The sequence below is a fragment of the Anabrus simplex genome, chromosome 4 (assembly GCF_040414725.1).
Source record: "Anabrus simplex isolate iqAnaSimp1 chromosome 4, ASM4041472v1, whole genome shotgun sequence".
Taxonomy (NCBI): Eukaryota; Metazoa; Arthropoda; class Insecta; order Orthoptera; family Tettigoniidae; genus Anabrus; species Anabrus simplex.
This window is the reverse complement of record NC_090268.1, coordinates 206157733-206410200: the sequence shown is the minus strand read 5'-3', so window position 1 is coordinate 206410200 and position 252468 is coordinate 206157733. Positions and strand designations below refer to the sequence as shown.

Sequence of the window (252468 nt, the reverse complement as noted above, 5' to 3'; positions counted from 1 at the left end):
CTACTCTATACCGTCCACGCTACCTCCTCACAGCGACTGTCCACTCAACTGCACACGAGCACTGCTAAGAGGGAACTAGCAGTGGGCAACAACACTGTACTAATCGTGCCATAACTATTTGGAAGAAGCAAAACTGCTATTCGAAACAGTTATTTTGAAACTGTTTCGAGCTCGAAACAGGAACAGTTGAAACTGTTTCACACAAATAGCTGTTTAGCCCACCTCTAATGAGCAGTGACTATTTGGCAGTGAGCACAGTGAGCAGAGCACCACACACGCACAGCGTAGCGAACACCAATGACTTTAATATTTCTTATCTAGACTCACAGAGCGCGCTGATGCTAAGCGGAATATTGAACACTTTCGCGCATCGCCATGTTGCGGGCGCTTCAGCTTCGAATGCATGGCTAGCACGTGGTAATGTGTACAGACCCTTGTATGTTTTCGATTTGAATCATGCCTGTTAGTGGATCTGGTTTGGTATTATATGTGACGGAGTGATAATTATTGTCAAATATTTTCACGGAATGTGAGAGCTGATACATTACGTTAGTTAAATTGATCGGCTATATTAGGCTTAAAGTTAGGCATTACCTGTGGAATGGAAAGATATTCACGAGGATGAATTCGTGTGCAGCCTTCATTTGTACAGACTGCTATCAGAAGGGATTTGGTATTTCTGTTCACATGTGAGTAGAAATTGAACTGTTAAAAAATAACTTTCATTTACCATAATCGAGAACTAAACAGGTTATAGGGTGGTTGATTCAGAGAACGCATGGACATGAAATTTAGAATATTTAGGATTATTTTTCTTGTTTGCCTTTTTTCAATTCATCGGGGATAATTGTTTAGAACTAAAAACCTGTTCTGAAAAAGACTACATATTTTTCATACAAACTGTGTAGCGGTATTACAAATTTGATAAACCTGGGCCTAGAATCCGTAAGATATGATTGATACAACTTGATAAAATCTTCTAATATTTGGGTAAGGTATTGTTTCAAATTATCAATTATCTAAAAAATGATTTATTAGTATCGTATGTCTTAATTTCTCTAATTTTTCCCACTTGCTTTATAATAAAAGAATACAATTGTTAATACGCTATTCCAGAAAAATCTGACAATGTAAAGTCCAAACAAAGCTCATTACAATCTTGTCAATCCTAGTCTGCATTAGAAAACGCTAATCAAATTAACTTTTCACTATGATATTAATCTGTTTTGTTTGCAAGTGCTTTACTTTCAATTTCATTTTATTTTATTTCTGGTGTAAATCACTGTACTCATATTAGAGAAAAATTAGAATGCACTTTCTATTTTTATGTGCTCAGATAATGTTAATTCAGAATGAGTTTGTAAAAGCAGTAATATTTAAGAAGATAATACTATGAGGAGGGTTTTACATCTTAAATGATAACATTATTACTTAGGCCTAACTGGGCGAGTTGGCCGTGCGGTTAGGACTGCGCAGCTTTGAGCTTGCATCCGGGATATAGTGGGTTCGAGCCCCACTGTCGGCAGCCCTGAAGATGGTTTTCCGTGGTTTCCATTTTCACACCAGGCAAATGCTGGGGCTGTACTTTTAATTAAGGCCACGGGCTCTTCCTTCCCATTCCTAGGCCTTTCCTATCCCATCGTCGCCATATGACCTATCTGTGCCGGTACGACGTAAAGCAAATTGTAAAAAACAAAACTTAAGCCTAAACTACGCAGAGAAACTCAGACTAACCCTAGACATTAATTTCATTTTAAGAAATACACAATAGAAGACTAGCACTAGTGTAACGAATGTCAGGCAGCATTTACCTAAATCCAAATCACACAAACATGATAATTTAACTTCTACTCATCTAATTACCTTATTTCATATCCAAACCAAACCAAACCCCATAGCACAACAGGCCCGAAAGGCCATGGCCTACCAAGCGACCGCTGCTCGGCTTGAAGGCCTGCAGATTACGAGGTGTCATGTGGTCACCATAGCGAATCTTCTCGGCCGTTATGTCACCGTCAGATAGCTCCGCAATTGTAATAACGTATGCTGAGTGGCCGGAGGTTGCTGTTTGGCCGTGCGGTTAGGAGCGCGCGGCTGTGAGCTTGCATCCGGGAGATAGTGGGTTCGAATCCCACTGTCGGCAGCCCAGCGGATGGTTTTCCGTGGTTTCCCATTTTCACACCAGGCAAATGCTGGGGCTGCACCTTAATTAAGGCCACGGCCGCTTCCTTCCAACTTCTAGGCCTTTCCTATCCCATCGTCGCCATAAGACCTATCTGTGCCGGTGCGACGTAAAGCCACTAGCAAAAAAAATGCTGCAATGACTTATCTGAGAAGAATTTTAAGCTATGTACCTTTCATTGAAAGATTTTATTTCACAGGTTTCCTTTTTTGTTGATATTGAAGATTATTGTTATCGGTACAGGAGTTTGTAAAAATTTATGTGTTCTCCAGTCTGCTGAGAGACAGGTAATTTTTATCTCACGATATGTAATCATACTTAAGTTGTAGACCGCTTTTTGAACATGTCTTCATATGTTCAATAAAGCTAAATAATTGTTGATCCTAGGTTTCTCAACAGACAGATTGTCACATGATTCTCGTCCTTTGAGTCTGGCCTTCTTGACATGATCATTTTCGAGGTACCGCTAGTGTACTTTTGTAGTAGTGTATTTTTAAGTCTTCTTATTCAGTCTGCTAAAGGTGTTTTTTTTTTTTTTTTTTTTTTTGCGCCACCTATAGGTTATCCAAAGGATTTGTGTAGATTGTTCAGTTTATATACAGAAGTCTTTTAATATTACCACAGTCTTGATATTATATTTATTTATTGCGTGTGTACACGGTAGTCTGTGTAGGCTGTCATTAATTTTATAAGGCGAATGTTTTCATGTGTGCGAAATGTTAGTTAAAGCATGAATTCCATACGATCTCTGCGTCAAGCTGAGGAGCGCCCGCAACATGGCGGTACGCGCATGGACATGTCTTCCCCAGTCACACGCTTCTGCGCAGCCAGCGGTGTGGGGCCTTGGCGAACACAGAACAAGAAACCAACGCCATCTACGTCACCTCGGTGGCGTTGACGTAGCCCATGTAATATAAGGTCTGTCTAGGGAGGTCGTCACGAATGCTACTTATGGAGCCGCCATATTGGGTCTTTAAGCGAACGTAACCAAAGGCAAGTGTATTGGAATTCAGAGGATTTCGGTACCGTACATTGAAATAAAAACAAAATACCAACTATATTTCATATAGAATTCAATTGGGCATCTACTGTTCATGTATATAGAACTGTATAACACATAGATCACTTGAATACATTCACATCTATTTGAATAGGAAGATAATAATTAACCTCCGCCGTCACGATCCTCCTATACTGCCTGCTCTATGCGAGCCTTTTTGCGACTACGCTGCGGCAAAATTTCTCCGCTAGATGGCAGATATAGACGCACAACGTTCTAAACTTATTCTAATGACGACAGCCTACAAAACACTACGCAGTATGGTCATATGATCACTGAAGCACGCAAATTACATCAGTAATATTAAATATCGGCAATGTTATCTTTATGAAGTCGCAGTTGGCCTCTTCATGCACAATTTAAAGATTTTCCTGGACGAAGGTTTAGAACGGTACCGTACTGTTCGTGTTCTTGCCAACGCAATATCAAATAACAGAGGTCTTACGAACTTGGTTAGGATAATATCACTAACAGTTTGCTGATGTTCTTTGACCTCACACTGTAACAAAACACGTTCTGAAGGTTTTTTGTTTTACGTCACACCGACATAGATAGGTCTTATGGCGATGATGGGATAGGAAAGGCCTAGGAATGAGAAGGAAGCGACCGTGGCCTTAATTAAGGTACAGCCCCAGAATTTGCCTGGTGTGAAAATGGTAAACCACGGAAAACCATCTTCAGGGCTGCCAACAGTGGGGTTCGAACCCACTATCTCCCGGAGGCAAGCTCATAGCTGCGCGCTCCTAACCGCATGGCCAACTCGCCCGGTATTCCTAAAGGGATGACGTCGCAAGTCCTCGTATTACGCTCGTACGTTTGAAGGACTTCGACAATAGGGCACAGCAGCTTAAACGAACTCCTGCAGATGCTTCACCAGAGCAACAAAACTAGGTTTTGGGTATCGAGCTCCTCCTCTGTCCTGATGCATAATCAGTTCAATTTAGCGGTGTCGAAGCTCTTGGCAGTGAGATGTTGCTGACACAAATGTCACGCTCCATTCTCTCTTCAATAACATGAACCACGTACCCGCAAATTAGGATTTGATTTCCTGTTTCTAGTTTGATTGGAACATTATCGTCTGGATATCTGAGGGTGTCCAAAATGTCTAAACGTGGAGACGTGTTGTGATTGTCCGTCACATTTCTTATCACAAGAAATCCACTATCCTCCACGGCTTTAAACACCTTCTGAAAAAATCCGCAGCCTGTTTCCAGTCATTCAACCGGGTCAGGAATGGAATGAATGAAGCCCTCATCTAGCAGCGAGGATAGGAATTGTGCCGGCTGCCGAAGCCTGTCGCACCCGTCCGGGGCAATGATTAATGAATGACAAATGAAATGATATTCGAGAGTGTTGCTGGAATGAAATATGACAAGAAAAATCGGAATATCCGGAGAAAAACCTGTCCCGCCTCCGCTTTGTCCAGCACAAATTTCACATAGAGTGACCGGGATTTGAACCGCAGAACCAGCGGTTAGAGGCCGGCGTGCTGCCGCCTGAGCCTCGGAGGCTCCATTACCTTCTGAAATAAGGTGTAAAGGCACAGATGTGACAGTATTCTGAGGATATCCAACCACTTCCTTTATTAGGTCCCTGCCTAGATAAAGCCGACAGCCGCTTTTCTCTTAATTCCCTTCTAGACGGTATTTCATGGAATCGTATCTTTTCTGGCGGCGAACAACCTTGCCGAGATTGGCAAAATGGTACATAACAGTTGAATATTTCGGGGAAAGAATCTGAAGTTTCAGTCCTACGAAAAATATACCTTGCACGAACGGAAAGAAACAAATACCAACACCTTAAAATCACTTTTGAAATATCTATAAGCATAACATGATTAATTCATTTCACAGTTCTATACAAAAATATATCTTGTACGAACGGAAGTGACCAGACACGTTTACTCATTGTACGAAATAATTCAGGTTTTCACACACATTCATGCACCAATAACACAGTGCTACACCCACACTGACAGGGAAGATTGTGCGTCTACTGAACTGGACGTCAGCATTCCAGAAGTATCTACCAGTCAATATGACCCAATCGCTATATTCAGAACGGTCTTTATCAAGACCAACACTAACCATTATCTCCATCTAAAGAAGGAATATTACACCAGCTTTGTCAAACTTACAAATGTGATATATTATGCCTTCAGGAAACTCACAGGGATGAGCAACTACGGCGACCAAAAATAGCGGGAATGAGACTTGTGGCCGAGATTCCCCACAGACAGTATGGCAGCGTTGTTTTTGCCAAACCAAATTTACAAATTTTGTCTGTTGCAGCCACCAATGAAAATCAAATCGAGATAATAACTGCGGAACTCAGTAACTGCACCGTTTCGGGCGTCTTGAAACCACCAAATGTAGATTTCTCCTTTAAAATTCCAGATAACTACTTCAAGCAAAAGACAAACTTTGTGGTTGGAGACTTCAACAGCCATAACAGCGCATGGGGATATACAGATGATGATAATAATGGGGAAGCTGTGTTAGAATGGGCTGATGATTACCAATTACAACTTATTCATGACCCCAAACTACCTCCATCCTTTAACAGCAGTAGATGGCGACGACGCTTCAACCCAGACCTGATATTTGTGAGTGAACACGTGGCACAGCAATGTGTGAAATCAATGTGCAATCCTATTCCAAATACCCAGCATCGGCCCATAATGTGTCAACTTTTCTCTGCAATTCAACCAATAAAGGTTCCGTTTCGAAGGAGATATAATTTCAAAAAAGCAGACTGGGAGAAGTTCAGCTCAACCCTTGATAAAATAATATCAGATATCCACCCAACACCAGAGTTTTATGATCAGTTTGTTGAAGCTGTGAAGAAAGCTTCCCGCGCTTCCATACCACGAGGATGCAGAGTTGACTATATACAAGGTCTAACTTCAGACACAGCTGCCCAAATGAACACATATATTTCACTGTTTCAGGAAGATCCACGAAGTGAAGACACTATCTCAGCTGGAAGGAAACTGCTTTCCTCAATTGCAGAGGCAAAGAAAGATGCTTGGATCAAACTTATAGAGGAAACTGACATGTCAAGGGATAGCCGAAAGGCTTGGAAGCTTCTCAAAAGACTTAGCAACGATCCAACCAAAGGGACCAGTCCATGCAAATGTTACTGCAAACCAAATCGCAAATCAGGTTGCCATCAATGGGAAAACAAATCACCCAATAAGGAAGATGGAACATAATATTCTAAAAAGCGAGGTAATGAAGTCCAGTAACCAGTGGCGTATCCTGGAATCTCCACTGAGGCATGCAACTAGTAACCATGCAGTTAACACAATGTATTAAGTAAATTTCAATTCTACTCACCCTAATTACATGTAAGTGAACTCGAGCCAAACAGTTTTACTGTAAGTTCCTGGATTGAACGTGCGTACACAATTCTTGTTTTCTATTTTTAAATTTACGAGAGTCCGCCTCTGTGGTGTAGTGGTTAGTGTGATTAGCTGCCACCTCCGGAGGTCCGCGTTCGATTCCCGGCTCTGACACGAAATTTGAAAAGTGGTACGAGGGCTGGAACGGGGTTCACTCAGCCTCGGGAGGTCAACTGAGTAGAGGTGGGTTCGATTCCCACCTCAGCCATTCTGGAAGTGGTTTTCCGTGGTTTCCCACTTCTCCAGACAAATGCCGGGATGGTACCTAACTTCAGGCCACGGCCGCTTCCTTCCCTCTTCCTTGTCTATCCCTTCCAATATTCCCATCCCCCGCAAGCCCCCTGTTCAGCATAGCAGGTGAGGCCGCCTGGGCGAGGTACTGGTCATCCTCCCCAGTTTTGTCCCCGACGCAGAGTCTGAAGCTCCAGGACACTGCCCTTGAGGCGATACAGGTGGGATCCCTCGCTGAGTCCGAAAAGCCGAGGGAAAAGCCAACCCTGGAGGGTAAGCAGATTAAGAAGAAGGAGAAGAAGAATTTTTTGCTACGGGCTTTACGTCGCACCGACACAGATAGGTCTTATGGCGACGATGGGATAGGAAAGGCCTAGGAGTTGGAAGCGGCCGTGGCCTTAATTAAGGTACAGCCCCAGCATTTGCCTGGTGTGAAAATGGGAAACCATGGAAAACCATATTCAGGGCTGCCGATAGTGGGATTCGAACCTACTATCTCCCGGATGCAAGCTCACAGTCGCGCGCCTCTACACGCACGGCCAACTCGCCCGGTAAAGAAGAAATATACGAGGGAAGGTAGAGGTCTCCCGGCTGGAACTATTTGAATCTTTTCATCAAACGAACGGCCAGTAAACTGATTTACAATTATATCCGTTTTAGACTCATCCATCGTTAATACCACAATAAGCGCAAAATATAATAAAAGACCGAAAACGACGAATAGCACAGGAACAGCACACACAGAATGAACTCACTAATCAGCAAAACACACAATGAATTAACTCACCAGTTAGCCACAACTGAAGCACTGGAGGAAAGTCACCTCAGTGGCATTGGTCAGTTTCGTCACGTTGGGTTCTCGCTGGGGGATAATCTGTGGGTCCCGTTCGCTGTAAACATGTCGACTTTCTCCAAGTTGCTAACAGATGGCAGAGGGTAGCACGGGTATGGGGTGACAAATTCTGACCAAGTTTCAATTGCAGCGACATCGTTCGGAGGGTTTCAGAACTACGTCTGCCACCGAATGCAATTTTAAAATTGAATGCCTTGCATCCTTAACTCCGCCATGCTGTCTCTTTCTTCCTAGAGAGCAGTAGACGGCGAGACTACACCAGCACCACACGTAGTCAAGCAACGGAACTAGTACAGTTGCGCGGACCTTTTGAACTTCTGAGAGATGAAATCGTTAATATTTGACTTAAAACAACCTAAAATCGTACATCAGACAGTTCTTTGTGTTATCATAACGCATGCAGTGAATGCCTTGCAGACAAGGAGAATACGCCCCTGCCAGTAACCTATCCCGGCCATTTGAAATAACGGAATTACAGAAAGCGATTCAATGTGCCAAAAATGGAAAAGCGGCAGGATTAGATGATATCACAATAGAACAAATAAAACACTTCAGTTCAACCACACAGGCATGGCTTCTAAAATTCTTCAACAACTGATTTACTTCCCTAAAAATTCCCAAAATATGGAGAAAATCCAAGGTGATCGCATGTCTGAAACCTGGAAAGGAACCTTCCAACCCCAAAAATTTCAGACCAATCTCCTTACTCTGCCACCTATACAAAATAATGGAAAGAATGTTGCTCAATCGCTTAATGGGACTAGTAGACCAAGTCCTAATCCCTCAGCAATGTGGTTCCGCCCAGGAAAGAGTTGCACAGCACAGGTTTTACATCTAACCCAGCACATCGAGGACGGGTTTTTAAATGAAGAAGATTACTGGTGTGGCTTTTGTGGACCTCTCAGCCGCCTACGATACAGTAAATCACAGGATATTATTACACAAACTTTATAGAATGATTACAGACATCAAGGTAACCAAGATGATAGCTACTCTCCTGGAAAATCGTCGCTTTTTTGTCGAATTCCAAGGACGCTGAAGCAGATGGAGGAATCAAAGGAATGGACTACCTCAAGGCAGTGTACTGGCTCCTATTCTTTTCAACATCTACACTAATGACCAGCCATTACCACAAAATACTAAAAGCTTTATCTATGCCGATGACCTTGCACTTACTACTCAAACTAATACCTTTGATGAAGCAGAGATCTCTGTAACTGCTGCATTAGACGAGCTAGGTACCTATTATGAGAAAAACCAACTCAAACCAAATCCAGCTAAGACTAAAATTTGTGCGTTCCATCTGCGGCATGCGCAGGCCTCTCAGAAACTCAAAGTACTATGGAAGGGGAACTTACTGGAACACTGCTTTACACCAAAGTACCTGGGAGTTATGCTGGATCGCACATTAACATATAAGAAACATTGCCAAAACCTGAAACAAAAGATAGCTGCCAGAAACAACATTCTACGAAATATATCAGGAACAAGTTGGGGAACACAACCACAAACGATTAGAACATCAGCTCTAGCTCTATGCTATTCTGCAGGGGAATATCCCTCACCGGTTTGGTACAGGTCAGCTCATACGAAGCAGGTCGACATCGCTTTAAACGAAAGCTGCAGGAACAGTACTGGATGACTGAAACCTACACCCATTGAGAAGGTCCAACTTTTGGCTGGTATTGCTCCCGGTGAGATTCGTAGGGAGGTAGCAGCTAACAAAGAAAGGCCCCAGACATCTTCTTCAGAAGCACATCCTCTCTATGGATACCACCCAGCCACACAGAGGCTAAAATCTAGCAAAAGTTTTCTCCGCACATCAGTTAACCTTGAGGGGAAAGCAGAGAATGCTAGAGTCACAATGTGGAAAGAAAGAATCCACCACCTTTCCAACTGGATAGAGCCGAAGGAAAGTCTTCCATGTGAACACCAAGAGAAGTGGGCAGTATGGAAAGCCCTTAACAGACTCCGTACAGAAGTCGGCAGAACCACAGTAAACTTGCGGAAGTGGGGCTTCTCAAGTGATTTATTACTTTGTGATTGCGGAGAGCAGCAGACGATCCAACATCTATGTCAGTGTGTTTTATGTCCTTCAATGTGCACTATGAAAGACTTGATTGCAGCCTCCCCCAACGCTATTGACGTCGCCCAATACAGGACAAGCATCATCTAGCTCTCGAATATTGTTGCTCTATCTGTGATTGTATAATAGACTTGTATATTTGTATAGTAGGAATGTAGATATCTTGTTGGTTTTTGTTAAATATCTGTAAGTAAAGCTGATACTTCTGACACGAATAAAGAAAGACGGCGACTTGGAGAAATATTGGTAGTCGCGCCTTACTGTGTTAAACTAGTGGCATAGAGCAGGCAGTATAAGAGGATCGAGACGGCGGTGTAATTAACAGAGCCTGATTTTTTCTCTTTTGAAGGGGGTGACACTTCATAGGGAGCGTCCGAAGCAGTTCCGAGATGGGCCCCTCAATCTCCGCCAACTAGTGAAAACTAAAATTCTCTTATAGAGGGTTAATTTAGAAGGCAGTGGTTGGCATTACACATTCAGTTGCGCGGTACAGCAAATTCAAAACACGGCACTGTTATCGTTGCGCGTGAAGGGAACTTGGTCGTACGGTAAGTAATAGTGCTTGTTAGACGAAAATTTGTTGAAATTCTTTCGCATTGAACAAGATTTTTGATCCAGTTTTTTGAGAGTATGGAGTGAAATTACAATTATACGCGTTCTTAGTGTGAAGAAATAGTATTATGATCATGAACGTATTTCACATTGAACTACCTAGCTGTTGCGAGTAAACGTGTGTGTGATTGTGCTTCTTACCTGCTGTTTGGAATAAAATTCAAAATATAAACTGTGTGCATTATGCTGTGTTTTACTTCTTCCTTTCTTTCTCCTGTTTTCCATTCCCATACATAAAAGTCGTGGGAAGGGTTTAACGAACGAGCGAAAGAATGAGGTTACGTTAGATCGTGATTTAGGCAAATATGGGCGTTTTGGGGTTTTATATGAATTGTATTAACATTTTCAGTAATCAATGTTGCATTTATTATTTAATAGATGTAAATGTACATTAAAATGCGAACGGTGAAACAATGATACAAGCTAGCATTATAGCAGTATTGCCAACATACAAATACGGTAATTGCAATTTGCTTTTCAAGTAAAAGACACGAGAGAAGCTTTAGATACAACTTTCCTACCGAAATGCAATCATTATCTCTATCACAATTAAAATTTTAACAAAGTAACAACTGTTATTATCAAGTTTATTACGAGGTATTGTCGTGGTATTTATTTCCTTATGTTGGCGGAGATACAGGGGCCACTATAGCCTGTTTTCTCAGTGAACTATATTATACAGGAGTGACGGATCTATTTCTCTTATATGATCCTTGTCTCTTTTGTTTGTTGAGAAACAAGAATCAACAGAAAAGCTCATGTCCTACTCTTTTACTTCCTTACACATTGGTCTTACTGTGTTTCTTATTAATATCATCTGTCAAATACGTAATCTTATTGACAGAAACATAGAAATCTGTACAGTACCTGTGTCATATTATGATTACCGGTACATGAAATACTGAACTTGTGACAGGCAGGGGATACCGTGGGCATTATTCTACTGCCCCAACCACAAGGGGAAATTTATTCTGGGTTGTTACCAGGAGGCCCTTAGCTGAGTCCCGGCATTGCTTCCACTTACTTGTGCCAGGGTCCTCACTTTCATCTATCCTATCCAACCTCCCTTGGTCTCAATCAATCAATCAATCAATCAATCAATCAATCAATCAATCAATCAATCAATCAATCAATCAATCAATCAATCAATCAATCAATCAATCAATCAATCAATCAATCAATCAATCAATCAATCACCACTGATCTGCATTTAGGGTAGTCGCTCAGGTGACAGATTCCCTATCTGTGTTTTACTTACGTTAGGATAGGACCTGATCCTATCCTAACGTCCCCTTGCGCTTTTATTGTGCTGGGGTTGGTAACGGATTATAATTAACATTATTGACGGGAACGAGATCACGTGCCACTTTACATTGGCTAATAGGAATGCAAGTAGCTACTTCAGAAATGAAAATGGCATGTAATATTTTTAATTGGGTTATAAAAGTAAATTTACTTCTTGGGACGGGATGGTGGGTTCCTGGACATCGCAATGAACACACCTCTCCTCTGAGACGCACTCCAAGCAAGATTTCATTAATTTCCACTTGTAACATTAGAAATATGTTGTCGACCGGGCTGGAGTAATACCAAATACATAATAAGACCCATAAATATAAAACATAGTTCATATAACCGAATGTATAAACCTCGCACAAGACGGAATTATCTGTAGGTTGCCATTTGTCACGCCTACAGTTCTGTACCCACTGAGCTCTCCACTGCGTATCTCTCGAGAAGCGAAACAGTCTAATACCGTCAGTTGTCTTACTTTGCCAATGTGGTGCGGCACAGCATCCTGTTTTTCTTCAAAATACAACTAATAACTCACATCATCACATAACAACGATATTAAGACCCAATATGGCCGCCACCGCAAAGGATTGTTGTAGCGTGACGAGACCTTCCTAGACTGACCTTGATGAACCTCTGGTTCAATAAAAATGATCCATGTGGTTTTCGTTCGATTTGGAGTCCCAAATAATGTTTTACATCGCCTAAGTCTTTCAAGTCGAAATAATTGAGTAGTTCTCGACCAAACTTTGCCGTTAATTCAGAAGATCTACCTGCTACCAGCAAGTCATCCACATACGACAGAATATACGTAATAGAACCATCTTCTTCTCTTCGGGAATACAGAAATTGATCAGCTTTGCTTTGTAGAAACTTTCGTTTCAATAAAACTTCTTGAGCCTTTTTATTCCACACATGTGCAGACTGTTTCAAACCATAACGACTTTTTAACAATTTTAATACTCTGTCTTCCTGACCCAGTTGTTCAAAACCTTGTGGCTGCTCCATCTTCTGTTAATTCGCCATTCAAGTATGCATATTTGACATCCAAATGTCGAACATGGAGATATTTCTGTGCACCTACAACGAAGAAAACTGTAATAGTTTCATGTTTAACAACTGGTACAAATGTTTCGTCGAAATCTTCTCCAAATTTTTGCGAGAAACCTTGAACTACCAAACGGCGTTATACGTGTGAACGTTTCCAACACCGTCTCGTTTTGATTTAAAAACCATTTGCATGAAATCGCTTTCTTTCCAGACGGAAGATCTGTCAATTCCCATACTGTAAGTTCCTTTAGAATACGGTACGAATTTCCTCTTCAGCAGCAGTCGACCGTAACTTTCGCTCACGGGGTTCCATTTTCAGCAGTTCATTCCATGTTCTCGGCTCTCTCTTGTAATCTGTTTGCAATCTGTACGTCAATTTGAAGGTTGTACTCCTTTATTTCTTTGTTTTGACGCACGTCCTTCGGATTCCTCTTCAATTTCAGCTGTGTTGTCAAAATCCTTTCCGAAGTCGTCGTTTTCTCCGTAAGAATTTTATGCATTGTCATTAGGTGTACACTTTTCAATAAGAATGTCCTTCGTCATTGAGTTGATCTTCGAGATGACATAGGTTTCCCCTTCTGGCATTGTAGCGCTAACAAGATTCGTGTGACTGGTGTCATATTCGACTATTTTCACAGACCTGCTGACCCAAACCTTGGTTGTAATAGGGTTAAAATCTTATAACCTTTAATACAGTCATCATACCCAATAAGAACACGTTATGCTGCTTTATCTTCCCATTTCTTGCGTTTCTGTTTGGGAATCAAGAAATCTCCGATCCAAAACTGGTAGATGACTAAGATCAGGGTTCCCTCCCGAGAATAACTCGAATGGAGTTTTATTGATACTCCGACTGACTGACTGATTTTGTAAGTATGCTGCTCTTAATAGAGCTTCTCCCCAGTGAAATGAAATGTCGTATGGCTTTTAGTGCCGGGATATCCCAGGACGGGTTCGGCTCGCCAAGTGCAGGTCTTTCTATTTGACACCCGTAGGCGACCTGCGCGTCGTGATGAGGATGAAATGATGATGAAGACAACACATACACCCAGCCCCGTGTCATTGGAATTAACCAATTAAGGTTGTCCAATCCAGCATCTAATAGCATACATTTCGCAGATTCAGTTAGTGGCCTGATTTTCCTCTCTGCGACGCCATTCTGCTGAGGAGCACAGGGAACAGTAAGCTGATGTTGTATGCCCTCTTTCCACAGAAAAATTCCAAGTTCTTTAGAAACGTATTCCTTGTCATTTTCCATGCGAATGGAAATTGGTTTTCTCCAAATTCTCGTTGACATTTGGGCGATATATTGGCGTATGACACCTGGTATTTCATCCTTGGATTTGACTAAACTCACTACAGTAAATCTCGAGTAGTCGTCGCTTAGAGTCAGAAAAAATCTGTTGCCACTAGGTGTCGCCGTTTGCATGGGCCCACAAAGGTCGGAATTGATAAGTCTCATAGGTTGTGTTTCCCTTGGCATACAATCTAAAAACTTTGGCTGAGCTAGTTTTCATTCAATACAATTATTGCATTTTACCTCTTCCGAAAATGAAGATACTCGAATCCTTGTGGCCAATTGCTCATTAATTATTCGCTTAACCGCAGCCAAGTCCCTGTGCCCCATTTGACGGTGCCATAGATGCAGACATCCTTCTCTTACCGTTTTTAACTACCTGCCTTGGGATCATAATTTGAAGTCGAAATAAATTACCATCGCTTCTTGCCTCAGCAATGATCCTGTGTCCATTGTAGATTCACATGAATTCTTCTCAAAAAAATTACACGATGGACTTGTTCTCTTATCCGCTTGACTGAAATCAATTTATCGTCCAGTTGTGGAAAATAAAGAACGTTTTGCAGTCTTATTTCTTGGACTTTTCCTTCTGGTAGTTCACATAACAATGGTCATTCTCTCACTCCAGCTGCCTAAACTGACGAACCATCAGCAAGATAAACAGTAGACTTTACATCACGTATAATTGAGATAAATGTTGGTTGCTAGTCATGTGACTTGTTGCACCGGAATCAATGCAGCATCCCTCAGATTGAGTGTTATTTTGCTGATCTTTTATATTGAATGCCACATAACTCCGTTTACTTTCTACCTCGACCGACGATTTGACAGATCCTTTACCACTTGACTTCGTTTGTTGGCATTTCTTGAACCAATGACAATCCGTTTTTAAATGACCGGGTGTTTTTGACAAAAATAACATATTCGTGTCTCTTTATAACATTTATTTAATTTTCCTTTCTTCGCATCTTTGTGCGATACTTTTTGTTATGATGACTAACCTTACATGAGCCTGTTGCGGTTGAATCTAGTGCTGTCTCGAAGTCATCATTTCTCGGCTTGCCTGCTTCGACACGTCTTTGATACTCGTTGAGTACTTTTCCTGTTACGTACTCCACAGTTAAATCTGCTTCGTCACGACCTTCAAGCGCCGTAACAAGTCCTGAGTATGGTTCTGGAAGGCTCATCAATAACACCGCGACGATTTTGTCATTCTCAACAGGCTTACCTGACGAGCGCAACAATCCGACCACTTCCATGATGGCATCAATATGCTTGTTCATGGAGCCGCCGCGATAGTGTATTCCATACAACTTACGATGTAAATACAGCCTGCTGCCAAACGTGGATCTCTCGTATTTCTTTGACAATGTTTTCCATGCATCGTACGCGTTTTACAGATGAGCAAAATGGATGAGTTGGCTGTCTTCGACACCTAACGTAATGTTCGCTCTAGCCTTGTTATTCTTCTTTTTCCAGTCATCATTTGTATCTTCGGGTTTCGGCTCACTGACAACTTCCCATAAATCGTCACGTACAGAAATAGCTCGCATCTTTGTTTTCCAAAATACACAATTGCTATCATTTAGTCATGGAACACTTAGCCTTATACTGTCTTGAGTCATGTTGCACAATTACGGTTTTTATAGAGAAGTCGTAATATACTCAGCAGTTCACGACCCTGGGCACATGAAATAGCAGAGACACGCAACTTTTTCCAGCATAAAACAAAACGGCTATTATTTTTATTGAGTTTCAATACATACAGAGAGAATACACATAGAACAATGAAATGTGAAGTCTAGCGCCGCTGTATGACTTTGTTGTAGTCAAAGATGGCGGCTACTTTTAACATCCAAGAGAAGCGTTTCCTTCAGTCTACAATTATCTGGACGATTTAATCGTGTACTCGATGACGTTTGAAGAACATGTCCTGCATCTCGAGGAAATCCTCAGTAGATTACAACGTGATGGACTGACTGTAAAATTGACCAAGGACTCGTTCGCTGAGCCGTAAATTTCCTTCTCATAACACATGTCTCCTAATAGGATAACCATCGATAAAATTCGAACTCAAGCTATTCACGACTTTCCCCCACCCAAGGATCAGAAGGTTATAGCTCGTTTTGTTGGCATGGCTAATTTCTTTCGAAAGTTTGTCCCAAATTTTGCTGAGATTACTGCTCCTCTAAATTCCCTAAGACGTAAGAATACTAAATTCATATGTGAACAACCAGAGGAAAAGGACTTTGAAACACTGAAACTCGCTCATGCAAATGCCCCAGTCCTTGTCATCTCGGGTTGTAACAAACCTTTCATTGTAAAAACTGATACGTCCTGCTCCACTATTGGCGGCGTCCTTCTTCAGAAAACTGAACTAGGAAGGAAACCCATTGCATACGCTTCTAGAGCGCTAAGTTCACTTGAATCTAAGTATTCAGTATATGAACTGGAGTATTTAGCTGTGATCTTTACATCGGAAAAATTTCGGTCATATATTCAGCATTCTCATTTTCTTCTGGAGATCGACAATCAGGCATTGTCTTGGGTACTCAATAGACCTCATCGTTCTAGTCGTCTGACCAGATTGGCCATTCGAATAGGATCTTTCAATTTTGATGTTCGACACATCCGTGTCACAGATAATGTAACTGCGGATAGCTTAAGCCGTATGTTTGGTGATGGTTCGGACGATAACAACGAATTTCAAGACCCTAAATTTCCTGTTCCGTATATGGGCTCATCTGGGTGCTTTAATGCCTTATTACCTGATTTTCTCCTGTTATATTAAGACATTACTAAGCTTCAATATGCTGATTCTGAGTTAAAACGTACGATTGACAGTATTGATGCTGGTAAACCTGTTAAACCATATTTTCTCAAGAACAACATTCTGTGTTGCAAGTCGCGAAATGACCATAAGATGAAAATTGTTTGCCCTCATATTCTCATCCCTGTTTTTTCAAATACTATCATGATACTCCTTCGGGGGGACATTTGGCTGTTTTTAAAACTAGAAAATTGATTAGTCATTTATTGGTTTGGAAAAATATGGATACTGAGATTAGGAAATTAGTAAAAACATGTAAGCAGTGTTCCATCAGTAAACCTGCTGTCAACATTCGTATCGGCATGTTAGCTCCATCTCATGCTACACGGCCCATGGAGAGACTTTTTAAAGATCATGTGAGTCCGTTACCTAGAACGGCCCAGGGGCACCGGTTTATGCTTTTGTGCGTTGACGTATGTACCGCTTTTACCTGGATCTTCTCGACCCGTTCTACTAAAGCTCTCACTACTATTGGTTGTCTGAACTCCATCTCTTCATCTCTTGGACCTCCCAAGATCATTTTTTCTGATAATGCGAACTCTTTTATTTCTCATTTATTTAGAAGGTTCTGTTTTGACTTTTCTATATCTCATGTTACCACCACGACCTATTATCCTAAGCCTTATTTAGTGAGAAGATGAATAAAAACCTGAAATCTGCTCTAATTGCATTTCATAGTGATAATCATGCTAAATGGGATACTTTCCTCCACTGGTTGCAATATGCTTTTAAATCTGCGGTACATGATTCACATATGCAAACTCGCATGGCACTCATGTTTAAATTTACACCCATTTCTCCTCTGTCTAACCTAATGAATATTGACCAGCTTCTACCTGATAACAAGAATCCTGAGGAAATTCGGGAAATGTGGCGTAAGGCTTAACAGAGATTAACTGTTTCTTACCAAAGACTTTCTAATAGAAACAATAAAGGCCGTCGACCTACTAAATTAGCTATCGGTGATGAAGTTTTTGTGAGAACGTATCCACATAGCAAGGCCGTAAATAAATTTGCTTCTAAATTAGCCCCGCGTTTCAGCGATCCTTGCACTATTCTGGAGTTTTTAACTCCTGTTACTCTGTTAGTTAGTGGACCTAATACTAAGCGTAATAGGCGAGTTAATTAGCCAAAACAAATCTACTTGAATTTGTGTAGATAAAAAGGTTAAGATTATATGTTCAAGCTCCTTCTAACTGAATTGTATTAGCAGTCATATAAATTTCGAAGACTTGATGTTTCTTATTAGTATAACAAGGAATTAATCGATGTACTATTCCTTCAAGTTGTATATGAAATGTGTGTTAAAGGTAATAATACCTTAATTAATGATATTGTGGATCCACAAGGCAATAGGTAAACTTCGATTGTGTGATGTCATCGCACTAATTGACGATTAAAAATTTTATATTCAGATAACAATTAGTTAAAATTTCATATCCAAACTGGGATTAAGCATACTAACTAACATTCTTACTAAACGATTTAGTCCAACAAACAATCCAACGCTATTCTAGAACTTCCTAATCAGTTTAATGGTACTGAAAGCTCCTCTGGCCTTCGCTGTTGTCTTCTGATTATGTTTCAGCTATATGGACGTCCGATTAAGATCATCTATGCTGAGGAAGCAATCGAAGATCTGGTGGTGCAATTGCTTGAACTTGTCATGGACTCCTTCCGTGGTATATTTAATGAATTAACAACGACTTTGGCAATGTGATGATCTTACTGATCATTTATTCATCGCGAACCTGTGTCTTCTACCATATTGATACCATTTTCGAACTTGTGATGACTTAAAGTAAGACGCATCCTTCAGTATTATTTTCCTGGGTGGTGACTGGTCTCTACTTATTATTGTGCTATTTGGTGAACACTCCTTCTTGAAATTTTATCTTTCGCATTTCCTGATTAAAATAATTTTACCTACTTTGATGCAATGTTTGGAACAGTAACTAGAAAACCTTAAACTACTCGTCTCTTCATTGAGATAACCCATGTAAATTCCGTAGTTTTGCCCTCGTTCGGGTTTCGCGGGAGGAGAATGGAACGTTACTACGGAACTTAATATCTTTAGAAACTATTTGGAAAATGTGTCATTGTATAATTCTGTAAGTTTCGAGGAAATGTAGCTGGTGTGCATTTCAACGCTATTAGTTGGCGTGACTAAGTACTAAAGCTTCATCCAGATGGTGGTGCATCTGATGGACGCTATTCATAACTCCGACAATGTGGCAAATAATCTGATAAAAAACGAGTGACTTTTGTAGTCTTGAGTAAAACGGAGTTCGCATCAGACGGATTTTCGCATTCCTGGCGAAATATTAAGTACAGAGATTTGAATTATGATCTTGGCTAAGGAACGTGAATGGGTTCAGTCTTGAAAAATCCTTTTCATCGGCGCTAGGCGTCAAAATGTTTCATTTCAGGTTTATTTAAATTTGGGCAAATTGCTTCTTTTTCTTATGTCCTTGTAGTAGTTGAATTTCATGATGTTTTATAAGCGTAATTAAGTAAGTGTTGATTCCGTAACCTTATATTTAATGATCTAATATTTTTATTGGCACATTTTGAATCAAAATTTTATGTATATCCATTTCCTATGTCGATTATATCGGCATGGAAACTGTTTTGTGCAGAGCCGTGTTTATTTTCACATAAAAAGCATAAAAATAACAAGATGCAAATAAAATAAATAACAATCCAAAGAACATGTATCAGTCTCAGATCGCGTCACCAACATGCCGCCCACCTAATTTAAGGAACAAATTATGTAACCAGAATCAATAAAACTTCAAATAAATAACAAGGAAGGAACATACAAGAGCAAGAAAATGGTTCAGGATATTTGAAAAGTTGAAAGAACAATTTTAAATGTTATTGAACAAATTATTCTTGAGGAAACACACAAAATTTTGTAATAGGGCGTTTGTACACGCCCTTTGGAGTGCGCACTGATACAATACGGACTTGCCCATCAGCACTAGGATGAACCGCCTCAATTACCCCAGTCTGCCACACAAGTGGGGGTATTGTCCTCTTCACGATTACCAATGTATCAGCTTGTAGACTGGGTAGTCTTGCAGCCCATTTACTGCGTTGCTGAAGTTAAGGCAGATAGTCATTAAACCATCTTTTCCACACCTGTTGCCTGCATCGTTGAATGAATTTCCATATTGACAAACGTGACACTGGACCTGGAAGCAAATCTCGCTCCGGCATGGAAATAAGAGGTTCACCTACTAAGAAGTGGCCAGAAGGAAAATTCATCAGTGCTGTTAGGTAAAGGAGTGATGGGCCTGGAATCGAGGCAAGCTTCAATCTGTGTGAGGAGTGTGTACATTTCTTCAAATGTCAGAAGTGTGTTCCCTACTACTCTCCTTAAACGGTACTTCACTGATTTTATCCCGGCTTCCCACAATCCATCAACGTGTGGTGCTTGAGGGGGACAAAATGCCACTCAATTCCTTCTTGAGAGGCAAAGGCCAGTACTTCACTTTGATAACTCTGTGACTTAAATAGAAGATGCAATTCCTTGTGTTCATTTTTGCACCCACGAAGCAGGTGGCATTGTCACTGTAAATGTTACTACATCTACCTCTCCGTGCTATAAATCTTCGTAGTGCAGCCATGAAAGCCTCTGCAGTAAGACTGCTCAGAGCAACCCAAGGTGAATTGCTTTAGTAGCTAAGCATACAAATAAGGCAATATCACATTTTATCTTCACCTTGCTGCGTACCGTGACTTGCTTGATGTACAATGGTCCACCATAGTCTATACCACAATTAAAACTGGCTTTCTTGGTTCAACTCTTTCAGGAGGCAACTGACACATGAGCTGTTCTGTTGTAGTAGGCTTCAGTCTGAAACAACGAAGACATTTATGGATGGTCTTTCGGATGACAGATCGCCCGTTGGGTACCCAAAAGAGTTGTCTTAGAAATGCGAGGAGCAATTGAGGGCCGGCATGTAATAACCTTTGATGTTCGTACAATATCAACAGGTTTGTTACATGGTGCTTTGGAGGCATTATCAGTGGATGTCTTTGATCTTAGGGTGCTGATGAGTTCTCTAACCTACCACCCACCCTGAGCACGTTATTGGCATCCAGGAAAGGATGCAGAGATTTTAACTTGCTATCAACGGGAACTGACCGACCTTGTTTCAGCGTTTTGATTTCTTTATGACAAGTACTTAGCTGAACATTATGGACAATGCCGTTCGTAGATTTATTAAGCTCTGTGGTTGTCAGAATTCCAGTCAGACGTTGTGTCGTGTCACTGCATTTGGGATGGTATATAAATCTTAGAACATATGCGAAGGTTCGCAATGACCTTGACCATAAGGAGAAATAACTCAGAAGGTGTTCCCATGGCAAATGCACTGAAAGTAGACTGATACTAGCATGTTTTCTTTCCGGTACTTTCTTCGCTTCGTTTTCTTGTAAGTCTGGCCAAGTGGTTTGAGGTTCCTTAAGCCATGAAAATCCCGCCCACCACAGCCGTGTTAGCTTCAAATTTTGAGGATAAATTCCTCTTGAAATAATGTCGGCAGGGTTATCTTGAGTAGGAACATGTCTCCAATGCTTTGTATCAGACAGCTCTTGTATTTCAGAAACACGATTTCCCACGTATGTCTTCCATGAGTTAGGTGGTCCAGCTATCCAAGCTAAGACTATATTAGAATCAGTCCAATAGAATTCACGTTCTTCTCCGTTTTTGATAGCAGTTTTCACTTTCTTCATTAGCCTGGCTAGGAGTAAGGCACCACACAGCTCAAGACGTGGCAAGGACACTTTTCTCAGTGATGCTACTCGAGATTTTGCAGTTAACAATGGAACAGTTGCGTTTCCTTTGGTGTGTATATATCGTAAGCAAATGCAAGCACCATTGGCTTGCTCCGAAGCTTCTGAAAATCCATGAAGCTCTGTACGGCTGCTATTACTACTTCCGAGAACATAACGAGGAATGTGTATATCATTAAAAGATGAAAGTGTGTTGTGTATTTGCTGCCACTGGTGATACAGTTGGTATTTACCCGACAAAATTAATTAAATCTCAGCCATAGACGCCCAAGAGAGATCCGGTTTACTCTAGGTCCGCTAGATGGCAGACAGAGTAAACCGGAACGTCGAAATTGACGAGCAGACAGCCAGATGGCGTCCATTCGAAATGACTGCAAACGGTAGCTGAGGCCATACGATTATTATTATTATTATTATTATTATTATTATTATTATTATTATTATTATTATTATTATCACAAAATGTTTCATCCCAGTTTACTCGTAATTCCCACAAATGTTGAAGATTTATTTTGCATTTTACTATGACAGGACCTAGTAAGCCAAGTGGGTCATATATTGCGGCTACACTGGCCAGTATTTTCCGTTTTGTCCAAGTTGTTTTTTGTATGCTTAGAGGCGACAAATTGGATTTGAACACTCGATGGGTGCCATAACAAATCAAGGGTTTTTATGGGTTCTTCTTTTCTGTCAAGACTCCATGGAAGTCTAGTTTCTTGAAATTCCTTTGGGATGGCTTCAAAGATCTTGGGGTGATTGGTACACCTTTTGCTAAGTGTGAAACCCCCGCTGTGAAGCAATCTCACCAAGTACTTTTGCAGCTCAACTGCGTTTTGAATTGTGTCCACTCCTGTAAGTAGGTCGTCCACGTAAAAGTCTCTCTTCAGGATTTCTGCAGCCCCAGGATATACTTCTTGTTCGTCATGAGCCAGCTGCACAAGACACCTGGTTGCCAGAAAAGGTCCTGTTGCAGTATCGCATGTCAAGGTGTTCAATTTATAGATTTTGATAGGTTCTTGAGGCGAGCTTCTCCAAATTATTCTTTGCAGATCTTGATCTTCTGGATGTTCCTTTATTCCTCGGTATATTTTTTCAATGTCTGCAGTGAGAGCATATCTATGCATTCTAAATATTAAAATAATGAAAAAAGGTCTTCTTGTACTGTTGGGCCCAGCATCAGAATATCATTTAATGAGAGGGAATTAGTGGATTTAGCTGACGCATTGAATACTACACGAAGTTTTGTGGTGGTACTATCTTCCTTGATAACAGCGTGATGTGGTATGTAGTTCGATGATTGACTCGGCCAAATTTCTTCAATGGGTTCCATGTGACAGTCTCCTTTCCATATTTTTCAAAGAACGCATTTCATTGTTGAAGGAATCTCCAAGTTGCTCTGTCTGGGTTCGAAAAGACAATTTCACCGTATATCTTCCCGTTTCGTCTCGAGTCGTGTGTTTCATAAAATGTTATTCACAAAGTTTCCTCTTCCTGAGAGAGTGGAGGACCTTGAAACTCTTCTTGTTGCCAGAAACGTTCCACCTTAGTATTGTGACCGTTCACAACGTTACCTATGGTATGTCATGATACCCAGGAGATGAAATATGCCGTTTTCGGCGTCATTCTACGTTAAAACTGCCCAAGTTAGAATTTTTCCGCCCGCTCCGGGATACGATTGGCAGTATCCTGAGTCGCGCGACCCAACTCTAGTTGCTGGTAATTAGCAGCAAGGCGGTGCAAGAGCGCTTGTATTCGAAGTTTTCTCACTCCAACCACGAGCAAGACAGAAAGAGACGCGTTATCACGTGACAGAGAATCTAGGTCACTAGCCGAGCCCAGGGAGTACATCCAACGTGAGAACTAACATTATACCCTATTTCCCTCATTCATTCACCACTGCCAACTCATCGAGTTCACTTGTTTTTACCCTGTTAATTTTTATAAATCGCAAGATACTCAACGGATAATCACGTGCAAACATTCATTTGAATCATGGAAATTTACACATAATTATGTGACCTATAAGTGCTCTACTTAATTGAAAGAACGGTAGCTACGCCGTAACAGGGGCGCGCCTTAATGGCTAACCGATGTTGAGTCCCAACCGTGGCAGCGAACTGTAGGATTCCCCTAGTGCTCGTCATCATTCACCAACAGAGACAAAAGGACGCTTTTAAGATGCTTGAGAATCTACGAAGCTATTTTAATAATATTCACTCAGTGAAAATGGGAATGCAGGAGATACAATTTGATATCCTGTTCGTCACTCTACGTTGCGTATTACCGGAGCAACTTTTGAGAAGGGGTTGTGTTTTTCCCCCACTGCTAGTACCTGGGCATCTCACCGATATAATAAAGAGCTGAAGAGCAGACACTATCAGTTCATTTCCAGTTCAATGTCAGTTCGTTAGTAGTTCGTCGTGATTTGTGTGTGAGTCGTTTATGAAGAAATCATCCTGTAATTTGAGCAGTGTAATGCAGTGATTTATTAAAGTTTGTGAATATATGTGGAAATAACCACAATCTGAGTAAGCTGTTTGCGCGTACAGTGTGTCGCTAATTAATATAGTAGGAACGGTACGAAACTGTAATGGCCGCTGTCCGTGTGACGAAGAGGTCGTGCATCGAGCCTCATATATGCCTAAACTAAGACGGCTCAATTAACATAAATAGGCACATATTTAATTAAGTGCATGGAGCGTGTGTACTCGATATAAATGAAAAATATAAGGAAAGTGAAGGAACGGCTCATTGTCGACATGATTAGGGCAGCGCCATGTTAGATCGATCCCTAACGCAGTAGAAAGCTCAACTTACGTATGTCTAAGTGCAATATAGCATGCCTGAATGATTGTCGTGTAATACGAGAGTGTTAACCCAATAGTGGCCTAACCAGTGACGTTTCTAAGTGAACCAGTGGAATTTCAGGGTCCAGAGTAGCTGTCTGCTGTCTATAAAAAGGATAGGTAGATGAGAAGGGAATAATGTCGGGCTTCAGGGACATTACCGACATTGGGTCGGAATATTAAATTTGTGATGTGTAACATAAACTAACGCATTCACATGAGATAACTTCCCCTCATTTACATAAGGAGTCTACAAGAACGTCGGGGTGAACGAGACAGATGCCGGAAATTCGCCTATGTAGCAGAGAGAACGAGACGTCTAGCTGTCTGCCGGAATTTCGCCTGGTGGAGCAGAGACCGTCCGAAACGTCGCACGAGATCAAGCCATCATGTTCGTGACTTGCCAGTTGGTCACCAAAGAACTTCACATCGCTGAAGACATCATGCAGTCCGAATAAATGCATGGGCGTGCCCTCCTGTAAAGCTATGTTCGTGGTATCCTGAGGCTGAGTACTTTTCCAAATATTAAGTAGTTTTGAAAGTCATATCACATTGTAAATATAGAGTAAATTTGCATGTGGATGTAATGTAGATCGCCAATATGCGATTTCAAAGGGATAACAATAATAATTTCATTTTTATTTTGGGTCTTTTATGGAATACCTTCATCATGGTTTGGAATAACCATATTTTACTTCCATTTTTATATAAGGGTTTCGTAATGCATGACGTAATTTTATGGACCTTAGATTAGTTAAGGGTGAAGTGCTGTCAAGTAAAGTGGGCTTAAATATTCTGTAAAAATGACTCCAGTTATCATCTTCTCTATCGCAAATATGAGCCATCGAAGATCTTTCAGTAACCGATTTTTACTTTTGCACTTCACAAGCTCGTAGGGAGTCATCCTGACTAGTAATTAAGGCTGCTGAAACAACGGATTGAGACATGAGATTGGGGTATATATTGTTTAATTATTTAGCTCGTGGATGCATGAGGTAATTTGGACCCGTGTGGCAGGGATTCATCATTGAATAGCATTGTAGTCGAGGTACCGAGAGATGGAATGTGATGGGTAAGCAGGCTGTAGCCCTAGGGTATATTGTGCAGAAAAATGTAAAGTTTCCCCTGGAATCTGTATTTAATAGGCGCGAAGTGGACACCGCGCTACGAAGATGATGAGTACGGCCGGATTTAGAGCCAATGTTTAATGTGATGCCATTGTGGCTAGAAAGAAAAGAAGCGAGTTCATTTGCCGTGAAGCAATTGTATGAGAGGGCTCAGTGGGCGATGGTGGAACTGGATCGTGGGCGCCACAGCTGGGAGATTTACGAGCCCGTCAAAAGGGACGGAGGAAAGTTTTTGTTCCATTGAAAGGGGAAAGAATACAAGTAGCTAGTTCATTCCTCTCGGTACAACGATTACGTGCATCAATTTAAATATTGCCAACGTCGCATAGAGCCCGGTGTGTATTAAAAGAAGGATCCCTCCAATTTATTTCTGAATTATTTACAGCGTGTAGGGAGTTCCATGTTAGATATACCCCGTCTCATAAGATCCTTGGTTCACTCCAGGAGACAGTGAAAGCTTATATTTATCGTCACCAGCAGCAGGTGACTTGGGCCATCTGTGACTCATTGTGTATGAAGTGCATTTGTTCTTGTCCATCTCTTACAGGTAGTGATATAATACTCTGTCTATGGTGTCTGGTATTCGAGTCTATGCTTGTCCATAGGTAGCAACGTTGTGTAAATAATGTCCTGATATGTGTATTGATAGAAATCCTAATGAAATTATCGTGTTTATTACATTGCCTATTCAGCAGTGATTAACTAAAGGAAATGTTGTAGTTCGAATTTCAAAGGCTTGGGAGTGTACACATAAGTAACCTTCGTACATTTCAGTTCATCGATGTTAGTAGGCCTATATCATAACTTGATATAGTATGAATATATTAATTCTCGGCAAGTAAACAGGATTATAGCAGGGTATGTCCACACTGATTAAATTTGTGCTTAAAGTGATCAGTGTAAGTGTAGAGTGAAATAATTCGAGAGAAAACGCCTCTCTAAGTCTGAGATAGTGTAAATAGTTCAAGAGGGAACGCCTCTTAAGTTTGAATAATTGAACGTATTATGAAGTGTAGAGAAAGACTACCGAACATTTAAACGTCAGGATCACCTTCAATACCATATGTAAAGTGTTTTGTATGGCATATCCATGAGAATAATATGTGTTTCACTAGTATAGTAAAATTGTTATACAAGATATTGTTTCTCTTCTCATTAGTAATGAAATAGTGTTCCTCTCATAATTGATATTTCCCTACTCTAGAAATTATTATAAAATTATAGCTCCATCGAACGCACCAGTCAGACCCGAAAATGCGATACCGACTCAGCTAGCGAATCATGCTAGTAGGGGAGGGTGAGACTTCGACAACCGGGCCGAGTTCGAAGCTCATTGGAGGTGCTCCATTCTAATATCATACTTATGAAACACGGTAACTTGTTATGTACTGAAGCCTTGGAAACGTACAGTATGAAGAGAGTAATGAGTTGCTACACAACTTATGGCACCAGACTTTTCCTGGCTCATGTTTGTAGTAGGTAAGCAACCTGCCAACACCCAAACAAATACAGTATTCTGGATGGTAGGATGTCCTTCTTGGGTGAACTGGCCTGGACGCAAAACTTCAAGAAATACGCTCGCTCCTAGCAGTAGGTTTATTTCTCCGGGTTCGTTGAATCTTGGATCTGCCAAGCTAATGTCTGAAGGTAAATGCCAATCTGTAAAGTCGATGTGAGAAGAAGGAAGCTGTCCAGTAATTATAGATAAAAGTGAACAAACAATATGACGGCTGTAATCATACATCCTAGATGAAATGTGAATTTGGCAAATGTATGATGACTCTATTGCTCTGGAGTTGCTAATTCCTTGAATAGGAACGTGGAGTTGACTGAGAGCTAACCCTAATTTATCAGCAAGCTTTTTCGACATGAAGTTCATCTGTGAGGTACTATCCAGAAGAGTGTGACAGTCATGAGTGCGACCTTGGCAGTCAGTAACCCTAATGAAATTAAATGACGTATGGCTTTTAGTGTCCGAGGACATGTTCGGCTCGTCAGGTGCAGGTCTTTTGATTTGACTCCCTTAGGCGACCTGCGCGTCATGATGAGGATGAAATGATGTTGAAGACGACACATACATCCAGCCCCCGTGCCAGAGAAATTAACCAATGATGGTTAAAATTTCCGACCCTGCCGAGAATCGAACCCGGGCTAACCATTTAGCCATGGAGCCGGACAGTAACCCTAATGATTGCAGTTCATAGCAACACTTCACAGGTGTGGTAATTTCCCTTTAAAGAACAATATGATTGTTGTTGGGAAATGTTGCCGGTATCTTTGTGTAGTAATGTATGATGCTTTTTGTTGCACAGTTTGCAGTTTCGAGAGGAACAGTGGCTGGTTTGATGACCACTCTTCATGCAATTGTAATAAAGCTTATGCCGTTTTACATACCCTAATTTATCATTAATTCCCATGTCCTTAAATTTTAAGCACTGGAATAAGACATGAGGAGCGCTACAGAGGTTACACGTTGATGATGTGGCCACAAAGGCTTGCCCTACACTTTTCTTCTTACTACTGCTGTATCTGGTTCCTTGGGATTGTCTTTTATTCATTAGTTTATTAGTGCTGACTAGCTCTAAAGTTTGACAACTACTTTCAAAGAATGATATTAGTTCTTTCAACTTAGGATATGCTTGGCCTGCGGTTTTGACTTCCCATTGTTTTCTAAGACTAACACTGATTCGCTCTAAAATGCAATCCGACATTATAATTACATATAAAGGGGGGTTTGAACCTTCATCACTTCAATGACACTTAAATTACTGCACGTTTGCTTTATTAATGCCCTCAGCTCCTTTGGATGATCACTCTTGGCAGAGGGCAACGACAACAACTGTCTAACATGCATATCCAGAATCAACCTAGGATAGTTGTATCGGTTACATATCAATTCCTATGCTAATTTGAAGTTATTCTGTGTAACTGGTACATTCTCTATCAACGTATATGGGTCATCTGATAAGCACGACAGTAAATGATGGTACCTCTGAATATGTGTCAGGGCATCGTTATGAATTACTAAACTTTTAAACGTATCATGAAAATGCATGAACTCTGACAGTGGCCCTTTACATTTTCACTAACAGATGACAGCGGTTTAACCTGTAATAATGTTTCCATCTTTGACTACGACTCGAAATAGAATTCTTCAAATCCCTCTCGATCTAAATCATGAGGTTCATTGGGGTCTTCTTCTTCTTTTTCTTCTTGAATGGTGTGGTTGGACTCATTTGTTATCGTCCAGTCAGGAAACCAGATTAATAACTTCAACATTGACACATATAGCACTCGTAGTGAAACGTTAAAGATATAGTTGATAGAAAAAACATAGGACTCACACAAAAACATGATGACCTCATATAAGACACAGGTTAAGATGATTTATATCCTACCAAAAATATGACAAACATTTTGCAATGGAAGAGTGAGAACAAAGAGGCTGTTAAAGGATTATAATACAATATGTGCATCATCAAGAAACTGATTTATGCTCATAAACTCATTTATGCTGTTAACAAGAGTAGGAGTTAGAGAGGATAGTAAACACGAAATACTTGTGGGGAAGGGGATGTTCATATTAATCAAAGAGGATAGGAAGCGCTGGCGGGGAACATCAAAAGCAGGACATTGTAACAGGAGGTGATTACTGTCGGTATCAGGCAAGCCACAAACACAGGAAGTTGGGGGAGAAAGATGAAATTGATTTAATATTGGGGAGTAAGAGCATGATTAAAACGTATACGAATAATAGATGTGACGTGGCGCCGAGAGTACGTGCCACAATAAAACCACGGTTTAGGAGGAATAACAGGTTGTAATAGATGATAAAATGTCCCTTTACTTGTGACGATTCATTCCAATCAGACTGCCATTGTTGATACGATATGGCCCGCACTCCATGCATGAGATCAGATGTTGTGATGCTCGTTTAGCTGCCTGATCAGCAGTCTCACTCCCCATGACACCAGAGTGACTGGGAACCCAAACCAGAGTTACGTATACGCCAGAACGAGTAAGGATATATAAGAGATACTTGACGCTATATAAGTACCAATTAGGGGAAGAAAGAGGCGAGCATAAGGCGTGCAGAACATTTTGTGCATCCGTGAAAATCGTAACCATATCATACGCATGTGACCTGATGGTAATGAGGGCTTGTCGAATAGCAAACAATTCGGCGGTAAAAACAGAAAAGGCAGAAAGGAGGGAAAACTCAGAGAAAGTATACGGTTGAGGGATATAAAGGCTGTTCCAACGCTGTTCATTGGGGTCATTAAGTTCTAATTGTGTCTGAATCTCGTTGTACTCCTTCTTCTTCACGAAATACTGTGTTGGGCTCCTTGTGATTTTCGCCCAGTCAATATTCTTAAGGGATTTATAGAACACTATATAGGTATCTGTATAAATATAAATAAATAAACAAATAGGAGCACTGTATTATACACACGACAGAAAACACAGGGGGTTTGGAGAAAGAGGTGCGCATGATAGATTTGATTAACACATAGAGCGGTAACGGTACCGTATGGTATGCAAGGGATAAGCTTCATACAGAAGGTCCAGATCCAGTAACCAAATAGAAGAAAAAACTGAGAATGAAGAAAGAGACACCACAAAAAGAAATGATCAGGTTATATACACAAAGGAAGCCAGGAGCATACCGACAAAAAATGAAAGAGTAATATTATATCAAGTTATAAAGTGAGGTTGGAGTCATCAAGAAAAGTAGTAATTATTGAAATTGCAATGGGTGTCAGATTATAGAGTAAACAAGAAATACTGGTAGGCAATGGAAATTTGTGCTGGATAAGGTGGTGCGAGCTGAACGATATAAAGGACATTGGAAAAAGATATAGTTAGTATCTCCGCCGGGGTAACCACATGCACAAAAGGGTTGAGTTGTCAGATGAAAACGATATTTATAGAGCGGAGTAAGGACATGATTAAATCTTAGACGGTTGATAGTAGTTATATGTCGTCTAGAGTACTGGCCTGTTATGAACCACGGTTGTAGGGGAATAAGAGGTTGTAGTTGGTAGTACGATCTGCCCTTGTACTTGGCAGTATCATGCCATTCTGATTGCCATTCAGAGTGAGCCTTGTTTTTGACATGTATAAAATAATCAGTGGGGGGGGATGGCTATAGTAGAGGCGGGAAGCGGAAGACGTGCTGCTTGCTTTGCATAAGTTTCGGCTCGTTCATTACCAAAAATACCAATATGCGCTGGCACCCAGACGAAAGTGAGGTAGACGTCTGAATGATCGAGTGTATAAATAAGATGTTTTACGTTATACAGGTACCAATTGTATGAGAAGGGGGTGGAGGAGAGTGATTGTAATATGCTCATAGAATCGTTGTAGATGGTTGCTTTTGCAATTTTGTTGTATAACATAAAGGAGAGCTTGGCGTACGGCAAAACGTTCAGCAGGAAAAATGGAGAAGTGATTAGGTAATCTAAATTGTTGGGCTAACTGAGGTTTAACAGCAAAAAAGGCCACTCCAACGCCAGACAGTGAATTAGAGCCATCTGTGTATATATCGACAGCACTTGTAAAGGGGGGACACGTAATTTTTTGTGAAGCTGTGCCTGTGTGCAGTTCTGATTTGCATCGCGGCAATAGTTAGAAGCAGCAGGGAGGATAATGTAAGGAAGATTAATGAAAAATTCATCAAAAAAAGCGTAATACGGTAGTTTAGGCATACGCAAAAGAGAATCTCGATATCCATGTAAATAACTATATGCATGATATAGTCCCGGCATTTTTTGAAGACGGTGACGGGGAAGAGTGTATAGTTCGAACAATAGTTGTAATTTTGGTATGAGGGGAGTAGCGATGATGGCAAATTTCTTGAAGAGGTATTTTGTTGTTAACATAATTCGACGTATTGTTAGAGGGGGATCGCCAGCTTCTACAAGTAATGCATTAGTAGGTGTTGTGTGAAGAGCACCGAGACAAATGCGGAGAGCACTGAATTGTAACGTATCTAGATGTGATAAAGTAGTATTAGAAGCCATATTTAGGACATGGGCACTATAGTCCATACAGGAACGGAGAGTGGCTTTATATAAAGAAAGAGCAGTGGTCGGGTCCGCTCCCCAATTTCTGCGTGTAACAGTTCGGAGGACATTTATATAAGAAGTAGTTTTGTTACGTAAATGTTTAATATGGTGAGTCCAGGTTAGTTTCTGGTCTAAATGTAGTCCAAGATATTTATAATGGTTACAGATAGGGATAGAATACGTATCGAATAGAAGAGGGTTCCGGTTATATTTACGGCGATGGATGAAGATCATCGTTGAGCATTTGGATATTGCAAGCTGAAGGCCATGGGAATCCAACCACGAGGTAGCTTCACTCATAAGTTGCGACATTCGCTCGCGGCATGTATCTATGTTGATGTGAGACAGGTAAAGAACGATATCGTCAGCGTACGCTATTATGCTGGCGGAGCGTGGTACTAACCTGTCAAAATCGCTCATATAAAGAGCAAAGAGTATTCGCTGAAAATGTCCCCCTGGGGTAAGCCATTTGACATCTGCCGACTAAAAATAGTATGTTGAGACGATTTGATTATAAGATTACGGTATGTAAATAATTGCTGTAAAAGGGAAATAAAACCAGGTGGGGGAAGTTCTTAGCAGAAAGACAATTCCATAACATATGTAATGTAATAGAGTCATAGGCGCTTTGAATATCAAGAAACGTAGCTATGGTACTGTGGCGACGTGCCTTGGCCAATATTAGGTCGATTACAAAGGTGTTTATAGCATCGTGAGTGCTACGGTCCTTAAGAAACGCATATTGATTTTTTGGGACCAAGTTATAATATTCGAGTACCCAAAGAAATCTCTGGAGTAGTATTTTAAGAAATGTTTTCCTCATACACGAACTAAGAACAATCCCACGGTAACTGTGAAAATCAGAGGCTATCTTATTCTGTTTAAGGATTGGCACAAGAAAGAAGTCAGAAGTGTAGATAATATGGTATTATAGTATTTAAGAATAACTTGCTTAGCTGCGCGAGGCAACAAGGTAATGTAATCAGGGCCAGGTGCTGACTGAGAGGATGTAGGGATAACTGCTTCGAATTCGTATAGTGTAATACGTTGTAATAAAACGGAAGAATAACGACTGGAATCGGCTTGCAAAGAAATTTTGTTATAATTTTAGTTCTTGGTTAAAGTTTCTTCAAAGTCTATGGAAGTTTGGTATATGTGAGGTTAGGCTTAATAATATAACGTCACATTCATTTATATTAATATAAACGAAACTTCAACAATCATTAAAACTAGTCTACAGTAAGTTCTATGATGCCTTGTGCATTGTTCAGGTTTGTTGCCGGACACTGCCATTTATTTTGATGATGAATTATTTTTGCCCTATCTCTTGTTTTTAAATAAGAAATACTACTGATGTCACTGATTGTTAAGGATCGTTACCAGAGGGCAAAGGACTATAACATATAATCTTCAAGCTTGTCACTTCTCGCTTGTATCCTAAATCGGATCTATTTGATACTAGTTCATCTATTTATTGTCATCTCCATACTTAAATCTTAAAAGTTGAGATTTTAATTTTTATTTTCAATCAATCAATCAATCAATCAATCAATCAATCAATCAATCAATCAATCAATCAATCAATCAATCAATCAATCAATCAATCAATCAATCAATCAATCAATCAATCACTACTTATCTGCATTTAGGGCAGCCGCCCAGGTGGTAGATTCCATATCTTTTGTTTTCCTAGCCTTTTCATAAAAGATTGCAAAGAAATTGGAAATTTATTGAACATCTCACTTGATAAGTTATTCCAATCCCAAATTCCCCTTCCTATAAACGAATATTTGACCCAATTTGTCCTCTTGAAATCCAACTTTATCTTCATATTGAGATCTTTCCTACATTTAAAGACACCACTCAAACTTATTCGTCTACTGATGTCATTCCACGCCATGTCTCCAGTGACAGCTCGGAACATACCACTTAGTTGAGCAGCTCGTCCCTTTTTTCCGAAGTCTTCCCAGCCCAAACTTTGCAACATTTTTGTAACGCTACTCTTTTGTCGGAAATCACCCAGAACAAATCGAGCTGCTTTTCTTTGGAATTTTTCCAGTTCTTGAATCAAGTAATCCTGGTAAGGGTCCCATCACTGATCTCTATACCTGGATGGCTGGTAGCTTGGGTAGCAGTAAGCCGAATAGAAGATGACTGGCGTCGTAAGATGGCAGCGAGCGCATGGTGCAATAGACCACGAGGAGCGCGCTTACTTTGTTTATGCTTAGTTCAGTGACGCCAGGCCTCTTGATTGTAGTTTCACGAGTGTTCTGTGCTGTGTTATTGTAAAGTAAATAGTAGTGTATTTTACGAATTTAGGTTCGTTGCCTTGTAGTATGCTTGTGAATTACGAGATTAAATTTAAATATGTATGTGTTTATCTGAAATATGAATGAAGAAACATTCTACGGGGTATTAACATACCGCAGTATTCAGCTTATGGATGTACAAACAGAACCGATCAGCAGAAGGAGAAATCATTTCATCGGGGAGTTTTAATAATAATAATGTTATTTGCTTTACGTCCCACTAACTACCTTTTTAAGGTCTTCGGAGACGCCGAGGTGCCGGAATTTAGTCCCGCAGGAGTTCTTTTACGTGCCAGTAAATCTACCGACACGGGGCTGTCGTATTTGAGCACCTTCAAATACCACTGGACTGAGCCAGGATCGAACCTGCCAAGTTGGGGTTAGAAGGCCAGCGCCTTAACCGTCTGAGCCACTCAGCCCGGCTCGAGGAGTTTTATACTGCACATAAGAATCTTCCTAGGGTAGTGTTTTGAGTTTTAGGTTTATTGTATCTTATTTCGCATATTCCGGGAGCAAAATGGCAATTAATTTTTGTAGGTTTCCTTTCTCGAGACCCGAACATCTAAGATCATCGATTAGGAGTATCAGGCGGGAGAATTGGGAGCCTTCTAAAACAGCTGTTCTCTGCTCGGATCACTTAGAGGAAGACTGTTTTGATAGAAATGGACAAACTGTACACCTTAGAAGTGATGTACAGCCAACTGTTTTCAAGTTTGCTGAACATTAACTGCAAGTAAAGATTTACTTATATATTTTTTTTTAATTTCTCATAATTAAACTGACTGTTTCGATGAAATAATTGACGTGACCTTATAACAATCTTAGAAAATGAAGTCTGGAGGAATTCTAGACCATATTTACATCAGTAACAATTATGGGTTTCAGACACTGGAGTGGTGGGAGAAGGGAAAGTGCGGTGGGTGTTTGGGGCTATTCCATTATACTATTCATGGTATTTGGGACTCTTTTAACTGGTGTTACATATTTCTGATGATGACTATCAATATCGCTTTGCTAGCTGAATTTAATTAAAGAGGTCTGTAATAGTACATTAAGCTGCAGGTAATGTGATATATTGACTAGTTTTGAATATTTGCTGGTTTTATAAATGTGTACATTTGCTTCAATGATATTTTAATTTGATATTATGCGCGTTATTTCTTGGAAACAGGAAACAGAAATTCATTATCAAGCACCGATTACGATATGTCGAATCTAGGCCTGTATATTGAGCTACGTTTATAGGTCCATCATTTTAAGAATGCATAATTTCGTGGCATACATGTATACAATTTACAGCAATGTTTCCAGAAACTGATTTTCACTCGTATTGTGTTACAGATCGCTAATTGCATGTATTCAGCACCTAAGTTAATATTTGCCGGCCGTTATTATACACTCATTTTTATTGCTATCCCGGAGATTTACTGACCTCGGAATGACGTGTCAGTGATCCCAATGTCCTTATGCTTTGAGTGAACATGTCTCTATATTTTTAATTATTCCAATGCGCCATTAATTGCGACTTAAAATTGACTATATTATCATTGCTTCCCCATAAGGAGAGCTCGAGGTTGGGTGCGCCAACATGGCGAACCGCGCGTTCAACTTGGCGTACTTTCTCCTGCAGCGGAGACCTGCCATCAGCGATCCATGTATAGAGATCAGTGGGTCCCATACACTGGAACCATACTCTAGTTGGGGTCTTACCAGAGTCTTATATCCCCTCTCCTTTACATCCTTACTACAACCCCTAAATAACCTCAAAGCCATGTGCATAGATCTGTAACCTTTATTTACAATCATATTTACGTGATTACCCCAGTGAAGATCTTTCCTTATATTAACACGTAGGTACTTGCAATGATCTCCAAAAGGAACTTTTACCCATCAACGCAGTAATTAAAACTGAGAGGACTTTACCTATTTGTGAAGCTCACAACCCGACTTTTAACCCCGTTTATCGTCATACCATTGCCTACTGTCCATCTCACAACATTTTCGAGGTCATTTTGCAGTTGCTCACAATCTTGTAACATTTATTACCCCGTAGAGAATAACATCGTCTGCAAAAAGCCTTATTTCAGATTCCACTTCTTTACACATATCATTGATATATATATATATGTGTGTGTGTGTGTGTGTATATATATAAGGAAACATAAAGGTCCAATCATACTGCCTTGAGGAATACTCCTCTTAATTATTACAGGGACAGATAAAGCTTCGCCTACTCTAATTCTCTGAGTTCTATTTTATACCGAGAAACATAGCCACCCATTCAGTCACTCTTTCGTCAAGTCCAATTGCGCTCATTTTTGCCATTAGTCTCCCTTGGTCTACCCTTCTACCTTTTGAAGATCCTCCCATACACACTCCCCTTGTTCATTAATGATTCCTAGAATGTCCTTGGAACCTGCATACAATTCCATTTTCACTAAAATTTGTATGACCGCCAATTATTCTTACCATCATGTTATCCTTAACTGGCTTCTTTGCTAGATTCAATTTTCTATTACGTTCCTTCAATTTTTTCTTACCTCCACAGCCATTTCTAACTCTATTTCTTTCCAACCTGCACCTCCTTCTTAGTCTCTTTACGCCTCTGTTATAATATAGTGGATCTTTACCATTCCTTACCACCTTTAAAGGTAAAAACCTATTTTCACATTCCTCAACAATTGCTTTAAACCCATCCCAGAGTCTGTTTACATTTTTATTTACCGTTTTCCACCGATCATAGTTACATTTTAAAAACTCCCTCGTGCCTATTTTATCAGCCATGTGTTACTGCCTCATAGTCCTAATTTTAATACCTTCCTTTCTTTCACATTTATTTTTAACTATCACCAAACAGTTTCCTGATCACTGATACCATCTATTACTTCGGTTTCTCTATAGAGCTCATCTGGTTTTACCAGCACCACATCCAGTATATTTTTCTCTCTTGTTAGTTCCATCACTTTCTGAATTAGATGTCCTTCCCACATAAACTTATTTGCCATTTGTTGGTCATGCTTCCTCTCGTTCGCGTTACCTTCCGAATTGTCATTTGGTAAATTGAGATCACTCGTTACTATCTCGTTCCTTTCCTTATCGTTTCCCCTCATAGCTGATTATCTTATCAAATAATTGTGAATCAGCGCAAGTGCTACCCTTTCCCGGTCTGTACACACCAAAGACATTAAGTTGCCTATTATCTTTAGAGATGAGCCTTACCCCTAGGATTTCATGTTTGTCATCTTTAACGTTTTAGTAGCTTACAAATTCTTCTTTCACCAGAGTGAATACTCCCCCTCCTACGATTCCTATCCTATCTCTACGATATACACTCCAGTTCCGTGAGAAAATTTCTGCATGCATTATATCATTTTTCAGCCATGATTCAACTCCTATCTCCTACCAACCCATTAGGATCTAGAAATCTCACTCCCAGTTTTTCCTGATCTTACCTTTACTAATCTAATCAAGCAGTTATAATTTTTGGGTTTCGGAATTTGAGCTCTAACTACGTTATCATTAATCAGTTTCCTTCAAGATATAGTAAACAATTAATCCTTTGGTTGTAAGAACTTAGTATGTTTAAGCTAAATAATTGATGTACATCCAATCTCTAAATTCTCACCAATTTTTTCATGCAAATATTCTCATCTTACTTCATAAATGTTGCCTGTTATTATGAGTAGATTTATTAAATCTGTTTTATTTTAATTTTTGTTCCTCACTTCATTAAACATTGGTAAGAGAAGTGAGACATTGATTTATAACTAGTTCCTGGCTTTTTGATTTTATCCATTTTATGGGTGGGTTTGTGCTGTTTCCACATGTGATTCTTGTCACTGATAATATTTTGTGTCAGTAAACCATCATATAATCCTAGAAGTGTTAGGTTAGTTTTCTTTCTCTTTCCTATAATATTTTGAGTAACTAGTCCCAACAGTTCTCTAACACAGTGTAGTGTTCTATTAACAGATCATCCCTTCCGAATCAGGTCTGAAGACTGTCGATAATCTTCGGATAATTCTCAGCTGTAGCGGGAAAACTATTCACAATCTCCCTAGCTCGACTGCCAGTTACAGCCCATTGTATCAGATACTGAAGTTTGTCTTCTATCTCTATCTCATTATCTTCGTGGACTCATTTAAACTGGCTCCAAAAACTTAGCCAGGCCTTAGCTTCTCCTGAGAACTTCACTAATTCAAGTTTAGGCAACTTGAGCATTTTCCGATTTTGCTCTGATTGTGATGTTTGACCCAACCTTATCAGATCTCCCTCTACAGCCTCTGGTATTAGTAAAATAACTTCTAGTTTACGTATTATTTCAACCATCTTATCCCGATAGTTTTATACCTCCACGTATTTTGCAACATAGGTTCTTTCACTTGTCTCTAATAACAAATCTAGATCCTTGTCATCCAATGATGCGAGTTTTTCGGCCAACCTTTCCAACTTGGTCGTCAGTAATTTCACTGATTCACATCAAACATTTCGGTCTGATAGCTTCATGAACTGCATTAAACGTGTTCGTTAAAAAGTTTCGTACTGGCTTCTTTGCTTTTACTGACCTCTCCATGATTGTCGTTCAGTCTTTTCCGTATCAACGCTTAAAATTAACTGGTCCTGTCATGGTCGGCACAAATGTCAAGGGACACTAATCTACCCGATTTAGAGTATCAACCTAAGTGATCGAAACTCGGAGTGTTTATACCGTCGTGTTTGTACGTTGCTAGTAGTGCATAGAAATCAAGGTTGCGTAATGGTAAAGGGATTAGAGCTCTGAAAAGGTCTCTACGTTACTGATAACATCAAATGGGTATACATCTATTCATATATCATCATTTTGATATAAATATGCCTCACGGCTGGAGTCATCCGACCGAGCTCGATAGCTGCAGTCGCTCAAGTGCGGCCAGTATCCAGTAATCGGGAGATAGTGGGTTCGAATCCCACTGTCGGCAGCCCTGAAGATGGTTTTCCGTGGTTTCCCACTTTCGCACCAGGCAAATGCCGGGGATGTACCTTAATTAAGGCCACGGCCGCTTCCTTCCAATTCCTAGGCCTTTCCTATCCGATCGTCGCCATAAGACATATCTGTGTCGGTGCGACGTAAAGCAAATAGCAAAAAGAAAAAAAAAAAGAAAAAAAGAGTCATCCGAAAATGTGTGTAACCTGAGAACTAGACACCGTTTTCCGGCAGGCATTCCAGAAACTACTTTACCGTCTGTTGTTAGTCCTTAGTTTGGAAGATTGGTATAATGCAACAAAATGTGTGACGAAAGGGACGTGACATTAGTCGTTACCATAGGCCGTGGTCGCCAAAGATGCGGCTGTGGATTTGTGTACATAGCGTGTCTTGAAATAGAAAGTGTACCGTCACTGATGTCACAGTAGTCGTTACGTAGGCCTTCATTTATTGAAAGATATTTTGCGAAAGGAGAAGTTATTTTAAATATCTATTTTATTCTTAACACTGTACTGTGAAGTTTCTTCCTTTCTACGGTAACGAATTAGTGGCATATGAATTCATTGTTCCTGCAGTAAACAAATTCAAGGTTAAGTTATTCTATATGTATGTTTAATTGTCATGAAAGATTAGGAAATTTTCAGAACTGAGTAGGCCCACTGACTAATCAGTTAATTGTAATTCATTGTTCTTTTGATATTTGCGTTTTATTAATATTGTATATTGTAAGTTATTGAATGAGAATCTACTTTACAGTGCAACATTTCAGTCAAAAAGTGTGAATTGTTTATATGATGATAATTAGGGGCGATGTTGTTGAAATGTCCTTTTTTCCTTTCAATTAGGATGTTGCTCAAGTAGTATGGAAATGTATCATGCGATATAACAAACGATAATGGCGCGTTTTTATATTGCATACCTTGCCGATTTAGGATGATGAGTCATTAATTCAACTTTCAAGGTTTTAGTGCAATAACCTTCCGCGAAGCCAAAATAGCCTAAATTACAGGAGAAATCAAGAGCATTGAGTCAGAATTCAAAAGAAACAACAGTGGGAATTTTTTTTTGCTAGTTGTTTTACGTCGCACCGACACAGACAGGTTTTACGGCGACGATGGGACAGGAAAGGGCTAGGAGTGGGAAGGAAGCGGCCGTGGCCTTAATTAAGGTACAGCTCCAGCATTTGCCTGGTGTGAAAATGGGAAACCACGGAAAACGATTTTCAGGGCTGCCGACAGTGGGGTTCGAACCTACTATCTCCCGAATACTGGATACTGGCCGCACTTAAGCGACAGCAGCTATCGAGCTCGGTAGTGGGAATTTTTACAGAACCTTCAAGCTGCATGTAAATGTCTATCGATCATCAAGTTTGAACTTCAGGAGAGACGATCGGAAACTGGCAGTGAACAAAAAACAAAACTGTGAGATCCTAGCCAAGTACTTCGAGGACACTTCTTAACTGCGAAGAACTCAGAGGAAAAATGGCCGAGAATAGTTTCAGAACAAAGAAACATCGATTCATTTCCTCCTACACCTAATGAACATCGGAGGATAGTTGTGGAACTGAAGAACAATGGAGCTGCCGGTGAAGACTCAGTCACAGCAGAAATGTTTAAAAGTGGATGAGAAATTACTATTAATGCCCCAAGTCGAGAGATGGAAAAGATTTGGGAAACTGGAATAATACCTAGTGAATGGAAAACAGCACCGATTCATCCTCTTTACAAAAAGGGTGATATATGTGACGTCAACAATTATCGCGGCATTGCTATCATACCTCATATTTACAAGATACTCTCCAAAGCGCTGCACGCTATGCTAGTAGAGCTAGTAGATCATCAACTTGGCGAACATCAAGGTGGATTCAGGAAAGCGATGTCGTGCGTTGAGCAGATTTGGTGCTTGAAAAGGGTATTGGAAAATTACGTTTCTAAAGATCTGGTAGTGGTCCTTGTTGAATTTAAGAAAACCTATGACTCGGTCGACTGGGAAGTATTGTCTGATATCTTGATAGAATTTTCAGGGGGATGTAAAACAGTGGAAATTTTCAAGCAAACTCAAATGCAGACACATTCAAAAGTAAAATTCATGGGAGAACTACCGAAAGAGTTTTAAATTAAAACTGGCGTCAGATAAGGTGATGGACTGCCCCCAGTTCTCTTTAATTGCGTGTTAGAAAAGGTCATCTGAAAATGTAAAAGGAATTAGCCGGGAAAGCGTTATTGAACAAAGTTCACATTGGAGGCTCAAAAACTGGCTTGAGGGTCAACTGCCTTGACACAGCCAATGACCTGGCAATCCTGTCAAGAGACATAGACAGCTTTGGAATAAGTAAATGTTCTGAAAGAACAGGTAAAGAAAGCTGGCCTCCAAATTTCTTCCGAGAAAACAAAGTACATAACTAATTTTCGAACTGCACCTCAACACCCAACAACAGGGTACGGTAAAATAGAAAAAGTGGACAGTTCCAGATATCTTGGTGAGATAGTGTAGTTGGAAACTAGTTAGAAAGAAGCGAACAACAGCATGGGTCCTAAAATACAGGTGGGCAGTATAGACTGTGAGGAATAGAAGAACTATACAGTGATAATGAACGGCTGATGGAGTCAATAAGGAAACGACGACTCAAGTTCTACGGACATCTGTTCAGGATGGATGCAACCCGAATAACGAAGCAGATTTTTAACGTAGCCTATTGGACAACAGATCTAATGTCTCGGATAAATGGTTTAAGGAAGTAAGGAAGGTTTTGGAGATCACTGGACTGAATCAAGAGCACATTTCTAACCGATCAAAATACAGATCAGTGATCAACAACTTTAAAGGCTTCCACGATGAGCAAAAGCAGAACAGAGACTAGACAGAAGAGAGCAAACGGGCAGCCCGAGAAAGAATGCAACGATTTTGGGCTGCAAAAACGGCTTCCAGAAATGATCTATAATTACTTTACCTAAGCGAGAAAAATAGGGGAAAGTATTTCCTAATGTGTCTCAAGCACAAAGAATGAATCGACCTTTGGACCCGCCCCTACAGCCAGTCATTCAACGTTGTGTACCTCAAGGTAAAGAATAAATGGAAATGAAATGAGATAGAGACAACAGTTACATAAATTTCCGTTTCAGTACAGGATTATCCTCTCTAGTACAGTGGTTCTGTGCAAGGAAAATACAAAAACTGAAATTACCAAAACGTGTATTTTAAATTCAGCTAGTGAATGAATTTGGAAAAGACGTGTTTACAACAGATGGGTATGTTTTATTCTTAAATTTTGCAGCTTTAAAACGAGTGTGAAAAGGAAATTTGTTGTTCAACAGCACATTAAACGAGAAAAACACCCGAAAGTTATAACGAGTGCAAAAAAAAGTTTTCCCGGATTCTTCGGGGGTAGAATGCTAGCACTACATCCAGCAAATCATTATGTCCATATTTGTATACACTACAAGTAGGAGATACTTATTTCTGTAAAACCAAAAGCTGTACAGTATATAATACTTCTGATAACTTGGTGAGATAGTGCAGATGAAAACTAGTGAGAAAGAAGCTAACAACAGCAGGTGATGGAACATTGCCGCAGGTTAACTTGTTATTCCACCACAAATTTTTTACTTCCGCTATTGTATTTTTCCATAAATTTAAGGGCATTTTATTGATTATTTACAGTCATTTTTAGGTCAGCAACATCTGCCCCCTAGTATAAGTTGTAGCAAGAAATTAAAAAAATGTCGTATGGCTTTTAGTGCCGGGATATCCCAGGACGGGTTCGGCTCGCCAGGTGCAGGTCTTTCTATTTGACTCCCGTAGGCGACCTGCGCGTCGTGATGAGGATGAAATGATGATGAAGACAACACATACACCCAGCCCCCGTGCCATTGGAATTAACCAATTAAGGTTAAAATCCCCGACCCGGCCGGGAATCGAACCCAGGACCCTCTGAACCGAAGGCCAGTACGCTGACCGTTCAGACAACGAGTCGGACGTGGCACTGGACACGCCGCCGGCAGATAAGGAAATGGTTACGTTTCGGATGAACTTGTTGATCAGTATTTAAACATCTCAGTACATCATGGTAGATAATAGAACAGGGTGGGCAGGGATACACTGGTAAATAAAACAAAAACAATTAGAAGTACGTATATGAAGTATTTAATGTTTTTAAAACGATAACACAGAATCATATACACTTAGTCAAATAAAATAATAGCAATCAATTATTGATCATAATTTTGGATGTTTCCCTACATAAACATTAGCATATTAAAATTTTTATCCGAGAGCGATGATCGTTTAGCCCGTAAAATACCTTTACCTGTGGAAAATAGACATTATACTGTAGCACTGGACGGAATAGCAGTGTTATATTTAATAATTATATTTGAACAGGGAAGTCAAAAACCCTTAACTCCAGAAAACAAACGGCCATGTTTACCATTAGATTACCTTGAGTTTTTTACTTACTGTACCGGTAATCGCTCTCTCTCTCTCTCTCTCTATATATATATATATAATAAGAGTTTTGTCTGTACATTGCTTAGAATTTGAAAAGAATTGTATTCCTGAATCGGTCATGTCCACAGTAACAAGGAAATGCGCTTTTTACTTTTCCGTAATTTCTGTCTGTCTGTCTAACTGTATGTATGTACACGCATCTTGAGAAAACGACTGAAGAAAATTTATTGAAAATCGGTTTGTGAAGACGTGGGATGAGCCACTACAATCTAGGCTATAAATCATTTTACTCACGCTGAGTGAAATGGTAGTTTAGGGGAGAGCCTAAAATTGAATTATCAAATATGTATGTTATTAGTGGTCCTATAGATAAATACTACATAACTAAAGTTATATAGAATTAAATTTCCTATCATTTATGTCATACATTGTTACCGAACCGGCTTTGATAACACACATATTCATGAATTTGTATTTTTGTTGCCAAGTCCATATTGAAGCCAAGCCACGAGAAATGGGTTAACAGAATTTAATGAAAGTCGGTATGTAGAGTCGGGGAATAAGAAACTACAGTCTAAGTTATAAACAATTTTATTCACCCTGTATGAAATTGTAGTTTAGGAGAAGACGCCTAAAATTTAATTTTTAAATACCTATTTTACCGTACCGACTATGATAAGAGTGGTATTTCAGAGTCGGAAGAAAACTAAATGTGAAGGCCTACAATATCGAAAGCGCATAACATTGATCAACAATAACATTACATTGACCATTGTTTGTGGTGATGTTCTTTATCTCTTATGCTGCCGCTCAACTCCGATAGATGGGATTACTGCTGCGTACCGAGTATAACAGCCTGACTGAATATTGGCGGGAAATAGCTGGGGAGTTAAAAAACTTCCTTCTTTAGCATGTCTTTCCTCTGGTTCATACATTTTCTGATACCGTACTGCTGGTTCGTAACTCACTGGTTCATCATAGTATTCCAGTTATTCGAACCCTACTCTGACGCGCTGTTTTGAATGAGCAGTGTGCACCCTTAAGGCAGAGGCTCACTTAATAGTAGTAGGCTAGTAGTAGTAGTAGTAGTAGTAGTAGTAGTAGTAGTAGTAGTAGTAGTATGACCTGGTCTAGAATTGAAATTTAGTCATATTTCAAATTATAGCACGACAATTCACTAAATAACTCAGAATTCAACCCTGAAAAGAGCCTCTTCTTAAAAAAAGCTTCTTCATCTTCCAAACCAAACCAAACCCCATAGCACTACAGCCCTTGAAGGGCCTTGGCGTACCAAGCGACCGCTGCTCAGCCCGAAGGCCTGCAGATTACGAGGTGTCGTGTGGTCAGCACGACGAATCCTCCCGCCCGTTACTCTTGGCTTTCTAGTGGTTTTTTATGTCCATAGTACATACGCATCAAGAAAATGTCATTTTAGTACTTCTCATATCTTATAATGATACAGAAACACAAGAATTTTAGTATAAAGTTTCGTGATCTATTAATTAATAATTAATTAACTCACCGTCAGATAACTCCTCAATTCTAATCACGTAGGCTGAGTGGACCTCGAACCAGCCCTCAGGTCCTGACCTGACCGGGAATCGAACCCGGGGCCTCCGGGTAAGAGGCAGACACGCTACCCCTACATCACGGGGCCGGTACCTTCTTCCTCTTCACTTTTTATTAAATTCTACATTCATTTTATTCAAAATTAGCAGTGAAGAGGGGGGTTTCTCCTCTGGCTTGGACGAAAAAATTGCCTCCAAGTCAGATGGATTTTTCCGCCGCCAGTGTAGTGAATTGAGATTTTCCGACTCATGGGGTACTCGTAGGAAACAGTTTAGTAAAAGGGCATAGATTTTGCCCTGGGACTCTCTACTATTCGAACCCCCTCCTCCAAGAAAAAATTAAGAGTGTTCACGGATCACGGCTGTCTGCGGCCTGGTCATTCCAGCTCTGGAACTTCGGACTGTTAGATCGACAGCGCAGTACTGTTCGTTAAAAGTGAGAAAATGTGTGGTTGTTCATAATGACCTATTTTTCATTTCAGTGGGAAAACAACTAAGACAGTCTTTCTGATGATGTAAAAAGGCAGGTGGAGAGTGAGTGTCTGCCATTATAATTCAATTCTCCAACCTGATTTTGACTGATTGTAGGCAAGCGGGCCTACCATTACAATGAAAATTCCCTAGCGCAGTCTTCATGTGAGAAAAGACGTTTAGTGATTTCTCCGTCGCGTTTCCAGGATAACGTTAAGAGCTATGCAATTTAATACAGTCTTGCTCACAACGTGTACTCTACCTAACCTAGAATTCTGTATACAATGTAGAATTCCGTAGCGAAGCACGGGTACATCAGCTAGTACCTTTATATAAACAAAGTATGAATATCAAAATAATGATAGTTGGATAGGTGTTTATTTAAAAATATTATATGTGCCAGCAGTTAGGTGGTTTTTGATGTCCATAGTACATACGCATAAATAAATTGTCATTTTGTTACTTTTTACATCTTATAATGATACAGAAAATTCGCGATCTATTAATTAATTGTATAACACCATCAACTACATCCAAAACTACCGTAAACATTCAAAAATTCACATCGTTATCCTCTCCCAAATTTGTTTCACAGAATGTGTCAAGCTCATAACTTCAGTAACCAGTTTAGATTAATGAACAATTAATAAATGAAATTTCATAATTATTCCGCCAGACTCGTTTTCATTTATGCCAGTTGCGCCATCATTATCACTTAAATCAAATAGTTTTCTGCAATGCAGTGGAGCATTTTCTGACAGAAACAGCATTAAGGTTTTAAGATCACTTACTTTCTGTCTTTTCAAAGGGATAAGTAAACTGTACTTCGATGTCGTAGGAAACGACACTGTTGTATTAGGCTTCTGTAAGCTAAACCTACTCCACACCAGACCTTTCATTGTGTTGGTGACATGAATCTCATGTTAGTGTAATGAATCTCAAAATTTTACATCCTGAAATCAAAAATGGTTCTGCTTATGTGTGTCTTGTTCTTCTATTTGATACATTCTTCCTGAAAATGGTTTGAAAAGTGTTTTTTGAAGTCAAGGAACATGGATTGCTTCACCTCGACTACATCGAACTTGACATCGTGTCGTACAATGTTGTACCAGTCATTAGGTGTTTCTACTTTTTCCTGTTTTCTATCTTTTTTTCAATTTTACCGAAGTCTCTATCATTGGGAAGGCAACTATGCTCTCTAATGGGAAAAACGTTGCTCAAAATATTTGAATCTCCCCTGTTGTACTAACGTATAAAGGAACTGAACTACTGTGTGATTTCTGTTTTGGCCTACACAGCCATCAGAAAAGACATATAGCTTTGTAACATGATGTGGAATGAAGTTATCTATGAAGTGTTTTAACAAATTGCAAAATTCTGAACACCTTTGAGGCCGTCCACTTCACTGTACATATGCATTTCTTATTTTAGTCTGAGATTCGATGTACACCAAAGGTATACACCCACATCTGCCTGAGGTAGAATTCATCACAAACGTTTTTCAGTGGATACTGTCTCCAGCCTCGTGACAGACTAAGGAAGGGTTCGCTGCGGGAGGTACTTAAGACTTTTCGGGGTGTGTGGTTTACAGCTTTCCGTTTTTAAGATTTTGTTTAAGATATTGAAAACGAGTCAGCAAATATTCTATTTTCTCTGCATATAATAAGAGAATGTTAACCGATTTAGGGATAAAAATAGGAATTATAGGAATATGTAATGTAGGTTCTAACGTCAATTCAGCCACTTTTAGGAACAATAGGACCACCGTTTCTAACATTGTAAATACATGATACGTGTAGATACAACTTCATTTTAAGTTCTGTCTTGAAGGATAACATAGGCTTTTCCCTAAAATCCGAGGTCTAGTTATTACATCTCTCCATATAGGGTTGGCGTGAGGAAGGGCATCCGGCAGTAAAGTAGGGCTAAATCCATACTTCGACATAGCTCACGCCCGGGACCCCATAGATGTGGAAAAAGCGGTAGAAAAAGAAGTATTTTCGTTTTATGTATTTTGTTTTAATTTTCTTCATGACAACTAAATGTTAAACCTAATGTGATGTGTACACTAAGATTTTACAATACCGTATTGGAATTTACTTAAAATGTTTTGTCTCGAGGAAAGCGGAAGAAAGATTTCTATAGCTGAACAAGTTCAAAAGTTATTGCAGCCAAAAACAGCACAAACATTACCAAACATGGTTCAGTGGTAGTATGATTGTAATTCCAAAACGTTTGTCTCCGGATATATAACATTTTCACAGAAATCTCCTTCTTAACGCAAATCCAAGATCAAATTTTCACACGGCATAAGCTGATTTGAATTACTATTACACTCACTTTTAGGTCGTACCGCTAGGTGCGCTGGCAATCAATGTCCTGGGAAATCTCGCAAAGTGTCACGTATTCTCTATAGTGTATTTGGTTAAAGTCATTCAGTATTTAGGCCTTACTTTTATCACTGAATTTTGAGCAACATGCCCTCTTGCACCTATAATCAGAAAAAATATAGGCCTATGTCATTTAATTTAACACGTTACAAAATTACTTCCTTCTGTAAAACATTATCTATAAAACTAGGTTAAGAATAAATACCTGTAATCGAGTCCTGTTGTTCTACCTTCAACCGTCTTCCCTGCCCAGTTTTCATGTGATTTTTTCACATTTAAGCCTTTTGATCTTATTCCTTTTTCATTCTTTCTCATTTCGCCTTCTTTTCCTTTTTAATTCGCTAGCATGATCAGATTCACTCAACATCGCCTTTTAACCAGTATCAGGTGTTAACATGTGATAGTGCTGCCAACTAGTGGTAGAATAGATATAGAGAGCAGAAACTCATTAACTCCATGGAATAAGTTGGTTTTTGATGTCCATGAAATAATAAACAGCTTGTAGTTGGCTAGTTAGCATGGGAGTTTGGTGTTCTATGCTATACATGTACAGACGGCTAGGTTTACAATAGTTTTCCATCATAACCTCGAAAATAACTAAAAGTGGAGTTAGGTGGTTTTTATTTCCATGATTCATCTATTAAAAGTAACTTTTGCTGTGTTCAGACCAGCAGACTGCTCTCGTAGCCAGCCATTCGATTTTTCAAGTGTACTAAAACAATATACGAAAGAAAATATTAAAAATAATCTCTATAATTGCTTACTCTAGATCAGTTAATAACACAAATATTCATTTAGCCGTAGCGCGTGTCTTTAGGAATTTTCAACAAAACTAAGTTGGGTCTGTGACAGACGAAATTGGACACAAAATATTTGTTTGTTGTACTGTTAGTTTTAAAAGCACGCAGTGGGGGGATCTTTGCCTAAAAATATTATTTTTTAATCATGTCAACCTGTAAATATTGCTTCAACTGACCATGCGAATCAACAATACTTCTCACCAATGTCCTCCTGGACATTAATTTCTTACTGGGGTTCAACGTTCTAATCATTTTCCCAAACGTATCGGATCCTGCAACATGTAGCAGAATCATGTTGGCTATAAAAATGTTTAAAATGCATCGATCCACACCAGCTTAGGATACGTCGCTTCCGATAGGTACGATACCAAAATATTCAGCAACATTTTGTTGACGTAACATTTTCTTAGCAGATGGAGGCGAAAACAAATCACTTCTGCTGCAATCAACATTACAGGAATCTACACCACTTGAAGAAGTCTTTAAATAATTTTTCTTTATACCGCGAGTTGACCCTGTTTTTTCTTTACCTTCAAGATGTACATATTTAGATGCATGGCTCCTCTTCACATGTTATTTAAGATTGTTAAGGCTAGGAACATGAGCCTTGATTGTAGAAAGTTTAGGCAAACACAGCTTGCATTCATAAATCAACTGTTATCCCAATCTTGATTTAAATTCGACATAATCGCTTAAATGTGGCCAAGGATTTTGAATCTTCTCCTGAAAAGCAGCAGGTCTTACATTGCTGTTGCTGGCGTTGCTACTTTCACTAACACATTCTATTTATTTCACTATTGTAATAATAAACAACACAAACTTAAAAGGGGCACTATTTTACTCATTGTAACAAAGTTAGGTTATAAAAATATCAAAATCAATCACCGTTCGAATTTTAACACAACAACGCCGATGTTGTCAGTCGTAAAATACGAATATTACACAACTCTAGCGTTCCTATTCACACCTCGCCATGCCGAGCATAACATTTATGTACGCGTCACATTCGCACTCTAACCTCGTATTCATTCGTTCGCTAATTGATTCGCCTAACGTACGACAGTGGCGTGGCATGCAATACAAAGAAACACATGACGTCACCAATCAATGTAATGGACTAAAGTTAACGAAAGATAAAAAAAACCGTGTTAACTTCGTTAATTAACGATTAACGGATTAGCAGTTTCTTGCGTAGCTTTGTACGTGTGCATTATTTACTTGTTTATTTATTTATTTATTTATTTATTTATTTATTTATTTATTTATTTTATCGTGTCAGAAACATACATTATAACTTACAATAATATCAGGACAATAACAAATCTGGTACTTAATCATTAATCATTTCTGATTATGGCAGGTAACGATGTGATTAAGCTCTAGATAAATACAAATTTAATTAAACGTGGTGTGACCAATATGCGGCTAATTCGCATGCTTCCTTGGTAGCGTCGATTACATCACTGCCTTCGTGATGTACAGGCCGCACTGTACCTCCGATGACGTCACACAAAGAGGCGAACTGTTTCCTCCGTCCGACCCGTGTAATGCAAGGACGTAATGCGTCTGTAACTTTTGTAATTATGAAATATTTACGAATGTTGTATTAATATTACAGGTGAGATCACTAAAACCTGTAATCGCATCACAAGTCGTAAGTCAGGTCTAAGTAATTTTAGGAGAAGTAGGTTTGAAGTGCGATATACGCGGTCAAAGCTTCAGTGTTTTACTCGTCAATGTACTCAACAAATAATTATTATGCATTAATACAAATATGGAGACAACAACCGTGCACTTCCATACCTCAAAATGGCCATAAATACAGTAGTTTTCTTGCTTTTTTTGTTGTTGTTGACACTTCTGGCAGTATCCTTCGAATACTTACTTGAGGCCCTTTCTTCTATACAAACATTTGTATCACTTTTTGTTTAGGAATAGCCCATGTTTTCCCAAATATTAATGCACTGATCATCCAGATCTATTAGTTACTTCCCACATTCACGGAAACTGCCGAGGAATGGTTCTTACTCGAATTAATTTTGGGGAGAAAAGGCAGCGCGTACTCAACATTACGAACCCAAGAAATAACCATATGTAGGTTCCACTGGTTAGTGTCCACTTTTATGCTTGTTCTGTATTAACAATAAAAAGCTCTGTTGTAAATCTGTGAAACAAGAAAGTCAAAAGCAGAACTCATCATCAGCTCTGGAAAATGAGTGAAACATACACCTTTATTCTTCGTAATAGGTATTTTTTCGGTTGGGATTTTCTTTTTTCATAAAGGTTACCTTCCCCCCCCCCCCCCCGTACGAAGAAAATGAAAATATTAATGTCTATTTACTTGTATAGTTGTATTTTCGCCGTGGTACGCACAAGTTCTCAGCGTTGTGGCAAATGCGAACTTTCGCACACTGTATTTAAATGTGTACCACATTATATTTCCACAAAAACGTGTTATTCGTTAACAATTAAATGAATAAATTACACGAGAAGTATTACGCCCTGGAATTTACATTATCTACAACGTGAAGATGCCATGCCTAACCTAAACTATGAGGAATCATTATTTTAATAACAGCTGTTTACGTAAATCCTGATGGGAGTTAAAGAAAAACATGTAATATACTTAAATATAAATTTTTGTCTCTCAACGGTCACAATTATCCTAAGAATGCCCCCAATCCTTATGGATTACATTCACAAGTACAACTTGTAACATTCAATTAGTTCGCCTCAATCGATCAGCTGATTGGCTTGGCGCGCTTTCTACAGTACGGCCTGTTTATTACGAAGGCAGTGATTACATTATAGACAGAGCAAGTAGTTGGACACAAGTTACAAACAAGAAGATGACTCATTGTCTGTTCTTCACCACATTCACATAGAATGGAGTCACAGACAAAACCCCACTTTCTCATGTTGGTCTTTGTTTTTCCAACTCCTGAACGCAACCTTGTAACTGTTTCCTCTCGAAAAAACACTTGGGGAGATGAAAGTTATTATCTTGGGACACATGAATATTAAATAAACTATTTGTGGCTTGCCCGCAAATAGAAACAATTAACATTCCATGGTTCCCCATTTCTCTATGTAATGTTTGGGCGCCATGGTTACAAAACTGTAAACCAAAATGTATATTTACTAGCATAGAGACTTACACTTAAATCACAGGGGGTAGGATTTTAAATAATTAACCATTAAGTATCGCTTAAGAAAGAAAATTAATGCAATATAGAATACAAATGAATTTATTATACAAAAAAATGAGATGAATCGGAAAAGTTTCCTTAAAGCGTGGAGGAATTTATAATTTACTGAATTTACTATTGCTTGCTTTATCTAATTGAAGCTCACCAATTGCAGCTTCCGTTGAAGTCATTTGGTTTCCGTGGTTGCTCGTTCTCTTCTTCTCGATGTAGAATTTGCTCCATGGACATCCTTCTTTCCTTCTCTGATATGGTACGGGCTATCTGGACTAGCACTCCCTGCTTGCCTAGTCTTTAAATTAGACATTGGCCCTATACTTGTAAAAACTGATCAGCGTTGATCGTATGAGGAGAAAATTCAGAGATATGAATTTTTCCATATTAGTAGAAATCTCAATCCAACTGAGCTATACTATTTATACGGTACAGACTTGTATCAAAATTCCGTAGACTTGAACTAAACATAGTTCTTCGTCCATAATATTTACTGAAAATAACACAAGCCGTACGCTTGTTTCGTTTCTCGTAGATCCGATAACATAACCGAAGCGACAACACATTGTACAAAAATAACTATGTCGCGGAGCGACCACACACTGTTTCCAAAATCAAATCACGTCGTTCAAAGTAGATGTTCACAGTAGAAGTACTAGTGATGGAGTTCACGTAGTTAGGTTGTAAGTTCGTAAGGTTCCGTTCTCGTGTTGAGAATCAGTATATATCCGGGCTCACCCCCACTCTTGGTAACAGTTCAGTCTCAAAACTCATATACAACGAAGTATCTGATTCGATAGATCGAAGCATCAACTCCCCTTCCCTTCTTCCTGGACAAGTCCAGAAGGCGTGGCGATGATATAGCTGACCAGCTTGCAAGCCTCGCGCACAGGTCGCTGTTTACTAGCCTTGGTCATAAAATAAACCCATGACGCACGCAAAATCCCAAGCTTCAAGAATAACCCTCCGTATACACAAACATGAGATGAAATGGAAACAACTATGTCTCAACATATTGACCGTATTTACAACATAATGAATTCTTATCCTACATAATATAATAATTTAAATAATAAAACGATGTTATCATATATACAATATGATTCCAAAATGCCTTGATTACAAATGATTGACGTTGAATAAATATGTTATTACAAATAATTGCCGATGGCGGATAAACTTGATATCAAATGATATCGCGTAAAATGATATTATATTAAATTAGTAAGGCTGGAGAAGCCTGGACGGTTACAACCTGTTGGGCGCGGCTTTCCTCGTGGCCTGAAGGAAGTCTTTCGGAAGGCGTCATTCATCCTGCAAGGTGGCTGGATCTGGAACGGTATGAATTAATTCTGAAGTTCGCTGGTGATTCAGTGAGGCTTTCAGTTGTATGGAGAAAGCTTTTCCTTGACTTGAGCCGTTGGGTTGCTGGTTGGTACCCATATAAAGTATGGGTCATCAGGTTCAGTGCTTTAGATTTCTCCGGTCTGGACGCACACTCACTGCGAATATCTGGAGGTGGGATACCTGCTAGACAATTAACTTTATCAAGTGGTGTAGATCTCAAACATCCTGTAATGAGTCTGCAGGTCTCATTTAAGGCGACATCCATTTGATTAGCACGACTAGATCTACACCAGACAGGGCTAGCGTATTCTACTGCTGAATAACAGAGGGCTATTGCTGAAGTTCTTAAAAGGAGACGATGCGTCCCCCAGGTTGAACCCGATAATTTCCGGATAATATTGTTCCTTACAAATACCTTCCTTTTGGTGTTCAGACAGTGTGTTCTATAGGTTACTGCTCGGTCAAGAGTTACTCCTAGATATTTTGGAGTGAAGCAGTGGTCTAATATTTTACCTTCCCAAATCACATGCAATTTTCTCGCCGTCTGTCGATTTTTTAGGTGGAAGGGACAGACTTGTGTTTTTGATGGGTTTGGCTTTAGTTGGTTCTCTTGGTAATAACCACTTAGAATTTGTAGAGCATGGGAGAGCTTCTCTTCAGTAAGTTCAAACGTTTCCTCTTGAATCTGATTCCTGCTCGTGGTGCCCCTGGCCAACCAAGCGACCGCTGCTCAGCCCGAAGGCCTGCAGATTACGAAGTGTCGTGTGGTCACCACGACGAATCCACTAGGCCATTATTCTCGGCTTTCTAGACCGGGCCGCTTTCTCACCGTCAGTTAGCTCCTCAGTTCTAATCACGTTGGCTGAGTGGACCTCGAACCAGCCCTCAGATCCAGGTAAAAATCCCTGACCTGGCCGGGAATCGAACCCGGGGCTTCCCGGCAATATTATTATATTTACCTCCTTACAAATGTCATATGCCACTACTACTACTACTACTACTACTACTACTAACTACTACTACTACTAATAACTACTACTACTACTAATAATAATAATAATAATAATAATAATAATTTCCATAATGTTTCTTGATTGCTTTATTTATTGATTTTATTTACATCAAAACTATTTTTTAGGTCTGTTGATATTTAAAACACTACTATTGCAGCAAAACTGTCCATTGTCTGCGGCCACCTTCCTTGTGTTTGCTATTCTTGGGAAGCTCCGCAACCTGAACCACGAACGTCCGGATCTGCATAGGAGCCAGCGTCACACTCAAGGGGTCGTTTCGCTGTTGGTCATTGGTACGAGGGGTCTTCTCACCATTTTCTAGTTTCCACTGAAGTCTCTGCGTGTCTTCTAACAGCTGATTCCCATCCAGGGTGGTCTCTTGGACAGCCACGACGGACAAGCCGGAGAAGAGGTTCTGAAACAACACAAGGAGAGTCACATCGGCCGAACGTTCTGTTCCTGCGACTGCCACGAAGAAAACCGATAGCCTAACACAGGGCTGATTAATATACGGCCCGCGAAGGCATTTTATGTGGCCCCCTGGCTTAAGTTTCAGATTGTTTTTAGTAGATACCGAGAAACCTAGAGGATATAAAACCCATAAAGAAAAATCTCTGAATTATTCGTTTTCTTCCTGACATGATGTTCATTTTACTGGGTTAACTATTTCCACCTTAAAATCAGGTAAGGATTAGACATTCACCATTTGTTTCTTGGAATTACAACTGCAGACTTACCCACTGCTGCATTCCACGGGGGATTATACAGGTAGGTACGGCTATCTTGGGACGTCCACAAGAGATGGCCAGATTACATCCGGAAAATGCTTTGGGAGGTTCATTGTGGTTTACTACTTTGTTACGAACTAACGTTCTTACGAACTATTGATATTTTTAAGTCGTGTAAATGATTTATTTGTAAACAAAAATGCCCCTCTCTAAACGTAGAAAAGTGGACAGTGAGTGCCGTGTTTTCAAAGAAAAATGGACTGATGACTACTTTTATATTGGGAACAGTGGAAAAGTAGTGTGTCTGATGTGCAAGGAAAAATATTTCAGTATTTAAATAATACAACATCAGGGGGCATTGTGATTCTAAGCACAGATCTGTATATTTTAAATACGATGGAGTATTACGGAAGAAAAAGATTTCCAATTTAATGAACGGTCTTACCGCTCAAAAGTCAAATGTTCACAAAAAAGATCGTGGGAAATAAAGCTGCAGTCCGCGCTAGCTATAAAGTTGCACATATATTAGCCGCGTAAAGGAAGCTATTTTCTGATTGGGAGTTTGTGTTTACTTACTGTAACAGAAGAAATATGTCCTGAAAAGAAACGACTGATAAATTTGGCCAGCTTATCGCGGAGCACAATGACGAGAAAAACAGAAGAACTAGGGGCTAATTTGTGTTCACACTTGTGCGAAAAATCAAAATCATTCGAGTGCTTTTCGTTAGCTTTGGATGAAAGTAACGAAGTAACGACGTCTGTGATACAGCACAAGTTTTAATTTTATTCGTAGCATCGACAAAGCGTGCGAAATAACTGAGGAGCAAGAGTCTTCCAGAAGCATCTATGGAAGGCGAGAATTTGTTTTACCAACTGAGTGAAACATCGAAGGCTCTCGATTTGGGATAGGATGGATTGGCAGATATAACAACAGATGAAGCAATGAATATGACTGGTACAAAAACGGAATTAATTAGAAGAATAAGAAACGAATTTACTAACAGAAATACTGATATGACTCTTGAATTACACTGCATTAATAATCAACAAGTGCTATGTGGAAAAGTATTAAATTTATAAGTGATGAACACGGTGACATCTACAATTAAGTATATTCGATCACATGGACTCAATCATTGCTAGTTCAAGTCATATCTGGATGAAATTGATTGTGATTACGGCGATGTAATTTTTCGTAGCAAGGCTTAGTCGTGATGATATTTCGAAACGCTTCTTTCATCTTCGTGAAGAAATAAGAAACAAGCACACATATGAACATGAAACAGAAAGAAGTGGCAGAATTGGGAACGAAATATGGATGTGGGATTTAGCAATACTCACAGATTTAACGCAACATATAAATATTTTGAATAAGGGATTGCAAGGGAAATGCGTGCTTTTAAATTAATTGTATAGTTTTGTATTAGCGTTCCAAAATACATTGAAATTAATAATAATGTTATTTGCTTTACGTCTCACTAACTACTTTTACGGTTTTAGGAGACGCCGAGGCGCCGGAATGTAGTCCCGTAAGAGTTCTTTTACGTGCCAGTATATCTACCGACACGAGGCTGGCGTATTTGAGCATCTTCAAATACCACCGCACTGAGTCGGGATCGAAACTCCCAAGTTGGGTACATTCCTTCACTTTTCATGTTGTACTGAGCGTCAAGAAGCGAACTGAAACAGTTCAGTGCCATATGATCGGTTTATTACGTTGATTAACTTATTGGAGAATGAGTTTGGAAACAGATTTAACACATCTCTTTCCATGCCTAAAAATTAATTTTAAAATTGCACTTTTTCCATTTATTTTCTTTTAAAATTCAAGGCTACGCTGCGGAGATAAAAATAAAATTTTACCTAATGCATGGCTTTTCACGAAACTTTGTGGGAATGTCACCTACATAAAAGTAGATATATCACGAACATTTATTTCATATACAATTAATAGTTTTTCCAAAATATTTTTTCTTTTGAAATTTTTATTTCCATTGTTTCATGAAATTTAATTAACATGTTAAATTCGTAATTAAGTAGATAACACTTCTTTTAAAAGCACTACGTATCGATTTTTTGTACATAATTTATATAAGGAGATATATCGAAATAAATTTTGTGTAATTTTTAAGTTCTAAATGTTTGGACTTAAAAATCCCTACTACTTGAAAAAATTCTGTAATAAAAAATTCCATACTCAGGTTTCTTAATATAGCTGTAATACATATATCATACACATTTTGTTACATTTGGCAGAATATTGTGGGAGAAAAATGGGATTTAAATGTAGAATTACAATTGGCAAACAAAGCATTATTACAGTGATAAATTGTGTGAATTCAGCGGAATAACTTCGTGACAAGAAAAAAGAAACTCAGTTCTTTCAATTTCAGTCATACAATCGATTTTTATCTCCGGAGTGTCACCTTAATACACTCAAAGGTAATGTAATGACCATGATCAATAATGCTGCGCTGATGCAACGTAGGGAGTTCCTTGGTAGAACATATGATTACAGTACTTCTCATACTTTTTGTACTTGTAGTTTACAAACAATCTAACAACTTCATCAGTGACATAAGCAAATTTTACAATGTAAATGTACGGCTTCAATAATAATAATAATAATAATAATAATAATAATAATAATAATAATAATAATAATAATAATAATAATAATAATAATAATAATAATAATAATAATAATAATAATAATTGTACCGGGCGGTACACCTCCACGCCGCTAATTCAAAAGGTGCGCCAGTTGAAACTCCTCTGCTGGAGGAAGTCTGAACTTTATTGACGGTATTAATTTTCTACTTTCTCAGAAGATGTCACTACCTGTAAATTTTGGAGTTTTAGAACTGTGTCATTTTTGATGTGTTTTTGTTTTGCTTGAAGTAAGAAGTGTGAACTTTCTCTTCTAGAGGACACTACTGAAGAACTACAATAGTGCACCCTAGTGCGAAGAAAAAGAACTGTTCTTTGGAGAAAATTTTATTTCAAAAGTTTGTTCTTTGTTAAATTTCTTTCAGTCATTGGTTAAGTTGGCAATATTACCCCTTTCTTTCCCCTTGTTTTAAATCTAGCTAATCCCGAATTTCTGAAATTAATTTTCCACCAATAATGTGTTTCTTCTTCATCTTGTGTAGGGGTTTCTCTTTATTCTCCAATAAAGTGATTGTGGGCGGGTGTTCTCATTCCCCTAACGCCTAGAACCTTCCGCGAGAGTATATAAACTGCTGATTTTAGGGTCTCTGCGCCACTTCTGTTCCATCTTTCAGTGTGTAAAGTACATAGCAGGGGGCGGGAAGCGCCTCTTTCTTCGGCAGCGGTCAACAACAAGGTAATGGCCAATTAATAACTTCTTTCTTTGCTAGCTCAGCAGTTTAACTCTCGGGGCGGGTCCGAAGCTTTTTCCATTATGTAACCTTCCTTAAAATGTAAAGAAACTTGTATCTATTTCATCTTTTAAACTGCATATCGGGATAGAGAGTGCTTAACCCTCTCGAGCTCCCAATCATATTGTTTTGAGGTGAACTTATTTTTCTCAACCTATTCCTCGTTGTTCTTTTCTGAAGTCACCTCTGTAGTATGGGATTAGCCCTTGCATTAACGGCCTAGTGCCAAGTAGGTTTTAAATAAAGTGTATTAGGAGTGCGGAGAGCCTTCTTTCAAGTTGGTATTTTAGAGGCCATATAATTAACCTTTTCTCACTTAATAGGCCTCAGTAGATTGGGTATTTTACCCCTGTGTTTATGTCCGTTGAGGACAGCTTGAAGGTGGAGTTTGGTGTGGCCTGGGAGAGGCTTAAATTTGAGAGCGAGTGGCTCTTTTCCGGAAACTGAGTCTTGTATGCCTCGAGGAGGCTTTACGGTGTAATTTGGAGCAAGTGCTCCAGGGTTTGATTGGGGTCTTCTGCCCCGTTGTTGAAATTTGTATATCGTAAAGTTGGGCTAGTTGCTCAAGAATTGTGTTTTCAGGGCTCGAAGCCCAAATCCTGTAAATACTGTAATTGTACTTTGTTGTCTTGCTACTCCGTACCTGCCATTCTTGTTATTTCTGTATTTTGGAAAGAAAATATAACCTTGTTAAATTTTACATTTAACTTTAATTCCGTAGTTGGAGACCTATTCACACCCGCACCTTCTTTCACCTCTACCTACCACGGAAATCTCCGTAACAATAATAATAATAATAATAATATTTCTTTTTACAATTTTCTTTACTTCGCACCGACACAGGTCTTATGGCGATGATGGGAGAGAAAAAGGCTAGGAATGGAAAGGGAGCGAAAGTGGTCTTAATTAATTAAGGTACAGCCCCAGCATTTGCCTGGTGTGCAAATGGGAAACCACGGAAAATCATCTTCAGGGCTGTCGACAGTGCAGTTCGAACCCACTATCTCCCGGATGTAAGCCCACAACCGTGCGCCTCTAATCGCACGGCCACTCTCTCCCGGTAATAATAATTGTACCGGAGATACACCTACTCCGTACATTTAAACTGAGCGCTTTTTAGAAGGCCATCTGTAATACGAACAGTGAACTGTATGTCAAAAGAAGATTCGAACTTTATCTTCAGGTGTCTCTACTGTCGACTTATGTGCCCCCTCGGGTGGGAAGATGGACAATTAATTTTCAAAGAAATTGGTTTACAAGACTGAAATGTTTGTAGATTGTTTTCTGTGTTCTTAGATTCCTAGAACTGCTGTCCCTTCCTTGTTCATTTAAAGTATGAACCAATCAGGAATTTTGGATATTTATTAAATTAGCCAATCAGAATTGAGGGTGTGTACAGGGCTTCGTCTCAGAGAGTTCCGGAACCTTCCTCTCTGCTATAAAAGCTGGGACCTTTTGGGCCATGCTGTCTTTCCATCGCTCCAATCAAGAGGTTTAGAGTGTGTTTGTAGTGGAGGCAGGGGGCTAGCCTTGCTCGTCGTAGGAAATTCCACCAGCTCAAGGTAATGGCAGACGTCTTTTAATAATGTGATATTCTCAGAAAGCCGACTTGAAGGGGAAAGTTTATACATTATTTCTTAATGTAAATCTATCATCTTTTCAATGTTATTCGAACTTAGGGAATAAAGAGTGTTAACCCTCTTTTAATTCCCATTCAACTTGGTATTGGTGAGACTATGATTTCGTGAAATTTAAAATTATCTCCTCTTTTGGAACTTAACTTTTCTCCATCCAGTCCCCTCTGTAGTTTAGGCTTAGCCTCTGTAACTTCGGGCCACAATCCCACATAGGGTTTTAAGTGTTTCAGAGTGTATTTTCAAAGGAGTGCAATTGTTCGCCTCCTAGCAGTTTGATTCACGGCTAATAAATTAAACCTTTTCTTTTTTTCACTAAGACCATGCATAATGTACACCTTTTGCCTCTGTTAAAAGTGTAGCTATTCCTATTGATGTATAACACAGACTGTCGAATGGATAAGACAGTGGAACCTGTTTGTATTAATCTAGTGTTAAAATTTAGATTGTGCCTTGGAGAGACTTGATTGTAATAAGTTTGGAGAGTAGTCTCCTAGAGGATTAATTGGATGGAGCAGTGGTGTTCTTTAGAACATTTGTAACTTTGGAGCTTTAAATTCATTCTGTAAATTATTGTGTACCTAATTGTTTTAGGGCTTTCAAATCATTATTGTTACTTGAACTGACGAACTCACGTTTGTCTATCCAACTGTTATTTAGTGTTGTTCATCTAGATTTTAATTCAGAAAGAAAGGAAATGAATAAAATTTCAAATTTTAGAGTTTAAAATTAAGATTTGATCTTTTCTCTGTCAATCCATTCACGCCCGCACCTCCTTACACCTCTGTGATCCATGGAATCTCCGTAATAATAATAATAATAATAATAATAATAATAATAATAATAATAATAATAATAATAATAATAATAATAATAATAATAATAATAATTGTTACGGGGATACCCTGGAATGCAGAGGTGTAAGAAGCTGCCGGGGTGAATGGGTGGATAGAGAAATGATCGAAGCATAATGTAAAAACAGTAAAGTTGGAAATTTTAATGATTTCCTTTCTTTTCTCTTTCAGACTTTTAACTTAGGTAAACAGCAACAAACCAGGAGCTCGTTGGCTCAAATAACAATAAAGAACAAAGTTCAGTTAGACAATAAGTTGTAGAATTGAACTTGTAGCTCCGAAGTTACAATATTCAAAAGAGCACCATTGTTCCATTCAATTAATTCTCAAGGAGACCGCTCCAAAACTTATTACAGTCTAGCCTCTCCAAGGCACAATTTCCTAATCTAAATTTCCCTTTAGATCAATACAAAACAGTGTTTACTGATTTACACTTAAATAGGAATGGTTAAAATTGAACAGAGGCAATAAGTACCCATTCTACATGGCCTTAGTGATCAAAAGAAAAGGTTCACAACATCGACCGTAAATCAAAATGTTAGGAGGCGAACACTTTCTTTGGAAATAAACTTGAAACACTTAAGACCCTATGTGGGCTTATGGCCCTAAGTTACAGAGGCTAAACCTATACTACGGAGGGTGACTAGATGGAGAAAAATATAAGTCCCAAAAGAAAGAGAAATTTTAAAGTTTTACAAAATCATAGTCACCCCCATACCAAGTTGAATGGGAATTGAAAGAGGGTGAACACTCTTTATTCCCTAAGTTAGAATAAAGTCATTAGACTTTTTTGAGAATTTACATTTAAAAGATGAGGTTGAACTTTACATTAAGAAAGAATTTTTATATCTTTCCTTCAATCACGAAATTCTGTTACCTAAATTAGAAGATGCTGGAGTTCGTGGTGTTGCATTAGAGTGTTTCCGCAGCTACCTTAGCGGAAGAAAGCAATTTGTTTCCGTCAATGGTTATCAGAGCACGGACAAGGAGGTGAATTGTGGGGTTCCACAATGGTCTATCTTGGGCCCTACCTTGTTTCTGATATACATAAATGATATAAATATTCTAAATTTAAAGGGTAAAATTAAGCTGTACGCAGATGACACAAATGTATTCTACACTGGTGACAAAAGTGGACTCGGTGATCAATAATATGCAAGAAGACATCATCGCAATAAACAAGTGGCTCAGTGTCAATAAATTAACTATGAACGTCAATAAAACTAAACATATGATTACAACTAAGCCGAGTATAAAAAATATTAATCATTCAAAGATATATATTAACAACACAGAAATAGGTGAGGTCGATCACTTTAAATATCTGGGTCTAATAATAGATAAACATTTAAGCTGGGTTGAGCATGTTGATTACATTGCAAAAAAATTTGCTCCAGTATCTGGGCTTTTGAGAAGATTAAGATATATTGTCCGTAGGAAAGTTCTCTCATCCACAGTCACTTACAATACCTGAACGTAATTTGGTCTCGTTGCAGAAAGACATTCCTTCATGAACTTAAGGTAATACAAAATAGAGCAATCAAAAATATCTATAATCTTTCTTTTGACACACCCACTCGAGTTCTATACGCTAATAGTAAAATTATGTCCTTATCTATGTGCATTGCTTTTAGATAATCAATATTAATTCATAAAATTAAACTAAACAGTGTCCTGCACGATAGTAACTACACCCTGAATTCAGACATTCATAATTATAACACACAACAAATACACTCATGTAAGTATGGCAACTGTAGCTTTAAGTTCTCAGCCATTCAATCATATAATCATCTTCAAAGAGATTTAAAATCAGTTTCCAATCTGTCATCTTTCAAAATTAAATTAAAGAAAGTGCTATGGAGTCAGTACCTAAGCAAGTAGATGAATTTCTTGATGATATTTTGTGTAATGGTAGCGTAAAGGAAATATTTAGAGTACCGTTCATGATAACAAATTTATATATTTATTTGCAGCCAATGTATATGTATCTTATTAATTTTAGACGCTAAACAAATTGTATTGTACAATTCCTGTATACGAGCCTTTGGCTTGTTGGAATTAATTAATAAAGTAATATATATAAGTCAGCTTTCTGAAACTATCACATGATTAAAAGATGTCTGCCATTACCTCTGGTATAATAATAATAATAATAATAATAATAATAATAATAATAATAATAATAATAATAATAATAATTGTACCGTGTGGTACACCTCTACGCCACACGTTTAAATCATCCGCCTTAAAGTACTCCTCTACAGGATAAACAGTGAACTTGAAACTGGACCAACTTAAATTTTTCCTCTGAAGATGTCACTGTGTGAATTTCGACTTATATTTGTTTATTATTTATCAAGAAGTTTGGACATTCTCTCATAGATGGCACTGCCGTAAAAACTATGATCATGCACCCTGGTGCGAAGTGAAGGAACTTTATTTGAAGAAATTTTGTATTCATAAGTTTGTTCTTTACTAAATTTCGTTCATTCAGTTGTGGGTTGGCAATATTTATCTTTCTTTCCGCCAGTTTTGAATTTAGCCAATCCAGAATTTATGTAATTAATTTCTAACCAATCACTGGCTTCTTCTTCGTTTTGTTGTGTAACTTTAAACTAATCAATAAAAGTGAGAGGGTGTGGCTTTATTATTCATGAAAGGTCTCGAACTCTCCCCGAGGGTTTATAAACTGCTGATTTTCTCGTCTCGTGGCCACTTGATTAACATTTAAACTAGTGTATGGACGTGTAGCAGGAGGCGGGAGGCGCCTCTTTCATCAGGCAGCAGTTCTTCAGTATGATAATGGCCTCTTAACATCTTATTTCTCGCTAGCTCAGCAGTCTAACCCGCGGGAAAGGTCCGGAACTTTAATATGTAACCTACCTTTCTGTAATGTAAATTTCTGCCGGCTTATGTAAATATCTTTAATTGTAAATCGGGGATAGAGAGTGCTTTACTCTCTTGACCTCCCCTTCATTTTGGTTTGAGGTGACTACGTTTTGGTAACTGATTTTCTTCTCTTCCTTAATGTATTAAATAATTCTTATACGAGTCACCTCCATAGGTTGGGATTAACCCCTGTTTCATCGCCTTGTGCCTGTTAGGTTTAAAGGAGATACATAGAGGAGTGCAAGTATCCGCCTCCTTCCTTTTCTTTGGGGCATTTATTTAACGGTTTTTCTTTTGCTCGAAGGTCCTGTAGGTTGGGTATGAGATACCCCTGTTTCAATTTGTAAGCTGGGCCATGGAAGGCCAGAAAGTGTAAGACATTTTTGATGTTGCCTTGACTAGGCTTGGAAAAGTGAGATCGGGTCTGCTCTTTTCTAGTATTGTAAAAGTGCCTCTAAAAGGCTCGAATTTGTAATTCACAGAACCAGTGCTCCATGTATGAAGGAGTTTTCTGAACTTGAAAGTATTGTGCTTGGTATATTCGAGCTAGAAGCTCAAGGAAATTGTAAAGCGAGGGGCGTAAGGCCCAGAATTGTTCTGAATCTTGGCTTTTCCTAGTCTTGTATCTGATTGTCGGTTATTTGTAGACTTGTTATTATTTGTTGAAATTCTATATGAAAATTGTTAAGTTTTGTCATTTTCAAAAATATAACCTTTAATGAAATTTTAATTCATATCTCGGCTTTGTAGTTAGACCCATTCACCCCGGCACCTTCTTTCACCTATGCTGATCCACCAACCTCCGTAATAATAATAATAATAATAATAATAATAATAATAATAATAATAATAATAATAATAATAATAATAATAATAATAATAATAATAATAATAATAATAATAATAATAATAATAATGGTTTCCTTGAATTTGTCTTACGAATCCTGCAGTTTCTCCTGATATTTGCTTCATGGAAAATTATAACATGACTAATTCTGTCAATGCAGATGAGCCTTTCAAATAAATTTCACAACATAAACATCCTTTTATTCATGAAATGTTGAGAAGCAGTCTGTATGCAGATGAATCTGACCTTTATTGCATACATATATTGACCAACTTTTACACACCTTGCACCTTCTACTTGCATTTTCTTCATGGCGAATGATAACATGAGCAATTTGGTCTTCTTTCTCTGTTTTTAGTTGGGTGCCCGATGTTACTCTTTCTTCTCAGTGGTTGCTCTTTTGGATCCAATTCTAAATCTTCCTCTGCACACTTTCACAGACACAAAATTATGTGCGATCTGAAGTTTCTTTGACTTATCGTAGAGCCTGTTTCCAGGTGATATATCTTCCAAGTATTCAAAATCACACTGTACATACCATTAGAAAATAATGGGCAATGCCATTATCTTGTAAATCCATTCCTCCAATTCCTTGATTGTACTCTTGGAACAATTAATCAATCAATCAATCAATCAATCAATCAATCAATCAATCAATCAATCAATCAATCAATCAATCAATCATTACCGATCTACATTTAGGGCAGTCGCCCAGGTAGCAGATACCCTATCTATTGTTTCCCTAGCCTTTTCTTAAATGACTGCAAAGAAATTGGAAATTTATTGAACATGCTTACTAGGATTATTCTAAAACAATATTGTTAATTGTTTTAGAATAATCCTAGTAAGCATCCACTCAGAGTTCTGACTTAGAGTTAGAATTCATGGCTGATGATGCCTGCAATGACAGGTGAAACATGTACCATAATTAAACTTAATATGATGACAATGTTATAGTCCTAAAGACTTTACTAGTATTGAATAGGTGGTTTCAATAAATTAATTGTTTAACATTTAATAATTGAATTTCAGTACCGGCAAAATGAAAGTAATCACTTATAATAAGCTCATCTCCTTTCTACCAAGTCTTCCCAGCCCAAACTTTGCAACATTTTTGTAACGCTACTCTTTTGTCGGAAATCGCCCAGAACAAATCGAGCTGCTTTAATTTGGATTTTTTTCAGTTCTTGAATCAAGTAATCCTTGTGAGAGTCCCATACACTGGAACCATACTCTAGTTGGAGTCTTACCAAAGACTTATATGCCCTCTTGTTTACATCCTTACTACAACCCCTGAATACCCTCATAACCATCTGCAGAGATCTGAACCCTTTATTTACAATCATATTTATGTGATTACCCCAATGAAGATATTTCCTTATATTAAGACCTAGGTATTTACAATGATCCCCAAAGGGAACTTTCACCCCATCAACGCAGTATTTAAAACTGAGAGGACATTTTCCTATTTGTGAAACTCACCACCTACTTTTAACCCTGTTTATCATCATACCATTGGGGGGTCTACGTTGCTTTACGTCCGTAGGTTTAACCACTACCCTGCCCTACACGTGTCCCCCGGGTGGTGCTAAGAAAGCAACAGTGATAAGATGAGACCGAACTGTCGGAAACGACCTCTCGGTCAAATAGCGAACAAGAAGGAGATGTGTGGTCCTTTTCAGGACCTTGAAGTTCGTAGAATTGGACCATCGCTGCGCATTTGTCAATTGAATATCGAAGGGATTAATCGAGCAAAATGTGAGTACCTTTCCAGGATTGCACTGAAATATGCAGTTGATGTCATCGTGCTTCAAGAAACACACACAGCGGACGAACTACAGTTACAGAGTAGGGGGAAAATTTCAGGCTTTAAATTGTTAGCGTCTAACTATCATCAAAATTATGGCCTTGCAACTTATGTCAGGAATGATATACAAATTACCAATTACTATCAGTAAACTCTGAAAATGACATTTTTACTACTACAGTTAACATTGAAAATTTGACAATAGTTAATGTGTACAAGCCACCAGATATTACTTGGCCTAATCCTCCTATACCTTCTCTGCAGTATCCTACTATATATCTCGGTGATTATAACAGTCATCATCATCTTTGGGGATATAACAAGGATGACTCTAATGGTGAAGTTCTTACGGACTGGATGGAACTGAAAATTTGAATCTGATTTTTGATGCTAAGGACCTGCCTACCTTGCAATCAGCTCGCTGGTCTCGGGGCTACAGCCCAGATCTTTGTTTCACAAATCGGCTTCATAATTCACACAATCAAGTTTGACGTACAGTACTCAATGATAGTCAACACAGGCCTCTTCTCTTGGAGGTTAGGATGTCTTTACCTGTTGTTCGATCACATCCTAAACCGAGGTGGAAGTTCAAGAAAGCCAACTGGACTGAATTTGCAAAGCAAACAGACTCCAATATAAGATGGATCAAACCAACATAAAACAACTACAGCAGATTTGTAGGGGTTATAAAAGGTGAAGCGAGACGACGCATCCCTGGCTGGAGTTCAGATAGTGAGGAATTACTACGAGAATATGAAGAACATCCTAATTCCGACAATGCAGCTGGTCTCCTCCAATCCTTGGATGAGAGTCGAAGAAGGATCTGGCATGAAACAGTGGAATCCCTAGATTACACCCATTCTAGCAGAAAGGCCTGACCTATAATTAGGAAATTGGATTCTTCAAACCCTGCAACTAAGAGATAAAAAACAGCCATCAATCTGAATGATTTTGCTAATCATCTAATATCAGTTTCCAAAAACACAAAAGAGAAGCGAACCAAAAAAGATGTCAAATTAAAGTTGAACATCGAGAAAAGAGCAGCGCCGCAGTCTTCTGAATTCTGTACTCCATTCAAAGAAGGGGAAACTAAAGCTGCAATAAAAAGTATGAAACTTGGAAAAGCTGCAGGATTTGATGGAAATTATCCTGAATATTTGGTTCATTGCGGACCAGCCACATTAAAATGGTTAACCAACTTCTTCATTAATATTCTGCAAACTGGAAACATCCCACGTCTGATGAAGAAAACAAAGATAATAGCCATACTGAAACCAAATAAAGATCCATCTAAAGTGGAAATCTACCGTCCAATAGCACTTCTAAGTGTTACATATAAACTCCTTGAGCGACTGATCTACAATAGAATTTATGAGACAATCAACAGCTACATTCCTATAGAGCAAGCAGGATTTAGACCCGGAAGAAGTTGTAATGATCAAGTACTGTCTGTCACCACGTATATCGAAAATGGATATGAGAGGAAATCAGTAAGCGTGGCTGCCTTTTTGGATCTATCAGCTGCCTATGATACTGTCTGGCAAGAAGGACTCCTAACATTTTTGAGTGTGATCCCATGTCGTAAACCTACGGCCTTACTTAGCAAATGCTTAGTAATAGGTACTTCCAGGACTACGCTGATAAAGACAGAAGTATAGTGTTTTTAATTAAACGATGGTTTACCTCAAGGATCAGTCCTCGCCCCCCCCCCTTCTTTTCAGTCTGTACATATACGACTTTCCAGACACATCATCAAGAAAATTCATTTATGCTGATGACATTTGTTTGGTGACTCAGTGCTCCAACTTTTATGATGCTGAAACTACTTTACCCACTGATCTGGAAGCCTTGGATGTATACTTCAAGAAATGGTGCCTTCACCTAAATCCTCAAAAAACAGTTATATCTACATTCCACTTACACAACAGACAGTCTAATTACAAACCAACAATAAAATTCCGAGGTCAAGTGTTGCCGTTCTGCAGTACACCAAGCAACATCTCTCAAATGTAGCTGCTAAAGTAAAAACTAGAAATAATATTCTTCAGAAACTTGCTGGTACATCATGGGGAGCCAATACTCATGTTCTAAGATCAACAGCATTAGCCTTATCATATTCTGTTGCTGAATACTGCTGCCTCTCTTGAATCAATAGTGTTCACACAAAGAAGATCGATGTACAACTCAATCAGGCAATGTGCATAATCACAGGTTGCATTCGGAGCACGAACACACGATGGCTTCCTGTTCTCAGCAATATTCCACCTTCAGCCCTAAGACAATCAGAAGCTCTCCTAAAGGTTTGGAAGAACATTCAGCAGAATCCCCAACTACCGATCCATCAAGATATTACGCACACTCAACATCAACGACTAAAATCAAGGAAACCACCTTGGCGTACAGCAATGGATCTTGAAAGAACCTCTTTTCATGTTAACAGTTCATGGAAAGCCCAGTGGGATCAGTCTTCAGGAGTGAACAAACATCTAGTTGAGAATCCTTCTAAACGCGTACAAGGATTTGATCTTCCAAGACGATGGTGGAGAATCATCAATCGGATAAGAACTGGACAAGGCAGATGTGGTTATCTGTTTTGAAAATGGGGATGGACTAGCTCTGAAGATTGTGATTGTGGTGTCTCTTCTCAGTAATTCCACCATATTGTTGCTGATTGCCCAATTCGATCTTTCAAAGGAACGCTAATGGACATTCACCGCACATCGGATGAAGCAGTTGATTGGGTCAAAATGCTAGACCTAGAGTTGTAGTATTGTACGGACTTGTGACTACGCACATTTATCCTGAAACTATATACATGTGTGTACATAGATTCATCGTACGATAAATAAATCATACCATTGCCTATAATCCATATCACAACATTATCGAGGTCATTTTATAGTTACTCACAATCTTGTAAGTTGATTACTACTCTGTACAGAATAACATCATCTGCAAAAAGCCTTATCTCTGATTCGACTTCTTTACACAAACAATTGATATATATATAAGAAAACATAAAAGTCCGATAATAGTGCCTTGAGGAATTATTCCCCTCTTAGTTATTACAGGGACAGATAAAGCTTCGCCTACACTAATTCTCTATTTTCTAGAAAGAGAGCCACCCATTGTCACTATTTTGTCAAGTCCAAGTGCACTTATTTTTGCCAGTAGTCTCCCATTATCTACCCTATAAAATGCCTTAGATAGGTCATTCACGATACAGTGCAATTGACCTCCTGAATCCAGGATATCTACTATATATTGCTGGAATCCTACAAGTTGAGCTTCAGTGGAATAACCTTCCATCAACCCAAACTGCCTTCTATCAAACCAGTTATTAATTTTGCAAACATGTCTTATATAATCAGAAAGAATGCTTTCCCAAAGCTTACATGCAATGCATGTCAAACTGACTAGCCTGTAATTTTCAGCTTTAAGTCTATCACCCTTTCCTTTATACACAGGGGCTACTATAGCAACTCTCTATTCATTTGGTATAGGTCTTTCATGCAAACAATAATCAAATAAACACTTCACATATGGTACTATATCCCAACTCATTGTCCTTAGTATATCCCCTGAAACCTTATCAATTCCAGCTGCTTTTCTAGTTTTCAACTTTTGTGTCTTACTGTAAATGTCATTGTTGTCATAGGTACATTTTAATACTTCTTTAATATTAGTCACCTCCTCTATCTGGACATTATCCTTGTAAACAACAATCTTTACATACTGTTGACTGAATACTTCTGCCTTTTGAAGATTCATGCATAAACACTCCCCTTGTTTATTAATGATTCCTGGAATATCTTTCTTGGAACCTGTTTCTGCCTTAAAGTACCTATACATACTCTTCCATTTTTCACTAAATTTATGCTTGCCAGCATGTTATCCTTAGCTGACTTCTTTGCTAGATTCAATTTCTTAGTAAGTTCCTTCAGTTTCTCCTTACTTCCACAACCATTTCTAACTCTATTTCTTCTCTATTATAATAAGGTGGGTCTTTACCATTCCTTACCACCTTTAAAAGTACAAACCTATTTTCACATTGCTCAACAATTGCTTTAAACGCATCCCAGAGTCTGTTTACATTTTTATTTACCATTTTCCACCAATCATACTGTAGTTACTTTTTAAAAACTCCCTCATGCCTGTTTTATCAGCCATATGGCACTGCCTAATAGTCCTAATTTTAATATCTTACTTTCTTTCACATTTATTTTTAACGATCACAAAAACAGCTTTGTGATCACTAATACCATCTATTACTTCGGTTTCTCTATAGAGCTCATCTGGCTTTACCAGCACCACATCTAGAACATTCTTCCCTCTTGTTGGTTCCATCAGTTTCTGAATCAGATGCCCTTCCCATATTTGCTATTTGTTGGTCATGTTTCCTGTCATTAGCATTACCTTCCCAATTGACATTTGGTAAATTTAGATCACCCGCTACAATCACGTTCCTTTCCTTATCATTTCCCACATAGCTGATTATCTTATTAAATAATTCTGAATCAGCATCAGTGCTACCCTTTCCCGGTCTGTGCACTCCAAAGATATCAAGTTGTCTATTATCTTTAGAGATGAACCTTGCCCCTAGAATTTCATGTTTGTCATCTTTAACTTTTCAAGTGATAAACATCATTATTGATCCGTATTGAAGATACTATATGTATCTTTAACTTTTTTTGTACCTTACAAATTCTTCTTTCACCAGAATGAATACTCCCCCTCCTACCATGCCTATCTTATTTCTAAGACCGAGCTCGATAGCTGCAGTCGCTTAAGTGCGGCCAGTATCCAGTATTCAGGAGAGAGTAGGTTCGAACCCCACTATCGGCAGTCCTGAAAATGGTTTTCCATGGTTTTCCATTTTCACACCAGGCAACCACTCTTAGCCCTTCCCTGTCCCATCGGCGCTTAGTAATGCAAATTTTTCAGCTTTCTTAAACTTCGCGAGAAAATACTTGTGCCCATTTATGAGTGCAGTATTTAATTTGGAAAATATTTGTTCACAAGTGTAAAGTTTATAAAAACAAAATTACGTTCCCGGATCAGTGAAAAAGACCTACATTCCATTCTGAGTGTGGCTGTGTCAAATCTATCCCCAGACATTTTAACGCTGTCATTTCGAGTGAATATCCAGACCTCTCATTAATTGGTAAGTTTATCCAAAGTTAGAATATTGTTTACTTTTCACGATTTGTTTCGTTTTGTGTGTCAGATTATTTTCTGTATTGTGGATTTGCCATGTGAGAGGTTCATTGTTTAATTGGTTGGTGGTTGAAGAAGGGGACACCTGGGTGTGTGAATGTATTCCTGTGTTAGGGATGGACTAGGGGGGCGGGGTGGGGGATAATGCGGCCCATGGTTCGTTTAGGAATCTGCCATTCGGCCCGCCCGCAAATTAAGTTGAGCACCCATGTCTTAACAGAATGAGAGTCTGCCGCGAGCGATGCCAGAGGTCAGCTTGCAAGAATAAGATCAGGAAAACAAGAAGCCCAGAAATGCTGGAGCGAATAGTGAGTGGTGGTGGTGGTGATTACTGTTTTAAGATGAAGTACAACTCGGTAACCATCCTCTTTCAACAAATTAAATGGAAACAAAGGTGAAAATAAAATATAAAATATTTATTCAATGGAGGAAATTGAAAAATTAATTTTGAAATGAAACAAACATGATTTTGATAAGCCGAAAAAGATACAGAACACTTGAGATGTATTCGCCCTTCATTGATCCACTCCCACACATGCAGCGAATGATGATGTCAGCAGTATTCTTGTCATAGGCTAGTATGAGTTCGAGTGTCTCCTGCAGACCGGGGTTCCGTCTTAGGCCAGAGAGATCGGCACACTCTGTGAGGATGTGGGCCACGGTGAACTCGGCAGCACAAGAACATATCTCTTCAAGAGATAAGAGTGCGTAGATCTTTCATGACCTATCCTCAGCCTACACAAAACTGCAGCCTCTCTCCGTAAAGGCAGTTGTCTTCTTAATTGCTCTCAGCTTGTTGGGACTTTGGATAGCCAGCCACTCCGATTCCCAGCACGCCTACATGGTTCGATGTTGCTGAGAACAAATATCCCTAGCAGGTACGTTCATAGGTCTAGGTGGTAATAGTTTTGCTTCTTTTGCCGCTTGATCTGCAACACTTTTGAAACACCCACGGTAGTCCCTGCCTGCCACAAGAAGTGACTAAAAGGGGCCCCAGGGGAATGTCGGTTAGTGACCACGGGGCCTTAGATGAGTCCTAACATTGCTTCGACTTACTTGATGCGTGACCATCCCTCCTCTGCTTGGTTGACCGGTCGGAGTGCAGAGCTGTTGGACCACGGACCAGCCATAACCACTTGTGGGTCGAGACCCACTCTACATCCGCAGACCCCACTTATCTGAGACTGATCACAAGCCGCGTCGTGCCGGAAGGAAGTGGATTCTGACTTCTCATGAGAGGACAGCATGGAATAAACTTGAAGAGGGCTATGTTCAGCAGCGGACATCTACCGACACAGATATGGCGACGAGGGGGTAGTAAAAGGCTGAGACTGACAAGGAAGTGACTACGTACTAGTTAAGGACCCTGTGGGTGGAGGCGGTAGAATAATACCCACGGTATCCCTTGCCTTTCGTAAGGGGCGGCCAAAAGGGGCCCCATGGGCTCTCAACTTGGGAATGTGGGTGACCACGAGCCCTTAAATGAATCCTGGCATTGCTTTCACTTACTTGATGCGTGATCATCCCTCCTCTGTCTGGATGGCCGGTCGAAGTGCAGAGCTGTCGGACCACGGACCAGCCATGACCACTTGTGGGTTGAAACCACTCTACATCCGCAGACCCTACTACAAACCTCTCTGACTGAACTCGTTCTACTTCCCAGAGAACGGACTGACAAATGCAAAACCAAATTCGCATTCGACCGAGTTAGGAATGGAATTAATGAAGCCCCCATCTAGCGGCGAGGATAGGAACTGTGCCGGCTTCCGAAGCCTGTCTTACTCCTCTGGGGCAATGATTAATGACTGACAGATGAAATGAAATGATATGGAGAGTGTTGCTAGAATTTCATTTTTGCTAGTTGCGTAAGTTTGCTCTACAACATCCAGGTTTTATGTTATGCTGAGATAGGAATCCGCAAGAACAGGGAAGGTGAAGGATGTGGCCTTAATTAATGTACTGCTTCAGCATTTGACTGAATGGTACACCAAATGAGGTTCGAGACCACCATTTCATAAATCCAAGCTTAAAAGCTACATAATCTCTGTCGAAAAGTGAATAAATTCGTCAGTCCATAGTATCAAATGTAGGGCAGCTCACTTCCTCGTTCGACACTGCCAAGTGTTCTTTAGCTGTTACCTGAAGGTTGACTGTCACTGGTTTGGACAGTTGCTCATCTTCTCCTTTCTCAAGAATGTGCTCCAGTCTGAGCAAAAGTCTTCCCTCTTTCCATGGCTCCAATGTGAGGATCTGGATGTTGGGTGGTAGAGCTTGTTGAAGGCCAGACGACTGAAACAAAATAATAATAATAATAATAATAATAATAATAATAATAATAATAATAATAATAATAATAATAATAATAATAATAATAATAATAATAATAATAATAATAATGCAAAATAAATACACACACACAAATTACACATTATACACAACCATTAACTATGTCTATGTATACAAGAGAAACACTCAAAGTCCTTCGCCATTCACACAGAGTCACTTTGTAGGTGGGTGCAGTAGAAGAACACCCACGGTATCCCCTGCCTGTCGCAAGAGGCGACTAAAATGGGCCTCAGGTGCTCTTAACTTGGGAGCGTGAGTTGACGATCACGGGGCCCTTTTTTTGCTAGTGGCTTTACTTCCCACCGACACACATAGGTCTTATGGCGACGATGGGATAGGAAAGGCCTAGGAGTTGGAAGGAAGCGACCGTGGCCTTAATTAAGGTACAGCCCCAGCATTTGCCAGGTGTGAAAATGGGAAACCGCGGAAAACCATCTTCAGGGCTGCCGACAGTGGGATTCGAACCCACTATCTCCAGGATGCAAGCTCACAGCCGCGGGCCTCTAACCGCACGGCTAACTCGCCCGGTACGGGGCACTTAATTGAGTCCTGGCATTGCTTACATTTACTTGTGCCAGGCTTCTCACTTTCATCTATCCTATCCGACCTCCTTTGGTCAACACTTGTTCCTTTCCTACCCCGACGGTATTAGGTTGCAGGCCTAGGGAGTCTTTCCTTTTCACGGCCTTGGTGCCCTCTTGTCTTTCTTTGACCGATACCTTCGCTTTTCGAAGTGTCGGACCCCTTTCAAAATTTCTCTCTAATTAGTTTTAATAGAGGATGGTTGTCCAGTTGTACTTCCTCTTAAAACAATAATCACCACCGCCATCTCTCGTCTATGTGGGTGTGTTGACTAACACTATTACCTTCTGTATGTTTCCTATTGTATTTCATCATGTGATTTGTTAATGTAAGTTATCTATTTTCCCTTTTCTTTGTGTAACCAGCTGGTTCTGAGCGGTAGTATAATTGTTTATGTTTTTTCTCATTCATTTCATTTGCTTTGGATACAAATAACAACTTTGCGGTCAGTGAGTCCCTGTGCTATTGTTACGACATTTCTGGAGACCTTTTTATCCTGTACGCACGGACGGTTTAGTAGCATGCGTTCCGCTATATCTCCGCCGGCCTAATGTGCTGTGAAGCATGATTGCGTTCATTTACATGCGCAGAAATATATGTACTTGTAATGAAAAGTAAGGGATGTGATTCAATTGTCCTATTGGATATTATGAGGAGCTATTTAGAATAGTCCTTTACTGATACACGGACTAACAGTATACCGAGTCTCCCTGTGTTTGTTTCTCAACTTGCTTGCGCTTCATGTCTTGAGCGATCGATTTTTGACGACTGAGTGATTATAATAAGAATAATTTATGTCAGGCGAATGCCCATACAGATTGATTTAATTTTTACTATATTCAATCAGTGATTTACTTCTCTCATGACACTTGTTGAAATGATACCGTTGAAATCCCGCACACACCGCACACACATTGGTCACTTGGTTCGTGAAAACCTGTTTGTATGTACATCTTATGATGCAAGCCGCTTTATTTGATATTTTCCTTTACTAGTTTATTAACTCTTGCTAAGTTCTCTGCAGCCTCTTGACATCTGTTTCCCACAACACCCACTGGTATGGCAAATTCATCACCTAGCCAGGTTGTGTGATGGTGGCATCAGTATCACTTCCCCTTGGCTCGCAAGCCACGTTGCGATTGCAGGAAATGAACTTGGGGGTGAAACCGCGAAAGAAGCGACACTTTTACCACCGACACCTATGAACGTACCGGATACGGATATTTTGTTCTCACCTACGAGGAACCATCTTGGCGTCTTGGGAATCGGACTGGCTAGCTAGCTCCCAACAAGCTGAGAGCAATTAAGAAGACAACTGCTATGTGGCAGTCCTCTTTCCCGCCTTCACGAAGAGAGACAGTAGTTTTGTGTAGTCGGAAGATAGGTAATGAAAGATCTACGCACTCTTACCTCTTGAAGAGGGAAGACGTCGTCCCCCCTCCCCCTCCCAATGTGGCCTTGTGGTGCCGAGTTTACCGTGGCCCACATCCTCACAGAGTGTGCCGATCTCTCTGGGCTAAGACGGAACCTCGGTCTGCAGGAGACAATCGAACTCAAACTAGCTGATGACGAGAATACTGCTGGTCTCATCATTCGCTTTATGTGTGAGAGTGAAGTAATCAAGAGGTTCTAAATGCCAAGTGTCCAGTGCCCTTTTCGGCTTAGTAACATTATTATTATTATTATTATTATTATTATTATTATTATTTATTTATTTATTTATTTATTTATTTATTTATTTATTTATTTATTTATTTATTTATTTATTTATTTATTTATTTTTGTTTGTTTTTCGAATTGAGCCTCTATGGACTGTGTTTTAACAACCAATCTCATTTTCGGTGCCCGTGTCTTGTTTGTCTGCCGGTTTGATATCCTGCCAGTATCTCTTGAACCCATCGATCACCACTTTCTTGCACTCTTCTGCTAAAGAGCCTCTCCGTCTTCTGGGTTCTGTCTCCACCATAAAACCCTGGTAGCTTTCCACCATCCTTCTGAAACTAACCCTGTCATTGAATTTATCCTCTATAATGCCCAACCCTCTCAGATCTTTCTCACACCCTTGGAACAATCTCAGCTTAGATGCCTTTGGTTTTAGAAAATTCCCAGAATTCTTTTGTGAGCCAGTCGTTATTCTCACGGTAAATGTGCCCATAAAACAACAATCGTCTCTTTCTAATAATTTTTGTTGTCATCGGTTCCATCTTGCTGTATACTTCATTGGATTTCAGTTGAACCTGCCTGTCAACCCATCTTCCATAGTAATCTGCGTTCTCTTAGCTGATTGATGATGATGATGCTTGTTGTTTAACGGGGCCTAACATCTAAGTCATCGGCGCCTAATGGTGAAAAATGAGACGAAATGTAATGACAAAAGTCCAGAATCATTCACTGATCAGAATTCAACACGTGATGATGAAGAATGAATGGATGAATATAAATTTAAAACAATCAGTGGATCCGACCCGCAATGCTTCACCTTCTCAGGAACTATATTTAAAAAAATATTATTAGTGACAAAGGGACTGCTTCTAAAGTACAATCCTGAATCGATGATGCTTGTTGTCTAAAGTGGTCCAAAGTCCAGGTCAACGGCCCCTCATAATGCTACGTATCGCTAGTAAAGTAGAACCATGGTATTTGTTACATTGCTGTACTAATCAAAAGTAGCGTAGACTCACAGTGTTCCACCCACAAGTTTTGTATGTCGCACAGGTAACGCAGACCTATGGTGTTTTTCATATAAAGGCGCCACTCACAGGCAACGCACACCCATGGTGTTCCTCGCCTAGGTGTACTAATAACGGGCGCCGGTATTCCCATGCTGTTCCTCACATAGTGGGTACTATTCACAGGCAACGCGCACCCACAGTGTCGTTCATATAGTGCTGCTAATCACAGGCAATGTCCGGACCCCTGGTGTTTCTCACACTATGGTACCAATCACAGGCAACGTAAGCCTGTGGTGTTCCACATATAGTACCACTAATCGCAGGTACTGAAAACCCACAGTGAATCCCTCTCTGCTGCTTCTAATCACAAACTTATTGTGTACCTAACACAGTGGTACTACTCGCAAGTAAAGGCGACCCATGGTGTTCCCCGCGTGATGGTACTAACCACAAATAGTTTCATGGTTCTAATATAAACATTTCCTGGTCGCTCCTTTTAGTCGCGTCTACCATCTACGCGGGGGGAGGGGAGTAGTTGATTGACTTGTCCTTTACGATTCATGCACAGGGCCTCCGAAAGATATAAGCCTTCCTGTCTAACAACAGTGCTGTAATGTCTTAATTTGGCTCCGAAACTCAGCATCATCGTATTATAGATGTTTTTAGTCAACTGGAACGTTCGCTCTAATTTACGGATATGGATCTTGGTCACTTCTTGTTCTAGCCCATTCTCTTGGATTACTTCTCCCTGGTACTTAAACTTCTTAACTCTTCCAACCTCCCCATGGTCTGTTAACATCCATTCTGGACAATTACTGATGTTCGTCATGTATTTCATCTTCTCAAAGGAGATTATCAGTCCTACTTTCTCTGCTGTTTCTTTAAGAAGATTTATTTTCCTGATTGCTGAATGGATGCTGTTGGCAAATATGGCTAAGTCATCCGCGAAAGCCAGACAGTCAACATACACACCTTTGTGTTTAGGAGCTAATCGAAACCGATCTTTCCTTCTTCTTTGTTCAGCGATTATCCCCATTCTCGAATTACCTTTTCCAAGATACAACTGAAAGAAAAATGATAAAGTCCACCCCCTTCTACGACCCTAGGTTTTATCTCGAAGGGCTCTGACATTTCATTCTTCATTCTTGAATTTTACCCTTGATATTGTGTTGGTGAGAGTCTGCTTAATCAAGTTTGTGGCTGTAGCATCAACCCCAAACTCTTCCAGGACACTCAATTATGACTGTCGTTGAGTCGAGTCATATGCCTTTCTGATGTCCACAAATACGATCACATATTCAAACCTCCCAATTATCTTGTATCTGATGACATTCTTCAGATTGAGAATTTGTCCTGGACAGGAACGACCCTTTCGGAAACCAACCTGGTATTCAACAATCAGTTTATCAAGATTATTATAATAATAATTATTTTTTATTAATTTTCAAATTCCTCTGATTAATAAATAGTTTTAAAGATATTTGAATTTTGTTTCCGTTTAATTTGTTCAGAAAACACCTCCACCCCTCTTGTGTACTTGAACATTATTTTCATCATTCATGTTGTGTAAGGCATATGAGGATATTTTGAAACCATGACGTCAAGCCCCCCAGGTAGACGTGAGAATTCTTTGCTCCATTCATTGTCGCTATGTATGGTAGGCCACGCCCCACCTACGACTTTACATCACGGATTGCCGTGACAACCAAGAGAGGAAATGGAGTTTTAAAAGAAAAAACCCGGAGGAGGATCGTTTTTGTGCATTATTTGTGATTTGAATGCCTTGATCACAAGGATAGCATCATTCAGCTCTACCGAAACCAAACAGTAGAGATAAAAAAAGAGGGAGACACAAATTGAGGTCATATCTATACGTAGAGGCGTGCGACAGGGCCTGTGTCCTGTCTCCTCTGGAGCTGTGTTCAGAGAAGCTGTCGAGGATGTTAACCTAGGAACCAGGATAAATGGCAATGTCATTAATAACATCGGATTTGTTGATAATCCCGTTGTGTTAGCCATACGCTTGCTGAATTTCAAATTAGTATTAATAACCTTGTAAGGATCAGTGCACCATTTTGTCTGTTCATGAATATTGGCAAGACCAAGCTGACTGTATTTTCGAAAATATCATAGTAGGCCTCCCTGCACATCAACAACACCCTCAGTTCCGAATTCGAATGTTGCAATGCTACGTTTTCCCTGCCCTTCTGTATGGTTTTGAAGGTTGGACGCTAATCCCTTTACTGGAGAGGCGGACTGAAGCTTTGGAAATGTACTTGTACAGAAGAATGCTTCAAATATCTTGGGCAGAAAGGAAGACCTCAACTGGTTAAATAAGAATAAAGAACCTTTTGAAAACCATCAAGGAACAATAGTTCAGGTATTTTGGGCATTTCGTGAGAGGTGAAAGATATGAACATATCTAACTTATTGTTGAGGGGAAAAATTGAAGGAAAACGATTTGGGAGGAGACGGAGAAATTCCTGGCTTAAAGACCTTCGCCTCTAGTATGAACGAACTTCCATTGAAATCTTTCGAGCGCTGTTTCACGAGTTATAATCAATTGGAACGCCAACCCTCATAGGGAGACGTCCTTAAAAGAAGGAAGTCACAAGGGTGATTTTGAGAAGGAGAGATAGAGATAGAATAACGGAAATTCTCTCTGGTAAACAAAAAGTTCCACTAAAAGAAAGATGCTGTAAGTTTACATCATTATCCTATGTACCTTTTTCTGTTCATGTTATGATGTTCATATTCCTGTCTTCGTGTATGTAATTGATATGTATTTGCGGGTTATGTGCCATCTTTATTCTCTCTCAAACGTATATTAATCTGAATTACTGGGCGATCTTTTCTACAATTTGATGTAGGCCTAAATCCATTATTTTCTTTTTTCTTTTTTCTTTGATAAATTTATGTTGCTCCGACCTTTTCCTTTCTTGTCTACAAAGTAGAATAATTTGTAGATGCTTTGTATAGATACTATACACAGTATTTCTGTCTGTTCTGAACCAGGGATTGCGACCGTGTTATCTCTAACTAGCTGGGTGTATCGATTCACCACTGCCTTCCCCCTGCCTCTCTATCACAGCTCGCTACTTGCCTGTGTTCAGAGAAGTGACAGAATCTACAAACGAAATGAGTAGGTTTACAATTAAAGTTTTCCATCCGAAATATTTTAAAGTGGGGGAGGGGATCTAATTTTTACTGAATCTTGGACAGTAAATAATAATAGTAATAATGGCGTATGGCCTCCGGAGAGGCCTGGTGCGGTTCTTTATTTCGTAGACGGCCTATTAGGCGACCTGCATGTCTCTGAAAATGAGGGTCCTACCTAGGATGATTTCTAATGCTGAATACGCCACACACACCCAGCCACCGAGCCATTGGAATTAACCAATTAAGATTAAAATCCCCGACCCGGCCGAGAATCGAACCCGGGATCCTCTGAACCGAAGGCCAGTACACTGACCATTCAGCCAACGAATCAGACAACCTTGGACAGTCAGACTGATCTTAAATTAATTTCAATGTTAATTTGTTAAGGCATTCACTGAACCTGTGAGGCACTCCGTCAAGTCGGGGAATCATGTGAAGCGTCAACCTTGCAAACAGCCTATTTCGGTCAAAACAAATACAAGCCCTTTGCAACTAAACATTGAAGACAAGACAGAAGGCAGATGTGGATGCGGTCGGAGACTGTACTGGGAGTGGAACCTCCGACTGATAAAAGGCATAAAAAGAAGAAGACTACCCTGCCTGACACTGTGCAAGTGACTTCACTCTTTCCCCGTTATTTCTGGAGTTACTGGAACCATTCAGGCTCCTTTTATGTTTTTACCAGAAGTCTGTTTACAGTCTGCTTTACATCGTACTGGCACAGATAGGTCTTATGGCAACGATGGGATAGGAGTGGGAAGGAAGCGACCGTGGCCTTAATTAAGATGCATGGGAAACCACGGAAACCCATTTTCAGGGCTGTCGACAGTAGGGTTCGAACCATCTCATAGCTGCGCGCCCACAACCGCGGGTCAGATCTCTCCATCGCCGCCAGACTCTTGTTGCCAGTACCATTGGTCGGCCCACCGAGGAGATAGTGACGTCCACGAGCTATTACACCCCGTTCAAAGGCTGTCTCGAAGGCTCGATCAACAGAAGACTGAGGCTCTTCCTGGTGAGATAGTAGGTTCGAACCCCACTGTCGGCAGCCCTGAAGATGGTTTTCCGTGGTTTCCCATTTTCACACCAGGCAAATGCTGGGGCTGTACCTGAATTAAGGCCACGGTCCTTCCCTGTCCCACCAACGTCATAAGACCTATCTGTGTCGGTGCGATGCAAAGCAACTAGCAAAAAAAAAAAAAAAAAAAAAAGAAAACTTTTTCAGGCAGAGTTCTCATTCATAGTCACTTAGATATGAACGTCGGAAGTCGGCTGGAAAGCCAGCAGCTAAGCCGCTGTCAACAGTCTTACACAGTCCGATGTTGCCAGTGTCCACGGAGACAGCAGCTAAGTAGCTTTACATAGTCCGCTATTACCATTGTCACCGCCAATGACTTTAATATTTCTCTGTGATAAACAGGCCTTACTGTAGCTCTGATGATTTCCCGCTTTGGGTGGGACTTGGAGCGATACGCATCCGCTCCGCTTGAATAACACACTCGTTTAAATTACTAGAAACTGTTATTAACACCTTATAAAACCAAAAACTATTCATACATCTGTGCAAATTTGTTAGTTCTGACATACAATGCATATCCTTCACTGTATCGTTCTATTTCTCGCGTATATCCGTTTGTTTTCGTGAGTACAGGCTAACACTTTGAGACATATTCTTGCGATTTCTATTCGTTTTGTAGTCAACTGGAACGTTCACATCATACACACTGATAGAAAACAAGCAACCAATTACCAATACAATATACTAAAAATCTGCCTCTGTGGATCAGCGGTAGAGTGTCGGCCTCCGGATCCCAAGATAGCGGGTTCAAACCCGGCAGAGGTAGTCGGATTTTTGAAGGGCGGAAAAAAGTCCATTCGACACTCCATGTCGTACGATGTCGGCATGTAAAAGATCTCTGGAGACACATTTGGTGTTTACCCGACAAAATTAATTAAATCTCAGCCATAGACGCCCAAGAGTTTCGGTTTACTCGGTCTGCCATCTAGTGGGGGCCTAGAGTAAAACGGAACGTCGAAATTGACGAGCAGACAGCTAGATGGCGTCAAATTGAAATGTCTGCGCACGGTAGCTGAGGCCATACGATTATTATTTACTAAAAATGTAATTTCCGTACCACCAATTCAGTATGTACCTACAAGAAAGATTACGAGTAAGCTAACCTCCAACAATAACAAAACATTTACTGTCACTGTCATGAAATTCAGTTATTGTTTTAAAAATGTAGATTTTTAAACAGCAAATAATGCCTATACAATTATTTTCATGTTCCATTGCCTATGATGTGAAATTTTACAGGAAAAATCTCAGCAGTGTTATTTCACAATACATTTCTACCTAAAACGGTAAAATGCATAAATTGGACTTGAATTTTCAAATACACCGAATTCAAATAAGCCGTAAGCCTGGTTACATAAAAATATATCTAATGTTACCCATGATTTTGACATAAGAAATTTTAATTCACCATGTGGACGAGACAGTCTGATTTCCCTCAGAATTTAGTCTTCAGGGAAGTGGTTGCTACACACAACTGTGTGGTGATTAACTATTAATTTCTCCATAGGAATAGCCTTCTTCCATAACCTAGCTCTTTCTCCATCAGAAGGAAACACAAATACTGAAGTGCACTCTCTTCGTTTATTTGCTTTGCAGCCAGGCACACAGCAACTCTTAGCATGGTGATTTCTCTCACTGATGAAATGTGAAATGCCGGGATATCCCAGGACGGGTTCGGCTCGCCAGATGCAGGTCTTTCTATTTGACTCCCGTAGGCGACCTTCGCGTCGTGATGAGGATGAAATGATGATGAAGACAACACATACACCCAGTCCCCATGCCATCGGAATTAACCAATTAAGGTTAAAATCCCCGACCCGGCCGGGAATCGAACCCGGAACCCTCTGAACCGAATGCCAGTACGCTGACCGTTCAGCCAACGAGTCGGACTCTCTCACTGATAACCTTAATTCAGTTATATACACATATATACAAATATATATACAAATAAAATGCTGAATGCACTAACTCAATTAATTTTATACTATGAATATAACGTTACACAAATAAGCTGCAAAATTAAACCACTGCAGAGCGATATTCTTAACCTATAGCCTCACATGAATACACGCTAACACTAAGTTTTCTTCACTAATCGAGGACTTTTCACTTAATAATGCAGTCGATAATGACTCAGTCTGATATATATCTGAGTAAACATGCAGCCAACGTTAAACATTTCAATAAAACAGCGAAGAATTCACATGGAACACAACTGACTCACGTGCTAAACTTCCCCCCTAACGATCAGCTGATTGCTTTCCCACGCTTACTACGGTACGGCCCGTACTTCACGAAGGCAGTGCCAGTGTCCACTGAGACAGCAGCTAAGCAGCCTTACACAGTCCGATGATTAAATATGTAACCTGACAGATCGGAAGTCAGTAGATTCCCTCACCTCTGTCCTGTGGAGCTTGCTGAAGTGCTGGAAGCTGCCCTCAGCTTGAGCGACCAGTGTCCACGGAGACAGCAGCTTTCTCTGGGCCAGATCTCTCTCCATCGCCGCCAGACTCTTGTTGCCAGTACCAGTGGTCGGTCCGCCGATGAGATAGTGATGTCCACGAGCTATTAGACCCCGTTCGAAGGCTGTCTCGTTTAGGGCCTCCTCCACTCCGAAGGCATCATCGTGCAGAAGTCGGCGGTGAACCTAAAAATAAAGTTTGAATTACCTTGTTATATTAGTTCTTGTGTATTTGTTAGCTTTTGTGAAATGGTTAAGGTGAGGCAGATCGATGGGGTTACGAACGAAGAGGTATGAACCGAGTAGTCGTGAACAGAATTTGGCGATGTTTCACTAGAAAGAGGCATAGATTCAACACGCAGCCTCCGGATCCCAAGATAGCGGGTTCAAACCCGGCAGAGGTAGTCGGATTTTTGAAGGGCGGAAAAAAGTCCATTCGACACTCCATGTCGTACGATGTCGGCATGTAAAAGATCTCTGGTGATACATTTGGTATTTACCCGACAAAATTAATTAAATCTCAGCCATAGACGCCCAAGAGAGATCCGGTTTACTCTAGGTCCGCTAGATGGCAGATAGAGTAAACCGGAACGTCGAAATTGACGAGCAGACAGCCAGATGGCGTCAAATCGAAATGTCTGCAAACGGTAGCTGAGGCCATACGATTATTATTATTATTATTATTATTATTATTATTATTATTATTATTATTATTATTATTATTATTATTATTATTATTACTTGTTCATTTAGCTTTGGATGGAGGTGTATTGGGTACAATGGCCGATGGAGACTGACGGATCAGTACGACAAGCAGATTAGGATAGATTTAGTCTGTTAATAGTTATGTAGCAATGAAGAGATTGGCCCAAAATAGGGTAGTGTGGAGAACTGCATCGAAGTAGGCCAACCGGGCAATACCTTTACATGAAAATCAACATCTTAAAAGCCCATAAGAGAGCCATCTATTTTTTGCAAAGCGCAAAATCGTGAAAATTTTGCGAAACTTTACAAATTTGGCTCAAATCACATACCGGTAACTATTTACCGGTACCTTCAAGCAAAATCATGAAATTATTGAATTAAGTGGAATCACTCTTTTATCCAAGAAGCATAATAGAAGGTGATTTAAAAATGATGACGTCTCTCATCTAGTAAAGAACATATCCATCCTACGGGAACTTTCAACATTATAATATCTTGAACCAGACACAGTGTTTAGGGATCTAGTTGCTAGTTCATGTAGAACTGGTGAAGATAGTGATGTGACCGTCTCTCTCTGAAATCAGAATATGAGCATTTTGTGAAATCTGCAGTGAAGGCTTTATGGATCCCAGTCAGTAATGTTGATAGTGATTTTCAACTAATTGTAATTAATGTATTAATGTTTAACAAGAGAAAAGCTCTGACTTCCAATAACATGTAAATCATGGAATCTCTGCCTTTTTCAGACTGATATGTAAGCTATGTATGCAGGCTGAGCCCTACTTGTTAAGTAGCAGGATCATATTTTTCCAAGCATCCATTATTTGATATAATTATATAATGTGTGTTTTCACTACAAGCATAACTCTCGTGTTTTTTATGCATATGTAAACCTAAAATATTATATTTTTTCTGCTAATGTGCTGTCAACTATCTTTTAATTTATCTTTTATTGTTGAAAAGAATGGAAATAAAATTTAGCTAAATTACTGATGACAAGCGGAAGAGTTACCTAAATACTTTAAAAATTGACTTAATCAGGCAAAAAAATCCCCACAAGGACATGACTCTCTTACAAATATGCCCTTAATCCACCCTTACTCACTAATTTACACAATTAATCCCACTTATTCATAGTGAACGGGTTGTAATGAATAATAATGAAAAGTGATTTCGACTCAAGAACATTGTTGTCAGCTAGTGTGTTAAAAGACTGTCTACAAAATATTTTTTTTAAATATCTGCACAAGACTTTTTATTATTATCACGTAACATGTTTCCACTGATAATGCTGATAAATGCAAGTTACATGCAAAACCAAAGAAAGAAAAGAAAGTAAAGAATTTTGGCAGAAGATCTGATCATATAACGGTACATTACGATTATACTGCGACTACTGGTGGCAAGATGTAGTGTTTACAGTGCACTATGTCTTCTGGTATGGGCTAGAATAAAATTGTTACTTTCATTGATCTGTCTCAGTCTCATCCTTAGCTTTGACAATATATAAATGATCGAGGTATGAGTGACGCTAGTAATCTCATTCCTTCAGCCAGTGTCTGCTATAAATGGTATGAAAATGTGGCTCATAACATGAGTTCTTGCGTTTATTTCAGTGGACTTGTCAGACTGGTGTGCAATAGTAACTTCTGGCCCGGTGAGGAAAGCAACGGAAAACTACCTCACTCCTCATTTCCCTCGAATGCCTCTTCAGTGATGTCTCGAACATCCATGACAGATGATTGTGGAGCTGTTGAGGATTCAACCAGTTTGTGGACATGCATACAGCTCCCTCTGTGGGTCAGTGTGGTAGAGGTAGTCGGATTTTTGAAGGGCGAAAAATTATTATTATTATTATTATTATTATTATTATTATTATTATTATTATTATTATTATTATTATTATTATTATTTACTTGAACATGATTACTATATGTTTAATATTATATGTAAAAATTACTAAATATTTTGTGGAGTACTTGCTGTACATTATCTTTTCTTAGTACATTTTTACGTGCCAGTATGAAAAGATTTGGTATACTGCGGGATTTACCGTCATTGGTTGGAGGAACCCGTCATGTTAAATCACTGACAACATTCGGATGTGGAATGATGCACTTAGTGAAAAAGGAAAAAAAAAAAACCATTAAACGTCAACGTAGTGATTGGTCCAAATGTTTACCATTAGTTCCAGTTGTCCATCCTGTAGACTGGATCCTCCCTGTGCTCTGTCATTAAGGACCGCCACCTGCAGCTGGGCCGCTTCATCTCGGATGGCGATCTTCGAAGTTACTGGGTAATAGTTGCCTGCTATCGATTCATTCAACTCTAGGGTCCACGTTGGGCGGAAGTCCCTGCGACGCTGCAGCATCTCTCGCCCGTTTGAGTCCGTATAAAAGACACGGTCAGTGGTCAAGTTGGTTGTAAAGCGACTGATAACCTCTTTGCCAATTCCATCCCTGAAAGATTCCACATTCAAATATTTAGAAGCAGCAGCATAATGACAAAGGTTTCCTTCCAGTATTTTGGACAATTAAATGCCGAGTGACCTTAGTAATCCAATTAGGGGAATGGAAGTAGTAATAAAAAACGCAAAATTCATCAACCCCTTGTAATATTAATTAATGTAAACCCAAATAAAACATTAAATTTAGTCCATACTTTGACGTAATTTCCTTCTTTCTGTACTCAAATTGTTCACTTTACCATACTGTAATTACTTTCGGCACTGTTTCATTATCGCAGTAAACTTGCGCACTGGTAAAGCTGTTTAATTAGATGCAACAATTCGTTTTTAAAGAGATCAACATCAGGCATACGAAGCCAACTAGGAGAAGAGGTTCATCTAAAAACCATGCCTACCGTACCCCTCTGATCACTACCGTGTTCCAGTGAAAAACTGATGTGTTACAGGACTACTGTTTGGACGTACGGGTGCTGTGCCACAGTTGACCTGGAAACATATGGCAACGTTCGGGTTGTCTATAACTTATCTAAATGACATCACCTTAAACATTATTAAGAATCCACTAAAAGTTATCTATCAGAATATGTATTTCACAGGATAGGGCGTTAACCATGCATAATTATATTCAGCAATGCAAGAAATTGTGGTCTTGTTTCCCGGAGAATTATTTAAAAAATAGAAATAGTCTCTGATTGGTTGAACTTTGCTTCGCAGTGATGTAAACACGGATAATCAAGGGATTATGAGTTTGTGAATACCAAATTTAACCTTGTTTGTTTTTTTTCTCCGCCTAATTGCAGAACTATGGTTCTGTACCCACCTACACACACATAAAAAGTTAGAATTTTCCCTTTGGGAAAATCAACTGGTCATGAATATAACATCTTATATGTCTCTCGTTCATGGCCATCCATCAACGGTTGCTAGCTACAGTATTCAGCACGTAAGGCTATACACCAAAATATAATATTTTATTATACGAGACAATCATCTACACCTGACAGCTAATGTTATATGAAGGAGAACTGCAACTCTACGCCAAAGGAACTTGACTTGTAGCCGCAACATCTTTGGTGACCTACGCCTGCGGTAACGACTAATGTGATGTCACCGACGGTACACTTTCTAGTTCAACACACACTATTTATACAAATCCACGGCCGCAGCATCTTTGGAGGACAAGGCCTACGGCAACGACTAAGTGACATTACTTCTTCGCACATTTTGTCGCGTCATGCTGCACAAATTTTCAGATGATCCCCAGCAAGACCATCTCCAATAGTGACAGACCTGAACATGGCCGATGCATCGGTTGAATGTAAACAAGCCTGTGATACATAAACATAACCTTCTGATTATCGTATTGAATTGCTAAGTTGTCAACAATAATGTACATATTTAAAATTTTCATGGTAAGTTAAAATAACAAAACAAGGAGATCCATCTGAAAATACATATAATTTTAAACTAAATGTCGACACTAAACACTTATAACGCAGATGCCTGTTTGCAAAAAACATATTGGTGCACTAATGACATAGATAAATCAGTAACAGTGAACACTTTGTATCACTAGAATTCTCTGAAACTCGTGCATTACGTGTAAAACGTCAATTATGAGGTTATATGGTATATCAGTTGAAAAATTTAGCAGGTAAGGCCAATAATATCCTTATTTCATGAATATGACATTGAAGAAATACGAGGGCGAATCAAAAAGTAAGTTACACTTCCAAGTTATGGCCATTTATGAAACCACCTACACATGGGCAACATGGCTATGACAACATACAATGTAAGTTCACTTTTCCACATTGTCTCCAAGAGACTGTAAATATTTCTCGGCATGGTCAACCAACGTTTCGATTCCGGATGCGTAGAAATCACCTCCGGCACTATGTAACCACCTGGAGACAGCTGCTTTCACCTCCTCATCGTTTCGGAATCGTCGTCCACCGAGATCCTTTTTCAACTTACCGAACACAGAGTAATCGCATGGCACTAAGTTTGGACTGTATGGAGGATGTTGCCATACCTCCCACTTGAATCGCTGCAGTAGTTCGGACACTTGGCGGGCCATGTGAGGTGTTGCGTTATCGTACAACGAAATCACACCAGCGCTCAATTTTCCCCGCCACTTTTCTTTAATTCCCCTACGCAACCCGGTTCAACGTTTGACAATACGAAGCCGAGTTGATTGTCGTGCCTTTCGGCATAAATTCCACGTACACCAGACCCTCCATGTCAAAGAACACTGTCGGCATTACCTTTTCTGCTGAGGCTGGACCTTGGCCTTCTTTCGTGGTGGTGATTTGGTGTGCACCCATTACATTTTTGTTTCGGAGGTGAAGTAATGAACCCACGTTTCATCCCCTGTGATGATTTGCCGCAGAAACTCGTTGCGCTCCACAGAATATCATTGCAAAAATGCCAGTGACGATTGGAAACGTTGTCCCTGGTGAACTTCGGTGAGCAGACGTGGGATCCATCTTTGACACAGTTTATGAAATCTAAGGTGCTGGTGAACAATGAAGAACACACTGCCATACGAAATGTTCAGCATGCTGGCAATTTCCTGTTATGCACCGATTCTCGCTAATGATCCCTTCCACACGGTCAACATTTGCAACGGTACTGGACGTTGCGGGCCTGCCTTACCGATATTCGTCCGTAAGATCCGTGCGTCCGGCGTCAAATTGGTTACACCACTTTACAATACCTGGGTGAGAAATTGCACTCCCATCATACATAGCAGTGATTTCACGATGAATGTCCATGCAATTGTGCCGTTTAGTCCATAGAAATCCGATCGTTGCACGCACCTCCAATTCGGAGTGAACATCCAGTTGATGCGCCATTGAGCCTAGCCCACTCTGTACGCACAACACGATGGGATACCACACCGACCTTCCTATTAGACCTGTCAGCAGTTACTGTAGCTTGCTCCGCATTGGCGCCGGGTACGACATAACAGCGTCTCTCGCGGCGAGCTAGTGAAAAGTTACGTTTTAATTCACCCTCGTAAAAAGCGACATCTACTCTATTTTCTGCCATATGCAATGCATTTCATCCCTTGCACGTCATATCACACTGCATTCCTGATTCTTAAAGCAGTTTACTATTTTTTATTCAAGAATACTTTACATAATAGAACGAATGCTACCTAGAAATAGCCTATATTTAGATAAGCAATGTGTGCAAAATTCAAGTCTTTTCTTTGAACTAGTATGGTCCAGGAAATAGGTAAGATAGGATTGCATCCTAAAATGACAGTCCTGGGGGAATATCTGATGCGTTTCAAGGAGTGGCAGTTTCAATCAATCAATCAATCAATCAATCAATCAATCAATCAATCAATCAATCAATCAATCAATCAATCAATCAATCAATCAATCAATCAATCAATCAATAAATAAATCAATCAATCAATCAATCAATCAATCATCTGAATTTAGAGATGTCGCGCAAGTAGCAGATTACCTATCAGTTGACCTAGTATTTCCTTAAAAGATTTCTACGTTGGTAATTTATCCATTTGTTGTAAATGTAGACGCTTCTAAATATAATAGTCTACCTCATTTAAGAAATTTATTAGAAACATAACTCGGTCACGAATTTTAATTCTCTCATAAAAATGATTCTGATAATTACGAGGGGGGATCAAATATAAACGGGATTTTACTTCTTATTTCAATTCATTTATTGAAAAACACAAGGCAATTACAGTTTATTTTTCCACACAGTTTCCTGCTCTGGAAATGCATTTGTCCCAGCGTATAGGCAGCTTTGTGATGTTGCACACGTAGTCTTCCACACTCGCCATCTTCAAATCGTTGCCCTCCTAGAGCTTCTTTTAGCGGTGCGAACAAATGAAAATCGCAGGGCGGTAAGTCCGACTGTAAGAAGGAGGATGTAGTGTAGTCCAGTGCATTTCCTGTAGCTTGGAGACAGAGCGCAGTATGGGGCCGCGTATTGTCGTGGAGGAGGATTATCTGTAAAATCGGTTGGTCTCATCTTTTGCGGCGATATGCAACCCTTGCCTTGTTCAACAGCTTGCAGTAGTAGACACCGTTGATTGTGCGTCGCTCATGCAAAAAATCAATCACCAAAATGCCTCGCTGATCGAAAAAGAAGCGGTTTGCAAGAATCTTGTCAGCTGACAGTCGAGTCTTGGCTTTCACTGGTGCTGCCTCACCTTTCCTCCGCCACTCCTTACTGGCTTGTTTGGATTCGGGAGTGTAGTGGTGGACCCATGTTTTGTCGCAGGCGTCGATCCGACTAAAAAATTCATCACCTTCTTCCGCAAACCTTGATGTAAGCCTCTGACAGACCTCCAAACGTCTCAACTTCAGATTTTCAGTCAAAAGACGAGGGACCCATCTGGAACACACTTTGAGGAACTGTAGGTCGTTTGTGATGATTGCTTGACAGCTCCCGTAACTGATCCGACTTGTTCTACAATTTCTGAAACTCTCGCCCGTCGATCGTCGTTAATAATGTCTTTAACCACACGATTGTTTTCGTCTGTAATGCTGCTCCGAGGACGGCGATTATGTTGCTGATATTTTCCACACGTTTTTGTCCTTCCTCCAACTTTTTATGCCAAGCAAACACACGCACCCTTGACAATGTTTGATCACCGAACTGTGCAATTTCCGGCGCTGTAACTCCTTCACGAGCAATAAATTTTATAATTATGCATTGCGCAGTGGAGGGGTGCACCTGTTGCTCCGACATCGTGAGCGTTACTGACGAAACGGCGGGAAATATATAACAGCACGCTCTCCCGACTCCTAACGGCCCCGCCTAAGCATAGCAGAAAGGCGGGGCCAGTCCAACCAACTGTTGATGTTCAGGAACAAAAATCCCGTTTATATTTTATCGACCTTCGTATTTATCGAACTGTTATACTCCGTCTGTTACACTTCAGATAATCTCTGTCTCTCAATTGGAGAATCGATTTGAAGTTCTCTGGTGGTATATGCATTTTCGTGTAAGGCACATTGACACCCAAATCGTTGGCAACGTAAATACTTACTGTAAGTGACAGTATATCAGTTGATACCTTGTCCTCTAACTTAACAAAGAGAACGTCATCTTCATTCATAGATAAAATAAATAGCTTTATCACTTGCTATAACCAAACAATGTGTAGTAATTGAGAAATGTACTAGGATAGGCACCAACACAAAGTTTTGGCCTTATCCAAAAGAAAAATAGGTCATCAAACCTTAGCCTACAAGGAATACAAGGCCTGCCCAATAGCCACTCATAGCTGTCCGCCCTGTGGATGCTATATTTGCCGCTAGAGGCGCTGCAATTCAACCTCACACGAACACCTCGGTTGGCGGTATTTCTACACGTTGTATGCTTACTGGTGACGTCGCATTGTTAAAATACATCAATTATATTACAATGGTGTTCTGCTGCGTACCGTTTTGTAACCCTCTTGGAGCCAAGAGCCGATCTGATCGGCCGCTCCCCATCAGTTGGAAGAGGCCAGAGCTCCGCCTCCACTCTACTACTGTAAAGTGCCAGGCCGTTTTCAGTGGAAATACATGTATTTTAAAATTCGCGTCTATCTACCGGTGTATAGCAAATACCGGCATGAAATTTTCTACATATCGACTACGTAGAATAAGAAACTGCTCTGGAGTGATATAAAGAGTCAAAGACGTTTTATTGTTGATTTATAGTTGTCGATAACGTTTATTTTTAGGAAGAGAGAAATATTTTCGCACTTTCTCTCTCAATATCTACTTTGAAAAAATCGTTTACGATACAAAAGAATATACATAATTATGTATAATGTATTTCTAAATACAATTCTATAGATTAACTAATTTGAACGAGAAAAATAAAAACGTAAAAAATAGAAAATCAAACGTATGTCACTAATAAAAACAAGACAATTTTACTCACCGATAAAATTCGCGTGTATGTATCGATGTTTGGCAAATACTGACAACAAATTTTCTACGTGCGGACAACACAGTATTAAAATAATTCTGAATTATTAAATAAGTAAAAAATAGTAGTTGATATTATAGTTTTTTGTTTTCAGAAAAAATAGTTTCTCGTTTTCGGTTGTAGTATATATTAGAAAAATAATTTTACAATACAACAGAATTTACGAAATTAAGAAATGTATGGCAGTAAAGCCGTGATTTGCTTTGACCTACTAACCGACCGCTGCTCAGTTCGGTACCTGCAGTTTACGAGGTGAATCATGGTCAGTGAGACGGATCCTCTCAGTAATTATTCTTGGTCTTCCAGACCGGGGTCGCCCTCTCACCCTCAGATATCTTCTCAATTGCAATCACTTAGGGTCACTTAGATTGAGTGAACCTCAAACCAACCCTCAGGACCAGGCGAAAATTCTTGACCTGGGCGGGAATCGAACCCATGACCTCCGGGTGAGAGGTAGGCACGCTACACTTGGCCCGCGGAGACCGGCATTTAGGTAATGATAGAGGACTATATGTGACTATAAGGTTTAGCAGAGAGTAAGTGAAAAATAATTTGAAGTGTGATACGGGCGGAGAATCAGACGGTAGGGCATGTTTACGTCCAAGAACTTCCTTGAAGGAGACAGGAAGTTGAGGAATGTTGTCGGGTTCAGTGGGAAAAATTTACACAAAATGTTCTCCAGAGACATCATCATCATATTCGTTATCACTAGTTTCATCTACCACCATATTCAGAGTAGCTTTAGTGCTGTTTGACAAAATTAAACGTCTCTTCTTTAGCTGGGGTGATTCCGCGGACCTGTCCGGTATAATTTCATCGCTACTCTCTGAACTAAATTCCATATTGCTGTCCGATAAATCATCCGCGTTAAATTCGCACTGTTCTAAATACTGCATTAATTTGTTGTCATCAATACCTGCTGAAAAATTATCACGTGGACAACATGGCATTTTCCTGTCACAAATCCACTCACTGCAAGGAGCAATCCCTTACTGACCGGTTAGCGGTATTTGTAAACACAGGAAACGACTCTTGTGAAAGGTATAACACCCTCTTAGAACTGCCAAAGCAAGGCCAGGCACACAATAACGTGTAGCCCCTTTACTACAGGTTGTAACAGAAGTATGCACGTCACTATAGGTTGCCTCAAAATTATGTATATCACAGAATTTTAAGCCGGCCGATGTAATCGGCTCTGGCAACTTCCGACTGGATTGTTAACGGCCGACCATATCGGCTCTGGCAATTTAAAGGGCGCATGCTCGAACTACCGCCTGGCACCAAGAGAGCAAGGTTCTAGAAATAAAGTTCATGGAACTAGTTTCCATGAATTCCCTTGCCAAGAGCCAACTAGGGAATTATGGATTAAAGCAATAAGCAGACAAGGTATGGTACAGTAAACACGCAGATCATGTGACGGCAAACATTAGGTTACTTATTATTATCGCTCCTGTTATGATGATGAAAATATTATCTTCGATATAAGTCTGTTGGCCCGAGAGACGGTGTCATTGTCTAGGAAGCCCACCTCCCTCTCCAGGGGAGGAATGAAAATATTTAGTAGTTACATGATCCGTCAACATTAGCATATTATTTGGAAAGGTATAAGAAATGCCAGACTCCTTGAATGTCATGGCCATCGTATTTGGCACAGATACTGGAGTAGGTACCCGAGGACTTGAAGGCTCACTCATACTTTCATTATTTCCGTGGTATACTCTACATGAAACTCACATTGAAAATTTCCAGTGTTGAAACTGTGATTTGAACCTTGGAATATTCGAAGAGTGCAGCTGCCCATTCTTATCACGGAGCATAAGTTAATGTGCTCGTCTATGCAGGAGGAAGAGAGGAATAATTGTGGAACGTAAAGTGACAAAATATAAAAGTAGTTCCTTTTTACCTTTCAGTTTTTCGTAAAAAATAACCAGAAAAGGAATAAATGTTCTCCCATAAGCTTCTAAATGGTTTTCTTCTTATTTTTCGAAACAAAATAAATAAAATGATCTTTTCCAACTTTTGCAACCGTTAGTTAGTGAACAAATCGCACACGCGGATGAACCGGCAGCAACGAATCCTGAGTTAACAAGAAATTTTCAAACACAACTGGAAAGCATCGAAAAGGAAGCCGAAGGAACACCATGAGTTTTATACCGAGTGCTGCAATGGCATATATTGGAGGGTAAGAATTGTCGAAGAACACATGCAATGACAAGTGTGTGTTGATAAAATTAGTAGTATCCAGAGTCCATCTCCACTAACGTCATTAATAAAAATCAAAGACAGAGGTGGTCTCAGATATCCAAAGCCAGGTTTTGTTTCACTGCTGATGAAACTGGGACAAGTAACGGACGAAATGATATCGGTAACGCTAGGCAGTCCAAAAATAGCACAAACATTCACCGAAATACTGTTGCCACATGTTGCTAAAAATTCTATCCTACAGGGTGGGAAAAGCGATGATCCTGAGGAACAACGCAGAATAATACTGCAGAAGTTTTTGCGCCCGTCTGGCAGTAACTACGCTAATGGCATGACAGATGAGTAAAACCGAGATACTTCTTGAGAAGAAAAACAATCTCAGACGAAAATATCAAGGAAAATGGTTAAAGTCGTTCCTTTTCACTGAAAATATACGGTGCGGTAGTAAAAATATATAGTACAGACCTTATATCCTTTTAAATGCCAGACATAAATTTCAACAGTTATGTGCGTTATCTGAAATGAAACCCACAGCTGATTTGAACTCCTAGCGGTAAAAGGTGAACATTTATTATTTTCTACTTCATTCTGCTCAATAACGTATATAATATACAGGAAGTATAGTGTAGAGGTAAATTTGTGCTGGTTTTAACTCCCGTTAGCAATGCTAGTGAGGTGGTATACTAGCGCTGCAGTGGTCAAGACTCGCACTGCCAGGCGGACACTGTTTCTGAAGAGAGCACTGCGAGTGAGCAGGCTTTGTATTACTTGTAGGCTAAGATCAAACACACGGAAAACATCCTCTCTAATATAAATATTTATCCTCGAATGTTTTAATGCACCCTAATTAATTATTTGTAACTACAAAATCATCACGACGTATGCACTTGATCTACACATCCTAATATAACGCATTAGTTTTAAAACCAAATTTCAATAAAAACACCATTGCACTAAAGTTTCCTAATCAAACCAAAGCAACAGAGAGAGAACTAAACTGATGCTTCGTACATGCTCATGTTTACATTTGAACAAACCGAACGTGGTGCCATTTTAGCTGATATCAATAGCTGCATTAAGGTCTGATTGGTCTTGCCCCCAGCCGTAAGACATATCCATGTCAAAATGGCGCCTTTGCATTCGCAGCTGAAATAATCTGCCACCATGGCCTTGTTGACTATTGTATAGGTAAATCCATTTCCAACAGATAATTATCGCATAAATCACAGTATTTCGAAAAGTTCATATTATCTTCATTAATCCACGGCCGGGTGACAATGTTTACGACTCTGGTAGTTTACTGTACTATTCACTGTTTCAAATAATATTTTATTACCACATAACTACATGTAAACATCTCTCATTTATTCCATAGCAACATATAACAATATAAGAAAGGTGACTGCATGAGGTGGTGGTGGTGGTGATTATTGTTTTAAGAGGAAGTACAACTAGGCAACCATCCTCTATATAACACTAATCAGAGGAAAAAGTGGAAGGAATCCAACCCTTCGAAAAATGAAGATATCGGTCAAAGAAAGACAAGGGCCACGAAGGGCGTGAAAATGAAAGACTCCCTAGCCCTCGCACACGTAATAGCGTCGGGGTCGGAGAAGAATAAGAGTTGACCAAGGGAGGTCGGGTAGAATAGATGAAAGTGAGGAGCCGGGCACAAGTAAGCGGAAGTAATGCCAGGACTCAGCTAAGGGCCCCGTGGTCGCCAACCCACGCTCCAAAGTTCAGAGCCCCTGGGGCCCCTTTTAGTCGCCTTTTACGACAGGCAGGGGATACCGTGGGTGTTATTCTACCATCCCTACCCACAGGGGGAGGTGACTGCATGAGTCAAACATGAATGATTTGCATAACGACGTGTCAAAATTATTTACAAATAAATTATACTTAAAATTAGATAATTCACCACAGTATGAAATAAAATGTTCGCAACAACCAGTAAAGTGATAACTTCACGTTATTCATTTCAAAATTCAAACCTATCACTCGTAACGTAAAATATCACTTTCTGTAGCAGTTGCGTAAATAACATTAGACTCCCACAGTCATGAGGAAGTACGGACCGTGAACCAAATCCGTCCCGCAATACTTGTTCGACACACTGATAATTACAAGATTTTCGAGCACTGTATGTTCGATTCCATTCCTGATCTTCTACGAATCATAGGAAGAGGTAAGGAAGACCTTGTCCACTGTCAGTATTATAAAACATGTTTGCTGTGATGTTGTACAGGTAGTTCGGTGCGCTAGCAATAAATGTCTAGTCAAACGGCCATGCTTTCCTATAGGCAGTGGTTTGGATCATTTGATAACAGATAGCGCTGACGTTTATGAGAATTGCTCCATCAAGAAGAATTCATAAGAACAGATTCAAATTTATTCTGCTCATAAACGTGAAAATATTAATATTTTTTTAAACGCTCCATGAACTGCAGTCTGACCTACTGTTCGTCGTGTCATTGGGTCAAGGAGACCTCGGATGTCTTTCTAGAGAATGTGATACTTGTACACGGGTCCACAGTTCATTAATGGTTGCTGAAGAACATTAACTGGGTAGTACTCGACCGACGATATCCAATATATGCTCAATAAACGTCATGTCTGGCGAACGGTAGACCAAGGAATAAACCGTGTTTGTTGTGGTTACAAACAATGTGACCGTTTTGTAGAATACACTACGTGCATGAGCCCTGGAGTATAGCATCAAGGGTGCACTGACTTGACTTACTTGACGTAATTTCTGTTGTTCCTTGTGGAACATAGGGCATAAACAAAGCAACTCCATCTGATCCTATTGCCAGCCAACCTCTTCACCTCTCTCCAGGTCTTGCCTTCTTCCATTGCCTGTGTTACCGAGTTTTGTGGATGTGCAGAGGTGAAAGAAGGTGCAGGGGTGAACAGGTCTCAAAATACGAAATTAAAGTTAAGATAAAATTTAACAAGGTTATATTTTCTTATCAAGATCAAGAAATAACAAGAATCACAGAAACACAGTTGAATATCAACAATTTAAGAATGTACAATTATAGTTTTACAGAATTTGGGCTTCGAGACCCGGACTCACAATTCTTGAGCAATTAGCCCAACTTTACCCAAATATAAGGTTCGACAAAGGGGCAGAAAACCCCAATCATGCCCAGGAGCACTTGCTCCCAACTACACAGTAAAGCCTCCTCGAGGCACGCAGAAACAAATTTTAAGAAAGAGCAACCCGCTCTTAAGTTCAAGCCTATCAAAGGCCACACCAAACTCCACTTTCAAGTTGACCCCCAAACACAAATAACACAGGGGTAAAAATACCCAACCTACTGAGGCCTATCCAGTAAAGAAACAGGTCAATTACATGGCCTCTAAAATACCAACTTGAGAGGAGGCGTTCTTGCACTCCTACTACACTTTATTTAAAACCTACTTGGCGCTAGGCCTCAAATGCAAGGGCTAATCCCATACTAAAGAGGTGACTTATAGAAGGAGACAATTTACATTACATTAAGGAAGAAACGGTTGTGAAAATAAGTTCACCTCAACGCAATATGAGTGGGAGCTCGAGAGGGTTAAGCACTCTCTATCCCAATATGTAGTTTAAAAAGATAGAATTGATACCAAGTGTCTTTACATTTTAGGGGAAAGTTACATGGTAAAAAGGCTTCGGACCTGCCCCGAGAGTTAAACTGCTGAGCTAGCAAGAAAAGAAGTTATTAAACGGCCATTACCTGGTGATTGAACTGCTGCCCGAAGAAAGAGGCGCTTCCCGCCCCCTGCTACGTACTTTACACAGTGATAGATGTTACTGAAGTGGCGCGGAGACCCGAAAATCAGCAGTTTATATACCTTCGCGGAAAGTTCGAGGCGTTTCAGGAATGAGAACACCCGCCCACAATCATTTTATTGGCTAACAACGAAAACCCCTACACTAGATGAAGAAGAAACACATTATTGGTGGAAAATTAATTACAGAAATTCCTTATTGGTCGAATTAAAAACTGGCAGAAAGAAAGGGTTAATATTGCCAACTTAAACAATAACTGAAAGAAATTTAACAAAGAACAAACTTATGAATTCAAAATTTCTCCAAAAACATAGTTCTTTCACTTCGCACTAGGGTGCATAATTGTAGTCCTTCAGTAGTGCCATCTGGAAGAGAATGTCCACACTTCTTACTACAGGCAAAACAAAAATACATCGAAAACGACCCAGTTCAGAAACTTCAAAATTTACAAGTAGGGACATCTTCTGAGAAACTTGAGAATTAACACAGTAGATAAAGTTCAGACTTCCTCCAGTAGAGGAGTTTCAACTGGCGCAAAGTATGAATTAGCGGCGTGGAGGTGTACCGCCCGGTACAGCCTGCATGTGTACAATTCTTCGCCACGTTTGTCTGGGCCTTCCTCTCCTCCTTTTACCCTGCGGTTTCCAATCCAGTGCCTCTCTCTCAATGGCTTCATTCCCTTTTCTCAACGTATGCCTTATCCATTTCCGCCGCTTTATCTGTATGGCCATCTCAGTTTCACCCGTTCTTCTCCATAGTTCATAATTGGAGATTACTTCCGGCCAGTAGACGTTTAGAATCTTCCTTAAACAGCGGTTGACAAAGGTCTGATACTTGGAGGTAATCACTTTAGTCACTTTACAGGTCTCAGACCCATATAATAGAACAGCCTCGACATTATTGTGTAAAATGCGAAGTTTGGTTCTGATAGATATTCTGTTGTTCTTCCATACCGGATAGAGCCGAACAAAGGCACCATTTGCTTTTTGTATACGCTGAGAGACATCCTGTACTGCTCTTCCATCTTTGGTAACTACACTGCCAAGCGTGTACTGAAGCAAGGGCATAACTTCACTCTTATAACTTTCCTAATATACTGGTTGCTCGTGACATCACCCTCAACACTTAGCACCCGAGATCACAAAGGAGACCAAGTGGCAACAACACCATCACCAGTGGCGATCGGTCACCATGATGCAGAACATTGTACACTGGATGGAATCGCTCACGGTGATATCATCCAATGCGTACACGGCCATCACTGTAGTCCAAGTTAAAGCGGGACTCGTCTGAGAACACTGCTTGCTGCAATTAGCATTCCACTGTTTGGTAATGAGCTCATTGTAGACTAAGACATCAAGGAAATCCACCAGAAAGGAGTGCGAGCAACGAATCCTCCTCGAAGTAGACAATGTTCAACAGTGCAAGCAGACAATGTCACATTTTTTTACTATGCTCCGCCGCTGTGATAGCCCTTGTGATGAAGCTGTGTGATCCATTACTGCCATGCCGAAGAGATGTCCCTCATCCCGTGGTGGCGACACAGTTCGTGATCTGCTGCCAGATTTTGGATGAGTTAAGTTCTCCTCTGTCCACTACCTCCATACTCGCATCCCTGTTGTAGGATTATGCCCAAAACGAGCAGCAATGTCACTGAGGCTAATCATTACTACTCGTTCAGATTCTGTTGTTTGTTTATACTGTGCCCTGCTAGCACGACATGGTATAGTTACTCTTGGATAAAGGTTTCCAACCTGTTAGGTCAGATACACTAAATGCTTGGCTTTTTAATGATACTTTATTTACAGGTATAACTTGATGGCGGTGGTGCTTTTTTGTTTTACGAGGAAGTACAGCTACGTAAACATCTCTGAACAAATTTAGTTAAACAAATTTGAACATAAAACTGGTTATTCAATGGAGGAATTTGCAAATTATACTACAAATAAACGCAATTGTATTATGCTGAAAAAGACCTGACTAACAGAACATTTGTAATGTGTATGCCCATGATTAATCCATTCTCACACATAAATTGAGTAACGAGATCAGCAGTATTCCCATCATCGGCTAGTATGAGTTCGATTGTTCCCTGCAGGCCGAGGTTCCGTCTTAGACCAGAGAGATCGGCACACTCTGTGATGATGTTGGCCACTGTGAATTCGCCACCACAAGAACACACTGGGGGGGGGGTTCTTTCTTTAGTAGCTAAGAGTGCGTAGATCTTCCATAACCTATCCTCATCCTACGCAAAACTATGACCTCTCTCCGTGAAGGTCGGAAAGAGGACCGTCATATGGCAGTTGTCTTCTTAATTGGTCTCAGCTTGTTGAGAATTCGGACAGCTGACCACTCCTATTCTCAGGACGCGAAGATGGTTCGACGTAGCTGAGAACAAATGTCCCTGGCAGGTACATCCATAGGTCTAGGTGGTAACAGTACAGTTTTCATTGAAGCTTGATCTGCAAGTTCATTTCTCGCAATCCCAACTTGGTTTGCAAACCACTCGAAAGTAATTCTGGTACCAACTTCACACAACCAGGCTAGAAGGTCATGAATCCGCCGCGCGAGTGTGTGTTGTGGGAAGCTGATGTCAATAGACTGCAGAGAACTTAACGAGTCGGCACGCGCGTGAAAGTGATCTCTGTCGTCAACCAGTGCAAACGGCAGAGCTTCTAAGGTGGCAAAAAGCTCCACAGTATACACGCTACACACATTAGGAAGCAAGATTTTCATGTTAATGTTTTCGGAAAGGAAAGAGCATCCAATATTTTCTCCTTAGAACTGCCCATGAAGGCACGTCGCATGTCCAGAACTCGCTGTTGGGTCTTACTTGTCATACCTACTTATTTGGCCCTGAAAATAACAGTTTGATAGGCAGGGCTAGAGGAGAATAGAATGGCCAGGTGATTTGAATCCGATTAAGTGAGTACCAGTTTCCTAGCAAGGTAAGTTTTCGAACAGGTGGCCTTCTTTAATACACTTCTGAACATGGTATTGAACTGATATTATGGCACGTTGAAGAATGTTACGGATCTGCCGGCTGCTGTAATGAGATTTCGAAGACTCTCAGGATCTTCCTATTGCTGAGCTTAAACTACTTGCTTCAAATGGCCCCACAGGAAGATGTCCTATCCATCGACCAAAGTGTGTAATATTCAGGTGGTGGTGAACAACTGCTGGCATGTGCGATGAAGCTCCGTAGTATTGACACCACATGGTTACAAGCTCGCCCGAGGGCACATCCCCTAGCAAAAATTGAAGTAGATCGCGGAGAATCTGCATGTAGGGTGCACCTGTCAAATGGCTATTCTCACTTCACTTTGCACACAAGTGTTGCTCACACTGCAACACGAAACAAACTGCGTTGTGAGGCAAAGCCAGAACCGGCAGTCCCGCAGACACCCCACCCTCCCGCGCAGATGTCAGCTTAGTCATCCCCAGCCGCCGCACCTGTTCCAAGATAATTGGATATACAAATAATTTACAACTGGTAAATCTCAAGTATAACAAATGATGAAAACAAACTCGTGATTGAAATTGGTTAATTTGATGTAATAAAAATCTAACTAGTTATAGATGAGGAGGTAGTTCAATTTTCTGAAATATTGAAGATAATAACTATGCCTTTAAAAAATTCGATGTTTTAGTGGATTAAGTTAAGACATTTCCCGTATCGCAGTTTTAAAAACACTTAGTAGCTTAAAAACTGTAGCGAACAGTGATCATACTTACTCTATCGGTATCGGCCCAACCAGCCACTCCAGCTCCAAGTGGTTCTCCTCCTTGTACAGACGAACCACCTGACTTACCCAGTCCGAAAATGTCTGGTGGATCTCTTGAACAATATCACCTGCAAAATGGACCGCCTCATCTCAAAATTTGTAGGGTTACGGGAAGAAAATCAAGAACAAAATTGAATGATAATAATAATAATAATAATAATAATAATGTATACAGTGACGAAAAATAGCAATACCGTGAGTGTGTCCCTTTATTCATGATTCATACTAGAGCTAAATCAATCAATCAATCAATCAATCAATCAATCAATCAATCAATCAATCAATCAATCAATCAATCAATCACAACTGATCTGCATTTAGAGCAGCCGCTCAGGTGGCAGAGTCCTTTCTTTTAGCTAGTCTTTTCTTAAATAACTGCAAAGAATCTGGACATTTATTGAACATACCCCTTGGTAAATTATTCCAATTCCTAACACTGTAATAATCGTGGACGCCACGACATTTACATAATTTGATTGCCCACCCGAATTAATTGTATATATATGTATCATGTATCATATGTAATTTTATTCATTATTAACGTCCATCATCATCATCATCATTTATGTAATTGTACGTAAGAACGAGATATAATTTTTAATTGTAATATATTAGAATATTCCGTGGTAATGTCAAAACAGGTCTTGCGCTAACAGGCTACTTGGTGTTTCGCAATAGCCCAGGAAGGTTAATTTTGGATGGTTCTTGGAAACATACGCAAGAGGAAGCTACCTAATTTCGTTGTTGCGACGCTAAATTACCCCATATCACGTGCTCCTATCAGGGGGGCTTTTTCTGTCAAGGACAGACACTTCATCTATATATCGAGAGGATAGTGACGTGTATCGGCTCTCATTGGAACGAGATGTCATGTGACACCAAGGGAGGAAGTGGGAATCTGAAGAGGATTTATATAGATCTACACGGCGTGGTGAAGATCATTCCTCTTCATTCTGTATTCTGCATCCGACTCTGCTATTTGGGTGCATCGCTTACGATGTGCTTATACTCAACATTTCTTATCGGCTCTGTGAGACTTACTCAGATTATTTAGAAAGACAAGTTCAAATAATATAGAAGGACTGGATGTTTTCCGTTCTCTCTATTCAGTTAATTCCGATGTGGAATTTCGCATTGTAAGGCTGGTACTATGTTATTGGTACTCAGCAAAATAGGGAGTGATAGATTCAGGGTGGAATCCATTCCATGAAGCAGATGACAAGGATGATGCTGTTGGAAGAGGGACGACAACGATCAACCACGGAAGCAGACTACGAGAAGATCAACTCCGGTGAGCATGAGTTAGCCCTGTTATCGCAAGTCCACGAGTGTAGTATTGAATTGTAATCTCAGTCAGTAATTTTTAATTTTGATAAAAAAACTCGTTTTTACGTAATTTCATATTTTTTTTTAGAATAAAACTTTTTGCTTTTTACATCGTTAGATAATTTGACTTTTTAGTAGGTTTCCTTTGTTTTTCCATATGGTATTTAATGGTCAGTATCCTCATACCTCACGACCGGGATAGTCTCATTAAATTATCTTTATTACTTTTTATATCTAAATTCGGTTTCAAATTCAATTTAATTTCGAAGCCTGGCGCCCAGCTTGCAATTGGTTTTAATTATCTATATCGGGTGTTTGATCCGTTACAACACCTCTTCCTATACACGAATATTTGCCCCAATTTTCCTCTAGGATTCCAACCTTATCTTCATATGATCTTACCTCCTTTTAAAAACAGCACTCAACTTGTCTAATGTCATTCCACACCATCTCTCCGCTCACAGGTCGGAACATACCACTCGGTCCAGTCCTTTCTCCCAAGTCTTCCCAGCCCAAACATTGCAACATTTTCGTAACGCTACTCTTTTGTCGGAAATCACCTAGAACAAATCGAGGTGCTTTTCTTTGGATTTTTGCCAGTTCTCTAAGCAAGTAATCCCGGTGAGGCTCCCATACAGTGGAACCACCATACTCTAGTTGGGCTCTTACCAGAAACTTGTATGCCCTCTCATTTACATCCTTACTACAACCCCTAAACACCCTCATAACCATGTGCAGAGATCTGTACCCTTTATTTACCATCCCATTTAAGTGATTACCCCCAAAGAATATCTTTCTTTATATTAACACCTAGGTACTTAGAGTGATCCCAATAAGGAACTTTCACCCCATCAACGCAGTAATTAAAACTGAGAGGATGTTTCCTTTCAGTGAAACTCACAACCTGACTTTTAACCACGTTTATCATCATACCATTGCCTGCTGTCCCTCTCACAACGTAGTCAAGGTCTGTTTGCAGTTGCTCACTCTCTTGTAACTTAATTATTACCGGTACTCTATACAGTATAATATCATCCGTAAAAGGCCTTATCTCTGATTCCAGTTCTTTTCTCATATCATTATATACTAGCAGTTTCCCGCTGGCTCCATCCGCAATGTACAAAGTATGGTGTTGTTCGTTATTATACTCACGGATGTATTTGCAAAGTTTCGAGTTAATGAAATAAAGCACATGATCTGCTATGGTAATAGAATGTAATATTATGTCAACAAAACACTTGAAAATACATCACACAAAGAAAATGAATTAAACGTTCCTTGGAACAGCACTACGCGCCGAACTGTTAAAAATCCTTCAAAGATCTTTGTCATGGAGACAAAATGTACTCATAACTTTTCTCAGAATCTACTAATTTAAGTAGTTATTACCTCAAAAAAAAGCGCTTGATCCACTGAGTGTTTCTGGACCAAAACGAACAGCATACCTCAATTACAACGAAAGATATGATTGCTTCAATGAGCAAAAATGTTGAAGAAATGAGACATCAAATTGAATGTGCACTCATAACTTTTCTCGGAATCAACCAATTTGAATAGTTAAAAGCTGAAATGAAAGAGCTTGATCCACTGAGTGTTCTTAGGCCAAAATGTACTCCGTATCTCAATTAGAACAAAATATATGATTGCTTCAAAGTGACAAAAGTTGAAAAATCAAATAATTTGAGGAAGGCGGAAGTTAAGTGATTTATAGTACCTGATGACAAAATCTGTGCATGAATACCTTTCAGTTAAAAAATGAAGCAAATCGACCGGATAAAATGGCCGGACTGACTGACTTTAGTTTTCATAATTTTTAAAAAATATATAGATATATACTAGTACATAAGCCTGTCTTCACATTCGAAAATACCGTCTGTAAAGTAACTGGAAATTCAGAATGGACTGTTAATATATGTTATGAATAAAAGTTACAGTTTCCAGGTTTTAAACAACATTATCAAAACAGGTATTGCAGTATTACTCGACCAAGGCGAGTGGATCCGCAGAAGGAATTTGAACTAGGGCTGTGACGTTGGCGGAACGCACGGAAATACCGCATAGTCAGGTTCAATGAACTAGAATAACATAGAGAGGCGGAAGCGCTGCCTGGCTGAAGTTAATTGAACGAACGTCCGCCATGTTTCTAGTGGTCACATAAGCAAGGGGGCGTGGCTGTCGAATGACTAAAGATATTGAAAATAATGCATTATAGAATCACTGGTGTAAAATTAAAGACCGTTAGCTCGCTGGTCCAGTTAGATGATATGCTGCCTCAACACTACACTGCGACATGCTTTGACAAGCTTGAGAACTTTGAGAGTGATTCAGCTAAACCCCGTGTATCCGTTTAATTAAAAGAGACTTATAGAGAGGTACACAACGCGATCGACCCATGCTAACTACATTCTATAACAACAACACTCAAACACAATGATAAGCAAACACTTAACCTGTACGGCACTATGTGCAAACACGAAATAATTAAACTCCAGGTATTTTGAGCTTCCACGTAAAAGCACCTAGGATTCAAACACTTCAAATACGTTATCAGTACTGAAAATCACGAAGTACGATCACAAGCAGGCTTGAAATAATTATTACTTTAAACTCATAACCGCAATCACTTACAATCTATGCATAGCCCGCGTTCGCAGCCATATTGCCGCTAATCGAAACCTGTCTTAAGATCTGAGTGCTGTAGTCGGTCTTGGTTAGTGCTCCAGCTGTTCTCCTAAGCTGACTGAACTGCGATGATGTCTTGTTCGTTACTAGTGGTTTAAATGGTTTAAATGGTTTATTAGTGAACAACACAGGCGATTAGCCCCAATACATGTTCACAATAGAGCATAATATTAACTAGCTACTACTACTACTGTCCGGCCATGTCATCACCCTTGGTGAGAGAAAGGCCACCCTCCCGTCGATGACATGGCCGGCCCTCTCCCTGGGGTCTAACTATGGACCCCCATAATCCTCACAGGTGACAATGTGATTCCCTCTCACCAATCCAATGCGGCCCATCCACTTCACTGGCGCCGCTCCCTTCTCCTATTCCTCTATTCCCATCTTATCTTCTTAACTCTAATCTGCGTGGGCCCCTCCCACCCCCTTCTTCATTTGGAATGGGCCCACCCCCACTCCGTCTTTATACATGACTAGGGAGAGAAAACCACATGCCATCCTGCACTCCTTTGGGCGCGCCATGGAGTCCATCAGATGCTCCGGAAACGTGCCTTCAAATATAGGTCACCACGGCAGCCATCCTTTTTTCCCCATGGCACGTCCATGCTTCCCTTCTAAAAAATACTCAATTCCTAAGCCACTCTACACTATCACGTCATATAAATAATTATTTGAATAAATAAATAAATAACTAAATATAAAATACCCCCTACCCACATATAAAATAATAATAGTGATGTCAATAATAATAATAATAATAATAATAATAATAATAATAATAATAATAATAATAATAATAATAATAATAATAATAATATAATAAAATAATGATAATAATCATAATAATAATAAAGTAATAATAATATTAATAATCAACTGGCCAACGGTAGATTCCCTCTATGAACCGTTTGCCTTACTTGCAGTAAATAATAAACTTAAAATATCACATATGCGATCCCGGAGCAAGACTACACCTTCCACCAACTCTCCTTTCTTACTCAGCACATTCCCACACCGCCATTGTTTTTCTGTTTGACCTACTCTGCTTTGGTGTGCTCAGGCCAACCATGCCTATGTTTACCTTCAGCATTTTCATCACCTTTATTGTTCCCTGACCTACTCCAAAATAAACTACCACAGCAACATTACACGATTGCATACCAAACCAGCCATAATAACAACAATATTCCGTCATTACATTCCAATCCACCATACCACAACTTTTACAAATCCTCGGTAACATTGCTTCATTTCATTTCATTCCGTCATAGCACTCCATAATAAAATTACCTCTCCATCTCCAAAAAATTTCGGTAAATAAACCATCTCAATACCAAGCCATACATCACCTCCTAACCACATTTCCAACACCTCATTTCTATATATACCACTTCTACTTCTCCGACAATTACACTCACCTTCTGCCTTCCAATATCTTATATCACCACTTCTCCCACACCACATAACACCTCATACAACACCAACTCCACATACAAATAGCCAAATTACATCACTGCATCTTCATACTTTTCCAACACCACATTTCAACATCTACAAATACCACCCACTCATATACCATCACATTAAATACAACTTACTCATGAGTACACCCTCACTTCTCCATACCTTTCCAACACCACATTTCAACATATACCACCTCTACTTCCAACACCACATTTCAGCCCTAGCACACACTCGTCTACCATCAAATAAATCTCCATCTACAAATACCATACACTCATACATCATCACAACCTTCAAAATATCACTTCATCTTCACCTACAAATACCAAACACTCATTCCTCAACACTACATTATTTACTTACTCGCTATATTATTGTTTTTTGCTTCTTGTTACAATACCCTCATTACTTTGCGCAACTCTCCACATGTCCCTTAAGCTTCTATTCCTCCCTCCGCTAAAACTCTGATTCTGCCCTAAAATCTCCCGGGTTAACACTGACCTTACTTTTTTACCCTGATCTTGCCTTGCTACACCACTACACTCGGCTCTCTCAGCTTCTTGCTGCTCACTCTTCTTGCCCCCATCACCCATTTGTTCTTCAGCCTCTCGACTGCACTGTCCGTCCACTGCTCTTTCCTTGCCGTTAGCACTTGGCATTTCTCCCTGCCTCTCTTCACACGGTACACTGTTACTTCTGGTATTTTGCCTATCCTCTCCACCAATCGCTGCACTACACTCTTTTTCTTCGGCCTGTCTTGACTTCTCTAACTCCATCAATCTATCCGCAAACCAGATCCTCTTCCAACTTCTGTCTGACACCACTAGATTTTGACCTCTAATAGTTGCCCTCAGCCCCTGTTTTACAGCCAGTATCTTGTGTTTTCTGAGAATCCTCTCATTTCTGATCGCGTCGCTTCCAACGTCTCTCTTTATCCATATTTTCTCCCTCTGGACGTTTCCCGCATTTGTTAACACAACATCCGCCATCAACGTTGAAAACAATTGTAGCTTTATAGGCCTGTTGCCTCTAGTTCTCCCCACTCTCTGCACATCGTCAATATCTACTTCACTAAAATTTATTTTCATTTTCCCCTGTATAAGGTCCACTACTTTATAAGTAGTAAGTACTTTGCCTTCTCTCGACTCCTCAGGCACTCCATAAATAAACAAGCACTTCTTCCTTCTGTATAAAGTATTTGCTTCCACTTCTGCTTTCAACTTGCAATTCTCCTCTTCAAGTCTTCCTACTTTTTCCCTTAATGCTACCACTTCCTCGGTGTTATTTCTCGCCTGTGCAACTATGTCGTCCGTTTTTTCTCTTATCCATACTTCCATTTCTTCAATCTTCCTGGTTTGTTCTTCAATCATCTCTTTTATTTGCCCAAAAGGGCAAACTTCTGTCAACACCTCTCTTACAGCTCTTTTGATTGCATCCATATTTTCCCTATCCTCATTTCTACCAGATGACGGGCCTGGGTTCAACTCGACCCCCCCAATACATAATAAAATTATAATCACTGCTGCCGATAACAATAGTTCTCCTTTCCTCTCCATATCCATTTTACACCCACCTGGCTTCTTTTCTTCTTTCTTCATTCTCCTCTGCCATCTTCCTATCGTCACTCTGTACTGTTCTATGCCAATCATTATCGGCCCACTTCTCGGCGACCTTCCAGCACTCCACACTCTCGAACTCCACTCCCCCTCCCGGGACCCACAGTTCACTGCGACCTCCTTCGTCCGTGGCTTAGGCAAGACTGTCGTTACTAGTGGCGCTGAGCTGTGCAGGACTCCATTCGCCTTGGTCGGGTAATATTTCCTTACAAACCATACTGAGTGCAGTAGTAGTTTGGTGTTGTACTTTGACTTCCGTAGATTTATTCTCGTTCCATTGTACAAACCAGATTTATTATCTTCATTGCAAAATGAAATGGCGTATGGCTTTTAGTACCAGGAGTGTCCGAGGACAAGTTCCGCTGGCCAAATGCAGATCATTTGATTTGACACCCGTAGGCAACCTGCGCGTAGTGATGGGGAATGAAATTATGAAGACGTCACATACACCCAGCCTCCGTGCCAGCGAAATTAACCAATTATGGTTCAAATTCCAGACCCTGCCGGGAATCGAACCCGGGATCCCTGTCACCAAAGCACGCAAACCAAAGCACGCTAACCATTTAGCCATTATCTTCATTAACGTCATCTCACTCTATGGTGCCAATGCTAATGTACATTATTTGGTCATCTGTCAAACTATTCAGAACCTATTGGTTGATGAAGTTAACTTGTTCGTTTCTCGGGCATAAAAAAAGAAGTTAATTTGGAAAACATTGTGCTCCCACTTGGATGAATAATCAAGGCAATCATGTACAATACCTTTTGAAGTCCAGTTTTGTGGAATCTCTATAGAGCCATTTGTCCTAGCTCTCCGTTTCCGAATTTTAGAAGCCAATCGATGAAGTTAGGTCTTAATTTTGGGCCATAAAGTAGACTACTTATAACATGACTGGTTATCAGCTGTTCTGTAACAGTGAGGAAAGTTATAAACAACTTTTTATCATTGTTCGTAAACTTGTATCCTTCTGCCATACGAAATAAAAATATAAATACCCCAGGGATATATCAGCGCATTCAGAATTTCATGCGAGGACGGGATGATGCATGTATCAATGCACGTACCATTTTGAATATTTTATGGAATGAAGAGGTTTATGTGTTAGGCTGGTAGGTTCTGTTCCCGAGTGTTTCCCGTGATTGATGCACTACGTAGAGTTGTAGAGAATGAGTTCAAACATGGAAATAAAGCGTTTCTGGACCCATGTCCATATAACATTGTGATGTTTATCATGGCGACGTAATGCTCACAGCGCTATCTACTAAATTATTAACTATTTTCTTATTTATTCTTTTCGTAGACTACGATAGATAATTATTCCTGCTTCATTGTCTAGATAGATGTATTGTTGATGTAACCTGACAAAGAAATATACTATATTATTTCCGTACAGGAGACTACATGTTCTTCTTCCTCTTGTAAGGAATGTGTCTTCAAAGTTTGGCCGTACGTCATTATTACACCATGTATATCACTATTTTATCACCTGACGATGGAGCAAAGCCTCTGAAACCTCAGTGGAGTAAATAATTTAATAAAACTTCTGACTGGTAACAGTTTGTATTATTTCATAGACAGCTTGGATGAAGTGACTCTGCAGAAAGTACGCTTTGGCAACAAACATTTTAAACCATTTCAGCAATACTAGAGCTGCACTTTTAAAATAGGAAAGTATTTCTACCTTGTTGGGAGCGAGTTCATGAGATCATTGGGGACGAGATCATATATAAAAAGGAGTAATTAGGACCAAGTTAATTAAAACTGCGGTGAGTACCAGCTCAATTTAACCCTTGCCTCTGTACCTTCATAAACTGTGCTGTTGACCACACCAGGAAACTCCACTGCACGGGTCCCGTTCGGGCGGAAGATGTACGCGCCGGAAGACCTGTTTTCAAACACCGCATTGTTACCAATGCAGCCCTCATAGTAGGAGAAAGTTTGCTCCACGTAGACACTCTCTCCAGCACCAAAATGAGTTCGCAGCCTTCCCGTCTTTCCATCTACCGACACCGTCATTGCCTGAAAGAAAATCACAAATCATAAGATTTTTTTTTTTTTTTTGCTATTTGTTTTACGTTCCACCGACACAGATAGGTCTTATGGCGACGATGGGACAGGGAAGGGCTAGGACTGGGAAGGAAGCGGCCGTGGCCTTCATTAAGGTACAGCCCCAGCATTTGCCTGGTGTGAAAATGGGAAACCACGGAAAACCATCTTCAGGGCTGCCGACAGTGGGGTTCGACCTCACTATCTCCCGAATACTGGATACTGGCCGCACTTAAGTGACTGCAGCTATCGAGCTCGGTAATCATAAGAAGAGAAATATGGTATGTTCTTCTTCATCCACTACCTTCCCCACATCATGTCGGGTCGCAGATGTGTTCTGTGTCTTACCAGTGGACTTGGCCTAGTTTTACTGCTGGATGTTCTTCATGACGCTGACCCTGTACCAAGGGACGTATTGCGTGTTACAATGGTCGTTGATCCCCGTATGGGTGGGATCGGTAGAATAACACCTACGGTATATCCTGCCTGTCGTAATAGGTGACTAAAAGGGGTTTCAGCGGCTTTTAACTTGAGAGTGTGTGTTGGCGACTACGGGACCCTTACCTGAGTCCTGGCATTGCTTCCACTTACTTGTGTCAGGCTCCTTACTTTCATCTATCCTGTCCGACCTCCCTTAGTCAACTCTTGTTCTTTTCTGACCCCGATGGTATTACCTACGGAGGCTTAGTGAGTCTTTCATTTTCACGCCCCTTGTAACCCTTGTCTTTCTTTTCATTTTTCGAAATATGTTGGATACCATCATTTTGTTCTCACTGATTAGTGTTAACAGAGGATGGTTGCCTAGTTATATTTCCTGTTAAAACAGTAATGAATGGTATGTGTATGAAGGCAAACACAAACAGACGGTCCCCGAGGCAAAGAAATCAACCAAGCGCTGTTAAAATTCCTTGCCCTGAATCAAACGCGCGACCACCTGAACCCTACGTAGAAATGAGCATCAAACATGACATACCGTCGGTTTCGGTCGTAATCACCGAAGCGTATTTGCTATGGAGCGATCCTGTCAGCTCTGAGGTCCGTGTTCAAAGCCCTCCCCAGGCAAAGTTTCTTCTTTGGTTGGTGCACTCAAGCTACTCTTAAGCACGTGCAGATTTAGCAAAAGCACCTTCCAAAGCCCATTTGAATTCACCCGCGAAGCGACCTCATTGGCTGATAAAATGACAACGGTGCGAGATATCGAATTATTATATACACTGACTGACAGAGCAAATGCAACACCAAGAAGAAGTGGTTCGAAAGGGATGAAAGTTGGGGAAAAGACAGAGACGGCACGGACGAATAATTGATGTTTATTTCAAACCGATATGCAGGTTACACAATGCGCACGGCATCGACTCAGTAGGATGTAGGACCACCGCGAGCGGCGATGCACGCAGAAACACGTCGAGGTACAGAGTCAATAAGAGTGCGGATGGTGTTCTGAGGGATGGTTCTCCATTCTCTGTCAACCATTTGCCACAGTTGGTCGTCCGTACGAGGCTGGGGCAGAGTTTGCAAACGGCGTCCAATGAGATCCCACACGTGTTCGATTGGTGAGAGATCCGGAGAGTACGCTGGCCACGGAAGCATCTGTACACCTCGTAGAGCCTGTTGGGAGATGCGAGCAGTGTGTGGGCGGGCATTATCCTGCTGAAACAGAGCATTGGGCAGCCCCTGAAGGTACGGGAGTGCCACCGGCCGCAGCACATGCTGCACGTAGCGGTGGGCATTTAACGTGCCTTGAATACGCACTAGAGGTGACGTGGAATCATACGCAATAGCGCCCCAAATCATGATGCCGCGTTGTCTAGCGGTAGGGCGCTCCACAGTTACTGCCGGATTTGACCTTTCTCCACGCCGACGCCACACTCGTCTGCGGTGACTATCACTGACAGAACAGAAGCGTGACTCATCGGAGAACACGACGTTCCGCCATTCCCTCATCCAAGTCGCTCTAGCCCGGCACCATGCCAGGCGTGCACGTCTATGCTGTGGAGTCAATGGTAGTCTTCTGAGCGGACGCCGGGAGTGCAGGCCTCCTTCAACCAATCGACGGGAAATTGTTCTGGTCGATATTGGAACAGCCAGGGTGTCTTGCACATGCTGAAGAATGGCGGTTGACGTGGCGTGCGGGGCTGCCACCGCTTGGCGGCGGATGCGCCGATCCTCGCGTGCTGACGTCACTCCGGCTGCGCCTGGACCCCTCGCACGTGCCACATGTCCCTGCGCCAACCATCTTCGCCACAGGCGCTGCACCGTGGACACATCCCTATGGGTATCGGCTGCGATTTGACGAAGCGACCAACCTGCCCTTCTCAGCCCGATCACCATACCCCTCGTAAAGTCGTCTGTCTGCTGGAAATGCCTCCGTTGACGGCGGCCTGGCATTCTTAGCTATACACGTGTCCTGTGGCACACGACAACACGTTCTACAATGACTGTCGGCTGAGAAATCACGGTACGAAGTAGGCCATTCGCCAACGCCGTGTCCCATTTATCGTTCGCTACGTGCGCAGCACAGCGGCGCATTTCACATCATGAGCATACCTCAGTGACGTCAGTCTACCCTGCAATTGGCATAAAGTTCTGACCACTCCTTCTTGGTGTTGCATTTGCTCTGTCAGTCAGTGTATATCAGTATGACCAACCCACTAACCCTCAGATATCCCGTTCACGCTGTTTCCGACTACCTGGATTACTCCCTTCAACGAACACTTACTCGTGGGGGTCAGTATTTTAAAGAATTGAAACTATATTATTTGGCCATTTTAGTAGCCTCTGTGCCCGGCTCCATGGCTAAATAGTTAGTGTGCTTGCCTTTGGCTCAGAGAGTCCCGGGTTCATTTCCCTGCCGGGTCGGGGATTTTAACCTTAATTGGTTAATTCCAATGGCTCAGGAGCTGGGTGTATTTGGCGTATTCCGCACTAGAAATCATCCTAGGTAGGGCCCTCATCTTCACAGATATGCAGGTCCCCTAATAAGCCATCTACGAGAAAAAGACCCGCACCAGGCCTCTCCAGAGGCCATACGCCATTATATATAGTAGCCTCCGTGGCTTAGGTCTCTCACCGCTGGGTTCCGTGGTTTAAATCCCGATCACTCCATGTGAGATTTGTGCTGGACAAAGCGGAAGTGGGACAGGATTTTCTTCGGGTATTCCATTTTCCCCCCCTCATCTTTCATTCTAGCAACACTCTTCAATATCATTTCATTTCATTCGTCAGTCATTCATCATTACTCCAGACGAGTGCGACAGGCTTCGACAGCCGGCACAATTCCTATCTTCGCCTGACACGGTCGAATGGCTAAAAATGGGCTGTGCATTTCCATTTTTCATTTTGCCAATTCTGATTTCAGTTAGTTACTAAAAATCTACTTTTTCCAATTAAATTTCATAACAGTTCAAAGTAATTTTGAAAGTAATGAAAAATTCCAGCGTTAGGGTTTACCTTCATTGATGATATCATACTTTGATAGAAGGAATAGTTCAGATCAGTGACAATGCACTTTTTGAAGACTGCAGAAGAGTTCCTTAATAGAAAAATGAACTGTGAGACAAAGACATATCTGAACTTGTATGCCTGAGTTTGTTACCTGATTAGATATTTGCAGCGCATCGCTCTTCCTGCTCACTGACTGAGCAGGGCCGGCCTTCTCCAGCTGACTCACATAGTAGATGCGGAAACCTAAGGGTGGTATATTCTTCGCCTGGAAAACAATCTCGTTTGTGGTCTTGCTTGTCCGCTCAGGGAGAGAGAGCACCTGGGTCGGAACCGGTACCAGCTGTACAGCCACCTCAGTTCCTGTAGGGAAAACACACTAGCTTTTACTGTTATACAAAAAGTTCAGGATATCATGGGTTTTACTTCATTGATATTTTATTCAGAGTTCTTCATTTCAAAACGTCCCAGTCTAAACTATTTATTTAATTTCAATTGTATTTCAACAAAAAACGCGCCAATGTAGGTATTGAGGGGGAAGTTTAACACCAGGATTAATTGCAGTTTTAGCTTTCACCCCCTCCTTGAAATTTCAAATGACACAACTATGTTTTTATAACTGTATTTTTGAAAGAGCATTCATTTGTTAATACATCTCAATCATGTGTTAGTAGATCTCAATCATTTGTTACTACATCTCAGTCATTTGTTAATACACCCCAATAATTTGTTCTCGTATCTTTTGTTTTGTGTCGCCTTGGCAACATTTATTACTGCTTTTGTTGATCAGAGCTGAATAGAATATGGTGGCGTTGATTATTGTTTCAAGAGGACATAAATACCTTGTGGATCACGGACTGAGTAGTGACTACCATTGACAGGCAGGCGGACGTAATGATTGACCGGGTGGCTCAGAGGATTGTACACAGTCACCACAAAGTTGGTAGCATTCTCTGACACCTCACACTGACTCACATTATGCAGGAGACATGAACTGAACTCCAACTTTTCAGTAGGGAATGCCAGCTTTCTGAAAGAAAAATAGTGGTATATAGAGGTTGTTTGGAAAACGCATGAAAATATTAATACAGAGTTTAAGAATAAGATAGGCCAAACTTTCAGGACACATTTCTCACACATAGAAGAAGAAATTATGTTACACTATATGGACATTGGTCCGGAAACTATATTTCCATGTTAGAACTCATTTTCTACAACTCTACATAGTATGCTAATCGGGAAACACACAGGAACAGAACGTAGCAGCATACCACATGAAACACTTTCTTACATGAAATGTTCAGAATGCCCTCCTAGCTTGCGTGAGAATAACTGAGCAGCTATCTGACGTTGAGAAGTGACCTCGATCTAGAAAGCCAAGAGTATTCGTCACGCTGACCCTGCGTCACTTAGCAGTCTACAGGTCTTCTGGTTGAGCAGCGATCGCTTGTTTGGCCAAGACCCATCATGCTGTAGGCTCTGTGCGCTAATGGGAGAAATGCACCGCTGCGCTGCGAGTGGCAAACATAGTAAGTTAATGCATTTCACTGGGCACATATCCGCTGTCGTCTCACCGCGTGCTGCCTTGGCCGACTGAATAACAGTGGGATTTCAGAGTGTTTTATGCTACAACAATTGGCCACATTATTCCATACTTGCTGAAAGTGGTCATGTATTAAATTTACAAGAAAAACAGTTAGCAGGAAATATCAGCAGAGCAATAACTGCAAATGTGATAAGAAACATTGGTTTACTAGATACCCTATCATTTCACGATAGAGGCAATGTAATAATTTATGTATTAGTGAGATTAATGTTCATATACACATTCAACAATACTGTCTTCAGAAATATATCCTTGCTCTTATCTATATCGATATCATGTTAGCGAGGTGATTAAAATTAAAATTTTAATTACTTTTAAACATAACCATGTTTTGTAAGGAAGGCCTTGGTAACAATTGTTAATATCTCATGAAGGCGAATAATTGCTTCCATGAAATGTAAGCATATTTCAGCTGTTATTTATGCAGTTTGCTCAGAACATGTCATCTCGCGTACTGGTCAACCCTGCGAATGGTCTCGATTTCGCATCTCAAACGCAAGGAAAGAGAAATACAACAGGGGAGAGAATAGAGGAACTTTATGTTGGACCCATTGAAATTCCTGATTTTGATGATGATGATGATGATGATGATGATGATGATGATGATGCTTGTTGTTTGAAGGGGCCTAACATCTAGGGTCATCGGCCCCTAATTCCTGATTTTGAAATCGCATGTACACTATAAAAAATTCTGCATGAGAAGAAAAATTCAGAATTACTTTAAGTTGCCAATATGTGATTATTTATATTGTGTGTCTGATAATATGATCAAATTCACCTCTGCAATATAACGATTAGCGCTACTAGCTGCCATTCTCGGGGGCCCGGGCCTGAATGCTGACATTGTTAGAAACTTAAGATTGGCATGAGGGTTGGTATGTGGTTGAAACAGTTCATGCAACTCATTTCCATTAGGGGTGTGCTTAAAAAGAAATGCACTACATCGGACGTGGACAGGAATTCGCGGATGTAAAATATGGTATTTCTGTGAGATATTTATATTGAGTAACTAGCTGATGTACCGGTGCTTCGCTAAGGGATTGGATTCTCAGAGAGACTGACCTTGTGGTTTTCCTAACTGAAGTCAACATAGGTCATTACAAAAACGTCGGTAGGAAAGTAGCGATTAAAAGCAATGATATCATATAAAATACTCGATCAAATGAAAAACGGCACATTTTCTCACTTGACTAAGCTGCCGATCTAACAGTCCAAAGTTCCAGAGCTGGAATGATCAAAGCCGCAGATAGCCATGATCCGTGAACACCCTTCGTCTTTTTTCGACAGGGAGGGGGTCGAATAGTGGAGACTTTTTCCTAGGAGTGCCCGATGAGTCGGAAAATCTTAATTCACTACACTGGCGGCGGAAAAATCTATCTGACTTGGAGACACATTTTTCCTCCAAGCAAGAGGAGAAACCCACTCTTCACTGCTAATTTGGAACAAAATGAATGTAGAATTTAATAAAAGTAAAGAGGAAGAAGCTTTAAGAAACGGCTCTTTTCAGGGTCGAATTTTGAGTTATTTAGTGAATTGTGGTGATATAATTTGGAATAGGCCTAAATTGTTATTCTATACCAGGCCATACTACTACTACTAAGTGAGCCTCTGCCTTATGTATGCACGCTGCTCATTCAAAACAGCACATCAGATTAGGGATCGCATAGCTGGAATACTATGATGAACCTGTGTGTTACGTACCAGTTGTATCAGAAAGTGTATGAACCAGAGGAATGTCATGCTAAAGATGAAAGTTTTCTATCTCCCCAGCTATTTTCCGCTAATATTCAGTCAGACTGTTATACTCGGTACGCAGCAGTAATCCCATCTATTGGAGCTGAGAGGCAGAATAAGAGACAAAGAACATCACATCAAACAATGGTCAATGTAATGTCACTGTTGATCAATGCTATGCGCTTTTGATATTGTAGGTCTTCACATTTAGTTTTCTTCTGACTCTGAAATACCACTCTTATCATAGTCGGTACGGTAAAACTGATTAAAACATACATGATCGGAAATTGTACTCAATATAACTTTTGTTATGTAATACTTTTCGATAGCACCAATAACATAGGTATTATTAAAAATTACATTTTAGGCGCCTTCCCCTAAACTGCAATTCCATCCAGGATGAATAAATTTGTTTATAGCTTAGACTGTTGTTTCTCATTCCCCGACTCTATATAACGATTTTAATTAAATTCTGTTGACCCATTTTCTCGTGGCTCGGCGTTGATATGGACTTAGCAACAAAATTACAATTTCATGAATATATGTTTTATCACAGTCGGTACGGTAAAAATGTATGAAATTTAATTCTATATAACTTTGGTTATGTAGTATTTATCGATACGACCACTATTAATTTAAATATTTGATAATTAAATTTTAGGCCTTCCCCTAAACTACCATTTCACTCAGTGTGAATAGAATGATTCATAACCTAGATTATAATGGCTCATTCTCCGACTGCGCATGCCAATTTTCATTGAGATAGGACCACTCATGACGTAAATATTCAAGAATTACATTTTTTGACCTTCCCCTAAACTACCATTTCACTCAGCGTGAATAAAATTATTTATAGTCTAGATTGTAGCGACTCATTCCTCGGCTTTGAATACCAATTTTCATTACGATAGGACCACTAATAACATAAGTATTTGACAATTACATTTTAGGCCTTCCCCTAAACTACCATTTCTGTCAGCGTAAATAAAATTATTTATGGCCTAGATTGTAGCGACTTATTCCCCGACTTTGCATACCGATTTTCATTAAGTTTTCTTTAGCCGTTTTCTAGTGATGCGTGTACAGACAGACAGACAGACAGACAGACAGACAGACAGACAGACAGACAGACAGACAGACAGACAGACAGACAGACAGACAGACAGACAGACAGACAGACAGACAGACAGACAGACAGACAGACAGACAGACAGACAGACAGTAAAACGTGCATTTCCTTGTTACTATGGACATGACCGATACAGAAATACCATTCTTTTCAAATTCTGAGCAATGTACAGATAAAACTCTTATTTTATATATATATATTATATGGAGGCATATTTCTGTAATTATATTTGTCTACTGCCTTTCCAAATCATTTTGTTAAGTTGTGAAGGAATATTATAAAATTTCACACTTTGGTCTGTAGTACTGTACGGTATATGATGATGACGATGATGATGATGACGATTATTATTATTATTTTATTATTATTATTATTATTATTATTATTATTATTATTATTATTATTATTATTATTATTCTGGCTGTAATTAAGGCTATGGCAATAGAATACAATGTGTGTCTATTATGATGCGTGTGCTTTTAAAAAGATGGCTTACTGCAACTTACTTTGCAAATATTGTTATAATAATTTATTTGTAACCGATTTGTAAAATGGTTAAAATAAATTTTGTAAAGAGTTATTTTGTATGAATGAAAATGTATAAATTACTTCTTGTGATCTACTGCTAAGATCCACCGTCTTTTCAAATACATTTTGTAAAGAGTTATTTTGTATGAATGAAAATGTATAAATTACTTCTTGCGATTTACTGCTGAGATCCACCGTCTTTTCAAATGCATTTCATGAGGTCGTGTAGGAAACCTCTGTATAACAGTATGTATTAATGCAGCCAACAGCAAGTTCTTCCCGAACGTTACGACATTAAAAAATAATCATCTGAAGACAGCACTGTAAAAATTCTTCTTCTCCTTAATCTATTTATTGGGTTCCGCTTTCGCGTTATACCCAGCCACTAGTCGTTTCATCGAGTAAAGCCAAAACTATAAAGGATGATATATTAATTGGAAAGGGGAAAATAAAATAAATTAGCTGAAAAAATATACGTAGGTATCATATACTGTGTCAAAAATACCACTAGGGTTAGAGAATGTACAGGGACACAAGGTTCTACTCTTCACGCCAGTGTGCTTCATCAAGGCGGCTATCTACATCACAAACATGACCCGATCAACACATATGGAATGTGGTCTTATATTCTAATAATGGCTTTAGACAAAAAGATAGAAAGGGATTCAGCGATAGAGGACCACTTTAAAATGATTGAATATAATGTATACAAACATCACACATATTCCAGCTTCTTATGGTCAGCTGTTGATGAAGGTGCCTCTAAGTAGTTCTCGTAACTTCCACCAGCACTAGCACATTGCTAATGTATATGCACGGAGCCTGTAGCGCCATGGAAAAAGCAAAGTCATTTCCGTACAGGCCATGAATGCCCTGGGAGGAGTGGAAGGTAAAGGCTTCCACTATCCGCAACCTCAGCACTTATTGCGGTAGATTGGTTAGCTCTACGCCCGGGCGCCTTTGCCCCCAGGAATTAACCTGATACTCATTTTTGGTGTAGACTGAGTGAACCTCAGGACCATTTGCACATCCGGAAATGGATGAAACGCCATGGGGCTTAGGTATTTTTATTGCAAGAGGCATAAATTATTAAATGAGCGAAGTTTGTAATGCATTGTGGTTAATTTTTGCAAATGCAATGCATCTTGTATATTAATGTATATCCTGATAGGGTCTGTTTTTCCTTTTCTTTCGGGTCCTGAGGTCGAGGCACAAGGGAACAGACGCGACAACTCATTGGAAAGATATTAATTCAACATGGCAATGTTGATTTTCTTTCTAGATTACAAGAAAGCATTTGACTGCGTTCGGTGGAGTAAGCTTTGGGAAGTATTGCATGAAATGGGCGTTCTTCCTCATCGTACTGCTTTGATAACAAGCTTAAATGAAAACAACACTGCTCACGTCAAGTTGGACTGTGGCTTATCAAAGGCCTTCAGAGTAGCAAAAGTAGTAGAACAAGGTTGTATTCCCCTCTTCTCCTTCCTCTGTTGTCCAACATACAGTATATGGGGAAACCATCATGCGAAAGGCTGTGGACAGCTGGCATGATAAAGTGTCAGTTGGAGGAAGGATGATACAGAATCCGCATTTCTCTGATGATACTATTCCATTGGACAGGTGTGAAGATGAACTTGCTGAATTGTTGCAGCGGGTAGAAAGCGAAAGTCTTCAGCTTGGACTGGAAGTGAATCGCAGCAAAACCAAGGAGACGGTCGTTGACCTTCAACTTCTGACGTGAGGTCCGTGGGACCGCCCTGCTCCTATTGCCCCATCTCTCGTTTTCATCAGTGGCCTTGAAAACATGTGTCTCTGTCTTAGCTTCTTGACTTTCAGTCTGTTGAGTGTTGCCACTGTGTTGGGAGCTGCCAGTGTTGTCTGGAGTTGATTATTGTACTAGCGCGGTCCATGGGTCCTCACGTCACTAGTTGTGTGATTATATGCGGTTTTATGATTGTGGTGCTATCTACTCGTGACGAATAGACGTTCTTCTTTAACTAAAATATGGGCGATAACACAGGCCCATCAAGGATTCGATTGTCTGATGCGTGTTTTGAGGACAAAATGGCTTGCATTTTACAAAATATCTCGAAAGATGATTGTGAGCTATCATCCTCGGAAAATGAAGATGAAGATTATATCCAGAGTGACCATAACACTGATTCAAATATATCAGAGTCCAGTGGTGATGAAATGGAGGAAGACTTACCCAGCAATGAAGAAACTACTTCAAACTACTTTTATGGAAGAAATTGTTTCAAATGGTCTTCGACCCGCTGCAACAATTCAGCAAGACCAGTTTTAGAGTTGTAGCTCATAATAAAGAGAAGATATTATCACAGAGTTCCCGTCTTAGGCAAAACGATAAAATGGATCCACTTTCTGCCTTAAGCTGATTTTGAGTGAAGATATTACACATGAAATATTAACCTGGACAAACAAGAAATTAAATAAGGTCAGGCAGAAATATCTCACGGAAAACATTGCAGACGGAAGACTTCAGTAGAAATTAGTGGTTTTCTTGGACTACTTGTATATAGCTCGATTTTCAAATCAAATAATGAGAACATACGGTCCATTTTTAATACCGATGGTACAGGAAGAGAAATATTTAGGCTCCGTACGTCCCGTGAAAGGTTTTGTGTACTTTTGAACAGTCTAAGGTTTGACAATGCCGCAGACAGGAATTGCAGCAGCAATAGCAAATATAATGCAGACATTCAACATAAACTGTCAACAAGCTTATGTTCTAGGTGCGAATGATACTGTTGATGAGATGCCTGTTGCTTTCAGGGGAAGGTGTACATTTAAATGTTCATTCCATCTAAGCCAGCAAAATATGAATTGAAAATGCACTACTTAGCTGATTCAAGGACCAGTTATCTCTATAATTCATACCTGTACTGCGGAAAGGGGACTGATAGCATAGGCCTTCCTCCTGAAGAGAAGAAAGTATTCCCACGTAGGCTATGGTTCGGTTATGCAAGCTATTGGAAGGAAGTAATAGGAACATTACCACAGATACCTGGTATATGTCCCTGGAACTCGCTAATAATATGGGAAAAGGGGCTTGAATGTGATGGGAACTATGAAGAAAAATAGGAGGGATTTGCCAAATGCCTTCTTGCCTGAACGTATGGTTTTACAAAAGACATTACCCTGTTATTACATGTGCCTAAGAGAAGCAAAGCTGTCTTGATGATATCCACCATGCCCATGCACCATTCTAAAGGTATTGATGAGAATTGTGGTAAAGAAGAAATTATGGAGTATTATAATACCACGAAAGGCGGTGTTGATACGATGGATGAAAAAATGTGCTAAGTACAACCCAAGCAGATGAACACGATATTTGCCTATGGCTATTTTCTTCCTTATTGTTGGCATAAGTTGTGTAAATGCATACAACATATACCAGTCGTGCAAAGAGAGAAATTAAGTATCTAGACTGGTTTTCATGAAAGAAAAGCAGCTATTTTAACCTCATCTACAGGACAAGCTACTGAACTCAAAACTCCCACGAGAATTGCGGTTAGCTATCGCACGTGTTACGGGAACAGAATATGCTGTAGTCACCACTGATGAAAAGTTGCCAAGGGAATTCTGGAAGACCTATTTCCTCTGTCCGTCCGGGAAGAAAATTAAAACAAATTACCTGTGTCATGTGTGCAAACATCCGGTCTGTTTAGAATGCACCAAGAAAGTGTGTCTCAACTGCAATGAAGAAAGATAGGTTGGAAGGAAGTGCTGCCGGTTCTTCTGTGTTTACGCTGGTCAACTTTGTAAGTACATTTCAATATGCTCCATTATGTGAACCGTACCTTTATGATGCAGTTAGGTAAATGTGTATTACATACTGTGAATTCTCAAACATTTCCGATGCCTCGTGTTTTGTACCGTAAAAAATTGCAACCTTACAAGTATTATATTTTCGGTGCTTCACATTGCTATTACCTGCTTACATTTTATGTATTTTAATTCAGTAATGTATGCTTTGCTAGAATACATAGTTAATACACTGAAATTACTACTTTGGCATTTTCTAACCCATATTTCCAGTAGCGGTCCATGGGACCTCATGTCAGTAACTATGCACAAAATGTTAATGTCAGTAGTTAAGGATTGATAGAGGAAAGAAACTTCAATTTAGTGGTCGTCTAATAGGCCTAGATGTTGTTAATGATTGTTTTTAACTAGGCTCCTTGCTGAACAACACCGGTAGCTGCAAGAGAGAGATCGGAAGGATTGCTCTTGGAAAAGTTGCTGTGGATAAGCTCCAAATGATCTGGTGTGACCGAGCAATCATTAAAACTACAATGAAACGTCTGGTTTGTGCCTTAATATCCTCAGTATTCTTGTATGGCTCTGAATAATGAAGAGTGAGGGCAAAGGACAAAAAGCGAATCGATGGATTTCAAATATGGTGTTGGTGGAGGATGTTAGACTACTTTGGACGGAAAAAAGATCACACTCCTCCATAATCGAAGAGCTTGGTACCCCGAAACGACTTCCATCTGTTCTTAGAGAACCCTGCAGTTCTTCGGGCATGTATGAGGAGAGAAAATAGCCTTGAAAAACTATTTGTTCAAGGAAAAGTATATGGGATTATGTCGCCTGGAAGAGCTCCCAGCGCGTGGATAAACCGGATCGAAGATGCAACTCGAGCGCCTCTTTTAGTGACAATCCAGAAAACAGAAGACTGTAGACCATAGATGGGTAATGAGACAGCCCCGCTCCTTCAGCTAACGGCATGAGCGCGGGAAGAGACTAGAGCAGCTCACTTCTAATAGTTCGTGCTGTAAGGATCAGATGGTGATATGCGGAGTCAAGGCGCAAGAGAAGCCACAGTAGTGTATCTGGCTGAGTATATCATGTTACGTGCCGGTCCCATGGTAGCTCCTGTTGGTACTTCCAGGAAGGGGCTGGTGAATCAGACGACCTGGGATCTCCCAGCCGGATTGTGGGGTGGGGCCGGCCTTTCCGTGCATTTTTCTCGTCGGCTGGCTTACCAGTGAGTTTCTTGGAAATTCAACGGAAATGTTCTACCTCTAGCCACCTTGCGAAAATTCTGGCTGAAATCAGCCAAGCTATAAAAAGGGAGGCTAGCTGTAGACAGTCAGTCAGTGTTGGACTCCGTGGTGAAGTCAGTAAGAGACTCAGTGAGTTAGAGTTCGGTGGCTGGACTGGGGGCGACAGAGGTGTTGGCTGTCGCTAGTATCCCACCGAGGTCTGAACCAGGAACTGTGGTTGTGGTGTCGGAAAGATGAGTGAGTAGATAGGTTGGAGACGAGGGAACGGAAGACGTGTACTACCTGAGAGTACTGTGTGCTTGTGTATTTCTGTGGACAAAGGATCGCTGTGAGTCAGCGAGGAAACCCGCTATCGTGAGTGCGAGGATAAATGGACCTGTGGTAATGTTCGCTGTTGTGAGTATCGTCCTGCTGTTGAATACTGTTGAGCTGTTTACTTGTTCGCTGCATGTGACTGTGTGAATTACTGGACTGTCTGTGGAGTCGAACCAACGAACAGCCGTCATGTATCGAGTGACCAGTCGCCCTTTGTTCAGATCCAGCTGTCTACACACAGCTGCTGCCTGAGGTGACTGGACTTAGGGAAGTGAAAGTAAAGATTAAGCGTCCGTAGGTAGAGCAACGGGCTGGATCGCCTGCTGAGCCATAAGTAGACCTGGGATTTTAGGCTCTAAAAAATTAGTTTTAGGCACCTAAAATAGGCTTTTAAAACAAGTAAATAGGCCTTTTAAAAGAGAAAATAGGCACATAAAATATGTTTTAAAAATGTGTGGATAGGCAGGAAATAGACTTTAAAATATTACAATATACACATAAACTGTAACGTGATACCTTTTTTACTTTAACAAACGTGGTACCTTTATTCTTAACCGAAATAGCTGCAAAATTAAGACAGAATAAAAAAGATATTTATAAAAAACTATTTAAAAAGTCATGTGTCAAAAGAGTTATGGATTATAGGATATATCATTATCAGTACTGATCTAAACTCTTAATACTAAAATCACTGTCCACAATTACAACACTGCAGGAATCCAATAATGGTGTAAACGCAAATGGAATATGTTTTTATTATTTGTGAGGAACATTCCTACATCACTTTAATTCATAGTTTGCTTTACAGTACATAACAATAATCTTCTCAAATTTTCCACAGTCAGGCTGTGTCTTTTGTCTGTTAAAATCATTTTGAAAGCAGAAAAAGAGCGCTCCACACTCACAGATGTTAGAGGGGCAGAGGAAAATTTACCTACATTTTTCAATTCAATTTCACTTGGTAAGTCTACCATTTCCCCATCCATTACCTGATGTACCCTTTTCAGCACTGAATAACCTTGGTTCTTCTGCAATACACTAGACCACGTGTCTATTATTTTATCCCCTACCTTGCCACTAGCACTTTGTATGTTATTCTCAGCTTCCTCAATTACAGAAAATTCGCTTTTAAGACGGTTTTCTTTTTCCTACATTTTTGTAATGGTGACTGGAAGAAATGAAAAATTTGCCTGAATATACCCAATGTCTCTCTGAACACTGGAACGATCATTTAACAGCTCTTGGCAGACGACACACATGCAGCCTTGTCCTTTAAAGGCAAATTGTCTATCACAGTCATGATTTCCTCAAGATGTTCTGCTTAATACCGGGCAGCTTCCATCCAGGAACCCCAACGGGTGATGATTGGCTGTGGTGGAAGGGGAATAGAGGGGAGTTTCTCTCGAAAGATGGCTATTCTTGATGGAGCCTTACAGAACACTTTCTTCATTGTTGAAATGAGAGTATTTACTGCAGGAAACTCCGCCCTAACTGTTTCTGCGAATCTATGCAAGGCATGGGCCATGCAAGTAACATGAATTAAAGAAGGATGGAAAGTTTTGAGGAGAGGTGCAGTGGCACTCTTGTAGGAAGCAGCATCGGAGACAAGGAGAAGGACTTTAGAATCATCAACACTCCCAGGATACAACAATTGCAACCCCTTGTTAATGAAGTATGCAATGCTTTGACTATTGACTTTCTCAAGCTGTTTAGAGCAAAGAAGGTGAGCGGTAATTGCCTGATTGGATTCCAGTTTCCTACTATAAGGTTAGCAATGTACCTGCCCACAGAGTCGGTGGTTTCGTCCACACACAACCATATGTAAGACTCCCCAATATCCTCCCTGATTGACAAAACGGCCTCATTGTAACAAATATCTAAGTAGTTTTTCTCTACTGTAGATGCTGATGGGATGTGCTGCTTGGTGTATTTCTGTAAAAAATCTCTGAAAACCGGATTATGCACAGCATTCCAGGGGATATTTGCTGCAACTAGGGCTCTACACATATCAGCATAGAAACCATTATGGGTTGTAGGAGATATAGTGTGTGTGAGCAGAGTCTGTCTAATGTTACTTTTCATGGCTGCTTTCGCTTTGTGACTGGCAGTATCTGCATGGTGCTGAAGGTGGCATATTTTATCATGTGAAATCTAAAACACAATAAAGTGATGTCTATTAGAGACTAAAATGAGGAATAAAAAAGGTGAGCTATTGAATAAAATTTGTTATTTTGAACTATTTAAATTAAGCCATTATTACTCTAAAGTTAATTGAGAACAAGAAAACTACAGTCCCCAAAGGGCCTTGGCTTTCAATAACGGTTGCTGCCCAACTCATGGCCTGCAGATATTGGGTGGGGTGTGGTCAGCACAAAGCATCCCTCAGCCGTATTACCTTGCCTCTGTGACCCCTGCCCACTGTAGCTTCTCAATTGTCCTTACGATGCTGGGTCAACACCGTTCCAGACCTCATAGATTTCTAAATTACTGCCGGTACTGGAAATCGAACCCAGATCGCCTGGACTAGGTCTCTACAATTAATTAGAGGAGCCAATATTAAAACATTAGCTTTAGATTAATATGAAATTTAAGATATATGCACATACCTGTTTATTGCAGTTCTGGCAGAAAATAATCTTGCCATCAAAAGTCGTCCCTACAAACTGTACAAGCCAATGTTGTATAAGCGCACTCTTAGATGGTTTCGTTTTAGGCATGATGAACTATATTAACTTAAACAGTTGTTCTTTCACTGGTGACTTGACAGAGTATGCCCCTTCTTACTACCTGCTCCTTGTTCTTCCTAGATAATCCCCCCTCACCCCGTCACTCGACACAGTATGTCCTTTACTACCTGCTCGTTGTTCTTCTGAGCTCATCCTCCACCTCCACCCTTCACTCAGCATTCCTTTGGTGACAGTTGTCTGGGAAGAGCACATTTCTGTGAAAAACCCACCCTCTGCTGTTCTGCTCATTCCAGGGATGTCCATTGTGTGATTGTGAAAATTACAGAAGTTGAATTTTATTTTAAATGTAGAAAATAGGCATTTTTAGGCACTCAAATACTAAAATAGGCTTCAAAGGTCCAAATAGGCATTTTAGGGCACTATAAAACTTTATTAATGTAAGGGATTTATCATGAAACGTCAACATATTTTTTAAAAATCATGTTATTTCGCAAGGAACGAAATAGGCATTTGCCTTAAAATCCCAGGTCTAGCCATAAGGAAGAGCAGTCTCTAAACATACAGTAATTAGTAAGTGTGGCCATTCATAGCTGATCCGAATTGTGTGTGTGTGTGTGTGTGTGTGTGTGTGTGTGTGTGTGTGTGTGTGTGTGTGTGTGCATTTATTGGGTCATCCTGAAATAAATTAGAGTAATGAAACAGAGGGAGTTTTATTCATAACATTATATTTACGCAATAGTTCGCACAATTTGTTTGTCGTTCATTGTTATTCCTAAACAAGCTTTTATGTTGGCCCGCAGTATTTCCATGACTGCAGGTAGTAGTCAAAAGATTATTTAGTTATCACGTCAAAATAATTAATTTTGTTTCCTACTTATTACCTAATGAAATGCAGATAATTAAACGTATTTACTTAGAACATAGTGTTTATAAAAAAATTAACTTTTTCTATTTCCTCACCATAATATAATACAATGGGGCATTATGAACAATAACACTGTTTAAAGTTTAAATCTGTTTAGATTCGCGCCCCTTCACTAGTTGGAAATGAGAGCCGTGCAAGCAGCTGCTAGGCTGTACTTTGCTCCTTTGCCTTCCTGAGCTGCAGCGCTGCTTATTGGGGCGAATTGTGCAAGCCTTTGCCGTAGACAGTAGCGGCGATTGGGAATTAGACTTTTGGGGAGAGGGGCATAAACATTTATAGGCATAAAAATATACGCGGGTCTGAGGGATATTACAGGTAGGGAGGGGGGAAATAGTTATACAATTGAAAATCATTTAGTATTTGACTGCCCACTAACAAAGTAACAGACACTAGGTATAAACATAGACACATTGAGCCAGACTGCCACACTGACGAATGCTGGCGGCAAGTGGATGAATCTTATCTCAGTGTCCATTACCTTGGCAAACATACACCCCTGCTGCCGTTCCTCACAGCACATACTACACATTGGTGCATGAGTCTCCACTGCTTGCTGTGACGCTGTACAAATAGGCTAGCCACGACAAACGACATTTTGCGCGTATTTCCGCTAATATTTTTCTTAATAATTAAATAAATTAAAGGAAAGAATTCGCTGATAAGACAACTGAGTTTGTACAAATTACTATTATAAAAAGTAATCCCTAGTTTCAGGCGGCCAAAATGGCAAACGTAATGTTTTCTCCACAAAGTAGGGAGCGAACAGCCCCCGTCACCCCCTACTCCTCGCCACTGACGTAGACAATGGCGACTGCTGCTCGACTCCGTTTAATATTATCACAGTAAAAGAGAGTTTACGATGCCCAGACATGAGTTAAGCGGCGGAGAAGACGTAAATTAGGATCTGTTTGCCCATAACAATACGGAGGACGGTGCGTGCACGGGGTTTTGAATGAGTATTTATCTCATAGCCCCAATGACCAATCCAGTATAAGAATATGAGGAACTTTAAATCAAGCAACAGCCGTCTCTCACTACAGTTTTATCGTTTCCACGCTGCAACAATCAATGGGATGTAGCCTAACTATATTGAGAGACTGCGGGTAAAATATTTTAAATGAAAAATATACACTGACTGAGCAAATGTCGTGGGATAGCTGAGCACTGATGTGCAGGTGTGTTGTCTGCGCACCACACGCCCCCTGTGCCAGCGGCAGTTGTATGGGAGACCTTGTGAGCAGTGGCTGTACATGTGACAGGTGTAACACATGGAACGTCGTCGTGAGCTGACACCGTTCGAACGGGGTAGGGTGGTCAGTGCCCGACGGATGGGAAGTGCAATTTCGGAAGTGGTGCGGGAATTCGGCTTCACACGATTAACCGTGTCCAGGGTGTATCGTGAATGGTTGAATGCGGGTGTCACCGTCCACAACAGATGAACGACCGGCCGTCCAGCCACCCTCGATGACCGTGACCGGCGACGTCTGAGACGCATTGTCAATAGTGACAGACGGGCAACCGTGCAACAAATCACGGGTCAATTCAACATAGGCCGTGCTAGACACGTCTTCCAGAGGACAATCCGTAGGAACATGGGTTCTATGGGGGTATGGGAGCCGGCGCCACACACGGGTGCCACTGTTAACCCAACGTCATCGGGCACAACGACGCACATTTGTCACCAGTCACCAGGGATGGACACTGGAAAAATGGCGTAATGTGGTACGGTCGGGCGAATTAGGATTTCAACTGCACCATGCCGATGTGAGGCACCGTGTATTGCGCAGACCACATGAAGCGATGGATCCCGCCTGCCTCGAATTTGTGGTCCGGGGCGCTGATGTCTCTGTTATGGTCTGGGGTGCATTTTCCTGGTATGGAATGGGCCCCCTACTTGTTCTGGAAGAGACTTTGAATGGTACGCGGTATGTTGAGCTGCTCGGAGACTATCTCCTCCCATTTTTGGCCTTCCAGCGCCCAGACGGTTCTGCGGTGTTTCAAGATGATAAACGCGCCGCCACATCACTCCCACGTCGCCCGGGAATGGTTCCAGGAACATGCAGCGGAGGTTCAACGACTGCCATGGCCACCCAGGAGCCCCGATATGAACCCTATCGAGCATATCTGGGATGTCCTGGAACGTAGGCTTCATGCCATGGATCCTGCACCCACGAACAGACCAGCATTGGCGGCCGCTCTGCAAACGATTTGGTGTCAGCTGCGTCCAGAGGACTACCAGGGACTTGGCAACTAACTTCCACGGCGTCTCACTGCAGTTCGCAGGGCCAGAGGAGGCCCCACACGCTATTAGGTGACTATCCCATGACATTTGCTAAGTCAGTGTACACTATGCCTATGTATTTGATTTGTTTTATACAGAATGCGCCAAATCTCGATGGCCCAACTTCAGGAATGGATTCTTCATATAGAGAGAAGAAAAATGGTTATGACCACATGAGTCTGGATATGCATAATAACAGAGCCATCCTGCCTTTAATAAACGTTAGTACAATCCGACACGCCAGCCCTGTTATATTCAGTGGCGTGGAAAGGAAGGAGTTAGTAAAATGAGATGGTGTCTGTGTCTTTGTTTCTTTGTTTGTTTGTTTCGGACAGGTTCGAAAACTACTGCACCGAATGAGCTGAAATTTGGTAAAGCTATAACTTGTAAGCTTGAAATCTCGAGTTGTGCAAGGTACACTTTCGACTTTGGTATATTCCGCCGTTTCGAAGTAGTGGGGGATTTTACAAGGGTGTGTTCCAAATAATGACAATTTTTGCCCTATGTCAACTAAAGTAACGGGTAACCGGTTAGTCCAATTGAAGACTGATGTAGAGACAATCTTAAACCTGTGAGGAAAACATGTACTGTTCGTTATTGAAGGGTATCCAGAATTTTAGAGTGCAGGTGTGTCAGAAAGCATTCTTGAATGTTATGAACAACTCAGAAGATAGGGTGCAGCGAATCACCCGTAATTACGTGAATGGGAAAATACCACATGAAAGACGTGTGGTGCATGGATTCAACCTAAGCATGTTCGAAAGTCAGAAGCTTTAAGAAGTTTTATAGGAAAACTGAAATATGTGGAAAGTCATTATTCCAGAGGAAAGTCTCCCTGCAGGCACCTTAGGGGATATTTAGGTATGGCAAAACTTCTCAAAATGTATAACAGAAGCGTTCTCAAAGATCTGAAATCCAAAAGATCATTTTCTCCAAACGTATTCAACATTGAGTAGGATTTGGATCTCCCGTGAGTGACGCGTGCTCTAAATGTATTGAACTTCATATCATAACCTGGATCTGTTGTAAAAAAGACATTGACAGAAGAGATGAGAGTCCACAAATTCAGGTCTAAAGCATTTTATCGTAAGCTTAAGGAAGATAATGACAGTATGCTAATAATATCATTCGATTGCCAGAACAATTTGATCACCTGGAGAGTTAGCCGTGCGGTTAGGGGCGCGCAGCTGTGAGCTTACATCCGGGAGATAGTGGGTTCGAACCCCACTGTCGGCAGCCCTGAAGAGGGTTTTCCGTGGTTTCCCATTTTCAGACCAGGTAATGCTGGGGCTGTGCCTTAATTAAGGCCACGGCCGCTTCCTTCCCATTCCTAGACCTTTCCTATCCCTTCGTCGACATAAGACATATCTGTGTCGGTACGACGTAAAACAAATAGCAAAAAAAGAAAAGAACAATCTGATCAATCCATAGGTTTCTTATCAAATGGCAGCTGTACACGTACAATTTCACCATTTTCAGAGGTTGTTCTGGCTCAAAGCAGGACTAGGAAAGTGTATTCATTTGTACATGGACGAAACACGAGTACCCAAAAAGTTCAATTTTTTAAAAACGAGATTACATCAACACTGTTTCACAGGTTGAACAATACTGACTTGCCTGGCTACAAAAAAATAAGACTGTGTTGCGATGGATGCAGTGGACAAAATAGCAATAGTATTATGGTGACAATGTTCGCTTACTTTCTATTGACCAAGGCTCCTCAAAATGTGGAGAGTATTGAGATCGTATTTCCAGTGACTGGGCACTCATTCTTGCCATCAGACAGAATTTTTGGCAGAATAGAGAAACAATTACGAAAAATACCGAATAAACCCTGAGGAATACATTAAGATCATTGATGAGCATGAGTCTGTCATAAGGTTGGGAGCAGACTATGAAGTTAACAATTGGAAGTAATTCATCAAGCCCACTACAAGAAAGCACTTTTAAATTGTAAAGGTATTGTACCAGGAACCATCGATCATCTATAACATAATTTTATGAAGTCTGATATTTGTAACGGTACGGCCAGGCATTGAGCGTGCAGTCCACATCACCTGTTCCACCTTGCCGATGACGTTATAGCACGTGAACAAGTCGTGGCGATCTAGAACTTGCCAGAACATTTTACAAAATCTAAACCCGTTGGAATTTCAATTTATAAACTACTGTATATCACCTTGTAGCCCAAGGTTCAAACGCAAACCCCTGTAAATTTGATGAAAATCGACCCATGAAATTAGAAAATATTCAATGAAATAGAAATACAATTTACCACGAGGGACAAGAGACCGCCCGGCTAGATGATATAAAAGAGAGCCGTTTTGACAGGGTCACCAGTTCAAGTTCAGCACTCACAGCCGTAGCTTATGCAGGCTGGTGAGAGTGGATTTATACGCGACGTTCGAACCCAGTACTTAACGTGAAGAATCTAGGGACTTGTAAATTCAGTGAGTGCTATGACACTTGATTGAATATCACAGTGACTTGTGATGGTTGTAGTTATTAAATTTATGTTTCTAACCGCAGTTTAATACGTTAGTAGTTAAACAAGTGACAGTATTTGAATAGAAGCTACAAACAACCGTGTGTGAATTAAGAACATTTCTTAGAGAATTACAAACTTCTTAGCCCTCTGAAATGGACTGTTTCGCAACCGTACTTTAGCGTGTACATTTAAAGACTGCGTTGAATTGTGATACATTCGTGACGAGTGTGAGACATTAAGCTGCATACTTTTTCTTTCACTTTCAAACTCTGAATTTTTCAAACAGTTGTATTCACGAATGGACTTTATTGTCGCGTGTTACTTCTTCTAAATATTACTTTGTCTTCAAGAGTAGACTTTATCATTGCGTGCAAACACCTGTAAAATTGCGTGAAATGAGCTCTACGATCAGATTTGATTTCTGCAACAGCATTTGTGAGATACAATTTCGTTAACAAACCCTGTTTCTAGTGACACTACTTTCAAATATGACTTTATCAGTGGAAGAATATTTCGTTCCCAAGTAACGACACTCATATTTATTCACAATAAACTATGCTTTCAATATACTGTAATTTCCGAGTGACATGATCTACGGATAATTGAACTGTGCTATAGATAGACTGTAATATCCGAGTAATATTACTTACGAGTAATTGACGTGTGATTTTAATAAACTGTGATATCCGAGTGACATTAATTACGGATGATAGATTTAGGCGTGTAACGGACTATTATTTCCAGTACAAAGTCTTGAAATATGCTGCCAGTGTTTGAAATAACCCACTCGTGTGCACTTTACCAAACAATGTGCTATGCTAAATAGGACACTCCCAAAGTTAGAGATAGTCAGTTGGACGTTTTCGTTTTCTACAACTATATTTGAATCCGATAAATCCTGACGAGTGCCTATCGCATTCATCTATACCTGTCCACGAGGGAAGAGAAGATTTGGTTCGACGTGGGTCATCGGACCTTGGTTCATCGAGGGAATCAAACGTGGTACCTTGGTGGACATCACGACATCCGACTACAAGGGGGATCAACGTGTGATTCGCTAAACTACATGTTCTCCAGTCCAGTCCACTGTTCCAGTAATACAGGTGATATAAGTGCATTAAAATTTTTGTGGTTCCACCAAACTAACTTTCCATTTGTGGAACGGTAAAATCAGTGATTTTAGAATGGGTAGCTCTACGAACATTTTAAACTTTAACTGGAAATCGTTCTGGTCTAACGTAATTGTTTAAAGGGCAAGATTGAATTTTACAAGACAAACTTTACTTTCTATTTCACAATTTTTGCAAATTTCAGTATTAAATATTTTGATAAACTGTAAGCAAAGTTTTGTGTCTCAAGTGCTACAAAACTCTAAATAGAATTCATATTACAAGTGATAGAATATTTAATTTAATTATTTCATAAACTTATTTTCAAGAAAGACTTTATCAGAAGAATTCGTTACCGCTACCTTAAGACATAATTTATTGTCATTTAAGAGAAATTCTAAGGACTTGGAGAAAACTTCGTTTTTTTTGACAAGCCTATTTTCGGGACAAACATTTCAACGAAAGCTAGCCATTTTATTTTGTAAATCTATTATCAAGATAAATGATAGGGAATCAACAGTTCATGTTCAATGAAGGGAATAAATGTTGTTTTAAAAAAACATATACTATCATTTCACATAGCTCCCTCTGTACCGCTCCAGAAGAACCATACACCCCTTTGCCAACTCTCGTGCCTTATTTTCCTGGTACAGTATTAAGTGATTAATTATACTCAAAGTTAGTTTTGGAAAAACATTATTATTCAAAGTTATTCAAAGTTCAATAGTTCAGTAGTATAAAGAGGGTTTTTCTCACTCGTTCTGCTTAGGGAACCAACATTCTAGTGAGCGGAGAACCATATTATTTTACAGATATTGGAATGCGTAGTCAAGAAAGTTAAAGGCCTGAGCGTTACTCCAGAACCAAGAGGAGTGAGCGTGAATCCTGTAAAGTTTATGGATATCAACAGACTACTGACAGCACATTTTGGTCAATCTCGGAGAACAACAGTTCAAGGCGTAAATGTGTAGCTGTAACGTTCATACGATCAAGAAGTTGTTTTAGAGGGGCATATTGTAATGGATAGATTAGCTCCGACCAAACCAACTCTTTCATAATCTTGATTTTTATCTGGTTTGAGAAGTTTCATTTTTACCAGATTTTTGAACTCAGAAGTTACTGTGCTTATTAGTTTATGTCTGTCGTTGTGAAGTCAATTCCAAAATACTTGATTCGTTCATTGTTTGTTTGTATCGATGGGGTTATAGATCCTTCGAGTTTAGTGAAGTTTCCTTCAGTTAATTTCTTCTTTCTTCAGGATTATAGATTTGCTTTTAAGAGGATGGATATCTGTATGGATTTCTGTAAAGCTGCCGTCGGCTAAATTTAACAACGTAGTAGCATCACTTTCGGTTTTACTGAATATGACTAGGTCATCTGCGAGAGCAAATGAGGACAACGGCGGTAGATCATCAGATAAAACGTAACGATAACTTTGGTCAGTGAAATTTTGTATTACGATAATAAAACCGAACTTGTAATAAAATAAAGCCGATCTCTCCTGGACGTCTACGGCCGAGTTTTTATGAATTTAGGCGGGTAAACACCAAATGTGTCACCAGAGACTTTTTATACGCCGACATTGTAACGTACGACATGGAGCGTCGAATGTACTTTTCCTCGCCCTTCAGAAATCCGATTACTCCTGCCGGGTTTGAACCCGCCATCAATCACAACCACAATCAATGACTACTGATCTGCATTTAGGGCAGTCGCCCAGGTGGCAGATTCCTTATCTGTTGTTTTCCTAGCCTTTTCTTAAATGATCGCAAAGAAATTGGAAAATTATTGAACATTTCCCTTGGTAAGTTATTCCAATCCCTAACTCCCCTTCCCATAAACGAATATTTGCCCCAATTTGTCCTCTTGTATTCCAACTTTATCTTCATATTGTGATCTTTCCTACTTTTAAAGACACCACTCAAACTTATGTCTACTGATGTCCTCCCACGCCATCTCTCCAGTGACAGCTCGGAACATACCACTTAATCGAGCAGAACATTTTTGTAACGCTACCCTTTTGTCGGAAATCACCCAGAACAAATCGAGCTGCTTTTCTTTGGATTTTTTCCAGTTCTTGAATCAAGTAATCCTGGTGAGGGTCCCATACACTGGAACCATACTCTAGTTGGGGTCTCACCAGAGACTTATATGCCTTCTCCTTTACATCCTTACTGCAACCCCTAAATACCCTCATAACCATGTGCAGAGATCTGTACCCTTTATTAACAATCATATTTATGTGATTACCCCAATGAAGGCCTTTTCTTATATTAACACCTAGGTACTTACAATGATCCCCAAAAGGAACTTTCACCATATCAACACAGTAATCAAAACTGAAAGGACTTTTGCTATTTGTGAAACTCACAACCTGACTTTTACCCCGTTTACCATCATACCATTGCCCACCGTCCATCTCACAACACCATCGAGGTCACCCTGCAGCCGCTCACAATCTTGTAACTTATTTATTACTCTGTACATCTTGGGATCCGGAGGCCGACACTCTAACTCTGCTCCACAGAGGGAGTTGCAGGCTGTGATATGAAGTATTGACTGAGAGACATATAAAAATATCATAAAAATCTTCCGGGCTATTGTGCCGTGGTCCACTCCTCTCATTTCGTCCAGACGTTTCGAATACTGCTGCGGTAGTCATCTTCTGTGGCATCGTGTAGATACGCTATCCTCTATCCCGCAACTGAGTCGCCAGCAACAGAAGATGACTACCGCAGCAGTAGTCGAAACGTCTGGACGAAATGAGAGGAGTGGACCACGGCATACTAGCCCGGAAGATTTTTATTATTTTGACACCGGCCGTGAAAGCCTTCATACTTTAAAGACATATGAAAGGCTCATTTATCAAAGAGGCCTCATCTCATCACACTCTATAAAACTGATTATTTCATTCGTGACAGTTTCACAGGCCCTGAGTCAGTTTCCACCTTCCGATGCACTGAATACTACACATGTCGGCTCCAAATTCCATACAGTTGTCTCTCGAAAACGATTCGTTATATGCAAATAAATTAATCGTTGTCAATTTGAGTTTCATTTATTGAAAGACGTATTTATGAACATTTGATTTTCCAAATGGGAAACTTGAGACTACTTTTTCTTGTTTCTATATATGAGGTATCGATTCCTCAATTTTTCCGATGATTTTTGATACATGCCGTGTATTATCATTACTTATTTGCAGTTATTGCCAGCCCCGTGGTGTAGGTGTAGCGTGCCTACCTCCTACCCGGAGGCCCCGGGTCCGATTCCCGGCCAGTACAGGGATTTTTACCTGGACCTGAGGGCTGGTTCGAGGTCCACTCAGCCTACGTCATTAGAGTTGAGGAGCTATCTGACGGTGAGATAGCGACCCCGGTCTAGAAAGCCGAGAATAACGGCCGAGAGGATTCGTCGTGCTGACCACACGACACCTCGTAATCTGCAGGCCTTCGGGCTGAGCAGCGGTTGCTTGGCAGGCCAAGGCCCTTCAGGGGCTGTAGTGCCATGGGGTTTGGTTTGGTTTGGTTTGGTTTGGTTTGGTTTGGTTTGGTTTATTTGCAGTTATTCGCTATATTACCGTGGCTATGTCCGACTCGTTGGCTGAATCTTCAGCATACTGGCCTTCGGCTGAGAGGGTCCTGGGTTCGGTTCCCGGTCGGGTCGGGGATTTTAACCTTCATTGGTTCATTTCAATGGCCCTGAGGCTGGGTGTTTGTGCTGTTCCCAACATCCCTGCAACTCACACACCACACAATAACACAATAACACAATAACACGCAGTTACCTACACATGGCAGATGCCGCCCACCCTCATCGGAGGGTCTGCCTTACAAGGGCTGCACTCGGCTAGAAATAGCCACACGAAATTAATTATGCCGTGGGTATGGTAGGTTATGACGTAATGCTCCTCCTGATCAGTGAAAGAGTAAAGTTGTCAATAGACGGCAGTACAATCGTACTTCTAATTAGACAATCAATCCTGAAATACTGTAGTTGAGTGGGGAAGGGAATTAAGAGTAGACTTACTTGACAGCTGTGTTGACCACTTCTTGACACGCTGCGAATCCTTGCGATAAGATTCGGCCGTAATCTGAGAACACGTGTTGCTTCTCCGTCCCAGTTATGGCATCGTGGTGCTGCATGATGCCCATAGCCTCTCGTAGAATATCGATCTTCTGATTGTCACCACCAGTGAGTTGAGCTTGGGAAGCCAGCTGTTTGCAGACCTGCACAAGACAGAAGAGTTGGGTTGATTCTAACACACTGTGCTCTGCACTGTGCATCCTCCTGGTACTAAAGGAACAGTTACAACTGGTCTTTGCAGTATGCTCTACAGACACAAAATGGTGAGGTTCCGATGTTAAGGTGGTAATATCATCTATATAAATAAAGTCGTAACGAGCATGTGCCTGTACATTTAATATTTTGGCGAAATTTTCGTACAGTTATCCGTTTTAGGTGTAATAATGACCATCTGCTTTAGTGTCTGTCGGTTTGTCAGTTTGCCTGTCCGTCTGAGTTCTTATAACTGCCAAACTGCTGGATATATTTCTACCAAACTTCATATGTAGAATCCATCTGCCCTTGGGTAGGTTTTAAGGTCAATATTATTCCTAAATCCCTGAATGGCCTGGGGGTTTATAGCAAGATCGAAGCAGTGATTTTACCCTCCCACACGATATACCTGACAAACCTTAATGGAAATCTACCAGCCGTAACGGAAATCAATTTATAAAACATTTTCTCAGGTTCGCCTTTTCGACAGGAGTATTAATAAGGGAGATATTATAAACGGGCCGTTTTTCAGTCTATGTCCCAGTGGACTTAGCCTAAAAGCGGATGCGTGTAAAGCATATTTCTTAAAACTGGAAAAATACTGGAAATATTTCGACTAAATTTTATATTTAGCATCCACCCGTCCAAAGGAAGATTTTAAGGTCCATATTCCAGGAATGGACTGGAGGTTTATAGAAAACCGAAACCATGATTTTACTTTCCCACTAAATATAAAAGACCAAACTTCATGGAAATTACCAGCTGAATGGAAATCAATCTCTAAAGCTTGTGACTTTAACATGACTTAAAGGGATTAACTAAAGAGCCTTTTTACTCTTTTCAATAGAACAGATAATAAGTTATCGTCAACTATTGGTTTCATGAGTGTCCAGCCACAGAGCCACTCCAGGTTTCAGATAAACAACAATATGTAACCGAGAAGTAGGGAGAATTTCTCACAACTTCGAATCAGGAACTGTACCGTTCAATAAACCCTGTGATCTTCCTCGTTCTGTCTCCACTTTGTTCAGCTTTATCGTGCTTCACGGTACTGCCACGCGCTTTCATAGAAAAATATCAGTTTGACAGTCCGGCTCCATGGCTACATGGTTAGCGTGCTGGCCTTTGGTCACAGGGGTCCCGGGTTCGATTCCCGGCAGGGTCGGGAATTTTAACCTTAATTGGTTAATTTCGCTGGCACGGGGGCTGGGTGTATGTGTCGTCTTCATCACCATTTCATAATCATCACGACGCGCAGGTCGCCTACGGGAGTCAAATCAAAAGACCTGCATCTGGCGAGCCGAACTTGCCCTCAGACACTCCCGGCACTAAAAGCCATACGCCATTTCATTTCATCAGTTTGACAAGTCTTGTTAAACGTTTGAATACAGGTAAGTAACTTAGCATAAATACACGAAAAATTGGTGTGATCCATTACCAATTCCCGTGCGAGTTATGAAATAATTACAATTACTCTGAGTACCTTGAGGTACGACACGATCACAGTCGATGGTATCCGGCATGCAGAGGTGTCCGATTTCATGTACGGTATATTGCATTGCATGGGATTTTGTTGGTATGGAAACAGTAGTTCATGTTGGTAATGGAATATTTCAGCGTTCCTACCCTGTTGCTTAGTTCTATCAATTTCCTTGTGTTGATTAGCAGTCTACCCTTACCCTTTGTTCGCTGAGTTTAACGAGGTAAGATAACAAAACAATCAAGTTAAAAGACTCTGATAAGCCAGATATTTTAACCAATGTTCAGAATGAATCGTACACCTACGTTTAATGGTTTGCTAGAAAATTAAAATGATAAATGAAATCCTCAGCCTGTTTCCAGTCACTCGATCGGGTCAGGAATTGAATGAATGAAGCCCCCATCTAGCGGCGAGGATAGGAATAGTGCCAGCTGCCGAAACCTGTCACACTCATCTAGGGGCAATGATTAATGACTCTTCTTGTTCTTTTTCTACTGCGTTTCCCATACCTGAAAGGTCGCGGGTGTGAACTGTGTAGAACATGTGGATTTGACCCTGTTTTACGGCCACATGCCCTTCCTGACGCCAACCCTATATGCAGGGATGTAATCAATATTGCGTGTTTCTGTGGTGGTTGATAGTGTAGTGTGATGTCTGAATATGGAGAGGAAAGTGTTCAAACACAAACATCCAGTCCTCGGGCCAGAAGAATTAATCAGAGGTGATTAAAATCCCCGACCCGGCTGGGAATCGAACCCGGGACCCTCTGAACCGAAGGCCTGAACGCTGACCATTCAGCCAATGAGTCGGACGCAATAATGAAATGAAATTATATTGGACAGTGTCACTGGAATGATGTCAGGGAAAACCAGAGCACTTGGAGGAAAACCTGCCATGCCTCCGCTTTGTCCAGCAAAAATCTAACATGGAACGACCGGGATTTGAACCACCGAACTCAGCGTTGAGAGGCTGGCGCGCTGCCGCCTGAGCCACCGTGGCTTAAAAGCGAAGCGTGAGTTGAAAGCGAATATTTCAATCGCTTCCATATTTTGCATAATCCTTTGCCTACCTTTCATTGGGATAAAAGTGTTTAAATATGACTCCATACAGGGTGTTCACAAACATGTGCGAAGTAATCAGGGGGTGGACATACCCCAGAATAACACGAGTCCCTACGAACAAATGTCCTCTGGTCGTTCTTTGCGAGTTACAGATTTCGAACTCACCTGTAAGAAGTTGTTCCCTCGCCGCTCGAAGTACTTGCTGGTAGGGCGGGAGGTGAAGTAGCCAGTCCAGTATGCATGAGGATCGCTGGCGTACGGGAAGAAATCGTCTTGCTTCGTACTCCAAGATAAGCCGGCGTCATTGACAGCCTTGAGGTAGCAGCCTGGGGTCGAGTAGAAGATGTTGACAGAGCTGTTCTTCGCGTTAGCGTACCTGAAACAAGCCATATATCAACAGTGTTGGCATGATAATGTTCAGTCGAGCGCCGATTAGCGGAACGTCAATAATCCAAAACGTCAGAATATACGAAGATGTGTCCCATTTGCGATCACAGCAAAATGTGTCCTCTTTGCGATCACTCCAGTTACAGAAGGAGTAAGGAATGTGAAGAAAGACAAGTTCGTGTCCCATTTGCAATAACTGTAAAATTATCAGTAGCCGATCAGGATTTTTCAACGCCCATGCAGCAGGGGAACTGCTAATTAGGGCGTACTCCAAATAAGCGCGTGATAAGACGTGTAGGCTCAATGATTCGCCCAACCCGTCTCCTCAACCTTGAACTTTTTTGAGGCAATTTTAGTCTATAGTTTTCACCATAATGATTCAGTTGTAGGCATCCATCATTGAGGTAACTTTTGTTGCTATATGCGTGATTACGTACGACATAGTGGTCACTGAGACGAATAGAGGCAAGCCTACTTTATATAATGGATATTCTTACATGAATTTACGGGAAAGTCAAAGATGTTTGGTGACATGGGTATGTTTAAAACAGAAAAAATCCCTGTGTAAAAGAAGGCTAGTGTGTCAAAACGGTACCGTAGTGAGAATGATCGATCATCATTGCGTTCCTGACGAGGCGAACTTGGGCGCAAAGAAAGCTATATTTCGAGCGAAGAAGGGATCCCGTGAGGACAACAGTGCGGCAGTTCCTCAGGTATTTTGACGAAGATATTCACCCTTTCCTAAACAGGGGTTACGAATTTCTTACAATGTTGCCACAGTTCTACATTTTAATGAGTACGTTGCACCGAAACAGAAGCCATACTCAAGGGGTACAAAATGAGCCAAGGGGTTCCGAGGAGGTTGTTCTTCGTGAGTAAATGTCTGACAGGTAGAATTTTCTCCTGTCCGATGATGATGCAAAAGAGCGGTTGTTGGTGTTCGGTGGAGGCCAAGGAAAGGAGATTTTGAGAAGAGAAAAGTATTTTGTTTACGGACGGAACATTCAAAAATTGAAGTAGTCAGATTAATTAAAACTATTCCGTACATGTCTACCTTGGAAGCACAGAAGATGAAACAAACGTTGCACCAGTCGTCTTTGCTCTTCTTCCTGACATAAATAAACTTATTTACGAATGTCACGATTGTTTCTACGAGAATTACGTTATTGACAGCCTGAGGTGGTATATAGGCCTACTGATTTTGAAATGTCGACTATCTCAGCCTTAAAGGAGGCATTTTCCTCAGTTAATGACCGCGGGTGTGGGTTTTTCATTTCTTTTTCACTTTACGCAGTGTCTCTGGAGAAGGGTTCAGCATATTGATATGACTACACTATACAAGAAAAATGAAGACGTCGGACTGTGTACGAATGTGTGCTGCCCTTGCTCTTCTCAAGCCTGAAACATGTTGAAGACTAGTTATTTATCCACGGGCAAACACGAGAAGAAGAAAATATCGTTGAATTTCTTGACTACCTCATGTACAATTGGCTACAAAATGCTGAAGTGCCACCTGAATTATGGAACTGCTACCGGCGACATCATAGGACGAATAATTCAGTAAAAGGATGGAATCATAAACTGAACAGTCGAATTGGAAGACCATGCACCAGAGTGAACGACCTCACCAAGTACAGTACTTAAAAACTGAAGCTGAGAAATATAGTAATACGTTTCTGAAGATGGGCTTGAATTTAGAAAAAGTGAAAAGGACTAAGCTGAGTAAGGAGTTGGATGGAAGAATAGCAAGGATTATTGGAAGGTACGAAGAAGATTCTGAAGTTGGAAAGTTTCCTACGACGATTTCTTACGTTCTGAAACTTGACTAATGCCAAAAGGGCAACAAGGTCTTCAACTGAAGACCGAGTACGGTTACCCGTGTGGGTCCATGATGTCCGTGGATCACTTGACCCCCCTGTCTTGAAGCTGGTGCGAGGCGGCAAGACAGACTCACTTCAAAACAGTTGAGGTGTTTATTTACGAAGAAGGCACGCAGTTCTGGCTGGCGCTAACAATGGACCTTTTTGCACTAACATTATAGAATTATTATCACTTAAAGTTATTGTAATCTAAACATTTTCTTAAGGTTAAGTTTTGGACTTTTGTACACCTAATCCGAGCGTACAGAGAAAATTATCGTTTGATTTACTGTATATAGGTGAGAGTAGGTTGAGTGGCCGCGTGTGTGACGGCTATGGAGCTAAGCTGTGCATTCGGGAGACGAGTGGGTTCGAACCCCATCTTCAGCTGACCTGAGAATGGTTTTCTGTGGTTTCAAGTTTTCACTTCCAAGTCAATGCCGGGACAGTTCCTATTCATAAGCCACAGCCGATTCCTCCCACTTCTTTACCCAATTTCATTCACCATAATACATTTCATCTCTATCAGCTCCTCAACTGAGGATGGTATCAGGAAGGGCATCCGGTTCGTAGAAATGTTCCATATAAATTCATCTATTCTCCAATCCAGTATCCAGAAGCGGAACTAAGGGATAGACCTATATTGACCTAAAGTAGGCTAATTAGTCTATATTTTGAGCATTATTTAATCATTAATTTAATAGTGTCCCGTATTGTATAACGGGAAAAAGAGAGTTAAATTTTCTTTCTAAGTTGGGGATGATCTACAATTGCTTTGCACTGTCAAGGAAGCAGAGTGTTACAGCAAATATGTTTGTTTTAAATCCGGGAAATCGAAAATTCAACTGTAATACGTCCTCCTTTTGTCCTGCTTTATAAAACTCATTTGACCGCCTTTACACTCACAACCATCAGGTAACACTAAATAAAAGTTACATTTGAGTTCTATTTAGTGTTTGTTTGTCTGTCCCGATATCAACGCATAAAACTCAAACGGTAAATGGAATAATTTAACGAGTTTCAACATCAGAATCCTAGTATAGTATGTAGTTTTCGTCAGTTGCTTGAGGGCTGTCTCCCTCTATCAGTCCTTCAGTAGGGAATTCCCTCACAGCAAGCCGAGTGTTTGTATGTCATTATGTTATCACTGATAAAGAGTGATGGTAAATGGGACTGACCGCAAATGGGATGACACCTATCCGAACTCTCATGCTCCGCTATAAGAGACTGAAGAGCTGATAAACGCAGGCGGGATGCTTGGTTGGAATCTTTCAAGCTTGACTGTGATGACGGGAAACCAGCAAGATACAGAATAAACTCTGCCTGAAATACAGTCAAGAAAGTCTTTAAATGTGGATAAGCCAGCTTGGAAGGAGAAAGATGGGACTTATTCAGTAGAGATGACAATAGAAACGATCATAGTAGGAAAGTGGGTCATGATGTTAAAAACGATTTTGATGACACGTCTGTCAGTGACACTACTTTTGTGCACGAGGGAAACTATGGTAAGTCTAAAGAATCATTGGGAAAATCACCAAGGCCTGAAAAAGGCATCCAGTCTCATTAAGCTAAGGAGAAGAAATATACAGTAAATGTGACTTAGATGTGAAACTTCCACGGTATGTAGAGTTATTTATTTCTTCTTCCGAGTTGAAGCGTGTTTCTTTTCTGTACATTTCGTACTGTTTGCCGACGTTTCGAATACATTGCAGTATTCTTTGTCAAGGTAACTGAAATATCTGTACTGGATCCGAGGTAATCAGTTTCCCAGGCAATGTACAGAAATGTACAAGAAACAACAGCACGCCTCAATCCGGAAGAAGAACTGTATAAATATGACGTTTGTCCGGAGACATTTTCTGATAAGTACTATGTTACCATTCATGAGAAGACACATTTAATGATCAAGCCATTTAAATGTGATGTTTGTAGCCTTGTGGTTGCTTGTACAAAGTGGTCACGCGGGTAACTGTAAATTTAAATGTGATGTATGTGACAGGCGCTTTACTATTTCAAAGTCCCTCGAGAATCATAATGCGACACACACAGGAAGTTATGAATTTGAGTGCGCGATATGTAAAGAGAAGTTTTCCAACAAGGGCGTATTCCACAAATCACGCCGTAAATATCCCAGGTATAGTCGTCATCTGTGTTCTTTCTGCTTTTACCGCAGAGGTTCATTGCGGACACATGTTCCTAGCACACTGGATGTGCTGTAGGGAAATAAACGTTTTGTCATCGTGTCCGGCTAATGTGTTGTACTGTATACACAGTTTCTCAAAAAGGAAATGACCGATTTTTAAGCATCTATTTATAAAGAAATAGAGCTAAAGAATGGAAGAACAATTAGTAAAAGAATTGCAACATGGCTTTAGAAACAGAAGATCAACAATAAAATCCCATCTTTACAATGAGACATCTGATGGATAGGGAATGGGAATGTGAAAGAGAAATTCTGATAACAGTCGTCGATTTAGAGCACGCATATGATAGCATCCCCAGAGCAGAGGTATGAAGGGTCACGAACATGGCCCAGATTTTTGGTGTTATGTCATGACAAATATATAAAATATCGTGTTTATGGTTAAATATATGACAGTAATTTCTTGAAACTTTTGTGATAATGTGCAATGTCACACACAGATGCTAATGTTACTAAATCTACGAATAATTGTATATAAGGTAAGATATTTGCAACATATTGGAAAATAAATCTTAAAAATATTAAATAATAAATTGTACCTTCTGAATATCGGCCTTGTTTACTTATATTTATAAATTAGAAATAGAAGAGTGTAAAACAAAGTTGTATACAAAACAAACAAGAAAGAAAACAAAAAAGAAACTTTTCCTTTTGTGAAAATCTAATAATCATGAATATGTCTTTCACATCTTTGGCGACCAAGGCGTACGGTAACGACTAACGTGACATCACTTCCGTCACCCAATTTTTCGCGTTACACAAATTTTCAGACGCTTAATTTCATAAATTTCATGGCAATTCGCTACCAAGTGATATGTTTTTATTCAATGAATTGACCAGAAACACAATAGAAACATTGTCACATATTATTCCATATACTCGTATGAGGTTATTCATTGTTTAGCTCGAACCCGAACATATATAAGGTTGCGTGACTTAAACATAAAAATAAGCTTAAGCAATTCAAAGAGAAAAAATGGATTGTAAAATTTCAAAATTTACCCATGTAAGAAAATAATAAGTCCGCCTCTGTGGTGTAGTGGTTAGCGTGATTAGCTGCCACCCCCAGAGGTCCGGGTTCGATTCCTGGCTCTGCCACGAAATTTGAAAAGTGGTACGAGGACTGGAACGGGGTCCACTCAGGCTCGGGAGGTCAACTGAGTAGAGGTGAGTTCGATTCCCATCTCAGCCATCCTGGAAGTGGTTTTCCGTGGTTTCCCACTTCTCCTCCAGGCAAATGCCGGGATGGTACCTAACTGAAGGCCACGGCCGCTTCCTTCCCTCTTCCTTGCCTGTCCCATCCAATCTTCCCATCCCTCCACTAGGCCCCTGTTCAGCATAGCAGGTGAGGCCGCCTGGGCGAGTTACTGGTCATTCTCCCCAGTTGTATCCCCGACCCAAAGTCTGAATCTCCAGGACACTGCCCTTGAGGCGGTAGAGGTGGGATCCCTCGCTGAGTCCGAGGGAAAAACCGACCCTGGAGGGTAAACAGATTACGAACGAACGAACGAAGAAAATAATATATCTTGTAAACGGACTGTTAATATTATTTAGAAGCACGTATTCTCAATTCAGCATTATGAGTGTATACCATATAGGCTTATTTACAATATTATAGTAAATATGTTTTTATTAACGTCGTCAATTTATGCTCCGCGTTGTGTCAAGACCGGAGCTCCCAGCGTGACGTCATCAGCATGACTGTGAGGAGACGGTACCTGCACACCGCCTCATCATTATACTGACACCATGTAAGACATATTCATTTCAAAAGAACCTAGATTTTTAGGTGTTAATAGGTTAGAATGCAAACTTAATAAAGCGAGTAACAAGTGTTTATTTCAGGACATCAGCACGAGCCTTGTCGCATGAATATAGCAGAAACTGAATCTGTTCGTCTCGAATCGAGAAGAAGAGCTTCTGATAACAGGAGCAAGAGAGCTCATAAGGCAAAGATGTACTCTTATTTAAACAGTATACCCCCAGTGAATACATGAATTCGTAACCATAAAGACTTTTCTTGCAGTAAACAGTGTTGCCAACTCAGCGGATTTTCCGCCAAATTTGGCGGATTTTTAAATGCAACAGCGGATAAATTTTCTATTTAGCGGAGAGCGGATTTTTTGACGGATTTTCGACTTTTAGCGATTTTCAGCGGTAACAATATCACCTTTCGTCACCAGGAGAGGAAAAAAAAAGAACTTAGTACGGCATAATAGTCTACTTATTCCTGTTGTATTGAAGTTATGCTGCAACTAGCACCCGTTTTCTAGACCAGCTCTGGCCCACAGCCTGAGTCGGTATTTGTTACAATCGTTACTGTACTCTTGATGAGCCGGCTAGTGTCGTGCTTGATAACGTGTTACTTTTGACATCAGGTTCTTTTTGGTACGTCGAAAGAAAAAGTTAAAAACTAGTCAGGTATTTCGTAAAGGGTAGTTAAATAATTAAACTTTAAAAGACTAGTTGGTTGAGCTTCCCAGTGATGTCAAACGCGGACGGTGCGTCTATTGGCAGTGCAATATAAATGCGAAATTGTTTGACATTAATTCTTTCCGCACTTATCAAAAACAATGAAAACAGTGATCAAAGTGAAAATATTTTCGAAATAGATTTGAAAATTTCCGTGTGGTCTTTGCTGCTGTGAACTGCCAGCATATTATTTGAAAAGGAATAGTACCATGTGGCTTCATGTGAAACCACAGGACCTCAGCTCAGCACATCTGTTTCAGAGCATATAGTGCGCCGAGGAGAAGATGATTAACTCCTGTTCTGAAACTGGTGAGTGTTGAGTTAAATCTATTTTATTAAAACAGCTGGTATATGCTATTTTGCTTCAGTTCGAAATTTAGCGGATTTTCAACTAAAATTTAGCGGAGAAAAGATTTATGGGTTGGTAACACTGGCAGTAAATGGCAAGAGGGAATAAAACTGAATGCCAATGTCTCTGCTGTGCGTACTATGCCTGCCAGATCCCAGGGCAACAGTCTCCGTCGGCGTTGCCACAAAGAGTTCAAAACTCTTTCACACGTCCTGGGAGCCTGTCTACATGGTGATTTACTAAGCATCTCTCTCAATAATGCAACCAGATCAATGATAACTGACGCCTTGAGAGGACAATAATACACGGTCTCTCCAACAGTGGAAGCAACCGACGCACTGGCATTATTGCTTTTAAGCCATTCTGTTCTGAAGGCTTCATTATTGATCCCACAATATTAGATTTGAGTGTTTAAGAACCTTGGAGACAAACGAACGCCACCCAGAAGGGATCGATGCGGGGGAAAATTATTTATGAAGAAACGGTGGACTACTATACGCAAAAGTACAAAATTACATCAACTGAGTAATCAGCTTGATGTTAGGTGCCCGAAGAAAATAACTAACTTTTTGTCAACTTCGGTGTCTTTGGGATGAAAAGAGATTTCAAGTATAACAATACCATTACTATCCTCAAGAACTCCATTATCTTCAAGAACCATGCTTACGGATCTCAGATAAATGTTTGGCGTGCCTCTCTATAGTTTTTCTGCCTATTCTTATGTAACTTCGAGGTATCTCGTGTAGGGCTAATGCGTTCACTTGGATCTATTGTTATACAGGTTCTCTTTGTCTTTGGGCAACCTGCAGCTGTTGCGGGAAGATTGTACAACAAACTAGCCCGGACGACAGTTCTGCTACGAGTTTTGCATAAAGGATAGGGGCGCGGCCTCTTAGAACCCCCAAACGTTTCGCTACATTACGGAAGAGCGGGGTGGACGACAGTTCCTACTAGCAAAATTAGTTTGCATTCTAACCTATGTCTTCATAAACATGCGAGCTCTACCAATAATCATATCTTTACAGTAAACAGTGTATGGCACGGAATTATTTCAACGCCATATTATACGTGGCCTTATTCGCTATGGCTTACATCTAGTCTACGTACTCGATAAGCTTGTCCAGGTTTATGTACCACATGGCTGCGTTCTGGTACGTGAAGTCTCCGCCCATAGTGAGGATGATGTTGTCCGATTTGTAACGACTCGCTTGCTTGTAGATATAGGACAAGAAATCCTTCACCTGCAATCACATAGGGAATTTAGTCAAGTGAGATGTAAATATAATTAAACAATAATGCAGCATGCAAGGTACAAGAGTTATTAACAATAATAAAGTAATGTTATTTCATTCACATCCGATTAACTACTTTTACGGTTTTCGGAGACGCCGAGGTGCCAGAATTTAGTACCGTAGGAGTTCTTTTACGTGCCACTAAATCTACAGGCACGAGGTTGACGTATTTGATTACCTTCAAATACCATCGGGCTGAGCCAGGATCGAATCTGCCAAGTTCGGGGTCAGAAGGCCAGCGCCACAACCGTCTGAGCCACCCAGCCCGGCTTTTTAGAGTTATTCAACTGAAACGTAGTGTACGTTTAACGGTATTAGCTGCCGTAGAGAGCTTGTATGTGGTTATAAAGGTACATGCAGCCCACATGTAAAGAGCTGTTCAGCTCAGCTGCATTCATCCTTTAAGTTCAAAAGCCTGCAGTTTACAGAAGAAAGCGTATGGTTCGCGATGGCGTGTCAGCTACAACAGAATCAGCGCATGAATGCGCTGAGAGAGCGGATCGTCATTATCGCGAGAGATACCGAATGTTTCCGACGAATAACGAAGTAACGTACATAGAGAGCGATCGGTGTTGGTTGAATGCTCCTTTCGTACTAGCAGGTAAACTGTAGATCTAACCAGTAATTAAGCGTCAATGTGAATCTTGATAAGGAACTGTACTGTCGACCTCAGGTAGAAGCTCGGGTCAAAATTATGTGCTGAAAATAAAATAACATCATGTAAGTTTAAAGCAGCAGGAAAAAAAAAGGAAAAAAACTTAGACTAAATTAGGAGAAGTAAAGGATTTGTCCAGTGCTTCTCATTTAAAAGAGTTACAATTTTTAAGAAAACAGCTTGGCCCTCCGTTCTTGCAAGACACCTGTGTCCTCAGTCGAGCTCTAATATGAATAAAGTTCATGTAACACCAGAGGTAAAAGATAATTTTTTCTAGATGCCTGCGTTGAAGTAAGTACTACGGATATAACACCATTTAATATTTTCGATAGACCACAGTTGTTGGTAAAATACGATTATCTTGATGCTGTTGACCTGTTAAGTGACCCTACAACGACATCACGGACCTGTTAGGCACGAGCTGGCGTGATTAGGAAGGAAATAATACCAGCAATACTTAAACTGGCGATAGAAAGGAGTTCTAGCGGCTACTAATGATTTGTGGGCAAAAAATCACCATAAAGACCAATTTTGACTCTAACGGTTATTCTTCTTCTTTCGAATAACCCATTTGGAGGGTACAGTGATTCAACTTTGGTTTCTTTTCATTGTGTTCGATTCCCTTGCTTCCAGATTTCCTTCATCCTTCGAGAGTGTCGTTCCTTCTGTTCTTGAGTCCACTTTCTTCTAGTTGTTGGTTTCTTACGCTCCTGAAACGCTGCCTTTTGAACAGCTTCTCTAAAAAGTGTTCTGTTTTTCATTGTATCTGTTTTAATTCGAGCATTTTTCATGTCCTTCTCAATTTCAATGAACCATGTGGGTTTAGATTTGCGACTACTCAGAAGGTTGAAGATGCGCTAACGGTTCATTATATAAATAATTGTCTAATAGAAGTATATTTGGTGCTGTATCCATAGGATGGCATTAATAAAGTTACACAGAAAGCGCTAACGAATGAATATAAGGAAACTGCGGTTGATCGGCTGGGAAGCGCGCCACCCTTTGCAAAGAGTAACAACAAACAATACTGATATTAACCACTTTTGTATTGATTGTGTAACACATAAAAGAGGTATTTGAATATAAATATAATTTAATGAATAAATAAATAAATAAATAAATAAATGCCATGCTACTTTTAGATTGTACTGCACGTACACATACGTCACACCACTACACTGGCGGTAAATGAAATCCCAACACCAAGGAGGAGGTGTATTTGTACATCTGAAAGGCGGCGCCTATTCAGATTTACGCGCTATTCGACGAAGAGTGCTAGTACCACCACTATAACCTTGCGAGGCAAGTTTGTTTTAAATACGCGCTGTACACTTTGTGAACGTTAGTCATCGTCTGGTGTTGACATTGTGAGGTCGGTGTGAGTCAAACATGCCTTTAAGGAAACGAAGAAGGCAGTATGAGCAGCCTGCTGACTTTGAACGAAGCCGTGTAATAGAGCTACGAGCAGGTAGATGTTCTTTCCGCGATATTGCAGAAAGACTTGGCAGGGATCGGTGTTGGCAACAATGGGCACGGGAAGGCACTGTCTCGAGAAGACCGTGATACGGCACACACGGGCCACTACGGAGAGGGAAGAGGCATGGCTGTGGTGGCAGCAGCCATTAGAGCTTCAGTTGGCACCAGTGTGAACTGTAAGAAACCGATTACTTGAGGGAGAGCTCGGACCCAGATGTCCTGTAGCGTTCATGCCACTAACTCCCAATCACTGCCATCTGCGACTTCAATGGTGTCAAGTTAGAGCACATTGCAGGGCAGAGTGGAGATCTATTGTGTTCTCAGATGAGAGCCTTTTCTGTTTTGGTACCAGTGATAGCCGTGGGTTGATAAAGAGGAGGCCAAGTGAGCGCTTGGAACTGAGCTGTCTGCGGCGTCGACATATCCCATCTACACCAGGATGGTCTGGGGAGCGATTTCTTTTGACAGCAGGAGCACTCTCACCGTTATCCTAAGAACCTTCACAGCAGATTTGTACGTCAGACTGGTGACTTAACCGGTTGTGCTGTCGTTCATTCGCACTATTCAAGGGGGTGTTTTGTCCGACTCGTTGGCTGAATGGTCAGCGTATTGGCCTTCGGTTCAGAGGGTCCCTGGTTCGATTCCCGGCCGGGTCTGCGATTTTAATAGCTTCTGATTAATTCTGCTGGCTCTGGAACTGGGTGTTTGTGTCCGTCCCAACACTCTCCTCATCATATTCAGACAACACACTACACTACCAACCACCACAAAAACACGCAATAGTGATTACATCCCTCCATATAAGGTTGACGTCAAGAAAGGCATCCGGCCGTAAAACAGGACCAAATCCACATGCGCGACGCAGTTCGCACCCACGACTCCATAGGTGTGGGAAAGAGCGGTAGCAAAAGAAGAAGAAGATTCAAGGGGCGTTTTCCAGCAGAATTACAGAGTATCGACCAGTTGAATTGGCCTGCGAGATCACTTGACATTTCGCTCATTGAGCACGTATGGGGCATTATGCGACGAAAAATCGAGCATCATCCAATATCAGCATTAGTCGTTGATGATTTGATTGGCCAAATGCAACAGGCGTGGACCTCCATCCTACAAAATGACATACGGCACATGTACGGCACAACGCATAAAAGTTTCCATGGTTGCATTCAAAATCGTGGCGACTACAGCGGTTATTACTGTACCACCATGTCACACGTCTTCTCGCGCATACTTGAACCTGTGACCAGGAAACTTTATTCAAATAAATGCGATACCTAGACGATTGTTTAGCCTAAATTTCATTCCTCTAAACCAATATATTCTTGGTGCTGAGATATCATTTTCCGCTCATTTATTTTAGAAGATCCTGTATTTGTGGTAGAGCCTACAAATGTCACAGAGTTCGAAAGCGAGCGCTCCTTTACACCGGGAAACGATCGCCTGGGCGATGCTGAGAGAGCGAAGGCCACATAGGAACCCTACTTAGACGGTGACGCCGTCTCTCAGCTCAGGATATTTGTTACTAGTAATAATAATAATGTTATTTGCTTTACGTCCCACTAACTACTTTTACGACTTTCGGAGGCGCCGAAGTGCCTAATTTAGTCCCATAGGAGTTCCTTTACGTGCCAGTAAATCTACCGATACGAGGGTGACGTATTTGAACACCTACAAATACCACCGGACTGAGCCAGGATCGAGGCTGCCAGGTTGGGTTCAGAAGGCCAGCGCCTCAACCGTCTGAGCCACTCAGGACAGGAGATTTGTATGGAGAAGGAAATGTGTGGTGAATGTGAGGGGGTTGGCGACCGTGGCCTATACGAGGAACCGTCCCGGCAATCGCCTTAGTGCAGGAGAATGGAAAACCACGGAAAAACATTCTCAGGACTGCTGGCGGTGGATACCTGCCCCTCCCTGTCTCCCGAACACAGAGGCGTAGAACCACGATAGAGTTGTCGGCACGTCGTATCTGCTCCCGCCGACCTCGGAACGCGAGCGATTACACACAAAGAGAGTTGAGAGGAATCACATATCAATAAGCCTACTTTTTTTTTACTAAATAATTTTTAATATTACTATTGGCTACATTTAGTTCAGGATTACCACTATACCACTTTTCTGAAACGTTCATACAATTTCCAGATTTTTGTTATATAATTGGATTTTTTATAAACATAATTTCAACCAAATATTTTGGAAACAAACCTTACAAACGTATCTAAAACACCCATAAATACAAGTATACCATGCAGTTCGGTGTAAAAAGAAGGACACTTTTTTCTGAGAAGTTTGGTCACCTGATATCTGGTATGTTCCCTCACTCATGTGACTTTCTAAGTCTCTAGCATCCTACTTAGCCACTGAAAACATATGTTCCTTCCTCAGATGATCCAGAAAGCCAGTGAGTGTGAGGAACATTGGTTGCTTATAGCCAGAAAGGTTATAATGAATGGCAGCGGCTAGGAACCATAGGACTGCGTTTCTTTTCTTGCTCGATCGTTGTGGAACGTTAAATTGCAGAATCCCTTGTTGGAGAGAATTACCAGACTATGTGCCCTGTATTTTTTTGATAACTGTTACCGTGGTTTGGTGGATTAGCAGAGGTGAAAGGAGGTGCTGGGATGAATAGGTCTCAATATACGAAATTAATGTTAATTTAAAATTTAACAAGGTTATATTTTCTTTTTAAGATCAAGAAATAACAAATATAACAGGTACTCAGTAGCCTAGCAACAAATCGAGAATGTACAATTACAGTGTTACAGGATTTGGGCTCCGAGAGCCAGACACATAATTCTTGAGCAATTAGCCCAACTTTAGCCAGATACCAGGTTTGACAAGGGGGCAGAAAACCCCAATCATGCCCAGGAGCTCTTGCTCCCTATTACTCAGAAAAGCCTGCTCGAGGCACACAGAAATCAAAATGTTAAGAAAGAGCAACCCGCTCTTAAAGTTCAAGCCTATCAAGGGCCACACCAAACTCCACCTTCAAGCTGACCTCCAAGCACATGAAAACAGGGGTAAAAATACCCAACCTACTGAGGCCTACTCAATAAAGAACCAGGACAATTACATGGCCTCCAAAATACCAACTTGAGAGGAGGCGTCCTTGCACTCCTAATACACTTTATTTAAAACCTATTTGGCACTAGGCCGCATATGCAAGAGCTAATCCCATACTAAAGAGGTGACACGATAGGAAAACTTATTACATTACGAAACGAAAAATGGTTGAGAAAACGTAGTCACCTCAAAACCAATATGAAAGGGAGCTCGAGAGGGTTAGACACTCTCTATCCCAATTTGTAGTTTAAAGAGATAGAATTTATACCAAGAGTCTATTACATTTTAGAGGAAAGTTACATGATAAAAGGTATCGAACCTGCCCCGAGAGTTAAACTGCTGAGCTAGCAAGAAAAGAAGTTATTAAAAGGCCATTACCTTATTGATGAACCGCTGCCCGACGAAAGAGGCGCTTCCCGCCCCCTGCTACATAATTTACACAATGATAGATGTTACTGAAGTGGCGCAGAGACCCGAAAATCAGCAGTTTATATACCCTCGCGGAACATTCGAGACCTTTCATGAATGATAACACCCGCCCACAAGCATTTTATTGGACGGCCAAAACATTACAAGTTAAAACTGAAGAAGACATCTAGGATTGGTGGAAAATTAATTACAAAAATTATTCATTGGTCGAATTAAAAACTGGCGGAAAGAGAAGGGTTATACAGCCAACCTAAACAATGACTGAAAGAAATTTAACAAAGAACAAACTTATGCATACTAAAATTCTTCAAAAAAAAGTTCTTTCACTTCGCACTAGGGTGCACCGTTATATTTCTTCAGTAGTGCCATCTAGAAGAGAATGTTCACACTTCTCACTACAGAGAAAACAAAAATAAATCGAAAAAGACACAGTTCAGAACTCTTCAAAATTTACAGATAGCGACATCTTCTGATAACCTTTAGAATTAACATGGTTGTTAGAGTTCAGGCTTCCTCCAGTAGAGGAGTTTCAACTGGCGCAAAGTTTGAATTAGCGGCGCGGAGGTGTACCGCCTGGTACAATAACTTTCAACGCCAATTTCCATATGACAGCAGCATTTAGGCACGTAGTAATTAGGTGAAACAAGGTGTTGGTAGAATCACATCCACTAGCTGCTCAGGTTTTTTTCAGTTTTTCACCAGTACGGATGATCTCCTTTAGATAACTGTATACCGACACTCGCCATTCTATGGGTAACCATTGATTACATGTATGTTTACAGATTATTTGCCAGTTCCTGATGAGGTATTTTAGTTGAATGTTCGGCTCGAAGTTTCTCTTTTGAAGCAGGAGGTTGTAGAGTTGTTTAACGTGATCAAAAGAGCCGTCTGAGACATGGTTACGCGGAAGCTGTTCAATAATTGCTAGTGCTCTCTTGTAACAAGATTTGAATACACGGGTTCTTTGGAAATTAGGATCTTCTCTTAGTTGACTGATGTTACAATCGATGGATTCTCCCCTCATATGCATTGCCTTGATGACGTGTTTGACGAAGAGAGAACTACATTTCAGTTGAACTGCATACTGGCCCAATCCGCCGAGATGTTCCCTTCAGTTTAACTGTTCTTTCGCACACTGCACCGAAAGCCTTTCCAAAGATAGTAGCCAATTTACAGATAACATGCGGAGCAGGTAGTATTTTTTGCGATGTACCAGATTTTAGATAAGGCGTAGTAAGTGTTTATAAAGCAAGTTTTTAAAAATAAATGTAGCCTTCGTGCGAGGTTTTCTGCAAACTGGAAGCGAAACCCGTTCAAGAGAGCATTCAAATTTAGTTTTATTGTCTCGAGTTTGTTCTTGCAGAAGGTGATACCCAAGATTTTGCACTTGTTAGTCGGAGGAATACCGATTTCGTCTGCACGAATAGTGCGTCGCTCCGACCCTAGTAGGAGCATGGAGGACTTTTCCAAGTTTACCTTTGCCCCTGACGCAGTTGAAAATTCTACCAGCACACGACGCACGTCTGATAGGTCATCGCCGTCGGTAAGGAGTAACGTCAAATCATCTGCATAAGCATGCAACGTAAAGTGTTCAGTGTTAAAACGAAGGCCATTCAGAGTGCTGTCCATTCTCCGGATAAACGGTTACATGATTAAGATAAAGAGCAACATTGACAGTGGACATCCTTGACGTACTGACCTCTTAATTGGAATTCGAAGTGACAAATGGCCCTTGATCAGCAGCCGTAATATAGCCGAAAGGTACATGCACTTCAAGGCCGTTCAAGTTGTTCAGGACACCGAGGATCACGTAGTATTCTCCAAAGATAATTGTGCGAAATCCTGTCAAAGGCTTTGCTAAAATGTATGTTTGCAATTGCAGCAGGCTCTTCAGGAAAAACAGAAAATGGTCCTACCTGGAACCCCACACGTTTACCCAGTACCAATCAGTGTAGGAGTAATCTCTTTTATTTTTTTAGCTATCACTTTAGGAAATAATTTATAATCGGTATTTAGGATAGTTATTGGTCTATAATCCGACACATATCGGCAGCTTACTTTATTCGTAATCATTATAATAGTGCCTTCCGTAAATGCAGGCGTAAATCCTTCACGTAATGCATAGTTAAGGACTTGGGTAAGGTCATATCCATCATAGACCAGAAGCGTTTGTACCATTCATAAGGGAAGCCATCCATTCCGGGCGTCTTATCAGGAGCAGCTTTTTTGAGAACCTCCTCTAATTCCTCTTTGGTGATAGGTCTCATGAGGAAGGAGTGTTCTTCATCGATGTATGTTTCTACAAGGGAAAGCATGTTTTCCACACCTATGTCAGACACGTCATCGTCTGCAAACATTTCGTGGAAGTATCGTTCACCTTCACGTAGCAACTCATCTTTGGAGTTAAGAATGTTCCCATGGGAGTCTATCCACTGGTGTATAAATCGTCGATTAGCAGATTTACGCATCTTTGCTATATGGTGTAAAGATATCCTTTCCTTTTACGAGAGGGAAGATCTTTTAACGTGTTGCTGAAGACGTTGTAAATTTTGTTCTTTGAGTCGTAAGAGGGTCTGTTTAATCGTTTTCATTTCATTGGACACATTTTCTCCACGTTGTTCTTTGGAATGTGAATCGTACAGTACTCGCTCATAGAAGTCTAGACTATAATGAAGTTCGGTGTTCATAACCTATGGTCCTTGCAACTGATTTCATAGCCGGTTTCAATTTATCCATACACCAGTCCATAACATTCCTATAACGCGAAAGACTGCTTTTGCACTGATGATATGCAACACCAAATCGCTGAATATCTTCCTCAGCCTTAAAAACATGTTTATTCATTTTCCAAATCCCCCTTGCTGACTGAGAAATGGGTAATATGGCAAAATTTAACGTGAAGATTACGCTATGATGATCGCTGAATGAAACTGGTACAACTTTGCAGTATTCTAGAATATTTGCCTTTGTTGCAGAGATATGCGCTCTGTCTATCCTAGATTTTGTATCACCGCGGCACAATGTATATTTAACACGAGGAGTATAAGGATTCTCCCATATATCAGCCAACTGCATTCTTTGTACTAGCATTTGCAGCCGGGGCAGAAGTTAAAAACACCTGTTGAGTCACGTGGTTGTAAAATGCAATTGAAGTCGCCCATAGAAGAACAGTGGTAGAATGCCCTGAGTGAAAAATGATTTCCGTTCCTGTTTAAACAGGGAACCAGATGGACTGTACACTTTAATGTTCGTGATATTATTAAATGAGGCTGATAATATTCTTTCCATGTGGTCCATTGTAATGTCCGTTAGGAGAAACCATTTTCTATACACAATAGCAGTTCCTTGAGCACTATCACTCATGTTTACTGCATAATCATAATTAAATAAATAGCCTAAATGACTGCTGTTCACTTCTTGTAACAAAAGAATATCAACATCATACTCCTTTAAGAAACGTCCCAACAGACCCAACGTTGTGTCACTTCTCACTCCGTTTATATTAAGAGTGGCGAAGGTCGTTAGAACTGAAGACATAACGAGAAGACAGAGTAACGATAGAGACATGAAACTGATAAACTGTTCGACTGCAAAACTATTTTTTATGTGACTTAGGGTGGTTTTCCATCCGCTCAACACCTTTCCGGGGCTTACGCAAGCGAGGATCTCTACTACTTGCACCTGTTGTGAAGTCAAGTTATGCTGGCTTTGGTGGGGCTCTGCTATATTACTGGCTTGCTGATCAGTGTCCATCAGGTCCGAAATACCCTTGGGAGGTAGGTGTAGTAGGAATGCATACAGGAAGATTGTTGCTGTGGTTGATATCATCACTAGAGTGAAGAGGATCAGAAGTTGATTCCGTATCTACAAGTAAATGAGATATTCTCATATCTTGACTAGAGGACGGGATGGAAATATCAGTAACCTGGGAAGAAGGCGCATGGTCACCGGCGAGTTCATTTGTCGATGACAGAAAGGAATGTTGTTGATGATGATGCTTGTTGTTTTAAGGGGCCTAACAGCGAAGGTCATCGGCCCCTAATGGTACGAAATGAAAGAACAAAAATTACAAAGGCATCCACTGACCAAAATAAAAATAAAAATGTCATGAAGAATGAATGGATGGACAGGAACCCAACAAAACACAAAACAAACAAAAACAAAAACCAGTGGATCGGATTCAATAGAGAACGAAAATAACAGTATTACCGACCAAGGTACCACTTATAAAGCACAATGATGCTTGGTGTCTAAAGGGGGTGCAAAATCCACGTCTAAGGCCCCACAGAATGGTACATGTCGCGAGTAAAATAGAACCATGGTATGTGTCATGTTGGGGTATTAATCAGAAGTAGCGAAGACTCACGGTGTTCCACAAAAGATGGTACTACTCACAAGTATTGTACTTCGTACAGGTAACGCAGACCTATGGTGTTTCGCACACAATGGCGTCACTTACAGCCAACGCAAACCGATGAGTTTCCGCACCTAGGGTACTAGTCACGGGTGCCGGTCCCAAGGGCCCCGTGGTGTTCCGCACATAGTGAGTACTAATCACAGGCAACGCAGACCCACGGTGTCGCTCATATAGTGGTACAACTCACAGGCTACGCCCAGACCCGCGGTGTTGCCCACATGGGTACAACGCACGGGTACTGGAATCCACCAGGCCAGGCTTTTTACTGCAACGAATCACAAACATATTTCGTACCATATTAGTGATACTACTCGCAAGTACACGCAACCCATGGTGTTCCCCGCATGATGGTACGAATCAAAAGTAGTTGCATGGTTCTAATTCATTCATCCCTTGGTCGCCCCTTTTAGTCGCCTCGCACGACAGGCAGGGGATACCGTGGGTGTATTATTCGTCTGCCTCCCCCACCCACAGGGGGTGTGTGTTTGGTCCGCGAGAGGTATTTTATTTCCCTCAAGTCCGCCGGCAAGCCGGTTAGGACCCCCCTATCCGCCACCTGGGACGCGCCACGTGGGAGTATCACCTCTCCCCCTGCTACGCCTGCGTAGCAGGTTCGTGGACAGAAAGGAATTGTGGGGATGGAATACACTAGTCTATTTTCATCCGTTTAGCTGTTGTTTCTCGAAGGGTAGGAAACTCTATGGGGTCAATCGCACGAACTTGTGTGTTGTTTACGTTCAGCACTTCGACGTGCTGAGCTGGGGTCGCTGTGTTGTCAGTCAAGGTCACAGGAGCAGGGTCCGGTTGACTAGTCGCTAACCCACTTGAGTTACTTGTATCAACTGCAGTGTTGACAAACCTCTTCTCGGCTAACCTAGTGTAACCTAAGGGACATTCTGGTCGCAAATGAGTTGTGGAATTACAGGCTAGACATGAACGCACTTGTCCATCATAAATAATTTGCGCACGGTATCCTTCAATATAAATGAAGGATGGAATAGATGTTTTAATTTCCATTCGAAAAGCACGTATACCATTATGTACTCTGAAGGCATATTGCTGAGACCATTCTTCTCTCCTGTGATCGATAATTTTGCCGTATTTACTACGCACCGAGTTAAAAAGACTCTATCGGGACTTCTGGTGGTGAATTTAACACTCGAATCGTTTTCTGTACTGTTTCCGCATCACTCATTTTAACCTTCTCTATCCGACTATCCTGTAATGTCATATTTTGTGCACCCTGATAGTTATAAAACAGTCTTTAAAAAATAGTAGTTGATATTACATTGATGAAGGCGGCATTTTTTGGTTGTTCAGCTGAATCATTTCTATCTGGTCCTCATTTAGTTTCAAGAAGTGTTGGATCCAATCATACTGAAGGTCTGTTGTCTCGTTCGAAGGTACATTTTAATGTATTTTTACGTGTGAATATTCTTGCCATATTTCTTTTCTGCGTAGTTACATAATGAAATCGCTTGAATTACAGTTAGCTATCAAAATGATTAGACTTGTTTAGAATACTGTTATACTGTTCAGTATAACACACGCTGAGAACACTTCAACACACACGGAGTGCAGGCATGTTACCTTCTTCTCACCACGTGTAGCGGCCGACTAACCTACTCGCACTTATACGACAGCAGGACATTATGCATCGCTCTCTTGCTGTTCTTTGGCGAAGTCTGTCAACAAATCTTAAGGGCAAACGTTTCAGGTTGCAGGCATTGACGTGCGCTCGAGTTGTTCTGTGCCACCTGAGCCCCGGTCAGCAGCAGATCTACTATTTTATTTTTACACACCAGAGTGCCACAGAAAAAGTTATCTGTCAAAAAATATTGGGGTCATTTTAGTAAGTTGTGTTAGAGTGTATTATCCAGTTTTACAACATTGAGTAGACATGCCTTGATCCTTTTGGACCCATTAATGACAGGCATGTGCAGCTACTCCAAAATAAATTGGAACGTATGTTCAAAATGACGCAATATTTTTAGGCAGTTTAAATGTTCAACCAGTCAAATACAGTTAATAAGTGAATGGTGGCAATAATGATGAATACACTAATGGAATACCATACGCGTATGTTTTACATCAGAATACTTACCCTGGCGTCTACATTGTAATCTGGGCTTCTCTTGTCGTCGATGATTGGTAGGTCACTGCAGAGTACATCAAAACAAAAGCCAGGCGGTGGAGAATACGTGTTGTACAGAGCGTGGGTGAAGAGGTTGGCAGAGTCTCCTGAAAGTTACACATATATTATTACAAATGATTTATCAGGTTTTGTCGTGGTAATCACATAACGAAAGTGTACATCTCACATATCAATAGGCCTACTCGCACTTGTAGGACAGCAGGACAAGCTTAGTTCGCAGCAGGAAGCGTTCTGTGTTTCAGAATATAAGAAGGCTTGTAAATGTCTAATGTTTTGTCCCATAGAACTGGTCTTGTTTGAGGCAAAGGTATAAGGAAGTCATTGTCTATCGCCACTTCACTCATGTTGCGATTACGGGACTGTTCTGAACTACACCATGCCATACGTACAAGAAGCCTACAATGCAAGGCGGCTCGTGATGTCGTGCGCTACTACCCGGACACGGGCTGTAAAACTACACGCGACTGCACAGCTACCGACAGCAATTTTCCTTCCTCTCAGTGTGAAAGTTCCCATTCACTTCTAGGCGCCACGACTGAATCGACAGTAGAGAGAAAGTTGAAACATTTTGAAAATGATTTTGTGTACCGAGCTCGATAGCTGCAGTCGCTTAAGTGCGGCCAGTATCCAGTAATCGGGAGATAGTGGGTTCGAACCCCTCTGTCGGCAGCCCTGAAGATGGTTTTTCGTGGTTTCCCGTTTTCACACCAGGCAAATACTGGGGCTGTACCTTAATTAAGGCCACGGCCTTTCCCATCCCATCGTCGTCTTCAGACATATCTGTGTCCGTGCGACGTAAAGCAAATAGCAAAAAAAGAAAAATGATTTTGTGTGGTAGTACGTTAATATTACACCTAGTGTACCGGTGTTTATTAAAATTGGAATAGGGATCCATTTTCTCCGAATTAAAAAGAGCTAATTGATTACGTGATTTTATGTGTTATCATTATTAATAATAAGTATGAAATGAAAAGTTATTCGTTTTTTAAGATACCTGGTTCTCTGAGAAATTAATTCAGTTCAGTATTTAGTAGTAACTTGCGAATTTATGCGTAAGTTGTTAAGTATAATATATTAAGGGATACATTTTAGAATAGAGATTATAATTATTGTAAGATTATTGAAAATTGTAAGCTTTAAATTAGACACCATCTGAATAATGATATGCATTATTTTATTTTAATATGATTTAATAATAACGTTAAGTAGTATGTCGGAGTGAATTAAAAGTTTCATTTAATCGTAATAATCTAAAAATATTTATATGTGAAATGTGGCAACTTTACTGAATGTTTATATAAAGGAACTAGGCAAATCTAATATACGCATGTTCATCGAAAACAGGTCCTTTTGAGTTAAATTTAAGGTCGGGCCTTAATTTGACCGTGCAAAGGTAGGATAATCATGCTTGTGGTTTAAAGGGGCCTAACATCGAAGTCATCGGCCCAGGTAGGATAATCATTAGCAGGCTTACGATATTGCATATGCAATTGAATATTTCGAGCAGTTTTATTTACAGTGCATATTTTTTAATTTTCCCCATATTAGGCCACATTTCAAAAGAATGTTTCTTCTTGAGTGTAGACATCAGATTCTGCAGGATACTATTGAAAAATTTGACACGTATTGGAGATAACTGAAGCGATAAACTGTGCTGATTATCCACAGGTAGGCTGTTTGACAGTTTGGCAGCGTGTTTAAATTTAGCAACACCAGCTCTACATACTTTGCCTATCTGCAATGCAATTAGCTGTGTTTTGATTCTTGGAATTTCCCTTATAGCGGGGCTGTCTTTACCTCATTCCGTAAATAGTTATCTTCCATGCGCAATTACTTCTTGTCAGTCTTACTTTGGTTGAGTTGAAACAGGTTGTGCTCCGTAGTACGTTAAATCGCAGTATTCTTCCCAATTAATTTATGATGCCTAAGGAGAAGACAACTGTTAGTGAAGTATTGAAATCATATGTACGCGAGTTTCAAGCCTTTTCAACCAACGGAAGTGTGTTGTTTTGCAAATACTGTAGCACAGTCGTAACCGCAACCAAAAATTATCAAATTTACAACATCTTCAAACAACGAAACAAAATAAATTGAAAGGAATAAATTTGAAACAAAAACACCAGACTTATTAACCACTGCTTCAGTACCAAATTCAATGAAGACATGTGTAAAGCATTTGTCTCGGCAAACATCCCATTGGCTAAGATAAACAATAATAACTTAGTTTATTTGCTACAGGAGTATACCAGTCCCAGATGAATCAACAATTAGGAAGAATTACTTGCCTGAGGTTATAAGGTAATGCTAGGTAAACTAAGGGAAAAAGTTGATGGAAAATATATTTGGGTCTCATTAGACGAAACAACGGATCAAAGATATGCAAACCATATCTACTAAATGTGGCTTTGTTACGTAAGGTGAATCACTCAACAGTTACTGCATTTTCAATGACGCACTTTCTTGTTTCTGGCCATCAGGCATTCTTTATGATCATGTTCTCGTAGTCTGCAATGATGCTGAACCTTACATGTGTCAAGCAATGGGAGGTCTTGGGATATATACCAAATTGATACACGTCACATGTGTAGCACATGAATTTCATCGAGTCGCTGAAGCAGTCCGGGTTTCTTTCCTGAAGCAAACGGGTTGATCTCTACAGTGAAAGAGTGTTCCTGGAGGCTCCAAGTCGCAAGAAATTACTTTTGCATGCATTTAATGATGTGTCTTTCCCGCCTTCACTAGTTCATACAAGATGGGGAACGTGGCTGGAAGCTGCTGTTTATTAAGCCGATTATTTTGAAATACCTCTTAGTCTGGCCTAATCACCTTTGACATGTCCGACTTCGATGGCCCCACCAGGAGCTTATGCTCCCGCCGGTATAGCTCTCAGGATCACTTAGGCACGCAAGCTCCCACACCGCGACAAGATGAAGCTACCAAGTTGATCATGGGGCTACCAACCCTATATCGAAAAAACAACTCGTTACAAAACTCATAGGCAAGAATAGACGGAATGCTGATAATGGTAAACGACCCACGCGAAGAAATGGAAGATACAAACGGGAATATGATATGTACGAACCCTGAATAAACCAGGAGCCCTAAAGCATCTGAAACAAGAAACGGAGAAATACAATATTGGAATAGCAACAATTCAGGGAGTCAGATGGAAAGGAAATTTTGTCTTTAGACACGGTAGGTATACAATTCTGGATAGTGGTGGAGCGAGAGGTACAATAGGTGGCACAGGCTTCCTAGTAGATGACAGATATAAGTGAGCAGTTTTGAATTTTAAACCTGTAAATGAAAGAATATGCACGCACGGATGAAGGCCCATTTTTTCAGTATCACCTTTGTGTATGTATGAACCTACAGAAGAGGCTGAGAATGAAGAGAAAGATATGTTCTATGGATAATTGGAACAATAAATAGAATGCATCCCAAGACAAGATCTAAAAACCATACTTGGAGATTTCAACGCTAAAGTGGGTAAAGAAGAAGCCTATAGGGAGACAAGTGGGAAGGAAAGCTAGCATGATGAGTCAAATTATAATTAGTAGTATAGAAAGGGGGTTCTAAAACAATGCGAGCTGAGTCAGCATTTTCCCACTAGGTCATAGACCCCGGCCAAGGTCATTGACGCCAGAACGTCATGACAACGTGACCGTGACGTCACGTTCACGTGCTATTGTTTGTAAACAAACCCACGTGCTTTTGACAGCTCTGAAGATGACAGCCGTCATCTTGACAGACCCTTACCTCACTATTTTGAGCACGTGGGCGCGGCTAACCTTACTGCTGCCATCTTGACAGGTCCTAACCTTACTTTTTTGTGAACAAGTGAATGCGGCTAACCTCACTGCTGCCATCTTAACTACGTGGGCTTGGAATTTAAACATCTTGACAGCTACCATCTTAACATGTTCTAACCACGTGCACTTGTTTTGGCGCTGAATTTCGAATTAGTGTGCATGGCTAACCTCACTGCTGTTATCTCGACAGGACCTAGCCACGTGCTTTTTGACAGGTGTGAGGTCATGACCGAGAAGCGAGGACTGCTGATGAATGGTGTCGCATTATGTTCAGCGATGGATCGCGTTTCTGCACTACCCCGGATGACCACCGTATGCTAGTATGGCGGCGACCTGGGGAAAGATACCATTCTTCTAATGTTTTGGAAAGGCACAGCGGTGTAAAATCCAAGCTCTCAGCAACGTATAATCATTCTGGGTTAATCACAACGTTATTGTGCCTCAGTTTTGTTCTTTGTTGTACATACTTTATTACTATACGATATGGGGAGCCATCTGATATGGCTCCAGATCACGGCTGGTAGTGATTGGGAGAACTCTGACGGCGCAACGGTACGTCACGGAGATCGTGCGTCCTGACGTGTTACCTCTCATGCGACAGAATCGTGGTACCGTTTTTCAACGGAACAATCCTCGTCCACATACGGCACATGTCTCTATGAACTGTCTGCGTGAAGTTGAGGTACTCTCGTGACCAGCAAGATTCCCAGATCTGTCCTGGATAGAAGATGTGTGGTACCAGGTCGGACGTGAACTCCATCCCATTGCCAGTATCCAGGATTTCAGAGACCAGTTGCAACAGTTGTGCGTCAGCTTGCTTGAGGAGAGGACACTACGGCTTTAAGACAAGCTTCCCAACCAAATAAGTGCATGCATCCAGGGCAGAGGGGGTGCAACGTAATACGGATAAGTGGTCTCTACCCTCAGGTTCTTTGTAAATTTTTTTATCACCGAAATAACATCACTCACCCTCTCAATACTTGAAGACTCATTTCGTTTCCTCCTCCCCTTCTGGGTGCTTCAATATGTTTGTCAGGCAGTGTAGTTTGTAAGAGGCTACCATATACACATCGTATGCCAAATAAAATATTAAGTACGGCATTAATACCAAAGACCCTGCATTATGGGCTCAGTATCCTCTGGGGGTGGGGGCGGTAAAATAACACCCACGGCATCCTCTGCCTATCATAAGAGGCGACTAAAAGGGGACCCAGGGGCTCTTAATTTGGGAGTGTGGGTTGGTTACCGTGGGGCCCTCAGCTGAGTCCCGGCAATACTTCCACTTACTTGTGCCAGGCTCCTCATTTTCATCTATCCTAACCGATCTCCCTTGGTCAACTCTTGTTCTTTTCCGACCTCGACGCTATTAGGTTTCCGAGGGCTAGGGTGTCTCATTTTCACGCCCTTCGTGACCCTTGTCTTTCTTTGGCCGATAACTTCATTTATGGAAATGTCGGATCATTTGCATATTTTCTCCCTGATTAGTGTTATATAGAGGATGATTTCCTAGTTGTACTTCCTCTTAAAACAGTAAATACCACCACCACCATCACCGTATGAGCTCAGAGAGCTGGAGATGTCAAAATATCTATGGCAAAGTATGCATACGGCGGTTGTAACGGGGACGCCAAGGATGGTGGGGAAGTTCATGTATACTCCATCGACTATCTGCGCTTTGATTTTTGTTAATCTGTGTCGTTTGAAGTCATATGTGAATATTTTGCAATTCAATTGCACAAATAATAATAATAATAATAATAATAATAATTGTACCGGGCGGTACACCTCCACGCCGCGAATTCAAATATTGCGCCAATTTAAACTCCTCTACAGGAGAAGTTTGGAACCTTGAAAACTGAACTAATTCTACTATTTCTTAAAAGATGTCACTACTGTAAATTTGGTAATCTTGTAGTGTTCTGAACTGTGTCTATTTTGATTTGTGTTTGTTTATCCCGTATCAAGAAGTGTGGACATTCTCTTCTAGATGGCACTACTTAAGAACTATAATTGTGCACCCTAGTGCGAAGTGTAGGAACTGGTTTTTTTGAAGAAATTTGGTATTCATAAGTTTGTTCTTTGTTAAATTTCTTTCAGTTATTTTTTGGGTTGGCAGTATAACCCTTCTCTTTCCGCTTGTTTTGAATTTAGCCAATCCCGAATTTCTCTAATTAATTTTTGACCAATAACGTATGTCTTCTCCGATATCGAGATGTTGCTTTAAGCTATCCAATAAAGTTGAGGGAGGTGTGGGTACTCATTCTTGAAAGGTCTCGAATGTTCCACGAGGGTATTTAAACTGCTGATTTTCTTGTCTCGGTGATACTTCATCGACATCTTGCTTAGTGTGTGATTATGTAGCAAGGGGCGGGAAGCGCCTCTTTCTTCGGGCAGCAGTTCATCCACAACGTAATGGCCGTTTAATAACTTTATTTCTTGCTAGCTCAGCAGTTTAACCCTCGGGGCAGGTTCGAAGCTTTTCTCATGTAACCTATCTTTAAAATGTAATAGACATTTGGTAAAAATTCCGTCTCTTTAACTACAAATTGGGATATAGAGTGCCTAACCCTCTCGAGCTCCCACTCATATTGTTCTGAGGTGACTACGTTTTCATAACCATTTTTCTTCTCTTCGTAATGTAATAAAGTTTTCTTATCGTGTCACCTCCTTAGTATGGGATTAGCCCTTGCGTAAGCGGCCTAGTGCCAAGTAGGTTTTTAAAAGTGTATTAGGAGTGCAAGCTTCGCCTCCATTCTATTTTGTATTATGGGCCAGTAACTTAACCTGATGTTCTATTTTCCTCATGTAAAGGCCCTGTAGGTTGGGTATCAAATACCCCTGTTTCTTGATGTGCCTTAAGGGCAGACAGAAATGAAGTTTGTTGTAGCCTTGGATAGGCTTGTAAAATTGAGAGCGGGTCTGCTCTTTCCCTCTTAACGTTGTATTAGGAGCAAGTGCTCCTTGTACTTAGGGGTTTTCTGCCCTTTAGCTATTGTAGTGGTGAGCTGAGAGCTCAGAAATTAATCTTGGGGCCCGAAGCCCAAATCTTGTAACTATTGTAATTTCTTAAATTGTTTTCCTGCTACTTGGCACCTGTTACTCTGTTGTTGTTATCTGTTGATTTTGAAAAAAAAATATAAACGTTGTTAAAGTTTTAAATTAACTTTAATTTCTTAAGTTGACACCTATTCCAACCAGCACCTTCTTTCACCTCTGCAAATCCACAAAACATCGTAACAATAATAATAATAATAATAATAATAATAATAATAATAATAATAATAATAATAATAATAATAATAATAATAATTGTACCGGGCGGTACACCTCCACGCCGCTAATTTAAAAATTGCGCCAGGTGAAACTCCTCTGCTGGAGGAAGTCTGAACTTTATCTACGCTGTTAATTCTTTACCTTCTCAGAAGATGTCACCACGTGGAAAATTTTGAGTTTTTGAACTGTGTCATTTTTGATGTGTTTTTGTTTCGCTTGAAGTAAGAAGTGTAAACTTTCTCTCCTAGAGGACACTACTGAAGATCAACAATAGTGCACCCTAGTGCGGAGTCAAAGAACTATTTTGTTGGAGAAATTTTTATTTCAAATGTTTGTTTCTTGTTAAATTTCCTTCTGTTATTGTTTAAGTTGGCTGTATACCCCTCTTTTTCCCCTTGTTTTAGGTTTATCCAATCCCGAATTTCTTTTAGTAATTTCCGACCAATCCGATGTATTTTCCCCCAACTTGGATATGTTTCTGTACCCTAGCCAATAAAATTATTGTGGGCGGGTGTTTTCATTCCCCTAACGCCTAGAACCTTCCGCGAGAGGATATAAACTGCTGATTTTTGGGTCTCTGCGCCACTTCTGATCCATCTTTCTGTGTGTAAAGTACATAGCAGGGGGCGGGAAGCGCCTCTTTCTTCGGCAGCGGTCAACAACAAGGTAATGGCCGATTTATAACTTCTTTCTTTGCTAGCTCAGCAGTTTAACTTTCGGGGCGGGTTCTAAGCGTTCAACCATGTAACCTTTTCCTAAAATGTAACTACTCTTTTCATATATTCTTTTAAAGCTTCATACTGGGATAGAGAGTGCTAACCCTCTCGAGCTCCCACTCATATTGTTGTGAGGTGAACTTAGTTTTCTCAACCTATTCTTCGTTAACGTAAAACAAATTGTTCTCTTCTTAAGTCACCTCTTTAGTATGGGATTAGCCCTTGTATTAACGGCCTAGGGCCAAGTAGGTCTTAAGCAAAGTGTATTGGGAGTGCAAGTTCGCCTCCTCTCAAATTGTATTTTAGAGGTCATGCATTAACCTTCTTGTCATTTAACAGACCTCAGTAGGTTGGGTATTTTACCCCTGTGTATATGTCCTTGGAGGACAGCTTAAAGGTGGAGTTCGGAGTGGCCTATGATAGGCTTGTATTTTAGGGGGAAGTTGCCCTTTCTTGAAAATTGTGTTTCTGCCTCAAGGAGGCTTTTTGGGTGTAATTGGAAGCAAATGTTTCTGGCATGTTTGGGGGTTTTCGGCCCCTTTGTTGTATGGTGTTCATTGTAAGGTTGGGCTCATTGCTCAAGAATTATGTTTCTGACTTTTGAAGCCCCAAATGGGGTACCTATGTAAATGTATTTTTCAATCGTGTTTCGGCTACTAAGTACCTGTTCTATTTGTTGTTACCTAATTTTGAAAAGAAAATATAACCTTGTTAAATTTTAAAATTAATTTCACTTTAGTAGCTTGAGACCTATTCACCACCCAGCACCTTCTTTCATGCATAACTACCACAAAAACACGGTAACAAGTGGTAGCAGAGCGTGGTTGAATGGGTCTCAATTTAGCCCCTTTTGACGGCTACACATTGTTTTGATCCGAACTCTAACCATTTTCTCAGTTGTTGGAATTTTTTGACTTTTTCAAAATTGTTCTGTCATCATGCCAGGCCCTCGCGATGTTCTCCATCTTAATTATTTGCGCAAAGAGGAGTTGATCTATGAATTAACTATCAGAAATGTGCAATCTGGAGGCACGGTTGCAGTAGACACTAACAAGCTTAGAGAGTCCCTAGATTTGCCCATTTCCATCCCCAATTTGGGAGAGAAAGAAATTGACGACTCTCTTTCCACGATCACGGAGAATATTACTGGGCTAGCTTCTGTAGTTAGTTTTTTTGATGAAAATGTTCCTTCTCCCAATCAAATTAAGCGTGTGCAAGCTAGGCTATATCACTTTTCAAATAGAGTTAACGATCTGTTGTCTCTAAAGTTGAATGACGTTCAGAAGAAGGAAGCTAGTACGCTGCTTGAAAATATGTCTGAATTATCTAGCAAGGTCACTCAATTGTTAACTGGGGAAGTTCCTCCCAAATCTGATCAACCCACCATAGTGAATGTAGGTAGCGAGGAAGCACCTCCTAAGGGAGAAGTAAATAGGAAAACCATTGCTGCCCAAACTATCTCTGCCCCATTGGACAACGAGCCTGAACGCCGTGCATCGTTGAGTAACATCCGTTCTGAATTAACTTCCTTGCCATTGAAACCTTTACCTACTATGTCACCCGGGTTTAGCAGCTTGCCTCATCCATTGGCAATGTTGCTCAGAGGTATCTCTAAGTTTTCGGTTAATACCACCAGTGAAATAATTTCATTTTTAAGATTTCTGGTTGAATTTCAGGATCATGCCCTTGTGTTTTCTCTTTCTCCATGTCAAATTTTGCAAATTATCTATCCGTATGCTATTGGTATTATCTCTGATAAAATCGTAAGAGCCATTGCCGAGCAATCATCTATTGAGGATTTCCATGCCCATTTGCTAGCTAACTTCATCCCGGCTAGGGCCAGGTCCTCCCTTATTCAGAAGTACTATTACCGTGTACAGCGCTTGGATGAAAACTTGGCAGACTTCATCCAAGATATTAAGTTTTATACTAGGGTGTTTGCCCTTCATTTTCCTGAAGATCAGATTGTACAGGCTATTGTGGAAGGCATTTCACCATCTTATAGGTCATACTTGTGTTTCGCGGCGTGCCCGCAAACTTTCTCTGAACTTGAAGCGTTGGCCGTCTCAGCGGAAGGAGTTAGATACGCCGATTCTTTGCGTGTAGCGAAAGAACCCCCGCCTTCCTTTAGTAACACTCGGCCTCCACCTCGCCGACCAGTCACACCCCGTAAATGTTATGCTTGCGGGTCGCCTGACCATCTTCGCAATAAATGTCCATTGGTCAAAACTAGTAGGGCAAATAATGGAGCTGGTTCAGCACAAGGCTGTTTTAAATGTGGGGCTTTCTCACATATCGCCAAGAATTGCCCAAACTCGAATAGCACCCCCTCCTGCTCAACTTCTGGTGCAAATTCTACCTATGCCAATAATAAAAAAGTGACTAGTGGCTTCGGCTGAGTCAACTAATCCATCTTCCCGAGACTCAGCCCCTGATAAACAGGTTGTAAATTTAGAGAACGAGCAATTTTCAAATTTATCTTTTGAAGGTCCCGAAGAGTGTCTTAGGATTGCGGCGGATTCCCCCGCACCGGTTCCTTTTCTTAAGATTGAGTTAAATAACGAGCCTATTACAGCTCTCTTAGACTCAGGCAGTGTTTGTTCGATTATTTCGGCTGAATGGTATTCTAAATTGAAATCTGTTTGTAAACTACCTGACTATGTCTCATCTCCTGTGCAATATGTTTCGGCTAATTCATCCCCATTAGAAATTCTAGGTTCCTTATTGGTCAAAATTCGTATTTTTAAATTCACTTGGAGAGTTAAATTGTTTGTGGCCAAGCTCTTGTCTTGCCCCATTATATTGGGAGCGGACTTTATTTCTCACACTGGTCTTGTGCTCGATCTTCAGAGTAGGTCTTGCACTTTCAAATTTGCCTCTAATTGTAGCATTCCTCTATTAAAGTATAAATCTGCATCATGTTCTTCTATTTCGCCTACCCAGGATGAGATGTTGTTAGACCTTAGACATCTACCTGAGGAGCAGGCTGATAGTATTCGCAAATTGTGTCAGTCGTTTCCCGAGGTGTTCTCTGATACTCTTGGTGTTACTGACCTGATCGAATACAAAATTGAGGTCACGGATTCGATTCCTGTTCGTTTTCCACCGTATAGGCTATCTCCACCTAAAATGAAGGCTCTGAAAGAAATTATCGATCAGATGTTGAAGGATGGTATTATTAGGCCCTCTAAGTCGGCGTATTCTTCGCCTATTTTTCTAGTTCCGAAACCCCAAGGAGGCTTCAGGCCTGTCATTGATTATAGGGCTCTCAATCGGAAGGTGGTGTTGCAATCTGTGCCCCTTCCTGACCTTCATTCTTGTTTTTCATGGTTTCGTAAGGCCAAGTTCTTTACTATCTTGGACTTAAATCAGGCCTACAATCAAATTCCCCTTGCCGAAGAGTCTTAACACCTTACAGCGTTTGCCACGGACTGTAATTTTTATGAATACAACCGCGTGCCTTTCGGGCTCCCCACCGGAGCAGCTGTACTCACTAGGCTACTAGATAGGGTCTTCTCCGACATCAAATTTGAGTACTTATATCACTACTTGGATGATGTCGTCGTATTTTCAGAGACTTTTGAAGAACATCTAGATCATCTGCGAGAAGTTCTCGATCGCCTTCGTAAGGCTGGGTTAACTGTTAAGTTGTCCAAGGTTGCCTTCGCTAAGCCCTCTATGTCCTTCCTAGGGCATATTGTGTCACCTGATGGTGTAGCAGTCGATCATTCTAGAACCCAGGCCATCCGTGATTTCAAACCTCCCAAGGACATTAAAGGTATCGCCAGGTTCATTGGTATGGTGAATTTCTTCAGGAAGTTTATTCCTAACTTCGCTAATAGAGCGGCGCCCTTAAACCTTCTTCGTAGGAAAGGCATCAAATTCGAGTGGGGACCTTCTCAACAAGCCGCTTTTGAAGACCTTAAATTAGCACTTTGTAATGCCCCTGTACTTGCTATGCCTGATTTCTCGAAGAAATTCATCGTCCAAACCGACGCGTCGTCGTCAGCGGTAGCTGCAGTCCTTCTTCAAGAGACTGAACTAGGGAGGCGCCCCATCGCCTATGCGTCTAGGACATTGTCGGCTCAAGAAGCCAAGTATTCCATCTATGAGCTCGAAGGTTTGGCAGTCTTATTCGCCTTAGAGAAGTTCCGTCTCTATCTGGAACATGTCTAATTCGACCTGCAGACAGATAATCAAGCCCTAAGCTGGGTCTTAGGTAGGCCGCGTCGTACTGGTCGTATAGCCCGTTGGGCCATCCGTATTTCTGCCTTCCAATTTGATGTCAGGCATATCAGAGGTACCGAAAATGTTGTTGCTGATGGACTCAGCCGTATGTTTTCTAACGACGTCGAGACCCAGGAACCGGTCGACAGTTCATCACCTCCCGAGTCCATACAATCTGGTGTTAATGCCATCTTAACAGATGCTCCCATGCTTTTTAGGGATATTGAGAAATACCAACGTGAAGATCCGACGCTGGCTCCGATAATGGAAACCCTTTCTTCTGGGGAACATGTCGTCCCTTATGTTCTGAGGAATGGTGTTCTATGTTGCCCTTCGAGGCATGATAAGATGATGAAGGTTGTTGTTCCAGCGGTTCTTGTACCTATGATCTTCAAGTATTATCATGAGACCCCATTAGGAGGGCATCTTGGTATCTTTAAAACTCGTGAAAAGATTCGTGAAATGTTCATCTGGAAAGGTATGGACGGTGAAATCCGTGAACTAGTAAAGGCTTGTAAATCCTGTTTGATTAGTAAACCAACCATGTCCACCAAGGTAGGCCTCTTGTCTTCGCATCAAGCATCGCGCCCCATGGAACGCCTGTATATTGATTACGTAGGACCCTTCCCCCAGTCGAAGGGAAATGCCAACAAATTCATCTTTGTATGTGTAGATGGTTTTACCAGATTTTCCTGGTTATTTCCGACTAAGCTGGCTACCGCTCAGTCCACCATTACTTGCCTAAATTCTATTTTTGCTTCTTTTGGTCCGTGCCAATATATTGTATCTGATAATGCTAAGGCTTTTACATCTAATTTATTTCGTAAATTCTGTTTTGACTTATCCATCTCTCATGTAACTACTTCTGCTTATTACCCTCAACCATCTCTGGTTGAACGGGTTAATCGTAATCTCAGGTCCGCACTGATTGCCTATCATCATGATGATCATTCCAGGTGGGACACGTCCCTGCATTGGTTAGCTTTTGCTTTGAATTCAGCGGTTCAAGAATCACATAAATTCAATCCAGCTTCTTTGATGTTCAAGTTTGTTCCCAACTCGCCGCTCTCTAACCTCTGGTCTCTGAGTGACATTCTACCCGAGACAATAGATCCGGATAATATTAAAGATCTTTGGAAGAAGGCTAAAGCCAATCTTAAAGTGTCTCACGAAAAGGTCAGGGAAAGGTATGATCGTGGACGGAGACCCACCACTTTGAATGTAGGTGACCAGGTAATGGTCAAGAATTTTGTTCCCGCGGGCAAGCTTGCCCCCAGATTTCATGGGCCATGCATCATTCTCGATTTTCTTACGCCAGTTACGTTGTTAGTAAGCAATCCAGCCACCGAGAGGATATTTAGGGTTCACCTGTCACAGGTGAAACCAGTGTAAATTTTGTGTCAACTTGCTTCATATAATTTGAAAGGAATATGAAGGTTATATTTTTTTTTGAGTTCAACTTTTAAGGCTTTCTGCCCCTTCTATAATATTTTGTCTTATATGTAAGCCTCTTGTAAAACCTTCCCCGATCCGTTAAACTGCCATTCTGTCCTTGCCTCGGCCATTACCACGCTCCCGTCTCCTGCTTCAATACACACTGTGGCTTGATTTGAGTAAATGCCATGGATATCTGCACGCCGCTGACCCCTCAACCTCCTCACCAAGCCTGTGCCCTTAAAAAAAAAAGATGATGGTCCAACACAATTCTGCCGCCAAGCTTTAATGTTTCAGTGCCCCCGCAGCCGCGCGGCGCCGTGCAGCAACTGGAGCAGAGGACGGGCCCCCTCGGCCCCAGCGAGGACGACGTGTGCACGGCGAGCCGGAGCTCTCCTCCGGGCCAAGGCTGATGTGCGGCGCACGACCTGCTACTTGCCCGCAGCCTGTATATGTTCACCGCGGGCGCGGCGTGCTTCAACACCTCTGCTCCCCTCATAGTGCGGGCGAGCGGTATCTCGGGGTACTTGAGGGGTCCGAGCGGCCTCCTTTGGACGCAAGCCGCAACGGCCGGTCTGGCCATCCCACTTCATCACCATCTACTACATGAACAGTTACTATAAGTAATGACTACACTTGGAAATTCAACTGCAATATTTGGTGGACTTTGAAAATTTTTTTTCCTTCACTTTCAAGTATAAAAATTTATCTTCAGAAATTCAACTTCTACAAATATAAAGACTTTACTTCATCTGCAACAACAAAATTTTGAAACTGAATCAAACCAAATTAAGAAATCTTATAAATGCTTCTGCAATCAATCTTCATATCCACAGCATAACTTGGACCTTGTTTCAAACAGATTTCATGTGTCACCCCTGGATTAACTTTTGGGGGGGGAGGTCTGTACCGGGCGGTACACCTCCACGCCGCTAATTTAAAAATTGCGCCAGGTGAAACTCCTCTGCTGGAGGAAGTCTGAACTTTATCTACGCTGTTAATTCTTTACCTTCTCAGAAGATGTCACCACGTGGAAAATTTTGAGTTTTTGAACTGTGTCATTTTTGATGTGTTTTTGTTTCGCTTGAAGTAAGAAGTGTAAACTTTCTCTCCTAGAGGACACTACTGAAGATCAACAATAGTGCACCCTAGTGCGGAGTCAAAGAACTATTTTGTTGGAGAAATTTTTATTTCAAATGTTTGTTTCTTGTTAAATTTCCTTCTGTTATTGTTTAAGTTGGCTGTATACCCCTCTTTTTCCCCTTGTTTTAGGTTTATCCAATCCCGAATTTCTTTTAGTAATTTCCGACCAATCCGATGTATTTTCCCCCAACTTGGATATGTTTCTGTACCCTAGCCAATAAAATTATTGTGGGCGGGTGTTTTCATTCCCCTAACGCCTAGAACCTTCCGCGAGAGGATATAAACTGCTGATTTTTGGGTCTCTGCGCCACTTCTGATCCATCTTTCTGTGTGTAAAGTACATAGCAGGGGGCGGGAAGCGCCACTTTCTTCGGCAGCGGTCAACAACAAGGTAATGGCCGATTTATAACTTCTTTCTTTGCTAGCTCAGCAGTTTAACTTTCGGGGCGGGTTCTAAGCGTTCAACCATGTAACCTTTTCCTAAAATGTAACTACTCTTTTCATATATTCTCTTTTAAAGCTTCATACTGGGATAGAGAATGCTAACCCTCTCGAGCTCCCACTCATATTGTTGTGAGGTGAACTTAGTTTTCTCAACCTATTCTTCGTTAACGTAAAACAAATTGTTCTCTTCTTAAGTCACCTCTTTAGTATGGGATTAGCCCTTGTATTAACGGCCTAGGGCCAAGTAGGTCTTAAGCAAAGTGTATTGGGAGTGCAAGTTCGCCTCCTCTCAAATTGTATTTTAGAGGTCATGCATTAACCTTCTTGTCATTTAACAGACCTCAGTAGGTTGGGTATTTTACCCCTGTGTATATGTCCTTGGAGGACAGCTTAAAGGTGGAGTTCGGAGTGGCCTATGATAGGCTTGTATTTTAGGGGGAAGTTGCCCTTTCTTGAAAATTGTGTTTCTGCCTCAAGGAGGCTTTTTGGGTGTAATTGGAAGCAAATGTTTCTGGCATGTTTGGGGGTTTTCGGCCCCTTTGTTGTATGGTGTTCATTGTAAGGTTGGGCTCATTGCTCAAGAATTATGTTTCTGACTTTTGAAGCCCCAAATGGGGTACCTATGTAAATGTATTTTTCAATCGTGTTTCGGCTACTAAGTACCTGTTCTATTTGTTGTTACCTAATTTTGAAAAGAAAATATAACCTTGTTAAATTTTAAAATTAATTTCACTTTAGTAGCTTGAGACCTATTCACCACCCAGCACCTTCTTTCATGCATAACTACCACAAAAACACGGTAATAATAATAATAATAATAATAATAATAATAATAATAATAATAATAATAATAATAATAATAATAATAATAATAATAATTGTACCGGGCGGTACACCTCCGCGCCGCTAATTCAAACATTGCGCCTGTTGGAAATCCTCTACTGGAGGAAGCCTGAACTTTAACAACCATGTTAATTCTAAAGTTTATCAGAAGATGTCTCTACTGTAAATTTTGAAGTGTTCTGAACTATGTCAATTTCGATTCGTGTTTGTCTGCTCCATAGCAAGAACTTTGAACATTCTCTAACAGATGTCTCTACCAAAACTGATAACGCTCTCTGGTGTAAAGGAATGAACTGTCCGGAAGAAATTTAACATTCATAAGTTTTGTTTTTGCTAAATTTTGTTCTGTGGTTTGAGAGTTGGCAATACAATCCTTTCTTTCCGCCTGTTTTGTATGTAGCCAATCAGGAATTTCTGTAATTTATTTTCCACCAATAAGGTGTTTCTTCTTCGTCTGGTGTATTAGTTTTTGCTGTTATCCAATAAAATGTTGTGGGCGGGTCGTAATCATTCATGAAACGTCTCGAATTTTCCGCGAGGGTATATAAACTGCTGATTTTCTGGTCTCCTGGCCACTTCAGTAACATCTTTCTTTGTGTGATTACGTAGCAGGGGGCGGGAGGCGCCTCTTTCTTCAGGCGGCAGTTCATCCGTCAGGTAATGGCCTTTTAACAACTTCTTTACTTGCTAGCTCAGCAGTTTAACCCTCGGGGCAGGTTCGAAACTTTTATCATGTAACCTTCCTGTAAAATGTAATAGACTCTTGGTATAAAATTCTGTCTCTTTGACTACAAATCGGGATAGAGAGTGCCTACCGTCTCGAGCTCCCTCTCATATTGTTTTTGAGGTGACTACGTTTTCATACCTGTTTTTCTTCGTTTCATAATGTAATTAATTTTCCTATCGTGTCACCTCCGTAGTATGGGATTAGCCCTTGTATAAGCGGCCTAAGAGCCAAATAGGTTTTAAAAAAGGTGTATTAGGAGTGCATGTTACGCCTCCACTCAAATTGGTATTTTGGGGCCATGTAATTGAACTGTTTCTTTATTGAATAGGCTTCAGTTGGTTGGGTATCATTTCCCCTGTTCTTGCGTGCCCGGAGGGCAGCTTGAACGTGGAGTTTGGTGTGGCCTTTGAATTGGCTTAAACTTTGAGAGCTGGTAGCTCTTTCTTGAATTTGTTTTCTGTGTGCCTCGAGCAGGCTTTACTGGGTAATTGGGAGCTAGAGCTCCTTGGTATAATTGGGGTTTTCTGCCCCTTTGCTAAACCTTGTGTATAAGTAAAGTTGGGCTCATTGCTCAGGGATTGTGTTTCTGGAACTCGAAGCCCAAAACACATTAATAAACTGTAATTGTACATTTTTATTTTGTTGTTATATAACTAAGTTCATGTTGTACTTGTTATTTCTTGATCTCGAAAAGAAAATATAACCTTGTTAAAGTTTTAAATTACCTTTAATTTCGTAAGTTGAGACCTGTTCATCCCAGCACCTTCTTTCACCTCTAACTACCACGGATAACTCCGTAACAAGTGGTAGCAGAGCGTGGTTATGGGTCTCAATTTAGCCCCTTTTGACGGCTAAACATTGCTCTGATTCGAACTCTAAAAATTTTCTCAGTTGCTGGAATTTTTTGTTTATTTTTCTTTCTCAAAAATTTTCTGTCATCATGTCCGGCCCCCGCGAGGTTCTCCATCCTTTCTATTTGCGTAAAGAGGAATTAATTTATGAACTATCTCTCAGAAACGTTATATCTGGAGGCACGGTTGCAGTCGACTCCAATAAGCTAAAAGATTCCCTTGATTTGCCTATTACCATCCCGACTTTGGGAGAAAAGGAGGTTGACGACGCTCTCTCCACGATCAATGATAATACTACTGAGCTAGCATCTGTAGTTAGTTTTTTGAAGTAAGTGATCCATCTCCTAATCAACTCAAAAGAGTACAGGCTAGGCTGTACCACTTTTATAATAGGGTGTGTGAACTATTGTCTCTGAAGTTAAATGACCTTCAGGGTAAGGAAGCTAGTGCCCTTGCCGAAAACTTGTCCCAAATGTCTAGTAAAGTTAGTCAGTTTAGCAATGTTGCTCAGAGGTATTTCTAAGTTTTCGGTTAACTCTACCAGTGACGTGATTTCATTCTTAAGGTTTTTAGTTGAGTTTCAGGATCATGCTCTTGTTTTTTCTCTTTCTGCTTGTCAGATTTTGCAAATCATCTATCCCTATGCAATGGGTGTTCTCTCCGACAAAATAGTTAGGGCAATTGCGGAACAGTCATCCATAGAAGACTTCCATGCCCACCTGTTGGCAAATTTTAACCCCGCCCGAGCTAGGTCTTCGCTCATTCAAAAGTACTACTACATAGTACAACGGTTGGATGAAAATTTAGTAGACTTCATCCAAGACATAAGTTTTTCACTAGGGTATTTGCCCTCCATTTTCCCGAAGATCAAATTGTTCAGGCCATAGTGGAAGGTATTTCCCCATCATACCGCTCATACTTGTGTTTTGCGTCGCGTCCGCAAACTTTCGCTGAGTTAGAGGCTATGGCTGTCTCAGCCGAAGGAGTCAGATACGCCGATACCTTGCGTGTAGCGAAAGAACCCCCTCCATCATCTGGTAATTTTCGGCCTCCACCTCGCCGACCCATCACACCCCGTAAATGTTACGCTTGCGGGTCGCCTGACCATCTTCGTAATAAATGTCCATTGATCAAATCTAGTAGGACAAATAATGGAGCAGGTTCATCCCAAGGCTGCTTTAAATGCGGCGCGTTTTCACATATTGCCAAGAACTGCCCTAATGCTAACAGCACTCCCTCCTGCTCAACTTCGAACAACAATCAAAAGTGACTAGGGGCTTCGGCTGAGTCGATCCAACCTTCATTCCGAGGCTCAGCCCCAAGTAAAACGGCCGAATTACCAGGGAAAACTCTGTCTTCAAATTTATCTTTTGAAGGTCCCAAAGAATGCCTTAGGATTGCGGCGGATCCCCCCGCACCTGTTTCTTTTCTCAAAATTGAATTAAATAATGAACCTGTGACTGCTCTTAGATTCTGGCAGTGTTTGTTCCATTATCTCGGCCGAATGGTATTATTCAAAAGTACTACTACATAGTACAACGATTGGATGAAAATTTAGCAAACCTCATCCAAGACATATTGCTCGTCTTCGGTTCAATATGTTTCGGCTAATTCTTCTCCATTAGAAATTTTAGGTTCTTTATATGCCAAAATTCGGATTTCTAAATTTACTTGGAAAGTTAAATTGTTTGTGGTAAAGCACTTATCTTGCCCCATTATATTGGGAGCCGACTTCATGTCCCATACTGGCCTAGTGCTCGATCTTCAAAGTAAGTCGTGCACATTCAAATTTGCTTCTAATTGTAAAATCCCCTTATTGAAATGTAATTCTGTATCATGTTCATCTATTTCGCCTACCCAGGATGAGATGTTGTTAGATCTTAGACATCTACCTGAGGAGCAGGCTGATAGTATTCGTAAGTTGTGTCAATCGTTTCCAGAGGTGTTCTCGGATACTCTTGGTGTTACTGACCTTATTGAATACAAGATTGAGGTTACGGATTCGATTCCTGTCCGTTTTCCACCTTATAGGCTATCTCCACCTAAAATGAAGGCGCTGAAAGAAATCATTGATCAGATGCTGAAGGACGGTATTATTCGGCCCTCTAAGTTGGCGTATTCTTCGCCTATTTTTCTAGTCCCGAAACCCCAAGGTGTCTTCAGGCCTGTGATTGATTATAGGGCTCTCACTCGGAAGGTGGTGTTACAATCTGTGCCCCTTCCAGACCTTCAGTCGTGTTTTTCATGGTTTCGTAAGGCCAAGTTCTTTACTATCCTAGATCTTAACCAGGCTTATAATCAGATACCGTTAGCAGAGGAATCTAAACACCTGACGGCGTTTGCCACGGATTGGAATTTGTATGAATACAACCGCGTGCCTTTCGGGCTCCCCACCGGAGCAGCTGTACTCACTAGACTGCTAGATAGGGTCTTCTCCAATATCAAATTCGAGTACTTGTACCACTATCTTGATGATGTCGTCGTATTTTCGGAGACCTTCGAAGAACACCTAGATCATCTGAAAGAAGTTCTCAGTCGCCTCCGTAAAGCTGGGTTAACTGTTAAGTTGTCCAAGGTTGCCTTCGCCGAGCCCTCCATGTCATTCCTAGGGCATATTGTGTCGCCCGATGGTGTCGCTGTCGATCACTCTAGAACACAGGCCATCCGTGATTTCAAGCCACCCAAGGACATCAAAGGTATTGGTAGGTTCATTGGTATGGTGAATTTCTTCAGGAAATTTATTCCAAATTTCGCCAATAGAGCGGCGCCCTTGAACTTACTCCGTAGGAAAGGCGTCAAATTTGAGTGGGGACCTTCTCAACAAGCCGCTTTTGAAGATCTCAAATTAGCTCTGTGTAACGCCCCTGTTCTGGCCATGCCCGATTTCTCCAAGAAATTCATCGTCCAAACCGACGCGTCTTCGTGGGCGGTAGCTGCAGTCCTTCTTCAAGAGACTGAACTAGGGAGGCGCCCCATCGTCTTTGCCTATAGGACTCTATCGGCTCAAGGAGCCAAGTATTCCATCTATGAACTCGAATGTTTGGCAGTCTTATTTGCCTTAGAAAAGTTCCGTCTCTATCTGGAACATGTCAAATTTGACTTGGAGACCGATAACCAAGCCTTAAGTTGGGTCTTAGGTAGGCCGCGTCGTACTGGTCGTATAGCCCGGTGGGCCATCCGAATTTCTGCCTTCCAATTTGATGTTAGGCATATCAGAGGTACTGAAAACGTGGTTGCTGACGGACTAAGCCGTATGTTTTCTAATGATGTAGAGACCCCGGATCTGGATGATGGTTCTTGACCTCCCGAGTCCATACCGTCTGAGGTTAATGCCATCTTAACAGATGCTCCCATGCTCTTTAGGGATATTGAGAAATATCAACGTGAGGATCCGACGCTGGCTCCGATCATGGAAACCCTTTCTTCTGGGGAACATGTCGTCCCTTATGTTTTGAGGAATGGTGTTTTATGTTTTATGCCGTCGAGGCATGATCAAAAATGAAAGTTGTAGTTCCAGCGGTTCTTGTACCAATGATCTTCAAGTACTACCATGAGACCCCATTGGGGGGGGCATTTAGGCATCTTCAAAACCCGAGAAAAGATTCGTGAAATGTTCATCTGGAAGGGTATGGACGGAGAAATCCGTGAATTGGTAAAATCTTGTAAACCCACCATGTGAACTAAGCAAGGGCTTTTGTCTTCTCACCAAGCGTCGCGCCCCATGGAACGTCTCTACATCGATTACGTAGGACCCTTTCCCCAGTCAAAGGGGAACGCCAATAAGTTCATCCTTGTATGTGTAGATGGTTTTACTAGATTTTCCTGGTTATTCCCGACTAAGCTGGCTACCGCTCAGTCCACCATTACTTGTTTAAATTCCATTTTTGCTTCTTTCGGTCCGTGTCAATATATTGTATTTGATAATGCTAAAGCTTTCACATCCAATCTCTTTCGTAAATTCTGTTTTGATCTGTCCATATCTCATGTGACTACTTCGGCTTATTATCCCCAACCATCTCTAGCTGAACGGGTCAATCGTAATCTGAGGTCGGCCCTTATTGCCTATCATCACGACGATCATTCTAGGTGGGACACGTCATTGCATTGGTTAGCTTTTGCTTTGAATTCGGCGGTTCATGAATCACATAAATTTACTCCAGCTTCTTTGATGTTCAAGTTTGTTTCCAACACGCCGCTCTCTAACCTTTGGTCTCTTAGTGATATTCTACCTGAGACAATAGATCCAGATAATATTAAAGATCTTTGGAAGAAGGCTAAAGCCAATCTTAAAGTGTCCCATGAAAAGGTTAGGGAAAGATATGATCGTGGACGGAGACCCACCCATTTGAAGGTAGGTGACCAGGTGATGGTCAAGAACTTTGTTCCCGCGGGCAAGCTTGCTCCCAGATTTCATGGGCCGTGCATAATTGTAGATTTTCTTACGCCGGTCACGTTGTTGCTAAGCAATCCAGCCACCGAGAGGATATGTAGGGTTCACCTGTCCCAGGTGAAACCTGTGTAATTTCCGCACTAACTTAGCTTGTTTTATTTCTTGTTACATTTTGGAAGAAATCTGAAGGTTATATTTTTGGTTTCATTTTGAGGCCTTCTGCCCGTGGAATTATGTTCTTTGTTTCTTAATGTTCATTGTACAACCTCCCCCGAACAGTTAAACTGCTATTCTATCCTTGCCATGGCCATTACCACGCTCCCGTCTCCTGCTTAACCACACACATTGGCTAATTAAAATGAAATAAAGATCTCCACGCCGCTGGCCCCTCAGCTCCACCACAAGTACTGTACTCGAAAATCATTACGGTCCAACAAATTCTGCCGCCGAGATCTTAATGTTTCAGTGCCCCCGCAGCCGCGCGGCGCCGTGCCGCTAAAGGAGTGGAGCACGGGCCCGATCTACTTCAGTGAGGTCAACCAGTGTACGGCGAGCCGGAGCCCTCCTCCCGGCCAAGGCTGATGTGCGGCGCACCACCTGCAACTTGCCCGCGGCCTGTAAATGTTCGCCGCGTGTGCGGCGTGCTTCAGCACCACTACCCCTCTCATGGTGCGGGCGAGCGGTATCTCAGGGTACTTGAGGGGTCCGAGCGGCCTCCTCGGGACACAAGCAGCGGCGGCTGGTCTGGCCGTCAAACTTAATCAACATTTAATGTACTTAATCAGCTGCATGGACATTTCATATCAACAATTACTATATTTTTGAATTCAACTGCAATATTTGGTGGATTTAAAAAAATTCTCTTTCAAGAATTAAAAGTTTTCCTTCTGAATTCAACTACTACAAGCATAAAGACATTACATCAAAGTTACTACAAAGGATTTTGTAACTTGATCCAACCAATTTAAGAAAACTTGTTTGTAAATCTTCCTGCAAGTAATTTCTATATCAGCATCATAACTTGGACCTTGTTTTAAAACAAAATTTGGTGTTCTTCTGTGTTGCCCCTTGGAGGGTCTTTCGGGGGGGGGGGGGGGGTGGAGGTCTGTACCGGGCGGTACACCTCCGCGTCGCTAATTCAAACATTGCGCCTGTTGGAACTCCTCTACTGGAGGAAGCCTGAACTTTAACAACCATGTTAATTCTAAAGTTTCTCAGAAGATGTCTCTACTGTAAATTTTGAAGTGTTCTGAACTATGTCAATTTCGATTCGTGTTTGTCTGCTCCATAGCAAGAACTTTGAACATTCTCAAACAGATGTCTCTACCAAAACTGATAACGCTCTCTGGTGTAAAGGAATGAACTGTCCGGAAGAAATTTAACATTCATAAGTTTTGTTTTTGCTAAATTTTGTTCTGTGGTTTGAGAGTTGGCAATATAATCCTTTCTTTCCGCCTGTTTTGTATGTAGCCAATCAGGAATTTCTGTAATTAATTTTCCACCAATAAGGTGTTTCTTCTTCGTCTGGTGTATTAGTTTTTGCTGTTATCCAATAAAAATGTTGTGGGCGGGTCGTAATCATTCATGAAACGTCTCAAATTTTCCGCGAGGGTATATAAACTGCTGATTTTCTGGTCTCTTGGCCACTTCAGTAACATCTTTCTTTGTGTGATTACGTAGCAGGGGGCGGGAAGCGCCTCTTTCTTCAGGCGGCAGTTCATCCGTCAGGTAATGGCCTTTTAACAACTTCTTTACTTGCTAGCTCAGCAGTTTAACCCTCGGGGCAGGTTCGAAACTTTTATCATGTAACCTTCCTGTAAAATGTAATAGACTCTTGGTATAAAATTCTGTCTCTTTGACTACAAATCGGGATAGAGAGTGCCTACCGTCTCGAGCTCCCTCTCATATTGTTTTTGAGGTGACTACGTTTTCATACCTGTTTTTCTTCGTTTCATAATGTAATTAATTTTCCTATCGTGTCACCTCCGTAGTATGGGATTAGCCCTTGTATAAGCGGCCTAAGAGCCAAATAGGTTTTAAAAAGGTGTATTAGGAGTGCATGTTACGCCTCCACTCAAATTGGTATTTTGGGGCCATGTAATTGAACTGTTTCTTTATTGAATAGGCTTCAGTTGGTTGGGTATCATTTCCCCTGTTCTTGCGTGCCCGGAGGGCAGCTTGAACGTGGAGTTTGGTGTGGCCTTTGAATTGGCTTAAACTTTGAGAGCTGGTTGCTCTTTCTTGAATTTGTTTTCTGTGTGCCTCGAGCAGGCTTTACTAGGTAATTGGGAGCTAGAGCTCCTTGGTATGATTGGGGTTTTCTGCCCCTTTGTTAAACCTTGTGTATAAGTAAAGTTGGGCTCATTGCTCAGGGATTGTGTTTCTGGAACTCGAAGCCCAAAACACATTAATAAACTGTAATTGTACATTCTTATTTTGTTGCTATATAACTAAGTTCATGTTGTACTTGTTATTTCTTGATCTCGAAAAGAAAATATAACCTTGTTAAAGTTTTAAATTAACTTTAATTTCGTAAGTTGAGACCTGTTCATCCCAGCACCTTCTTTCACCTCTAACTACCACGGATAACTCCGTAACAATAATAATAATGTAGTTCCAATATTCATTCATTTTACACATGTTTGTGAACTACACTTCAGATGGTTGTGTAAACTCACCTAAACTGTCACTAGCCTGCCAGATCTGCTCCATAGTTTTCGTTTCCAGCCGGTGTGACTTGTCCTGGTAGTCGATACGCCCAAGGAACAGTCCGTCATATCCCATCTGGCTGAGCAGGGACGCCATCTCCCGGGAATGGCCAAATGGGTCGATCTGCCAGCCTATGCGAGGCCTTGCACAGCGCCCCAGTGTATCGTTCAGTTTTCTAAGAAAGGAGAACATTAGTTAAATATTCCACGTTTCTTGCAATTGTTTAGTACTTTATTTAAATATATTCCATTTAATTGATCAGCTTTCAGTACAAAATAATGTTTTTGTCTATGATAGTTAATGCAATGAAGTTTGCGGGCCTACTTTAAATATACCCGGTGGCCCTCCAGCCCCACACTTTCTAATCATAAGTGTCCCGCATGCGCTAATGAAGAATGGAATGCCTAATCGCTGGTTTACAAAGGAGCGCTACAACGTTCTGCATTTCGGATGTGAAATAAATAGCAGTTATTTTACTGTACACGTGTTGTAACAGAGTTCATTTGTAAATACGTCAAAGATGCAAAAAATAAAGTTAATAACTCAATAATTTATACATGTACAGACATTCGACTCTACTAAAAAAGTTGTTTTTTTTTTTGTGCCCTAAGCTGACCATTAGCTATTAATTAGAAATCTGTTGTGCGAAATACGTGTATAGAAGGCAGGCAGCTATTTGGAAACTCCTACTCATACCGCATGCAAGCTTCGGCTGCATCCCCTTCAGATTCTCCATAGATTAAAATTATGTCTGTGTATTCGTCGTTGCTAAATACATCAGCCATTGCCGATATATACCAAATACCAGCCTACTACCATTCGTTCGAAAATGAGGCTTAGTAACGCAAGAGGGCGCATTAGACTGGTAGCGCTGAAGAACGTACAAAGAGCGACCGTCCGATTCTTATCTCTTCGTATTTTGACGTAACCTACCTACAGGCAGTAACACCGCTGTGAACATCAGTTATTAGATATCCCATTCATATTAGTGCTCGCGGGACACTTGTAAGTTGAGAGTACGGCGCTAGCGGTCCACCTGGTATAACCATGAAATACTAGGCCTAAGTTTTAGATACGAAGTTCTGCTTATGACATTAGCGGCCGGAAGCATGCAAAAGAGCATGAGTGCAGCGACAGAATTTTGTGAAAAATGATTCTTATTAATTAAAACTTCAAAGACGAAAGACGAAAGTTCTGGTTTTCAGAAAGGGGAGTAAACGAGTGAAGAACGTACAATGGCTGATAGATGGTTGTAAAATAGAGGTCACAAATGTATTAGAATACTTGGGAATGTGTATAGGAAATAGGTTCAACAGATAAAGCAAGCAAAACATAAAGGTGTAAATAAAATTCTTGAAAATAAATTTTCAACCGCAGAATATAAGATTCTAGAATATTAATTACTAAAATAATGTCAACACAACCTGAACTAAACATTAAGTGTTGGGTTTAGTCATATATTAAAAAACGAACATGTTTCAACCCTCACTGGGCCATCTTCAGCTAGTTTTAAACAATTGAAAAGACACCTTAAAAGCTACACAAATATATAAAAATACGATAAAAATATGATTGATGAGAAAACATGGATGTATAAAAAGATATTTAAAAATACAACAATTGTCTACCTTAACATATCAAGTGGTCACCGCTGGCCCATGGTCCGACAGCTCTGCACTGCGACCGGCCAACCGAGCAGTGGAGGGGTGGCCGCGGCTCTACACTTCTGTATTCGGGAGACGGAGAAGGGCTAGTCCCCACCGTCGGCTGTCCTGAGAATGGTTTTCTGTGGTTTCCCGTTCTCCTGCACTAAGTTGAATGCCGGAACTGTTCCTAGTATAGGCCACGGCCGCCAACCCTCTCACCTTCACCCATATCTCCTTCACAGTAACAAATCTCCTGGCCTTAGAGATAGCGTCACTGTTTAGAATGCCCACCATCCCCTTTAGGGACGAAATGAAAACTTGTGTAGTAGGAGTAGTAGTAGTCATAAAGTTGGTCCGAATTTTTATTAGGCTAAGTTGGGGAAACTCCTCTTGTTCCTATGTGATGGACGGATTTTAATCGTGAAACAGAGCGCTTCTGAAAATTAAAACATGTCAACACGGAACTCTGATGTCAATATTACTGGATGCAGTGGAAGAAGAACCTGTGTGCGATCATCCATCAGCTTAGTAAACCACTCTATTCTTAACTTTGAGCATCGAGTGGATATGAACTCGCTTTCTCGTCTTCTAAGTCCAAATCATATCCACGATATATGCTTTCCCGTATACTGAAGAAAGTGTACGTGTGCGAAGGTATTTCATTTTCTGAGTCTCAGATTTCCGAGGCGTATGTAGCGATGTTCCATTCATAAAGTCTTTATAAACCTCTTCCGTGTTGTCAGCGAAATGATTTTAGATGTCATGAGACTTTTCTTTTTTGTTAAATGCTTGTTTTTCTAGTGCTATCCTGGTTACTACGTATCTCCTGTTGTAATCTTCCATCTGATGTCATGAGACTGTGTAAACAAGCAAGAAGCTTTACTTGCAACTTGCCAGCTTCTAAACAGTTTCCATCACGAGTGCATTTCATAGGTGTCGTCGCGATAGCGAACAGAGTGCCAGCTCGTTCCAGCTTTCAGTTGCATCTTTATTGCCGAAAGTCTCGATTGCGGATACCTCATTAATAGTCCCGATGTGCCTCGATTGCAGACACTATTTCCTACAGATAAGCCTTTGTGAAATAAAGCATCTGTATTGTACTTTTATTACTAGTGCAAGTGCGTTAAGGTTCACTGTTAGCTCTAACCGGGACTGCGTGCTTCCCCCCCCCCCCGCCTCTTTCTTTAGAACACCACGGTTATTTTCGAGGTAGGCCTGCTGTGTGGCTCAATTTGTAAACAAATGAAATTGGGTCTCAAATAGTAAATATAGTGTATTTTAACATATTTGCACCTGAGGTTTAAATGAATCAGAGTTGAAACTTAATAGAGGGGTATACGTATTAAAATTATTAAAATCTGTTAAAGTTCTCTTACACACCTTTAGTACGCAATTTTCCTTTGCACTTCTTCGCTTTCTTCTTCAAATAAATCCATGCGATAACATCATTTTTACTAATTCTAAATTTCCCTTCAAACAAACCCATGTGGTAACATCATTTTTACTCATTCTAAATTCCCCTTCAAACAAATCCATGTGGTAACTTAATTTTTACTAATTCTTACCTTTCTCCGTCTCAACAAATTCCATATTAGCACAGCGACGATTAATGACAAGAAACAAACAAACGAACTAAAAGCTCAACACAGTGGTAGAGCTAACGTTCTATATGACGACTAGAGCAGAACTGGAATGGTAAGGCGGGTGGATGACGCGTAGAAAGTATAACCCTGGAACGAGCTGGCGCTCTACCCAAATATTTTGCGTCCGCAATCGAAGCTGCCGGCAATAACACACAAGCATTTTCATAAGCTTAGTTTACATTTTATTAATTTTCATATTCCACTTATGCTTCAACTTCTCGTTCATAAGTTCTTAGTCCTCTTGCAGGCCATGTTCTTCTTCTGCGGTAAGAAATCGCACTGTGGTAAACTGCGCTCCATTTGCCTTCATGGCATATCTGTTAACTTCAGCAAATTCCTTCTTAGCCTCTTCAGTATTTAGATGGAACAATAGGAGCAAGCGTCCACAATCTTGTTTCACTCCTTTTGAGATCTTTCTTCTCAAGTGTGATTTTTCTCCACGGACATCATTCTCCGGTGTCTGTGGTCAATTTTCCGATTTCTTCGAACTGCGAACATAATATTCCAGTCAACATTATCAAAAGCGGCCTCAGTATTGATGAATGCATTCACAACTGTTTCATTTAATTTGACCGAACAAGTGATTGCGTGGTTTTTGGGTGACATGGCTGTCACTTGCATTCGGGAGATAATGGGTTCGAACCCCACTGTCGTCAGCCCTGAAGATGGTTTTCCGTCGTTTCCCATTTCACACCAGGCTCGCTTCCTTCCCGCTCATAGCCCATTTCTGTCCCACCGTCGGTGCGACGTAAAGCGAATTGTATTTATTTTGAGTGTTTCCTCAATAATTAAACGGAGACTTGTTGCTCTTCCCTTTCGAAAACACGAATGATCATCTGAAATGTTCTGTCTTGTCTACAGGATATCCCTCTTGGACTTTTGAGGGATGTGACACTAAGATGATGGTTCTATGGCCTTCACATTCTTCTGCTCTTTGTATATATATACGGTATGGCAATCATCACATCCGCTGGAAGTTCCCCATCGTATGAGCACAAGTATGTTAATACAAGCACAGATTTAGCCCTCACCTCTTCCGATTTACTGGTACTTTACAGAGGCACCTCTTCTCCAGCCGTGCAGCATGTTTTGTAAGTCATCCTGGTTCGTGCTGGTAAGATCTATATTATCTCCATACCTTACCATTCATCGCCAGTCACACGAAACAGTCAGCGGTACTCACCAGGTACCTACATACCTTCTTAAATATTGATATTAACTTCCTGACATCATCTGGAAGTGAATTATAAAGTGAGGACTCAGTCCCAAGGAAGGAGCTACTGTATATTCTACAAGTAAGAGCGGTTTACGGCAATAGAGAAGGAGAAGTATCGTTATGGGACTTTACTCACCTCAGTCCCCATGCGAACTGGTCTACAATGGAGTGGTAGTGTGCTGCAGCCTCATCGTTCATGCTCCAAGCTCCGCCGATGATCTCCAGTCTGCCGGTGTCTACCAGGTGCCGGACTGCATCCTGGCGTTCTGCCGACTGCTCCTCCCACCACTTCCATAAGTACGCAGTTTCTACGTAAATGAACCTAGAAAATAAACATCACAATCTTACATAATTACCTATAAGTTAAACACTCTTTCTATTCTCAGATTATTTTGCATACCGTGTCGTGTTTATTTCGTACTCCCTCTTCTAAGACAGTTCTTATAATTTAATTTCATTACTAAGAACATTATTTTGTTTTACTCCCTGTGGATGGGGGACGCAGACGAAGAGCACCACGGTATCCCCTGCCTCTTGTAAGATGCGACTAAAAGGGGAGACCAAGGGGGTGATTGAATTACAACCATGAGACTACTTGTAAATAGTATCATCACGCCAAGAACAACATGGGTCGCCTTTACTTGCGAGTAGTACCACTATGTTAGGTACACAATAGGTTTGTGATTAGCAGCAACAGAGGGTGAATCAGTATAGGTTTTACAGTACCCGTGATTAGCACCACAATATGCGGAACACCACGGGATTACGTTGCTTGTGATTTGTACCATTATGTGAGAAAAACCACGGGTCTGGGCGTTGCATTTGATTAGTACCACTATATGAGCGATATCGTGCGTCTGACTTGCCTGTTAATAGTACCCACTATGTAAGGAATACAACGAGATAGTACGAGTCCCTGTGGTTAGTACACCTATGTGAGGAACACCATGGGTTTGCCTTGTCCGTGACGCCGTAATGTGAGAAACATCATAGGTCTGCGTTACCTGTGAGTAGTACCACAACGTGTGGAACACCGTGAGTCTACGTTACTAGTGATTAGTATCGCTACATGAGAAATGCAATGGTTGTTACTTCCCTAGCGATAAGTACCATTATGAGGGGCCGTTGACTTGTATTTTGGACCCCTTTAGGCCACAAACATCATCGATTCAGGATTGTACTTTGGAAGCAGCCCGTTGGTCAGTATATGCTACTGTTCTAAAATAGTTTCTGGAAAGGTGGGGCATTGCGGGTCGAATACACTGACTAAGTTCATAATCATTGCTCATCGCCTTTTTTTTTTATTCTACCCACTGGATTAATTTTGGAATTACTTTTAACTTTCAGTATTGTGAGCTGGGTGCGCTGATTATTTTGAATTCTTATTCATCTATTTTTTATCATCACGTTTTGAATTCTGGTCAGTGGATGAATTTTGGACTTTTAAACTGCCATTATATTTCGTCTCATTTCGTACCATTAGGGGCCGATGACTTAGATGTTAAGCCCCTTTAAACAACAAACGTCATCATCGTCATAATCATAATCATCATCATTTTCTTTTACTCACTACTGTAACAATAATTTATTGTTGTAGCTGTATATTTTGAATTGTACTGCCATCTTTCTCTTGTTTGGAATTCTCAAACCTAAATTGGGAAGTTCATTGTATTCTACAGTTTTTATTTTTATTCGTTCGTTTTTAAATAACGTTTAGTAGTAAAATTATTATTTGTATATTGTAAACATTGTAAGTGGGCGAAACCCGGTTATGTTCATCAATAAATAAACAAATAAATAAATACAAATATGTACGTATGTATGTATGTATGTCCAACCGTTGTCGCTTTTATCTACGGGGCAGGGTATGAAGCGAGATGAACCTTCGTAGCGAGTTTCTACGACCTGACAACAAGCAGAACATGTCCGGTAAACATATGGTTTATTTGATTTCGTTTCCGTGTTACAGGCATTGTTAGTGGTGTACATAACACAGACCACTTCACTATGCAGGTTGGTCATTTGTGTTGATAAAGTGTAATTTATTACTTACAGTTCTCTGCAGAAAGTGCTCAAAATGGCTACCACGAGCTGTAATGCGCCGCATCATTGACTTTCTCACTCGTTCCCATATCCCAGGCGTCTGTCGTATTTACTGACACCCTTGCTCTATTCGCTGACGCAGCATTTCCACGTTATGAATATGTGTGGCATACACAATAGCCTTCAACCGTCCCCATAAGTAGAAGGTCGAGAGAACGAGCAGGCCATGGTGTCGGTCCCTGACGCACTATCCATTTGGTTGGGAATCGCTGATGTAAAATTGCTCTAGCAGCAAGAGCAAAATGAGGCGGTGCTCCATCATGCATGAACCACATGCGCTGAATTAAATCCAGTGGAACGTCTTCTAACAAACCATTTGTTAAAAAGGCGCAGTATGACGCTCCTGTCAATGTTCCCGGTACAATGAAAGCAGCAATTAATGTGTGCATTTTGAACACCTTCTGTAGAGAACTGTAAGTAGTAAATTACACTTTATCAGCACAAATGGTCAACCTGCATAGTGAAGTGGTCTGTGTTGTGTACACCACAAACAATGCTTGTAACACGGAATCGAAAGCAAATAAACCATATGTTTACAGGGCATGTTCTGCTTGTTGTCAGGTCCTTATCGAATCCCCGGAAATTTGCCACATATTTAGTTACACCCTGTAGAACCCATCATTCACAGTCGTCAAAAGTGATACCTAAATTGACTTGCTAACCTAGCCGCGAGATATGTTGTAAGAAAGGAGCATCTATTTTTGCCTCATTCCTTGATGAGCACCCTGTGTCTTCTTCATGCTTCGTACCCACGAAACAAGAGCACTGAAGATGAATTGCAATCTCTTTAGGCAAGAAAGGCATCCAGATTTATAAGATCCTAGGGGATAATTTCAGATGGATTCGAGCATTCTCGTGACTAATTTCTAAAATGCGATAATTATCCAGATGTAAATTAAAACTTGGACTAGTACAGTGGAACGCCTAGTAAATTGAAGGGAATAGTCATGTAATCACATCTTTTCTGGCCAAAGATGGAAATATTGTGCTAGACCATGGGAAGAATCGAAGCTACACGAGTATGTCGTCATGGAGGGGGAAAAGTACTTAATCAACCCACGCTTCAGCATTTTAGACCAACTTAGAGGCAAATTAAAATTATAAAATCATGAGATTCATCTTCCTCGAATTTTTCTGAACATTAGGGACACCAACACCAGAGATGAGACATGTGGGATAATGAAATTGTGTAATGTGATGCAATCTTCTTACCATTTTTCGCGTGCCAAAACGCAGATATACAAAGAGTGACAAGGGAGGCCAGAGACATTCCTTCTTTGGTGGTGCGTGAGTCCAGGTCCGTGTCGCTCTGGGCCAATAATTCATGTGCGGGTGGCTAATTGAACATTCAAGATTGGTTATTGGTAAGAGTGAAATACCAATCTATGGTAAGAACTGGTGAAATGTGAAATAAAATACCGAGGTAAATATTCATATTCGTGCGAATATTACATTTGCCCGCGTTTGGTGATGAAACGTAAAACTAACGGCATATCTCGGGGCGGTGATATTAACACAGTCCTTTGCCTGTTAAATATGTCGGATGGTGCAAATATTGAAATATGAATAAGAAGTGAATTGATAATAATTTGTATGTGGTAAATGTATAGTGTTTCATGTAAATATTACATAAAGGTAAGAGTATTCAAGAAGAAACCTGTGAGATAAACTTGAAGATTCACATATATTTGTTAAGTGTGTAGAATGTTAGAAAATAAAATTTAATAATGCTGTTAATTAAGAATCTCCGAGGAGAAATGTGTGAAATATGTGTAGTATGTATCAACATGGTGTGTTAAGCCTTAATTGGGCATTGGACGAATGCCAACATCTGAGAACATGCCATTGTTCAGCAGAAATCCAGGTGGGTGATATGATTTGTATTCTTTAAAGTGTATTTTGCATCGTTATGTTCTGTGTAAATAAGGGCCGACGTTTGTTGTTTTTATGCTTTGGTTTAAATATTAAGTCCTGTGTGCCACGGAGATGTTATGAGAAGTCTACGCACATTTTATGTTGATATCCCAAAATTTCAGACGATTATGTTAAATCGGATTAAAGAAGGTATCGGGTAAAGATACGTTTTACGCAAGTCTGTCGTTATAGAATTCATTGGTCAAGATTCCGTGTCAAAGTATAATGTCAAATATAGTTGGGTGTAGAAAATTTTGGTTTTTGTGGGTATCAGATAGCGATATTATAATGTCTAAATTAAGTCAAGATCGACGTGATTTTCCTATCATTTAAAGTTCAATATTTGCTAGAAGTTTGTTTTAATAGTTACGTAATTTCAGTACGATTACGAATCCATGAAATAAGCCACGATTTTTTTTTTTTGCTAGGGGCTTTACGTCGCACCGACACAGATAGGTCTTATGGCGACGATGGGATGGGAAAGGCCTAGGAGTTGGAAGGAAGCGGCCGTGGCCTTAATTAAGGTACAGCCCCAGCATTTGCCTGGTGTGAAAATGGGAAACCACGGAAAACCATTTTCAGGGCTGCCGATAGTGGGATTCGAACCTACTATCTCCCGGATGCAAGCTCACAGCCGCGCGCCTCTACGCGCACGGCCAACTCGCCCGGTAGCCACGAATTTAAAATGAAATATAAAATAAAAGGAGATCAAGGTAGGCCATACAACATTGTATAAGAAATTAATCTGACATCATATAAATATCCAATAGCCATGCTGAGAAAGGACGAACCAGCAGAGGCAATGTTAAAGTAAATGAGATCAGTTGGATTCCGGGATGGAAATGCCCCGAGGGAGAATCGAACTCAGGATGTGTTGATGCCGAGAAGATGTAATGCCCCGAGGAAATAATGTGTTATAATGCCGGGGGGAGAAAATGACCCGAGGAAATGTGTTAGAATGCCGTGGGAGGCATGTGCAATCTCCAGGGTTCGAGAATCGTTTGGTTTTAGGAATCATGTGATCTTAGAATACTAGATGTTATGAGAGATAAATTCATCTCTAATTAGTATCTTATAATCTGGCTTGTTTCCATGTAGATTCAGCGCAGGTAGAAAAATGACAGGTGGTACGTGATATGACTGACAAACCGCTAGCGAAATAGAATTCTGCGAGCCCGTTATCAGACGACTGTCTGGAAGATTAAGACGCTTGAATGCAGTAATAATATTATGTAAACCTCGTAACTCATAGAGATGATATTTTGTATACTGAATTAATGGTGTTGGAGAGGTGGAAGAGTTTGTTACGGCGAAATCTTGACATAGTCTGTTGTTGTGGCAGTAGATTGTTAATGTGTGTTGTGGCGAATTTATCGAATGGAACGGATAAATGACGGCACTCGTCTGTCACGCTCCCACAATTGGGATTTTGGTTTAATCAAAACGATGGCCTCAGTTTTGGTTGTCTGAGGAACCATGGTTATTTGGAGTTGTACAGCAGTTATCTGTTAAAGACGTAATGATTGCGGTTAGACTCATACGTATTTTTATTAGCTGGTTAGTGGACCACACGAGTAGTTGTGAGTAATGTAAATAATTTTAGGGTTAAAAGAACGTAACGATGCAGAATTATTATGTCATTATAGTACATAAATTTTGTAACAGCAATGAAATACATCCACTGAGAGAGAGAGAGAGAGAGAGAGATCACTAGTTATAAAGTCAGCGTATGTTGATGATAGCTTTTAGCGACATTCATGGAATTAACTAGATAGTTCAGTCTGCAGTCTGCATTGTCCGGTTTCTTTCCAACATTCATGAAATCAATTAGACAGTTAGTTCAGTCTCCAATGATCAATGTCCAGTTCATTTCCCACATTCATGAAGTCAGTGAGATGGTTAGTTCAGTCTGCGAGGACTTGTGATTATTTTATTCTAGTGAGAGTTAACATTTGATGATGATGATGATGATGCTTGTTGTTTAAAGGGGCCTAACATCGAGGTCATCGGCCCCTAATGGTACGAAATGAAACGACAAAGTAAAAGTTCAAAATCATCCACTGACCAAAATAAAAAATGTCATGAAGAATGAATGAATGAATGAATGAATGAATGAATGAATGAATGAAAATGAATTTAAAACAATCAGTGGATCCGACTCAAAAAACTATCATAGTTAATAGTAGTACAGACCAAGGGACCACTTCCAAAGCACAATCCTGAATCGAGAATGCTTGGTGTCTAAATGGGTCCAAAATACAGATCAGAGGCCCCTCAGAATGATACTTATCGCGTGTAATGCAGAACCATGGTATCCGTCCTGTTGCGGTACTAATCAAAAGTAGCAGAGACTTGCGGTATTCCACACATTATTGTACTACTCAGAGGTTATGAAATTCGACGTATAATACAGACCTATGTTTTTCTCACTTTGCGGCGCCATTTACAGGCAACGCAAACCTATGGCATACCTGCCAACTTTCCCGATTTAGGCGGGAGACTCCCGATTTTCGACAGTTTTTCCCGCCTCCCGATTATTCTATCTTTTCTCCCGATTTTAGCTTATTTTTTAGTGAATTTCAAACATTTGTTTTCAAATCCCGCCATTTCAGCTTTTTTACGCCAGTGGCCGGAAGTCCTTCGCCCATTGGCCGCTTTCAAACGAAATATCGACGTTTATTAATGCGAGAGTAGCCTCCGTGGCTCAGACGGCAGCGCGTCGGCCTCTCACCGCTGGATACCGTGGTTCAAATCCCGGTGACACCATGTGAGATTTGTGCTGGACAAAGCGGAGGCGGGACAGGTTTTTCTCCGGGTACTCCGGTTTTCCCTGTCATCTTTCATTCCAGCAACACTCTCCATTCTCATTTCATAGCATCTATCAATCATTACTAAATCACTTTGGGAGTGGCGACCCCATCGTACTAATAGCCTATATCTAATTCATTCATTCCATCCCTGACCCGGTCAATGACTGGAAAACAGGTTGTAGGTTTTTCTTTTTTTTTTTTTTATTAATTCGAGAAATGTGCGCGAATGTGCGATGTTTATTGAAACCTGTATATCGCGACGCGTATATCGACTGTCAATCTCTCGTTCTCGCGTGCTATGTTCGTGTTCGTTCACATCAGTCTAGTCGATTCCATCCTCTTTGGTCGATTCTAGAGACTAGTCGCTTTCTTAGTAATTTAGTGACATAATTTCAATGATAACGGCTAGTGACTTTTCTAGAGATTTTAGGAGCCATTTGGAGACAATTCTGACTAATTTTAATTTATCTCAATATAAATAAAATAACAGTTTTGCCTGTACATTGCTCAGAATGTAAAAAGAATATTTCCGTGCCGGTCGTGACCATAGTAACAAGGGGGAATGCCCGTTTTAATTTTCTGTAATTTCTGTCTGTCTGTCTGTCTGTCTGTCTGTCTGTCTGTCTGTATGAACGTACGTACGCAGGCTCATCACGAGAAAACGGCTGAAGAGAATTTAATGAAAATCGGTATATAACGTCGGGGAATAAGTCGCTACAATCTAGGCCATAAATAATTTTATTCACGCTGAGTGAAATGGTAGTTTAGGGGAAGGCCTAAAATTTAATTCTCAAATATTTGTTATTATTGCCCCTAGCGATAAATACTACATAACTGAAGTTGTATATTATTCAATTTCCTATCATTTATGCATGATAAATTTTTACTGTACCAGCTATGATAAGACATATTTATGAATTTGGATTTTTTTTTTTTTTTTTTTTTTTTTTTTTTTTTTTTTTTTTGCTAAGTCCATATCAGCGCCGAGGTACGAGAAAATGGCGAACAGAATTTTATGTAAAGTCAGGGAATAAGGAACTACAGTCTATGCTATAAATAATTTTATTCACTCTGTTCGAAATGCTAGTTTAGGGGAAGGTGCCAAAAATTTAATTTTTAATTACCTATCTTCGTGGTCATATTGAAAAGTACTACATAACAAAAGTTACAGAGAATGCAATTTCCGATTATTTATGTCTTATTCAGTTTTGCAAGAGACAGTTTTCATGAATGATTCGTATTGAAACTGACTTAAGCAAATTATCACAAAAATAATTTATTCTATTATCACCACCTATTCAATACAAGCCACATGCTACGTGGATGAAATTTACATAATACTATATACACTTCTCAGGGACATGTTTCACCCCTTGTTTTTTTTGCTAGTTGCTTTACGTCGCACCGACACAGATAGGTCTTATGGCGACGATGGGACAGGATAGGGCAAGGAGTGGGAAGGAATCGGCCGTGGCCTTAATTAAGGTACAGCCCCAGCATTTGCCTGGTGTGAAAATGGGAAACCACGGAAAACCATTTTCAGGGCTACCGATACTGGGGTTCGAACCTACTATCTCCCGAATACTGGATACTGGCCGCAATTAAGCGACTGCAGCTATCGAGCTCGGTCACCCCTTGTTAAGGGCATCATCAGCCTGTAGGTAACCTTAAGGTCAAATGTCTGAAACATTATCTATTCATACATGGATTACAATGAAAAGTATGTTACACATTAATCCATGTATGAATAGATAATGTTTCAGACATTTGACCTTAAGGTTACCTACAGGCTGATGATGCCCTTAACAAGGGGCAAAACATGTCCCTGAGAAGTGTATAGAGTATTATGTAGATTTCATCCACATAGCACGTGGCTTGTATTGAATAGGTGGTGATAATAGAATAAATTATTTTTGTGATAATTTGCTTATTCAATTTTACCGTTCCGACTATAATAATATTGGTGGTGATGGTGATTAAATTTTGAAGATGATTATAAGAATGAGAAAAAAGTCGTGAAGGAACGATCGCTTGAATAATAACACAAGAGGGAGTCATGAAAGAAAGGACGAATCATTTTACATTAGATGCTGTAATATCACAGATTCAGAAGAAAACTAAAGTGAAGGCCTCCAATATAGAAAGCCCATAAAATTGATCAACAATAACATTACATTGACTATTGTTGTTGTGATGTGCTTTGTGTATTCTGCTGCCATTTCTCTACGATAAATGGATTTACTGCTGCATTTCGAGTATAACAGCCAACCTGAATATTGGAGGGAAGAAGCTGGGGAGTGGGGAGTTAGATCTCTTTCTTTAGCATGGCATTCCTGTGGTTAATACATTTTCTGATACTACTGGTAAATAACACACTGGATCATCATAGTATTCCACCTATTCGATCCCTACTCTGAGGTAGTGATTTGAATGAGCAATGTGCACACTTAAACGGAATAATTACACAGGAGTGTTCACGGCTGTCTGCAGCCTGGTCGTTCTAGCTCTGAAACTTTGAACTGTTAGATTGACACCGTAGTACTTTTCGCTAAAAGTGAGAAAATGTTCTGTTTTCATTTTATCGAATATTTCTTATGAAAGCATTGCTTTTAATCGTGACATTCATACTGGCATCATTGTAATGACATGTTGCCTTCAGCTGGGAAAACTATAAGGACAGTATTGCTGAGAATTCCATAGCGAAGGAGGGTACATCAGCTAGTTATTTGATCTCCGCATAATCACGCCGGCGCTTGATGTAATATATTAATCTATGCATTTGCTAAGTAATGGCATCTAAATGTATGACTGATTCACACATGTGGAGCATGAGTTCATACTATTTTCGGTAGGCTTATCGGAGACTGATCATCTCACTCACATACTTCCTGTGAAGGAATAGAGATGTGTAATTTTTAGCCTTGTAACCTCGTATAGCAACAGTCGGGCTTTGAGACAATAAGTATTGTAAATATATCGTAGTACTGTATTGCGCAAGACATGTAGAATAAGCAATTTTGACCAATTGTATCTCCTGATTTCTCCTGATTTTTCCTGATTTTCAAATCAAAATCTCCTGATTTTTGGTTTTGTAAAGTTGGCAGGTATGCTATGGTGTTCATCACATGAGAGTACTAACCACAGGGACCTCTCCCTATCCCGTGGTGTTCCTCATATAGTGGGTACTAATCATAGGCAAGGCAGAACCATGGTAGCTATCATCCCATGGTTCTGCTCATATAGTGGTACTAATCACAGGTACTGCAAAAGCCGACCGCGCGGTGCTCCTGTGTGCTACTAATCATAAACCTATTTCGTACCTAATATAGTGGTACTACGCACAAGTAAAAGCGACCCTTGGTGTACTCCGCGTGGTGGTACTAAGCACATGTAGTTTCATGGTTCGAATGCAATCATCCCTTGGTCGCCCCTTTTAGTCGCCTCTCACGACAGGCAGGGGATACCGTGGGTGTATTATTCGTCTGCCTCCCCCACCCACAGGGGGTGTGTGTTTGGTCCGCGAGAGGTATTTTATTTCCCTCAAGTCCGCCGGCAAGCCGGTTAGGACCCCCCTATCCGCCACCTGGAACGCGCCACGTGGGAGTATCACCTCCCCCCATGCTACGCCTGCGTAGCAGGTTCGTGGAGAGTTAACATTTTGTGGATAATCATTTCAGGATTAGTTCAGTCTGCGATGGTAGTTTGTCAGTTAAATGTTATTGGTGTTGATCACTAAAGTTAGGTGTTTGTGATAAAATTGTATTTCGGTTTATGATAGCACTTGTCATAGTTTTTGAGTAGCACATTTCTTCAATGGTCAAGATGATGGTTGTGATTACTGAAATAAATAACAAATCGTTCTCTATATGAGTGAGACGTTTATTCGTGTTCCTTGCCACAGTGTATGTTTTCTACATTCTGATGAAGACCATTTGTTTAATAAGTTCGCGTTAGTTGCTATTGATAGCATGGTGATTATTGTTACATCACCGTCCATTGACGTTACTCTTTTCAGTTCAGTTTCTTGATACCGTTCTTAAACGGTCGGATTTAATTATTATTCAGTGAAGCGATAAGATTAATTTTCAGAAACCCGTGCTTATTGGTTTATTCAATTTAAATTAGTTTATTATAAACGTACATAACCTGAAAGTTATTTGTGTGCTAACTTAAATGTAAACTCAAGATTTTAAGTACATTTATAAATATTGCAGTTCAGTGGAACACTATTCCATATAATTTTAAATAATTAATTGATCAATTAACTTTATTTCAGGGTGTCTGGTGTATTTTCATAGAGATATTAGGGATTTGATAACAGTGAATTTTGGAGCACCATGCGTTGCTAAGGAGGAAGTTAACATGTGAATTAAATGTTTTTCCTTGTGTATAATTAATCGGTTCAAATATAACCTGAGGTTGTTTCGGTTCGATTAAGGGTCCATTCAGTGGCTGATGATATCCTACGTGGTATTTTGTAATCGGTGGATAAAGTTAGTTAAAGAAAAATTCGGAGTCCAGTTACGAAAACTGAATCTTCACGGATCAAGTGAAATCCGATAGTAATTTTCAGGTTTCTCTCTTCAGTGTTTTGTTATTGAATTTTTTTTCTGGAATGGCAATTACCATTTAACTTAACTAAATATAAATAAAATAATTCCTGAGGTCTTCATATTTTTTTATTTGTGTCAAAGTTATTTTAGCTGTAATAATTGGATTTCCTTTTGTTACCCGCCGATTTATGTCAACAAGTGACTGAAAGGCCCGGAAACCCCAGAGATTAGAAGAATCTACATTTGCAAGAGCCAGAGGCAGATGTTGACTATCGGTAAGCAAGGGTGCAATATGGACACTGCGAAGAGTTTTGGATTTGAATCCAGGCTTTTGGCACGCGATATAGTGATTAGAAATTATATACCACCACGACCCCTACCTTGCCGGCCAGCATTCTGACGTTGAATTTTTTTAACCGGACTCAAACCGGCTATCCACTGTGTCAGACCATACAGGCCTGACGCCTGAACAATCGCGGTCAACAGGTTGGTTAAAACAGTAAATAATGAAGTAAAGCAGAACATTAAAATAATTTGAATAACTTCGCGTTTGTTACAATCATTAGTTCTTTGTATTCTGACGTGATGGTGGATGTGATCTACATGTGGACGTGAGTCCAGCTGTATGGCCGAATGTCCTTCTTGACGTCAACCCTCTCTGCAGGGACTGCCTCGACTATTTGTGGTGTGTTGTAAATAAATAGATGTGCATTAAGATATATTATAGAAACACCCAGCCAGGGGGAAATGACCACGCATGGCTAAAATTCCCAGCGCCACCTGGAATCGAACTCGCGTGATCATAGACATGTATACATTTTACAATCTGCTTTACGTCGCACCGACACAGATAGGTCTTATGGCAACCATGGGACAAGAAAGGACTAGAAGTGGGAAGAAGCGACCGTGGCCTTAATTAAGGTACAGCCCAAGTATTTCTCCGGTGTGAAAATGGGAAACCACGAAAAAATCATCTTCAGGGCTGCTGACAGCGGGGATCGAAACCACAATCCCCTAAATGCAAGCTGATAGCTAGGGAACCGAAATCGCACAGCCACTTGCTCTGTATACCTAATTTGGTCACGAAGCTAATTATTACGATATTCGTCGAAATGATAAGGAAAATAGAAGGAAAAATAATACGAGATTACGAGATGAGGTTGTCCTGAAGGATTGTGAAAGGGAAGACTCCCTTGACTTCAGATACCCTAAGGTCGTTGAGCTGGATAAAACTAAATGCGGTGGCTTACAAAGTCCACGAAACTGATCATTGATCAACAATAACATCACACTGACTGTGCTCTCTCTATCGCTCTTCGGCTGCGCCTCTTCCTCACTAGATGGCATTATTGATGCGTGATGCCCCATCACCGACACGTTTAGATGCACGTTATACATAAAGTTTTGGAAAATTAACATTATGCGGGAGGCTGCAGGGGGAGAACCGACATTGGTTGTGCCTAGAGCGCCTAGCGTGAGTGCAATTACTCAGTACCTGTACGAGGACATGGAGACAAGTCTTTCTCGCTCTGAGGACCTGTCATATCTCTGTAATTTGTTTTTTTAACACTCGAAGTAGATTTCAATATCAGTGTCAATAACTGATAAAATAAAAGTTAATCTTGTAACTCTAGTGACAGTGCGATAATACCATAAATGAACTTCGCCCAGCATTAGTAATCCCATTTGACCGGGCACTGGCCACAATTAGCTGAAGTACAGTTTTCCAAATGTAATTTTCCTCAGACGAAACACGTACAGTGTGTTCGATCTGTTCACTCAGTGTACAGTACCGTACATAAGAAATGCATTTCTATGTATTTATTTATTTATTTATTTATTTATTTATTTATTTATTTATTTATTTATTTATTTATTTATTTATTTATTTATTATTCACTACCATTTGGTCCACTAAGGGCGACGATCATTTTCATGATATATTCCGGCGTTCATTCATTTTTCATTTGTTCCAGTAAGTTTTCATTACCTCTCTGTGTCGAACACAGCCTTCATCCGACCACTTTGCACCAGTTGTCCATCCATTTCTCATCTCGCAAAGTCCCAAAAGTCACGATGCTTGTTCTGAAAAGATCTCTTTTGTGCGTGTCATCTGGTCGTAGGCGCCTTTCTTCGGTGCATTTCTTGACATTAATGTACCAGGGAATTGTTGTTGATTCAAAATGATTAAAAATGCGTTTTTTCCATTGAGAGTCGCCCATCCGTCGTAGGTGACCGTAGAAGCGAGCTCTACCTTTCCGCATTCTGTCCGTGATCTTTTGTACCTTAGAGTAAATTTCTCGTCTGGATTTTCTGATGTAGATCCCGAAGAATTTTTCTCAACTTAGCCAGCGCAAATTTCTGAGAGACGCTAAGGCAGTCTGTCGGCTTGACGGCAGTGTTGTAATGATTAATTTGTGTTATTTATAGGAAAGTGCCTTTTATTATGTATGTTCCGGGTGGTTTGGTAAGCTACCTCCGTTTGATTGGATCCACTCACCAAGGTATTTAAACTTATGCACAATGTTTATTGTTCCAATTTTGGTGTTTAGTTGGGTCGTGTTGTCTTTGATATTTGATATTACTTCAGTCATTTCAAAGAATATTATCACCGTCATAAGACCTACCTGTGTTGGTGCGACATAAAGCAACTTGTAAATATGTATATCCGCAAGCCTGTTTGTTCGGCTACGTCTTTCAGCACATGCATTTCTTCTGTCACAATACTCTTGTAGTTCAACGGCATTATAAGAACAATGCAATCAACAAACTTATCATTGTAAACCGAAATTACAAATTTCATTGATCCGTTATGCTTTCCTGACGCCAGCCTTACTTGACGAGCTAATGAGGATGAAATTAATGATGGTGAATGCAATTAGGTAAGGAGGTAGAAGGAGCTTATGAATAGGAACTGTCCTGGCATTTGCCTGGAAGTGAAAATGTGAAACCATTCTCAGGACAGCCTACGGTGGGGTTCGAACCCTATCGTCGCCCAAATGTAGAGCTTGATTAGGAGTAAGGAGACGACCTGCTCGACTAAATGGTATGTTCCAAGCTGTCAGTAGAGGGATGGTAGACGAACAAGCTTGAGTGGAGCTTTTAAAAATAGGAAGATCACACCATGAAGGTACAGTTAGAATTCAAGAGGACAAATTGTAGTAAATATTAATTTATAGGACGAGGAATCGGAATAATTTACCAAGAGAAATGTTGAATAAATTTCCAAGTTCTTTAAGATAATTCTAGGTAACTATATATTGTACAATTTGCTTTACTTCGCACCGACACAGATAGGTCTTACAGCGACGATGGGAAAGGAGAGGCCTAGGAGTGGGAAGGAAGCGGCCGTGGCCTTAATTAAGGTACAGCCTCTGGTGTGAAAATAGGAAACCACGGAAAACCATCTTCAAGGCTGCCGACAATGGGGCTCGAACCCGCTATCTCCCGGATACAATATCACAGCTGCGCGCCCCTAAACGCACGCCCAATTCACCCGGTAGGTAAACAATTGATAGGGAATATTCTACCTGGTCGACATTCCTAATGCAGATCATTGACGATTTACTGAAAATCAATCACCTAAAACATTCTACAATTGATTTAAGTCATCCTCACCTGTTCCTTTATATCGCTAGTGCCATAGGGGATATAACTAGAGTAAAAGCGATGACCATAGTTTTAAAATAGGATGTTCTTAGTCGGTGGTGGTGATGATTATTGTTTTAAGAGGAGGTACAATCGGGCAACCGTCCTTCATTAACACTAATCAGAGGGTAAAAACTGAAGAAGTCCGAGACATCGAAAAATGAATATATCGGCCAAAGAAAGGCAAGGGCCGCAAAGGGCGTGAAAACGAAAGACTCCCTAGGCCTCCATACGTAATACCGTTGGGGTCAGAAAAGAACAAGAGGTGAGCAAGTGAGGAGCCTGGCACGGAAGCAATGCCAGGACTCAGCTAAGGGCCGCGTAGTCACCAATCCACAGTCTCAAGTTCCTCTGGACCTGTTCTTGATGATCCTCTTCTTTTATTATCTAAGCTCTTACCTTCGAAAATATTTTGTAAAGGACTATCATGCCTAAGTAAATGAAAACTGCAAGTTCCATCGAGTTGCTATCGGCCCGCCATTCTGCTATAAATGATTAACAACATTCCAAAGGAGGAATGAAATAACTACTGCAGGGTAGGAAGTCTAGGAGCTTTGCTTCTTTCGAGCTCATTTTAATGAACTTCTTTGTAAACCTTCGCCGCTCGTTCTATTCATCAAATGTGTCAGAGTCTTATTTGCCATCGTGTGACATTTTGAAAGATGTTAGTGGAGACAAAGTGATATGACTGATCTAATCTTATCGTCGAACAGTTCATTGTACGACCTTGTCCTAACATCTGAAGTGTTTTGATCGATAGACTCTTCTGTCGTCTCTGTTCCAGACAACAAAAAACTACACAGAATTTCTTAAATAATGTTGGTTACGAACATTTAGACACATTCCTTCTTCTTCAGTCAATAAATCACCACTGTTCTGCATTTAGGGCTGTTATCCAGGTGGCAGATTGCTATGTGCTTTATGTCGCACCGACACAGATAGGTCTTATGGCGACGATGGGATAGGAAAGGCCTAGAAATGGGAAGGAAGCGGCCAAGGCCTTAATTAAGGTACATCCCCAGCATTTGCCTGGTGTGAAAATGGGAAACCACGGAAAATCATCTTCAGGGCTGCCGACAATGGGGTTCGAACCCATTATCTCCCGATTACTGGATATCGGCCGCGCTTCAGCTATCGAGCTCGGTGGTGGCAGATTCCCTATCTGATGTTTACCTAGTCTTTTCTTAAATAATTGAGAAAACTTTGGAGATTTATAGAACATCACCCTTGGTAAATTTTTCCAATCCCTAATTCCACGTCATATAAACTAACATTTGCCTCAATTTGTCCTCTTAAATTTCAAATTTATTTTCATATTGTGATATTTTCTACGTTTAAAAACACCATTCAAACTTATTCATCTACGAATGTTATTCCACCCCATCTCTCCAATGACACCTCGGAACATACCGCTTAGTCGAGCAGCTCGTCACCTTTCTCCCAAGTCTTCCCAGCCCAAACTTCACAACATTTTCGCAACGCATATATAAGTAATACTTACTGAAGTAACAGCCAATAATTGTACATCTTAAATAAAATCTCATCCTGGTCCGTTTATGCCAATTTCTTTATGTCTATTCTTTATTTTTGTGTTATTTTTTTCCAAATTGTATCAACTATGTAGTGCTTGTAATTGGAGTACAACTCTATTACAGGCATATACAGTATAATAAATAAAATAACAAAGAACAAATCGACCTGTTTATCTTTGGATGTTTTCCAGTTCTCCTATCAAGTAATACTGGCGAGGGTCCTATACGCTGTGGAACCATACTCCAATTGTGGTCTTACCAGAGATAAGATAAGATAAGATAAGATAAGATAAGATAAGATAAGATAAGATAAGATAAGATAAGATAAGATCCATCTCCCATAATCTCGGAAACCACAGTTATTATTATTATTATTATTATTATTATTATTATTATTATTATTATTATTATTATTATTATTATTAATATTATTATTATTATTGTTGTTGTACCGGGTGGTACACCTCCATGCCGCTCATTCAAATATTGCGCCAATTTAAACTCCTCTATAGGAGAAGTTTGGAACCTTGAAAACTGAACTAATTCTACTATTTCTTAAAATATGTCACTACTGTAAATTTGGTAATCTTGTAGTGTTCTGAACTGTGTCTATTTTGATTTGTGTTTGTTTATTCCGTATCAAGAAGTGTGGACATTCTCTTCTAGATGTCTCTACAGAGAAAAAAGTAAGATTACGCACTCTGTTGCAAAGTAATGAACCTTCTTGAAGAAGTTTTGTGTTCATAAGTTTTTGACCTTACTAAATTTTGTTCTGTGGTTTGTGGGTTGGCAACATTAATCATTTCTACCCGCTTGTTTTGAATTTAGCCAATCCCGAATTTCTGTAATTAATTTTTGACCAATAACGTATGTCTTCTCCGATATGGAGATGTTGCTTTAAGCTATCCAATAAAGTTGAGGGGGGGGGGAGTGTACTCATTCTTGAAAGGTCTCGAATGTTCCACGAGGGCATTTAAACTGCTGATTTTCTTGTCTCGGTGCCACTTCATCGACATCTTGCTTAGTGTGTGATTAGGTAGCAGGGGGCGGGAAGCGCCTCTTTCTTCGGGCAGCAGTTCATCCACAAGGTAATGGCCGTTTAACAACTTTATTTCTTGCTAGCTCAGCCGTTTAACCCTCGGGGCAGGTTCGAAACTTTTCTCATGTAACCTATCTTTAAAATGTAATAGACATGTGGTAAAAATTCCGTCTCTTTAACTACAAATTGGGATAGAGAGTGCCTAACCCTCTCGAGCTCCCACTCATATTGTTTTTAGGTGACTACGTTTTCATAACCGTTTTTCTTCTCTTCGTAATGTAATAAAGTTTTCTTATCGTGTCACCTCCTTAGTATGGGATTAGCCCTTGCGTAAGCGGCCTAGTGCCAAGTAGGTTTCAAAAGTGTATTAGGAGTGCAAGCTTCGCCTCCATTCTATTTTGTATTATGGGCCAGTAACTTAACCTGATGTTTTATTTTCCTCATGTAAAGGCCCTGTAGGTTGGGTATCAAATACCCCTGTTTCTTGGTGTGCCTTAAGGGCAGATAGAAATGAAGTTTGTTGTAGCCTCTGATAGGCTTGTAAAATTGAGAGCGGGTCTGCTCTTTTTCTTAACACTGTAATTAGGAGCAAGTGCTCCTTGTACTTAGGGGTTTTATGCCCTTCAGCAATAGTAGTTGTGAGCTGAGAGCTCAGGAATTATACTTGGGGCTTGAAGCCCAGATTTTGTAATAACCCCCGAAATCTTGTAATTTCTTTGTACCTGATTTTGGCTTGTTGCTGACTTGTTATTTGTTGAATTTTGAAAGTCTATATGAAAATTGTTAAACTTTGTTGTCTGTTGAAAATATAACCTTTGTCAAAGTTTTAAATTAACTTTAATTCTGTAGTTGAGACCTATTCCGGCCTGCACCTTCTTTCACCTCTGCTGTTCCACCAAAACTCCGTAACTATTATTATTATTATTATTATTATTATTATTATTATTATTATTATTATTATTCCCGGATCTCTGCTCTGTATAATAGCATACGCCTAACTAATGAATGAAATACATTTTTATACACCCTGTAACGAGTGTTTGGCCATCTTTTTGCCCAACAAGTTAATAGCCGACATTGCACTCACACCCCCTAATTTTACTCTTTTATTTGTTCTGACCATTTTTCATTTCCACTTATTATCATATCCAGGGACTCTATTTTCTTAAATACTTCTAATTTTGCCTCACTCATTCACCATTTTTCATTATTTCATAAATTATACCCTATTTTTACAAAACATACCTTAGGTTTCTGTGCATTTATTTTTAAATTACAACATTTGCAGTCATTTATCACTTCATTTATACTACCCTGCTTCCTGACAGGAGTCAGCGTGAGTAGTAGGATGGCATTTGCTCAACTAAATGAGAATTTGCCCTAATTTGTCATCTTGAATTTGTAGAAAGAGGAGTAGGGTTGGAATAATTTACCAAGAGAGGTGTTCAATAAATTATTTAAGCAAAGAAAATATGTACTTAGTCCTTCTTAGTCAATACAATTACGCATTTTCTTTACTGTAAAGTCATTACGGAACGAATATGTCCTTAAATTACGGTATTTAAGAAAAGACTAGGTAAAGAACTGATAGGGAATCTGCCACCTGGGCAGATCGGCAGATTAGTGGTGATTGATTGATTGATTGATTGATTGATTGATTGATTGATTGATTGATTGATTGATTGATTGATTGATTGATTGATTGATTGATTGATTGATTGATTGATTGATTGATTGATTGATTGATTGATTGATTGATTGATTGATTGATTGATTGATTGATTGATTACAATTTAGAACGTCAAAATGAAGAGCCTCACTTAAGCTTGTTAAAGAACTGCATCGGGTAATACTAAGATATTTTGCTTGGAAAGACTATCTTGACAGTTCTTCAATTAGTTTCATCGGTGTTACAGGAAACAGCAAAAGGAAAACAATGGAGGAAAACTGCGAAACACTTTCGAAACTTACACTAGGCCACTCGAACCTTCCAATCCGGGGATAAGACTGTTGAAACACACATAATCGTAATATTCGAAAGCATTTGCTATCCAGGAATCGTAATAAAAGTATACAAGCGATGTGCAGTTGCCAGTGCAATGGGGAGCAGTGAGAAGTGGCTGGATATCAAGGATGAAATCTAGCATGCAGATGGCAAAGTATGGCGTAAAATTCATCCAACCACACAAAGCGGAAAACTTGAAATCTATGACATTCCAGAACTCACAGAACACAGTGCAAAGTAAACAGTTTGTAAACTATTCTCTCTTGAATGATGCAAAAATGTCAAGTGTTTATGTGTGAGGGTTTAAAAATTATACTGTGTTTTATATTATCATGGTTGTGAAAGAAATTCTCCTTTCATTCTTAGCTGAAACCTTCAGCAACCACTTAATGGGGATAACTTTGTGACATCTGTACCAAACGTGGAAATGCAATGGTAAAACTATAGTGTCACAAAGTAACTCCACGTAATGGGCTAACATTGTGACAAATTCTTCTTGAAATATTGAGTGATTAAATGCAAATATACGTCTAGAAATTCTTTCAAAACAATAATAAAGAATGGACGCATACGATAATAGAGGAAAACCTCAATATATAATGATATTATTCCGATTATATTGAAGAAATCACCAAAACTTTCATAAAGTAACCCCGGATTATGGTATATGTTCTGTAACCTCATCAAGCCAGAAGTTCAAGGTCCACCTAATACAGTTTACCTAGTGGGTGAACACTGGTAATGACAGACAAATTCAAGCATCGGAGTTCTGTTACCGCCACCGATACCACGATCGATGATAATGTGAAGGACCGCATCAATGTCGGATGGACGATATGGCGTTTGCTGACAGGGGTCTTGTGTGACAAGCAGATACTTATTAAGCTGCAAGGCAAGATATATACGACTGTAATCAGACCTGCCCTCACTTACGGCTCTTTATGTTGGGCAAGGCAGAAGAAGCACGCCACGGAGATGCGGATGCTGCGTTGGTCAGCGTGTGTCACTTTCTCTGACCGACTGCGCAACTCTCTAAGGGTCAAAAGAGGCGACCTTGAGTGATATTCGCTCGGGAGTGTCCGTTACGGACACATAGACGGTCAGGAACGAAGAAGAAGAAACTCGTAAAATAACTGTAAAATAATTGCGCTAGAATCCTAACGAAAATACCATTGGCATTCCAATTTGCTCTAGTTTTCGTTCTTTTATGTCAATAGGCACTGTTCCAATTGAAAATGTAACGTTCTAAAATAATACACATTCTAATAATTATTAAAATATGTGTATGGATTACAATTATGAGCCATTGGTTACACTTCATTTTTGTGAAAACACATCAAGAGTACCTCCCATTTCAGAAATATTTGGGGTGCAAGTTTTTAAATGATTCATTCTGTGTAGAGGAAACTAAACGGTTATATAAACAGCCATTCAGAAAAATCTGGAGTGTCATTTGCCTGAATTTCCTATGATGATGCAGTCTGTTGGTTACTTTGCAAGAAGTGCTCAGAATGCCAAACTCCTGCCATACTGCAGGCGTCTACCCGTCGTCTCACTGCGTTACGAACACGCTCAAAACACCTAGTGCTGTACGTATCGTTTCGCAAACCTACGGAATTCTTCGACGTAGTCTTGCTTCATCCTCCACAGCAGTCACATGCACCAACGACTTTAAGCACCTCCATACAAAGAACTCTAATGGTGAACGTGGAGACCAATCAATTGATCCAACTCTACGTATCCAGAGATCACGATGACACGCCTTAAGGTGCTCACAGATACAAAGATCAGTTAGTTAGTTAATTAATTAATGCCGCACCATTAATTATTAACTGTTAGGTACTTCAGTCTGCAGAAAATAAAAACGCCTAAAATTAAAATTGCAGCATGTCGTGATCTAACCAGGGTGAGGGAGGGGCGTAGCGTAGCCGAAGGTCGACGGACTGAACAGGCCTGCTGGAATCCGCCAAAGATAGAGCGACGGTTTTTTTATCACCATGACGCCCTGTGGGTGGGGAACACAGACGAAAAATACACCTACGGTATCCCCTACCTGTCGTAAGAAGCGACTGAGGGATGATAATATTAGAACCATGAGACTTCTTGTCATTAGTACCATTACGTGATGAACACCATGGGTCGACATTACTTGCGATTAGTAGCACCATGTGAGGAACACCATGGAGCTACGTTACCTATGAGTAGTACACCTATGTGAAGAACACTACGGATCTGGGCGTTGCCTATGGTTTGTACCATCGTGTGTATCGCACCTTGCCCGCGAAAGGGGGGGGGGGGCACACTCGGCTGCGCGGTCTAATGTCCATGCGAAAGAAGGAGCCGTACGCTGCGCTGGAATGTGTCGGTTCCCCCGTCTTCAGAATGGGTCTGCATCACCTATGGGTAGTACCACTGTGAAGAACACCACGGGTCTACGTTGCCTCTGATTAATACCACTATGTGAGGAACACCACGAGTTTGGCTGTTGCCCCTTATTAGGACCACTATGTGAGGAACACCATTGGTCTGCGTTGCCTGAGAGTAGCACCATTACGCGAGAAACACCATGGGTCTGTGTTGCCTGTGGGTGGTACCATATTGTGTGATACGCCGTGGGTTTGCATTGTCTATGATTAGTACCACCAGGTGAGCGAATACCGGCACCCGTGATTAGTCCCAGTATGTGAGGAACACAACGGGTCTACGTTGCTTGCGAGTGGTGATTATCACTATTATGAGAGGGAGAGGGGGCAGTGACCTGGATTTTGGACCCCTTTTTATAACAATCATCATCTCAGAAAAGAAGGCATTATGAATTGGATCCACTGATTGTTTTGGACTCTTGGTCAATTTTTCATCATCATTCGTTTTATATTTTAGGCAATGGATACATTTTGAAATTTTAATTATCATTTCATTTCATTGCACCTCGTACCATTAAGGGCCAATGACCTAGCTGTTAGGCCCCTTGAAACAGCAATCATCATCATCATAATCATCATCATCATTCATCACCTCGCATTCTATGCTGGAGGGGAGAGGAAATACGATTTCGTTAAGATAAGTACATTTTCGAGTTCATACGTATTTAAGCAGAAATAAACATACAAGTTTATACTCTTCTAACTGTATGAGTGTGATTTGATAGAAGGTGATGATGTTCTTTAAATAACAAAACATATCATTCCATTTTAATTAATTTTTGTTTCCTTATGTTTTCTTGCAGGTAGTTTATATAAATGGCTTCAGATATTCAGATATTACACACTTTGACAAATACCATTCCAATTTACGATAATTGAGAGTGATTTGTGACAATTATGAATTTGCAGTTCACATTTATATGGCATTTTTGTCTACACTCTTGTCAATCTTGTCGTGTATTTTGGAAAAAAGACATAGATTTACTTCCTCTTGAATGAATAATCAGCACCAGCACCTCACATACAACCGAAATGTGAAAGTAACACAGCAGGAATTCACTGCTGCTGTTTAGGTTAGTTTATTCGCTTCCCAATTAACTGGCAGGACATCTGGGGATCCCGTAATATTCATTAGATACCGAGACAGGCTCCTGGTCCTGATAACATCCCTTTGGAACTACAGTAATACAAAATGGAGGTATAACCTCGAAGATTAGACTTTTCACACTCATCCTCTTGATTTGGGAAAATCGAGAAGTACCTGACGACTTGAAGAATGCTACTATTATCACTATCTTCGAGAAAGGTGATCGTAGTGCACGTGGGTACTACTGTGGTATATCACTTTTGTCAATTGCAGGTAAAATTCTCGCAAGATTTCTATTAAACCGGCTCCAAGTTATCTCAGAGAGGATTTTTCCTGAGTCTCAATGTGGTTTCCGAACCTTCAGAGGCACAACAGATATGATTTTCTGTGCTAGACAACTCCAGGAAAAATGCAGAGAGCACCAGCAGCCTCTATATTTAGTTTTCTATGATCTGGAAAAAGCCTTTGATTCAGTACCAAGATCTGCTATGCGGAAAGTATTGAGACATTTTGGATGTTCTGAACGTTATGTGAAAATGGTTCAAGGTCTTCATGATGGCATGTCTGGACAGGTTCTTCATGGTAACTCAGTATCAGATTCGTTCCCAATCACTCATGGATTTAAACAAGGCTGTGTGCTTGCTCCTACACTCTTTGCACTGTATATGGATGCCATGTTGCATGAATCATCTGCAAACAACGTAGGCATGGAATTAAATTTCGTTTTGGTGGAGGCCTTTTCAATCTGGCAAGACTTCGCTCGCAAAGACGTACTCTGGTTACCCGGGTGACAGACTGCAGTATGCCGATGACATCGCATCTCCTGCTCTAACACCCGGAGAACTACAACAATCAGTCAACTGCTTTAAAACTGAATGTGATCGCTTTGGTCTTGCCATTATTGCAAAAAAAACGAAGGTACTTGCACAACCCGCCCCAGGATTAGCTCTTCCTGAGTTCAGTATCTCCATCTTAGACACAACACTGGAGCAGGTTGATAACTTTTCATATCTTGGAAGCGTCTTGTCTAAACAGTGTACCTGCGAACAAGATGTTGATAAAAGAATTGGGGCTGCTCATGCAGCATTCGGACATTTAATGCATTGAGTCTTCATGAATAACAACCTAAAACTGCATACCAAACTCATGGTATACAAAGCTGTCATCATTTCCACGCTACTGTACGGCTGTGAAACTTGGACACTCTATCGCCGTAATATCAAGAAACTTGAGCGTTTGCACTAACAGAAAAATGAGATACATCTTGAATATTAAGCGGGAGGATTATGTGACCAACAGTGCAGTTCTCGACAAAGCGCAGCTAAATAGCATTGAGGCAACAGTCATTGCTCATCAACTGAGATGGTTAGGCCATGTTCACTCCATGGGTGATACCAGGCTTCCCAGCCAAAAACCCTATGGTGAAATTTGCTCCCGCAGTAGACCTCGTGGAGCCCCTCTTAAGCGTTTTAAGGACCAGCTGGAACACATCATAAAGACAACTGATATATATACACAGACATGGGGAGAATGTGCTGTGGAGCGTTCACTGTGGCAGAACACTACATCCACCGCTGTCAACTTGTTCGAAAGAGAACGCCGCAGGCATCAAGAGGCGAAGCGACAAGCAAGAAATCTCCGTCAATTACAACCCCGCCCTGCTGCATCCATTCAGTGTGATTTGTGTGGGTGTATGTTTTATTCCAAGACTGGTCTGTTTAGTCATCGCAAACACATCCATAAACTGAGTTGACCTGCTAACTTTATGCAGGAAGAAGTTATATGTAGCCGACGACGACGACTGGGGCAGTCTGGACACAGTTTTGGGAAGGTTTCCTCACACATTTCATCAGACAGCGCAGAGCAGTGTGCTGATAACACTAAGTTGATTTAGATATGAAGTGGTTGAATCTTACCTTCTGTTTGGATCTTGAAGAAGCTCAGTTATGACAGAGTCTAGAATATACTGAACTCCAGCCTTCTGGATCCCGTTGCGACCTGCAACATTGATTTTTAGAAATGTATACTCATGTTCATAAACACTGTAACACCTTGAAGGAAGCCTGAAACGCATGTGATATTTACAGTAAATGCTGCATGGCAAGCTAGTGATTAGAATTAAAGTGAGATTTCACAGTTCTGGACCCAACAGTGCGTTCTGAACTCTCATGTTATCCGTATAAATAGAGGGTTGTTGAGGAGGCAAATCACCAGGCTGTAAGCCTTTCTCAGTAAAAGGATAAGTTATTAGAATCAATCAATTATAATAACTGCATATTATCTATATAACTCGGCATTACTCGCTAGTGAGCGAAGCTCTCAGCTTCACCTCACTGACAAAAATATTAAACACCTGGAGGACTGGTCCCATGTGCACTTGAATACAATCGGCGGGTTTGCAATTGATCTTTGACAGCTAGAACGGCCACTAGAATGCATTAGCTTTGTCACCACGTGATCGCATTATTAGACCTGATTGGTTATGTAAAGGGCGTGCGCACCATCAGATGGGTTAGATAGGTTACTCGGCGGTCCAGGGCCCCGTTCGTGTCGGATAAGCCCGCGCCCACTAGTTCGATTCTATATGTCCCCACACGAACACACATGGAAACAGGCTCGTAGTTCCCGAAAGAGCAGTCAGAAACTTTCGAAAGAGCAATTTGTCGGCGAGCCTGCGACTAATACACAGACAAGCGACGAACTTCGAGAACGTCCAGAGGCGACCAGTAGGGAGGAGCCGCTGTTATCACAGCGCTCTGACCAACCAGCGGTCGCCACTACTACAACGGGGTGTGAGACCCCCTCTTCTCTCTATTCGACTGTGGCGACGCTGTACTCACAGAATCGTACCCTCAACACCACATTCTCGTGGACACAGTTTGAGGGCAGCCCCACAGCCACGACCTCGGGCAGGCACACTAAGTCAGACTTTCTTAAGGCTGACACGTGTAGCCCTGCCACGCGCGACCCCAACAGGTCACAAACAACCCTCGCTTCGGACATTGACCCCGTAGAGCAGGGTATAAATGTGACACGTGATGTTACCCTTACTCAACACTACATATTACACAAAGCAGGTATACCTGCTAAGAACACTAACACAAACAGGGACTCGAAAGCCAACCGGAGCTCAGGCTCACACCTCCCAATCCAGCCAATGCCAGGCCACCCGGAGCGCTGTATAGCAGAGCCTGTGGCCAGCGTGGCGAAGGTTGTGGGCGGCATACCACCCGGCCCGTTGGCTATAGAAGCCAAACACAAAACGGAGAGCACCTCTCCCCCAATACAACCCACTCCCTGATACCCAACCTAGTTGTCGCCCTGCCGAACGCCGGGAAAGCGGGACCCAGTCCCACCGACCCGAGCGAAAAGGCGGTGTACCGGAGAAGGAAAGAGGGCAACAAGAACCGGACTCGGTGGATAGCCCCAACTAAAGTCCAACTCCCTCCTGAGCAATCTGGCAAATCGGACTCGGACTCCGACGAGGCCAAACTGGTGATGGACCTCTCAAGTACATCCCATTAGGCCGAGTCTGAAAGTTCAGAGGGAGAGGAGTTGCACGCGCACGGGGTGACCGAAACCTTGGACCCAGCCACCCAGCCGGGAAACCAGGGCGACTATTACAGGGAGGCCAAGAGGGGAAGAGGAGGAAGATGAAAGGGGAAGAACCCAAACCCATGAGCCGCAAGGCCCAGAAAGTTGGGGCTCATAAAACGAGTACTCGACCCGATAGCTCTACCGACACAAGAATCGAATCAATTCAGCCTCCACCAACAAAAACACAGGGCGCAGTAAACACGAGGCAGACACAGCAGAAACTACCTGAACCACCACAGCCAACAAAACCAACCAACCAACCGCAAGGGGTTCAACACCCCCCCCCCCCCGAATTTACACTATACACCAACGACACAAAGGCAAGGAGCTCCTCAAAAAGCTGACGCATGAACAGAGAAACTATTACGTCTCCAGGCCGAGAGTAGATGCACATGAAGCGATCCGGCTGCAAATTGACGAGCTTCGAGAACTACGAAATTGCTCTCGGCGTGCTGAGAGGGCTAAATATTAAATTTGTACGAATATTTCCCAACAGCACAATGAAGTGATTCGTGGTGAGGATGCCCATAAACACATATAATGCGAAGGATATCGTGTTTGCGCTGCAATCGCTGGGTATCTCCGCATTTTACGTGTTGTGGATGTGAATTGGGAGTAGGCCAGCCAAAGGCCACCTATTCCTAGTTACCGTGGCGGACGTCCCAGGAGCGGACAACTTGCGGAAATGCGGCTTCTGTCGAATATGCTGGTGACAGTCGAGCCCTACCGCCCCCCAGCCACTGGCTCCCAATATGGGGTGTGCCAGAGACACGGGTATTCAGGTGCGGCCTGCAGACTGGATCCCAGATGCCGCAGATGCTCCATAATTGTGCTAACTGCGGGGGGAAACACGCGGCTAACTACAAGGAATGTCCCAGCCGCAGGGAGTACGAAGCTGCACATCAGGGCAAAAGGAAATAGGGAAACAAGCGTGGCGATCCTAAAGCCCAAGCAGGCTCCTCAGGCACAGGCCCAACAGGCAAAATGGATCCTTCAGGCCCCGCAGGCCCCTCAGACAAAAATGATTAGAAACAAGGCCCTTCAGGCGGAGCCAACCACAATTTTTTTTCTATTGGCTTTACGTCGCACCGACATAGATAGGTCTTATGGCGACGATGGGGAAGGGAAGGGCTAGGACTGGGAAGGAAGCGGCCGTGGCCTTAATTAAGGTACAGCCCCGGCATTTGCCTGGCGTGAAAATGGGAAACCACGGAATACCATCTTCAGGGCTGCCGACAGTGAGGTTCGAACCCACTATCTCCCGAATACTGGATACTGGCCGCACTTAAGCGACTGCAGCTATCGAGCTCGGTCAACCACAATTTGCAACCCCCACGGACGGAGGGTGAACCCAACAAAGGGCCCTCAGCCCAACCACCCGCCCCCCCCCCCAACACCACCACCAGCGTCCAAGGTAAGACCTCCAAGAATGACAGAAGTGTGAAGGCCCAGTCCCCTAAAACAACCAAAAAACCAGGTAAAGCCCATGCGAACTGCCCCCAAGCTGCCCCAGGTGCCCCCTTGGCCAGCTCCACCCCCGGAGGAAACCTGCCGCTGGCAAACCAACACCCGCGACACTGCCACCAGCCCCCCCCCCCCCCCCCGGCACCAGACTAACCTCACCCATCACACCACTTACACCAGAAACACAAATCCAGGTACAGCAGTCCGCAGGGAACATGGCAGAAAGGGCGTTCAAAGAAAGGTTAGACGAAATTTTGAAAAACGTCTTCCCTAACTTGAACCTCACGGCAATCATAACCACTGGAGTTATGACAGTCGACATGCTGGACGCGGCCCTGTCATTGCCCTGCCTACGAGACATGGCGAAGGCGATCTCCCACCTCCTGACCCAAGATGCCTGAACAACCCAGCGATGATAACAATAACAGCACAACACGCAGGGCTTCGTGTATTAATATGGAACTGCCAGGCCGTCAGGTCCAGTAAATACGAACTCGAAGCCTTCCTAGCCGCGAACTCCATACATGTAGCATTTCTAACAGAAATCTTCCTCCTACAGGGGTTGAAATTCAACATGAGAGGCTACAAAGTACACATACGCGACAAGGCCAATCGAGTCGGAGGGGTGGGAGTTCTGGTAAGTAAAGACATCAAACATATGGAGCTAGACTTACCAAAACTGGTCGTACTGGAGGCATGCGTAATTGCCATGCCAGTGCGAGGAAGACTCATTAATGTCATATCGGCATACGTCAGACCGAAAAGTCTATACACACAAGACACAGAAGCAGTACTAAGGCTAAACCGCAACAGAATACTAGGAGTAGACCTAAATTCAATAACACGCAAGCTGGAGTTGCCTGAGACCCGATGCAGAAGGCACAAAACTGTACAACCACATGTTATCCCAGGACTACGTGGTAATAGCCCCCAGCGAGCCCACGTTCCTAACACCAGAGGGACAGGTCTCTGACATATCAAATATAGCCCTAGTGCGACATATCCCTCAAGTGCATAGCATAACAGTAATAAACGACCTAGGGAGAGGCACCAACCAGTGCTATTTACACTGAATGCGAACCCAAAGGAATATGAGAATAACCCCAAGCACCGGATCAACTATAAAGCAGCCAAATGGGGGTAAATTCGAAAGAAAGCTGGACTCACTGCTACAGGGGACTGAGGACACACAAATAGAAAGCCCAGCCCAAATCGACACCGCTGTCAGAACGCTAGTAGACGCGATCCAGGCAGCCACAAAAGCGAGCATCCCGATACACAAACGTAAACATAACACAGACATCGATATACCGGCCCATATCAAAGACCTAATACACAAGCGCAATCAACGCAGGCGCAACTGCCCGATACCACCGCGATGAAGACCGGGAAATGAAAAACCACCTTAAAGCCGAAATCGAAACTCAACTACATAGGTCGCTAGTCTGGAACAACAAACTGAATACGGTCGACAAAAACCCAAGACCGGTATGGAACTTAGCGAGATATTTCACGCGAGAACCACACGTGATTCCAACAATCAAGGGACCAAATGGACCAGTATACGAGAACAGAGATAAAGCAGAGGTCATAGCAGACTCTCTGGAAGCGGCCTTTACATCCAACGAGGAACCGTCCGATCCCGCTTTCACTAATCAATCAATACTGATCTGCATTTAGGGCAGTCGCCCAGGTGGCAGATTCCCTATCTGTTGCTTTCCTAGCCTTTTCCGAAATGATTTCAAAGAAATTGGTAATTTTTGAACATCTCCCTTGGTAAGTTATTCCAATCCCTAACTCCCTTTCCTATAAATGAATATTTGCCCCAGTTTGTCCTCTTGAATTCCAACTTTATCTTCATATTGTGATCTTTCCTACTTTTATAAACGCCATTCAAACCTATTCGTCTACTAATGTCATTCCACGCCATCTCTCCGCTGACAGCTCGGAACATACCACTTAGTCGAGCAGCTCTTCTTCTTTCTCTAAATTCTTCCCAACCCAAACATTGCAACATTTTTGTAACGCTACTCTTTTGTCGGAAATCACTCAGAACAAATCGAGCTGTTTTTCTTTGGATTTTTTCCAGTTCTTGAATCAGGTAATCCTGGTGAGGGTCCCATACACTGGAACCATACTCTAGTTGGGGTCTTACGAGAGACTTATATGCACTCTCCTTTACATTCTTACTACAACCCCTAAACACCCTCATAACCATGTGCAGAGATCGGTACCCTTTATTTACAATCCCATTTATGTGATTACCCCAGTGAAGATCTTTCCTTATATTAACACCTAGATACTTACAATGATCCCCAAAAGGAACTTTCACCCCATCAACGCAGTAATTAAAATTAATTAAATATTCCTATTTGTGAAACTCACAACCTGACTTTTAGGCCCGTTTATCAACATACCATTGCCTGCTGTCCATCTCACAACATTTTCGAGGTCACGTTGCAGTTGCTCACAATCTTGCAACTTATTTATCACTCTATAGAGAATAACATCATCCGCAAAAAGCCTTACCTCCGATTCCACTCCTTTACTCATATCATTTATATATATAAGAAAACATAAAGGTCCGATAACACTGCCCTGAGGAACTCCCCTCTCAACTATTACAGGGTCAGACAAAGCTTCACCTACTCTAACTCTCTGAGATCTATTTTCTAGAAATATAGCAACCCATTCAGTCACTCTTTTGTCTAGTCCAATTGCACTCATTTTTGCCAGTAGTTTCCCATGATCTACCCTATCAAATGCTTTAGACAGGTCAATCGCGATACAGTCCATTTGACCTCCAGAATCCAAGATATCTGCTATATCTTGCTGGAATCCTAGAAGTTGAGCTTCAGTGGAATAACCTTTCCTAAAACCGAATTACCTTCTATCAAACCAGTTATTAATTTCACAAACATGTCTAATGTAATCAGAAAGAATGCCTTCCCAAAGCTTACATACAATGCATGTCAAACTTACTGGCCTGTAATTTTCAGCTTTATGTCTATCACCCTTTCCTTTATACACAGGGGCTACTATAGCAACTCTCCATTCATCTGGTATAGCTCATTCGACCAAACAATAATCAAATAAGTACATCAGATATGGTACTATATCCCAACCCATTGTCTTTAGCATATCCTCAGGCGAACAGAAGCTAAGGTAGCGGAATTCCTCGCAAACGCACCTAAGCCCTAGGTTAAAAAGACTAATATACACGAAATTAAATGGATAATAGATCATCTAAACCCGAAGAAAGCACCCGGCCCAGACGAGATCCAAAACATAATAATCAAGACATTAACTCAGAGAGCCCTCACATTACTCACAAAGATATATAATGCAATGTTCCAATTGGAATATTATCCAGATGAGTGAAAAAAGGCGAGGATACTTGTGTTTGCGAAACCAGGCAAGGACAAATCTGACCCAAATAACTACCGATCCATCAGCCCCCTGGACGCCCTCAGCAAAGTATTCGAGAAAATACTGCTGAAAAAGCTAATAGTACATTTGAAGGGGAAAAAAGGAATCATCCGAAACGAACAATTCGGTTAGCAACTCCTTACCCGGTTCATCGAACAAGCGACCATCGGACTAAACAAGCGGAGGGACACAGGCACGGTATTCCTTGATATCCAGAAGGCATTCGACAAAGTGTGGCATGAAGGCCTATTAGCGAAACTAATAGACTACGAATTCCACCCAGTGTACATAACATAAATTAAGTCGTACCTGGAGGGCCGAGAGTTCCAAGTAGATGTTCAGAACACACTGTCAACACGCGAACGATTAGGGAGGGCATAGCCCAAGGGTCACTAATAGGCCCAATCTTGTTCGTCCTATTTACAAACGACATGCGAACAGCGGAACTCACTACCAAGCATCTCTACGCTGCCGACACTGCCATCACAGTACAACACCCTCAGCTAGCGTGCACCCGGAAGAGGCTACAAGTAGCACTACGAACTAGCCCTGGCTAACTAAATGGCGTATTAATGTCAATGTTGACAAATGCCAAGCTGTGTTGTTTACTAGAAAGAACAGACGCACACACAGGCCAGCCACCATTAAACCGCTTAAGGTATTTAATCAAGATATAGCATGGCACGACAAAGCCAAATACCTGGGAGTACTCCTAGATAGGAAGCTAACCATGCTATAGCACATTAAAGCCATCCAGCGAAAAACACACATACGACTAATACAGCTCTAGCCTATACTGAACAAGAAATCCAATATTAACATGAAAGTAGCAACTAACATGTACAAGGCCTTAATTAGGCCAATAATCACGCACGCAGCCCCCGCATGAGGCCATACTGCTATGACGGACCTAGATAAGCTAGAACTAATACAAAATAAATGTATTCGAGCAGCGGCCAAACTCCCAACTGACGCACCAATACGCCATCTAGGTGAAATTGCGAAAGTCAGCTCGATAAGGCACCACATACGAAAACAAACGCTCCGAATGTACACGAAGTCATGGGATAATAAGATCAACCCACTTGTCGGTGGAATAGGACGTTACGGCGTCGATCTGTACACAAAATATCCCACTACGAAACACATTCTGTTCAGCCACAGGGTCAAGAGGCCGGAGGTCCCAAAACACCCCCCTCCTAAGCTGACACCCTCTCACTACTTCGCACCACATAATATTTCGCACACATCCCACACTGCAAATACTTGTATATATGTACATGTCTATTTATTCATGTTACAGGTCTAACCACCACAGGGACGCACGCGAGGAAGGATGGAGAAAAGAAATTCAAATGACGAAGACAACACAGCCATATAACAAGAGACGACTCAATCCACCTCCTCGCCCCGTCAGTGACAAGGGAGTGGACAGGAGTCCAACCACCAGAAGCTACATACTAACCATACTATTATTCAATTATTCAATTATTCAATTATTTCAATACCGGTACTATGCCTTTTTCAGTTATATATTTCCAGTTATTGTTTTTCAGTTATAAAGAACATCCAGGACACGAAGCTCGCACTCTATTACGATCGAGATGTGTATAAAGGTACATATGTATAACTAGCTTAGAATTGTTACAGATTGCACTGACAAGTGTGTGCCAAAAGCACCGCAACAACGGGACGTCACCAGGCGAAAAGAAGAAGCCCCTTACCTTAAAGGAGACTTGGCACCAGGGACCGCCAGCTACTGGACCAAGGAACTGACCTGTGGTCCAAAGTTCAGACGCTAGTGGACCCGAGCCACACCCGGCAGTGACAAGAAGGACTGGTCCCCATAATAATTGACAAACGCAAGGAAAATGATCATGATTGTATAACACATATTCCCAACTAACACAACCTGTGTACCAGTCCGGTCCACGTCCTTGCATGTGCTATCAAAATATGTCAGATTTTACATGTAGGCTCTTTCTTTTTTCGCCTATGTGGTTTTCCCTGACCCGTAATACCACGCCTCGACACTACCTTACCAACACAAACCTTGCCTGGTAACGCGTCTAATGTGCAAACAGGCAGGTACTCCTGCAGTACCTTTCCCACTCCACCCTGCTATCTCTTTCCTCCTTAAAAATTAATAGTATGTCGGAGGCAATGTAGATTAGTGTTAGTGTCGCTTGCTACGCGGGGGGGGGGGGAGTATAGGATAAATGCCTTTCTTCTCATTCTCGCAAACAGGAAATGCAGAACTGGCTAACAGAGCACAACGTACCTTACGGAAATGTTATGTTCAAGACTGAACTTGATGAACTTATAACGATCAATAATCCTCGAACTAAGAGCTATATTCTGGACGGTCTTTTACATGAATACGGGCACCCTGCTCTTCGCTTGCCGGCGTATCAACCAAATCAAAATATGCAAACGCTAGACCAACCTCAACAACAGCTCACGTACTCTGGCGGCAGCTGCTTACCGCTCTGGCTCTGGAGATGGGTAGGTGTGGCCTGGGGACTCCGCGGAGAGACTCGCACTCAAGCTCCCCATTAAATGCACCTAGAGCTGTTATTTGATTGCGCAGGCACTGAGACAGTATCGTAGCACCATCTTTCAGCAGAATAGCGCTCGTCTAAACCCGCCACGTGTCTTCATAACTGTCTGCATGATGTTGATGTACTGCTTTAGTCACGAAGATCCCCGATCTGTCCCCGATAGAACATACTGTATGTGGGAACACTCGTACATCAACTCCGTCCCAGTGCCATTATCCAGGACGTCAAGGGCCAGTTGCAACTGCTGCGGGCCAACTTGCTCAGAAAGGGTTACTACACCTGCATGGCATCCTTTCTAATTATAATTAGAAAGGCGGAGCAATACCCTACTGACAAGTGACCAGCAGTCTGCTCGTACTGCCAACTTCGTTGTACGTTTCACTTGATTTTGTAATCACTGAAATGAAATCATATAACCTCTCAACACGAGAAGTTCAATTTAATTTCCCCCTCTCCCTCTAGGTGATAACCTTTTTGTCACTGAGTGTATGCCCTATGAAGTTAGAGGTATTTAACGCGTAAATTTGAGACAGTTATTTAGGAACACGAATGCTTGAATTAGAACCAATAATTATTTACACAGGAAAACGAAAAGTTAAAGTTAGACAATAATGAGATGCGATTATGGTAGTATTTTACACTGCCAGTCATCACTTCGGCTGCTTTCAACATTGTTTCCTGTAACACTGTTTGCAAATTGTGTGTCCTGGTTCGAGCATTTGTAGCGGCAGCATGAAGGTTCCACTTGATAATTCAATCCTGTCCTAAAACGAATAGTATGCGGGCTTCATTCAATGAAACTGCTTCTTCTCCCTCAGAACTTGCAGACATACTGTTTCAGAGTTAAGATCACTTTGTCAACCTCATCTGTTTCATTACCATCACTTTAGTTGTTCAAGTCCACTTCCTCCAACGTTTCACCCAACAACGAAAGTATCTGATTAGTGGATGTCATTATAAGTTGTACAAATTCACCAACAACAGCCACAGTTTAAACCTTGCACACTAAACACAAGCATACGACAATACTTGACAAATGACAATGCTCGAAATGTTATAACACCGGTACTCACAAACATGCACTGTCGCGCCTAATAATGGACTGAGGATCTTGGTTTACCAATATAACGTAAGTAACTGACATCTTCCCTTCTTAACGGCCTGTTTGAAAGGTATAGGGAGTTTCAAAAGTAGACGTCTTGTAACATTCCAACAACAGGCAATATACTACGGAGGTGAGTTTCGCGCTCACAAAGCGAGTAACCGCGATTTAAACAGGCACGTTTCACCTTGTTCAAAGGCTTCTTATGGGCATCATCCTTTTCGTCAACAACTTATACATCAGCACAGTTCAATCAAATATAAACGATTCAACGTCGCATGCTCTTCGACCTTAATGAATATCAAAGCCTCAGATGAAAATTCCATTGAGAGTTCAACAGTATATGATACTAACCACGCAATACTTTAACAGTTTTGTAGCAATATGATGTCATGAGCTATTTTTGTCAAATAATATATTTGGATAAACATATAAATTATGTTTTTGGGTGTATACGATTGTTGGATGCGCTTGTGAACGGTTGGCTGTTGAGAGAGCTCTTGCATTATTGTAGTGATAAAGTAGTTAAAACCTATTGAAATAGCTTAATTTTGTGTGTTTGTGATTCTTTTAGTGCTATTTATATACTGGTGTTTAGTGCTTGTTGGTAGAAATTGGGAGTAGTGATATTGATTTAAAACTAGTAATTCAGCTGTTGTTCAGTAAATTACGTTTTCTAGGTTAAGTAGGATAGCTAGGTATACCTTGTTTCGAATTTAGCTTTAGGAAATTCTTTAGGTAATAATATTAACTTTAAAAATATGTGTAAATACTGTATCTGTAGGTTCGTTGGTATAATGCTTACAAAGGCAGATTATCATAAGGATTAGTACCGTAATTTCCGCCGCAATTTTCCGGCATATCGTATAGATATCCGTTCAAACTATCATGAAGGTTAATTAAAGGTTGATTAAAAATCACGATTCACCTGTAAACTTCGATTTAAAAAGAAGTTTAAAGACATTACAGGGTAATGTCACTGGATAATTACGGTACATAACAGTCTTTGGATTGTTGACGATTGTTAATACCGCACATTCCGACGAGATCAAAGAGTACGGGCTGCATGCACATGGTGGTTGTGTAAACAAATACAAAATCAGCTGATCACTTTATTCCGATAATTTGTAGCCTAAGGTCCCGGCATACTTTGTACTGTACTTTGCACCTTCATTCATACATCGATTGTTGTTTGACAACCCTTGTCCCGTTTTCCCTACGGGGTGGGTATGAGGTGAGATGAATCTCTCGTGGCGGATTTTATGACCGGATGCCCTTACTGACGTCAACCTCATCAGAGGAGTTAATGAGATGAAATGAATGACCAGATATATGATAGAAGGGAGAAGGTGAAACCCGGTGCCGGCACATAGCCTGCTCCTGTCGAATAGCACCAAGGGGTCTGCTCAAGGCTTAACATCTCCATCCGACGGACGAGTCGCCATCAACAGCGTCATATGCCCTCACTCCATATGAGCACTGCGAAGAGGTTTGGAATTTAATCCAGGCTTTTGGCACGCAATCTAGTGATTAGAAATTGTATACCACCACCTCCCGTACCCTGCCGGCCAACATTCTGATGGTGAAATTTTTTTCGAACAACGGGACTCTAACTGGCTAACCTCGGTGTCAGACCTTTTATACTTCAGCCCCTTAATGATCATGGCCACCAGGCGGGCATTCATACATCGATTAAAAGTTAATAATTAAATTCCTATAGGGCCTATCGTAATAATATTGCAGTTCAAAGCCCCGGCGTACTTTTGACAGAATTTATTGTAGACAACCTCTTACTTTTTCGGCATTTAAGGACACTTATATTCCCCGTCACGCATAGTAGGGAAAATAGTAGTAATCCCCCAGCGGAAAAATTCATATAACCACATATTAGTTTAGAATTGTAGTGCAGATACGTTATATTTAGTACAGTATCTTACCTGCTATATTCGTGTGTATCTTTGTGTGTGTATCTATTAGAGCATAGTACTTATAATAATCTGTCTTAGTATTTTAGCTTTGTTGGTAATCTTTGAGTACAGTAGTTCGTGCAAATTTCAAACTTGCAATTTCAATTTCTGTTTGTGCTTTGTAGTGAGATACGGTACCGGTATTGTAATTAGGATACGTCTGAACGTAGTTAAAATTATTGTAATGTACTGTACAGTAGTATACGAGTATTATCTTACTATAAATTAACGTGCTTATTTGATTATTGTAATTTTTTTGTGTAGTATAGTAGAGGTATCTGTAGAAACTCTCTTACTAAAATTCTGTTGTTGTAATTAGGATAGGCTTAACTGCAGTATAGAATTGTGTAATCTTGTGTATTCCTTTCGGTATTCAGTAATTAACAGCAGTTTTTATCTGTTATGGTGTTGTAGGATAAAAATAGAATACGACTAAGTAGTATTGTAGTGTAGTAGTATATTAATTACCTTATTGTCGTGTGATTTTTGAGTACTATCCTAGACAATATTTCTTGTCGTTTATTTTGTTTTTTCACAAAACAACTTATTTTTCAATTTCTTTTCATTTTTTCCCGTAAAGAGTGGCTAAAGAGTGCATGTGTAGAACTGTGGGTGTGGCAAGGCATTGTGAGGTATGAGGGAGGAGTTGGAAAGTTTGAGGGAGATAATTAGGATTCTCACAGAAGACAAGAAGGAAGGTAGGCCTCCCTCAAAATATGTACAGGTTACACCAGGTGTAAAAGAGGGATGGGAAGGAAAGGGGGAATTGTAGAAGACAGATGGTCTAATGTCCTAAGGGGAAGGAGATTGCAGGCTAAGGGCTCTATTCAGGATCAGAATTCAGGACAGTTGTCTGTGAGAAATCGGTACGAGCCACTCCAGGTAGAGCAACAGAGGGAAGATGAGGAACAGGAAACTGTTGCTGGGATGTGTGGAAGTAGGAGGAAGGGAAAAGTTTGACAAGGGAAATGTACAGTAGAAGGTAGGAAAAGACAGGTGGAACAGGGTCATGGGAGAGAGAAAAGGGACGAGGAAGTAGCTTCTGCATCTATCAGGAAAGATAGGACTGACCAGGAGGGGAGGGGATCAAAGGAGGTGGAGTTGAGGCTTTCATGGGGGATTCCATAGGGAAAGTGTGTCAAGGAAAGAGAACTAGGATAGAGTGTTACCCAGGTACTGTTTCACGTTGGTACCAACAACGTAAGGCAAGCTAATATAAGTACCATCATAGTTGGGGATGTGTGGGATCTGGTAAATGCAGCACGGGTAAAGTTTAAGAAAGCGGAGATAGTTATCAGTGGGATACTGTGCAGGAGGGATACTGACTGGAGGGTGATTGGGGATTTAAATGAGACTATGGAGTGGGTATGTGGGAAACTGGGAGTGAAATTTTGAGAACCTAATGGGTGGATAGGAGACAGGGATATGCGCTCAGATGGCCTTCACTTAAACCGCAGTGGTACGCATAAGTTAGGAAATTTGTTTAGAAGGGTAATAGGGAGGTACATTCAGGGAAACGGGGTTGTCTAGGGAGCGGTGATGAGGGTACAGAGATCTGGAAGTCAAGTAAGGATGACATAAAAATGTTAGTGTTGAACTGTAGAAGTATTGTAAAGAAAGGAATAGAATTAATTTAATAGATATATATTTATCAGATATTGTAATAAGGAGTTGAATCATGGCTGAGAAATGATATAATGGATGCAGAAATTTTCTCCCGGAACTGGAGTGTGTATCGTAGAGATAGGATAGGAATGGTGGGAGGGGGAGTATTCATTCTGGTGAAAGAAGAATTTGTAAGCTACGAGAAAGTTAAAGATGAGAAACATGAAATTCTAGGTGTAAGGCTCAATTCTAAAAATAATAGGCAACTTGATGTCTTTGGAGTGTACAGACCGGGAAAGAGTAGCGCTGACACGGATTCAGAATTATTTGACAAGATAATCAGCTATGTGGGAAACGACATGGAAAGAAATGTGATTGTAGCGGGAGATCTGAATGTACCAAATATCAGTTTGGAAGGAAATGCGAACGACAGAAATCATGACCAACAAATGGCAAATAAGCGAATATGGGAAGGACAGCTAATTCAGAAAATGACGGAACCAACTAGAGGGAAAAATATCCTGGACGTGGTGCTGATAAAACCAGATGAGCTCTGTAGAGAATCCAAAGTAATAGATGGTATTAGTGATCACGAAGCGGTTTTTGTCGTAGTTAAAAATGAAAGTGATAGAAAGGAAGGTTATAATAGTAGGACTATTAGATAGTACCATATGGCTGATAAAGCAGGCATGAGGCAGTTTTAAAAAAGTAATTATGTTCGGTGGAAAACGGTAAATAAGAATGTAAACAGAATCTGGGATAGGTTTAAAGCAAGTGTTGAGGAATGTGAAAATAGGTTTGTAAGGAATGGTAAAGATCCACTATATTATAACAGAGAAGTAAAGAGACAAAGAAGGAGGTGCAGGCTGGAAAGAAATTGAGTTAGAAATGGCTGTGGAAGTAAGGAGAAATTGAAGGAACTTATTAGGAAATTGAATCTAGCAAAGAAGTCAGCTAAGGGTAACATGATGGCTAGCATAATTGGTGTTCATATAAATTTTAGTGAAAAATGGAAGGGTATGTATAGGTACTTTAAGGTAGAATCAGGTTCAAAGAAGGACATTCCAGGAATCATTAATGAAGAAGGGGAGTGTGTATGCGAGGCTCTTCAAAAGGCAGAAGTATTCAGTCAGCAGTATGTAAAGATTTTTGGTTACAAGGAAGATGTCCAGATAGGGGATGTGAGTAATACTAAAGAAGTATTCAAATTTACCTATGATAGCAATGACATTTACAGTGAGATACAAAAGTTGAAAACTAGAAAAGCAGCTGGAATTGATAAGATTTCTGGTGATATACTAAAGACAATGGGTTGGGATATAGTACCATATCTGAAGTACTTATTTGATTATTGTTTGGTTGAAGGAGCTATACCAAATGAATGGAGAGTCACTATAGTAGCCTCTGTGTATAAAGGAAAGGGTGATAAACATAAAGCTGAAAATTACAGGTCAGTAAGTTTGACATGCGTTGTATGTAAGATTTGGGAAGGCATTCTTTCTGATTACATTAGACATGCTTGCGAAATTAATAACTGGTTTGATAGAAGGTAATTCGGTTTTAGGAAAGGTTATTCCACTGAAGCTCAACTTGTAGGATTCCAGCAAGGTATAGCAGATATTTTGGATTCTGGAGATCAAAAAGACTGCATCGCGATTGACCTGTCTAAAGCATTTGATATGGTGGATCATGGGAGACTACTGGCAAAAATGAGTGAAATTGGACTAGACGAAATAGTGACTGAATGGGTTGCTATATTTCTAGAAAATAGATCTCAGAGATTTAGAGTAGGCGAAGCTTTATCTGACCCTAAAATAATTAAGAGGGGAATTCCTCAAGGCAGTATTATTGGACCTTTGTGTTTTCTTATATACATGTATATACATGTATATACATGATATGAATAAAGGAGTGGAATCAGAGATAAGGCTTTTTGCGGATGATGTTATTCTGTATAGAGTAATAAATAAGTTACAGGATTGTGAGCAACTGCAAAATGACCTCGATAATGTTGTGGGAAGGGCAGTAGCCAATGGTATGATGATAAACGCATTTAAAAGTCAGGTTGTGAGTTTCACTAATAGGAAAAGTCCTCTCAGTTTTAATTACTGCGTTGATAGGGTGAAAGTTCCTTTTGGGGATGAAGTATCTGGGTGTTAATATAAGGAACGATCTTCATTGGGGCAATCACATAAATGGGATTGTAAATAATGGGTACAGATCTCTGCACATGGTTATGAGGGTGTTTAGGAGTTGTAGTGAGGCTGTAAAGGAGAGGGCTTATAAGTCTCTGGTAAGACCCCAACTAGAGTATGGTTCCAGTGTATGGGACCCTCACCAGGATTACTTGATTCAAGAACTGGAAAAAATCCAAAGAAAAACAGCTCGATTTTTCTGAGTGATTTCCGACAAAAGAGTAGCGTTACAAAAATCTTGCAAAATTTGGGCTGAGAAGAACTGGGAGAAAGGAGACGAGCTGCTCGACTGAATGGTATGTTCAGAGCTGTCAGCGGAGAAATGGCGTGGAATGGCATTAGTAGACGAATAAGTTTGAGTGCCGTCTTTAAGAGTAGGAAAGGTCACAATATGAAGATAAAGTCGGAATACAAGGGGACAAATTGGGGCAAATATTCATTTATAGGGAGTGGAGTTAGGGATTGGAATAACTTATGAAGGGAGATGTTCAGTAAATTTTCAACGTCATTGAAATCATTTAAGAAAAGGCTAGGAAAACAACAGATAGGGAATCTGCCACCTGGGCGACTGCCCTAAATGCAGATCAGTATGAATTGATTGACTGTTATAGTAAACATATGATACATGCACGTCAAGAAAGTTTGGAATATTGTGGGATTAGGCAAGCTCTATGGTATCGCGTGTGTAGTCCTTTTGGAAGTGGTAGAGAGCAATGTATACACACAAGTGATTCAATTGCTTGTATTTCTTCTTATTTTAAAAATCTTCCTACACTTTCAGGCTGCCTAAGACAAAGAATACACTAAAACAATTTCATTAAAAAAATGTAAAGTACCTACCTTATAAGTCTCAGACTGGCGAATACAAGTGGTGTCTGAGTATCGAAAGAGAACCTCCGAGCGCTTTCAGTCCCCAGTCGGCGAACTCCTTGGAAATGATGCCGAACGTCTTCATCAGCTCTATCGTCTTCTTAGGGACTGAAGCCTCTCGCACCGATCAAGAGACCCCTCACTTCCACGTCGTCCAGATCGTATTTTTTCTCGTAACACGGCACTGTGGGCAGGTAGATAGACTTCTTTTCTCTATGTGCTTCTTCTATTGGTCGGAGTGTGTTTCAAATCTTACTGTGGGTTCTAATATAATATATCCCTTTTCCCTTTAATAGCGGTCATGTCTATCCTTCTCGTGCTACCATTTGCTCTGATGCCATGAACTTCCTCATGCACTTGAAATCCTTTCTCACGGAGCGTCTGTGCTATGGACGACCGGATATTGCGATGTCTGGTGTTTCGAAGAGCTTCACCGAAGGCACAGGAACCCAAGACGTGAGTCTCACTGCATCTTCTGCAGTGGTTACCATCAAGAGACCTTCCCGGTACAGTTCTTACAGTTACAACGTTACGTGTCATTTTTAGCTCGTCTCTCCACTCCGTGCTAGAAAGGCCATCGTCGTCGCTAACCCAGCAGATTGCCCTACCTACGGTGTTGAGCCTGGGGTGAACTATGCCATTTCAGATGAAGACTGACACTAGTGTATACTAGTGTGACCAAGCCAGAATTGTGGAATTTAGCAACACCGCCTGGCAAAGCCCACTCGAATTCGCCTGCGAAGCAGTCTGATAGAGTGACTTCATGTGCTGATAAAATGACAATGGCGCGAGATATCGAATTATTAAAGTTCACAAAACCATTGAAAAGTGCAGGCAAAACAATATGACTGCGACATGCATATCAAGACGAGTTATCTGATCTTCTTAAAAGAAATGCTGCGCAGTAGCACTGGCCCACTAGTTGATTCTTAATACTGGTTTAAGTAATTGAAGTTATGCAGTTATTCGATCTACTGGAAGTGATTCATTCTTGAGTCACTGTTCATTATTGGAGCTACCGTTAACTCTACAACTAACGATCTTGTGAGAGTTTATTTCAATCATTTCAAGGATAACCCACCTATACTTCAGTTAATTCAACCTAAAATTACTCATTGAGTTACCGGTGTCCCTGTGTACCATACGGCAAGTAACCGTGTCCTTTTTTAAGATTTATCAGTACATGTGTGTAATGCGTTTGTGTACTGTATGTATGATTACCGACGGATAGATCTGATGTAATTTCTGTCTTTTTAGTTTGTACTTACTATTTGAAGACTTATATCATAGTCTTGAAAACTATACAGAAGAGATTATGAAATGGTTTTAACTGTTTTACAGAAAATGTCCATACATCGTGAATTCTTATAACGGACGAAGAAGTAATTCATTTTTTGGAAGCTGAGGCCGGTGATGATGAAAATGCTCTCACCCTGGATGAAGATGACAAACTGTTCCTAAGTGAAAATTTTGTATCAAGACTGTAAGATATATTTGGATAACTTATTCAACTCGCCTAATCTGCAATTTATTCTCGCGGGAAAAAATCGAATGCTTTTGTAACAGTTCTCATAACAGAAAAAAATATGCCAATAAACTCCCCATAGGACAAAGTTATGAAGACAGGGGAAATTCACGTTCTGGCTAGTACAGTAATTGCATCTCTTGCCTCAAGTAGATGGAGAATAAGCCAGTGTACCTAATGTACAATTTCATATCACCACTTGAGGTAACTACTGTAAAACGGTGCGTGCAGGGTTCCCCTGTCCTGTCATGGTTACTAAGTGTACATCTCATGGATCAGGAAAACGTAAGTTACGAAATTGGGTGCAATGCAAACACTACTACCTTCAACTTTTCTTTAATCTGACACACATTGGAGTGCATAATTTATGTGCAGTGTACCTTCTATTGGCCAAAATTCAGAAGTATTGTTGACCTCACTGGAATTTCGCCAGTGTATCGTTCGGGAATTGATCGGTGATTATTCCAGCAGAAAAAAGTCATTACCCATCATAGTAAACACCAGAAAGAGGTGCTCAAATCAGATCAGTAGATTTACTGGCTAGTAAATGAACTCCTGCGGGACTAAATTCCGGCATCTCTGTGTCTCCGAAACCCGTCAAAAGAAGCTAGTGGGACATGAAAACAATGGCATTATTATTAAATATGAACAATGAAGGAGTCAGCTGGACTTCAGGAAACAGTGAAAGTTTAAGGTTTCTGGCCGTAATGCAGTGTTTTTAATGACTAAACAAATAGCTAAAAGCAATCTTCAGTCTCCCTAACTCCTAATTCAAGGTTAAACCTTTGCTTCGAAACCAAATGTCTAGCCTTGACCTTCATACCGATGCAAAGCTGGGTACATCCAAAATACAGTGGCAAAACTCTGTATATCTGAATGGCATGATTCTATTTGTACGGGATATTATGGCTTTATATTTCAGAGCACTCCACGATTAATACTAGGCAGATATAGGTTAATTCTTAAGTTTCATCTTCATCGCGCAAGGCAATAAGAAATTTGAGGTTTCTTCCACTTGCTGAAGATTTTGCTTACATGGACCTTCTCAGTTTTGCAGATGGACGGCTCAATAACAAATAACATGCCGTCTGATCTCGGTCAACTACAAATTTAATCTAATAACAATATGCCACTTTATAAAATATACACATGGTCTTACTTGAGAATGTGATATACTCACTTCCATAGTAATACTGGTCCACTGTCTTGAGCCAGCCGACATCATCGTGAGTGTGGGCCACGATGTGAACATTGAGCTTGCCGGGCACGGGAACAGGGCATGACTGCGAACATGGAAACATGGTTACAGATGGTAAAAGTACAAAATAAAAGTAACTGGGCTCAATAACAGTTACCTGAGCAAAAATACAATCAGTTCAATTACTAATTACTTTTTCCTAAAGTTCGTCCTTCCTTCCTTCCTTCCTTCCTTCCTTCCTTCCTTTCTTTCTTTCTTTCTTTCTTTCTTTCTTAATACGTTTACGCACCAGGGCTGGTTTTCACTCGGACTAAGCGAGAGATCCCACCTCTACCGCCGGAAGCGCAGTGTCCTGGAGCGTGAGATTTTGGATCGGGATACAACTGGGGAGGTCGAACAGTACCTCGCCCAGGTGGCCTCACCTGCTATGCTGGACAAGGGCCTTGTGAGGGATTGGAAGATCGGAAGGGATAGACAAGGAAGAGGGAAGGAAGCGGCCGTGGCCTTAAGTTAGGTACCATCCCGGCATTTGCTGGAGAAGAAGTGGGTAACCACAGAAAACCACTTCGAGGGTGGCTGCGGTGGGACTCGAACACCCTCTATTCAGTTGACCTCCCGAGGCTGAGTGCACACCATTCCAGCCCTCGTACTATTCAAATTTCGTGGCAATGCCGAGAATCGAACCCGGTCATCAGGACGTGGTAGCTTATCACACTAACCACTACACCACAGAGGCGGCCATTTTCAAAAAGTAGGCAGAAAATTACAATTACAATTGCTTCACAGAACGTCAGTCTTTGGGCAATCATTGGCACTATTTTATTTTTCCCATATAGGAATGGAATGATACCAAAGTCTGCAAGGAAAAATTCATTACATTTTGTGCTCTTCAGCGCAGAGACATTAAGTGGCTACCATCACTAGGTGAGACTAATCAGACTTTCAAAATAATTTTTCCCAATAAAAATTTGCACGTCACTTTCCCCTGTGGGTGGGGGTGATAGAATAACCTCTATGCTATCCCCTGCATGTCGTAAAAGACGACTAACGGGAGAACAAGGACTGCCAAATTGGCAGCGTGGGTTGGCAATTGCTGTCTGGCATTGCTTCCAATAACTCGTGCCAGTGTCCTCGATCAAGTATTGGTCTTTCCCGACCTCCGCGATATTGAGTTTTCAAGGCCTAGGGAGTTTTTTATTTTCACGTCCTTCATGGCCTTTCCCTTTACTTTTTTTTTCTTTTTTTGCTGATGACTTCAATTTTCGAAATGTCGGACCTTATGATTAATAGATAATGATTGCCCAGTTGTATTTCCTCTTAAAACGAATCACCACCACCACTACCATCTCCACCACGAAGTACACGATTATGTAAATCTCGACCAGCAACCACGACAACCTGCCAGTAAATGAACGAAACCCTGGTATATAGCCTTGAGAGCGCTGAGGCTCTAAAGTTGCTAAGCTTTCGATGTGATGTACACTGCCTGATAAAGAACGTTAAGCACCCAGAAGGAGTGATCCAATATTATCCCATTTCGGTATGCATGCATACCATTACTGTGTGAGTAAACGATTAGATTTACAAGGATCTGTAATGTGCAGAATGCCCACCGGAGTGCATTCGTGATGGCACCGTCCTGTTGTTTATAAGTTGTTACCAGTCAACTGCTGTGAGTCAGACGTGCAGAGAGGACTACGTACTAGCGCTGTTAACGGAGCGGTTGTTTACGGAGCGGAGGCTCCGGGCGCTTTCAATCGGTGCCTCCGGAGAACCTCCGATTAAATTATAAGCGCGTAGTTTAAACTTGGTACGGGAGAAATGAACGAGCATTTGTATAGGAATTTATAACTTGTCGCTGTTAATGTGAGAAACTACGCCCCTCCGTTAATACTTTAGTTATTTGGCGATATTACAGACAGTATTCTTACGTACAAACATAATAATTATGTAACAGAACCTCCAATTGAATGTCAAGCGCGTAGTGTGAACTTGGTACGGGAGAAATGAAGGAGCATTTTCACAGGAATTTATAACTTGTCACTATTATCGTGAGAAACTAGGTCCCTCAGTTTATACCGGTACCCTTATTATTGGTCGATAATACAGATAGCATTCTTACGTACAAACATTGAATGATCGAACTCGATAGCTGCAGTCGCTTAAGTGCGGCCAGTGTCCAGTATTCGGGAGATAGTACGTTCGAACCCCACTGTCGGCAGCCCTGAAAATGGTTTCCCGTGGTTTCCCATTTTCACACCGGGCAAATGCTGGGGCTGTACCTTAATTAAGGCTACGGCCGCTTCCTTCCCACTCCTAGCCCTTCCCTGTCCCATCGTCGCCATAAGACCTATCTGTGTCGGTGCGACGTAAAACAACTAGCAAAAAAAAAAAAAAGACATTGAATGACAAGCGCGTAGTGTGAACTTCATACGGGAGGAATGAACAAGCATTCTCATATGAATTTATAACTTTTCGCTATTATTGCGCGAAACTACACTCCTTCTTTAACTTTTCTAATGCTATATGTTCGGGGCGTCGACCTTTGAGGATCTTTTGCCTCTACTTGCACCATATGTGAGGAAACCTGCGTGTATTATGTAAATGGCGGTAGTGTAAAGTGTTGAATGTGATGAAAGGAACATTAAGGATGACACAAACACCCAGACCCCAGACCCCAGACCAATGATATTAATAATTTAAATAAAAAAACTCTGAACCGGCCAGGAATCGAACCCGGGGCCGCCGGGTGACAGGCGGACGCGTTGCCACCTACACCGTGAGACCGGTGTTTACGAGTTGTTTGTGCCATGTTTTACAGCGCAGCACTTACAGACTTGAACCGCTTGAACTCCTCCGTCCACTCATAAATAATCATCCTTTACTTCTGCACGTTTTTCGCGTTTTTTACATATGTCCAGAAATTAAAAGCGAATTCAAATTTAACTTGAAACTACTGTATTCTAGTGCCAATACAATGGGAATATTTCCATAATAATAATAATAATAATAATGAACGAAGTGTATGTGCTGTGTAAGTTCTGCACAGGTAGGGCCTGCACTTTTCTGAGAAATAACTGAACCTGTTTAGATATATTGTTTGTTGTATCTAGGCCTACAGGGTTTATACCTACAGATATATGGGGTATTTATTATATGTCGATATAATTGCATTTTCTTGATAACAAATGAGAGGATGCATTAATTATTCTGAATGACTATACGTTCTTTGTTAAGGGGTATTGTATGGAATATCGGTGATATAAATCAATTTTTGTTTATGTAGGTAACGATTGTTATAGGGCGCCTACATTCATGGACGTAAGTTTGAAATAGAGCTGGAACGGAGCAGTTCCTCCTATGATTGCAATCGGTAGTGCGAGTGAGCGCTCCCTCCGGTATTCTCCGGTAGTAAACTGTTGCTGGGAAACCAATCGGTGCTTCGGCACGCGAGCGGAGGGCGAGCGGAGGACGGAGCAACAGTACTGAATGTGTGCCTCGCTTGCCGTTCCATCCGTGGTGCGCAACGGATGTGTTAGCGACATAGTAAATACTGCTTTATAAGTATGACGAAGGAGAATATAGGAAATATATACATTCTCATTTATCGTTCGTGTTTCATTTGTCTATTACTTTTGTAACAATTTGCTTTACGTCATGCCGTCTTATGGCGACGATGTGATAGGAACGGCTAAGGAGAGTAATTTCTAGGCGTGAAAATGGAAAACGACGTAAAACCATCTTCAGAGCTGCCGACAGTGGGGTTCGAACCCACTTTCATCCGGAAGATAGTGGGATCGAATCCCACTGTCGGCAGCCTTGAAGATGGTTTTCCGTGGTTTCCCATTTCTCCTCCAGGAAAATGCCGGGATGGTACCTAACTGAAGGCCACGGCCGCTTCCTTCCCACTCCCAAACCTTCCCTATCCCATCGTCGCCATAAGACTTATCTGTGTCGGTGCGACATAAAACAAAACCCAAAGTCTCACGCTCCAGGACACTGTCCTTGAGGTGGTATAGGTGGGATCCCTCTCTGCGTCCGAGGGAACACCCAACCCTGGAGGGTAAATTGATGGAAGGATTATTATTATTATTATTATTATTATTATTATTATTATTATTATTATTATTATTATTGTACTCCCATAACCACTTCTGTGGTTTTCTGTGACGTTAAGGTGCCGACATTTTGTCCCACAGGAGTTCTTTCATGTGCCGGTACAGTAGCGGTGATTAGGGGGGGGCGAGAGGGGACAGTCGCCCCCCTACTTTGTGGAGAAAACTTTGCATTTGTATTCCATTTTACCTGGATGAAACAAGGAATTATAGGAATTATTAAAACAAGAAATTTGTACAAGCCCTGTTGTCTTATCAGCTAATTATTTGCTTTAATTAATAACGAAATTATTAGCGGAAATACGCAACAAAGTCGTTCACGGAGTTAACCGATTTGTATAGCGCCACAGCGAGTACTGTAGTGGAGACTTTGTATGTGCTGTGAGGAAGGGTACGCGTGCATTCGTTAGTCTGGCAGTCTATTTAGTGTCAGTTAGTTTTTTTAGTTTGTAGTCAAATACTAAATGATTTTAATTATATAATCACGCCGTACGTCTATTTAATTGTAATACATGTGTAATATTGTTCCTCTAGTGAAAGTTTTATTGTATAGTATTGAATCAAAATCCCAAATAAATATTATCAACACAGGTAAGTTGGTAGGCTGAGAATCTTTACCTCTCTGTCGAAATTCCATTTAGTAGCTTTTTTTTTTTCAGTTTTAATGTATAACGTATATACCCCCCCCCCGCTATATCCCACAAACTGGGGTACTTTGTTGTCTTTACATTTTTTGCCCCCCTACTTCTAATTCCAAATCGCCGCTACTGCCGGTACACCTGACCACCTTCAGGTACCGCCGAGCAAAGTCGGAATTGAAACCGCAAGCTTGAGCTCAGAAGGCCAGCGCTCTACCGTCTGAACTACTCAGCCCGGTGCAGCATATAACCAGTTTCAATCAGTTCGTACTCTTCAGTAAAAATTGAAATGGCGTATGACTTTTAGTGCCGAGAGTGTCTGAGGACAAGTTCGGCTCACCAGATGCAGGTGCGCGTTGTGATGTGGATGAAATGATGATGAAGACGACACATACACCCAGTTCCAGCGCCAGCGAAATTAGCCAATTAAGGTCAAAATTCCCGAACCTGCCGGGAATCGAACCCGGGACCCCTGTGACCAAAGGCCAGTACGCTAACCATTTAGCATGGAGGCGGATGTACTGTTCCGTAATAAATGAGCTACGAGTATAATTAATGTAAGAACATCGTATATAATACATGTTTACATGCAATGGAATATAATTACCACTTAAACTATTTTACTACCAGTATTAATAATATTGTTAACGCATTTGCAACGGTATAATATATGCCAATATTCAATCTACAGTGTTCTATCCACCTGCACCTATTGCAAACTGAACGTCAGCAGATCAAAATCTGTTATTCATAACGTAACAAATAATGCGGCGATCTTGAAACGACTACATCATTTGAATGACAAACGTAGGGGAACACATGCATCTGTGGAATTAGTACTGAAATCTAAATTGTAATTCCTCCTAAGATCACCGTTGCAACATTGCCCACATCAAAGCATTTGAATTTTCCGCCAGTGAATTCAATCGGAGGACTACCGGAGGTCTCCGGAGGAGCGCTGTAATCGTATTATCCGATTCAATCAACAGGAGGTCCGCCTCCTCTTCACAGCGCTACTACGTACAGTACGAAGAACCCACGATGCCTCGCAGATGCGTTAGACAGCCTATCCACCAACTGACCGCATTTGACAGAGGCTGCATTGTGGGACTACAGAAAGCTGGTTGGTCGTATCGTGCCAGGCATGTAGGCCATTCAGATTTTGGACTCAATGGGTACATGAGGGCACCCAATCACGTCGTGCAGGTTCGGGTCGACTAAAAAACACCACCCCGAGGGAGGATCGTCTTACGGTGCGCCAAGCATGACGGGATCCCATAACTTAGGCACCCGCTATACGCGAACATGTACTGAAGACTCTACAAAATCCTGTGAGTTCCCGCTCAGTGTCTCAGCGACTCGCATCCGCCGGAATGAGATCCTACCGCCCCATCCATCGATTCCCATTGACACCAGAACACCAACACCTGTGTTTGGAGTGGTACCTTACCCGTGAGGCATGGACAGAGGACGACTGGCGTCGCATCATGTTTAGCGATGAGTCTCGCTTCTCCAAAACCTCCCATGACCATCGCGTGTGGGTTTGGCGGCGTCGAGGGCAGAGGGCAGATCCTGCCCATATTGTGGAAAAACACACACAGGCGTAATCCCTGGCATCATGATGTAGGGAGCAATAGGATATGCGCTCAGGTCACCTCTAATAGTGCTTCGGCAGACTTTGACGGCACAGCGATTAGTCAGATATTTTGCGTCCGCATGTCCTACCCCTTATGGCAGGAAATGTTCAGCGAACTGCCAGAAGAATGGAGCGAAAAGGGTATAGCTGTGTCTACAGGAACACAGTCCAACATCTACTGTGATGATACGTGGATCTTCCACAGTTTTCTTAATATTTGGAACGTAGTTGTATCTTCCTATCTGCTACAAGACAGAAATGGGTTCGTTTTGAAAACCACCCGGTTTATATAAATCAGCCTGAATTTTTCCAAGACTACCAAACTAGAGAATAGCGCGTGCATAATACTTGTTTTGAGCTTAGTTCATGCACAGGAATGCAAGTAGCAATAAATCACATTTGAAAATTCAAATTTCTGCCACACCTTAAAAATATTACTTCATTAGTTATAATTCTGTTCGTGCTAGTTAGTAACACCAGCACCTACAAAGCAGTTGATAAGAGTATCCAAAATTTATTTTACTCTCTAAAGAGTGGCTGTGAAAGAGCAAATATATTTTCCCTCAAAAATGTGGAGTGGTTAGTATTATAAAATCAAACCAACCCCATTGCGCTAACGCCCCTATGGGCCTTGGTATACCATGCGACCGCTGCCCAGCCCGAAGGCCTGCATATCACTAGGTGACGCATGGCCAGTGCGACCGATCCTCTCGGTCTCGTGGTTTAAATCATACTTGTCCCGTCGTTCTCAGAAAGTTGTTTTCTTTTATGGTATATCTTCAAGTTGGCAATCAGTAAACACTGGCGTACTCCACGATGCTTCTCGATATATATATATATGAATGATATATCCACAGTTTTTAAGAATAGTTCTTACCATACGTACGCCAATGATCTGCAGGCGTACTTCCATTTTAGTCCCAAAACAGCACAACACGATATAGAATAATGAAGTGAAGACATCGTCCGTCTTATTCAGTGGACCCAAAATCATAGCACTCTGTCAAATATTTCCAAAACCCAGCTCAAATCTATTGGCTATACTAAGCTACCAAACGCTGAGGATTTCAAATCTATCCCGCCAGTAAAATTGATAAGCACTGGCATCCCCCACAGTAATAGTCCCAACACAATGATTTTGTACAGTCCTTTGTCGTTATTCGGTCTAGAAAGCCAAGAATAACGGCCGATAGGATTCGTCGTGCTGACCACACGACACCTCGTAATCTGCAGGCCTTCGGGCTGAGCAGCGGTCGCTTGGTATGCCAATGCCCTTCAGGGCTGTAGCACCACGGGGTTAGATTTTAATCTTTATTGGAGCACAAAACAGCTCTGGTAAAAAGGGTATTTTCATCGATGCATGCCTTGAAGCGTAATTTCATTTGAAAATTTATCTCCCAACGAAGGTAGCCTCATAGAACTACTAACAGAAAATGTATATAACAGCTATGGCAAATCGTATTCAGATATTTGGATTGAAATGGTGATTTAAAATTTGGCAGAATTCCTTCAGGACCGTCCCTACAATCTCATCTCTAAGGCAGAATGATAAGCCTTGGAAAATCTTCAAGAAAACTTGGTATGAAGCCTCGAGTTCACGGCAAAAGACAATAGAGCTCGATTAACTCCCAGTTGTACTTCCTCTTAAAACACATAGCACCACCATCACTAACACATAATAAGAAATATATTTAATTCGTTTTTTTTTTATTTTTCAAATAATTAAAATTCTTGGATATAGGCCTAATTCGAAGATTTTCTCTGGCCCCTTCAGATTCGAATTATTCAAGTTTCACAGTAATTATGTGGATAAACGGAGGATGTCAACAGGTTTCATTTTAAAACTAAGTGTCTCTTTGAGCGTGGGAAGTGCTAGTGGTGATTTTTGTTTTAAGGGTAAGTACAAGTAGGGTAAAAACAAAAATGAAACTAAAATAAAAACTATTCATTAAACAGAGAATTTTGAAAAAAAAATTACGAATGAAAACAAAAGTTATTTTAATAAGCTGTAAAGGGCACTGAAAACTTGAAATGTATATGCTCTTGTTTAATCCAATCTCGCGCGTAAAGCGAATTACAAGATCAGGAGTATTCTCGCATCGACCAGTATGAGTCCACCGTGGCCCACATCCTCACAGACTGTGCCTATCTCTCTGGCGTAAGACGGAACCTCGGTCTCCAGGAGAGACTCGAACTCAAACTAGCCGATGACGCGAATACTGCTGATCTCGTTAAGTACTCTGCAGTCTATTGACACCTGTTGCCCACAGCACCTACTGGTACTCGTACAACAGATTCATGACTAGGAGATGTTTATTGTTGAAATGCCATCTTTTTTCCCTTCGAATCAGGTTGTTACTGCCTGGCTGAGTGGCTCAGACGGTTGAGGCGCTGGCCTTCTGACCCCAACTTGGCAGGTTCGATCCTGGCTCAGTCCGGTGGTATTTGAAGGTGCTCAAATACGTCAGCCTCGTGTCGGTAGATTTACTGGAACGTAAAAGAAATCCTGAGGGACTAAATTCCGGCACCTCGGCGTCTCCGAAAACCGTGGGACGTAAAGCACATACTATTATTATTATTATTATTATTATTATTATTATTATTATTATTATTATTATTATTATTATTATTATTAGGTTGTTACTAACGAGTATAGAAATTCATTCTGCGAAATAAGAAACGATTATAACAATTTTTATTTTGCATTATTTTTGCATTTATTGCCGATTTGGGATGATCAGTCATTCTTTTCAACTTTCTAGACGGTTTTCGATCAATATATAACATTTTGAAAAATGTTTACATCATTTAAAGTGTTTTTTTTTTCAATTAATGAAATTTTATGGCATACAAATTATATTTTTTTCTTGTATGTATGTTGGGTATTCAGCTCGAAGGCTGGTTTGATCCTCTGCAACTCCGCCAACAGCTGTCATAAATAGCCTAGGCGTCACTGAAGAGGAGTACTAGTGAAATGAAGAGTGAGGTAGTTTCCCGTTGCTTTGCTCACCAAGCCAGCCGTTGCTATTACATATCAGTCTGCCAAGCCCACTGAAATGCATGCACCAACCGACCCTATGAGCGATATTTTCACGACCCTATGAGCGATATTTTCACACCATTCATAACAGGGACTGGCTGCATAAGGAATGGTATTACGCATACCTCAGTCACTTTCATATTGTCAAAGCCAAGGATGAGACTGAGACAGGTCAATGAAAGTAACAAATTTGATATAGCCCATACCAGAAGACATAGTGCACTGTAAACACATCTCGCCAGCAAAGGCATAATTTTTTCTTACATATGATTAAATTTGCTAAATACCTTTAATGACCAAGCAAACTGAGAGCAGTTGTTGGTGACTAAGGAAAGGATTTATACCTGTGAGTCTTGGGTTTCCAAGATATGTGCAGGAACACAATAATGTCTTATAATTAGTAGAAAGTATTTCCTAACGTGTCTCGAGCACAAGGAATGCACCAGCCATCGCCCTCGCCCCCACAGCTAGACATTCACTCCGTGAACCTCAAGGCCAAGAACAAATGGAAACAATAGCTATATATTACTGGAGAATTATTCCTCGTGAATAGTCGAGATTTTCTTCTGAAGACGCAGAGCAAAGGTTCTGTAAAACATAAAGAAGTTTCATCTCGTTTTCTTGGCACGGCATAAGTCCAAAACCCTATATCAAGTCTAAGAGTTATATAACTTTCCGCTTCAGTACAGAATTATCCTTCCAAGTGGTTCCATCCACAAAAAATGCCGAAAGCGAAACCAACACGAAGTGTTTGTTCTTTGTTTTACAGCCTGTTTTACGTCGTACCGACAGAAATAGGTCTTATGGCGACGATGGGCTATGAAAGGGTTAGGAGTGGGAAGGAAGAGACCGTGACCTTAATTAGGACACAGCTCCATCATTTGCCTGCTGTGAAAATGAAAAATCACAGAAAACCCACTATCTTCCGAATGCAGGCTGGTAGCTACCGTGACCCAAACACCTTAGCCATTTGCTCGGTATCAAAACGTGCATTTTTAATTCAGTTAGAGAATGAATTCATAAAATATGTGTTTACGACAAATGGGCGTGCTTTATTTTGTTAATTGTTAACGCGAGTGCGGGAAGATTTTTTGTTGTTCAACAGCACATTAATGAAAAAAACATTCGAAGGCTGTGACGAGTGCGAAGAACAGATGTTCCCAAGTTCCTCGGCGGGCAAAGTACTACATTCAGCAAATCGTTATACACTTCCAAGTAAATTACGAGATAATTATTTCGGTAAAAACAAGAGCTGAACAGTGAATAGAATAGGGATATCGTCGCAGCATGAGGATTACCTCGTATCCCTCTATGCTCTTCTTACCTATTATTCTCCTTAAGACCGGTCATCCCCGAAAACCGAAAAAGTAGTTAGTGGGACGTAAAGCAAACAACATTATTTTTATTAAGACCGGTCACGCCTCCTAGCCACACACGGATATGCAGTACATAATAACAACTTTCGTTGTGTTCATTTTCCTGTGCTAATGTGTAAAGGAGAATAATAATGATGATGATGATGATGATGATGTTTTTTGTTGTTTAAAGGGGCCTAACAGCTAGGTAATCGGCCCATAATAGTACGAGGTGCAACGAAATGACACGATAATTAAAACTTCAACATGTATCCACTGACTAGAATTTAATACGAATGGTGATGAAAAAATTATCGTGAAACAAAAACAATCAGTGGACCCAATTCACAATGTCTTATTACTGGGATGATACGTATTATCCAAAGGGGTCGAATATACAGCTCACCGGCCCATCATAATGGTACTAATCATAGGTAAGGTAGACTCATGGTGTTGCTCACATAGTGGTACTAATCTTAGGCAATGTAGACCCACGACGTATTCCACATTGTGGTAACGCCCACAGGTAACACAAACCCAAGGCGTTTCTCACATAATGGTGTTACACTCGGGCAACGCACACCACTGGTTTTCCTCACATAGTAGTACTAATCGCAGGCAACGTAGACCCATGGTGTTTCTCATAAAGTGGTACAACTCATAGGAATGGGCCGATGACCTTCGATGTTAGGCCCCTTAAAACAACAAGCATCAACAACTCATGGGTAACGCAGACCCATTTTTAACACACTGGAAACGACCGGTGGAATGTACACCACGATGCTTATCACAAGCAACGCCCAGACTCGTAGTGTTCCTCAGATAATGGTACTATTCCTATGTAACGTCGACCCATGGCTTTCCTCGCAAGGTGGTACTAGTCACAAGTAACGTCGATCCATGGTGTTCCGCACGCAATGGTACTAATAACAAATAATCTCACGGTTCTAATGCCATCATCCTTTTGGTCGATCCTTACAACGGGCAGGGGATACCGTGGGCGTAGTCTTCGTCTGCGTCCCCCACGCACATGGAGTAAAGGTGAATGAACCTTAAATCCATTCTGCTGTAGGAGTGCGTAAATACTTAATGAAAACATACGTTCCTACAGTACGGTGCATTAAGGTTCATTTTCCTTCATGACATAGCAACTCAGCGACGGTATATTTCTTGTAAAACCTTTGTTAAACAGTCACCAAAATTCGATTTAGTCAAATATTTTAAAGAAATTTTTACTTATTTTATAGCATTTTTTCCACATATTTAAGGGATTATTTTAATAATTTTCATTTTTTAGCTCAACAACATCCGCACCCTATTCATGACTTTCTAGCCAAATCAGTATCACTTTGGAGTAGCTGCTGGAAATGAGCTTGCGGGCGAATCCGCAAAAGAGGAGGTACGTTTAACCACGTAGACCTATGAACGTACCTGCTAGAGATATTTGTTCTCAGCTACGTCGAACCATTTTGGCGTCCTGGCAATCGGAGAGGTCAGATATCCGAACTCCCAACAAGCTGAGAGCAATTATTAAGAAGACAGCTGCCATGTGGCCTTCACGGAGATAGGCCGTAGTTTTACGTAGGCTGAGGCTCTGTCACCTCTTAAAGAGGGAAGACCCCTCAGTGTGTGCTTGTGGTGCCGAATTCTCTGTGGCCCACATCCTCACAGAGTGTGACGATCGCTCTGGCCTGAGACGGAACCTCGGTCTGCAGGAGACACTCGAACTCATACTAGCCTACGATGAGAATACTGCTGATCTCATCATTCACTTTATGTATGAGAGTGGTCTGATCAAGGGCGTATACATTTCAAGTGTTCTGTCCTTTCCGGCTTAGTAAAATCATTCTTGTTTTATTTTTAATTCATATTCAAATTCCACCGTTTAATGAATAGTTTTTATTTAATTTTCATTTTTGTTTCCACTTAGCAGATGATTACCTAGTTGTACTTCCTTTAAAACAAAAATACCACCACCACCACCACAGAACTTAGGCCCCCTTCCTGTTATTTCTATCTCATTTTAGGAAAGATCTAGCTTTCCCTTTATACAGGAATGATTTTTCTTTTTTGCTAGTGGCTTTACGTCGCACCGACACAGATAGGTCTTATGGCGACGATGGGGTAGGAAAGGCCTAGGAATTGGAAGGAAGCGGCCGTGGCCTTAATTAAGGTACAGCCCCAGCATTTGCCTGGTGTGAAAATGGGAAACCACGGAAAAGCATCTTCAGGGCTGCCGACAGTGGAATTCGAACCCACTATCTCCCGGATGCAAGCTCACAGCCGCGCGCTTCTAACCGCACGGCCAACTCGCCCGGTACACGAATGATAAAGCCAGGAGAAGACCCAAACATCGTTTTGTCCGTCAGCATTAGGGTTAAAGGCTCCTTAAAAGAACAACTACAAGGACACTCACCTGATATCCACAGCGCTGCTCTGTGGTGACAGGTAGGCCCAGGGCAGCAGGAACCAACAGCAGTATGCACAGTCCAAGAGTCATGATGACACTGATCTTGTTGAATAACTCGGTGACCGCACTTAACGCCCAGCGATAAGCTATCGACTTTATCTTTCAGCTCTCTTGGCGTAAACAATGTTTATTAGCGAGCAACGGATTTATATGTACTAATAATTAATCAAATATGCACATATGTATTTAGTTATTTTATTGAGGTATGGAATTATATATGGACTTACAATTACAATAACTCTCAATTCTATTCAATATTAAAGTTCAGTGAAGCTAAACAAAGTAGGCATACATGAAACATAACGTTGCACTTTTAATTTTAATATGAACTTCGAAAAACACTCGATCATTCATTCTCTGTTATCAGAACAATGGATTACAAAATGTTTTTTCATTTGCTAGAAAGTGAATCTTCTGATTTTTCTGAGAATAGATTTATAGTATATTGACTGAAACTGCGTTCAATAGATGAGGTATTGAGGACATGTTTGAACTCCACAATATCTGCTGGGGTAAAGTCCAACGATAACTTCACACTTAAGTTTCCCCACAGCATTTCTTCATATCTATTTTGCTTTACGTCGCACTGACACAGATATGTCTAATGGCGATGATGGGATGGGAAAGGCCTAGGAATGGAAAGGAAGCGGCCGTGGCCTTAATTAAGGTACAGCCCCAGCACTTGCCTGGTGTGAAAATGGGAAACCACGGAAAACCACCTTCAGGGCTGTCGACAGTGGGGCTCGAACCCATGATCTCCCAATTACTGGATACTGGCCGCACTTAAGCGACTGCAGCTATCGAGCTCGATAGCTTTGCCTTTAACGTGATCCAGTGTTCTACAGCATTATTACTATTTTTGCAACTTTCAGAAAGTGACAAATGCTTTCCTGATGCATGAAACATTGTGCTGAATGTAACTTAAGTCATTCCTAACACTTGTGTCACATAATACTGTTTTTGCAGCTTTAACTGAAGATGGATGTTCAGAGTCTATGGCATGCAGAACGTTTTTAATAGAGTCCCATGAAGCAATGGAATGGAATGCTCGAATTATGAAATAATCGGGAAACCACTGGCACATTGGCAATCGCTGAATTGCACACAAGTTAAAATATTAAATGTTTAAATATAAATTGTTAATGTGTTTCTCCATTGTTGAGAAGGATGTTAATACAATAACATTTAATTTTAGCCGAAATATTCATCTTAATAACTAAGAATATGGAACATATGTGCTGAACTCCAAAATATGGAAAATAAACACGGCATTTTTCAAATCCACACGTCTTGATTCGTCACTTATTCTTCTCAGGGCGGAAAAAGGACGTGTAAGATTTAAAACATACCTGCGCTGTATCGTGGCTCAAGAAAAATTGAATGACAATGCAGTTATACATGTCCATAATCAAGAAACTAAAAAATAAATTGAACTTCGTAACTGAGGCGAACATTTTCACTAAACGATCGAGTGTTCGTAAGAACATTTACTTTATGAGTGAAAATTACGAATTCCTCAAAGATTTTAAATTTTGTGCTAAAGGCTTAAGATTTTCAGTTTCTCTTTTATTATTATACTAACGATAAGCGCCAAATGTGGGGCAATTTACTTTTTTAACTCAGTTTGGTATCATTGGTATCGTTCTAAGAGAAAACCAGACTACCATGTCTTTTTTACAGTACGATTTTAGAGACACAATTTGTATTTCTTTAACTTCCATCTTTTTAGTTAACATATACGGTATTCAAGGTGTAAAATCTCTTAGTTTTCATGATTAAAATACACCTTTACCTTTTATGTGGGCTTTTATTTGTACTCATTCATTATTGTTAAAAAAGATACTAATAAAACAATAGTTAATGTTTTCCAACAAGTATTGCTCATTCAAAGCACCTAAAACTGCGTTTTCATGAGGGTTAAATTTCGACATTTTGCGGGGCTTCCCGCTCCCTTTTTTCTTGGACTGCGAGTTCGAGCACCCCACTAATTTGCAAAACCTAGCGTACCTGACGACTGGTGCGCAGAGTACAGCCCATTTCATCCACCTCTGTCAGTGTTCGAGCGGACAGCATGGGGAGCGCTGGACGACTTGGTTCCTCTGGAATGAGGGCGTGACCACTAGTGTTGGCACTGAGCGTATGATTCGAAGCAGTGTATCGATTCATTCAAGTGTCCAAGTGAATGGATTCACAGGAACGGCGAGCTCACGGCACACGATTCAGCTGACTCGCAACAAGCAGTGCGCACTCACGGATCAGTGAGACACAATAACACACAGCTAGCGGGACACTGGGCATTGGAGGGGAGCCGAACTTCCTCGCAGTGATACATACAGAGCCATAGCACACTGAAAGAATCGTTCGCTATAACGGACTCTCGCGCTCAGCTCATTTGAAACCTATACCCACTAAATAATAGACGGATTTACTTGCAGTGTTAAAAAGGTAGTCAAAACATCATTCCAAAGTACCTAGCTTGTAAGTAGGTAGGCTATGAAGTTATTCTGTTTACCGTATTCGTTTCATCAATCAGTACCTATTTTTATAACTAGGTGATATTCGATGACTAATTAAACTCAGCTCTCTAGCCTACCCGTCTGGCTGAGTGGCTCAGACGGCTAAGGCCTAGTCTTCTGAGCCCAAATTGGCAGGTTCGATCCTGATTCAGTCCACTGGTATTTGAAGGTGCTCAA

At 40.8% G+C, this 252468-nt stretch overlaps 1 protein-coding gene across 1 annotated transcript; it reads right to left on the bottom strand.

Annotated features, from left to right (window-relative positions):
- Positions 1–54316: 54316 nt before the first annotated feature.
- LOC136871761 (lysosomal alpha-mannosidase) lies at positions 54317–249834 on the bottom strand. The gene is made up of 17 exons (XM_067145327.2): positions 249722–249834; positions 236504–236606; positions 216925–217006; positions 192031–192216; positions 187359–187564; positions 162770–162906; positions 150441–150574; positions 142229–142439; positions 139274–139473; positions 116255–116442; positions 115567–115775; positions 111728–111944; positions 102787–102904; positions 86814–87090; positions 83864–84112; positions 73768–73917; positions 54317–54663 (listed from the first exon to the last, which is right to left on the bottom strand). The coding sequence occupies exons 1-17, from the start codon at positions 249803–249805 to the stop codon at positions 54397–54399; spliced, it is 3018 nt and encodes a 1005-aa protein (XP_067001428.2). The 5' UTR covers positions 249806–249834; the 3' UTR covers positions 54317–54396.
- Between the last annotated feature and the right edge of the window lie 2634 nt (positions 249835–252468).

Coding starts and splice junctions, on each gene's coding strand:
- LOC136871761 (XM_067145327.2), bottom strand. CDS start 249,805: ATGACTCTTGGACTGTGCATACTGCTGTTGGTTCCTGCTGCCCTGGGC. Junction 139,474..142,228: donor GAGGGAACAACTTCTTACAG/GTGAGTTCGAAA, acceptor TGTCTTGTGCAG/GTCTGCAAACAGCTGGCTTC. Junction 111,945..115,566: donor CGCTGCAAATATCTAATCAG/GTAACAAACTCA, acceptor ATTTTCTTTCAG/GCAATGACGGTGTCGGTAGA.